The sequence below is a fragment of the Artibeus jamaicensis genome, unplaced genomic scaffold, assembly GCF_021234435.1.
Source record: "Artibeus jamaicensis isolate MK-2021 breed Jamaican fruit bat unplaced genomic scaffold, CSHL_Jam_final contig_2170, whole genome shotgun sequence".
NCBI classification, from domain to species: Eukaryota; Metazoa; Chordata; class Mammalia; order Chiroptera; family Phyllostomidae; genus Artibeus; species Artibeus jamaicensis.
The window spans coordinates 5,371,825-5,660,182 of record NW_026521445.1 but is presented as its reverse complement, the minus strand read 5'-3'; the positions used below and the strand labels follow the sequence as shown (position 1 = coordinate 5,660,182).

Here is a 288,358-nt window from a genome sequence, read left to right as displayed (position 1 = left end):
TCACAATTATCAATGACTATTTTATTTGGTTGTAGTATAGATGAAGATTTCAACATTTAAGAACTATTAATATAAAGGATCCATGAAACTAAGCCCATTATGATTTATTTATTCATTTAACAGAATCTTGATTGGGAACCTTCCCAAGTCTAGCTGACACTGAGGCCCAGCTTTATTTTTATACTTTTTTTAAAAGCAACATTCCACTTTTCCTTAAGCTACTTTAAATTGAGTTGCTCTTACTGGCAAAGCTACCAGAATAAATAACTAGTATTATAACCATTTCCACGACAAGGTTCATGAAAGCAAAGTAATGTTAATGGTTTTATCGAGATTTTTTACTAATCCAATGACACCTTCTCAGATCACTGCAACTGCTAACAAAGGTAAAAGTTTAAAATGCCTTTCTTAATCAAAGACTCAAAATCCTTGGGTAATATAATTTAACACCTACTAGAATTTCCAAAATGTAGTTTTGTTTTTTGCATAGGCACTTTTGGTATAGGTTTTTTTTTAAGAGAGTTTATTTATTTATTTTTAGAGAGAGGGGTAAAGGGAGGGAGAAAGAGACGGAGAGAAACACCGGTGTGTGGTTCCCCCTCACACACTCCCTACTGGGGACCTGACTGGGAATCGAACCTCAGCCCTTTGGTTTGCAGGCTTGTGCTCAATCCACTGAGCTATACCAGCCAGGGCCTGGTGTAGATTTTTACATATGCAACTACATATTGCTAGATAGTATTTTCTTCATTCTTGCAACTATATGCATAAATTGCTAGATATTATTTCCTTGTAGTGATTTTGGTCTTTACTGATTGGACAGCTTAAATAAAGGAAAGTTTCAACTTTAAAAATCATTTGTTTCTTGGAAGTGTATTTGGAACTTCAGTAACTTGGAACATACTTTTCCATCAAGATAGTATCGCTATTAATGGTGGTAGGTTATTTTGGTTGGCACATGAAAACTACTTAACCAATGTAGGTGAAATTATTTACCACTTTCCTTTTGAGTTGGTCTTTCCACATGACTTGCCATATTTATTTTCTTTTGTCCACTGATATTTCAGCCACACTACTCAATAAATTAAGCTTTCTGGTTCTCCTGAAGTCAAACTATCATTTTAAATAATATTTCTGTGAAATATTAGTTGAAGCTTGATACACCAAAAACACATCCGCATTTCCCAGTCTCAGGGAAGGGAATTATTTTGATTTTTATTTCTATTTTCCCATTTTAACCTCTGATTCCCTCCGAACACATGATGGACTAACTAGGTAATTGCTTGAGCTATATGGTTGGGAACTGTTGTGAAAAATAATTAACCAATAAAGAACTAAAAGTGCAGCAGGCCTTGAACATCTCCTAGCACATAAAGCAGTATGGACTAAAGATAGTTTAGAGGAATAAGGTCGAAATTAGGAAAAAAATGTGTCATTAGGTAGAATGTGTAGTTAACAAGATATAAAATATTTAAATTATAAGTGACTGATACTCTCCCAAATTAAAAGTACCAAACCATACTTTAGAAACAGGAATATACATGTATAAGAAGCAAAATCTTAATTCCATGTGGCTGCTAAGCAAACTCAGAGGCTACATGAAATTTTGGAAAGCTAAGGGAAGCTATATGATATTGTTCAAAACTAGTCTCATAGAAATGTTCCATTTAGTATTTGGAGAGCAAAGTTTTGTTTTGTTTTAAAGGCAATTTTGGCAGGAAGAATTCTGCATTATAATCTGGGAGGGAAATGTCATCAGTATAGAATAACTTTGGCCTAAATTCCCAGATTTGACAAGTTTAATGCTTAAGTTCACCATACACACAAACAAATTTTCTGAGCAAACTTCATAATATGAACTGAGTTATGGATTCTCACATAACCTGGTCACATATAAATATACTGTAATTTAGATAATTGGTGATGAAATAATAATTAAGTTTTTCTGGCTTCCAACATGAAATTTTTAAAAAGGTTGAACAATTGGATCACTCATAGCCAGCCATAAACCATAACCCAGATCTGTGCTTTCAAGTTCAAACCAAGGGTTTGGAGTTCTAGACTGCTTTAAGGGAAGTAGCCAAAAAAAATATCTTTGGTACTACACATATCTTACACGAATCTCACAGATACCATTGGCAAACAACACACACAGAGCTTTTCTAAAATACAGACATTCTAATATTTTCCGAGTAGAATGGTATTTCATTTGATCCTTCAAGAACAGCTCTTGCTTATAACCAGCTTTCAGCACAGTGCCTGACTCAATAAATATTCATTGAACTAATGCAAATGGTAAAGAAGGAAAATCAATTGAACATAACCGCGACAGAGGGAGAGATTATATAAGGACAATGAAAGTTCTGCTCTAGATTTACAGTCCAACCTCACTTACATAAGTGCAAAATATTTTCTCCTTTGTGTTACTCCCCGATATAGTAATTTTGCACCAAGAGTTATCATTTTCTTCACCAGGAAGAACTAGCTCCCAGTTCCTCAATGCTGTTCATGCCATTGATTGTCTAGGTCCTCAGCGAGTAGGGTACGTCGTTGAGCGGTTCGTGTCCCTCAGGTAAAAACTAAGGGGCCAATTGTTGCTGTGTTGAGGCTTGGCCTGTGACTGTTCATGATGCTCATAGGTTTGTGAAATTGAAAAACCGGCATGTGTCATGCTTTTCAGGCCCGTTGTCAAAACGTTTGTCTGATCCCTACTTTTGTATGGCCTTAGACGCGTGTTTCAAATACGTAGACAAATACCAACTCGTATTTTCAAGGGGGAAAACCAAGCCCAGGGGAGTGGCAAGCTTCATCCGGAGCGAGGCGAAGGGGTAAAGAGTGATAGAGAGGAGAAGAGAGGAGGCAAGGGGAGAGACAGGCTGCTGTCCTCAGGATCCCTCTCTCCGGTTTGCTCTTTGCCAACGGGCTGTCTCTGCCCCACAGCAGAGACTGGAGGCAAGGCAGGCAGAGCAAAACAAAAACAAAACAAAACAGACCTTCCAATTACAGAATCTCAGCGAATCCCCAGGTGGGAATTCCTGAGCCCAGCCTTCAACCGGGGAGCCCTGTCCATGGTCCTGACCACATCCTTCTCCAGTCCCCTGCGGACTTCGGAAGCCGCACGTATCGGAGAAGCGGGTCCCTCCTTGGTGGTCCAGGCCCAGGGAAGCCCCGGACCCAGCAGGTCACGGCGCCAGAACAGGCTCAGGGGGCCTCCGGCCGGTCTCAGGTGCGAAAGCCTGGGCTTCTCGGACCAGGCACCTGTTTTGAATCACGGCGCCAGGCAGGGTGGGGGCGGCGGGGTGGGGGCGGGGCGGCGTCACGTGCGGCGGCGGCCCAGGAAGGTTCCACCGCTTCCGCAGCTCAGGCCCCCGGCGCTCGGGCCCCTCCTTTGCCCCGCCCAGCCCGCCCCGCCCGCCCCGCCCGCGGCCCGGGTCCGAGCTCCGCAGCCCGCGATTGCGGGGCCGGCCCCGCCCCTCCCGCCAGCCGCCTCCGCGCGTCGTCCGCCCTCCCGCCAGCGCCCCCGCGATCCAGTTGGTGCGGTCCATGGCAAGCACATCATGGCGATTGAAGGTAAGTGGAGGCCGATGATGGGGAGGGAGGAGGGTGAACGCTCCGGGAGCGGGGCTCGGCGGCGCCCGGGAGGCCGTGGCACGGGTGGGGCAGTGTCCGGGGGGCAGGAAGCGGGCTGAAAAGGCGTAGGGGTCCGACTGCGTCCGGGCGGGCGGGTGGGCGGAGCGGCGCCGTGAGTCCGCCGGACTCTCGCTCGCAGGCTCGGTCCTCGCAGGTCCGTCGGCCTCGGCCAGTGGCCCGGAGCGGGGAGGAGCCGGTACGGCCCGCAGGTACTGGGCCGGGGCCGCCGCTTCCTCCTGGCGGCGCCTAGTGGGGTTCTGGTGCGGTGTTGCAGACCCGGCGGCACCTCTGGGGAGCCCCGGACCGCGGGGTGTACCCCTTTCCGTTGACCTCGCTCCAGCAAACCCTCCTCCCGCATTACCCGCCTTCCTACCAAACTAGGAGTCTAGTTTTGCTGCTGTCCCAGTCCCGGCCCTCCTCAGTCTTCGCTCTTGAGCGTTGAGCTGCGTGCACTCCTCGTCCCTTCGCCTTGTTTGCTGTTCGGGGGGGACCGGGAAATTTGCAGTGAGGTTAATTTCCTCTTCAAGCGGTTTCCCCCCTAACATTTCAAACTGCTTTTTTCTCTACGAGAGATAGAAGTAAAAACATTTTGCAACAGATATATTCTTAGAATCCTTTGTACATTTCAGTTGAAGTGTTACAGTGCCAACAGTACTAATTTTTTGAAAAATAAACTTAATTAAGTTCCTAGATGAAGTAGTTGACACCGAAGTGTATTTTTCTCTTGTTTCAAAAACATGTAACTGGAATGAAGCATCTACATTTTGTTTTGTTTTAAAGGAAGATACTGTGAAAATGAATACCACATGGTTAGGATACTTATGAGAAAGATTGCAGCATCTGCCAGCTCCTATTTCTTAGATTAACTCAAACAATATTTTGTGAAATTCACCGTGTATGTGTATTCATCTGTACAGATGTACAAGGTGCCTATACCTACGTGCCTTGTATGGCTATTAGCCGAAATTTATGTGACCCTTTAAGTAAAAATTTTAAAAGCACTTTCCATTTAGGTGACCAGTCACTAGAAATATGAATCTCACGGGCTCCTTTTTGTCAGATCCTGTGGCCTCCACAATTGCTTTAGCTATGTGTTTACATTTATCTTACTTGTGTAAGTGATTGATTGGACATTCAAACAGTTTTAAATATCTACTTTAGCTAAAATTATGCAGGCCACCAGGAATAAGATTTACCTGTAATCCTTTATAGTCTTGTTATTCAGTTCAAACTTTTTTCCTCTCTGAGTTTTTTAGTAGAGGTTAAAAATCAAGGAGCTAAATTCAACGACTTACATTTTGTATTTTGTTTCCCCAATCAATTTGTAGTAGGATTTCTTCTGAGGCGATAAGGGTGAAAAGGATTATGCAGAAGGTGAGGAAGAATTAGCCAGATAGTATCCATATATGATCCTATAATTGGGATTTCTTAAAATATCTTGCAGTATCTCATCTTTTCCTCAGTCCTTCCCTTCTTAACCCCTAGCAGTTAAATGTGATTGATTCCTTTTTCATGTCAACCGATAGCATTTTGCTCTGCCTGCAACTACCTGTGTGCTTAAAGAACAAGATTGCTTAATTCCCATATTCTGGAGATTCTTCTGTGAGATATACTCTTGTAAATAATTTCACATTTAAGCATAAGGTTTCAGAATATAAAGATCACACGTTGTCTTTTCTTGTTTGCCAAAGGAACTATAGTTACTATTAGCATTTCAAAGATGTCAAGTTAGGTTAATCTGAATGCTGTTTTTCAAGTACTAAAGCAGATTTTTTTAGTGCTGTGTTATAAAGTAAAATGAGCTCTGGACCAGGACTTGTACTGGGGACATCTAAGAATTTTAGGACCCCAAGAGGTCATCTCATTCAACATTATTCCTGATGAAGTGTTTTTTTTTTTTTGAAGATTTTATTTATTTTTAGACAGAGGGGGAGAAAGAGAGGAACAGAAACATCAGCATGTGGTTGCCTCTCATGTGCCCCTTACTGGGGACCTGACCTGTAACCCAGGCATGTGCCCTGACTGGGAATTGAACTAGGGACCCTTTGGTTTGCAGGCTGGCACTCAATCCACTGAGCCACGCTAGCCGGGCCCAATGAGGTCGGTTCTGCAAACGCTGATTTACCCCATTCACTAGACTTAGTGAACACTACTTGGACTAAGTGTTCTATGCTGGACACTATAAAAATAGACCATATTTTTGCCCTCAAGGAGCACACGTTTTGGTGAGGGAGACAGATGATTATAACCATACTATTGCAATATAGTGTGAACAGCAAGAGATGGATCATCCTTCTTTTGTATAAAAACATTCAGTGTGTTGAATTCATCAACTTCATATGCCGATGAACATTGAACAGTATGTGTGGTACTATAATTCTTATAGTTTATAAAGTCTTTGTATTTGACCAAAGATCTGCTATTCAGTAGTGTCTGTTTACATACTCATTCTAGTACTGCCTTCTGGAGCAATAAATTACAAGTCTGTTGTTCTCATGTGCGTGGCATCGCTTCTCTCATGCAAATCCACATTATTTCAAACCTGAGGATGAAGTTGCTCTGTAATGAACTGGCCTATGCCCTTCATTCATCTAGCCCACATTCTTCTGTCTTTTCCATAAGAATATCGGAAGACTCCTTGTGAAAAGGTTTTGCCGAAGTAAGAAACTAATCATCTTTCTGGTTGACTTGCTATATTTTAACTTTAACCATTTAACTGCTCTGGGTAGCATTTAAAAAATTGTAAAAGAAGAATTTAGAATCTTTGTGCATGTGTATGTATGTACTTTTTATTCATAATGCACCTTATAGTTAACCATACACTATCACATATATTTTTAAAAATCATCAGCACAGTTCTGAGATGCTCTTGAAGATGTGTTTTGACTCTAAGATTTCCAAGGCAGAATTTGGATTTCCAAAAGCCATTTGAAATAGTGAATTAAAAAAAGAAAAAATGCAGGGGGAGAGAAATGGGCTGGGGTGTGGCAGGAATGGGGGTAACTGTATTTGAACAACAATAAAAATAAATAAGTTACTTGAAATTGAAAAAATCCTACAAATGTTTTATATCATTAGTTTTGAGGGGAAACATTACTCTTCTTTTTTTGTTTTCCATGTTATTGTTAGAGAGCTACCATTAAATGGAATAGGGCTGATACAAGTAGAGAGTCATACCCGTTCACAGCCTGTGGCAGAGGGAGGCGATGTTTCGAATAGTTTGTTTTGGGAGGATTTACAATGCAGTTTAATCAATGATGTTCCTTTGACTTTTGGCAGGAATAAAATTTCTAATGCTTCACAGAGATTTAAGACATGTTTGGATATTGGGTAGATTTGTTCAGAGACCTACCCAAGTACTTTTTAGTAATTTTCAATTTATTTAAGGTTTCTTGTCCGATTCACTAAACAAACTTAGAAAAAAGTGGGGAACTCTAGAGAAATAGTTGTATTTCATTTTTTTTGTTTTGTTTTACGTAGTATTAGAATGCAACAGCATATACCAGTGTGGAAAGCAGAGAGAACCACATATTCTCTGACCTAGACAATCTGTTGAATAATGCTATTTGCATTATTGCTCCCTTTAAATTGAATACATTGTGTGTGCCTAGCGTATGTGTAGTAGCAGAGTATATTGTCTTCATGGATTTGATTTCCATTTCGGCTGACTTCATTCTTTCTGCCGCAGATCCTGGCTAGTTAATTCCTAATATGAAAATGCCTGTATAGGATCGGACAAAATACTATACATAAAATATTACAAGCTTTTGAGTAAAATGATTATATGCATATTTTACATATGTAGTAAAATATTTATGTGTGTGTTTTATGTGTACTAAAATCTTAATTGAAACTGGACAAATTGGAACCATTGATTTACCATTTCTTAGAAAGAGAAAATAGTGACAACACAGCAAGCTGTTATTAGGAATTAATTCAAAAGCAAACTTCTAGGGTCTATATGTCTATGCAGAACAGTGTCTTATTTTCACAGTTGGAGGGCTGTATTGGGATTGATATGTACAGTAATGTTGTGAATCATCAACAGGTGGAGGATTTTAATGAAATTAAACTATCTTCAGTATTCCGAACTTACTAAGGCAATAATGCATGTTAGGAGTTTTAAAAATGTTCTGGTGCAGTAGTTAAAAAAGTGTTCTCAGTTAACTAGAAAATTAATAGAACACCTTTTTGTGAGCATATACTTATTCAGGGCTTTATGGTGTTATCTTAATGAGCTACTAACGCTCAAAAACATAGTTAAAATAATGAATTAAAAAGTGGCTTAAAAGTGGGAAAAATTGATTAATTTACTTATATGTGGTTGCCTCTCACACAACCCCTGCTGGGGCCCAGGCCTGGGCCCTGACTGGGAATCGAACCAGTGACCTTTTGGTTTGCAAATCGGCACTCAACCCACTGAGCCACCCCAGCCGGGGCTTAATTTACTTCTATATGATAGAACTTATACTTCTCAGAAAAAATCATCAAATAAATTCATAGAAATATATATGGATCAAAAGAGATACTTGTGGATCAAAAAGGATATGTTGTGCAAATTATAAAGTGCTCTAAGATACTATTTTGAGAAGAGATGTATTTAGTTATTTTATGTGATGCTGAAGTGGTGGTGAGTACGTGTCTTCAAATTTAGGCTGTTATTGGACAAGAATATTACAAATAGTTTGTAAAAGTCAACAGAAATAATTCAGACTATTTTAACTCAACAGCAATTGCTTAGTAACAAAAAAGTAAAGGAATCCCAATTTGGTAGGATAATTCACAAGGAGTTGGAAACCTGAATTTTTTTTTTAGGAAAAACTCTAAAACACAAATTAAGAAGAATGAGAAGATTAACGTTTTGGAATATTTACACAGGAGGGTGTTTGAAATTAAATAATTGATACCGTGGAAGAGAAGAAAACATACAAAGTCTTCTCTGTTTCCAGGGTAGATCTGGGTTTTCTCTGAATGTTGTATTCTACTTGTGAGGAATGGACAGAGAATGAACATATTTTGGGTGCGCACCATGGGCCACCCCATTTGCCATCCACTCAGTTGTGGACAGCAGATGCATGGCCCTGCTCCCTCTCTTGACTGTGGCACACACCTGTTTCGTTCAAGTATCTTTCTTTCCCTACCAGTTGTGGACTTCCTTTCAGAGTCGTTCTCCACACTGTCCTCCACCCTACTCTGGCAGCTCCTGTTACAGAATCGGTATGCAGGATAAAACTTTTCTGTGTGGAGGTGGTTATTATTACTGCTGTACAAATGAGTTTAGTTATTTTTATTTTTTTCTTACTCCAAAGATTAAGTAACAAGCACAAGGTTTTCAGGACAATATTAGGTGATGCTGACACTTTAAAATTGAAGAAACTGTGATATTTCTACAACAGTGTTTTTAATTAGGGACTAAAATTGGTGTTACTCCTTGAAGGACTTAATTGGGGACAAAACTAAAAAGCATCTAGTGATTATTAATGGGTCTAAATGGGTGAAGTTGAGTGGTGGGAGTTGGCACTATTAATAGGAAATATTTAAAATTTCATGCTTGTTATGTGCAGTATATAGGAGTCTGCTTAAGAATGAGCTATGACAACTTTTGAGTGTACGCTGGATAGTAATTTAAAGACTGTGACTACATTAATGCATGTGTTTTGGAGACAAGTCTTTAGACAAGATGGAATTTAAGATAGTTCTAAAGTAGCCTTGCAGTGTTTGAGAAGAAATGAATAGAACCTGTAAATTGTAGTGATTTAGGCTAATGTTCAAAATAAACATGGTAGAAAAAATAAGGTCAGTTTTAATAAGGACTCCTAGATCCAGTTCGAAGATAATAAATCTTTGGGTTTAATTCCATTTTTGTACCTCTGGGTGTATTTTGAATGGAATCCAACATCATACATATTTTCTTTCTGTAGACATGTGGAAAAGTACATACTTTATAATAAGCCGCCCCGCCTTAAAAAATTCCCAGTTCCCAGGCACATTCTCAAGTGTATGCGAGTTCAGATACAAGCACGCACACATGCGCACATTCACAGCACATGTATGTGCACCTACATACATTTCCTCTTACACCACACACTTAGGCCAATTGTAGAGGATTAGACCAGTTTACATTATGTTCCTGCAGGGGTTTGCCTGAGGGAAAGGGTGGTAACTTTGGGTAAACTTGGCATTGTCTACCCATTTCTCATTTCCATGTTGCCGAGATGATTGTTTCAAGAACATTGCTACTGTTATCACCAAGAGTAGTTTTGAGAAATTTACTTTTATTTAAATTACCTTAAAGGGTTGGAAAATAATCGTATAATTTATATTTTTTATAAAAATGAAAGATGAGTTTTTACTTTCTCACTCTATTAAACCTAGTATTTTAATTAATTTTTTCTGACAATTAACTAGTGACTTTGGGCAACTGTACTTGTAGTGCCTTGGTTTGCTTATCCATGGTAAGCTAGACAACTTTACTTCTGAGTTCAAGAGTTTTGTATTCTGTCATTCTAATATGGTATGAATTCTTCATTACCATTATGTCTTTGAAGTATATTTGATGTGTGAAAAATTACTTTGATATGAGTTCATTTTGTCAGTGGTTATTTTAGTGGAAGATTTATCTCTTAAAAGATCAACTGATTATTTTAAGTAACCATTTTCTCAAATTGGTTTAGTCACTTCTTGATTTTTGGAGGTTTCTCAAAAAATTAAAAATAGAGCTACCATATGATCCAGCAACCTCACTCCTGGGTATAATGTATCCAAAGGTAATGAAAACAGTATATTGCACATTTATTGCAATCTTATTCACAGTAGCTGAGATATGGAGACAACCTAAGCATCAGTCAGGAGATGAGTGGATAAAGGTGTGTCATACATATGTGTGCAATGGAATATTATTCAGACATGGGAAAGGGGGAAGTTCTGCCATTTGCAGTAACATGGATGGACCTGGAGAGCATTATTCTAAGTGAGTTAAGTCAGACGGAGAAAGACAGACACTGTAGGATATCACTTATGCACGGAATCTAAAAAAGCGAACTCATAAAAACAGAGTAGAATGGTGGTTAGCAAGGGCTCGGGGGCACAGGAATTGGGGTGCTGCTGTTTAAGGATATAAACTTGCACCCAGTAGGTAAATAAGTTCTGGAGATTAATATACGATATAGTGATTGTAGACAGTAATATTATATTGTAAACTTCAGGAATGCTGAGAGACTAGATCTGAATTGACTAGATCCCATGACAAAAAATGGTAATTATGTGACATGACAGAAATATTACCTACTGCTAAGGTGGTAATCATATTGCAGTTATAAATGTATCAAATCACAGGTTGTACATCTTAATTATATACAATACTGTATGTCAAATATAACTTGATAAAAATAATCATTCCCCTCCATGTTGGATATACATATTTGATTATAAGTGTATCAAATCACCACAATGTACACTTTAAATATCTTAAAATATTATCTGATGAGATTTATTTCTCAATAAAGCTGAGATTTAACAAAAAAATCAATAATTATATATTTTTGTGCATTGTACTTTTAAAATCAGACAGCCACTTTTTAGATTAACATCATATCTAAGTCAGAGTATGACTTGACTTTTTCTTTGAAATTGGACATTTTCCTTGGAAACTTTTCAAATTACTTTTAGAGATTTTTTTAAAAAGGCATAAAATTTGTAGCCTTGTGACTCTTGAACATATACGTTAAAACATACATTTAATGTACAGAATGCATAATTTTCCCTTACACTCTTCCTTAGGAAGTATTGAAAGTAAAAAGAGTGTTGATTTGAGTGTCTTATACCGTAATGAAGTTTGTTTAACTTCTGGAGAGTTATTTTCGTACTTTTAAAAAAAAGGCCCCCCCCCCAAATTTTGCTGTATTGTCCAACATTTATTTATCTTTAATATTCCTTTTTATTTCATTAGTAACAGTGATTGCTCATGAGTCCCTCGTGTACATCTGTTTATTTCATAACCTCCCTTATTGGTTAGAATTTTCAGAACAAATCTCAAGCATAGTAGAGCACACTCTTACTTGCTTTTTCTAGTTCTGTGATTTTTGTGCATACTTTGGAAAACTTGACAGTTATGAGTTGACTAAATTTAAAATGTACTAATTATTTGAGCTTTTCATTTATGCAGTCCTTTCATTTGATACAGGGAAGTTGAATACTTTTAAAAGTGGGACTTAGTTTTTATTGGCATTCTGCAGTATGGAGAAAGGTCGTGGTATATAATAGTATTTTGGAAAATATAATAGTATTTCTTGTTCCTGCTAATACTTGTGTAAAAACTATGTAGTTACATTTAAGATGTGATAGTAATGTTAAATATATATTAAATATGGGGGAAAGTTTAGTTTTAATTATGGGCTTTAAAAAGTGCAGCCTTAGCCCTGGCTGGTGTAGCTCAGTGAATTGAGCACGGGCCTTCGAACCAGACAATCTCGGTTCGATTCCCAGTCAGGGCACATTCCTGGGTTGCAGGCCAGTTCCCTGCAGGCCAATTCCCAGCAGGGGACGCACGAAAGGCAACCATACATTGATGTTTCTCTCCCTCTATCCTTCCCTTTCCCTCTAAAGATAAATAAATAAAATCTTAGAAAAAAAAAGTGCAGCCTTGTTATGTAAACTAAGTACATAACTCAAACTAAGCTCTAAGTGTTACCGTCTAGAGAGCAGGCCTTGATGACTGTATGAGAAATAGTTTTAGCCCCTACACATATCAGTGATGGTGTCAGTATACATTACAGTTATTGTTATACATGATCTTCTAAATTTCTTGAAGTTTCTTTCGTAGAATTTGGTAAATATTCTCCTTCCAGTCATTTGACTAGTGTCTTCTTCATTTCAAAGATATGTGGTGTATAGGTATTGTTCATTCTGGCCCCTCAGCAGCTGATCACTGGTTGCTCGTTGGTAATAATTCAGTTGATAAGGTCTCACTGTATTTACACTGAGGTTTGCTGAATAATAATTCCTTTATAATCGTAGCTAAGTTAGGTGCTTTTTCTTACTGAGTCTGCATTCCTTATAACCAGTGACTGTTCTGTAGTGTTATAATAAAGAAGCAATAGCATTGTTACAACCAAGTGAGGATGTAGATCCAGTCTAATTTAGTGATAGAAATACTGTTTCCTAATTTTTTACCTTGCTTCCTAGATGACCTACTTTTTTTTAGTGGATATCATGATTTTTCTCATTGCTGTAAGGTATTTCTTATAACCTAACTGTTTCTAGTGAGCTTTATAATGACCTAAGATGGTTAAATTGTTTAATATTTTTATTATGCAAAGTTTAAACATAACTTACAGCATAATTATATGGTCATGAATATATAGGGCACTACAAGATTTTATTCAGCTTACATTCATTAAAGAAGTGACACCGTTTCAGAGTGAAGGAAATACTATTTCTACAGTAACTAATAATATTACTCTTGAAGTAATTTTAGATAATAATTATGATAAAATAAATTTAGGTTGAATTCGTTTTTGTCATGCTACTGTTTTCTTTATGAACTTTGTGTTGTCACTATAGATTCGTAAGAGTGAGTAGCTGAAGAATGGGGAAAGGATCGACATTTTGTTTTATGCAATAGGAGAATAGTGATAAAGTGTAAAAAGTATTTTACAGGGTCGACCTTTCCATAATTACTTATCTGTGTATATTGATGCTCAGACACAAAAGCGGGTCCTTCCGTGCAGTGCTTCCTTCTGGAGGATTTGAAGAGGTGCTTAGGTAGGGGCGGTGTGTTTCTGCTCATGGGAAGCTTGCCATTTAAGATAAATGCTTGAATGAGATGTCTTCTTTTCAAGACTTTGTAAGATCTTGGCTTCAAAAAAATTTTCTATATCAGGTCATCATACTCATGTAGTGAAATTTAAAGAGAAGAATTAGCAAACTCTTTTCCTGAGTGAATTTCTAGAAAGTAATTTAAAACAGTTCTTTGTAACAAAGTCAGGTTATTTTCTGGTTTTAACGTCTAATAAAATTTTTTTTCTAACAGGTGGAGAAAGAACTTGTGGAGTGCATGAACTTATCTGTATTAGAAAAGGTAAGCCAGTGCTCTGCATGGATGTTTAAATAGATTTGAGCATTTTACAGTGTATGATAAATTTTAGTAATATATTGAGAGTTGTGACTTATGTTTAGTTTTGTTGGGCTGTTAAAGCCTGGTTCTCAGCATATTGGTTGTTGGACATGATGAAGAGGCAAAGAATGGAGGGTTTGATTTTTGTTCCCTTTCCAAATGTGGAATCTGAGTGCATTCTGAACTCTCACTGACTTCCGTTATATTACTGTGCCCCGTCAGAGAGATGTGAAGAGTTGTTGAAATTCAGATCGGGAGCATGTCCAAAGACCACAGCATCTTCGGACACCAACAGCTGTTTATGCTTCCTTACACGGAGCCATCTGACAACTGGGTGGTTCAATAAGGTGGCCCCAGGAAATGTAATTCAGTTATTGGGTGGGTGGGAGGCAAGCAACCAGGTATTCTTTGTATTTGGATGATTCAGGAGAGACTTGGAAGTTTCGACACTCATAAATAATCACAAATCCGTTATATTTGTGAAGAAAGGAAAAGATAGACCTGACGCGTCAGGTCTATCTTTTTAAACTTGGGGGACCCTTTTTTTCTTTCCTCTTGAAAACTGACCTGGCCCTCCTGAGTCTAGCTGATTAGCTGCACTGCCCTCCCTGATGTTTCACCCTAAGGAGGTTTGGTGTCACGGTCCGTGATATGTGAGGATGATGGCGTGGCCGGGGACTGTCGGCTTACTTGGCCGGGGACTGTCGGCTTACTTCCAGTCAGTCTTACACAGGCGTGAAAAGCCTCCCCTGCTTCATGTTGGAGCAAAATCCTTTCTGGGTGAATTTGACAGGGTCTCATTAGTTTACCTATTCGTCACTCCTTGCAGTTGCGGTCATTTAAAAACATTTTCTTTTTATAAAAGTGTAGTTTACCTATCTGTCTCTTCTCTGCCACTACAAAGGAGAAAATTGAAATCAGTTCCCTGAAATCAAATTTGGAGTTGTGATTTGCACACTATAACCATTGTTGATTTGTGCTTCTTACCTAAAGTGGAGGAGAGAGGGGACCACTTTATGCATTGTTCTCCTCTTCTTTGTAAACTTTTTAGTCTCCTATATCAATCCAGAATTAATAAAAATGTTCTAAATAATTTTATAGCTATTACCTGCCTCACTAAAACTTTTAAAACACAGAATTTATTTGACTGGACATCAAAAGGCACTATACAAAACAGTTGGAATCAAAAGCTGTCAAAACTGTGGTGAGGTGAAGAGAGAATCAAGACAAAAATAGAGACGGCTCGGAAAGAGGAAAATAAAATGGGCAATGGCCTTTTGTAGGTACAGTGGGAACACGGAGTTACAATGGGGAAAACAGCATAGACAAATAGATGAACGCACCTTTTCATTAGGACTCTTCTTGCCGTTCCTCATTGTTACCCTCATTCCTGTCCAGGTAGTTCGCAGATCATGCCTTGCCCAGATATTAGTCCAGCCTTTTCATTTGCTTCCATTTTTCTGTAGAATTTTAAATCTGTGGTTAAAATGTAAAAAAATTTTATCTTACTGCAGTCATGTCATGGAAAAGTATCCTTATGCTAGAGTGTGTTTTGTGATATTTGAATCTTTTCAAAATTAATGCTACCGCTTTTGCATTTTAAGGGGGACTTGCAGAGAGTAAAGTACAATGATTGTAACTAGTCCCCAAGATTCTGGTAAAATGGCATCTCTGACATTATAGCCAATTTCTTTTGATCAGTTTGGCTGTTCCTTGTCTTCTTTGTTGGCTTCTCTCTGTGAGATCTCTACATGTTGGAACACGCCAGAGTTCGGTCCTGGGGTTGCTTCATTTTTCTCTCTTTGCCCTCTGTTTGATTTTTATCTGGTTCTGTTGTTTTAAATGCCACACACATTTATAAATCCAGCTCTGAGCTGTCCTTGAGCTCCCTGGCCTTAATTCAGTCTGCTTACTTGATATTACTGTCTGGAGGTCTGTTAGAATAACAACTTGACATTTCTGAAATGCGCATGTCGAGCCCTGGCTGGGCGGCTTGCTTGGTCGGAGCCTGTTTCCGGCCTGTAAAATTTTGTCAGTCCGTCAGTCTTCTTTCATTTTGTCTTCTCTCATCCCATTCAGTTCAAGCTGGCCATGTTTGTGCTGGTAGAATGTTCTCGAAAAGGGTTCTTGTGAGTCCTCTCACTCTGTCGTGGAGCGTCAGTCCGTTAGACAAGACGCTCCTTCACAGGTCTTTTCTCGATAACTTTGTCTCTGTTTTTGGCTTCCGCTGTGACGGCTGAGGGGGATCCATGAGTCACATCTCTAATCTCTTTGGAGAGCCTTCTGTGTCACCGGATATTGTGCACTTTTATTCATTTTGAGGCACTTGCAAAAGATTGTCCACCAACTTAGTAGATTTTGGAATGTCCCATGTTCTAGATTTCTTTAATTGTTTACATGCAATATAGAAAAAGTATAAGTAAGATGTATAAGAAATATATAAATAAACTAGATATATTATTTCTCCTTTCTATAAAATGTGAAATACTGTATATTATTTTGTATTTTGTTTTTTAAAATATTTTATTTATTTTTAGAGAGAGGGGATGGGAAGGAGAAAGAGTGGGAGAGAAACACCAATGTGTGGTTGCCTCTCATGTGTCCCCTACTGGGGACCCGGCCTGCAACCCAGGCATGTGCCCTGACTGGGAACCAAACCGGCGACCTTCTGCTTCATAGGCCCGTGCTCTATCCACTGAGCTACACCAGCCAGGGCTGTATTTTGCTTTTAAAAAAAAATAAAACCTAACCATGTATTCTAGAGTTAAATTTAGATTGGTAGGTAAAGATATCTTAGTCTTTTTACTGTCTACGTTGTATTCCCCTCTGTGAAAATACCATAATTTATTCAACTAATTTCTTTCTTTAATTTTTCTTTTTAAAAACCAGAACATTTATTGTATGATTAATCATTGAAATTCTCCAGATGAACTGGACAACAGCTGCCTTCTTGGGTTTAGGTGTTGTTTCTCATGGAATCCGTGCCTGCATCTGTGGCACAGTTTTTCGGTGCCTTATTCGAACAGTCCCAGCGGTATTTCACCTTTCAGCCTGGGCACTCCAGTCGTACCTTCTCCTCTGCCTGGCAGCGTGGCCACGTTGGCCGCTGGCAGACTGATGAAGATGGTGGGTTCTGGAGCCACGGCGGTGGCTCACCGTGTGCATCCTACTGTGCATCCAAACGACCACATTCTCATTGTCATCTTGCTCCTGCTATTCAGCTAATTTCTTACCGATGGGAATTGCTTTGTTTTAAAATGTCTGCCACTAAAATAATGCCAGTGCCACAATGAATACCTTTGTGAGTGTGTTATTGTGGCCTGTTTTTAGGTAGATGCTAAAAAGTTGGGTTGCTGAGTTAAAGAGTGATACATGATTTTACTAGATTTTGCAGAATTCTTGTTCTTATGTGTTGTAACATTTTGCATTTCCTCCAGAAATACATGAATTCACAGCTCTGCCAGCTGAGTGTGTCTTAAACTTTTAGGGTTTTTTTTTTGTTGTTAATCTGGTAAGTAAAAAATTTCAGTTTGGCATCATTCAGATTTTCATTTCCTTGTAAGTGGAGATGAGTGTCAGGTGTTTGCATGGTTTGATTTGAAGGACATTAGAAGAACCTGCTTCTTCTGAAATGTCTTTCCTATCAGTGTTCTATGGTTTCTCATCCCCTGACATTTGCTATAATTAGGATCTATCTAGTCTTTAGAAATTCATTTCAAAATGTATTACATAGGATGAGAAGGTGGGGAGTTAGTCTTTGGTCCTCTGGCATTTTCATCTAAACACACTAGCATAGAGTATTGGATTATTTTACTCTCATTGTGGAAACGGGAAACTCTAGTCCTGAAGGCATGATACCCAGGACAGTGCGGGGAAGAGGCTGGGTTGGTGGGTGGGAAGCGGAAGTGAAACACTCTAGGACAGTGCCCAGAAAGGGCAGGTTTTGGATGCCAAGGGAAGCCTAAATAGTGGACACCGAAGACAAAATTGCATCTCTACTACAGTTTTACCATGAGTTGCTTGGCATCGTCTCTTCTTTTCCGAATATCAAGGAGACCAGAGCCCCTGGGTATTCTTACCCCACTTTTGACTTGGGGCGAGTGAGGGAGTCTGAAGTCTGAAGGGAAAGGGCACGTTAGTAACGTGATCCGACTAATCGTACGATACTGTAACTTTTCGCAACCCCTTCTCAGCGTCTAAATCTAGGGTCCTAGAGTTGCAGGTACAAGCTGGTCTCACTCGCTTTTTTTGCTTTCTTTCTTGCTTTCCTTTGTAAGGTTGGCTTCTATGGCATTTTATTGTGTCTTCTATTCTCCAGTAACATTTTACTCTTTAGTGGAAGGGATGGTGGGGTTCATGGGTTGCGTGCTATGAAAGAGGGAGCAGTGGCAGGAAGGCATGCGGTTTTAGAGTTATTCAGCTATCTCTGTGTAGTTGGTGGAAACCAAAAGTCTATAGAATGAATGAAGCTCTTGTTTTACCTTCTTTTGTGTTTATTGTGTGTGTAATCTATTTAGCAAACGATTAAGCGCTAGGCACTGTTCTAGGAACTGGAGATATTGCAGTGACTAGGACAGTTTATCTGCTTTTCATTCCTGGGGCTTATTGTAAATAGACAATAAACAAGTAGAATCATTTTCAATAGCCATAAGTGCTGTGAATAAAATAGAACACAGTGGTGTGAGGTGGGGGGGGTGGGAGGGAGGGAGAGACACTTAGGATAGTTATTTAGATAAAGCCTCTCTGAGGCTAACATTTAAGCTGACATCTGCATGATGTGAGTTCAGGGAAGGTCACAGAGAAGAGGGCAGTGCAAACACTCAGCGGTGGGAGCAGGGCTTGGCATGTCCAAAGATGCTGAAGGAAGCATAGTTGAGGAAGTCTGGAAGTGATGAGTCTGGAAGGTCTCACAAAACGAGGTGGGAAAGGAAGTCTCCAGATCACGTATAGACTTACAGGTCATGTGAGGGGTTTGTGCTTAATTATAAACAGTGAGATCTAAAGATGTTTTTAAGCAGCGGAGTGATGTGATTTGCTGGTAACATATGATGTGTAAGGGGCTTAAAGTGGAAGTAAGGAGACCAGTTAGGGAGCTGTTGAAGTAATCTAGGTAAGATATGATGGGGCTCAGGTCACGGCGTTGTGAAGTTGAGAAGTCTGTAGATTTAGGATATATTTTATAGGTAGAATTGATAGAACTTGAAGATGGATTAATGCTGAGGAGGGGCAGAAGGGAAAGAGGATGTCCCTCAGGTTTTGGTATCACTTCTTTTTTTAAAATATATATTTTATTGATTATGCCATTACAGTTGTCCTATTCCCTCCCCCTTCATTCCCCTCCATACCCCCTCCCCCACCATCCCCCCTTTAGTTTATGTCCATGTGTCACAAATTCTTTAGATTCTATATTTCCCATACTATTCTTGCCCTCCCCCCTGTGTATTTTCTACCTACCGTCTATGCTACTTATTCTCTGTACCTTCTCCCGCCTTCTCTTCCACTCCCCTGTTGCTAACCCTCCATGTGATCTCCATTTTTATGGTTCCGCTCCTGATCTAGCTGTCCTCTTAGAATGCTTTTGTTATAGGTGTGATTGTTAATAACTGTGCGTTTGCTGTCCTTTCACTGTTCATCTTTTTCTTCTTTTTCTTAGATAAGTCCCTTTAACATTTCACATAATACGGGCTTGGTGATGATGAACTCCTTAAATTTGACCTTATCTGAAAAGCACCTTATCTGCCCTTCCATTCTCAATGAAAGCTTTTCTGGATAGAGCAGTCTTGGATGTAGGTCTTTGGATTTCATGACTTGGAATACTTTCCAGCCCCTTCTTGTCTGTAAGGTCTCTTTTGAGAAATCAGCTGACAGCCTGATGGGAACTCCTTTGTAGGTGACAGTCCCCTTATCTCTTGCTGCTTCTAGGATTCTCTCCTTCATTTTAATTTTGGCTAATGTAATGATGATATGCGTTGGTGTGTTTCTTCTTGGGTCCAACTTCTTTGGGACTCTCTGAGCTTCCTGGATTTCCTGGAAGTTTATTTCCTTTGCTAGATCGGGCAAGTTCTCCTTTATTATTTGTTCAAATAAGTTTTCCACTTGTTGCTGTTCCTTTCCCCCTTCTGGTACCCCTATAATTCAGATGTTGGAGTGTTTAAAGATGTCCTGGAGGTTCCTAAGCCTCTCCTCATTTTTTTGAATTATTGTTTCTTCATTGTTTTCTGTTTAGTCGTTTATTTTCTTCCTTCTGGTCCACTCCCTTGATTTGAGTCCCAGTTTCCTTTCCATCATTATTGGTTTCCTGTGTATTTCCCTTCATTTCATTTAGTTTAGCCTTCATTTGTTTCTGTAATTTGTGACTAAAATCAACCAGTTCTTTGAGCATCCTGATCACCATTGTTTTGAACTGTGCATCTGATAGGTTGGCTATCTCTTGGTTGCTTAGAACTATTGGTTCTGGGGCTTTGAGCTCTTCTTGAGCCATAATATTTTGGTCTGTTTGCATCTGTTACGTATGAGGAGTGGAGCCTTAGGTGTTCACCAGGGTCGGGCAACCAAGTTGTTGGGTTGTGACGCTGTATGTAGGGGCAAGGTCAGAGAGGGGCAATGGCATTTGTCCCCCTCTCTCTTGGATTTTGGTCCTTTCTGCTGCTTCCTGAAAGCAAACCGCCCCCCCCCGCCCTGGTGCCAGCTCCCAGGTATGTGGGCTTGTGCACCCTCCAGGACCCCGTGGGTCTCTCCAAAAAACTCTGTGAGCCTGGGAGCTTCTACTGGCACCTCGACCCTGAAAGTTTCTCCAATCGGTGCCTTTAGGCTTTAAGCCTGGACCCTGGTTTGCACGGTCTGGGCCCTGGTTTGCACGGTCTGTCTCACTGCTCGCTCCTTCGCTTGGTTTGTCTGTGCGCGAATGTGTGACCATGGTCAGCCAGCTACCTCGTGCTCTCACTGGGTCTGCCTGTTGCCACCCCACACCTGGAATCTGCCAACTGCCACCTGCGCTCCTGGGCTGGTGCTGCTGATTTTTCCTGCGCGATCCTGCTCCACCAGCCGCTGACTCCTCCCCTCTTACCAGTCTGGATGAATGGTTCGTTGTTGTCGGACTTCTGTACAGTTCAATTTTCTGTGTTTTGGCTGCGTTTTTGTTACTAAAACTTTGTTGTCTTTAAACTTGGTTGTGTGAGTAGGCACAGTATTTCCACCTACGCCTCTATCTTGGCTGGAAGTTGGTATCACTTCTGAATGGTAGTGAAAATGGGAAAATTAGATGAAAATGGGAAGACTGAGGGAGGAGCTTTTGCAGTAGAGCTGATGATGCATAGAAATCAGGTACTTGGTGTTGGCTCTGAGATAGGATGTCAGGAAGGCAGTTGGTTGGATATCTAAATATGGGATTCAGTGGGAAAGGTCAGGGTAAGAGATGTAAATTTGGGGGGGGTATACAATTTTTAAAGCCTTGAGATTAGTTGAGGGACACCCAAGTAGTGAGTTTAGGTAGAAAGAGATGACCGAGTACAGCATTAACGTGAATAGGGATTTCATGTAAAAATTTAAGGTATCTATTTCTGTTGGAGTTGCTAAAGATGAATAGTTTATTATCTTAAATAATTATCTTTGGAATTAGTTTAAAGACAATTAATGAATGGTCGCCTTGCATTCTACTAGGGATAATTGTTTATTTGTCATTGACTCTTAAGTAAACGCACCTTGCAGGAGTAAGTGTTCTTGGTCGATTTTACTACAGTGGCTCTTTTAGAGGTCGTGGTTTTGGCAATTAGAGGGTAGGCAAGATAAGCTACAGTCCATGTAGAGAGAGAATAGCAATGGCATAGGAAGGAACCTGTGGGTTTGTTTGTTCCATCTGTTTTAAAGATAAAGCTGCAGCAGCAGGTTTAGACTTAAACAAAATTATGATGTTTATAGTATTTGTCTTATTTCTTTTCTTTGAAAGTGAAAGCTTTGATTTTTAAATGAAAGTAATACTGCTTACATAGTTAATAAGTGCATTTCCTCGCCCTTCCATTCTTCATACCAGTCCTATTCCCCAGAGGCAGTGGCTTTCAACCCTTTTAGCTGTCTCTTTCCCCCTTCTTACCTTTATATTCTAAATGAAGTTTCTCTGCTATTTTTTGGTTTTAAATTATTTTGACATCTGCTGCTTTCCTGCTGTGGTAGGTAAAGAGTTAGCTCTAGGATATTAGCATGGTGGTTAGGTATGTGACTCCGGAGTCGAAACCTCAAGGGTTTAGTAGTCTTTCTATGAGTTACCAATTCTGTGACCTTGGGCAGTGTCCTGCTGTCCTCATTGTATTGTTGTCTGCCAGTTTGTCTTCCTCGTGTGTTGTCATGAAGGTTAAGCTAGTTAATGCATATGAAATACGTATCAGTAATTTGTTGTGTAAAGCCACGAATAAAAGCTAGTGATCAAACTTAATAATTTTAATCTTTGTGAAAGTAAAACATACATGTGATCCTCCCCACGCGTTGTGCACACCCCGTCTCCCCAGTGTGGTGGCGTTTCAGTTGTGGTTAAGTCAGTTTTCAGAATTTACATTCCATGGCCAGCACTGTTCACAGTAAAGACATTATTATACAGTAAATATATTTCCCTTTTTGGTACAATCTCACGTGTCTTAAAATGTCCTCTGCCTTTACCGTCTACTTTCAGACACCTACCTTAATCCCTCATTAACCAGAGTTCACATCCACGCGGATTTCTCTGTCATTCAGATTCTTCTTCTGCTACCACCCTTCTTCTCATATTGGAACATGAATTCTGTATCATATGTCATTGCTGAAGGTTTTTCTGTCTCCCTGCAGAATAATTTGCCAGCATATTATATTACTTAAGGTACGGTTAGTTGCTATACCAAGCAAGCCCCAAAGAAATAATGACTTAAACTGGACAAAGGTTTCTTTCTCACTGGGTGAAGCCCAAGTCAGGTGTGTCAGATTGCCACAGGACCCTCTTTGGGCAGGGATTTCGGGACCCAGTCTCCTGCCTTGTGGCTCTGGCATCTTCAGTGGATGGCTTCAGAGGCTGCTTGGGTTCATCTGCATCCCACAGGGGTGCAGCAGAGGGCAGGGAGAAGGAGAGAGTGCCCAGGAGATTACTATGCCCCAGGCCTGGAAACAGTGCAGATTTCCTAACAGTCATGTTTCATTTAATCATTCAGTCACATGGCTACATCTGATCTCAAAACAAGATGGAAAGTGTTAGTAAGCCAGTGAGTGAGCCCAAGAGGTACAGTGACCTTCATTTTCCCACTTATCAGTTATTTTACCCTATATGCCCACCTTCCCCTAGTCTTACATGTTCTGTTTATGTTAATGGTGATCGTCTGGATGAATTCCCTCCAGAGGTAGTTGTGTAACCTAAAGTTGTGACCTAGTGAAAGAATTTTAGGCTAGGTAGAAGACAATGGATGGTATGGGCAGATATAATAGCATTTTTTTTGTATTTTGTTTTAGTGGGGAAGGAATTATGAATCCTCTGATTGGGTGATTCTCTTTTGACTTGTGGGACTCTGTCATTTTGCTTCTTTTCCCTTCCTCTACCCAACTGCCAAAAGGCCTTCTCCCTTGCCTTTTTTCCCCCCCAGAACTATGAGTTACAAAGGCTGTTCAACTACCCCTTGAAATCATGCTTTGCCTCTTTAACTCATGGACTTTGAAGTTCTCTCCCTGTGTTCTAATCTACTCAATTATTTATTTATTTAAAAAATGTTTTCAGATTTAAAATGGACATATAAGTAGTTTTAGATCAACCTTTGGGCCCCTTGTGTCTTCTTTCTTCTGTATTCTCAGCAGTTTGTCCTCACTTGTAACGAGCCCTGCAGTGGGGTTGGGGAGGGTGGGAGCAGGCGAGATCGGGCCCTACACTGTGTTTGTCGGGCCATAAGACACACCCAGGTTTTAGAGGAGGAAAATAGGGGGGAAATTTTGAAGCAAAACGTGGTAAAATATTTAATAACTTAAATAACATAATATTCCACCAATGTAAATGTAAACAAAACTTAACAGCAGCATTAACAACCATTATTCCTCCCAAATTTGGGGGCGGTGCATCTTATAGTCTAAAAATACCTTAATTTAATGTTTTGCTGTTTTACTAACAGTTATTTTGAAATTTCAGCATTCTCTGTAGGCTGAGGGTTATTTTGAAGACCTGGTTTTTACACAGAGTTACCTTTCCCTTCTTTTGTACAGTTTGGGGAGGAGAAGTTGGGGAGGATGTGGCTTCTATTTTCTTCAGATACAAGTGTCAAAGGTGTTGTGTTGGACAAAAATGTTAATATTAATCAGTATAAGTTCTTAAGGATCTCTTTTATTTCTTTCACTCTCACTGTCACTCAGTCACACTCTTACTCTGAGACTTTGGGGGGAAATAATAATATATTATTTTAAAAAGTTTACAGTGTTGCCTTTAAACCTTAAGGTCATATTAGGTAATTAAATAATTAAGGCCATATTAAGTAAGTAACACCACCTAAAATTGGGTTGTGTGTATGTGTGTGAGCGGTTAATGCGTCCAAATCGTACTAACTTGGTAGGTGATGACTAGCTGTATGGTGTGGGACACACTATGACTCTCTGTAGTATGTTTTATGTACTCGATATTTCATTATTGAATTGAGTTTACTTCACACAGTTGACCCTTGAACAACTTGGGGCCTAGAGGTTCTGACCACCCACGCAGTTGAAAATCTGTAACTTCAGTCCGCCCTCCACATACACGAACTTCCAACCACAGATCAGAAATACAGTTGAGCCTTGAAAACGTGGGTTTGAACTGGATCCACTTAAACGCAGGTTTCTGAAATCCACATAGAAGTGAACCTGTGCAGTTTAGACCTGGGTTGTTCAAGGGTCAGCAGTACACAAGTCAGTATGTAATATGGCTGACAGTCTGTTTAGGAAAGTCTAGGGAAAACTCTTGTATTGGCTAGAGTGTAAGAGATATTGATATCTCACTTTTTAACTTTAAAAATGGAAATGGCCATATTGAGTCTGTGGGGAGAATGTTGAGACATTCAAATTTATGACCTGCTATGGTTTTTGTTGACTAGGAGAAAATCACTCATTTAAGCCATTAAATTATAAACAGCTAGTCACACTTGAGAAATAGTAACAGACCCACTTTCTTATCTTTTATCCTGTTTGAACCAAAGACCGTCTTTTTTTCCCTACTGCAGTTGTCCAGTCTTTCCCCCTTCGCCTTCCTGCGCCCAGCCTGCCCCCACTCCCACAGCCAGTCCCCACTCCTTCGTCCGTGTCCGTGGGTCATTCATACCTGTTCTTTGACTAGTCCCTTCCCCTTCCTGCCACCATTGTCCCCCACCCCTTTCCTCCGACAGCTGTCAGTCTGTTCCATGTTTCCCTGTCTCTGGTTCTGTTTTGCTTGTTAGTTAATTTGGTTCATTAGATTCCTCTTAGAAATGAGATCACTTATGTATCATTGGTAAATATGTTCTCCCATTCAGTTGGTTCCCTTTTCATTTTGATGATGGTTTCTTTAGCCATGCAGAAGCTTTTTAATTTGCTGTAGTCCTATTTGTTAGTTTTTAAAAAATGACTTTATTTATTTTTAGAGAGGAGGGGAGGGAGAAAGAGGGGGAGAGAAACATCAGTGTGTGAAAGGTGCATTGATCTGTTGCCTCTTGCACGCCCCCAACTGGGGACCTGGACCACAACCCAGGCATGTGACCTGACTGGGAATTGAACCAGCGACCTTTTGGTTTGCAGGCTGGCACTCAGTCCACTGAGCCACACCAGCCAGGGCTCACTTGTTGTTAATTTTTTCCTTTGTCTCCTTTGCCCTAGGAGATAACATTGGCAAACATATTGCTATGTAGGATAGCTGAAATTTTGGTATCTGTTTTCCGGTAGGACTTTCGTGGTATCACGACTTACATTTAAGTCTTTTGTCTATTTTGAGTTTATTCCCGTGTATGGTATAAGTTGGTGGTCTAGTTTGACTTTTTTGCATGTACCAATTCAGTTCTCCCAACACCATTTGTTGAAGAGGCTATTTTTATTCCATTGTATGCTCCTGCCCCCTTTGTCAAATATTGACTGTAGAGACATGGGTTTAGTTCTGGGCTCTCTATTCTGTTCCATTGGTCTGTGTGTCTGTTCTTGTGCCAGTACCAGACTGCTTTGATTACAGTGGCCTTGTAGTATAGTTTGATATCAGAAATTGTGATTCCTCCAGCTTTGTTCTTCTTTTTCAAGATTGCTGTGGCTATTTGAGGTCTTTTTTGTGATGCAAAGATTGTCTTGAAGCCAACTGGCCACCTGTGTTTTTTTTATGTGCTGCTCATCCCTAGTATAGGTGACCTTTATGATGTCTTCCAAACATGATCCTAAATAATAACTTCAACCTCATTAATTAACATCTTAGGGGGAATTATTACCCATCTAAGAGCAGAACCTTACGTGGTTGTTGACATGGGGTTTTGCTTGGTGGTGGTGGGTTGCAGATTATGGGACTGGATTAGGTAGTGTCTTATATCTGTTCAATTCTGGTAGTTTCTTATCCTAATAAAGTCGTGAAGAGAGTACAAGATATAAGAAATGAGAATACTGTGTTTTTTGGACTATAACACGCACCCTTCCCCATTTTGGGAGGAAAATGCTGTGGCGACCCTGCTCCTGCCTCCTGTGACCCTGCCCCCAACAACGAGCCAGGTAGACTACATTGGAACTGTAAGATGCACCTGCCTTTCCTCCTAAATTTTGGGTGGGGGGAGTGCGTCTTATCGTCTTAAAGGTATAATAATTATAGTATAGTTTAACTGAGCTATGGGTGGGGAGAGCTGAATTTGGTGCTGTTTTTCCCAGCTATGACAATTAAAGGAATATTTCCGTATGTGTTATCATTTCTCCTTTGAGTTGGCTGATACTGCTTTGTGGATTTATGATAACACAATTAGGTTTTCATCCTTTCTTGCCTATGCCTGTAAATTCTACCTTGTAGCTGGGTAAACAGATTTATTTCTTTCTCTTTCCCCTTCAGTGCATCCTGGACTTGTCTTTGTCTTGGGTGGTATTTTTAGATGTCTCTTTTTGGGGGAACATTAGGTATCTGAAAATGTAGATGATAATTTTGAATATAGACTTGTATTGAACTCCCTAAAACTGTACATATATATAGGGGAGTGAACTATATTTGACTTGTTAGGTAGGAATTTTTTGGTTAGTGACCAAATTTGACTTTTAAGCCTTTTGTAGCTCTAATGATCTAGAGTAGAAGAACAATAAATATATTTTTCTTCTTCCTAGTATTTAGTGGAGCTAGAGAATACAGGATTTAGAATCAGGAGTCATGGTTTAAATTTTCTAATTTGTTTCATCCAGGCTAGGCAACTGAATAATAAGTCACTAAATTATTTATGTCTCAACTTCCTTATACATAAAATGGTGATGCAATTAGTGCTATCTACTAATCTCAAAAGCCTTTATGAGGACCAAGTGAAATAAAGTATATGAAACCCTTCATAGTCAGTACACACATATATATGATATTCTATAGATATCAAGAATGATCCTAACTCCAATAAGCTAACAGATATCTACATCTATATATATAAGCTACTATATATGTCTATTAGCTTATTGGAGTTAGGGTCATTCTTGATATTAGTAGGATTTTAGGGATGGGCCAGATACATTCTATATGTATGAATCTACAGGATACATTCTGATTGTTTCTATTGCTCATTCTTTCAGTGGTTTGGCATTCGGGATTTTGAATGTATGAAAATTGTCAGTGAGTTGGTAATATGAGCCTTCCAACAATGTTTCAGTAATTTATATAGATGATGGGATATGTATATGAGAAGCAACGTGCTGATTCTAAGCAAGGAAGTGGCTCCTGGTATGAAGAATTCTGGCCACTCAGCTTTGGATCTTGGCCTATAAGCAGACCTTCCTGTTGGATTTCTGTGCCAATCCAGTAAAATCATTTTTCTATTGTTAGATCAGCACTCAAATGTGAAGCACTAAACATTATGTAAAAATGGTAATTTTGTCCTATTTCTTTTGCTTTATTTCTTTGTTCTGACTAAATAGTATATTATAAATAATGTGCTCTTTATCTCGGCATATAATTTAGTTTGATTTTATTTTTAAAAATATCTTAAGTGGTAGTTCTCCCCATTTGTACTATTTTAGTGTTTTTGGTTCTTAGGACAGATACCTTTCCCTGTGGTATATAGTTCAGTGAGTTCTACACAGTGCTAGCGAGAGATTTCCTTGAGTTAAGGGGACCAATATATTTTGCAGCCGCTTTGTTGGAGTACATTGTAAGCTTTCTTTTTTCTGGCTCAAGAATTTTCAGTTAGGTTGTGAATTTATAGAGCCTTGATGGGTGACAAAGAATAGGTCTTTTGCTACTATAATTAAAATGACACTTAGGCTTACAATTTAATAGAAGGTAGAAATCATGGAGCTATATTTTCTTATTGTCTCAGCTTCCTTGAACTTCTTAATGAGAGGTTTATGTGCACCCACAGGGAAAAAAGCCTACTGCTTGTTATTTTTAGTTTTATATTCCAAATTGAGGCTGCTGTAAGTTCATATCAGCATTAAGTAAGGCAGACCCTCAGCATTTGAAGGGCGTGGGTAGGTGAAGTTCAGGAGATAAGGGGAAAGAATATATTGTGGAGGTCACAGAAGTACAGAATCTGGAAAAGTCATAAAAAGGGAGAGCAAAGTAACGATGAAGACGCTGTGAGAGCCAGTCCTGTATCACATCAAGTCTTGCCTTTCTCTGAACTACTTTTGTCTAAAAGTACCACTTTCTCTCTTCTCTATTTTTTTCTTCTTCTAAAGCCTGTATTGGTTGAAATTCAGTGAGTGTAAAACCATGGTGTTTCACAGAGTGGTGTCTGAGGTACAACTTCAGAAAGTTAAAGCCCGTTTCAGTATTTTCTAGCCCATGTGCATCATTCAGCTGCATTGTGCACTCTAGTAACTGACACTGAAAAAGGAAGTCCATTTATTGGTACTCGGACAGAAGGACCAGAGGGTTGTCACCTGCCCAGCCCTTGGTCCCAGGGGAGTGCTCCATGCATAGGTTTGCTCAGGATAGATGTGTCACTGATCTGAAGCTCAGATGTCCAAGATGTCTGTACCTGTTCTTCTTCTTTTTAATCCTTGAGTGAAGAGTATTATGGATAGAGTCCTGATACTATCTCGAGAGAATTCATGACTTACACACCAGTTCCTGCAATCCCTTTTATAAGAGTTCAAGCATTTTGCAGAATACTCCCATTACCAATTTATTTGGTTTCTCTCTTCTAACACTTTTCAGTCACCTTCAAAGTACTTTACATTTGATGTGATACACCTATCAAAATGTTTTTTTTTTCCCACTGCTAAAGATAATTTTTGAGCTTCTAATGCCTTTGACTGCTTCTGCTGTTTTTTGTTTTACCTCCACATAGGCAGTGTTTTCCTTGGAGGACTTTTTTTTTTATCCAGAGAAACAAAAAAAAATGTTGCTTGGGGTGAGATTGGCGGTCATACCACTTTTGGTCAAAAACTGCTGACCACTCAGCAGTGCAGACAGCTGTGTCTGTAAATCACCCATCATGAAATGTGCAAATGGTAGAAAGGTGAAGGGATTAAGAAGTACAAATTGGTAGTTACAGAATCGGTAAGGGAAGGTTAAGAGCAAGTTTAGGAAATGGAGTTGCCAAAGAACTTACATGCATGATCCATGGACATGAACAAAGGATGGGGGATCACTGAGGGAGAGGAGGGGTGCTAGCTGAAATGGGGCAAAGATGAAAAAATTGAGACAACTGTAATAGCATAATCAGTAAAAACGGTCTTCAAAAAATTCACTGATGCCGAACACAGCCTCTCACAGCAATGCCAGCTGGTAAACTGGTAACAGATTGGTTCCTAGAACACTCACCTAGCAGGGGAAACCTGATCTACCTTCCAGAGATAATTTTATTCTTGGGGGGGCGGTCCCACCTTGCATTTCTTTTTGAATTAGTGTTTTCATTTACTTTAGGTAAACAGAGGTGGAATTGCTGGATCACGTGGTAGTTTTATTTTCTTTGAGGAACTGCCATACTGTTTTTTTTATAGTGGCTGTATTAGGTTACAGAAACCTGGAGTTTTCTTTGTGAGAAGGTTTTGAACTACACAGTGACATTTTTAATAGGACTCTTCAGGCTATCTATTTCTTCTTGAGTGAACTCTGATTGTCCTTAAAGGAATTTCTTCACTTCATCTGAGTTGCTAGATTTATTGACATGAAGTTGTCTATAATATTTCTCTTATCCTATTAATATTGATAGTAATATAATCTTTGGTGTTGGTAATTTCTATCTTTATTTTTTCCCTGGTAATTCCAGCTGTAGATTTATCAGTTTTCTTGGTGTTCTCAATGAGCTAGATAGGGTTTATTGATTTTTCTGTAATGTATATCTGTTTTCTTAGTTTATTGATTTCTTCTGTAATGTTTTTTATTTCCTCTCCTGTTTATATTAGGTTTTATTTGCTCTTACTTTTTCTTTTTTGGTTTCTTAAGGTCAATCTATAGGACATGGATTTGAGACCTTGTTTTCTTTTTTTAAAATTTTTATTTTATTGATTATGCCATTACAGTTGTTCTATTCCCCCCTTCATTCCCCTCCACCCTGCACCCCCCCATCCCTACCATTCCCCCCCTTTAGTTTATGTCCATGTGTCTCAAGTTCTTTGGATTCTATATTTCCCATACTATTCTTGCCCTCCCCCTATCTATTATCTACCTACCATCTATGCTACTTATTTTCTGTACCTTCTCCCCCCTTTTCCTCCCACTTCCCTGTTGCTAACCCTCCATGAGATCTTCATTTCTATGGTTCTGTTCCTGATCTAGCTGTCCTTTTAGCTTGCTTTTGTTTTAGATGTGGTTGTTAATAACTGTGCGTTTGCTGTCCTTTCGCTGTTCATCTTTTTCATCTTCTTTTTCTTAGATAAGTTCCTTTAACATTTCATATAATAAGGGCTTGGTGATGATGAACTCCTTGAATTTGATCTTATCTGAGAAGCACTTTATCTGCCCTTCCATTCTAAATGAAAGTTTTGCTGGATAGAGCAATCTTGGTTGTAGGTCTTTGAATTTCATGACTTGGAATACCTCTTTCCAGCCCCTTCTTGCCTGTAGGGTCTCTTTTGAGAAATCAGCTGACAGTCTGATGGGAACTCCTTTGTAGGTGACTGTCCCCTTATCTCTTGCTGCTTCTAGGATTCTCTCTTTCATTTTAATCTTGGCTAATGTAATGATGATGTGTGTTGGTGTGTTTCTTCTTGGGTCCAACTTCTTTGGGACTCTCTGAGCTTCCTGGATTTCCCGGAAGTCTATTGCCTTTGCCAGATTGGGAAAATTCTCCTTTATTATTTATTCAAATAAGTTTTCCACTGGTGGCTGTTCCTTTCCCTGTTCTGGTACCCCTATACTTCGGACATTGGCGCGTTTAAAGATGTCCTGGAGGTTCCTAAGCCTCTCCTCATTTTTTTGAATTGTTGTTTCTTCATTCTTTTCTGTTTGGTCATTTTTATCCTCCTTCTGGTCCACTCCATTGATTTGAGTCCCAGTTTCCTCTTCATCACTATTGGTTTCCTGTGCATTTCCATTAATTCAATTAGTTTAGCCTTTGTATGTTCCTCTAATTTGTGACTAAAATCAACCAGTTCTTTGAGCATCCTGATCACCAGTGGTTTGAACTGTGCATCTGAAAGTTTTGCTATTTCTATGTCACTTAGATTTATGGGCTCTGGGGCTTTGAGATCTTCTTGAGCCATTTTTGTTCTGTTCGTGCTCATTAAGTATGAGGAGCGGAGCCTTAGGGGAGGGGCGGGGCCTCCAGGGCAGGGTCACTGGGTTATGATGCTGTATGTGGTGGCGGGGTCAGAGTGGGGAAATGGCGTCCCCCTCTCCTGCTTCCTGTTGCTGGGTGAGGAGCGAAGCCTTAGGTGTTCACCAGGTTAGGGTCGCTCAGGTCACTGGGTTGTGACGCTCTATGTGGGGGTGGGGTCAGAGCCGGGGAATGGTGGCAGCCTCTGCTGCCTCCTGTCTGGGTCCTGGGTCCTGGGTCCTGGGTCCTGTCTCACTGCCCATGCCCTTGCCGGTCTATCTGCGCAGGAATGTGCCAGCACAGTCAACCCGCCGCCCTTCACCCTCGCTGGATCCGCTGGTCGCTCACTGGGTTGCGCTCAGTAGGTCACTCACTAAGTCGGCCCTTTGCAACCCCACGCCTGGGATCCGTGCGCCTGAGTCCGTCTGACCGAGTTTTCCTGTGCAACCCCGCTCGGCCAGCTCCTGGTTTCGCCCCTCTTACCGGTCGGGCTGAAGAATTCATTGTTATTGGACTTCCGAAAAGTTCAATTTTCTGTGTTCTGGCTGTGTTTTCTGTTGCTAATATTTTGTTGTCTCTAAACTTGGTTGTGTGAGGAAGCACGGCGTCTCCACCTATGCCTCCATCTTGGCGGAAGTCAAGACCTTGTTTTGTAAAATAGGCATTCAGTGCTATAAAATTTCTTTGAAGCACTGTTTTAGCTGCATCACACAAAATGTTTATGATTCCTGTGTTAATGGGCACTCTGTGTGTTTCCACCTTTTGGCTACTGTGGATAATGTTGCTATGAATATTGGCATAGATACTTGGTTGAGTCCCTGTATTCAGTTCTTTTAGCTACCACTTACGGAGTGGAATTTCTGAGTCAAATGATAACTCTGTGTTTACCATTTGAGGTACTATCAATCTGTTTTCCACCCTTTCATAGTCTTAGCAAGGCAGATAAGTTTAAATTTCTTCATAACCTTACATACACTTGTTAGTTTCTGTTATTTTTTTTAACAGCTATCTTAGTAAGTTGTGAAGTAGTATCGTGGCTTTGATTTGCATTTCCCTAATCATTAACGATACTGAACATCGTTTCATATGCTCATTAGCCATGTGTATTTCTTCTTCTGAAAAATGTTGTAAGTCCATCGCTCATTTTGAAATTTGTGTTGTCTTTTTGTTATTGAGTCGTAGGGGTTCTTTGTGTATCTTGGATATTAAATCCCTTTTATATATTCTTTGAAAATATTTTCCCCCATTCTTTGGGCTGTTTTTTCAATCTCTTACTAGTGTTCTTTTTAAACATTTTTTCAATTTTAATTGTTGTCCAAGTACAGTTTTCTCTTACTAGTGGTCTTTGTTGCACAAAAGTTTTTAAATTTTAATGGAGTCCAATATATTTATTTTTATTTTGGCATTTCTGCTCTTGGTGTCTTCTTAGAAACTTGTTACCAAATCCTGGCCATGTAGATTTGCCTCTATATTTTCTTCCATAAGTTTTACAGTTTTAGCTCTTAAGTTTATATTTTAATCTATTGTGCGTTAATTTTTATATATGGGGTGAGGTGTACATCCAGAGCTGTTCTTTTGCAGGTGGATATGCAGTTTTCTTAGCACCAGTTGTTGATAAAACTTTGCTTTCACCATTGAGTGGTCCTAGTGCTTTTGGCAAAATGAATTGACTATAATATGGTCTTTGGTTCTGTTCACTGATCTATATGTCTCTCCTTATGCCAGTATCACACTGTTTCGATTATTGTAGCTTTGTAGTAGGTTTTAAAATTGGAAAATGCGGGTGTTCCAACTTTGTTTTTCTTCAAGATTGTTTTGGCTCTTTGGAGCCCCTTGAAATTCCACAAAAATTTTAGGCTGTGTTTTTCTATATTTGTAAAAACAAACAAATCGGTTGGGTTTTTGATACAGGCAGAGGTCACCGATTTTGCAGAGTGCTTTGGGTAATATTGTAATCTTAGTATCAAGTACTTCAGTCCATGAACTGGGGATATCTTTCCATTTATTTCAATCTTTATTTCTTTTACTAGTGTTTTGTAGTTTTCAGTGTACCTTGCAAGTTTTTTGGTTGTTTTTTCCTGACTATTACAATCTTTGATGATGCTATTATAAATGGAATTATTTTCTTATTTTTCTGATTGTTGAATGCTAGTATATAGAAATACAACAGATTTTTCAGCATTAATTTTGTATTCTGCAACTTGACTGAATTTATTTATTAGCTCTAGCAGTTTTGGGTTTTTTGGTGTTTTTGCAAGGGTTTTTTTTTTTCATATAAGATCATATAGTCTGCAAACAGATAATTTTAGTTCTTTTCCAATTTGGATGCTTCTTGTCTGTTTCTGTTACCTCGTTGCTCTGGCTGGATCTTCCAGTACGATGATGAATCGAGTGGCAGAAGCAGGCATCTTTTTCTTGTTCCTGATCTTAGAAGGAAAGCTTTCAGTCTTTTATTATTGAGTATGATGCCAGCTGGGGGATAGTCATATATAGCTTTTGTCATTTGGAGAAAGTTTTTTTGTATTCCTAGTTTGAGATGCATTTTTTTTTTCATTGTGAGAATTTGTTGAATTATTTCAAATGCTTTTTTTGGATGAGTAAAGATAGGATCATATCTTCTTTCTCCTTTGGTCTATTAATGTGATGGATTGACTGATTTTCCTATGTTGAAAATTCTTGGAATAAATGCTACTTGGTCATAGTGTATACAGTTTTTAATAAGCTGATGAATTTTGTTTGCTAATATTTTGTTGAGGATTTTTGCATCTGTATTTGCAGGGACTATTGGCCTGTAGTTTTCTTGTGTCTTTGTCTGGCTTTGGTACTGTAATGCTGGCTTCAGAGAATGAGTTAGAAGTGTTTCCTCCTCTTCGGTCCTTTGGAATAGAGAAAGTTGGTTTAATTATTCTTCAGAGGTGTGCGCTGCAGTTCACCAGGGAAGCCATGTGGTCCTGGTTTTCTTTGTTGAACGGTTTTTGAAAACTGATCCACCCTGCTTACTTGTTAACAGAGCTGTTCACATTTAGTGTTTCTTCTCAAGTCAGTTTGGTAGTTTGTTTCTAGGAATTTGTGTAGATGAAATCTAGATTATTAAACTTGTTGGCGTACAGTTGGTCATAATATTCTCATATAATTTTGTTTCTGTTTTTTTGTTTCTGTTTTTGTTGGTGATGTTTCCATTTTCACTTCAGATTTTAAGTTAATTTGAGTTTTCTATTTTTTGTTAGTCAATGTATTTAAAGGTTTATTTGTTTTATTGATCTTTTCAAACAACCAAGTTTCAATTTTATTAATTTTTCTCTATTTTTAGTCTCTATTTTGCTTATCTCTACTCTGATCTTTGTTATTTAATACCTTCTCTGGCTTTGGGTTTAGTTTGCTCTTATTTTACCAGTATCTTTAAGATATAAGGATAGGTTATAGCTTTAAGATTTTTAAAAAATTCTCACCCAAGGATATGTTTGATTTTAGAGAGAGGGGGTGGGAGAGAGAGAAACATCAATGTGAGAGAGAAGAACATCGATCGATTGCCTTGTGTATGTGCCCAACTGGCGATGGAACTGGCAACCTAGGTATGTGCCCTGACCAGGAATTGAACCCGTGCCTTTTTTGGTGTCTGGAATGACACTCTGAGCAACTGATCCACCTGGGCAGGGTAAGGTCCTCTTTTTTCATGTATGTGTTTACAGATATAACTTTCCCTCTTGGCATTGTTTTTGCTATATTCCGTAAGTTTTGACGTATGTTTTTGTTTTTATTCGTAAAACCAAAAGGTATTTTAAGGTATTTTCTAACTTTCCATGTGAATCATTAATTGTTTAAAAGTTTGCTAATTCCCACTTATTTGTGTATTTTCCAGCTTTCATCCTGTTACTGGTTTCTAGTTTCATTCCATTGTAGTTAGAGGAGATCCATTGTGTGATTCATTCTTTTTAGATTTATTGAGACTTGGTGTATGGCCTAATATATGGTATATCTTGAGAAGATTGCATATGCACTTGAGAAGAATGTGTATTCTCCTGTCATTGGGTGGAGTGTTTTTTATAGGTCTCTAGGTCTCGTTCGTTTAGGGTTGAAGTCTCCTATGTCCTTACTGATCTTTCATCTAGGTGCTCTATCCATTACTGAAAGTGGATATTGATGTCTCTGATTTTGTAGAAGTATTTCTCTCTTGATTTCTTTACATTTTTACTTTATAGAATTTGTGACGCTGTTGTTAGATATACATGTTTGTAAGTGATATCTTTTTGCTCTGTTGAACCTTTTACTTAAATATTATATCCTTCATTTGGAAGCCTGTTTCATCTAATAATAATGTGGCCACCTCAGCTCCCTCTTGGTTATCACAGCATGGTGGTGTATCTTTTATAGCCTCTTTCTTTCAACCTTTGTCCGTTTGTATTTAATGTGAGTCTCTTATAGACAGGATCATTTAAAAAAACCCATTGTATCAGGAGTAAAAGACAGAAAACTGTACTTGAACAACAATTCAAAACAAAACAAACTCCCCCACACACACAATTTTGTCAGTCTCTCCCTTTTAATTGGAGAGTTCAGTCCATTTATATTTAATGTAATTGATTATACAGAAGCATTTACTTCTGCCATTTAGGTATATATGTTTTCCATATTTTTTAAATTTTTTCTTCAATTTCTACATTTCTACTTCTAAAAAAAATTAATTTTTTTAGTGTACTGTCTTTATTCCCTTTTTAAAAAATTTTCATGTTTTTAAAGTTATTTTGTTTTTACGTTGGATATTACAATTAGCATCTTAAACTTATAGTTGACTAATACCAGTTTACTCTTAGTGGTGTATAAACACCCTGCTTCTGTACGTGTCTGTCCTTCCCCTTTTAATTGTTATTGTTGCAGAATGCATCTTGATACATTGTATGCCCTTTGTTTAACATAGATTATAATTTTTGTTTTATGCATTTCTTTTTTTAAAATTGTGTATTTGTTTTCTTGTTCGGTTATGGTTGTCCCCATTCCCCCCCATGACTCTCCTTCACCCCACCCACCCCACCTCCCACATTCAGGCCTCCCCCACTTCTGTTATCTTTTTCCATGGGTCCTTTGTAATGTTCCTTGACCACCCTTCCCCTATGCATTTCTTCTTAAAATTACATGGGGGTGGAGTTGTAAACCAAAAATACAGTAATACTGGCTTTATATTATATTTACTAGTGCTTTAAAAATATTTTTTGTTTATTTATTTTTAGAGAGGGGGTAAGGGAGGGAGAAAGAGAGGGAAAGAAACACTGATCTGTTGTCTCTCTCATGCCCCCAAGTGAGGAACTGGGCCCACAGTCTAAGAATGTACCCTGATGGGGAATCAAACCAGTGACCTTTTTGGTTTACCAGCCAGCACTCAGTCCATGGAGCCACACCAGCCAGGGCATCCCTTCTAACTCTTCCCAGCCCCTTACAGTTTTCTCACATGAATATCCCAAGCAGTCCTCAGCGCATGCATTACCCAGCGCGGATACCCCGAGTTCCCACTCTGTACAGCTCTTTTTCCTCTGGTACTCAGTGATGTGGACTTGAGCCCCCGTGACCTTTTTGTACTCCCAGTTTCCCCCTCCTCAACTCAGGGAGATCACTGAGCTCTGCTCTGGTTTCTTCTCTCTTTGCCGTTACTTGGAAGCTTTCTCCAGGCAGTGCCCTTTCCTGCCCATGTCTAACGTCTTGGGACCATTGTTTTATATGTTGTCTGATGTTTTAGTGTTTTTGGGCGGTAGGGTAAATCTTATCCCTGTTACTCTATTTTTACCGGATTTAACCAGACAGATCTCTCCACCAGCTAAGAATGGCCGTGCACCACCACCCACAGAATCCAGAAGAGCTGTCACTCTTGTGAGTTCTGTCTGTGTCCAGGCCTGTTAACTCCATCTGAACTGGGTAAAGTGATGATCAGCACGGTGGGGTCATTTTTTGGTATGTAAATAGACCATACAGAAATCTGAAAGCAGAGGATTGCAGGGTAGAGGCTGGCACACTACACTTGAATTGATAGGACTTTATGAATGAAGTTAAAAAATTTCTGAAGGTAGACAGTTTTAGCCTAGGTTTAGCTGCCTTAAGGGAAGACAATCTGTAGCTAGCTGACATTAAATTTTGAATAGTTGTTTTGGAACAGTCCAGTTTGACTTTTGAGTGGGATAATTTATTTTAAATTGTACCATTCCAGAAATGTGGTACAAATATAGTTGCTTATATAATTTTTCTTCATTCTAAAACTTAAATTTTAGCAATGGTAAAAGATAATGTTTATTATATTTACTTAAAAGTTAAACATATTTTATAATACTTTTTAAATAAGCACTTTGGGAAAATTGGCACATAGTTACCTTCACTGATAGGTGTATGGTGCCACCTAATGGCTAATGTGAAAATCTGTTTAGTAAAGGCATAATGCTTAGCAGTTTGTTAATATGCTGATTAAGTGTAACAGAAATCTTTGTTTTAAATGCCCAAGGTATAGTTTTCTTTAAACACTAAGGCATATGTATGTGTGTGTGTGTGTGTGTGTGTGTGTGTGTGTGTGTATATATACCTTTTAATTTCAATTTATAATATTTTAAAATTCAGCTACATTAGTGTCTGATTTTTCATCACATAGAAAGCATATGTGTGCAATTATCATATTTTAAGTTATATTCAAAATAAATTTTGCATGGAAAATAAATTATAATAAGCAAGTAGTTTACAAACCTTACAAACTACTATTGTTTTTAGTTCCTGTTTCCACTTCCTGTTCCAACATATACCTACAAATTAATGCAATGCCAAACCTCACTTCTGTTGTAAACGGAGAATTCATTCTCCCTCTCTCTCTCTCTTTGTATTTTTTACTAAATATACACAGACCATGGTCATGATTAATTAGATAGGCAATTTTTAAGTGGTTCCCCAGATTCTGGGATTTCGGTGCAACAGCTCCCAGAGGCTGTTGTGGAGGTGGCTCAGGTTAGGGACACCAGCAGCTTACAGGCTCCAGAAGCCCTGCATGAAGAAGACCATTCATCCTTGCTCAGCATGCTTTTTCCTAAACACATTGCATTGTGGAGCCCTTGTTTTCCTTTGTTTAAAAAGGTAATGTGTTAAAACCCTGATGACCTGGGTGGGTGTTCACTCTTTAGACCTTCTTTTGGAAGTGGATCTGCATTCCCTTTTTAGGAATAAGGAATAAATATATATTGTTTGTTTTAATGGAACAAAGTATTTTGGTTTTCATCTGGTCATATAGTAATGCTTCTTCATTATCAGAAATTTAGAAAATTTAGAGAAATACTTAGAAAATGTATAAATAACAATCCTAATTCCACCCGCCATAGATGATAACTACTACTATTTAAAATGTTATCATGCAGCCTTTTGATATATATACATAATTTAAACAAAAATTTTACCATATTCTATAAATTGTTTTGTATCAAGATTTTTAACTTACCTGATACGCGTATTCATCCATGTCGTTGACCATTTTATATTTTATTTTCTTAATTGTTTATATGATTTTAATGATCATATGTTATTCTATTGTATGAGCATACAACTATTTTATAACTGATCTACAGTTTGTGGATTTTCAATGTATAAATTCTTATACTGTTACTAGTACTGTTTTAATGAGTACTAGATTTTAGTGAGTACTAGATTTTAGTGCGTACTAGTACTAGTACTACAAAAATTTTATAGCTTTGTAATAGCTCTGATTAGTTTCTTAGGAAGAAAATCTTTTACATTGACAAAACATTTCTGGAAGCAGACTATGTAGGTCAAAGGTTATCCTCATTTTTAGAGTGTTTTATGAAAATTTTAGCAATTTACATGGATAGTAATCTCATAAAAGACATTGTCATTTTTTCAGTTAAAAATTTTGTCAAGTTGGTATGTTATTGTTTCACATTACATTTCTCTAAGTAATTTGGGGTAATTTTTCATGTTTAATGAAATTATAATTCTTTGTCGAATGTCCTTTGAAAATTACTGTGGTAGGTTTATTTTAATTTTTTATTTAAAAATATCAAGGATGTGTTTATAGCAATAACATTTTTTTCTTTTTTTACCATATGTTAATTTTTGCCCTCCTCTATATTTTTTAACTTTGAATTTTGATTTTGGCATATTTTGATACATAAAATTTTAATGTTTGTATGTAGGGAAAATATTAATCACTTCATTTAAGGATTCTTTATTGTATGTTTATACATTTTACCTAAAATCAAAATTTATTGGACTTAATTTTTTTCAAATAGTACATATTTTTCTGGTTATTAAGGAACTATAAATTTAATATCAAACATTTGGGAATCAGATTAAGAAAAAAAATTTAAATCACATGTGTTATCCCTATACCCAGGGCTGATTTCTTGAATAATCAGCCAATTTATTTTTTTCTACAGATACGAATCATCTTACGGTCTACTAGATTATATTGAATTTTCATACTTCATTGTTCTATTCAATATTGTACTACTTAATTACAGTTCGTTAATATATTTTTTCATAGTCTTTATTATATTTTTCATTATCATTTAGTCCCCTTATACCTCCTCCTGCCAGCAATCACTGTCCTGTCACTTATGTCCACGAGTCCTTTTTGGGGGGTGGATCAGTCCATCCACCCTGTGAACTTCGCACCCCCAGTAGCTGCTCTTCATCTCTGAGTCTGATTCTATTTTGCTTAATTTGTTCAGTTTGTTTCTTAAATTCCACATATGAATGAAATCTTACGGTATTTGTCTTTCTCTAACTGGCTTATTTCACTTATGTGTAATGTTCTCTAGGTCCATCCATACTGTTGCAAAGGGTAAAATTTTCTTCTTTTTTACTGCTGGGTAGTATTCCATTGTGTAAATGTCCCATAGTTGTTTTATCCACTCATCTATTGATGGATACTTGTATTGCTTCCTTATCTTGGCGATTGTAAATAATGTTGCAATAAACATAGGAAGACTTATGTTCTTTCAAATTAGTGTTTTGGGTTTCTTAGGATATATTCCTAGAAGTGGGATCACTGGGTCAAAAAGCAGACCTATTTTAAATTTTTTGCATTATCTTCATACTGCTTTCCATGGTGGCTACACCAGTCTGCAATCCTCCCAGTGGTGCAAGATGGTTCCCCTTACTCCACATTCTCACCAGCACTTGTTTATTGATTTATTGATGATAGTCATTCTGACAGGTGTGAGATGGTGCTCATCGTGGTTTTATTTGCATTTCTCTAATGATTAGTGACATTGAGCATCTTTTCATATGTCTATTGGCCATTTGTATGCCCTCTTCGAAGAAGTGTCTATTCAGGTCCTTTGCCCATTTTTTAATCGGGTTATTTTTTTTCTGGTGTTTTGTAAGTACTTCATGTTCCTTGTGTTGTCTTCTTGTTTTGTTGATGATTTTCTTTGCTGTGAAAAAAACTTTTTAGTTTGATCAAGTCCCATTTGTTTATTTTTTCTGTCGTTTCCCTTGCCTGGAGATATAGCTGGTAAAACATTTCTATAAACAGTGTCTAAGATTTTGCTGCCTATGTTTTCTTCCAGGATTCTTATGGTTTTGGGTGTACTATTTAAGTCTCTGATCCATTTTGAATTTATTCTTGTGTTTGGTGTAAGAAGGTAGTCTGGTTTCAGTTTTCTGCACTATTTATTGTATAAAGTGTCTGTAGGCCATTTGTGTGCTTCCTCCTCTGGTGAATATTAACTGACTGTAAAGGTGTGGGTTTATTTCTGGGCTCTCTATTCTGTTCCATTGATCTATGTGTTTGTTTTATGCCAGTACCATGCTGTTTTGATTAGTGTGGCCATTGGAAATATTTTAATATTTTTTCATTCATAGGGAGTACTCAGCAATTTATGAGTATATTGGACAGTTGGTAAGAGCTATTTCTAGTTTTTAACAATGATTTTTAGGGGCTCTGATTCTCTTCTTTTAACTGTAAAAGACTAAAACATACAAAGAGGTTACTATAACATGATACAGGTATGTGCTACACAATGACATTTCTTTCTACAATGCATCACATGTATGTGGTTTTATAAGATTATAGTGGAGCTGAAAAATTCCTGTTGCCTAGTGGTGTAGCCATCACAGTATCGTAGTGCAAGGCACTGCTCATGTGTTTGTGGTGATACTGTTATAAACAAACCTACTGTTCTGCTAGTCATGTAAAAGTGTAGCACATATGAGGTCTGTCCAGAGGTTTCCAGCCATGTACTGTGAAGAATAGAGACATTTACTGAAGAAGATACAAGATACAAGAAACATTGCATATAGGTCAATGATGCCTCAGTCCCCTTCAAATTGGGCACCTTGGGACCTCACACAGTTCTCCCAGTCTCCATCAGCTTCCCTGTCATATTTTCCTGAATTTCATTGACGGTCTGAAATCTCTTCTCTTTCAAAGGTGATTTTAGTTTTGGGAGAAGCCAGAAGTCACGGGGCACCAAATCTGGGCTCTGGAGGGGCTGAGTCACTTGGGTGATTTGAAGTTTTGCCAAAAACTCTACATGAGACGTGATGCATGAGTGGGTACGTTGTCATAATGAAGCTGCCAATCAGCAGTTGCCCGTTGCTGCGGCCTTCTGAATCATCTGAATCATTTGCACGGAGGAATGTTCAAGCTTAACACAAAATTTGGCGCAGATTCATTGCTCTACTTTCTCTTTTTGAATGTGGCAGCCACACAGTACATGTGCTCACTCAATGGTGTCTACTGCCCCCACTGACTAGTACAGCGAAGTCCTCATTGTTCACACGTGCACATTCCAGTCCACTCTCCTTGCTGCTAGGTTACATCGATGATGTCATGCAAGTTGTTCTTGTTATATTAACAGTGGCTGGACAGACCTCGTATAATAACACATAGTGCATAATACTTGATAATGATAATAGATGATTGTTCTGGTTTATGTTGTTATTATATTACACTTTTTATTGTTATACAAGAGTGTACAATTTCTACCTAAAAATATTTTGCTGTAAAACAGTAATCCATGTTACACTGGTAGTAGTCTTAGCCACCTTATATTTACCATGTCTCTCTTTCTTCAATTTAATCTTTATTGTATTTTTCCTGTTAACTGTTTATTCCCCTTGTACTGCCCTTACCCCAGCAAAAACCACACTGTTGGCCATGGCCATGGCCATGTCTCGTGATTGTACCACTTTCTCGTGCTTGATTTGATCTCTTGTTTTGTATATAACATGCTGTGCGTGCTTGTAGCCTCGGTTTGTGCAGGTGCACTCTTAAGATGTTTGTACAATGACAGCGTCACCTAGCGACATTTCATAGAACATATCCTTGTCATTAAGTGGCACCTAACTGTATACTCTTATCCCCTTTATCTGTTGTTTGTTTCACTCTAAAAAATCTAGGGGGATGATATTCCAAAGTTCATCACTAATTCACCTCAGTCATTACTTTATCAAAACACAGTGACTTATGCAAAGTTATTTCCTAATAAGCGTCAAGTTAGTTGAAATCTAATTCTCAGAAATATTCTTCTTTGTTTTAGGAATGTTTCAGTGCTTTGAAGTTAAGGCTAAGTGGAGGATTACTTCTGCCTTCAGGGTCCGGCAGAAGTAAGTAAGGCCTGGTTGTGTAGGGTAATAATATGGGTGTAATAATTTATACTTTTAATTTGAACAGTTCACCTAAAATGTCACGTGGTATGCTTGAGTGTGATATTGTTACATTACAGAATTACAGGCTTATGATTTTGTAATAAAAATATTTTGTAATAAAAAGGGTATTATTTCTGCCAGACCCTGTATGTGACTGTAGCTGTCAAGAAAAACAAAAACATGGGAAATAATTTTCAAATGGTTTAAAGAGGTTTGGCTGCCATTCACCTGGGTTTAGAGAAGAATGAAAGGGGAGAATATGAGACAGGAGGAGTTAACACCTCTCTTTAGTTTTTAATGGGCAAAGCTGTAATAGACCTAATCTGGCCTTAGGGTCTGTGTTTGCAAAACAAAAAATGCTATCTAATAGTCTTCTAAAGAATTTTTAAAGGGGATAATATTGTATCAATACCCTATTTCTGTTCTACCATGACATCCAAATCTATTTCCTTCTAAAAGTTGTTAAATATTTCCAAATTCTTACAAATATTAGTTTTTTGTTAATGCATTTTTCTTTTATCAACTTAGTTTAATTGACGAATGTGTCTTCCGTTTGCTGTGTATTTTTGGTTTTGATTTATCCCTTACTGTGAGATAATTTCCAAGTCCATCATTTAGTTTTTTAAAAAGCTTTTGAATTACTGGACCTACTCCAATGTTTTCATACAATTGTCATGATTTTCTATCTCCATTAATTTATCTGTTTTGAAAATTCTCCCAGTTCTTTTATGAATACGAGCTTTCTAAGTATCTTCAGTACAATAACTTCAGCCATTCGGGGATTGTTTAAAATAGGATCTTCTTAGGCTTTCTCTCAAGCAGGTTGTTAATCTCAGTCCTCAAAGTTTTATCCTTTCATTGCCTTTTCCAATAGCCTCTTTCTGTCTTAGTCCTCACAGTACTTCTGTAACCAGTGTCTCAGGCATCGTTACAGGTCATTTTCTACATTTTCTAATATGAGAATTCTGCATTCTGTGGTCTAACCGATCTGTGGATACCAAAGCCTTAAATAAAGGTCTTTTTGCCTTTTCTCCTATGGTGTAACTTCATCCTTTGCATATGGCTTTTAAGTATATGTCTAGTGAATTTGTTTCTTTCTGTACCGTTTTAGTGTTCTCAGTTTTATTTTGAAATTGAAGACCATACTGCTTTAATAACAATCTGATAGCACAATAATAGAAGGTTTAGTTTTCACCTGTTAGAAACTTTGCTGATTTCTGTTTAACTTGTATTATACCATTATTTACTTTTTAATTTGTTCCTGACATATTTTACTGACCCAACCTAAAGGTTTCATTAACCTTTATTAATATTTGGTCTTAGTGGGATAGTAACTTAATTTTGTCTTGATGTATTATTTCTTCAATACATTGAGGTCCCTTGTGGGTCTTTCTTTTAATGAACGAGCAACCAAACCCAACCTAGTGTTCCTAGGGCCTTTTACAAAATTAAGAACATATTCTCAATTTCTTCAGCCAAGTTATTGGTAAAGGTATTACGTAACAGTTGATAGAATGATTTTCTCTAATCTGATTATGAGACATTGAATTTTAGATGTGATGTTACATTCTTTTGTACACCTTCATTCTATGTATCTGTTGATGTACCTTTGTATCTACTTACCTACCTACCTGTTACCCGAATTTGGTTATTTTGGGTTTCCCAAGATACAAATCAAGAGGCAGAGCAGAGGAGAGGTAGGACCACTGAATTGGATTGGGGGCTGGCTCCGCTGGGTTGCTTTCATAAGCTGGGCACAAAGTGCACTTGCTCGTGGAGTTTTCCACGTGGCTTTGGAGAAGCAAGTGGTTAGAAGGAAGGTACAATTCTGCATTTTGTGTGTGTGTGTGAGCAGGAAGTAGAGAGGTGGTGACGTCCTTGTGGTTGGCTCATTAGGGTTTCTTCTTGCCACCTGGTGTCCTTGTGATCACACTAGAGGCTGTGGGGTGGTACCAGCTCTTTGTTGTTGTTTTGTTTTTTAAAGCTAGTGTCCTTGGGATGTCCGGCCCAGCTTCCTGTGCTTTCTCATACCTACCTGTATATTTCAGCATTTAGTCACATACACAGCCATTTGCTGTTTCCTGACTTCAAGTTGCTGGGCTAGAAAAAGAGTGTTCAGTTAGGGAAGGAGTGAGTTGAATGGCTTCTTTGGCATTAGGCCTGGTTGCCAATAAGTGCAGATATGATAAAACAGCAAGGTTGGTACAAGGCAAAACCCCCCGAACCGGTTGTGTACCAGTGTGTGCCTGAGAGAGTGCCTAGGGGGTACGGAGAGCCGCAAACCTCCTGACTCACCTGGGCTTCCAAACCTTAACCTAGAATCGGCACCCTGTGTCCCAAGTTTGATGATTAAACAGAAATGTCATTGTAGAGAAGACTGTGAGATTTATTTAGGAAAGCTAGACGTAATATGTTTCCCTTGTCTGCATAAGCAGTCATTCTTTTCACACACAGAAATTAGTGAGTTATCTTGACATATTTTTCTGAGACAATAAGGGTTGCTCCTTGATGTCAGGTGTTTTTCTAGGTAATTGAGAATTGGTATTGTGATAACTTGGACTAATATTTTTCTCATTGGTTGCCATGATTGTTTTTAAAAAAAATAACTGCCACTTTATTTATTTACCTATTTACTTATTTAAGAAGAGAAGGGAGAAAGAGAGGAAGAGAAACATTGATGTGAGAAACATTGTTTGGTTGTCTCTGTATGCAGCCCAACCAAGGACCACACCCACAATCCAGGCACCTGCCCTAACTGGAAATCGAGCTCTGGTGACTCTTCGCTGTGCGGGACAGTGCCCAACCAACTGAGCCACACCAGTCAGGGCACTACTTTTTAACATATGTTCACAAAATCACAAGTGATGTATGTTTTGTTAGATGATTGTGATATAATGCCATGGATTGGAAGGTCTCTTTCATTGGAAATAGAGGCATTAATGAAGCAAGTTCAGAAAAAGCATTTTTAAATTAATATAGGACAATATGTGTGTGTTTATCCTTTAACTAGTTTGTATATGTGAGACAGCCTAAAAGGTCTGGTTCTCCATTCTTATTTCTACCAGAGTGATCTTACCACTTTCATAGTTAAAATACTTTATCGAATCCTTGTTGAATCCTTAACAGTTTTTCTAAGGACTTCATGGTTTTGCCCTTGCTTGATACCCAGCTTTCTCTCTTAACACTTTCCACCTTCTATTCCTTCCCTGTGTCATTCTCTCTTGCCTGTGGGCCTTTTAATATAAATAGTCTTCTTTCTTTTTGTTTTGTCCCTTGCTCTTTCTTATTTTAGAATCTTCCTATTTCAGTTTAGGTCTTACTTTTTCCTGGAAGTCTTCTCTTATCTCCCACGTCAAGGTTAAGTTCTCCTGTAGTAGTTTATTGAGTCTTAGTTCAGGGACCAATTTGTTTTATGCAGATTTCACTCTTATTGCTTGGTATTTATTCAATAAATTACTGTACAGTTAGTACCTTTCATACTTTTCTACTGAAAGAAACGAGATGTAGGTATATCTTTATGTAGGTACATCTTTATGTACCCACGGGTACATAAAGATAACTACTAAAAGCATCAAAATTTCTTAAAGTTTTGTATTACATTTTTTAAATTTCAGCAAAATCTTTAAATTTTGTTTTTTATCAATTTTAAAATATAAAGACTTTTCTTACTAAATTATATAATAGCCTCATAAATCTCCAACTAAAATGGACTGTATTGAAAGGTATGTCATGGTATACCATCAGATTTATTTTCTCTGAATTTTATCAGTCTATTGCTTTGCTTTGCTTTTTTGATTAGTAGATTCTTTCTTCAGCTATGTGATTAATGCTGGTTTTGTTAGTTGTTTTAGTTAACCTGTAACACTATTTCTTATTTTATAAAGCAATTTAAATTGAAATTAGTTCCTACTTCATTGGTTTAAAATGTGTATTTGCAGCCTCTAAAGACCAAAACTCTGCTTCCTACTTGATTCTGCTCCGGCACTGCCATGCATGTTCACTGATTGTTCAGTGAATCTGCCTGCAGCTGAAGTCAGGGGGATGTCTTAGAGCTCTTTTAGAGTAATTTTAAAAAATTCAATTGTTTCTGGCTTCATTATGTCCATTGGTGTACATGTCAATAAAAATGGTAGAAAGACATTACTTTGCAAAATGGAGCTCCACATTCTTTATTCATCATGCATTGGGAATTCAAGTAAATAGTTTTTAATGTTCGAATTCCTATATGGAAATAGGTACATAATATGACGTGGAGCTCTTATCACCACTGTCATGTGTTGGACCTGTTTAGTGGTAATAAGACTACATGGTATGCTTTTAAGGTAGATGGACTTTTGATTGCATACGCATGTATTCAGATACAGTAAACGCATATGCCTTGAACTATGCACTGTTTTCATCAAAGACTCTGTCTTCTCAAAATGGACCAAATTTAGAGGGGGAAATTCTGAGGTTTTTTTGTTTTGTTTTTTTTTAAGGTGAGCAAAAGGGTATTTTAATCATTTGGAAGAGAAGTAGTTAGAGATGACAACAGCAAGTGATGGGTTAGAAGAAGGTTACTTATCCTCTGCCTCCAACACACACAAATGATTAAACAGCTACAGAGAAAATAATTTGAGGAAAGCTGTGGAATACAGTGAAGAAGGTACAGCAATCCAGTGGGGCATAAAAACTGAAAAAAGACATGGGAGAGCAGGGAAGCATTTTGCTTGCATTACCTCATCCTTTAGTCCTGCAGAGCTTGTCACCAAAGGGGATTCCCTTGGTCATGACCTCCCTTTAGGGGGGAAAAGGATAGCAAAAAGACTCCAACAACTTTCTCCACTAGTATCAAGGAACCCATTAGCCCTTGCCACTGCCACGGGCACTTGCAGCTTTTGCAACAGTGGACCTGACCTCCACAGTCTTTGCAACACAGACCAGATGAAGGAGCTGCCTAGAGTCAACCCCATTGTATCCCCCTGGAGCACACACCACTATGTCTCCCACTGCCTCCCAGGAACAGAGCCACTGCAGCAGCCTCACATGGGGTCTGGAGCTGTCTCTGCTTCTCCCTACTCCCAGGCTGGAGCCAACATTATCCTTCTAACCTCCAACCCCCATCTTGGTGCCACTATATTAATGCCCCAGGTCCTAGCTTCACAACCATTCTACATGCACCCAGACACTGGGGCTGCATCTGATCTGCCTGTGCCTGCACCCCAGGCCTTGGTGCTTCTGTGGATGTACCAATACATCCATGCCTTGGACTCCAGTTCCACTACCGAACTCATGTGAACACCTTCATATCAAGAGAGGTACTGTTGGCCACAACATGGGGTTCTCCAACTGGGGTTAAGGAAAGCATAAGGACCTAGCAGTATTTAAAATTATCCAGTCAAAAGAGAAAAGAGAACAAAAAATAGTAAAGAATGTCTATGGGATTTATGGGACACCATCAAGAGAGCCAGGATATGTATTATTGGAGTTCCATATGGAGAAGGTGGTTGAGAGAGGGGATAGAGAGGTTTTTAAAATAATGATTAAAAACTTAACTAGTTTGAGGAGGGAGGTAGACATCCAGTTTCAGGAAGCTGAAATGTTCCCAAACAGGATAATGCAAAGAAGACTATATTGAAACACATTACGATCAAATTGTCAAAAGTCAAGGACATAGAATTTTGAAAGCAGCAGGAGAACAGCAACTTGTCACATACAAAGGAACCCCAATTGGACTATCAGCAGATTTCGTTTCGTAGCAGAGAAACCTTGCAGGCCAGGAGAGAATAAGATGATACATTCAAGGAACTGAAAGAATAATCCTGCCAACTAAGAATACTATACCTGAAAAAATATATATTGTTTAACCATGATAGTGAGATAAAGTCTTTTCCAGATAAGTAAAAACCAGAGGTAATTTATCACCATTAGACCTGCTATACGAGAAGTACTTAAGGAGTTCTTGAAATTAAAACAAAAATTCACTGAACATCAACACAAAAGTATATGAAAGCATAAATTAAATTTTGTTAATGGATACACAATATAAAAAGCAAACTCTGACTATGAAAATACATTTGGGGTAGTAAAAGTATAGAGTTTCTGTATGCAATTAAGATTAAATTATCATCAACTGAAATGATTATAACTGCAAGATATTTTTATGCAAACCTCAAGCTAACTGCAAAGATAAAACCTGAGATAGATGCATAAGGATAAAGAGAAAAACAATAAAAGCTAATTATTGCAAAAATGATCAGATAACCAAGAAAGCCACCAAGAGAAGAAGAGAGGGTAAAAGCATCTGCATTAACAGGTAGAAAATAACTAACAAAGTGGTCATAGTAAGCCCTCACCTATCAAAAATTACCTTTATTTAAATGGATTGTACTCACCAATCAAAAGACATAGAATGGTCGAGTGGATTAAAAAACAAGATCAAGCAATATGCTACCAGTAAGAGACTCACTTTAGATTTAAAGACACACATAATCTGAAGGTGAAAAAATATATTTTATGCAAATAGTAACCAAAAGAATACAGGAATGGCTATACTTACAGACAAAATAGAATTTAAGACAAAAACTGACATGATCATGATCATACATGTAGAAAACCCTTAGGACTCAAAAAAACAACAAAAAACTTCTAGAACTAATAAGTAAATTCAATAAAAGTTGTGGAACACAATATTAATGTAGAAAAATCAGTCATGTTTTTATACATATACAAAAAATGAACTGTTGAAAAGCAAATTAGGAAAACAGTTTTATTCACAATAGCAGCTAGAAGAATAAAATAATTAGGAATAAACTTAACCAAAGAGATAAAAAACTTGTACTCTAAAAAGTAGGCTATTAATGAAGGAAATTAAAGAAGACACAGATAAATAGAAAGACATCCCCTGTTGATGGATTAGAGGAATTAATATTGATAAAATGTCCACACCATCTAAAGTGACCTACAAATTCAGTGCAGTCCCTATCCAAATCCTAAAATTTGCTTGGAACCACAAGAGATCCCAAACAAAGAAATTTTAAGTTAGAAGAACAAAGCTGGAAGCTCAGAACAACTGATTTTAAACTATATTACAAAGCTATATTAATAAAATAGCATGATAAAGCATTTAAAAAGGCATATAGACCATTGGAAAAATTAGAGAGCACGGAACTAAATTTATGCATCTACTGTCAACTGTAAGTGCATCCTTTTTCAACAAGGATGCCAAGAACAAATGAGGGTGAAAGAGATAGTCTTCAGTGATAGTGTTGGGAAAATTGCATATCTACATACAGAGAAATGAGCTAGGGCCCTTATAAGTATATATAAAAATTACTCAAAATGGATAAAAAACTTAACTGTGAGACATGAAACTGTTAAACTACTGGGGGAAAACAGGGAAGAAGATTAGCCTTGGTCTTGGGGATGATTTTTTTTGATACCATAAGCAAGATAGTGAAAGCAAGAATAAAGAAGTGGAATTGCATTAAGTTTAAAAAAAAACTGCTGCACAGCCAAGGAAACAATCAACAGAATGAAAATGCAGTCTATGGAATGGGAGAAAATATTGGAAAACCATAAATCTGATAAGGGGTTAATATCAAAAATATTATAAGTGAAATCAACAAACAACAAGTGCTGGCAAGGATGTGGAGAAAAGGAAAAACCCTAGTGCACTGGTGGTGGGAATGCAGAGTGGTGCAGCCACTGTGAAAACAGTATGGAATTTCCTCAAAAAACTAAAAGTAAAACTGCCTTTTGACCCAGCAGTTCCACTGTTGGGACTATACTCTTAAGAATCCCCAAAACACTAATTCAAAAGAATTTATGCACCCCAATGTTCATAGCAGCAATAGCCAAGTGGTGGAAACAGCCTAAGTGCCCATCAGTAAATGAGTGGATCAAAACACTTGTACATTTACACAGTGAAATACTATGCAGCAGAAAGAAATAAGGAGCTCCTATCTTTTGCAATAGCATGAATAGAACTGGGGAATATTATGCTACGTGAAATAAACCTGAAGGTGAAAGATAAATACCATATGATCTCACTTATAAGAGGGATCTAATGAACAAAATTAATGAGCAAAATAGAACCAGAGACATGGAAACATGACTGACAGTGGCTATAGGGGAGGGACGAGGGGAATAATAGTGGAAAGAAGGGAAAGGGACTAGGTCGAGGACATGTGTGAATGACCCATGAGCATGGACAAAAAATATACAACTGAGTAGCAAAAAAAATTGATTTAGGATTTTTTGTTGCTATTATATTGAATGAAGTTTCAATTTATTACATGGTATTTAAAAGAAATATTGTTTCAGTCTAGTTTGACCTTTGAAACAAGTAGGGTAGAATTTGATTTTATCAACTTTGTCAGGTAACTTTTCCAGGAGGCCAGTTTTATTTCTGAAGTTCTAGGCATCGCTGCCATCTGTGCCTTCCCTGTGTTGCCCCTTTAAGTTACTCAGCAGTGGATTGTATCACTTCTGAGTAAATGCTTGATTTTTCTTTAACTGATCTTTAATATTAAAACTGAGTTAATAGTTATGTATTATTATATTCCTTCCTTTGATTTGTATGCTGTCTTTCCAGCTTTGCATTATTTATATCACATTGTAGAAATTTCAAGGAAGATTTTATTTACGGAAGTAGTTGAGATGTTCCAAAAGGAAATTTAAACATATCAAATTGGTCTTTTATCTGTCTTCATTGTTTCTTGGAAATACTGATAAATTCTCTATTTTATGTTCAAACTAGAGCAAAACAAAGTGTGGAATTTTTCTAATTAGAGTATCAGAAAAATACTTAATACTTTACTAAATAAAAAGTTTTTTATTTTTACTGTTATCAGTATTTGTTTCATAATGGGCAGAAGTGAAAGTGTTTTATTAAAAATAAAAGTTGACTTCTTACGTAGTTTACATTTTATTTAAGAGATAGAATTGCAGCTGTTGAATGAATTATTAAAGTCTCCATGACATGTAGTTGGAAGACTAGTGTTTCATGCCCAGCAGGACAGATCAGCAGTACAGACCCTACAATGCAAATTGTGAGTTGTTTCTTCTTATCCTTCTTTTTAAAAGTATTATAAGAAGAACAGGTACTTTTTATTTAAATTTGCATATGAAATATAATGGATAGAATAGTTTTGTAAAATTTATCCTATAGTTTATCATTTGTTTTGATAAAAATAAGTTTGATTTAGAGAAGAATATTGTACAAATAGATATTGAAAATATGTTGGCTTAATAAGTATTTCTTTTATACTTAATTTTATGAATATCTTAGTATATTTTAATAAACTTTACATAGTTCTTTTGTGATAAAATGGCAAGTCAGATTTAGATGAATTCTGCAGCACTTTCAAGTCAAAATGGACTTGCTTTTACTTTGTAAGACTGTTCTGTCATTTTCTTTCTATGGTCAGTTTATCTTTAAACGTTAAAATGGATTTTTCTGCTAATCATTTAAGCTTGAATTTTGACAAAAATGGTTGTTTTAAAATAAAATTATTTTTTAAATGTATGTGTAGCTATTTCTAAATACACAGTAGAGATAACAGAGAAAGCCAGGTAAGTTTAGACATAACATAAATAATCATTAATCTTCGATAAGCTAAACTTTGTTATTTTCTGGTGACATTATTGTACCTTGTACCCTGTTTTACTTTTCAGAATTGTCTTTAGATGCTTCATATAGAGGATCATAGCGCTCACAGAAATATTACCTGTATTTTTATTGAGCATTACTAATGAACGTCAGCTTACTCTGTAGAATTCTTCCAGTTTTTATACTTTTACTTATGTTATTAACTTTTTAAACATGGCATATTAATAAGGATGTACCACTGATTTTGGCTCCTAAGCATAGGGCTAAAATTTACCTCTGAATATTTTGAAAAGCATCTTGAATATAAAAATTATGATTCCAGTTTTGTAAGTTATGTATTTTGAGAAAGCTGAAATCTTTTGCTCTCTTTTAACATATATAAAAGATAACTACAAAACCTTTTTTCACAATATATGTGTAAGCTGTGTACTTTGATCACAGAGCTTTCCCTTCCTTCTTATATTGCAGGTTGGCAGATAAGGAAGCAAACACACTTGGTTAGACCATGGGCTCTGGAGTCAGAATGTCTGGGTTTAAATCCGGACTCTATCATTTCCTAGATTTGTGACCTTAGACAAGCTAATCACTCTCTGGGCCTCAGTTTACTAATCTAAAGACGAGGATAATGTACAGTGCTTAACTATCATGAAATCGTTTTGAGCATTAAAGTTTAAAATGGAAGAAAGTATAGCTACCAGGCAAATAAGGAGCAATGGGAATTAATATTTAACATTTTGGCAACAGGAGTCAGTGTGCCTGCATTCAAATCAAGATCCTATCACTGAATAACACTTTTAAGATCTCACAAATTCTACTTTTCCTGAGCTTCAGTACCCATACCTACAAAATTGGGCTGTATTGAGGTTGTAGCTGTGGGCAGTTAAAAGACTTTTGAAGGTCCTCCTTAAGTGTCCTTTGCTTGTCTGCAGTGTATAATCTAGAATATTTGAAAAAATATGTTTATGTGTGGGTAGATTAGCCAGAATCTTGAAATATTTATGCTTTATAAGCAGATTCATAAAATTAATAGAATTTTGGAGGTAAATCTTCCTCTTATCCTGGATGAGAGCACATTTTATATCACTGAGGTCTAAGTTAGTGTAATTTTAACTTTTTGAAGCTGTTATAGCATTCATGTGTGTCTTTAATTTTTTTGTATTTTTGTTGCAGTTTTATGCAAAAGTGGGATTTATCAAATGTTTTATACTTAGAATTGTTACTGGCCAACTTCTGGTTTCATGTCATTTGAAGTAAATATTATTCTAATCCTGAAATAAGGATGAAAATAGAAGTCTGAAGCCATTTAATACTTTTCTGTTAGAAAATATGTTATTTATTTTTGTCTACAACCATGTTATCATTTAAAATTTTTAAGTATATAAACTCTTCTCAGTGAATGCAGAGATGGACATTTAGTGAGGCAGTGGATGGAATGGGAATTGTGTGAGTAGCGTGTATACATTAGACATCTTTCATCTTTTCTAGTGGGGGAGATTTTAAAAAATTTGTCCAGTGTCACAGTGTCTAAAATATTTATCTAAAATTTTATAAAATAAGAGATTTACCATTAATAAAGCCAAGCATCTATCATTCGCCACTTTGGCTTGTATTTAGTCAGTGAAGTCTTTCACGTGGAATAGGATAGGCAGAGGGGAAACTCCAGATCTTTCATGCCTAAGCCGACCTTCACCGGAGCACTGTACTCACGTCCCCCTCTCTTCACTGTCCACGACTGAAACATCCTGCTGATGTTTCTGATGTAACATGTGAAACACTAAGTCTGCCTCTCTCCTACTTCCCTCTGAGCCCCATTCCCTAAACCACATCTTACAGTTTCTTTTTCATTTGGTTGATGGTGTTACTATTTACTTAAGCTAGAAACTTCAGAATTACCCTAAACTTCTTTCTTCACCTTCTCTACATTGGGTTATTATCAGTTTTCCTTGAACAGAGACTAGAATTCCCTTTTCTGCCACGGTTGCTACCACTTGATTTAGGAACTCACATGTTTGTCACCATTCACTTCCTGCCATATTTCGGATTCTTAATTGTTTTAAGCAAAATGGTTCATTAAATATAAAAGATTTAGGATGATATTGAAGGTTCTTTGACATTTTGGACCTTGCTTTCACCTCCAGTCACAGCCCTCCTGGTATATATTCGTCTTTCCTGAACGCACGTTCATTCATTCATAGATGTTTCTGTGATGTCAGCTACATGGCGCAGCACTGGGTGCTTTGAGAATACAGAGGTGAGTGAGACAGCACGACTGTGCCCCATCAGTGCCTGTGAATGCGTGCACATTGTTTCCGCGTCCTCGACCTTGCTGTTTCACCTGCCCTTTTACTGTTTCATGGAGCTCTGTTAATTTTTAATGCTCTGTGCCAGTGTCGCATCCTTTGTGAAGCATTTCTAACTTCCCTCGGTCGTCTTTCCTCTTTGTGTTCCAGTAATACTTTATACTTGTACCTCTATTACAGCACTTACCCTATTGTACATGTTCTTTTCCCCTAGACTAAATTTAAAAGGGATGGAAGGGGAGGAAAGAGGAAGATAGAAGTAAGGATTGAGGCAGGAAGGCAAGGAGAGAAGGAAAATAGAAGTGGTATGAACAGTAGTTAAAAACCCAGACTCTGGAGCCAGACAGGGTTTGAGTCCTGACTCTTCTACTTACTGGCTGGGCACATTATATAATATACTTGTACCACAATTTACAATGGGGATTATACGAGTGTAATGGTGAAGATTAAAAGAGTTAACATTTGTGAAGTGTTCAAAACAGTGAGTAGCACATAATATATGCTGTATGTCTGTCGCTGTCTTTATGAGCGATAACTAGTCTTCTTAAGTGAGATGAGCCGTATTTTTCCTCTTACTTTTCTAAGAAGTGGGAGGAGTTTCAGGCTGCACCTTATCTAATCCTGTGTGTTCACTTAAAGCATCACATTTCTGAGTGAGAAAGGGGCACTCCTGTACGTATCCGCTACTTACGGCATAATATTGAATATCGATACCTTGAGCATTTTGCTTTTTTGTAAAGTATATTGAGCATTTTGCCTCTTCATACCAGGTTCTGTCTGCTTCTAACCTTCCTATCTTTTAGAAGTCCTGGTAATTCTTTGTTTTCATTATTATCTCATCCTTTTGTGTTGATGCGTACGTACCACTGCTTTTGTCATGTATTTTATATCCTGTTATTAAAATACTGTTCTCTTTCCTTATTTTCCTTCAGCCTGGAAGTGAGAGTGGCAGGGTCATTGTCTTCTTGGTTTGGGTAGCAAGAGCTGTTCCTCCGCATCAGCCTGGTATTCGTGTGGCACTTCTTCCATTCTTGTCACCTCCCCCCCTCTCCTCCTTGTCCCTCTCACACTGTCAGTGTTTGCTCCACCCTCTGTGACGATACTATTGGCCCAACTTTGACTAGATACAGTGTCACATCATGTCTACACCTGGGATGCCTGGCTTTTACAAATAAAGAAAATCTAGGAGATGAAAGCATTCATCACTGGCTGGTTGGTGACTTTATTTTAAAAAGTGAGTTAGATGCTAATTGTCATGGCTCTTCCGATAAAGAAAAGAATCTTGAGGGAGATGATGTTTTAGTTGCTGTTTGAGCAGCGGAGGACGAAAGAGTAGGTTGTGGAAGGTATTTGAAGCTTAGGCTTTATTCTCAACTAATACTTGCGCGTTATACCGAAGGCACTGGGGGTATGAAACTTCAGTTCCTGTTAACTCCAAATGATTGGTGCAGACGTCGAAAGGAAAGAGGAGGGGTTGCCGAGGACTGAAGAACTTGGAAAAGATTTTGTGTTTTCATGCTAATAAATCTCTGTGGATGATTTCATGTATTCTTCTTTTAACTAAAAATTTTAAAAAGTTTTTTGGATTAATTTGAGAGAGAGAGAGAGACATTGACTTGTCATTCCACTTGTTTATGCATTCACTGATTCACTGCTTGCTTCCTGCATCCGTCCTGACTTGAGATCGAACCCACAGCCTTGGCACATCAGGATGATGCTCTTACCAGCTGAGCTGCATGGTCAGGGCTGATTTCATGTGTTCTTCTGAGATCAGATTCTTCGAATCCTATAGTTCGTTACCACCAAGTTTCGTGGAGTTTGTAGAATATACAACGATCTCTTATCCCTGCACCTTTGCACATGCTGTTTCTTCGGCCTGCAGTCGTGTTAACTCAGGTAACTCTTACTAATCCTTAAAATAGAATCACAGCCGTCACTGCTTTCAGAAGAGCTCACTTGAACTTTCAGCACTGGGTGACGTGTTTCTGTAGGTCTCGTAGCCCCTGTTCCCCACTCACAGCCTCTGCTACGCCAGGTTGTAACTGCTTTCACTGGACTGTTCACGGAAGACAGAAACTGTGTATATGGCGATGTTCGGTGTATGGCTGCTGCTCCAGAAATGTTGGTTGGTTGGGTGGATGAGTGGGATGTGGTAGAGAGGAGACTTGCTCTTTCCAGGCGAGGGGAAGAGGATGAAAAAAAAAGGACTTGTGGTAATAACTTGTAGCTGATTTTGAGGCAAGGAGTAGAACCATTTGATTGGAGTGTAGTATTAAAGAGAGGCTGGAGCTTCGAATGTCAGGTTAAGTCCAAAGATCGTTTAATAAAAAAGGGCCACTGAAGCTTTTAGAGATAAGAATGATGACATATATTCCTTGTATATAGAATATATATATTCTTTATACACTGCCCTGGCTGGTATGGCTCAGTTGGTTGGAGTGCCATCCCATACACCCAGAGATTTCGGGTTGGATTCCTGGTCAGGGCAGGTACCCAGGTTGTGGGTTTGATCCCCTGCCAGGGCACGTGAGAGAAAACAGCCAGTCTTTGTTTCTCTCCCACATTGATGTTTCTCTCTCAGCAATTAAAAAATGTCCTCGAATGTGGATCAAAAGGATAATTATATACATTCTCACAAATTTGATTGTCAAATTTGTGCATGGGAAATACTTGTGCATGGGAAATATTTTTTGTAATTTTTGTAATACTCTTCAATGAACTTAACATTAAACTGCCTAATTTATAGAAGTTGTGTCCCTGTTCTGGGCGCCAGATATGGCAGACCCTGTCCAGCAGACCCTGTTGTGGTTGACGACGAGAATCAGTGCACAGGTGACAACAACCCTGTGTGGAAAAAGGGAACAGGCATGACTACTCTCTCAAGGGGAGAGTGCATATGGTGCCTCGGCCACTCCCTCAAGAGGGGAGCGCCTCGACCCTTGCCTAGACAGGCTTTTATTGTTTTCCCTGGGGTCTTACATCATAGGAAGATTTATTATTTATCACATAGAATATTATTATCTACATTCTAGGTACAATCAAGGAAATAAAAATAACATGCAAAGGGGATTGACGATGAGCTCATTAGCTCTGTCCTTGGGAGAACTCATACAGGCTTTGGAAGTTACCTTGAAGATAGACAATACGCATTTGTTGTTTTAGACCAGGGTGATGGAGTTTTAGCAAGAGCAAGCCATAACAATCTGTATGTATTTTCTAGGCCTGATTCTCATGGGAAAACTCGGTTTGCAGGTCTGGCTCCTACCCACCACTTCCCATCTGTAGGTTTTCCATACAGAGCTGAGTCACATTTGCCAGGCCAAGACAAACCGGTCCCCCTACAATGCCCCCCTTTTTTGTTTTTTGTTAAGGCTGTTGTGGTGATACATCCCACAAGACTTGCTACTTGCTGGTCTCTTTTGCGACCCTGGGTAAATAATTTGTAAATGTATCGTAATATGCAAAACATTATTAAAATCAGTCTCCTGCTTATTTAAGCATTGAATGTCCTGCAACTGTTGGTGTAACTTCCATTGCAATTTATTGATTTGTCTCTCTGAATTAGTAGAAAATACTCCTCTTAGGTGATGTTGAATATCACTCCAGGAGTATTGGCTGGAGTTCCATTGTAGTGGGTGACACACAGTTTGGAGAAACCAGGATCACAGGTCAGCTGCTGACGGGTCACTAGTGCATCCTGGCGTTCACCGGTCTAGTTGAGCACTGATTCAGCTGCAGAAAGTCGAGTTAGGATTTCTTGATCAATTTGAGCCTGTTGAAGTGTTTCTAAAGTGGAGTTGGTTAAGAGAATATCAACAGTATGAGCAGTTTGAACTGACTCAATGAGGGCAGCGGTTGCCGTGGCTGCACTAGTTGCAACAACTATACCAGAGACAATAAATGCAATCAAAGTGCCAACAAACCGTCATACATTTAATGAGGCCATTGCATTGTCAAGCACTATTATGGCATAGGGATCTTCCCATTCTCTGGCTACATCAACTGGCATCCATATCTGAGTTTGTCTTCTAACTATATAAACTGTAGTGAGGCTTAACTGAGTAATATTGAGATGAGTAAGACAGCTGGCGTATATGGAGCCTGCTGGAACAGGCAAAGAATCAATTTTTGTTGATTTGTTATAAAAGACTTGAGCTGTCCCTGGAGTTGCCAAAAACAAGTAAGGGTGAGAGGTACAAACTGTGACCCAGTCTTGTTCTAGAGGGTCAATTTGATAAAAACATCCTTGGTTACCGTCAGGGTCACATACAATTCTTATATACAGATGCATTCTAGTAATAAAAGGCAAGCCCATTTTCCATGAGTTGTAATGCCAAGGGCTAGTGTGGTTGGGAGAAACAATTCTGATAATAGGTACCCCAGTACTGCGCCCCTCCCACCATATATTAGTATATGGGACTTCAGGTAGAGCTGAAACTACTGTTTTGTCAGACTTATCCAGTACTTTCCAATTAGCTCTCCTGTTCTCCACTACAAAAGGACTTTTGGGGAGAAAAGCAATAGTAGCATTCAGTCTTCTGCACAAAGACCAAGAGACTGAGTCTTTGTGGCTCTTGTCTAAAGTACAAGGTAGAATCGGAGAGGGATTGAGTATGATAAATCCTCTCCTGGGCATACAGGCCAATTACAGTTACTATGGAAAACTGATAGTAATCACTGTATTGTTCTTTGCTTGCAGCATAAATTTGCTCCTTTAAAGGAAAACACAAGTGTCAATGAGAACAGAAAAATAAATTAGTAAATACTTAGCAACATAAACTGCCTTTTTTGGCACCAGAATCTAGTGCTTGTTTTCTTCTAGTTGGTCAGTGTCAGCTGGGCCACCTGGTCTGCTAGCTGATCGGTTTTCATCGATGTCTGTTTCATTGATGTCTGTTTGTCATAAAGCTTCACCCTTTTAGCTGGAAGCCAAACAGGACCTGTAGGGATGGAAACACATGCACACCCACTTCCCCGTGTTAAGAGATTCACAGGACTCTGCCAAGTACCATCTCTCAGCGGATGGTACATCCTTTATACAGGATGATCTCTGTATAAAACTTGAGGATAAGATGACTTTGGCTCTTGTTTTTGAAAATGTTTCTCAGTTGGAGTACAGAGTGATTCATCACAATTTAGAAAATTATAGGTAAACATAGTTAACATAATCAAATTTTGGGGGGTAGACCCCTGGCTCCCCCTTTTTTGTTTTTTAAGATTTTTAAAGGTACGATGTGCATGTTCAACAATTTCCTGACCAGTTGAATTATAAGGTATTCTTGTTTTATGTTGGATATTCTAATGCTGAAGGAAGGTTTAAGTAGAATGGGCAATATATCTTGGGCCATTATCAGTTTTAATTTGCTGAGGCCGACTCAAATGACTGAAAGCTTCAAGCCAATGGGCTTGTATATTTCTAGTAGATTCTCCTGTTAAAGCAGATGCATGTAGGGCATCAGAGTAAGTATCAATAGAAATGTGAATGTATTTGAATTTTCTAAAGGGAGAGTAATGAGTGCCATCTGTTTGCCACATTATTTGAGAACTTAGTCTTCAAGGGTTAACTCCTAGGGATGGAGATGTCTTCGTAAGAGCTTGGCAGTCAGGACATTTTAATATTTTGCTTAACTTGGGAATGATAAAGAAACAGTCTTTTAACTTTTTCTATTTAGTTTTGGAGGTTCTCTTGTCTTTTAAGATTGTCCCAACGTAAATTTCTAGGGAAACTTTTAGAAGAGTTGAATAAATGCTGTTGAGTGAATTGAACAATTCATTAAACCGTGCAGTTGTTTTTCTTATAAACACTTGTGAACTATGATAGTTTAAAAAATGTAATTCAAATAAGACAATAATCTAACATTTCTCTGGGGGTTCCCTCCTTATTTGTAGCTTAAAGAGGAATAAATGCTCACAGCTGTGACTTTTTTCTCCAGTCTCTCCAGAGGCAGTTGGATTTTTGTCAGCTGTTGGGGTGTTTATCATCTTGATGCTGCTCCTCTTTCTCTATATTAATAAGAAGGTCTGTTTTGACAATGTTGGCGGGTTTCCAGATCTCGGTTCAGGATACAGTACAAGGAGGAATTCACAGGATAAAATTTGTAAGTACCATGACCGCTTCTCTTGTTTGTTCTTTGTATCTGTACTATCCTATTGTTTTATTAACATACAATAAGTAGTTTGGTTTTAACATATACTGTAATGTATACAGTTATATACTGTAACATATACAGTTATATACTTTAAACTAGCATTTGAACTAGTCTGTGAGAGTAAAAGACTGTTAAGTATATCGGGTTCAGTTGTCTTTCTGTTGCCCACAAATTGCTAATATATTGCATAAAGGTAGATGGATACTATTACAAAGTAACTTTTATTTTTCATATATAAGATTTACTCTTTAGACTAGAATACAAATAGATATGCTTTAAGAAGAAGGGAGTATCCTGTTACTTTATACAGCTTAACTCTCTTATCCAAAGAACTCTCTAGTTCGCTTTTTTCCCTATGTGCCTAGAAGGCTTTTGAAAGTGGTCACCCTTTCCTTTACCTGCTGTTGAAATCTCAGCTGGTAGATAACTTTGTTTGGAGAAGGTTATTTTTTTTAGGTAACTTACTGTATATTTAAAGTCTGGGTATAAAAATTAGTGCTCTTTTTCCCTTCCTTGCATCATAGGCCTTATATAACTTACTGTTACTCTGTACCAGGAAAGATGAGGCTCTGTGTTCTTTCTCTTAGGAAAAGCTTTCCTCGGAGTTATTTTTTTTAAATTACTGAGTTCTTTGCTATTTCTGGATTATGTAAATGACAACAGAATAAACCTGACCATTATAAAGGCGTGTGTTCAGAAGAGTTTTGAGGAGCTATAGCAGAGAAACTTAGCTTTTCTTGTCCATCTACATAGGTTTTTTTCTGGTAATTTATAAAGCGATAGCCTCATTGTTTATAAAAATCTGTTACTGAATTACACCTGTGACTCGCATTAGTAAACTACAGAACTTTATGTGGTTGGATTTATTTCTCATATTTCAGTCCTGCTTTTTGATCATTTGTTTCAAATGAACTGGCTACAGATAGCCTTTGGGCAGCCTCCAGCGCCTCCTCTGGCTCAGCGTCTCTGATGTGTCTTTGGTCTAATGGCCTGTTACACTGTTAAACATGATGGAGGAGCCCAGAGAGCTTCTGCCTGTGAGTTGTGTCTGTTGACTTGTAGCGTATTAGAAGTTAAAGCTGAGAAGATGTAAAAAGATTTTTAACAATTTATTTATTAAAAAAGCAGTAAGCCTGTTACATGTTAATATAAATAATATTTTTAATTAAAAAGTGTATTTGTCAAAAAATTGGTGAGGAAAGTGACATTGTTTAAATTTTTGGAAAAATGACTGGCATAGAAGAAAGAAACAGCTGGGTTCTCATATCTCCTTCATTTCGTCTCTCGTGAAGTCTCCGGAAGACTCCTGTGTTCATTTGTGAGCAAATGAAAGTGGAAAAGCTAAATACTCTGTCTTCTTATTTGTGTTATAAAAATAGTTTTGACCTTGAGGATCCATTGGAAAGATCTCAGGGACCTTCTTAATTTTTCTGAGCCTTGTTTTTCTTTGACTTACTAAATAGGAATAATAAATGTTTACCTCCTAGAATTATGGTAAGATTAAGTAAGGTAAAGAAGAGATGTGTATATTTCTCCATAATATTTTTCTTTATTTGAAATGATACTGGTAGTTTGTTAATAAGATAGGGCAGTTCCCTTATTAATAAATGAACTAAAAGTATATAATAAAAATGCTTTTTATACTTCTTCTTGCAGGTATAGAATTAAAAACCAATAGTATTTGAGGGGAAAATATTGTCTTGCTGCTGTTATGATAGCTATGGAATGGGAAAAAATGTCATTACATTTAAAGCAAGTGGTTTGATTTTTATTTTATTTTTTCGGAAGAGTGTTTGCTTCGACATGTTTCTTCCAATGCGTAATGCATTTACAAAAAGATTTAAAAAGCCGCAATATGAAATACTAATATCAAGCTCATGAGTAACAACATTTGAGTAAATGTTAAATTGAGATTCCAAAGTGTTTGATATTTTGAGAAGAGAAAACTTCGTTATTGCGCCTTGTAGGGACAAGGAGGTAGAAAATGGCATTCTTCAGAAGTTTGCAGCAGAATCTGCCTTCGGTGTCCTCTCTGGTGGACACAATCAGTAATGCTGTGGAAGATCTGACCAGTGCTGTTGGGGAGGTCGGCTGCACTTTATCTGATGTGGTCACTGAACAGGTAACAAGCATGATGAATGGCTTTCGCCCAGAAGAGGAAAGCTCTTCAGCAGCAGAAGTTGTAGATACTTTTAAACGAGAAAACACCACATTACCAGAAGTCTCCAAAGACACGAATTGTCAGAAAACACCATCCAATTCAGAGCACAGAGCAAATCAAAGAGATTATTACAATGCTTCAGTTTCACAGAGGCACGGTCGAGGAGTGAGTGAAGAAAGAGTACTTAAACATGATGATAGGCAACAGACAGTATCAGAGTATCAAGAGACCAGTAGTGCTGGTAATTCTTTGGAAGGCTGCGTGAGTGATGCTAGAATATCACTTCGGAAGCAGAATGCAAAGGTGGGATCTACTGGTCATGAACTTGGATGTACTGACAGATACAAAAAAATTGGATTGGGAATTTCTAGTAATGGTGAGAATGATTTAAAGGAAGTAAGGTATCAAGAAATGAAAGAAAATCATTTAAAGAAAGCTGAAAAACATATTAAAAGTAAAGGGTTCAAAGGGAATGACTGTTTAGGAAATGAATGCTTTCCAAAAGATACTTTGGCAAGCAATAGACCTGTGATACAGAAATCCAGTAGGAAAGAAGATGTACATCCAGCACCGTCAACTAATTCTAAAGATAAGTTACTTGAAAGTGTCAAAGAACAAGTAAATCCATCAAAATGCTACAAAGTGAGAAGAGACATAAAAACAAAGAAAAATGAAGCCATTTCTGCCCAAAAAGGAGCAGCAAAGAATAAAGATGAAAAATATTCTAAGATAAAACCAGAAAAAGGTGAGGTCTCCTAATGTGGGCTTGAGTGATAAAATTTCTCTTGATTTTTGAAATTAGGAAAATATAGTCCAAATTTCTGAACTTCCTATACATGCCTGTATATCTGTTTTGAACTTTCTTGATTCTTCTTACTGGGAGACATTTTTAAAGTCATTCATTTTGTTTCTTACATTTCAAGAGTATTGATGCTATTTGTATACCTCTACGTTAACTATTGCCTTGGTTCTTCCATTATTTGGCCTATTTTTCAGCAGCCTTAATTTTTCTTAATGTCTATTTATTTTAAACCAGAAACTCCATGGTTTTCTTAAGTGGCGTGCATCCTTTACTTGGAGTTTATTTGGTGTGCTATGGTTGCATTTTTAAATTTTATATTTTAGCAACTAACCCCTAAGTCCTTTGTACAGCGTTGCGCTTCAGATCTATCCCAGTAAGGATGTAAATCAAGTGTTTAGTATTTTTCCTTGAGAGCAATAGATTTTATTTTATTGAGTAACATGCTTCAGGCTGTGTGTCTGTTCATTTAGCCATACGTTAAGAGTTATATGACAGTTGTGTCTAAAGTGGGTACACAGGAGCAGTGTATTTACTATTCCTGAGTTCTCTGTATAGCATTAAGATTCCAACTAAGCATTTATAATTTTCAACTACAACATTTGTAACAATTTTCACTACAATTAGTTAACAGTTACTTGGTTTTGGTTTCAGAATTACTTCATATTAGTGATAATTTCTGGTAGTACCTTAATCATTTCCATTTACTGTTGATCTGATCATAAGGCCTGATCATACACTGGCTTTACATAATATATGCATAAAAATACATGAAATATGCATCTGGAACTTTTCTATAAATTTAGATTCTTATGAAAAAGAAAGTGTGAGTAATATTAGGAATGAGGAAGACTTTTCAGTTCTGCTCCATGACTTGATACAGAATAGGGATCTGGTATTTATCAATTATGTGAATGTTATTTAAATGAGGTAATAGAGGCTGATCCAGGATGAATAAGCTAACTCAAAAGGAACACCAGTTTTTGGAAATACTGTCAGCCTTCCATATCTATGAATTCTGTAACCACGGATTCAGCCAGCTTCAAATCAGAAGATAGCATCATTCCAGAAATTTTATAATTCAGATGAAATAAATAATTTTTTAAACTTGCAATACTTAGTCCAGATAATAAAAAACTTGAATAAATATATATATATGTATGTATATATATTAAAGTGTTATATTGTCGCTGACATGTACTGTACAGTTAGGCTTATGATTGTTGCATCTGTGTTGAACACGTACAAGCCTTTTTTTCTTCTCATCGCTCCCTACCAGGGGTGTCCAACCTGTGACCCATGGGCCACATAAAGCCCAGGATGGCTACGAATGTGGCCCAACATAAAATCATAAGTTTACTTAAAACCTTTTTTTGCTCACCAGTTTTCATTAATGTTTGTGTATTTAATGTGTGGCCAAAGACAACTCTTCTTCTTCCAGTGTGGCCAGAGATGCCAAAGGTTGGATACCCACCGCTCTTACATCGCATTTTCAATGTATTAGGTATTAGAAGTAATCAAGAGATGATTTAAAGAACACAGGAGGGTGTACATAAGGGACTTGAGCATCCTTTGAGTTTGGTATCTGCAGAAGGTTCTAGAATCAATCTGTGGATACCAAAGATCAGCTCTTTGTCCCTTTTGGAATCTACTCTGCTAGCAGCCTACTTGTCAGATTCATATGTTTTGGTAGCCTTGCTATTACTTGAAGTAGCAGAAATACAGGAAAGAAATAAGAATTAAGTAAAGTAGTTTACAAATTAGTTTATTCAGAAAATAACAGTAGAGTTCATACTAGTAATAAATTCTTCACAAGTAGCAGAACAGAATTTTTAATTTTCTTTGATTGTTTTCATTAAGAAGCATGCTGGTACCTAAAGAAACCAAATACCTCTCAAGTATTCAAGATTATAGACAATACTAAAAGTAAACATGTTATGTTCTAAAAATCATTTAAAAAATTATTTGACCCATGCATTAATCCTTTCACATACTCAACTGTGATATTACTAGTTCTTGTGTTCTTGGTTCTGACATAGAGCTTATCAGACACAGAAAGAGGAGGAAGAGTTTCCTGTTCTGTTTGAGTGCAGGGCTACGTCAGGTAATGTTTTGTAATAGGTGAAGTGTGACTGGAATTTCTAGTTATTGCCCACAGTGCTCTCCTGCTGCCTGAAGACCACAGCCATGGTGTTCCCCAAAGTGCTGAAATTTCTGAACTGAGAGTCAAATGCCTTGGTTCCAGACCAGATCTGACATCATCTTTTTACCGTCCAGTAGAACTTCCTGCAGTGGTGGAAAAGTCTGGCATATCCATATTACTTGGTATAAGAACGACCAACCACACATGGTGATTGAGCACTTGAAATGTGGCTAGTAGCACTGGGGAACTACATTTTAAATTTTAGTATATTTAATTGTTTAAGTAGCTACGTGTTGCTAGTAATTATAGGTTGGGCAATGCAGAATGTGACATTGGTGATAGTTTTACCATTTTATGACTTTATTTTCCTGAATTAAAATGTGGGACTTTGACTACTGACACCCAAATTCCCTTACCTCTACCTCTAGACATTCAGTTTTTATCCCATATTGTAAAATGACTCGTTCTGCATCTCCCCACTTGAATTTCAAACCTCAATTTCTTTAGTACAGATGATCTCAACTGAGTATAAAAAGTATCTAGACTGAAGTCATAAATTCTACCTGTTGTCTTTTCATCCTTCTAGAGTTGATTTGTATTCTACGAGGCTGCATCTTGGTTTAAATATATCTCAGTATGTTGAAGTTTCAAAAATTTTACCTTTTTAATAGTTGATAACTTGTACTTTTTAAAATAATAAATTTATACCACCTAAACGTTTTATGTGAAATACGGGGAAATTTTGCTGGTAATTTTACCACTTGCAGATCTGTTAAGTTTGTTTTGTATCTTTCTACACAGTTGTGTGTGCATGTAAGTCCATACTGCATGTACGGTGTGTATATTGCATGTGTGTGTGTGTATGTATTTTCAAAATGAGACCATAAATATGCCTTTTATTTTATAACTTTCTCTTTTCTCTCAACATAATGTTACAGTTGTCCTTTCCCTCACAGGGAAGTACTAGTGATAGTGAGTGCACCTCAGTTTTGAAGACTGCATTGTGTATTACTGCATCGATACATTACAGTTTCCTTAACCAAGGCTCAGAGGTGGATGTTTAGGTTTTATTTTATTTTTGTTTCCTTTTACTATTAAACACAATGCAGTGAATTGTCTCAAATGTATATCTTTGCTCACCTGTTAATTATTTTCTTAGGCTGAATTCTTAGAAATGGAATTGGTAAATTCTTAGAAATGGATCAAACACTGTGCAGATTGGAAAGCTTAATATATATTACCAAACTGCTCTCTAGAAAAGTTTTACCAATTATTATTTCACCATTAATACAGAGATGGGCAAAAGTTTATAGTTGTAGCACAAGTAAATAATACAATAATTATTAATTAATACTTATGAATAAACTCTCTTTTGTTCATGCACAACTACAAACCTAGTTTTGCTCACCCTTGTATATGTCTACCCATTTCTCTTTCATCGCTAGTGCTAGGAATTGTCACTTTAAAAATTTTTGGCTAAGGTGGTAATGAGTGTCTTTCGTAACATGAATTATTTGAATCAGGTCCACACGTTTTGGCAATAATAACATCTGTGTACTATTGATGGTGTAAAAATTATGTAAGATGGCAAGCTCTGTTATCTTCTTTCTGTATAACATTGTAGGAAAATCCCTGTGACTAACATTATTTATATAATTAGAGTACATAGATCAGCCTTTTTCTGTTAAAACATAAAATCTAAATCTTGGGTTTAAAAAAAAATCTTGGGCTTTTTAAGTGGAAAAATTATACTTTTATGAAACTGAAAATTCAGATTGTGTATTTGTATATGTATGTTTATATGTGTGTATATGGATATATATGATGTGTGTGTATGTTACATATATGTATAAAACTGTAACAAATTCATCATCCTTTGTTGCATTATAATTTTTATTTACTCTCCTTGTCACCGAAAACAGATAATTCCTACATGGACAAAGATGAGCATGGTTCGTCCTCTGAAAGTGAAGATGAAGCACTGGGTAAATACCATGAGGCCTTGTCCCGAACACACAATTCCAGGCTCCCACTGGCCGATTGTAGACAACAGAATTATACTTGGGAAACGAGACAAAAATACAGTCCTCTCTCTGCAGAGTATGATGGATACAGTAGTGAAGCATCCATGGATGAAGGTAAGATAGGTTGTTTATTTTTTAGATGACACTGCCGTATTAGGTTATTTGTGTACAATGTGGGCATCTGTGATTGCACAATAAATAGCACATACAGTAGAGTCATACTTCTGGGAATATAATTTATTCACATTCATATCTCTGGGCTGAAGACAAAAACCACAACACCCAAGAGCAAAACACTAAATAATTTAAAGTCCCTAGTAATTCTAGCTCCTTTTGTACAATGAACATATGCTAGCGAGCATGCCATGGAAGATGTGACCCTGCTGTTCTCCCAGATGAAGTCAGTTCCTCATACCTGTTACCGGAACTGATACAGTGTAAGTATCTCCCAGTGTTGATATGGTTCCGGTGTGTAAATGTGTGCTCTTTCCTTCAGTATGGCCTCTGGACACGAGCCAGGTACTTTAGGTGGCACATGGCAGCAGAAGTGGCGATCTGTGTGTTCTGCGTAGGAGGAGAGAAACTGTTGAGATGGCGTTATTGAGAGCTGATAACTGTATTGCGCTGTTCTTCAAGGATGGTTTAAGGAATTCTCAAGGATTATCTTGTTTCTGATTGATTTTTGCCTTGTGTACTGACATTGACTTTGGACCTCAACCCGTGTGGAAGACATAAATAAGTCTATTCTCACATGTTTTTACACCTTTTGATGAGAGAAATAAAAGAGATTTTATTATTAATTACGGCATATTTATTTTCACATTTAAGTAAGTTATTCGTGTGTTTAATATATGCCAACTCATATAGTAATTATTATCTTTATACCCTTGTCTGAAAAAAGCTGTATATATCTTAAGACAGCATTTTTATTTTTATACCAAATCATCCTGAATTTTATAGCTGTGGTTTGTGTTTTAGGGCTAATTGCAGTTAATGCTTCAAAGGCTCACCCCAGCACATGTAGTCCGAGGAGCTACATCACCTTTTTTTGTATTTGGCTTATTAACGCCAACGAAAGACTGGTAAACCTCATTTTATTTCTACCAGTAATTAGATATAATAAGAAATTAATGAAAAACTGAGTGATTTCTATACAGAAAAATCATCACAAGATGGTAGGGAAGAAATAGAACATATTAGACATGGACTGTATTCTCAAAAATACCCTTCTGGTATTGAAGAACATAAGACGTGTGCTCACAAAGATAACTGAATAATGCAGGGCAGTAAAGACAGCCCCCGACTTCTTCACACCCCTGGTGCGTGGACAGTAGAGCAGAAAGAGAACGTGTTTTGAAGCCTGACCATTTTTCACATTCTGGCTCTGTGACTTAACATATTAGCTATGAAACTGTGGACAATATGGTTAATTGTTGATAGATTTGTTTTATTCTCTCTAAAATGTAGATAATATACTCATGATAGGGTTGTCATGAACATCAAATGATATATATGGTGGTTTTCAGCATAGTGTCCAGCCGCTAATAGGTAAATGACCAGTAACCGATTGCTGTAGGTGAGGGTAGTGAAAACAGGGACGGTGATGAGCAAGGCTGAGCTTGTAATTTGTGACCTTAGACACTTCCTTTCTGTAGCTTGTTTAGGAGTCTTATTGTTTCTAATTGATTTCTTCTGCTTCACACCCTGCACTTCTCTGCTGTCTTGATTGCCTCTTCCCTGCTGTCCTATTATTCTGGTGTGGCTCCCATGTCTGTGGCCAAAGCAGTGAGGAGGGAAGCATACCCTCTAGCCCTCCTGCTCTTGCCCTGACCTTTGAAAGTGTCCTGGAGTCAGTCACCTCTTCATTTCACTTTACCTGTATGGGACCCATCTGTACTCTTCTACCTTTTCTACCCTCAATTATTTGATAAATCACCCAGGGTAGATTGAGTTTGGGCATTCTGAAATTAGATTTATTTTGTAAACATTTATTAAAATCTCTTTGTGTGCCATACTAGATACTGTGGGTAAAATATGGATAAAATGAGCTTGTTTCAAAGAGCCTAAAACTGGAGGAGGAAGACCATGAGTATATGTGTAATTTAATGTGATAAATGGTCTACTAGTTTCATGAACAAAGTACTGTGGGAATATAGATGAGGAGGTGACTCAGACTTTGGGAGACAGGGTTGTGAGGTATCGAACGAAGTCTTCACAAAATAGCTAAATGGACCCTACTGAAAACTGTTTTAGCAGCCATGGAATAAGTGATTGCATGAAAGCAGAAGAGAGTGTATTTCATTGTCTAATTAGGACCTGTTTCTGGAGAATGGGCAGATAATAAGATTGAATGCCATGCTCAGGATATTGGACGTTGTCTTACAGGAAATCAAGAGTCCTGGAAGGTTTTTAAGCTGGACATTGTAGCACATTTAGATCAGTGTATCTAAAAAAATTATGTAGCTATTGTATTAGAAAATGAATTGAAAGTAGTAGCAGCTGGAACCACGAAAGACCAGTTATGTAAACAGTGATGAGATCCTCATTGGCAATGATTTAGGGGTACAGAGTTCGTAGATTTAAGGATGCTCTCAGTATATCTTCGTGAATGACAATATGTGTAATGAATGAGGAATCAAGATTTTTAGTTGAGTTTAGAGAGCATCGGAGATGTGAGTTTGGGGAGGAGATAACTTAGTTTGGGTCATGCTGAATTTAAAGCATCTGTGGAATCTCCTGGTGGAGGTGATATCCTTAACGTTAACATTTCTTCATTGGAATTTGGGGTGGGGAGAGGATTGGGTCATAATGTAAGATACAGTAAACTAGAAGATATTTTTTATCATAGATTACTGCTGTTGAAAAATCAAAGATCATTATGAGCCCAAAATAGATTCAATAAGGGGAGGAAGAACAGGAAAATTTGATTGGAGAGGGAGGTTTCAGAGCTCAAGATCTTAGGGAGAAGCAGTTTCACATGATAGTAAATTTTGAACATGCTCAAAGATGCAGAAGCACTTATTAAATGCTAAAAGATTTCAAGGAAGGGAGTGAGATAGCATCCATCAGGGAAGGTATGAGAGAGCTTCAGAGAAAATGGCACTTGTGTTCAGCTTTGAAGAATGGGTACAGAGTTGGTGAACGGAGAGAAATCTACTTGATATATCTACACCTATAGTATGTCCAGAATGTATCCAGCCATGTAATATGAAAAATAGACATTTATTGAAGAAGATACAAGGAGCATTATACGTAGGACAGTGTTTCAGTCCCCTTCAAAGTAGGCACCTTAGGAGCTCATGCAGTTCTAGTCACCATCAGCTGCCCTGTCTTATCTTCCTGAATCTCATCAACCGTCTGAGATCTCTTCCCTTTCAAAGCTGATTTTAGTTTTAGGAAAAGCCAGAAGTCACAGCATACCAAATCTGGGCTACAGAGGGCCGAGTTACCTGGATGATACAGAGTTTTATGGAAAAAACTGCACGAGATGTGTGGTGCGTGAGCAGGCACATTGTCATGATGAAGCTGTCGGTTGCTCATCATCTGAATAGTTTTCACAGAGGAATGTTCAAGGTTAACACAAAATTTGATGCAGATCCGTTGCTCTACCGGCTCAGTCCTTTTGCATGCAGTGGCCACACAGTACACAGTCATGCTCAATGAATGGTGTCTACTGCCCACCACTGACTAATGCAGTGAAGCTGTCACTGTTCACTCGTACTCGTGTGCATTCCAGTCCACTCTTCTTGGTGCCAGGTTATGTGGATGGCAGGCAGACTGTTCTCATTATATTAACAGTATGGGACTTTTTTCAGACAACCATATATGTGTGGATATGTGTGTGTGTGTGTATGTTGGAGGTGAAATGGGAAGAGAGATGAGGTCTGAAGCCTGGAGGGCCTCTCTGACTAAAGCTTGTATTTAATTTGTGAGCCAGTGAGAAGTCACTGACGGTTTTTCACCAAGGGACCATGATTAGGGATGTGCTTCTGAAAGGTTAATTTAGCAACAGGGGGGCTATAAGAAGGCACAGTTAAGGAGTAGTCTGTGTACAAAATGGTAGAGCTCTGAATTACAATAGTGGCAGTAGGAATGTAGGAGGTAGAATTTGCTGGATTTGGGACCTGAATGTATTTGGGCCATTAGAAAAAAGGAAGTGTCATGTGCGATACTGGTTTCCAACATGTATGGCTGGGACAGTGGTTTTCAACCTTTTTTGTCTGATGGCACACAAAGACTAACTACTAAAATTCTGTGGCACACCCAAAAATACGGTTTTTGTTGATCTGACAAAGAATAGGTATACTTTTGATTTATTCACACCAGACAGTTATTGTTGTGTTGGCTGTTGCCATTGTTTAACTTGACATTCTAAAGGAAAAGAGGTCAGTGCCCTTGATTAAATAGTCAGGTATTGACTGTTTTAAAAATTCTTGAGGCACACCATTGTGCCTCTTGTAGCACAGTGGTTCAGAATCGCTGAAGGGGGAAGTGATGAGGTTATTCATGTACATAGGAAACCCAGGGCTCTGTTTTCTGTTGAAAGTGGAAGGACGTGGGGAGACATAACGTGGTTTTATACAAATGTACACAAATGAATGGGGTTAGGGAGAGAGGTTTTCAGATTGTATATGCGTAGAGAATAGAAACCGTGGGAATAGGTTAGATTGATGTGGGAGAATATGGAGCGAAAAGATCAGAGAATCATTTCCTTTAATTAACAGTAGAATTCAGGATGTCACTTAAACAGAGAAGAGAAAGTAAAAGCGATAAAGTAGAAAATCGGGACAGGGTTGTGTTTTTTTATGGAAGGAGGCTTGACTGCTTCAGAGATGGGGGAGGATGAGGATTCATATAAGCCCCTATCCATTAGAAATTGGTCAGTAACTTTCCATTTAAGTTTAAATTGGGTAGATTAATAAGTTAGATTGAATGTTGTTAAGGAGAGAGGAAGTGGTAAGAAAGTATACATTTGCTGCCTAGATTTTCTTACCACCTGCCCTTTCCTTATTAACTTCCGGAGTCAAAAAAGAGAGGTAGTTGTAATCCAGGAGTTCCTGATCTCGCTCCAACCAAGAATAGTAGTACCCTGGCATGACACACTCTGCCTCACTAGCGCTGGTAAGGAGCCGTTAGTCCATTTCTCAGCGCGCCGAGTAATCCCTGCAGAGAAGCTTTGGAAAGCCAGTGTTGGAAACGTCTGCCAGAGCAGAGGAGGAGGAGGGAGGGCCTGGGTGGAGATTCAGAGAGAACAGTGCAGCAGAACTTTCTTCTTTTTCTCTTCTTATTTTTGTTTTAAATTTTATAATTTCTCTTGCTAAGACTTGTTTCTATTCCATGCTCTTACAGTTTCTCCCCCTCCAGCATCTCAGAACCATTTTTCTTGTCATTAATCACCACATTATTTTTACCGTTATTACAATGCCCTTATTCTCGCTCCACCTTTATCAGTCTTTATGTGTTAGTTGTTGGTGTGGTAGTTGTTTCGCATTTCTTCAGTTTTATTTCTAGATCTTCACCATTTTTGTATTTCTAATCTCAGCAGAACTTTCTGTCCAGGTAGGAAGAACTGTCGTTTATCAAGCTCCTGTCTGCCTGACTCTGCTGGTTTCTCTACACATCATCATGCACAGTCTTCACTGAAACTCACTGTGGCAGATGAGATTATCCCTATTTTACACTAGCAAGGAGAGATTTTTAGGTTATTGGAAAAGTGATTTTTAACTTAGGGCTCCACACTAAGTTATGAGAACCATGCTTGTCGAGTCCACTGCAGAATGAATGCTGTTTCCGCTTCTGTTAGGTCACCACTGCTCCTCTCATGTCCTCCCTAAGTCCCTTTCACACATGATTAGCCCCTTTTGTTGAGTCCTTTAGAACAGTGTATTTATTTTAAGTCTGAGATACAGGTATTCTAGAAAGAGTAAGAAAATGTGACCGCTTATTTGTGGATCAACTTTTCTCCTCTAGGTGGCCATGTTAATCTTCCATTTGTTTGGAACTACAGGAGGGAATGATATCTACAAGAAAATTTTCTAGGAAAAGTAAAATAATTCATCGAATTTCCTTTGTTAATAATTTAAATTCATTTTTACTATGTTTTTGAGATGAAGGGCATTTTCTGATAATCGTGTCTTTAAGAGTAAAATAGTAGGTTGTCAATATCTTATTTAACTTGGTAAGTAGACTGGCCTCTGAACTCCATTCATACAGATGAATACTTTTCATTTTTATATTGGAGATGATTTTATATAAAGAGCAAATTTAATATAAAATAATTAGAATTTCTTTCTATTACCTTATAGCTTTTCTTAGTTCAGTATAGAGATTACCAAGTTGTATTTATATATTGTGGCATAGCTGTATTATTAAAATCATATGATACTATTTTTTTGAGTGAGTTAATTTAAAATTCTATTAAAAATTTCAGCATTACTTATGCATGAGCATATGTATGTACCTCATATGCATATATATACACACCTGCCGTTTTCTTTCTTATGTCTAATTCACAAGCTCTATAATTTTGATGTTACCTTAAATTAGAAGCATGAAAGCATATTTTTTATTTCTTTTATTTAAATGTTACTTTGAAAATAATTTAATACTTGAATAATAAGTTATTTATGTTTATATTTTCTTTAAGTGCATTTTAACTGCTTTATAAAGATTGTTGTATTAATTTCCACAATTTCTTTGTGAAGAAGGTAAGTACAAAAAAACTTCTGTAATTTTTAAAAATTCCTTTGATACAAAAATGTTCATTACCTTAAAATAGTGAAAGTTTTATATATATATATGTGTGTGTGTGTGTGTGTATATATATAAAACATGGTTTCTTTATATTTTCTTAAACTTTTTCTTTAGTTTTTGTCCATGAACATTTCTCCTCTGAAGAATTCTTTAGTGTGTATGTGTATGTGCTTTAAATGTGGTTAATTTGACGAGAAGTAGATCCTGGAGATTTTTCCTGCATCTTTGTGTTTTGGAGATCTTTTTATGTGATAAGATCAGTTGCTCCCAGTAGTACAGAAGTCTTTCAGTGCTATTTCTGCAAGCCCCCTCTGTCCTATAAGGTGAGATGTGTTTGTGCAGTTTAGGTTAAGGTACAGCTTGCTGGGTGAATGAATTAGAAAAATGTATCACCTGTGAGCAGGTGCCGTGCCATGAGAGTATATTTCAATGAGCACAAAGCACCTACGTAAGAGGCAAGAGGGATCCTCCTCCAGGTGTAAGATTCGGCAAACCCCCAACAACCCAGCCTGTATTTCAGCACCCAGCTCAGCCAGGTAACTTTTGCAGACACTTCATCTCCAGGTTTCTGTTTTCAAAGCCTGTGGAAGGTCAGTCTCAGAGATGTTTAGGGAACATTACAAAGAATCACAAAGGGACCGGCAGTAATATTACTGCCTGAGGGCAGCAGCGCTGGTGTGAACTGATTTGTATATTTGTGTCCACTGTAAATTCAAGCTTATCAACAAGGAAGATCTCACAGGCAACTAACTATACCTAATAAGGGAGATTTGTACTCCAGGTTGTGTGATAATCTCTTTAAGGAGACAAAGTGGAAAACTTGAAGCTATTTCTAAAGACTGTGCTCATCATGGCGGCCAACTCTGGAGTTCCAGAAAAACCCAAGATATGAGGGATGTTTATTAATGTGGCTAGAGTAACACTTATTTTTACTGTTTTTCAGGCACCACTGAAGTCTTTCTGTAGAATATTTAACTTCCTTTTTGTGGAAATCTTGTGATTTTATTTCTTATTTATCTAATTAATTAATTAATTATTTTCCTGATTTTGAAAAAAACTCCAGCAGTTTAGGAGCATTAGCATGCTCAAGTTTATACAGCTGTAAGAGCTGGGATGCAAATCCACGTTCAGTTGATTCCACAGCTTAGGTACCTCTGTCAGATGCTCTCCTACCTAGTGCAAGAGTAAAGAAACTCTATTTTTTGTTTGAAGAATGCTCTCTCATTGTTCTAAGAGAACTACATGAAGTCTTTGGCCATCTAGGAAAAGGAACAACCATACAACTGGGAAATTCCTGGACTTTTGATCTCAAACTCAGATGTGAAGCACTTATTATGCCTTCTGTATTCAGCAGAAAACTTGGGCAGTGTTTCTGCAAGCTGTTCAGACCAATAAGACCATAGAGTCTGTATGCAGACTAATTATCTTTGGAACCCAATACAGAAAGTTTTCTATTGGGTTCCAAGGATAAGAACCTAAGACAGTATAAGTGATGTATCACTTATCCTTGGATAAGGATAGTATTCCCGGGAAATACTAGTGATGTCTCACTTGACCTGCTAGGCATATTCCAAAAAACCATAAAGGGGTTTATTGAGAAAGTACAGAATTCACCATGACAGACTCTTGTTATCAGTCACATACATAAGGGAAGAGACTTTTAAGAGTGGGTTCCCAAGGGAAGTATTCTGGTTACCTAGGATCTAGAATGAGCCTCATGTCACCTCATGACAATAATAAGGATACGACGGCAAGAACAAAAGCGTCTCTCCATGTGCCTGCAAGTGTTACATAGTAGTTTCATTGGGACTTCTCAATATCTTTGCAGAAATCTTGACTGTAGACCTCTGCTTTAGATTATGTGATCGGATACTTAGGACACCCCAGCTGATATTTTGTCTTTGTAACAGTCTCAGTATAATTAGAGGTATCACTGTCAGTATGGTACTCAAGAGTAGTTTCAGGAAAAGTAAGGCGGCAGCAGTTGTGACTGTGGGCACCTCTGGTAAGCATAAACCAGTCAAGCGATAAAGAGCTATGTCTTACTTTGCGATGGACTGGTAGGAATTTAAACAGTGAATACAAAGAAGTTAATGGTTTTCACTCATGTTCATACGACCCAGAATCACCCATCATTGATATTTTAGCGTGTTTTTTTCCAGAAATTTTGATGGCTGTAATTTCAAATAGTTTATGTAGTAACTTATGAGGACGTTTTTCTTTAAAAATGTAACCTGAGAGAAAGCTAAATGTTTCCTTATCTTGAGCCTTTCCCAACCATTTTTATATATTTGGAAAAGGAAAATCGACAAGCCTTTAACTAGACTCATCAAGAAAAAAAAGAGATAGGATGCAAATAAATAAAATCAGAAACAAGAGGAGAAGTTACAACTGATACCACAGAAATACAAAGGATTGTAAAAAATTACTGTGGACAACCGTATGCCAAAAAATTGGACGACCTGGGCAAAATGGACAAATTTCTAGAAACATACAAGCTTCTGAAACAATCAGAAGCAGAAAGCCTGACTAGACCCATAACAACTAGTGAAATTGAAGTAGTAATCAAAAAACTCCCAGCACACAAAAGCTGTGGACTGGATGGCTTCACAGGCAAATTTTACAAGACATTTAAAGAACTAACTCCTACCCGTCTCAAATTATTTTTAAAAAATCAAGAAGAGGGAAGGTTTCCAAACTCTTTATAAGGCCAGTATTATCTTAATTCTAAAAGCAGGTAAAGACACAACAAAGAAAGAAAATTACAGGCTAGTATCTCTGATGAACATGGATGCTAAAGTCCTCAGCAAAATATCGGGAATCCAGACCCAGCAATACAGTAAAATGATTGTACACCATGATCAAGTGGGATTCGTCCCAGGGATGCATGGTTGGTACAATACTTGCAAATCAATAAATGTAACATGCCACATAAACATATTAATAGATGCTAAAAAAGCATTTGATAAGGTGCAGCCCCATTTATGATAAAAGCACTCAGCAAAGTGGGAATAGAGGGAGCATTCCTCAACATAATAAAGACCATATATGAGAGACCTATAGCCAACATCATACTCAGTGGGCAAAAACTAAAAGCTTTCCCACTAAAATCAGGAACAAGACAAGGGTATCCACTTTCACCACTTCTGTTCAACATAGTATTGGGAGTTATAACCACAACAGTCAGACCAGAAAAATAACTAAAAGGCATCCAAATTGGAAAGGAGGAAGTAAAACTCATCATTTGCATTTGACATGATAGTGTACATAGAAAAGCTTACAGCCTCCACTAAAAAACTACTAGACCTAATAAGTAAATTTGGCAAAATAGAGGGATATAAAAGTCAATATTCATAAATTGAAGGTACTTTTATACACCAACAATGAAATATCGGAAACAGAAACTAAGGAAAATATCCCATTTACTGTCACAGCAAGAAAAATAAATAAAATACTGAGGAATGAACTTAACCAAGGAGGTAAAAGACCTGTACTCGGAGAATTACAGAACACTGAAGAAATAAATTAGGAAAGATACAAATAAATGGAAGCATATACCATATTGATGGACTAGAAGGGTTAACATCATTAAAAAGTCCACAAAGCAATCCATAGATTCAATGCAGTCCCTATTAAAATACCAAGGCACATTTCACTGATCTAGAACAAATATTTCCAAAATTTATTTGGGACTGAAAATGACCCCGAATAGCCTCAGCAATCTTGAGAAAGAACAAAGTAGGAGGGATCAGAAAGTAGGAGGGATGCCAAACTATGCTGCAAGACCACTCTAATGAAAGCAGTCTGGTACTGGCACAGGAACAGACACACAGATCAATGGAACAGAATAGAGAGCCCAGAAATAAACCCATGTCTTAATGGTCAATTAATGCTTGATAAAAGGGGCAAGAGCCTAAAATGGAGTAAAAATGACCTCTTCAATAATGTTGGGAGATCTGGACAGACACATGCAAAAAAAATGAAAGTAGACCACCAATGTACACCAGGCACCAGAATACTCAAGATGGGTAAAAGACTTAAATATAAGCCATGGCACAGGCAGTGAAATTTCAGATATCCCACACAGCAGTATTTTTGCCGATGTATCTCCTAGGACAAGGGAAAGAGAGGAAAGACTAAACAAATGGGACTACATCAAATTAAAAAGCTTCACAGCTAAAGAAAACATTATCAAAATGGAAAGGGATCCAACATATGGGAAAATGCTTTTGCCAATGATACATTGGATGAGGGTTTGATCTCCAAAATGTATAAAGAATTCATATGACTCCACACCAGGAAGACAATCCAATTAAAAAATGGGCAAAGGACCTGAACAGACACTTTTCCAAGGAGAGCATACAGAGGACCCAGAGACATGAAAAGGTGCTGAACATCACTAGCCTTCAGAGAGATGCAAATTAAAACCACATGACATACTACCTCACACCAGTCAGAATGGTCATCATTAACAAATTAGCCAACAAAAAGTGCTGGCAAGGATGAGGAGAAAAGGGAATGCTAGTGCAGTCTTGGTGCGATGCAGACTAGTATAGCTACTGTGAGAAATAGTATGGAATTTCCTCAGAAAACTAAAAATGGAACTACCTTTTCACCCAGCAATTCCACTAATGGGATTATACCCTAAGAACCCTGAATCATCAATCCAAAAGAACCTATGTACTCCAATGTTCATAGCAGCACAATTTACAATAGCCAAGTGTTGGAAGCAACCTAAGTCCCCATCAGTAAATGAATGGGTCAAAAAACGATGGTACACTTACACAATGGAATACTACATAGCAGAAAGAAAGAAGGAGCTCTTACCTTCTGTGACAGCATGAATGGAACTGGAGAGCATTGTGCTAAGTGAAATACACCAGGCAGTGAAAGACAAATACCATATGATCTCACTTATAAGTGGAACCTAATCAACAAGACAGATAAGCAAGCAAAATATAACCAGACATGGAAATTAAGAACAAACTGACAGTAACCAGAGGGGAGGTAGGAGGTGATAATTGGGAAAAGCAGGAAGGATTTTCAGGAACATCTATAAAGGACATGTGGACAAATCCAAAGTGGGGTAGGATCGAGTGTGAGAGGTGGGGGTGGCTGGGATGGGGAGAGTGGTGGTGGGGAAGTAGAGACAACTGTACGTGAACAACAATTTAAAAAAAAAAGAAAAAAATTAAAAATGAAACTGCCTTTTGATCCAGTGATTCCACTGCCAGGTTTATACTCTTAAGAAACCTGAAACACCAACTCAAAAGAACCTTTGCACCCCCATGTTCATTGCAGTACAATTTACAATAGCCAAGTATTGGAAACAGCCTAAGTGCCCATCAGTAAATAAGTGGGTCAAAAAACTGTGGTACATTTACACAATGGAATACCATGCAGCAGAAAGAAAGAAGGAGCTCCTACATTTTGTGACAGCATGGATGGAACTGGAGAGTATTATTCTAAGTGAAATAAGCCAGGCTGTGAAAGACAAATATGAAATTATTTTACCTACAAGGCAAAAATAATTGACAAAACAAACAAATGAGCAAAATAGAACCAGAGGCATTCAAATAAGGAACAGACTGACAGCACCAGAGGGGAGGGAGAATGGGGATGGTGGGGAAAAGTGAAGGGTCTAGTCAAGGAACATGTATGAATGACCCATGGACATGGATAACAGGGTGGAGATTGACTGTGGAAGTAGGGGGTGGGCTGAGCCAGGGAGTCCCTGTGGTGTCCTTATAGTGGGTACCAACCAGCCTTAAAGATATTTGCAAATGAGGAGGCCAAGGCAACTCTGGCACTGTATGGCTAAATGTTAACCTTGATCTGATTACTGATGATGGTTTGGTTATTAGTGAAATAGGCGAAACTTTTTAAATTACAAAAGGATTACTTTGTAGAGGAAGAATGTGTGAATATATTTGTATGTGTCTGTAACATATAAATGCTTAATATTTACACTGTCCTTGAGAGATGACCAGCATATGGGGTGGGACAAAACTAGGTTTACAGTTTTTCATATGGAGAATAAGGTAATAATAATTAATAATACAAGAATAAACTGTTTTGTGTACTCATAACTAACTGTAAACCTACTATTGCCCAGCCCTGCATATTAGGTTAAAAAAAGTAAGGTGTAAAAAAACTTGTGTACTTACTACTTTTTTTTTATCTAAGAAAGGGGAAATATGTTTTTATTTGCTTCTAGTTAAAAACAATGGGCCCTGGCTGGTGTGGCTCAGTGGATTGAGCTCCAGACTACAAACCAGGGGATCTCTGGTTTGATTCCCACTCAGGGCACATGCCTGGGTTGCAGGCCAGGTCCCCAGTTGGGAGCGCATGAGAGGCAACTACACATTGATGTTTCTCTCCCTCTCTTTCTCCCTCCATTTCCCTCTGTCTAAAAATACATAAAATAAAACCTTAAAAAAATGAAGAAACAAGAACTTTAAAAAATAGTTGTCTTGAGGGAAGCAACAGGAGAGAGGGGACAGGGATGGAAACTACACCTCTGACACACCTTGAATTACGTAATCATAAAACAAAATTAAATTTTAAAACATATTCCTATGGTGGGGAGGGGCTGGGGCTCCCCTGGCATGAGTCCCTGTGGATGAGAGTAGTTCTACCAAGACATGATCTGCTTGGGGAGGAAAGGCTGACCAGTCTCTCAGAGGAGAAAGGCGTCAAGCCCCTCTCTCAGTGGACTTCTGTTGAGTTCAGCTTGCATAGGGATGCATATCAAAGAACGGAGGTATGGTTTACAGATAACATTTCTGGGATCACGGGGATCCTTTTCTGTCAGGGTCTGTTAGACAGGGTGATCCCAATGAACTGTAAAACCTTGAGAAACAAACATATTTTGTGCTTGGACCCTTAATATTTAAATTGACATTCTTAGCAAAGCAGGTTTCATGGCACTTTATGCATTCTTTCATAGGCCTGATCACCCCCACTGGGAACTTCCAGTTCTGGCACAGGGCTGCCCTCCCCTTCGGCAGTGTTCCAGGTCTGAATCAGGTGGGGGAAGCAAGGCAGCCAAGAGATGAGGAGACTTTTTATAGATAGAATGAGGACTCAGGCTATGATAAAGCCGAGGGGTGAGGGTCTATTGTCCCTTCTCCACAATCCCTTAAGCCCTTCCCTGATGGCCCCTTTGAGACTGTGCTTGTCTTAGGTTGTTCCTTTCTTGAGAAATGTTACTGTCATTGACTATCCGGCCGTCCTCCAGGGGCCAAGCAGGGTGAAGTAAAAAGGGCAGAGGCTGCACCCCTGATGGGAGGATAATTTTTGTCTCCTTATGATCCCAAGGTCCCCTGGCCATGGGGCCTTTTCCCCTTTTGCTGAGGTTACACCTCCTGAAACCAGGCAGGACAGTTCCCAATGTGTTCTCTGAACAATGAAAGCACAGTGAAACAAAGGAACCTGACTATGTAGTCAGTTAACCATACAGAGAAGGGTGTTAATTTTTTTTTAAGTAGAAGTTGGGTTGATAGGAGGATGTTGTTACTATAATCAAGTGACGTATCATAGTTGACTCAACTAATTGGTAACCGTGGGACTAGAGGTGGAGCTATTTGAGACATTTTGAAAGGGTTACATTTTGGATTTGATATTTGGGGTAACAGAAAATGAGGAATCTAGGATAGATCCCTGGGTTTTTGGTTGATTGGGGAGGATGTTATGAGAAATACTAGGATAGGAATAATGATTTTGTGGACACATTAAGACAACTTTGAGATGTCCATTTAGAATGTCAAGTTGATAATTCACTATACGAGTCTGATTATTTAGATTAAGGGTCTGAGCTAGAAATAAAATTTGGGAAACACATTATACTGCTTTTGAATTGGTTTCTTAATTCTTGTTTGGGAATTGCCTATAATTTCTAGGGGTGGACCCCAGCAATTATATTTGTATTTCATGACTTTACCCCTGTGGCTGTGGTTGGTTGATTCCATGTTCTTAAGAGAAAGTGCATAAAGCTACTTTTGGGTCCCTGTTTCATGTACTTTTTTAAGGCTTAGTTCTTCAGTTATTTCTTTGATCAGGTGATGTATCATTGGATTTTTCTTACACATTTATTTTCTTTTGCTAACTGTATCTCTACTTGGTTCCTGTTGCTAATGGATACAAAAATGTATCTAGAGACTATTGTGCTTTACAATCGGAAGCTCTGTAATAAATTTAGATAATTTTTGAGTTTCTTTAGAAATATCACCTCAATTTTCCCCGTTTAACCCATTGCTGGCATCTATCCTTTTGTGAAAAGCTATTGCTTGAGACAATCTTCTAGTGAGTCAAAGCCATAGACATCTTTTGTTTCAGTTTCAGAACTTACAGTGCGTCTTTTAGCAAATGTGATAGGTTTATTCTCTTTGGATCTGATAGCATTGATACTAAAGATCTCTTGCTGCTTAGACATTTTTATGCTAAGGATAAAAGTATACCTTAAAACTTTTTCCCTTCCTTGGAATTTCCAGAAAGTGATTCTCTTTAATAACATTTCATCATCTTACTGAATATTTATACATTTTTCATGTAGTTAGATTTTAAAATAACAAAAGCATTCAGTGCTACATACATGTGGTTGAAGTCTGTAATACAGTGAAAATCGTGGAAGTTAATTTCATCAGCGTAAAGTATGAGGTCTGTCTGGAAAAAGTCCAGCCATTGTGAATACAGCAACAATGGTTTGTGCAATGTCAGTGTAATTTGGCAGCCAAGGAGAGCGGACTGGAATGCGCATGCACGAATGATGACAACTTCCCTGTACTAGTCAGAGGGGATGGTAGATGCTGTTGAGTGAGCATGTGTACTGTGTGGCCGTCACATTAAAAATGACTGAGTGAGTAGAGCAATGACTCTGCGTCACATTTTCCATGAAGCTTGCACATTCTTTCACAAACTATTCAGATACTCAGAAGGCCACAGCTGTAAGCTGTGGAGGTGACTTTGTCCTCAAGTCCCCCTGTCTGCCATGGATGAAAGTAAACACTGCCAAGACATGATCTTCTTGGGGAGAAGAGGTGGCCAGTTCCTCCGAGGAAAAAGAGGCCTGGAGGTAGCCAGTTTCTCAGAGGAAAAGGGCCTTGAGCCCCTTCCTCCAGGGGCCTTTATTGGGTTGTAATACACAGGAATACAGGGTGACAAGGATTAAACAGTAGATAACATTTCAAAGAAATCTGAGGGCTTAGTGTGAGTCAGAGTCTGTCAGGAAGGGGGTTTGCAGAAACTTGGGAGACATACTCATTTCCTGCTTGGACCTTTATCATATGAATGAAAGCACTCTTAGCAAAGCAGGTTTCACAGGATTTTTTAGGAATTCTTTTTACGCCAGATTTCCCCGAATCTGTTCTAGTAAAGCAAGGAGCTGCACTCCTCACCATCAGGTTTTCAGGCTTAAGTGGATTAGAGTCAGGAAGCACTTCTCCCAGAGAACATGGGGACTTGGGCTATGTCACATAGCTGGGGGGTAAGGTCCCATTGTTCCATCTTTGTTGCAGCCCCCCAAGTCCTTCCATGATGGCCTCCCAAGTGGTCGAGTCTGGCTTAGGTTGCCCCCCTCCCCGCTGTGAGGAGACTTACCCGTCATTGACTTCCGACCGTGCTTTGGGGGCAAGGGGAGGAAACTGAGGCAGCATTCGCTACCAGAGACAAGCCTTGTCTCCTGTGGCTCGCATTCCAGAGGTCGCTCACTCATCCTTAGCCAAGGGGGGTAGTTACAGTTCCTGAAACCAGGCAGAGCGGTCCCCAACAATGAGCAACTGGTGATTGGCAGCTTTGTCATGACAACACTCCCCCACATGTATCATGTCTCATGCAGTTTTTTGGTGAAACATCAAATCACCCAGGTGAGTCAGCTCCTCTATAGCCCAGATTTGGTGCCCTGTGACTTCCGACTTTTCCCAAGACTCCTTTGAAAGGGAAGAGATTTCAGGTCATTGATGAGATTCAGGAAAATATGGTGTGGCAGCTGATGGTGATTGGGAGAACTGTGTGAGGTTCCAAGGTGCCTACTTTGAAGGGGACTGAGGCATCATTGTCCTATGTACAATATTTTTTAAATTGTTGTTCAATTAGAGTTGTCTGCATTTCCCCCCCACTGCTCTCCCCACCCCAGCCAAAACCCCTGTACAATATTTCTTATATCTTGTGTTATTTTTAATTGTTATTCAAGTAAAATTGTCTCCATTTTCACCCCACCACACTCCCCTGCCCCACCCATCTCCTCTTCCCACCCTCGAACCCACCCCATTTGGCTTTGTCCATGTGTCATTCATACAAGTTCCTTGATGGCCCCCGCCCCATTATGCCCTACTATCTCTCTCCCTCCTCCTCTCTGGTTACTGTCAGATTGTTTTTTATTTCAGTGTCTCTGTATTTTGCTTGCTTGTTTTGTTGATTAGTGTCCACTTATAGGTGAGATTATATAGTATTTCTCTTTCACCGCTTGGCTTGTTTCTCTTAGCATAACGCTCTCCAGTTCCATCCATGCTGTTGTTAAGGGTAAGAGTTCCTTAGTTCTTGTATCTTGTATCTTTTTCAATAAACGTCTCTGTTTTTCACAGTATATGACTGGATATCTTCTGCACAGACCTTGTAGGCCAGAAAATATTTTCCTACTCTATTGCAAAACCTTGTCAAAATGAAGACCTGTTTATTCAAAATAGTGCTAAATTCAAAGTAAATGGTTTCCCCCAAGTGAATTAGATTTTTTGAAGTCCATTTATTTCAGAACCTTACATTTCAGATTAACACATTTTATAATTTGTAAGTTTTAGTATAGTTCGAGGGAGGACATATTCTCTGTGTGTGTGTCGTTTCTGCATTCAGGTAAATTGGACTTTAAAAACAGAATAACGCTACTAGCATTTTTGAAGGAATATTCTTTCTTTCTGAGGTGAAGGCTTTGAAAAAATCTTCCTCTAGCAATTTCATGTCTGAAATAAAAGTAAAGTTATATTAATAAACAAGACAGGTTTTTACCAATTGAAACACCCTTTTCATCTTTATGAACTTGGGTTTAGAACAGAACCTGGATGAGGTCTACCGTCTTAATGAATGTGTTACAGATTCCTGGTGTGTTCTGACCACAAAACGAAACAACAGTGCACAGTGAAACATTTGGAGGTGATGGTTATGTTTATTACCTTGATTGTGGTGCTAGTTTCACAGCTGTATGCATGTGTCCAAGTTCATCAGATTGCACACACTGAACATGTGTAGTTTTTGGTATATCAATTATACCTTAATAGAGTTATTAAAAAATAGTAGAATAGCATCTGTAGGAACCATTTTGGTGGTATATTGATCAGTAATAACTAGTAGATTCTGTGTATGTGAAATCAAAGGTAGTAATAAGTGAGTGAAATTATATGTTAAAACAGAAACTAGATTTTGTAAGTTTATAACAGAATATTTTATATTCTTTGTTTCTGTTCTAAATAAAACATTTTCTATATGACTCAACAGGGGTGTCTAACCTGTGGCCTGTGGGCCACATGCATCCCAGGACGGATATAAATGAGGTCCAACACAAAATTGTAAATTTACTTAAAACACTATGAGATTTTCTATGATTACATGTTGCAATGCATTTAATGTGTGGCCTATGACAACTTCTCTTCTTCCAGTGGGGCCAAGGGACGCCAAAAGGTTGGACACCCCTGCTTGAGTTTAGAACTTTTAAATCCTAAGAAAATTATCTTTATATTTCAGCTAATCCTCCAATATTTAGCATATTTTATTATAATTTGTATTTATCCTTGGGAAAAAATAATCTTTTCTACTTCTGATATAAATTATATAATACAAAGAATATTACTTGGTTTATTTTAATAACACTAAATTTATTAAATACATTTGCAGTAAATATTTTGTAAAAACAACTTTATGGAGATTATTTTACATGTAAAATTTACTATTTCACGTGTATAATTCGGTGATTTTTAGTAGCTTTACTGAGTGGTACAGCTATCACCATAAGTCATTTCTAGAACATTTTCATTTCTTAGTAAGGTCTGTCATGTTCATTCTCACCCTCGGCCCCAGGCAGTCGCCATCCACTGTCTATAAATCTGCCTGTTATCTGGTTGCTCGTACAAAGGGAGTCAGACCATCTGCAGTCTCAGGTCTGGCATCTTTTTCTTAGCAGGCTCATTTCTTCATGTGGGTGTGTCAGTAGTTGGTTCCTTTAATACTTGTTATCAGCCCCATTTTACAGGTGAAGAAACTAGAAAATTATAGTGGGCCCAGGATTCAAACAGCCACTCTGATTCTGTACCCCTTTTTAAAAAGTTTTTTATTTGTTGACTTTAGAAAGAGAGGAAGGGAGAGCGAGAGAGACAGTGACCTGTTGTTCCACTTATTTATGTGTTCATTGGCTGATTTTTGTATGTGCCCTGACTGGGGATCAGACCTGCAACCTTGGAGTATCGGGATGACAGTGGAGCCAACGGGGCTACCCAGCCAAGGCTGTATCCCCTGTTTTTAATCTCTACATTTTCTACTTCTGCGATGAATCAATTCATGTAATATTTATTTTTATTACTGTGGTGTTATCATATTGATTAACATAGTTAAATGAGGATTCTCACTAGTTTAGATCCACCATTATATATAGTCCTTTAAAACCAGAGTTTGGGTTAATGTTGTTTTTTTCAATGGGTTTATTATGATTAGAAAGTTTAAAATATTTATTGAATTAATATACCTCTAAAATAAAATCTTCTCTAGTATTCGGTATAGTGTTTTAAGATTTTATTTATTTATTTATTTTAGAGAGAGGGGGAAAAGAGAGGGGGGAGAGGAACATCAGTTTGTGGTTGCCTCTTGCATGCCTTCAGCTGGAGACATGGCCTGCAACCCAGGCATGTGCCCTCCCTGACTGGGAATTGAACTGGCGACTCTTTGGTTCGGAGGCCAGTGCTCAATCCACTGAGCCACACCAGCCAGGGCTAATTTGAAGAATTTAATGTAGACGGTTTTTTCAAAGATTTTGTCTATTTATTTTTAGAGAGATGGAAACGGTAGGGAGAAAGAGGGAGAGAGGATCGTCAATGTGGAAGAGAAATATCGATTGGTTGTGTTCATGTGTGCACCCCGACTGGGAACCGAACCTGCCATCCAGGCATGTGCCCGGATCAGGAACTGCACTGGCAGCCTTTCCCTTTGCAGGATGCTGCACGACCAACTGAGTGAGACTGGTCAGGGCTGTAGATCATGTTTTCAAGAGATGTCTCATTAAATATCCTGAGAATATTACGGGGGTTTTAAAATGCAGACAGGTTGACTGGCTCAAGAATGGGGATTGCAAGTTACAGATTATGCAAAATGTGAATAACAGAAATGCCTGCATTTTTTTCAGGTTGATATTTTTTGCACGAGTGAAGTGTCCTCAGTGTCATGTTAGTGGCCACATGATCTTAGTTTGTCTCATTGTTGGTACTGTTAACTTTGATTTAAATGGTGTGCTCTCTGTTCGATTGCTCCATTTTAGAGGTTTTTTCCCCACTTCTTGATGAGTTGGTATGTTGAGACTGTATGAATATCATGTTCCCCAGTGCTCAGTGGTTTTAGCAATTTTTTGATGAGTCTTGCCTAAATCAGTTATTACTATTTTTTCCTCCTTAGTACTCGTAGGCTGTTTGTATTCAGTGCTATAATCCATTGCTGTTCTTTTGTATTTGGATGTTCAGATTGCTCTCACGTTGGCTCTTGGTGGTTCGTTCAAGCCAGTTCCTATACTGTTCTGACATGCCCTGTTGTATCTTGAGCACTTTCATGCTTGAAATACTTTTTGACAGAAAAGGCCTATTTTCCTCTTATGTTTTCCCTGGCCAGCCCAATAATCAGTCATTTAAAAATAATTTAATAACAAAGTTTATTATCAACATGTGGAGAAGAGTCTTATTTAATAAATGGTGGTGGTATAACCTTTCATTTACCTGGAGAAAAAATACAACTGGGCCTTCATCCTCTAAAAACAAAAACAAAAACAAACATGAATTTTAGATGTGCTAAACAAATGCCAAGTCCAAAAGTTTCAAAACACAAAAATCATGCAAAAAAATCTAATAATTGGAAGACCTTTCTGATCCTCAAACCTTTCCAAATCCAGATATACCACTGGCTGGTGTGGCTCAGTAAGATGAGTGTCAGCCTGCAAACCAAAGGGTCATTGGTTTGATTCCCAGTCAGGGCACATGCCTGGATTGTGGACCAGGTCCCCGGTGTGGGGCGTGTGAGAGGGAACCACACATTGATGTTTCTCTCCCTGTCTTTCTCCCTCTCTTCTCCTCATTCTAAAACTATATAACTAAAATCTTTAAAAAGAAAAACTATAGAGAGAGTTATGGAAATATTTAACCAAGTACAATAAAAGATTTTTGTATGCTAAAATACATAGTAAACCAGATCCATAGATAAAAAATAGACTTAAACCAGATCCGTAGATAAAAAATAGACTTAGGGGAAGTATTTGGGACTACTTGTTAATGTGTACAGCATACCAGGAGGGCTTACTGATTAGCAGATAAAACATGGATCAGATTGTGAATGGACACTTCATATAAAAACATATTCGTATGGCCCAAAAACATCTGAAAAGGAGTTAAGACACAGTAGAGTTCAGGGAAATGCAGATTAGAGTGGTAATGAGAGTTCTACTTTTCTGTTGGAAATGTGAATATACCTTAAATAGAGAGCGAAGTCTATTAAGGTTTTTCCACCATCGACTCATTTGCATGTCTTCTGAGAATCCATCCTGTAGAAATCAAAGCCTAGTATGTAGAATATGTGTATGACAGTATTTCTTGTGGCTTTATTTGTAGTGGAAAAGCACTGAAAATAAAGTGAATATTCATTAAGGGGAATGGTTGAATAAATTTTGTTTTCTCATTAAGAAATAATTGATTGCAATGAAAAAGAATGAATAAAGCACTATTGTGGGGTGTTTTTTTGAGAGAGAGTTCTATGAGGTATAGTGTTCAGAGAGAAAAGCAAGATGCAAAAAATATTTTTTGCATGTGAAACATTCATAGTAAAAAATTACGTATTGCTAAGGGTGTAGTTCTTTGAAGAACAGAATCTATTTAGCTCTCATGTAACAGTCCAGGGAGTATAAGGGGTGATCCGCACGGTGATGTCACTGCGGACCTCAGCTGTTGGGGAAGTTCTGCTGTCCTCAGCATATGACCCCAGTCCCTGGGTCTAGGGTGTGGGTGGTTCTCCAGTACCTTATCTATAATTAAATGCCATCCTTCAGAAAGAAAAAGAACACGGAGAGGAAGCCACTGTATGTTTTCACATGTCTGGAGTTGCCTGAATTGTTTCCATTCTGTCACCCCCTTCATTGTACCCAGTCAGGTGGTCATGCAGCCTCACATGGCACAGCCATGAGCTTTGTCCGTATTTGCTGGGGTCATTGTGCCTCAAAGAAAGAAAAGGGAAGCAGATATCGGGACACTAGCCTTGTGTCACAAACCCCCCTGGTGGCATAAGCGTTCTTGCTCACATCGATGAATGGTTCTGGGAGCACAGCAGAGGACGTAAAAATGTGCTAGGTTGTTACTGTGGAATGTGCCATGCAGGTTTGATGTGGGGAGAAATGGAGACGAGAGGGAGAGATTTTAAATAAAAAAGTGAATGAATACTGAGTACAGAGAAGCTAAACAGAATAGTCAACAGAATCCAATTATGTTTATGTTTAATATAAATTATATTTGTATATGTTGTATGACAATTTAAAAATTGGGAAAAAATACCAGCATGCACCATGTATGTTAAATATCACTTCTTCCCTTAATGTGACTAGTTCTAGAAGATTCAAAATTATTGTTTAGCAAAATTCTGTATATCTCTTAAGCCCCAGGGATAAGAAAACAAGAGAGATAGATGCCTTGTTTATTTTACACCGTTTTTAAATAAGCACAATGAATAACAATGGACACTATGAAATATTACAAAGTAACATTTTGAGAATAGGATTCACTGGAGGTACTAATCAGGAAGAATAGAATTTTAATTACTAACGTGATCATTTCCTCTGACTAGTACCTAACAGTATTCTCTAAAAAAGATGATTGTAACAGTTAGGTATCTGAGTAAGTAAAGTTATGATTTTATGAATCATTTCTTGGCAGTTTGCTGTGAAGATTGTTGAGATGTAGAAAGAAAGTGACTAATAGACATATCAGTTGTGTTGCTGATAATGCTTTCGAAATTGCTGGTCAGTACAGGCGGTTGACATCAGTAATGTTTTTGACCTTATAGTTTAATTGCTATGTGGTTATAGTACATAAAGGCAAACATTTTTTTCAGTAAAATTACAATGGCTACATTTATTATACTTTATCGAAAACTTACAGTGTGGCCCTGGCCAGTGCAGCTCAGTTGGTTGGAGCTTTGTCCCGTAACCAAAAGGTTGCAGGTTTGATTCCTGGTTGGGGCACATACCTTGGTTTCAGGTTTGATCCGCGGTTGGGGCACACATGGGAGGCAACTGATAGATGTTTGTCTTTCACCTCGATATTTCTCTCTGTCCCCTCCTCTCTCTCTCTCTGTGTCTCTCTGGAAGCAATGAAATACTGTCCTCAGTGAGGATTAAAAAAAAAATTTATAGTGTATAGTTACTCATTACATCAAAATAAATCTTGCCTTTTTTGATACATTTTGTTCTTTTTGGCATGATTGATGTAGTTGACCAATATTAAAGCTTTGTAATAATGCTAAAAGGGGTTCCTTGGTAGTTTAAAATATGTAGAATGATGCCCACCTAAATAACTTTAATACACTTTCTCCCTTACAGACTTATAAATGGTTATTATGCCCTTGTATTTTGTTTTCTGCTAAATTCATGATCAAATATTAAACATAATTTATACACTCAAAACTGCTAATTGGCATTTTGAATAAGAAATCTGCTTTACTGTAGGAGTGAATATTGAATACTCAAGTGAATAGATTGTGTTCCTTAAAAACAAAACTTTAAAGCAGTATGAAGTTACCTCAAAAAATTAAAAATGGAACTGTCTTCTGATCCAGTGATTCCACTTCTGAGAATTTTTCTTCAGGTTTCTGAAGAAACCTGAAACACTAATTCAAGAGAATATGAGCACCTTTGTGTTCATTACAGAAGTTTTTACAATAGCCAGGATTTGGAAGCAGTCCGAGTACCCGTCAGTAGATGAGTGGGTAGAAGAAGCTGAGGTGCCTTCATACAATGGAATCCTACTCAGCCTAAAACAGAAGGAAATTTCACCCTTTGCACCAGCATGGGTGGACCTGGAGAGCATTGTTCTAGGTGAAGTAAGCCAGTCAGAGAAAGACAAGTACCATATGATTTCACTCGTGTGGAGTCCAATGAACAAACTGGACTAACGAGCAAAATAGAGACACACAGAGAAAGAGAGCAGCAGACTGGGAGCTGTCAGGGGTGGGGACCTAGTGGGGAGCGTAGGGATTGAACAAGAGAGAAAGAGAGAGAGAGAACTCATGGGCAGGGACGACAGTGTGGTGATGGCTGGGAGGAGGGGCGTTGGGCAAAGGTGAACAAGGTCATAGAGGCATAAACGGTGATGGACAGAGACTTGGGGTGGTGAACACAGTACAGTTTACAGATGATGTGTTGAATTGTGCACCTGAAACCTGTATAATTTTGTTAAGCAGTGTCACTCAATATATTCAATAAAAAGGAAAAGAAAAGTTTGTGTATATTTCGTTCAGTAAAATGACATTGATAATTGTCCTGAAATTTAACTAGTTATCCTATTAATTGGATATTTTTGGTTTTATTTTTAATTGAATTTATTGGTGTGACATTGATTGATACAATTATGCAGGTTTTAGGTGTATAATTCTGTAATACATCATCTGTATATTCTATTGTGTGTTCACCTCCCCGGGTCAAGTCTCCTTCCATCACCATTTGTCACCCCCGCCCCCACCTTACTCTGTTCTACCTTCCCCCAACCCCCTTCTCTCTGGTAATCACGTATCTGTTGTCTGTGTCTACCAGGTTGTTTATTGGTTTGTTTGTTTGTTTGTTTGTTTGTTTTTGCTTAATCCCTCTACTTCTTCACCCAGCAACCCTCCTCTCTTCTGACAGCTGTCAGTCTGTTCTCAGTACCTATGAGTCTGTTTCTATTTTGTTAGTTTGTTTTGTCCATTAGATTCCACATGTAAGTGAAACCCTGTGGTATTTGTTTTTCTCTGACTGGCTTATTTCAGAATCAACCGTTTTTTAAAGCAGCCTGGTCCCTTTTTGTGAGACACAGTATTTAGAAACCAAGATCTAGAAGTGCTTGTCACTACTGGGTGTCACTACTCCTAGGCTCTGCTGGCGGGCACAGCCCTTCCGATGACACCGATTCGAACCCAGCACCACAGGGTTCCTCCTCTCCGTTCCCGGTTCGGAGTTTCTACGTCCTTTCACCCACAGGAAGAGCTGTGGCTCCCAACGGCATTCGTGCACCTATTTGCTTAGTCCTACAATGCGCACAGAATAGTTCGGGAATTGCTATACAAGCGTTATACTACTATGAACTGTAAACCTATTAAATAAAATTCAAGAATTGTTTGCATTCCGTTTATCCTTAGACTACATCCTACTAAGGGTGTTTTTTTTCTTCATTGTGGTTACTTATTTGGTATAAATATATTTCAGTTTATATTTTCATTTCATTTAGTGTTGGGTTTTCCTTTTTTAACTTAATTATATTTTTGATTATGTGAACCAGTAACATAGTGTAAAAGTAAAAGTTAAATTAAAAGGTATACTCAGATAAATCCCTTTTCGTTTGTATTTCCTCCAGTTCATTCCCCCTTAACCACTTTCATTAGTTTCTGGGTTATCTTTCCTGTGTTTTGTTTTGCAAAAATAAGTATATATTTTGTTATTTCCCCATTGATGTTATATAAAAGGCAGTATACTACATATAAATATGTATACATTTGTGTATAAGTATGTATACATTTGTAGATGTGTTTTTTCTTTTTCATCTTTTTTTAAAAGAATTTTTAATGCCATTATGTTTAGGTATTTTTTTAAAGATTTTATTTGTTTATCTTTAGAGGGGAAGGGAAGGACAGAGGGAGAGAAACATCAGTGTATGGTTGCCTCTCTTGTGTTCCCTGCTGGGAACTGGCCTGCAACCCAGGCACGTGCCCTGAGCGGGAATCGAACTGCAATCCTTTGGTTTGCAGGTCTGTGCTCAATCCACTGAGCTACACCAGCCAGGGCTCTTTTTCATCTTTCTTATGCACTTAATATATCTTAGTAATCACTCCATGTGAGATTTTTTCTTTATATCTGCAGGTTACACTCTGGAATATACCTAGCTTATTCAACCAATCTCCTACATATAGGGGAGATACCTTTCAGACTACTTTCTATAGAATATCAATATCAGTTTTTTTTGAAAAGCTAGCCTTATATCTGTTACTTTGTTTTCTTTATACTTAATAGGATTGAGACTCCTAACTCTATCTTAAATATTTTTAGCACATTATTGAACTTCTTTGTGGTCTGCTATGTATGCTAACTTTTGGACCCTTTTGTGTATGTATAGTCAAGTTTTTTGGATTGTGTTTGGAAGTGAAATCCATCAGGAACATCCTGTTTTCAAACAAAGACTTAACCTTTTCAAGCTCTTGCCTGTTAAAGTTACTCTTTAAGAGCAATTTATTTGAACTGTAATTACAGAATTTATGCATCTTTAGCTCTTGTTTCCTAACCCCCACTCCCCACCATTGTAAACTGGGACCAATTTTAGGAAGTATTGTAAAAAGCTCACTATACACAGAAACCATGGTATTCTTAGGAATTTAATAAATAATGAAAGTTTACAGGCAGGAAGCATTATAAATAAATGGTTATGGATCGATACAACAGATTGTTAACAGAAAATGAACAAGGTGAATTAATTAAAAAATAACTCCACGTATTTATTAACAGTTTATGTTTTCCTATTAAAATTTAATCTATACTGTGTATTATCTTAACTTTTAGAAATTTTATTAAATGTCAGGGTCATTCTGCTGTATTCACTACATTTTCTTATGACTCCCAGTATTATAGTTTTATACAATATCTGCTACATCACTGTAAATTTCTACTTTCATTTATTTACAAATAAATACATAGCTCAGATTTTAAAAGGCCAAATTGTACCACAACATGGAAATTTAATGTCTGTTCTTAAAATATGATAAAAACATTTTTACTTTAACTTATGTTCACACAGAGAAGATATGATTACATTGTAAGAATCTTCGCTCTTTACTACAGTAAATCACTAATTTATGCCACAGCATTTTTTTGGGAATGTCTGCTGTGCTAAGCACAGAGATACAAAAATAGCTTAAGAAAAAATGAACTTCTTTCTGCTGAGTCTGAGAAGCAGCAGGTGGTTGTGTGCGGCTGGGGCAGGAAAATACGAGACTGAGAAGTTAGCTTAATGTAGCTCTTTTGGGCCTTAGCTGCTGGGGCAAGCAACTTGGACTTGCTTTTTGGCCATGAAGAACTATTAGAGGATTTTTTAAATTCAGTAAAATATATTTTATTGATTATGTTATTACAGTTGTCCCAACTTTTCCTCCTCTGCCTCCCTCCAGCTGGTCACCCCCCTTCCCTCCAGCATTCCCCTGCCCTTAGTTCATGTCCATGGGTTGTGCACGTAAGTTCTTTGGCTTCTCCATTTCCTACGCTGTTCTTAACATCCTCTAGTCTATTTTGTACCTACCAATTATGCTGCTTATTCCCTGCATCTTTCCCCCCCTTACCTCCCTTCCCCCACCTCCCCTGCCAACTGATAATCTTCAAAATGATCTCCATACCTATGATCCTGTTCCTATTCTGGTTATTTGCTTAGGGTTTTTTTCCTTTTTAGATTAAGTTGTTGCTAATTGTGAATTTGTTGCAACTTTAATATTCATAGTTTTTATCTTTTCTTACATAAATCCCTTTAACATTTCATGTAATAATAATGGCTTGGTGATGATAAACTCCCTTAACTTGATCTTATCTGGGAAGCAGTTTATCTGCCCTTACATTCTAAATGATAGCTCTGCTGGACAGAGTAATATATAATATAGGTTGCAGGTCCTTGCTTTCATTACTTTGAGTACGTCTTGCCAGTCCCTTCTAGCCTGCAAACTTTCTTTTGAGAAATCAGCTGACAGTCTTACAGGAACTTCTTTGTAGGTAACTCTCTTCCTTTCTATTGCTGCTTTTAAGAGTCTCTAGCCTTTGGCATTTTAATTATGATGTGTCTTGGTGTGGTCCTCTTTGGGGCCAACTTGTGTGGGACTCTGTGCTTCCTGGACTTGTATGTCTATTTCCTTCACCAAATTAGGGAAGTTTTCTTTCATTATTTTTTCAAATAAGTTTTCAGTTTCTTCTGTTCTCCTTCTGGCACCCCTATGATTTAGATGTTGGTATGTTTGGAGATGTCCCAGAAATTCCTTATACTAGCCATGTTTTTTTTTTAAATTTTTTTCTTCTTGCTGTTCTGTTTGAATGCTTATTTCTTCCTTATGTTCCAGACTGTTGATTTGAATGCCAGCTTCATCCCCTCTACTGTTGGTTCCCTGTAGATTTTTATTTTACTTAATGAGTTCCTTGAACATCCTAATAACCAGTGTTTTGAACTTTGCATCTAATAGAGTTCCTAGCACTGGTTATCTCCATTTCATTTAATTCTTTTCCTGGGGTTCTCATCTGTTCTTTCATTTGGGCCGTATTTCTTTGTCTCCTCAATTTAACAGCCTCCCTGTGTTTGTTTCTATGTATTAAGTAGAGCTGCTTTTACTCCCTGTCCTAGAAATGTGGTCCATTGTAGAAAAGGCACCTGTAAATTGTGTGGAACAGAGCCTTAGGTAATTGTCAGGGCAGACCAACCCGCTTCATTGCTTTGTAGCTCTGTGTGAGGCGGGGCTCAGAGGGGACAGTACCACTGCCTGGCTTCTGGAGTTTTGCCTGGCACTTGCCCTGTTTCCAGTCACCTCACTTACTCCCCGTATGCAACTGGTGTCCTTCCAAGTCTTGCCCTGGTTCTGAATCCCAGAGGGGGTGGAGGTAAGTTCTAAATCTGTACAGGCCCTTTAAGAGGAGTCTCCTGAAAATCTGGCAGTTTCTTCTGCTGCTCCAACCCCCACTGGTTTTTATGGCTAGAATTTATGAGGATTTATCTTCCTGGTGCTGGAACCCTGGGCTATGTGGTCTGGACTGGGATGGGGATCCCTTGCTCCTGAGGTACCCTCCTGATTTTTATCTACGTGAATGCGGGGTTGCTCATTCCGCCACCTCCCCACGCTGTACCATGTCTCCACACCTCTTACCCATCTGAGTGAATATGGCTTCTTTAAATCCTTGGTTGTTAGCCCTGGCTGCTATTGCTCAGTGGATTGAGTGTGGGATGCGAACCAAAGGGTCGCTGGTTCGATTCCCAGTCAGGGCACATGCCTGGGTTGTGGGCCAGGTCCCCAGTGGGGTCCATGTGAGAGGCAACCACACATTGATGTGTCTTTCCCTCCCTTCCCCTTTCTCTAGAAATATAAATAAATAAAATCTTAAAAAAAAAATCCTTGGTTGTTGGATTTCCATACCGCTCTATTTTCTGATGGTTCTGGGTGTTACTTATTTTGAGATCTGGTGGTAATTTTTCTGTAGTTGTGTGAGGAGGTGAAGCATGTTTCCCTATGCCTCCATCTTGATTGGAAGTCAGAAAAATTTTAAATAGAATTACATGACTTGACATTTGTGCTAGGAAGATAACACTACAAAATCTGTTAATGGATTAGAGATGTGAGAAATGAGAAGATAAATTAACTGTTGAGGCAGGAAATTTTTGAAGTTTCATTTAGCAATAGTAGGAATCTTGTCAAGTAGCTAAATGTAACAGTTCCTAGCATTCATTGGGCACTTCTGTGGATTGTGTGTTTTAAATGAGTGCTTAGATGTTCAACTTCCGGTACCAGTCTCATTAAAACCTAAAGCCGTTAACCATTTTTCTAACCTTGGTCTTATCATCAGAATATCTTTTAGTACTTACGAATGTAATTTATGTAGATAAAAGCACATTAAAAATCAACATGTTCTCATTTGGTTTGCCTCCTCATTTCGGTGTGGAATATATTTTCTGTAATTTCCAGAGAAATACCCATGTGGAGTGCTGCATTTATGAAATGTCTTTATTCTAAATTGTCAATGGTCTGACCAAATACGGAACCTGACTTGGAGATCGTTCCCTCAGATGTGTGAGGACACTGCCCTGCTGTCTTCTCACTTCAGCGTTGCTATAAGGAGCCTATTTCATTTTAGTTCCCTGTCGTCTTTTAGATGTTTTACTTTTTTCTGGAAATTTTGGAATATATATTTCTCCTCTGTATTATAAAATTTTGTAATGAAGTACCTTGGGCACAACTATATTGTAAGTATAGCCTGTTAGACCATTCTTGTTTTTAGAAGAATCCCGCGTTCTTCATTTGGTTGGTGTGTGGTATATGTTTGACTGCCAGCACTCTTGACACTGAGCGATCAAAGGCACTAAACATCTCAGCTCTCGTCATATAGATTTAGACGCAGTCCTCTGTTTTCCGTGTAACGCCTCTCCCTGTCTTCCTGTGCCTGCTGTCCCTTAACGAGATGCGTGGATGCCTGATATGGGAATGGTTTGTTGTTGGGGTGTTGTTAAGTGCTTATCATGCAGGCTTTTATTTGCCTTTTCTTGGTTTTAGCACACACCTCTTGCACACCTTCCAGAAGACTCCAGCCTTTCTGGAGTTCTGTGGAGAGCCTTGGTTGGTTTCTCATTATATTCTTAGTCATTTGAGTCAGGAAATGAGTACACTGTGGACAACCTAATTCGAATTTATTTATAATTGTTACTATCTGTGTGACACGGTTAACTTTTCTGAGTCTAATTTGTTGAAAAAAATAAGTTCATAAACTTGGAACTACCTAAAAAAATTGAAACAAGTGTCTTTTTTATTGATATTTTATTAGTCAGGAAGGCAAAGGAGCTCATTTTTTTTCCTATCATAATGTTACTCTTAAAAATTTAAATCGAGTTCCCAGTTACCACTGTCACTTCACCTTTGACAAACCTTTGAGAAACCATTTCTAAACAAGGGTCTCTGTCTCGTTACAGAACGTGTAGGAGCACCGTGTAAGTTTTTTGATGCTATATTTTAAAAGTATTTTGCCTACGACTAACTGCATTTTGGTAGAAGTTCTGTAATTATACAGGTAGAGGCAACATTTACTTATTTAAAATTACTTAAAATGTTGATATAAATTAGACCCAAAGCCTTATTTTTATAACTTTATGCTCTTTAATATACACTAGATGACACTGTATTACGAAACTTGTGCTGACTTAAATATTTCCCTCATCAGGACTCGTGGGGCATGCGGCTCTCAGGAGCCTGCAGGGAAACCGTGAGTTAAGGGGTCTGTGTGACATGAAGTTAGATGACAATTGGAGTAACTAAAAACTAGTTGAGACCCCAAAATATTGCACCACATTTTTAACCTTGTGTTTCATGACTGAGTCCAGTGGATTGTGGGTAGCAGTTTGCTCTGGGAGTAAGATAAAATGAGGAGTGGGAGTAAAAATGAGGGGAATAGAGATGTAGCAGAACAGATGAGAATAAGATAAGGATTATCTATTCTTTTATTGGTTTAAATAAGTTAGATTTTATTTGAACAAAGGGATTTGCAGCTAGAAAGTTTTTTATCGAAAGCCATTAGTTAATAGTATTGATAGTTGAAATCAGAAGATTGAAGACAAACTGGAGCAGAAGTAGTGTAAATATATAAGTTAACCTTTCCTTGCTCCCCTGCTGTGTACACCTTCTGCAGTTAGCTGGTCCTTGATTGCCCCCGTGGTTCTCATGACAATTCCTGACTTTGTGCCTTTGTGGAACATCAGAGTCGCTTCCTGCCTGTTTATCTCTATTTGTCAAGGCCAGGGTTAAGGCCTGCTCCTGCCAGCAAGTTCTCACCAACACTCCCACACATTGGTTTTTCTATTCTCAGGATTTCTGTAGCTCTTAATTAAATTGCTTGGGTTGTTATTTTGTTACATACAGTAATTTATTTCACTTTACTTAAGTGTGAATGTCCAGTTTCTCACATAGTACTCACTGAGCACATGTTTACTAACTCAGGTCGTGCACCTGATTTCCTGGTTAAAAGCTCTGTTTACCTTGTTACCATCGCACAGTAAGTTTGTTAATGATTTGTATATTCGGACTTCTTGACTGTGATTCTTTAACATGCTTTATGCTCTTTCTCATTTTGCATTCGTCTTGATTTGCCCACAGAATGTAATAAATCATGTTTGACAGCTATACAGGGTCCAGTGCAAATTACACCACTCTTTACTACAAAATCTTTCATTACAAAATCATAAACATGTCATTCTATAACATAACAATATCACACTGAAGTGCACTGTATGACGTTTTAGGTGAAATATTCAAATTAATACTATAAATTATTACACCCATATTATTATCCTACCAACCACACTCATGTAGATGTTACTTCTGCTGGACCCTGTCTTTCTGTGTCCCTATAAGTTGAAAACAGAATCCTTTTTCGCTATGTGGATTTCTTATGGCTATTTAGGGGTAAAGAGGATGATCCTTCAAAATATATAGAACACACACACTGCCCGACCCTGTCTGCTTTCACATAGGCGTTTGATCGTTTTAGGTTGTGCATCAGGACCTGTACCTGCAACACGTTACAGGGATGTTTGGGGAAGATAGTTTATCTCTGTAGCTGGACGATTTAATGGGACTTTTCTTGGAACATTTATTATTCATGAGTAGAGGCCCAGAGATGGAATGAGGAAGCGACACTACTGAATTCTCCACACTATCCTGAATCTAGAGCTACTACCCACTGACAGCAGTCCGAGTCAGACTCTTCCCTAAGTACTTATTACGAGGTAGCCCAGAATGGTTCTGTTATCCCCAAATATTGGTCCATTTCCCACATCTCCACACTCAGCCATCATCAAATAGTAAGAGATTGAGGGAGGAAAAGAGAGTTGAAGTTTAAAAGTAGGCAACGGTATATTGGCAGCTCTTTTCCCCGTCCTGCTTCACAATAGGCACTTGAAATTCTTGGAGGTCATGAAGGTGTTTTTGAGGCTTCATGAGAAGTCACATGGAAAATAGAGGAGGAGATAGGAGATATGGAGGCAGGCATATTGGGCAGCGAGCAAACCAGTCGATGCCCTAGCTGTTAAGGTGATTCGGAGCTTGGACTGCTGACTACAGGGGATGGAAGACTCTTGACTACCCTGTTCTGGGGAGGCCAAGATGAAGCCGCACAAATAAAGTATGTGCATCACCTGTAAAGTAACCACCACATCAGCAAAAGCTGCCATGGCTGACTAAAACTAGAATGAGGTGGCGTACCTTCCTATCACCTGCAGGTAGCCGGTAAGGCAATCCTAGCACTTTCTGCAGTTTCTTTCCCCTATGTGTCATTAGTAATTACAGTTGGAAGAGAGAAGGGGAAAAAATGCTCCAAACCTAAGTTACCAAGGTGCTGGAGTAGAAGGAGGACTAAAGTGCAGACCACACTTGGTCTCCCACTCAGAGTTCCGTGAGCAAAAGCTTAGTCGGCATCAGTGGGAGGGACTAATAAAAGGTAATACTTAAAGTGCTTACCACGTCACCGGCACCGGCACTGTTCGAAGCTTATGTATTCATTCAGTCAGTCTTCTAACAGCTCTGCAAGCTGTGGGTTGTTATGAACTGTTTTACATTAGAAATTTAGGTATAAAAATGAGATTTGAGTTAACACCTGGGAATGGAGTCTTTATATTTTACTAGCTCAAGATTCAGAAAGGAACTGGGAATGTATGAACTCTGCTCTGAGATCAAATTAAGAGCAAAATAGGGAAATTCAATGCCATACAATTAAAACATAGAAATTAGAGAGAAAACTACGTTGTGCCACGTTCTCTTCCACTGAATTGAGGCAGTTTAACAAACTGCTTACATATTTGAAATCAATTAGACTCAGCTTTAGTACATATAAAATACATGTGATAAATACAAATACCTATATCATAAAAACTAGCTGTATTAATCTGTAATGAATGAAAAACAGCATTAGCGTTACATACAGCATATAATATTTAATAGTTTGGGAATGAATTTGGTGGTTAAGATTTGATCAATTTCCCACTAATTTGAGTGAGAGAAATTGTGTTTGTGTGTATACATAGACCAAACCCAAATATTGCCGGGTTTCTCTGTTACATGGACATGAATAGGATCACATTAACATTAATGCTCAAATCTTAATGGGGCTGGCTTTACACCCTCATTTATATGGAGACTCCAATGGTGTGCATTTCCCATTCCTTCAACTATTTTAGGGCACACTTAAGGGGCACCATTGGGTCACACAGATTAAGCCAGATTGCTACTCCCTTTTTGACCTGTTTTGCTCTAACCTGTTCTTCGCTGGCCAAGTGTGCCACCCAAGACACGAAACTTCTAAAAGTACTACTTTCTTATAGAATAGTTATGGGACAGATGTGACTAACAGTGTTTTCCATAAGCTCCTACATCTTTGATTTGTCCACCAGGTCATTTGAAATTTTGTTTAAATTTTCCATCTCCACAAGAAAACTGAAAAGATAATGTTCCGTATACCTGAGCTAGATCTGTCTTCATTGAAAGGACTGTATTTCCCAAAGGCCTGCCATTTCATCTTTTTTTTTTTTCATTATCACAGATGCCATTGAATCCTTTCTCATGATCCCATTAATTTCATTCTTCGTATTACTGCACCTTGACATTAATGGACAGTCATTGCAGAGGATATTGTCTGTAATATTGAGTAGGACTAATATGAAATTTTTATAATTGAGCCAAGTAGCCTGAGCAGTGATGTTGTTCATATCTAGAGGGTTTCTTTAAATGATGAGTCAAACTTGAAGCTTCTGGGATGAAAAATTATCAAAATAATGTACATTTATTCTTGCTCATGAGAATGTTAATTCAAAGGCAAATCAATTATGCATCACATTTCAAGTTGTTGGTAAATATTTATGTTTCTAGTAGTCTCAAAAATAGACATTTATAGAGTAAGACTCAGTTATCTTACTTTTCTTACTTTTTAAAAAGTAGTACCACCTTGAAGGTAATAAAGACTAGAATCTGATATGGTACATATTCAGGGGTATATTGTGACATACTTAGCTGATAAACCTCCATTTAAATTTGACAGACTCAAGTTTTTCTAGACCTAGGCCATTTCTAGACATAATACCAGTTATAGAAATTCATTAAAGGAGTTTCTATTTAAGGAATTTAAATGGAATGAGCTTTACTGATATTACGACCATAATTTGAATTTCTGTGTAAAAACAGCTCCCTGTTCATAGAATAACTTAGATTCTTGATTTTATAATTTTACATACATTCTGGTTGCTGGAAAAACTTCATATAATCTATTGTTATATTGTGAGCTTTGCCATTTGAATCTTGTTCAGTTTTATCTGTTTCACAATTTAGAATTAATTTTCTAAGACTACTGTAGTTGCCTTATTTATTTTTCAGTTATCTCTTTTTTTAATAGTATGAAGATCTATTATACAGAGGCTTTGCATTTTTGGCAATTCACTGCAGAAAGTATCAATTTGTCAAATAAAAAGAAAAATTAAATATACTTTATTCATGTTAAAGTCACACCCTAGCTTTTTTAAAGGCAGCTTTGACTTGGAGTTGCAAGCCCGAGGATATTGATTTGAATTATGCATGACTGTCTGGTGTGCAGTTGCATTAGCCTGCTAAATGGATAGTGTAAACATGTTCTGAATTTTAAGTACATGACACTATATGAGTGGCAGGCTAAAAATAGAACTAATAACCAAGTGCATGTTTGGAAATTTGATTTTTACAGTATAAAATTGTACAGGGATGATCTGTGCAACTGGTTGACTGCCAACATAATAACTTCTTTTGCATTTTACAAATGTAAAAGATGCTCTCTGATAAGTGGACTAGGTCAGTGTTTTTTTTTGTCTGATTTGTTGAACTTGTAACAGAAAACAAAAACAGTAATGCGCAAGTCAATAACGATCATTGTTCACAGATTATGAGGCAATTGTTCAGACACACCATTTCTAATACATATTTTTTAAAATGAATAGAAAGCTTTTATTCTTAATTAAAGCACCCTACCATCAGCATGTCCATTTTGAATTCTAGAATTGAGAATGGCTACCATTAAACATTGTAGTTTAAAACGGAATTTGACATTCTAGTCTCATAAAAACCTGTACCCTTCACTCTCATGAAAACTAGGAAATATGTCAATTAGAAACACAGTGCATATTTTTGACTCCCCTATTTTATTGTACATTTCCAAATAAAAATTTCCTCTAAATCTATAATAGCTCTTTAATGGTGAAAAGAATTGGTAGTTCTAGAGTTTGATATTAAATATTTTGAATGCTAAAGTTTATGTGCATGTATTATATATGATACATGCATGTATGAGGTCTGTCCAGAAAGTATCTGGCCATGTACATGTGGAAAAACATTTATTGAAGAAGATATAATATACAAAAAACATTGTACGCAGGCGCCTCAGCCCCCTTCAAAGTAGGCACCTTGGGATCTCACGCACTTCCAGTCCCCATCAGCTGCCCCATCATATTTTCCTGAACCTCATCAATGGTCCTAAACCCCTTCCCTTTTAAAGGGGATTTTAGTTTTGGGAAAAGCTAGAAGTCACAGGTGTCAGATCTGGACCTTAAGGGCTCTGAGTCCCCTGGGTGATTTGATGTTTCACCAAAAAACTCCACACGACACCTGATGTATGAGCAGACATGTCCTCCTGACGAAGCCACCAATCACCAGTTGCCCATAGCTGTGGCCTTATGAATAGTCCAGGTAGTTTCCATGGAGGAATGTTTAGCTTAATGCAAAATTTGATGCAAATTCGTTGTTCTGCTCATTCAGTCATTTTGAATGTGACAGCCACACAGTACAGACCACTGACTGAACAGTGTCTGCCGTCCCCCCTGAGCAGTGTAGTGAAGTCACCACTGTTCATGCATGCGCCATCCAGTCCACTCTCTCCTTGGCTGCCAGGTTACATGGATGTTGTGCAAACCGTTTTCATTATATTAACAGTGGTTGGACTTCCTGGACAGATCTTGTATATTTGTGATTTTTGGTAAATTCAACCCATTTTTTTGTGTTGACATTATTTTTCTTATTGATTCATAAGAGCTCACGAAGTTCTTTGTTGTATGTTAATATTTTTGTAGCTTTTAAAAATATAATTAATAGTGATTTTCCAACTCAAATATAATACTATGTTTATAAAGATTTTTCAGTGCTTTCATTTATGGCTTTTGGATTTTACGTTATGTTTAGAAAGACCTTTCTTATTTTGAGGTTTGGAGATTTTTAAAATGTTTTCTTCAAATAGTTTTATGGCTTCATTTTTTACATGTTAATCTTTGATCCAGCTGGGGTTTATTTGGAGGCAAGGACTGAAGTGGAGATTTAGCTTTCTTCTTCTCCAAATTACTGACCATTTATCACTATGTTGTTTATTAAAAAGTGCAGTATTTTAACCACTGATTTGAAATAGTACTTTTATCATATACCAAATTTCTTTTTGGACTTTTGTCTACTTCCGAAATTGTTTTGTTCTGATTACTTCCTCTCCTACAGTGTCTAATGTTATATTATAACATCGTATTATTTTTGTTCATTTTTCTGGTTATTCTTGTACATTAATTCTTCCAGATGAACTTCAGAACAGTTGTGCTGTTTTGATTGAGATCACATTGACCTTATAACAAGGGTGTTTTGTTTTGTTTTTTAATTAACTTATTTTTCCAAAAAAAAAGTTTTATTTATTTATTTTTAGAGAGGAGGGAAGGAAAAAGAGTGGGAGAGAAACATCAATGTGTGGTTGCCTCTCATGTGTCCCCCACTGGGGACCTGGCCTGCAACCCAGGCATGTGCCCTGAGCGGGAATCGAACCAGCGACCCTTTGCTTCACAGGCCTGTGCTCAATCCACTGAGCTACACCAGTCAGGGCAACAAGGGTGTTTCTTGATTTCTTTTTATTTCTGATACTAATTTCCAGTGTAAAGTTTTTTAGTATTCCTTCTTTCCACTTGAAAATATCTTTTTATTTCTATATGTAATCTCTACTTTGTATTTTAGAAGTCAAACAATTCTCCTATGCTTTTACTACATTTCTCCATTTGGCCTCAGCCAGGATCATTTGTCAGTAATCATTTATCCTTTTTTATTGCATACCTTATTTTTTTTCCATGATCCACCTCTTTGTATTTTTAAATACTCTGGTTTTTCTATATGAAGTGTCCATCTTTCTAATCTTCTTCTGTGTTTTTGTTAGTATTTTTTAAAAATCAACTTCATTGAGGTAATATTCTACTCTCTTGAGTACTAGAGAGAATGTCTGTACTAAACCCTCTTTTCTTTACTCATAAATTCTCTTTAAAAGGTTAGTTACCAACACCTCTGTATCTTCACTAGGCATTATTTTCAGTCACTTGAAAGCTGGGTTTTAACTCCCTAACTCAAATGAAATTTTGAAAATTTAATGTTATTATTTTGCTAAAATGTACGTAGCAAAAAAATTACACCATAGAACTTTATATAAATGGAATCATATGATCTTTATATGTCTGATTTATTTCTCCTAATGTAATGTCTTTGAGGTTCTTCCACATTGTACCACATATCCGAATTCTATTCCTTTTTGTAGCTGAATAACAGTCCACTATATGAACTGTATTTTTTGGACTATAAGATGCATTTTTTGACCACATTTTTTGCTTCAAAAATTTTTTTCCTATTTTCCTCCTCTAAAACCTAGGTGTGTCTATTTTTCTGATCATAAGACACAGCTAGGTTTTAGAGGAGGAAAATAGGGGAAAAATTAGAAGCAAAAAATGTGGTAAAAAGTACATCTTGTAGTCCAAAAAATAAGGTATGTAGCACATTTCGTTCATCCATTCATCCATCAGTGGACACTTGGGTTGCTCCTGCCTTTAGACTCCTGTGAATAATGCTGCTGTGGACCATTAATATGGTCCATTAATAATGGCTGTGCGGGTACCTGTGTGATCTTTGCTTTCAGGCTTTCGGGCATATACCAAGAAGTGAGATTGCTTGATCCTGTCCTTTGTTTCGTGTATTCTGGTGTTTTTCATTAGATGCTTTATGTGTTTACAGTTCTATCTTTCTGCTGGACTGAGCCTTTTTAGTATAAAATGTCCCTCTTTATTTCTAGTAACATTTTTTTTTGTTTCTTTTAAACCACTTTTCTGATGTCATGGCCACTTCTGTTTTCTTGTGGTGGTTTTTTCAAAATACATCTTTTTCTAACTTTTAATTTTGTTATTGTATCTTTTAATCTAAAATGTGTTTTTTTAAACATCATATAGTTGGATCATATTTCTTAAATCTAGTCTGAAAATTTTACATTTTGATGAGATTATTTAATCCAATTGTATTAATTATGATTGCTATTACTGGGATTATTTCTACCATGTTACTGTTCTGTGTACTGCAGGACTTTTGTTCTGCTGCTCCTCCTTCACTGCTTTCTTTTGCATTATGAGGTAGTTAAAATGTAGCATTTTATTGTCTGTAACCCCTTTTTTAGTATGGTATTTGAGTATTGTTTCTAATTGGTTGCCTAGGGGTTTACCATATACCTCTTAATTTATCCCAGTCAGCTTTAGGTTTATGGTAGCCTCATTCCATTGGTATATAAAATGTTATTCCCTTTCTAACATTTTTGTATTATTTTAAGTTATGTCACATCTGTTAATGTTACAAATCACATTGTTATAAATTACTATTTTACTATTTTAGTCATTTCCTTGGCCCAGTATAGTTTTTCTCCTACCTACTCCCATTTGTTGTTACTAGTTGGTATATTGTACATATATTACATTTCTGTATGTTTGTTATTAGCTCAGCATTATATAATATGTTTAATACTTTTTTTTTGTACAGTTACTTTGTAAATAGAATGAGGAGAAAATACGCATTTGTATTATTTCTGGTAATTAATTACATATACTGTTACTGTATATTTTTCCTTGTGGATATAAATTACCATCTGGGGTCACTTGCTTTTCACTTGAAGAACTTCATTTAATTTTGTTTTGTAAGGTGAATGTGCCAGCAATACATCCTCTCAATTTTTGTTTATCTGGAAAAGTCTTTATCTCACCTTAATTTTTCAAAGGTAGCTTTGCTAGATACAGGATTACTGGTTGACAGGGTTTTTTTTCCCTTTGATCACGTTGAATATATAATCCCATTGCCTCTGGCTTTTAAAGTTTTTTTCTGAAAAAGTCAGCCATTAATTTTATTGTGTTCCATTACATGTGACAAGTCGTTTTTCTCTTGCGGCTTTCAAGATCATCGCCTTGTCTTTGACCTACAGCCTTTTTACTGTGACATGTGTTTGTGTATCTCTATGTCTATGTCCTGCTTGAAGTTTGTTGAGCTTCCTGGGTGAGTAGATTATTGTTTTTTTAATACCTTTTCTCTGCTTCTTTCTTTCCCATTTCTCTCTGGTATTCCTGTTACTTGTGTACGGCTGCATTTAATGGTTCCATGTTTCACTAAGGCTGTCTTCATTTTTCTACATTCCTTTTTCTTCTGGTTCTTTGGTTTCCATAATGTCTGTAACTCTGTCTGATGTTCACTCATTCTTTCTTCTGTCAGCTCGTATCTGGCGTTAAGCCCATCTAGTGAAATTTTTATTTCAGTTAATTGTAATTTGCAAGTCCGTAATTTCTGTTGCATTTTCTGTAATTTCTACTCTTAGGTGATACTAGATGTTACAGTCTAATCATACATTTGTTTATTTAATAAGGGTTTTCCTTTTTATAGTTGTTATTTTCATGTTGTTGGGATAATCCAACATCTGGTCTCTCTCACAGTTTCTGTTGCCTCCTTTTTTACTGGTGTGTGATTTATACTTTCCTATTTCTCTGCCTTATAACTTCAAGTTGAAAATTAGGCATTTTATATAAAATAGCAACTTTAGGTACTAGTGCCCTCCCCCAGTCCCGTCCACTGGCTTGTTTGTACTGTTTGCTCATTTGTCTCTGTAGTGACTTGACTGTCATCCTTTCATCGAAGTCTGTTTCTCTGCCACGGTGGTCGGTCTCTGATGTTGCTCCTTAGGGGTCATAGCTTTGCTGGATACAGGATTACTGGATGACTGCTGATAACCGAGTGTGTCCAGTCACTGGTAGGGCTTTCCCCATCTCTTTCCCTGGCCACACCCAGCTATTCAACTCCACTAATTCCCAGCCGATTGCCCAGCTGCTTGAAACAATAAGCATAAAGTGCTGAAGCATAAATTCCTCTATAAAGTAACCCAGTCAAATTTTGCCTCCTTTCAAGGAACAGTTTCTGAAATCAGTGTTTGTTATGTATTTTTCTGGTTTTCTACTTTAAGGTATCTTCTTTTAGTTGTCTCATACCCCTGTTCTCTCCTGAAAAGTAGCGTGCCCACAGTTTAGCCTGCATCTTTATTGAATCTGTAAATCTCCCATTGCTTTTCAACACAACCTCCTCTAGTCTTGAGAGCACCTTTAGGCTTGAACTTCTTCATTGTCTGCTGCAAAGAAATAAGTTCTTTAGGGAAGAGATTGGGAGTTGTTTTATGGCCTGTTTCTCCCCCCAGGCAACATCTCTGAGCAAGGCTTCTGAGATGGCAGATTTGTCTCTGACGGTTCTGCTCTAGCAGTTGTGTTCATCGTCTGGGAGGTGGCACCCTGGCGTGGTTTTGGCTTGTCTCTGCGGTGTGGAACTGTACCTGACAGGCCCAGGCAAAGGTGACCAAAGTTGAATTATTCTCATCCCAAAGTTATAGTCCTCTATTTCATTTTTGGGGGCTGAGCAGAAGAAGGGAGCTCCATCTCTTAATTGCACTTGCCCAGGACTTAGCTCACCAAGGAGCTTACTGTAAATTTTTCCTTTCTCATATTGTCCTTGTTTGAATTTAAGAATGAAGTCAAGTTTCACAAAGTCATAAAAATGAGATAGATAACTTTTGAATTATTTTCTCTTTCTCATTTTTGTAGAACATTATATTAAATCATGTATTTGTTCTTTAAATGTGTGGTAGAATCAATCTATAAAGTCACCTCACATTATGATTTTTTTTTGCAGGTAAATTTTCATTGATTCAACACCTAAATGTGTGTGAATAATTGATTTCTCTATACTTCTTGAGTTAGTGTTATAAATTTTATTTTCCTAGGAATTTTCTATAAGTTTTCAGAATTACGGTTAAAAGTTACTAATAGTATTCTTTGCTTGATCTTGTTAGGGCTTTTTTTTTAGTTGTTTCAAGAATCTTGGTTTAGGTTTATATCAATCCTCTCTATTGAATATAAAATTTCATTAGTGTTGAATTCTTTATTATTTTCTTTTTTTCTATTTTCTTTGGACTTAACCTTTCTTTAATAAATATCCAAATGTATAGAAAATTTTCAAATGTATTGTTTTAAGAAAAATCTTTTTTGGTTTATGAGTTCTAAGTAATTGTGTTGTGATCAGATAACAGAATTTATGTGATATTAGCTCTTCCCATTGGTTTTAAAAAACTTGGTTTTTATGACTGATATATTGGGGGGAGGGGCAGGTTATCAGTGTTCAGTGTAGCCATTAAAAGAACATGTATTCTTAAATTCTTGGTTGCAATGTTCTGTGAATGTTCTTCAGTCAAACTTACTATATTCAGGCCTGCTATATCCTTCTTAAATATTTTTTTGCTTTACCTTTTAGTTATTAGGTGAGATGTCTTAAGTCTCTCATTGATTGTGGATTTGTGAGACTTTGGGAATTCTGTTCCCTTTTCTTTAAATATTTTAAAGTTATATTTTGAGGGACTTTCAAGTTTATGTATTTCTGGTAAATCATCTCATTTATCATTATATTGTAATAAATCTCTTTATCTTTTTATTTTTATGCCTTTTGTAGGAGGAGCTCAAAAACTATTTCATTTGATATAATATACCAATACAGCTCTTTTCTTTTTATAGTTGTCAAGTATATATATTTCTATGCTGCAAGTATATATATATATACACATACATTTCTGTGCTGCAATATTTAGTCTTTCTGTATTCTTAGTTCTAAGTATAGCTCATAAAACTGTAGTTCCTAAATAGTTATTGCAAGTTATTATAATTATGTGTTTGAATTTATTTCTGCCATATTATTTTGTTTTATTCATCCCACTTTTTCTGTGCTGCTTTTTCTTCCCTACTTTGCCTTTGACCTGATACAGTTTTTAGGGGCATAATTTAGTGTGCAAAAATTTTTGATGGTCTTCACATTTGATGGTATTTGTATCTCTAGAAATATCCTCAGGGATGGGGACATTTCTAAACATTCTACACAGCTGTGTAAATTTGGAAACATTGAAAGAAAACAGTGTTTGCATTTAAGTTGAAATTACTTCTAAGATTTAGCATAATTTATATTAATATTTACTTACCATAATTGTTAATAACTATAAAATGTCTGCAAATGTAATTTGCAGTGGTCACTTACATTACTCGATATAAACACCTTGGTGATTTTCTTTTCCCTCCTCTAAGCCTTACATGCAGTCTCTCTGCCCAGCTTTGCATCCCTTGCGTTGCGCAGTCACCATGCGTTTAGTTGTAGAGTCACAACCTGGATGGGCTCTCGAGAGTTGTATGTTCCTATGCAGGGAAGTCTACATCTCAAATATCAAAAGGTAGAACTTGGTTTGACTAAATAAAGGGTTTTTTAATTGTTGTTTAAGAAGGAGATTTTGTAGTTTTCTTTATAAACCAACGCGTCGTAAGCAATTTTCATTTTAAGAAAATTAATCTTTTATTTTATACCAGTCCTAAAATGGAACTGTTAAATGTTATGGATACAAAGTAGTTAGAATTGCAAAGATTTTTTTAAATTGTAAGGGCCTTAGTGATCTAGCTCATGTTCTTCACTTTGTGTGCACAGGACCAGAGTTAAATGCTTAGTTTCTCAGTGGCAGACAGTGGATTCAGACCTAAGGCTCCACTGAACCTTCCTGATTCTCCTTATCCCTGACACATAACCTTCACAAATTAGGTATTTTTCTAAAGAGTGCCTGGCATAAAAGAGATACTAACCTAATTGCACGTTGTTTAAAATTTCCCAGAGGAATAGGCAGGTAAACTTAGAATTGTTCTAAGTGGTTTGAGTTTGTTAGATGTGAGCACAGAAGTAGCATATTAAAATCAGCTGGGTGCTTTTCAGTATAGGTCTTCATGATATTTTTCCCAAACCACTCTTACCAGAACATGGCGTTGGGTCTCCTGTGGCAGGCACGAGAGAAACTGATTTAGGTGGGTGTATGTTCTCAGCCATTCACCTTAATTCAGCAAGAATAGTCGGAACATAATTTTTTCCACGGACTTGGGCTACAGTCCTTAGGGATAAAGAAAACAGGTATTAAATGTGTCCTCTGAGTCCCAGTAAGACTTTCAGAGATGTATTATTTTTAACTAAGCTAATTCTGATTTTAAGTGAGTGATCCCATTTTCTTTAACTGATTTTGTTTTCTATTTAGTAATTTTTCATAGTCTTTCAGTAACTACAAAAGTTGCTTTCTCCTTTTACAGATGGAGAAATTGAGGCATTATGAAGTTTAACTTGGAACTCTTTGTGGAATTTACTGTATCAAACTAAATTTTTGTATGTGCTGCTTATAAATTCAAGACCTTTTCCTTAGTAAATCAGTATTTGCATATTACATAGTAAAAGTAGTTGTGTTTACCCAGCCAATATGATCTTTAGGTCACAAATTCTTGTAAAAGGAATAATATGTATTACTAGGTTGGTATTTCTTAATTATAAAACTTAGAATACTTAAACATTCATTAAAAAGACATGCCTATCCATATTTGATACAATTCTTGTGACTTGTTATATCCTGTGAAGAGAATGAAACCTATGATTTGGGTGTTTGTCTTAAACAGTAAAATCAGGTCCCTCCCGGAGGAGGTCCCCTCGGCACCCCTTGCACATTTGTACTGTTTCGAAATGTAGGTCACAGAGGAGATGCTGAAAATATGTCCTGTTAGGAGTCAAGTTTGATGTTCAATTTCTGATTTTTTTAAAGTATTATGTTTAGTAAAAGGTCTTACTTAGTTTATTAAGAAAAATTAGATTGTTATAGTAAGAAAGAAAAAAGTATAGATAGAATGAGAATTTCTGATGTACTCCAGATAATTTTTACTGGTAATTTTGCCTGGTAATAAAAAAAATTTTATTCCATTTTGCAATTTTTTTTTTTTTTTAAGAGTTTACTTATTGCCCTGGCTGGTGTAGCTCAGTGAATTGAGCAACGGCCTTTGAACCAAAGTGTTGCTGGTTCAATTCCCAGTCAGGGCACATGCCTCCTGGGTTGCTGGCCAGGTCCCCAGTAGGAGGTGCGTGAAAGGCTACCACACATTGATGTTTCTCTCCCTCTTTTCTCCCTCCCTTCCCCCTTCTCTAAAAATAAGGGAGGGAGAAAAAAAGGGAGAGAAACAGTGTTACGCAAGAGAAATATCCATTGATTGTTTCTCGCATCCCCGCCACTGAGGACCTGGCCCACACCCCAGGCATGTGCCCTGACTGGAAATTGAACTGGCAACTTTTTGGTCTGCAGGATTATGCCCAACCAATTTAGCTACACCAGTGAGGGCTACAGTGTTGTTTTTGTTACAAGCCAACAGTTAACCTTGGACATTCTGTATGTTCTCATAAATGTTATTTTTCTGAAAATTTTTATTATGGGCTATATGTATATGAATGTCACTGTGAGATGTTGTCTTTAATATCATTGGAGGTTTTCATTACTGAAGGTCTGAAAACCCAAGTTTACTTTGGGATTCAGGTTTCACTTTGGACCCTGCAAATTGCTGATGAACTTTTATATTGGTTTATTTTTTAATTTTTTAAACTGACTTTGGAGAGGAAGGAAGAGAGAAACATCAATTTGTTTTTCCTCTTATTTACGCATTCATTGGTTGCTTCTTGTATGTGCCCTGACCGGGGATCGAACCCACAACCTTGGTGTGAGATGACATTCAACCAACTTAGCTGCCCAGCCAGGGCAGGCTTGTACCTTTCCTTTTTTAAAGCCTCTTTATTTTTTACCTGGTGATTTGATGTGTACTCAGATTTTTAGAATAACTCTCCAGTCCCCTGGTTTGTTTAATAAAAAAAAAAAACCACATACATACACACAGTTTTTTAAAAGCATGAATAGTGGTACAAACAGTTAGAAATTCCCGGTGTCTAGGTGGCTTGATTCCTGCCATGTCAGTGTTCTGGTGTTTGATGAGACAGACAGAGCAGTTGGAGGAGAATGCCTGTCACTGGTATCCATGGTGACTCCAAAGATACTTTGGAACTCAGACGGATGGAGTAAGCCACAGTAATAGGTCTTATTATAAGGGCAAAATACATAGAAGGTTCAGGCATATGCTTTTAATTAGTTCCCAGAAATAGCTAGAATAGGAGAGGATGCAGTGAAATAATATTTTTCATTGTTAGAAATAGTATGGGCAGCATTTGAAATTTAATGATTATCCTTTAATAAAGGAAGAGAGGTGTACACCCCGAATCCTCCTAGGACTATAGTTTCTCAGTCATAATTTAGACGTGGGACACACACTGATGAAAGGAAGGCTTAGTTTCCTGTGGAGAGAAATGTAGAATTTGCTTATCCTTTTTAATTCCTGTCCCTCTACATAGTTTATTCAAAGCAGCACCCTTTGGGCTCTTCCTCGTAGGTTCTGATGTACTTTGGAAAAGTTCTTTCTGTCTCTGCAGTGTGCGAGAATGAGCCCATGTGTTTTTATTTCAAAATGCAAATAAGACAGTAGCCAAAATTCCTATTGTTCAGTTATATTAAATTCTCAATCTTTTTTGAAACGTACTAAATTTGAATGAGTTAAAATAGGATTCAGGGAAAGTAGACTATAATAATTAAGTATTTTCTGTTAGAGAATTATTATGGAAAAAAGATTAATAACTCTTAAGACAAAATTCTTTAAAGATTTTCTTTTGAATTGCAATCTGTAAAGCATAATCTTGTATTGCATTGCAGTTCAACACATTATTTCTTCCTGTTGCTATAGAAACTAATTCTGGTGCAGCTGTGATTGCTAATCAAAATTCTAACATTACACAACCTTTCCCCCCTTAGTTCTTTATTTTATTTTTAGCTACAAAATTATAAATTTCGATGGTGAGTCGATGGCAGTGGTCAAAACATTAATGCAAAGATTTTTAAAAATTTGAGCCCTTTCCTGTGAAAGAGGTATTTTTACTGTGTAGTTTCAGTATAAATAAAAAGAAAACAAAGCCTTTCTGCTGAATTACAAAGGCCTATAATTGCTATATTACCTCAACATTGTGAAGCACTTAACTGCTTTATAATCCTAAATTGCTACAATTTCAACCATCTATTTTTGAAGTGTCTGGTTACTGGTATTACAAAAATGAAAAACTAAAAAGTCCTCAGAATGCCTGAAGTCTTTTAACACAAAATGGGAATGAAAACTACCTTATTGTTTTATCCTCCAAAAACTGAGATCCTATTTCCAGCTTATGTCGTAAGTAAAAGCTAATTGGTTGTACTCATTTTGTCTTTATTGGTATATAACCACCACCACCACCTTACCGAACTACACCGTTGATGACACCTAATGTAAATCTGTGTATGTTTTACAGGCCAGAACTGGATTACATTTTTTGTCTTTTGAAGAACATTTGTTCTTTTACATTTCATAAAACAAATATAAAAACTTCTTACCAAATTACTCATAGCAAAAAAAAATGTAGTATGTAAACTCAGCAGGGCCTAAGTTGATTGTAAAATTAAACCTTTAGTGTATGTGTTATAGTATCATATATTAAGCATATGTAGCACTTACAAAATTTCATTTTCTGATTTGGTTCATCAAATAAGGCAATAAAAGCTGAAATTTATAATTTCACATTATTGATTGATTTAAGTTATAACTCAGACATGTGGAAGAAGCTATTTGTTGTTTATTATATGAATGAAATAATACTCAATGGGAAATGTAGCAGATATTATTTAATATTATTGTGTTAATTTTTTACTTTCATTTACTGATAAGCATATGCTGATTGACAGGAACATGAAATTCTAGGACTATATAAAATCTTTTAGACTTAAGTAGGTACCATATATTTAAAATTTGCATTTGGAAATAAAAGCAGTTCTATTTTATTAGATTTGTTGCATCTCTGATATAATTTGAATGTTGTAAATCTCTGATATCACCCAAAGATAGCTGGGATTTTAATTTAATTTTTTAAATTATACTTTCTTTATTATGCTATTACAGTTGTCCTGATTTTTCCCTTTTGCCCCCCTTCATTCAGCAGCCCCCACTCCCAATCCTCCCACCATGGTTCATGTCCATGGGTCATGTGTGTAAGTTCTTTGGCCACTCCGTTTCCTATACCATCCCATGGCTACTCTGCAACTACCTGTTTGTACTTCTTAATCCCCTACCTTTTCACTCGTTCCTCCGTACCCCATTCCAGTCTGGCACCCATCAAAATACTGTCCATATCCATAATTCTGTCTCTGTTCCTTTTGTTTGCTTAGTTTGTTTTTTAGATTCAGTTGTTGATATCTATTTTTGCCATTTTATCATTCATAATTTTGATCTTTTTCTTGAATAAGTCCTTTTAACATTTCATATAATAGTTTGATGATGATGATGAACTCCTTTGGTTTTTTTCTTGTCTGGGGAACTTTTTATATGCCCTTCTAGTCTAAAAGATAGCGTTGTTAGAGCAATTTGGCTATAGGTCCTTGCTTTTCATTACTTTGATTATTTCTTGCCAGTCCCTTCTAGCCTATAAAGTTTCTTTTGAGAAATCACCTGACAGTCTTATGGGAATGCCTCTGCAGATAACTAAATGCTTTTCTCTTTTTAAGATTCTCTCTTTATCTTTAACCTTTGGCACTTTAATTGTGATGCATCTTGTAGTAGGCCTTTTGCATCCATCTGGTTTGGGACTCTTTGCATGTCTATTTCCTTCACCAAAGGAAGGACATTTTCTTTCATTATTTTTTTCAAGTAGATTTCCAATCCCTTGCTCTTGCTCTTCTCCTTCTGGCACCCCTATGATGCAAATATTGGACCTCTTGAAGTTGTTCCAGAGGCTGCTTATACTACCCTAATTTCTTTTGGATACTCTTTTCTTCTTCTTGTTCTGATTGGTTGTTTTTTGCTTCCTTATGTTCCAAATCATTGATGTGATTCTCAGCTTCATCCACTCTATGTTGTTTCCCTGTAAATTGTTCTTTATTTCTGTTAGTAAATCCTTCATTTCTGACTGGATTCTTTTTATGCTGTTGAGATCCTCACTAAGTTCCCTGAGCATCCTTATAACCAGTATTTTGATCTCTGCATCTGATAAATTGCTTATCTCCATTTCATTTAGCTCTTTTTGTGGGATTTTGATCTGCTCTTTCATTTGGGTCATGTTCCCTTGTCTCCTCATTTTGGCAGCCTCCCTGTGTTTGTTTCTGTGTATCAGGTAGAACTGCTTTGACTCTGTGTCTTTGACTCTGATATAGTAGGTGTCCTGTAGGGTTCAGTGGCACAACCTTTCCTATCATCCAAGTACATCAGGGGTACTTGAAGTGCACCTTTTGTGTGGGCTGACTACACCTTCCTCTAGTAGTTAAGCCTTGCTTGCTGTTGGTAGATGGATGGGAGGAATTTACCCCAGCCAGTCAGCTCAGAGGACTGGCTGTGACCACTGACCACCACCTTCTGCCCTCTGTGGAGGATCATCTGTGCAGGGGTAGGTTGGTGGTTCTCCAGTGTGATCTGCAGCTGTCCACAGGGTGCACTGGCCCTGGGGATTCTAAGGTGGTATGGCCACAGGTCAGCCTCCACCTGTGTTTTGCCTGGGGCACTCTGCCTCAGTTTTAAAGCAGTCTGGGGTGGCTGGTACTTGTGCTGGGTTTGGAGATCCCCAGATGAAGCCAAACTGTGAATGTAGGCTGACTGATGCTGGTGCCGGCCTTGAGGCTTATTGAAGCCAGCTGATGCTTGTTTGATAGGATTTAGGAAGTTGTATGGCATGAATCAAGACCAGGCATTCATATGGAAAAGCAGCTTGAGTAGGCCCATAAGGTGGGTAGGGTGGAGTCTCTGGGGATCTCTAAGGCCGTCAAACAGAGTTAGCCAAGTTCTCAGATATGGCACCAGCTTGCTGGCCTCTTGGCTCTGTAGGGGGAGGGTTTAGAAAAGGGACAATGGCCGCTGCTCACCTTGATGCCAGACACTTCAGTTTCTTGCAGTGTGCCACTGGTACCCTTTAAGCAGCTACCCTGGGCTGGAGCTCAGGGGCAGGAAGTCTGAGTAGGTGAGTCCATATGTGTGTTCTTTAAGAGGAACTAATTGGGGCTTCTGCATTTTCTTCCACTAGCTCAATCTCCACTGATTTTTGTAGCCAGAAGTTGTGGGGACTTATCTTCCTGTCATTGGAACACTGGGCTGGGGTGCCTGGTGTGGAGTTGGGATTCCTCATTCTTGAGATATCCCTCCCAAATTTTTATCCACCACAGGTGGGTATGGGACCAGCCCAGTCTGTGTCTGCACCCCTCCCACCAGTCGGGATGGATGTGGTTTCTTTAATTCCATAGTTGTCAGACTTCCATTCAACTTGATTTCTGATGGTTCTATATTTTATTAGTACTTTTGATGATGTTGCGCAAAGAGGTAAGTAAGCTATGTCTGCCTATGCTGCCATGTTGACCAGAGGTCCTCTTTAATTTTTTAATGGAAATCTTTCTGATTTTTGTTTTAGCTTAGTTAAAGCTTTAATAATGATTTAGGCTCATGATTAATACTGACTACTAGGTAGAACCAAAGTAAAAATTGTAAGTTAAGATGCTCAAGCTAATAATGATGACATGGAGTATATTGCTTAATAACTCTGATATGGGCAGTAATTTCATATCTTGCTTTTTGGAAAATCCTTCTTTGATTAATTCTATTATGAGCAGTGATCCTATATCTTGTTTTTAAAAAATTCTTGTTTGATTAATTTTTGTTATGGCCTCTTTCTTAAAAAGTTGGAGCAAGGTGAGACAACATTTTGTGCAATTTAACAGGGGAGAATTCCTGCAAAATTAAACTACAAACAAATTTAAAAGTTCTGTTGCTTTTTTTTTAAGAACATTAAATACAGGATGAAATGTATCTGGATTGAATTTATCCTTTCTCTAAGTCTTGCCTACCTAAAAGGGTTATCATATTAGTCTATGCTAATATAACTATAATAATGTTTACTATTACTGTAAAGCACTATACTAAACACTTAAAACAACTCAAGTAATCCTGAAAAATCCCAGTGAAATTGGTACTATTACAACTCCTCATTTACAGATGAGGAAATACAGGTATCAAAGTCCCACATTTAGTAAGTGGCAGGAGCAGAGTTAGAACCAGGCGATCTGATACCAGAACCTATATTCTCATACAGTGAAGTGTTCTTAAGCATTGTCTAGGTCATAAATTAGTATGTGAGCATAAGGTGTTGGCACAAACACAGGCATTTCTTTGTCTCCCTGCAACTCTTCCCCTATCATTCCCATTGTTTATTAATAATGTTGGAGGAAGTATGCTACAGTCTTTCAGAAATTTCTATTAGGATGTTAACAGGCGACTTGGGTCTGAATTTTATAAAATCTTTTCTATCAAAAGAAAATGCCCTCCAGAAGGCAGTATGTTTCTTCTAATTTGCTGTAAGGTTTCCTTTGCGTAGGTTTTATGACACCAACAGTATGTCTTTGATGTTGACATGGGACTTACTTTGTGTATAGCAGTACTTATATGACACTTTTATCTTTAAATATTGTAAACTGTTATTTTATGTAATTTTCTTTCCCTTAGGTTCATCCCTTTAGCAAACAACTTTAAGCATTTTGATAGCAGGCTCACCTTATGTATTCCATGTTGTCTACAACTAACACATCTTTGGTAATCATAAAATATTTATTTATCTGTTGAGACCTTACATTGTAGAATTTAGGAATATTAAGAGTCAGTCTCTTCACTAGAATCTCAAAATAAGTAGGAGAAATACATATTTTTAAATACATATTTTTAAGAGCTAATTGAGATGTAAGTCATATGCCATAAAAATCACTCCTACAACCCAGCGGTTTTTGGCATATTTACGGAGTTGTGCAGCCATCTCCATGGTCTAATTTTAGAACATTTCTCAGCACCTTAAAAAGAACTATTGCACCCATTAGCAGTCACTCTTCGGTAGCACTCCCCAGCCAAGGCAACTACTAATCTAGTTTCTGTCTGTCTACACACGGTGGGGCAAATGTAGGTTTACAGTTACGAGTACATGGAACCTGTAAACCTACATTTATCCTCCACCCCCAGTTTGCCCGCTCCATGCTTTTCATATAAATGGAATGCAGCAGTGGCTTTTTGTGACCAGTTTCTGCCACTTAGCATAATGTTTTCATAGTTCTTATATGTCATAGCATGTATCAATACTACACTTTTTATCGCCAAATTGTATAGATACATATTTTTTATTTTTCATTATCACTTGATAGGCACATGGGTTCTTTCTACTTTTTAGGCTATTACAAATAATGCTGCTGTTATGTAGAAGTCATTGTGTGGATGTATGTTTTCATTTTACTTAGGTACACACAAATGTAGGAGTAGAATTTGCTGGGTCATGTCATGATTCTATGTTTAACTTTTTGGGAAACTGCCAAATTATTTTTCAAAGTGTGTATATGATAATAAATGCCCATCAGCAATGTATGAAGGTTCCAGGTATTTTATATATTATGAAAAATTATTGTTACTAGAAGTGGTATGTTTCTTTGATTTGGGGAAATATTTTTTTCAACAAAGAATTATATATAGTACTAAATATTGTGGGAACTAGGTACAGAATGTTGGCACAAAGGATGGAATAGCTAAATAGAAAAGGTTTTATGCTAGAAATGCAGTCTTGGGTCTTGGAAACAAGGACATCCCTAGGTTGACATTGGAAACAAAGAGCATTGTATTGAGCACCATGTGCACTGTCATTGGGGCATGAAAACACACGTCAGTCTGGCAGAGCTGGTCCAGTGATTTTCAAATTCCTTATAGATCTGAAGTCATGGATGCTGACAAACATTGTTTTTATCCTCCTCACCCAAGGACATGCTTTTATTTGTTTATTTATTGTTTTATTGTTGTTCAAGTACAGTTGTCTGCATTTACCCCCCACCACACTCCCCCAGTCATCCCAACCTCCCTCCCCTGATTCCACTCCCCTGTGGTTTTGTCCATGAATCCTTTATAGTTAGTTGTTCCTGAAAACTCTTCCCCCTTTTGCTCCCATTATTTCTTCCTAACTCCCTTCTGGTTACTGTCAGTTTGTTATTAAATCAATTTGTTAATCAATTAAATCAATTTGTTATTATTTCAGTGTCTCTGGTTATATTTTGCTTGCTTGTTAATTTTGTTGATTAGGTTCCTGTTAAAGGTGAGATCATATGGTATTTGTCTTTCACCACCTGGCTTATTTCACTCAGCATAATGCTTTCCAGTTCCATCCATGCTGTCGCAAAGGGTAGGAGCTCCTTCTTTCTTTCTGTTGCATGGTATTCCATTGTGTGAATGTACCATAGTTTTTTGATCCGTTCATTTACTGATGGGCACTTAGGTTGCTTCTAGCACTTGGCTATTATAAATTGTGTGCTGTGAGGGGAAGGGAAAAGAAAGGGAAAGACTGGGAGAGAAACATGATCAGTCACCTCTTATACATGTCTGAACCAGAGGACTGAACATGCAAGCTGGGTGTGTGCCCTGTCTGGGAATTGAACCCATGACTTTTTGGTTTACAGAATGATGCCCAACCAACTGAACCACGCCAGCCAGGGCAGTCTTGATAAACATTTTTTAAAACATGAAATTATATTGACCACAAAAGATCATTTTTGCACATAGCAAGGATAAGCACTGCTTATTTGTAAAATATGTTTATTGTTGTGTGAATCTTGGTTCAAGAGTTTGAAATCTCCTGGTCTGGACTGTGAACTGAAGAACAAAAAGATAAAAGAATATGTTTCCCTGGTGTATACACTAGAATTATCAAGTGGTTGAATAGAATATCAGGAAAAAGTTTTATTAACTGTCTTTGTGACACATGTATAAATGCTTAAAGTCTAGGAGTATAGCAATTTTTTAATCACTAATTTTTTTTTAGGCTCAGTTGAATGACTTGTCAAACTATCTAGATCAGTATTTCTCAACTTTTTCCCATTCTTGGCTCCTTACTGAGACGGTTTTAGTTTAATTTATATAACTCAATTTAATTTGAATTTAATTTGTGCATAACAAAATAACTACTAATTAAGATTTTGTCAGGTAGAGTTAAATTGTGATTAATCACAAAATTTGTAATGTGTACGATTTTTGTCCCTGACTTCTGAGCTTATTTTAAACCCCTTGGAGTAACATAGCCCCACTAGGAACATGTGATCTGGCTTATATCTGATGTGTTTAAAATTATAAGAATTGGAATTTCCATGTCAACTCAGGAAGAAGTACCCGCTATAGGATTTGTTTTTCTGATAATTAGAACACTAGGAAAATTGTAAGAAACATCTGTGTTTAGACATTGGGCAATGGTGAGGGCAAGATTGAGATCCACATGGAAAGGCAAGTCAGGGACGTAATAACATCTGTGGAGACCTTAGTTTATTGCCTGAAGACAGTTTCCTGACTTCAGTCCAAGGAGGAGAAATCTAAGTGGACTTGGAAATTAGCTTGAGTTGAGAAGCCAGAGATTGAAGAAAGAAGTTAGACTTTGTGGTGCAGTGTTGGAGAGGAGGAGCTGCACAAGATGAAGTTGCAGGTATCTTCAGCATGGTTCCTACAAATTGTTGGCTGAGTACTGATCTGTGAGTGCATGTGAAGTAATTGCCCAAGACTTGGAAGGAACTACCAGAAAGCAGTAGGCAGAACAATTCCTAGAACTTACATGGGGTTGAAAATAATTTGCATTCCTATTAACCAGAATAGTGAGACTTTATAATACATGAGGCATTGGTTCAAGTTCTCAGAAGATGCAGCTAATTCATCATTAAAGCAAATGATGCTCTGCACCCACTCTAACGAAGTTTTAGAAGAAGTCTCAAGAGGATAAAACTTATCCTCAAAATCTTAACTGCTTGCCAAAACAAAGAGCAGTCCTCCGTGGAATACAACAAAATCTGGCACTCACCAGTAAAACTTTCACAGAGCACAGCATCTAATTAATCATTGTTAGGTATGCAAGGAAGCTGGAAACTGGGACCACATGGCAGAGGGTGGGAACAGTCAATAGAAACAGAAGCAGGACTAAAAAACATGGTCGGCTCTTGCTGGTGTGGCTCAGTTGGTTGGAGCATCAATCCATAAACCAGAAGGCTGGATTCCCAGTCAGGGCACATACCTAGGTCATGGGTCCGATCCCTGGTTGGAGAGTATATGGGAGGCAACCAATGAATGTTTCTCTCCCTTCTCTCTCTAAAATCAATAAATATATTTTTAAATATTTTTGGAAAGATGGTGAAATTAGCTAACAAGTAGCTTAAAACAGCTAATATAAATATTATAAATATGCTCAAGAAGGTAAGAGAAATTATAATAAAAATGGAAGATATAAAAGAGACCAAAATTGAACTTGTAGACAAAAAACACAATATCTGAAATGAAAACATATTGGATGGAATTAATAGCAGATAGACTTTGAAGAATTGAAGATCAGTGAACTTGAAGTAATACATAAAATCCAAAGTTAGAACACAGAAAGAAAAAAAAGAATGAAAAGGAAACAAAGGTTTGGTAATCTGTGGCACAAAATTAGGTGCAATAACATGGGGGAGGAGGGAGAAGGAGAACAAAAAAGTATTTGAGCCTCGGCTGGTGTGGCTCAGTCGATTGAGTGCCAGCCCGCAAACCAAAGGGTCATTGGTTGGATTCCCAGTCTAAGGCAGGTGTCTGAGTTTTGGGCCAGGTCCCCCATCGGAGATGTATGAGAGGCAACCACGCATCAGTGTTTCTCCCTCCCCCCTCCCTTCCCCTCTCTAAAAAGAAATAAATAAAAAATTTTAAGAAGTGTTTGAAAATGTAGTGGCTAGAAATTTTTCAAATTTGAAGAAAGCAGCTATTCTACAGACCCTAGCAGGTCAATAAGGCTTAAACAATGAAAAAGAAAAATTATCTATAGGTAGACAAAGGTAAGAGATAGTAGCAGACTTCGTAGAATCTGTAAAAGCTAGAAAATAATGCAGTGACATCATTAAAGTACTGAAAGGAATTTCCAGAAAGATGTCATCTAGAATTCTATACCCAACAAAAAAAAGTTTTCATAATAAAAAGGCAGAGTAAGGACTTTTTTTTAGGAAAAAAAGATGAGGAATTTGTCTCCAGCAGACCTGGATTACATTAAATGTTAAAGGAATTTCTTCAGGGAGAAATAAAATTATGATAGATGGACATTAGGATCTACAAAAAAGACTGAGCAGATATAAAAGTTTTTCTCAATGATAACAGCGTATCATGGGATTTATAAAATATGTAGGAGCAAAAGACAGCACCAAGGATGGGAAGAGAATTATTCTGTTGTAAGATCTTTATATGACATGTGAAATTATTTTCAGATAAACTTACAAGTTAAAGATATATTGTAAATCCTAGAAGAATCACTGGAAAATAAAACCTAACTTAGGGCTAACAAGCTAATATTGGAAGGAAAATGGAGTTGTAAAAGTATGTAATCCAAAATAAGTCACAAATGCATATGGAACAGTTAGGACAGATAAAAAGCAAATTCCAGGAGGGTAGGTTGACACTCTACCACACGGAGAGCAGGTGTGGGCAAAATACGTTCCGTGGGCCAAATTTGGCTCACAACCTGTTTTTATATGGCCTGTTAGTTAGAAAGGATTTTTACATTTCTTCACATTGTGGAAATGTATACATAACATAAAATTTACCATTTTCAGTTTCAGTGACATTAAGTAAATTCACATTGTTGGACACCCATCATCACTACCAATACTTTTTCATCATCCCAAATTGAAATACTACTGTACCCATTAAACTCTAACTCCTTATTTCCCACTCTACCAAGACCCTGCCAGTCACCGTTATCCTTTCTCAGCCTGTATAAATTTGACTAGGGAACTCAGTAAGTGGAATCATACAGTGTTCGTGCCTTTCGTTTGGCTCCCTTCACTTAGCGTAATGTCTTCAAGGTTCATTCATGTTGTAGTGTTTGTCAGAATTTCATTCTATCATGATTGCACGATATTCTATTTTTGTATGTACTAGGTTTTTTGCAGTTATAAATCATTAGAAAATATACCTACAGAATATGCTGTAGATACTATACATGGCTTACAAAATCAAACACATGCACTATATGGTCTGTTGCAGAATATGTCACTCCTGATGTGGGTAATTACACTAAATGTAAATGGTTGAAACGTCAGTTACAAGGTATAGATTGTCAGATGAGATTTATAAAACAAAAGCAAGACTACATATAAAAACAAAAATCCACATATATATTGTGTATGGGAAACCTAACTTAAATATAAAGGCATAGGTAATTTTTTTTTTTTTTTTTAGATTCTTTTTATTTTTTTTTATTTTTTTATTGATTATGCCATTACATTTGCTCTATTCCCCCCTCCCCTCCCCTCCACCCTGCATACCCCTCCCCCACCATTTCCCCCTTTAGTTCATGAACATGTGTCTCAAATTCTTTAGATTCTGTATTTCCCCTACTATTCTTACCCTCCCCCCTATCTATTTTCTATCTACTGTCTGTACTACTTATTTTCTGTACCTTCTCCCCCTTCCCCTCCTCCCACTCCCCTATTGCTAACCCTCCATGTGATCTTCATTTCTATGGTTCTGCTCCTGATCTAGCTATCCTCTTAGTTTGCTTTTGTTTTAGGTGTGGTTCTTAATAACTGTGAGTTTGCTGTCCTTTCACTGTTCATCTTTTTTATCTTCTTTTTTCTTAGGTAAGTCCCTTTAACATTTCATATAGTAAGGGCTTGGTGATGATGAACTCCTTGAATTTGGTCTTATCTGAGAAGCACTTTATCTGTCCTTCCATTCTAAATGAAAGTTTTGCTGGGTAGAGCAATCTTGGTTGTAGGTCTTTGGATTTCATGACTTGGAATACCTCTGTCCAGCCCCTTCTTGCCTGTAAGGTCTCTTTTGAGAAATCAGCTGACAGTCTGATGGGAACTCCTTTGTAGGTGACTGTCCCCTTAGCTCTTGCTGCTTCTAGGATTCTCTCCTTCATTTTAATCTTGGCTAATGTAATTATGATGTGCCTTGGTGTGTTCCTTCTTGGGTCCAACTTCTTTGGGACTCTCTGAGCTTCCTGGATTTCTCGGAAGTCTATTTCCTTTGCCATCTTGGGGAAATTCTCCTTTATTATTTGTTCAAATAATTTTTCAACTGGTGGTTGTGCCTTTCCCCCTTCTGGTACCCCTATAATTCGGATGTTGGAACGTTTAAAGATGTCCTGGAGGTTCCTAATCTTCTCCTCATTTTTCTGAATTCTTATTTCTTCATTCCTTTCTGTTTTATCATTTTTTTCTTCCGTCTGGTTCTCTCCCTTGATTTGAGTCCCAATTTTCTTTCCATTATTATTGGAATCTTTTGTATCCCCATTCATTTCAATTAATTTAGCTTCCATATGTTTCTCTAATTTGTGGCTAAAGTCAACCAGTTCTGTAAGGATCTTTATAACCAGTGTTTTGAACTGTGCATCTGAAAGACTGGCTATTTCTTCATCACTTAGGTCTATCGGTTCTGGGGCTCTGAGTTGTTCTAGAGCCATTTTTGGTCTGTTCGCGCTGTTAAGTGAGCGGAGCGAAGCCTTAGTTGTTTACCAGGACGGGGCGACCCAGGTCGCTGGTTTGTGACGTTGTATGTGGGGGCGGGGTCAGAGAAGGAGCAATGGCGTTCCTCTCCGCTAGCCCAGAGCATCCAGTCACACACACCATCCAGTCACACACGCTTATCCGATCCTAATTTTGCGAGCCTGCTGCACCGCGCTCGGGTTTCCCTTCTCACTGGTTTCTCCGCACGTAACTGCGCGCGACCGACCGACCCACCGCGCCTCTTCCCTATGCGCTCCGCAGCCAGCTCACTGGCGATCAGCCCTCGGTTGCCGCCTGCGCGCGCCGCGCACCGCCGCCCCGGGAATTTTTTCTTGCTAACCTGCTCCGCTTCTGGTCTCGCTCCTTGTACCGTTCCAGCCGAGTATCTAGTTGTCCTTTGGACTCCGTATTGTTGATTTTCCGTATAGCTTGGTTGTGACTGCTGTTAAAAATAGTTGTTCTTAGATTTGGTTGTGCACAGAGGCGAGGTGGACCCTCCACCTACTTCTCCATCTTGGCCAGGCATAGGTAATTTAAAGGATTGAAACGATATACCATGCAAACATGAATTCAAGGAAAGCTGAGATGGCTTTATTAATATTCGACAAAGAAGACTTTAGAACATGGATTATTTGCCAGGCATATAGAGGGACATTTTCACAGTAAGAGTCAGTTGATCAATGAGATGTAATCCTAAACAACAGCTTCGGAAATCTTAAAGCAGAGGAACAGTAGGCATTCACAGTTATGTTTAGGTATTTCAGTACTTCTCTCTCAGTAATGAATAGGAGAATAGACAGAAAATCAGTGAGGATGAGGAAGATTTGGGCAACAGAATCAACTAACTCTCCTAATTGGTATTGACAATACTCCACACTAATAGAATATACATATTTTTCAAGTGCTCATAGGCATTCTCCAAAAAACACCATATTCTGGGCCATTAAAAAAATTATTAAATGTAAAAATATGGAAATCTCAGAAACTGTGTTCTCTGTTCACAGTGGAATGAAGTTAGAAGTCAGCCATAGTAGGCTACCTGGAAAATCTGTAAATATTTGGCCACTAAAAATAACTTCCTAAACATGGGTCAGAGAATCAGTCGGGACGGAAATCAGACTGTTTGCACCCAATGAAAATGAAAGGGCAACGTGTCAGTGTCTGTGGGACGCAGCCGCAGGCAGTGCTTAGGTGGGAATTTGTAACATTAATTGCTTATAGTGGAAAGCAAGAAAGGTGAAATACTAATTGTGTAAAGGCCTCCTTTGAGAAATTAGGAGATTAAAGAATAATGTAAGCATATGAAAGGAAATATTACTATAGATTGGAAATCAATGAGATAAGTGAACAAACAAAATTAAAAAATCAGTGAAGGCAAACACTCCTTCTTGGAAAATAGTAAAATTTTGCAGCCTTTTTTTAACCAGGAGAAAAGAAGACAGTTAATCAGCATCAAGAATGAAATAAGTACATCATTGTGGATCCTGTGGACATTATGAGAGAATATTATGAGTAACATTTTTTATGCCAGTAAATTTTACCTAATGAAATAGATAATTTCCTTGATAGACACAAATGACCAGACCTCACTCAAGAAGAGCGGTAACTTCAATTGCTGTATATTTATAGTTTGAAACACTTCCACGAAGAAAAGCTCTAGACTTAGATAGCTTCACTGATGAATTCTACTAAACATATTTAAGGAAGAAATATATTTCTAATTCAGTACAAACTAAAAAAGAAAAAGGAGGGGACATTTTCCAAGTCATTTTGAGTCTAGTGCTAGAATTACCCTAACAGCTAAAACAGACAAGGGAATTATAAGACGGAAAAGAAACAAGAAAAAGACCAGTGTTGCTCACGTATCTAAATACGAAATCCTTTAAAAATATTAGCAAATTAAACCCAACAATTAAAAAGGGTAACTTATCACCATCAGGTGAAGGGTTCATCTTAGGAATGCAAATTTAGTTAAACACTGAGAGATCCATCACAGCGTAGTTACCCACATAACAAAATAAAGTAGAAAATAATCATCCACTTCACTTGATGGAGAAATTACACCTGACAAAATTCTATTTCCATTAACGATAAAAACCTTCCTGCAATTCTCAATCTGTAATTAAGGTGCTAACAAAATGTAACAAGGTGAAACAAAAATAAAATCACATAAGGCTAACACTCAATGATGAAATATTGAATATTTCTTTTTATTATAAAATCCATGTATGGCAAGAGTTTTCACTTTTACTGCTCCTGTTCAGTGTTAATCAAGGGTCCCGCTAGTGCAGTAAGACAATAATGAGAAAAGTCATGGAGGTGGGAAAGGAAAAAGTCAAACTATGTTTGCAGGTGACAGGATTATCTAGGCAGAAATTTCTAAGATATCGTCAAGGAATTTTCAGGATAACAGGTCAATGTAGAGATATCAAAATATTTCTAAATACTAGCAAAGCTGTTGGCAAGTATAATTTTAAAACCTTATAAATAGTAGCATCATGAAACAATTCTTAGAAATAAGGATAATTATTTTTAGGAATAATAATAAACTTACACTGAAAACTATAAAACATTATTGAAAGAACATAAAGAAGACTTTAGTGGTACACCATATTCATTGATTAGAAGACTCAATATTGTTAAGATGTCTATCTCCCCAAATAGAATAGTCAAAACAGCTGTGGAAAAAACAGAGTTCAAATACTTATATTACCTGATTTCAAGTTTTAGTATGAAGCTGTAGTAATCAAGAAAGTGTGCCTTTGGCACGAGGCTGGGTGTACAGATCAGTGACACAGAGGAGTAGGTTCCAGAAAACAGGCCCACACACATGTGGCAGTCACCTTCCATAAGGTGTCCAGGTAATTCAGTCAAGAAAAGAAGTTTTTCATATTGAAAAATAATAAGCATCAAGCCTTACCTCAAACCATACACAAAAAATAATTCCAGATGAATCATGGACCTAAATGTAAAAGCTAAAACATATATTTACTAGGAGAAAACACAAGAAGTCTTTGTGGCTGAGTTAGCAAAGATTTTATTAATGGGAATCAAAAGCATGAATCATACAGAAAACCGTAATGAGTACTATTACAGTTAAAAACTTGAACTCTTCAGGAGGCACTAAGAAAATGAAAAGGTGAGCCACAGACTAGAACAAAATACACATTTTATAAAAGACTGTAACCAGATTACACAAACTCTTACAAGTCGATAAGAAGCAAACAACCTAATTAAAAATGTTCAAGAGTTGGGGTTCAAAGACAAATAACCATATGATCTCATCTTTAACAGGAAGCTAAACAACAAAACAAACAAGCAAGCAGAATAAAAACAAAGACACTGAAATAGAGAACAAGGGGACAGTGACCAGAGGGGAGAGGGAAGGGAATTTAAGGGGGAAATGGGGGAGGGATTTGGAGGAACAAATATGAAGAACACAGGGATGAGAACTAAGGGGGATGGAAATGGGAGGTAGGTGGGGAGCATGGAGTGGTGGGGGCTGGGATGGGAGAAACAGACAAAAAACTGTACTTGAAAAATAAATAAAATTATTGAAAAGAAAAAATAAAATAAATAAAATTTAGAATGCAAAAAATAAAATTAAATAAATAAATAAAATAAATGTTCAAGAGTTGGGTGATGTGTCACTAGAGAAGACTTAAGAATGGCCAATGAATGCATGAAAAGATGCTCAAATCATTAGGGATTTGGGGAAATGCAAACTAAAACCACAACGAGATATCAGTACATAGCCAGTGAAATGGTTAACATTAAAAATACTGGCAGTACCAGATGTTGGTGAGCAAAGAGGTACAGCCACTTCAAAAACAATATGAAAGGATAAATTGTAACTAGAGTAGGATACGAAAGACCATGTGCTATACCATTCCATTTATATGAAATTCTATAAATGACCTAACTATTGTGAAAGAAAGCAGATCGGTGGTGGGCTTGTGGCTGGGCCTTTAGGAGAAGTGCATGAGTGAATTTTTGGGGGATGGGGATGTTCTGTATCTCCTTTGTGATGGTGATCGGCTATACGCTTGTCAAAACCCATTGGAATGTACATTGAAATGGTGGATTTTATTCTCTGTAAATAAAGTAGGTTTAAAAAGTTGAAGACTTTTCTAATTGGAATGCTCTAACCAACCATCACAGGAAGACACTCAATTCTACCAGCATAGTTCTTTCCCCAGCCATGATTGGCCTTTCATATCTCGGTGTTCTCACTACCTGGGAAGCCTTGGGTGGTCTGTCTCTGTGCATGTACAGCCAGCACTCAGCTGCAGACTCATGGAAGCCCTGCACACAGACTTTCGAGACCGCTCTCTCTGCACAGTTGCTTCATAAATTTATGCAGTTTTATGGTTGCTTAGAGCATGAGGGCTAACCCCAATACTAGTTAACTCCCTCACGCATGAAAACAAATTTCTAGATATTATTTTTAATCATTTATTAACGTGAAATATTTTGTGCAAGTAAAATTGGGTAGTGTTGACCACAAAAATAAAATGAGAAGCAAAAATATTTATTGAAAGTAACATGGTAATTTTAGGCAGGTTTGCTTTCTTTCAAAATTCAACTAGCAGTTTAATTCATCAGAAGACTTGCAGTTTTCGTACAGTCGGGCAAAGAAAGGAGAAATCCCAGTTACCACTGTTGATAATAAGTTCTTATATTTTAAAGGTAATAAAATATAGTTAAATTTAACCCTAGAATTTTCGATTTTGTAAGGTTTTATGAAGAATACCAGTCATCTATTTTGCTTTTTTCTTCCAAAACTGTGTTCTTTAGGATGATTCCGTGAATTTGTAGCAATGAATTTAAAATATCTGCTCTATATATTTAAAATAAATTAGCCTTTCAAAGGAATGATAGTAGGAATTTCCTATATGTCATCTCGTTTAATTATTTAGCCAGTTTGTGAATAAAACCCTCCAGTATCCCCTGGAAGAAATTCTAAGTTATTTTCAGGTTCTCATTTATAATATCTAGTCAGATTATTTTAACTATTCTTGTCAGACTTTTTCACATATATTTTTGGAAGGAATTTTATTAAATAATGTTTTTTATTTCCTTTTCTGTGCTGCCTTGTTTCTGTGACATGCTTTAATTAGAAAAGTTCCAAAATGTTGGGCAGCTTGAACATCTGTGAACATTGGCCGCTTTTTTTATTTCCTTAAAGTTTAAACAAAAAAAAAGTACAGTTTGAGTTCATGGTCTGTGAACTCAGAAGTTTCAATGCCTTGCCGGTCATGTTTGGATTACATTGAAGAAATACCTATGCAACAATTATTTTGCCCATTCAGCAAAGTTTTTAAAACCTAATACTGTGTTTTAAGCTTTGTGTTGCTAGTCACCGCAGGTACAAAAATGAAAGAGATAGTAACTGCTCTTCTTAGGGATCTCACAGTTCATAGTATCTGGACAAATAACTTTGATACAGGGCCACACTGAAAGAATTGTCTCGGGCCACACATTACATACACTGTGACGTGTAATCACAAAAGGAATCTCATGATGCTTTAAGTAAATTTACGATTGTGTTGGGCCACATTCATAGCCATCCTGGACTCCATATGGTCCGCGGGCCGCAGGTTGGACACCCCTGGAAGTGATAGCAGCAACAAGTGCTGTAGAAATAGTTAGTAGGAACACTTAACCCAGTAGTTACACATGCTTCATTGTGTGTGTTTAGGTGGAGTGTGGCTATGTCTGGAGAAGGACAGTGAATACAACTGGGAATGATAGGAGAGAATGCATCTTGGAAATTTTTCAAAGAGGTAACAGCTGATGTTTGAAGGACAGTGAGTGAAATTAGCTGAGTAAAATGGAGGGGCAGGTGAAGACTATCCCAAGCAAGGGAGAAGCATGTGCCCAAGGTAGCGCAAAGGAGCTTGGCACATTGAGGACATTGCTAATCTATCACCACGACTAGTCTGAGAGGGGTAAGCGTTCTGGGAAGGGGAAGGGTTGAGCAGTGAAGCTGGAGCAAAGGAGGTAGACGAGGGGTAGTACATTCTCTTTGACTTTGGGAGGAGTATTTCACCACACCCCTGAATCTTCAGGAAATTTATTGAGGAGGCAAGCCCTTGCATTTTCATAAGATTTAGTTCTCAATTCTGTCACACACGTATATTTTACCAAGGCACTTCATCTCTCAACTCTTCAGGGACGGGCAGCTGGCTGATGTACACAGCAGGATTAAGGAGATGTAGTAGGGAATGTGGAGGTGGCCAGGGTCTCTGCAGAGCAGACTGTGGCACAGAGCAAGACTGTCTTACTATTTCCCTGTAGCAGGACAGTAGGAGCATTGCTGTCCTTGTCTGGTAAAGCCAACCTGTCATTTTTGTTCTCTCTGGATTGTTCTGAAGAAAAAAGCATTTGCTAAATTAAAGCTATCAAATACCAGGGCTGTCTGAATAAGAAGATTCCATCTGGAATGACAACTTCTGTTGCAGTCATCTTCTAATTAAGTTAATGATAATCTGACATCATTTGACAAGCCTGTTAATTTTGCAGTGGCCAAGCTGGTGAAGACATTCACCAGACCTACAGTTCTGAGGTCGCTGATGGTAGACTCGCCTCTTCTTTTCCCTCGCGGAGTTTTGTTGCTAGAGGAAGGAAGCCCCACTGGTGTCCAGCTGTCCCTTCTTATACCAAATAGCCACTGCTTAGAAAGCCAAAGTGTGGCTTCTGCCAGTTGCTAAGAGTATACATTTTAATTGTAAACGCAAGAACTGGAAAAATAATAGCAAGGTGATTTTTTACGTCTATTCTTAGGTATTTGATGTTATTGATGCAATGATACATGGGTTTGTCTTTAAGTTTCACTTTCTTATTGCTCATTGCATGTGTGTAGGAACTGATTTTTTATATTGATGTCATATCCAGTGACCTTGCTCAATGTGCTTTTAATTCTAATATATCCTTAAGTTATTTTTGTATTTCTATATAACAATCGTCATCTGAGAGTAATGGGTTTTATTTCTTTCCTTCTGATCCTTTTACATCATCTTTTTCTCAGCTTACTGCACAGGCTAGCACCTCCAGTACATTGTTAAATAGAAGCGGTGATAACAGGCATTCTTGTCTTATTACCTATCTCAGAGGTAAAGCTTTCAACATTTATTTCACTGTTACATGTGATGTTTGCTGTGGGACTTTTAAAGACACCTTTTATGAAATAAAGGATATTGCCTTCTAATCTCAGTTTGTGTAGAGATTTTTATCATGAGTGGATAATAACATTTATCAAATGCCTATGTGATTATCATATTTAATTTATTTAATTCTTTCAGTGCAATTAATTAGGTAAATTTTCTAATGGTAAATCCACCTTGCATTCATAGAATAACTTTGTTCCTATATAAACCCAAGTCGGTTGTGATGCAGTACCCTATTTATGTGATTCTGGGTTTAGTTTGCTAATACTTTGTATAGAATTTTTAAATATTTTATTTTTCAATTACAATTGACATGCATAATTATATTAGTTTCAAGTGTATACCCTACTTGAATCCCCACAAAACAAAAGTGATTTGACATTACATAATTTACTAAGTGATCATCCCAATAAATCTTGGACCTGTCTGACACCATACTCAGTATTAGACTATTATTGACTATAGTCCCTATGCTGTACTTTATATCCCCGTGACTATTCTGTAAAAACCAATGTGTACTTTTTAATCTCTTCACCTTTTTCACCCAATCCCCCAAACCTCTTCCCATCTGTCAACTGTCAAAATGTTTTCTGTATCTGTGAGTTTATTTCTTTTCATTTTGTTTATTTATTTTGAGTTTTAGATTCAGTCATTGATAGATGTGTATTTATTGTAGTGTTTGGTGGTGTTGAGCTCCTTTAGCTTTTTCTTGTCTGGGAAGCTCTTTATCTGTCCTTTGATTCAAAATGATGGCTTTGCTGGGTAAAGTAATCTGAGTTGTAGGTCCTTGTTTTCCATCACTTTGAATATGTTTTTGCTAATCCCTTCTGGCCTGCAAAGTTTCTTTTGAGAATTCAGCTGACAGTCTTATGGGAGTTCCCTTGTATGTAACTAACAGCTTTTCTCTTACTGCTTTTAAGATGCTCTTTTTGCTTTTCACCTTTTGCATTTCAATTATGATGTGTCTTGGTGTGGGCTCCTTTCAGTTCATCATCTTTGGGCCTCTCTGTGCTTCCTGGACTTATATGTCTGTTTTCTTCACCAAGTTAGGAAAGTTTTCTGTCATTGTTTTTCCAAATAGGTTTTCAGTTTCTTACTCTTGTCTTCTTGCACTCCATGATGCAAATGTTGGTATGCTTGAAGTTGGCTCCTTATACTATCCTTATTTTTTGGATTCTTTTTCCTGTTCTGATTGGCTGTTCTCAGCTTCCTTATCTTCCAGATCTCTGATTTCATCCTCTGCTTCATCTACTTCAGTGTTTATTCCTATAATGTATTCTTCATATCAGTTAGTGTATTCTTCTTTTCTGAATGGTTCTTTTTTATATTTTCTATCTCTGTTTTTATGTTTCCTGACTATTCTCACTAAGTTCATTTTCCCAATAGTTCCTTGGTCATTTCTACAACTAGTGTTTTGAACTCTGTATCTAGTAGATTGCTCGTCTCCATTTTGTTTAGTTGTTTTTGTTTTTGGTTTTTTTGAGTTTTGTTCTATTTTCTCAGTTGGGACATGTTTCTCTGTCTACTCATTTTGGCAGCCTCACTGTGTTTGTTTCTGTGTACTAGATAGAGCTACTACATCTTCCAGGCTTGGTAGAGTAGCCTTAAGTAGTCAGCATTCTATAGGTAGGGCCTAGTGGTACAGCCTCCCCATTCATCTGAGTGGGGCACTCCAGGTACACCCCCCTGTGTGGACTGTGTACACCATTCTGTTGTAGTTGAGCCTTGATTGCTGTTGACATGTCAGTGGGATGGTTTTTCCCCCAGGCTAGTCAGCTGTGCAACGACTCATCCCACTGAGCAGGACTTAGTTCACTGGGGCTCTGGTGCCCACCTACTTTGCCCCTTTAGTATGTCACTGTGGAGGTGTTTCAGTGGTGGTGCTTCGATGTGGTCCACTGGGTGCACTGGCTCTGGGGCCCCCTGGGAGGTGTTGGCCAAGGTCAGCCTCCGTGTTCTGCCCAGGGCCACCTGACAGAAGCCACAAAGTGATCTGCAGATGGCTGCCACTTGTGTTGGGCTTGGAGGTGCCCAGGAGCGGCCAAGCTGTGAACCATGGCTGGCTGCCACTAGTTCTAGGCCTCAGGGCACTTAGTGAGAAATACTGAGCACACTGAAGCCAGATACTGCTTTTTTGAGAGATTTTAGAAAAATCTGGGGCATGAGCCAAGACATGCCATTCTGACTGGCTGGCCATATGGAAAAGTCACTGGAACCAGCTTGGGTGGTGCTTCAGAATTACCAGGCAGAGCAAACAGTATGAACAGTATGATGTATTCTCATATATGGCACCTGCCTGCCAGCTCTGTGGGGAGAGGGCCCATCAAAGGAACAATGGCCTTTGCTAATACTTCTGTGTTTGAGAAAGCTGTCCCCCACAACTCTTGCCCCAGTGCAGGACAGTTCAGTCCCTCCCCATTTATCTCTGGTTTTTCAAGCTGTTGTCCAGTCACTGGGGCTCAGAGGTAGTTAGTCTGAGTAAGTCTGTGCATGGGCCCTTTAAGAGGAACTGCCTGGGACTCTGGAAGCCCTTTGTCTCCCTCAGCCTCAGTCCCCACTGGCTCAAAGTTATGGGGCTTTCTCTCTTGGCACTGGGACCCTGGGCTAGGAAGCCAGGTGTGGGGCTGGGACTCTTGCCCCTCAGGGTGGACCTCTGCATCCAAGATATCTCTTCCAATTTTTATTAGCCATATGTGGGTGTGGGACCAGCCTGTTCCACATCTTTGCCCCCCTACCAATCTCATTGTGACTTCTTTAATTCCCTAGTTGTAGGATTTGTATTCTGCCAGATTCCTGGTGCTTCAGAATGATGGTTCTGTAGTTCAGTTGTAATTTTCGGTGTGGTTGTGGGAGGAAGTGAGCACACATTTACCTAGGCTGCCATCTTGACTGGAAGCAATCTCTCTATAGAATTTTTATATCAATTGCTTTGCTAATGCTTTGTATAGAATTTTTATGTCTGTATTCACAAGAGTGATTGGCTTATTCTTATAAAATATTTTACAGGCTCTGGTATCAAGGTTATGTAAATATAACTTCAGAAATACTTTTTTTGTATTATCTGAAATATTTTGTGTAAGGTTTGTGACTGTTTCTTCCTTAAATGGTAAATTCACCAGTGAAGCCATCTGGGCCTGGAATTTTCTTTGTTAGGAAGGTTTTAAAATATGCATTCAATTTCTGTAACAGATGTAATAATATATCATTTATCTGTTTCTTCTTGAGTTTGTTTTGATAGGCTGTGTTTCTCCAGGAATTTGTATTATCTGATTTTCAAATTTATTTTCAGAAAGTATGAAGGTGTCTTTTTATGGAGATTTTTTTAAAAGCATTCTCTAAATTAACAAAAGTTAGAGACAGTACTTTTTACCTGACTTGAGCCATTTGGTGGTAGGTGGCCCACTGACCTGCTGCTTTATCACCCCCAAAATGCTTCAGTGTGTATTTTCTACAAACAAGAATATTCTCCCAAATAACCACAATACAATCATCAAAATTAAGTTATTGACATTGATACATCATTACTATCTAATCTCAAGAACCCATTCATGGTTGACAGGTGTCCGGATAATGTCCATTATAGCAAAAGGATCTTGCTCACAGTCAGGCTTTGCATCTAGTTGTCATGTCTCCTCCTGTCTTGAATGGTTTCTCAGTCTTTCTTTTTTCAAAGGTTACAGGTGATTTCTTTTTAGAACATCTGAGTTTTTCTGGTGTTTTTTCACGATGATATTCAGGTTATGCGTCCTTAGCTGGAATGCCACAGAAGTGGTGCTATATTCCTCTCATTGCATCTTAGGAGGTGAGGCTCAGCTTTGGTTTGTCCTGTTAGTCAGAATGTTCACTGTAATCTCATCCAGGAGGTGTAGCTGCTGGGCTTCTCAGTTGTAAAGGTACTCTTGGTAATTAATAAATACTTTGTCAGAGGTATAACCTTATCCTTAAAATTCTTTCTTTTTTTTTAAGTATTTTTATTTATTTTTTCATTACCATTTAGTCTGCTTATAACCCCTCCCCCCAGCAACTGCCACACTGTTGTCCATGTTCAAGTCCTTTTTCCTTTTTGCTCATTCCCTCCACTCCCCAACCTTCCCCTACCCCACTAGCTGTCTCCTGCTCTCCATGTATGAGCCTGTGTCCATCTCTATTTCCCTTGTTAGTCCAGTGTGTCCATTAGTTCCACATATGAGTGAATACCACATATGGTATTTGTCTTTCTCTGACTGGCTTATTTCACTTGGCGTGTTCTCCAGGGCCATCGATACTATTGCAAAGTGTAAAAGTTTCTTCATTTTTACAGCTGAATAGTATTCCATTGTGTAAAAGTTCCATAGTTGTTTCTTCTTCTTTTACTCTTTTTCTACTTTATTTTCTATTGTTTATGCATTTACAGTTGTCCCAGTATTTTTCCCTTTTGCCCCCTCCACCCATCCCACCATAGTCTCCCAGTCAGTCCCCTTCTCCGTTATCCATGTCCAGGAGTCATTCTTACATACATGATCTTCCCCTTCCTTCTACCATTCCCAGCCTTCCTCCTCCCCTCCTACAGCTATCATTCTGTTCCATGTTTCATGTCTCTTGTTCTGTTTTTCTCGTTAATTTATTTTATTCATTAGATTCCAGGTATAAGTGAAGTCATTTGGTATTTGTCATTTGCTGACCAGCTTATTGCATTTAGCATAATAGTCTCCAGTCCCATCCGTGATGTTGCAAAGAGTAGGAAATTCTTTTTCTTTCTGTTGCGTGTATGCCATTGTGTAAACATACCACAGTGTTTTAATCCGTTCGTCTACTGATGGGCACGTAGGCTGTTTCCAACACTTGGCTGTTATATATAGTGCTGCTGTGAACACAAGGGTGCATACATTCTTTTGAATTGGTGTTTCAGGATTCTTGGGGTATATTCCTAGCAGTGGAATTGCTGAGTCAAAAGGCAGTTTCTTTCTTTTTTTTTTTAGGAGATTCCATACTGTTTTCTAAAGTCTGCATTTTTACCAACAGTGCACCAGGGTTGCCTTACTTCCACATCCTCTCTGGCACATGTTGTTTGTTGATTTATTAATTTCGGCTATCTGACAGGTATAAGGTGATATCTCGAAGAATGCCAGCATTGTGGTTTTAATTTGCATCTCTCTGATGGTTAGTGACCTTGAGCATCCTTTCCTAGGTCTGTGGGCCATCTGTATGTCCTCCTCAGAGAAGTGTCCATTCAGGTCCATTGCCCATTTTTTAATTAGATTTTTTGTCTTCCTGGCATTGAGTCCTATGAGTTCTTTATATAATTTGGAGATTAAACCCATGTCTGATGTATCATTGGCACAAAAAAAAGGTAACCATAGAGTTGATTGCCTTTTCAATTTGATGATGTTTTCTTCAGTTGTGCAGAAACTTTTTTATTTGATACAGACTCGTTTGTTTATTTTTTCCCTTTATTACCCTTGCCCTAGGAGATATATCAGCAAGAATATTGCTGTGTGGGATATCTGGAATATTACTTACTACCTGTGTTTTTCTGTTGGACTTTTATGGTATCATACTTCTGTTTGAGTCCTTTATCCATTTTGAGTTTATTTTTGTGTATGGTGTAAGTTGGTGGTCTTGTTTCATTTTTTGCATGTACCAGTTCCCTTCTCCCAACACTATTTATTGAAGAGACTGTTTTTACTCCATTGTATGCCACTGCCCCTTTTGTTGAATACTGATTGACCATAGAGACGTGGGTTTATTTCTGGGTTCTCTGTTCTGTTCCACTGATTTATGTGTCTGTTCTTATTCCAGTACCAGCCTGTCTTGATTGCAGTGGCCTTGTAGTATAGTTTAATATCAGATATTGTGATCCCTCTAACTTTGTTCTTCTTTTTCAGGATTGCTCAGGCCATTTGAGGTCTTTTTTGGTTTCATATAAATTTTGGGAATATTTATTCTAGACCTGGAAATAGGTCATTGGTATTTTAATAGGAATTGTGTTGAATCTCTAGATTGCTTTGGGTAGTGTGGACATTTTAATGATGTTAATTCTTCCTATCCATGAACATGGTATATGCTTCCATTTATTTGTATCTTCCTCATTTTTTTCAGTGTCCTGTAGTTTTCCAAGTGCAGTTCTTTTACATCCTTGATTAAATTTATTCCTAGGTACTTTATTTTTCTTGTTGCTATGTAAAGTGATTTTTTCTTAGTTTCTCTTTCTGATAATTTTTGTTGTTGTACAAGAATGCCATCGATTTTGGAATAGTGATTCTGTATCCCACTACTTTGCCAAAGTCACTTATTATGTTGAGTACTTTTTTGATGGAGACTATGGGGTTTTCTGTGTACACTATCATTTTGTCTGCAAATGACAGTTTTTTACTCCCCTCTTTTCAGTTTGCATTCCTTTTATTTATTTTTCTTTTCTAATCTCTGTGGCTAGACCTCCTGTACTATGTTAAATAAGAGTGGCGAAAGTGGGCACCCTTGTCTTGTTCCTGATATTTAGGGAAATGCTTTTAGTTTTGCCCATTGAGTCTGATGTTGACATATGTGGCCTTTGTCATGTTGGGGTATGCTCCCTCTATTCCCACTTTGCTGAGTGTTTTTTTTTTATCATAAGCGGTTGCTGGTTTTTATCAAATGCTTTCTTAGCATCTGTTGATACGATCCTATGATTTTTGCCTTTATTTTGTTTATGTGATATATTACATTTATTGATTTACAAATGTTATACCATCCTTGCATCCCTGGGATGAATCCCACTTGATTGTTGTATATAATGTTTTTAATGTATTGCTGGATCCGGATCACCAATATTTTGTCGAGGAATTGGTGTATGTGTTCATCAGTGATATTGGCCTGTAATTTTCTTTCTTTGTTGTGTCTTTATCTGGTTTTGGAATTAGGATAATACTGGCCTCCTAAAAAAAGTCTTTTTAATGAAATTCCTAGTCCATGTACATTTGGGTGTTTTTCACTTTGAAAAGTAAAATGTAAAGAGTAAAGGGAGATATTATTACTTTCAAACCTTTAAGTATTCTTATAATTACAATTATATACATTTTTATATTCCTATATATAATGTATAATTTGTATATTCTAATGTGATTTGCGTATCCTAATTCACAACTTTAAAATTGTTTCTCTCAAATCCAGAAATACTAGTGAAATGTACCCATAGAATCTACTTAGCATCTTTGAATATCGGTGACCCTCTCTGAGTAACTCGTACCTTAGTCTTTGGAGCACAGTTACACTAATATAAACAAGAGCTGGGTGACTGGTGGTCAGCTGTGTAAATACCTGAGTTTACAGGCAACTAGAGAGGGATATGATTTAAAAATAATAATAAACCAAAGGAAGTAAGACGTAAAATTATTACCAGACAAAAATTATATTATGCTGTTTGCATCAAAACGAAGTTCAGAGAAGGGTTATTACAGTATAACAGCTATTGAGGAAAAAGAGTCACTTAGAGAGATTTTAGTAAAAGTGAAAACTTTATTATCGGATTGAAGGATAAGAAAGGCAAGAACTCGATCATGTTGTTTTTTCCAGCCAGCATCCTTCAGGTCCCTCCTTCCTACACCCTATATTCTTTAGGCATCTACTGTTTTTTTGCCTGTGTTTTATGTGTATATATCTTTATGCGCATAATTACATTTAAGCTTTTGTAAAGGAAGTGGTAAGCCTTTTTTTTTTTTACTTTTTCCAGTTTTGAGATGTAATTGACACCTATCACTGTATTAGTCTAAAGTGTACAACATAATGATTTCATATATACACACACATATTGCAAAGCGATTAGTACAATGTTTAGTTCACATCAAGCATCTCACAATTATACTTTTTTCTTCTGATAAGAACTTTTAGGATCTACTCTCTTAGCAACTTTCAAGTTTTGTTAACTGTAGTCACTGTATTATACTTCATATGCCCAGGACTTACTTATCTTGTGACTGGAAGTCTGTACCTTTTGACCAGCTTCACCCATTTCTCTTATCTCCCCCACCCCCTACCAGTCTGTTCTCAGGATCTATGAGCTCAGTTGTCTTTTTTTTTAATTTTAGATTTCACAAAGAAGTGACCTCATGCAGTATTTATTTTTCTCTTTTCTGATTTATGTGTGCGTATGCTGCATTTTCTTTATTTATTCATCTGTCACTGGACACTTAGGTTGTTTCCGTGTCTTGGCTATTAAAAATAATACTGGGATGAACTTGGGGGTACAGATATCTTTTCAAGATAGTGATTTCGTTCCCTTCGGATAAATCCCCAAAAGTGAAATTGCTGGGTCACATGGTGGCTCTGTTTTTAGAAAAGTCTTCATACTGTTTTCTCCAGGAGTTTTGTCAGTTTACATTCCCTCCACAAGGAGTTCCCTTTTCTCCACATTTTAACTAGCGTTTGTGACCTCTCATCGTTTTTAAATAATAGTCATTCTAAGTGAGATGGTAGTCATTGTGGTTCCGATTTGCATTCTCTTGGTGATTCATGATGGAGAACACCGTTTTTCATGTAGCTATTGGCCAGTTGGGTGTGTTCTTTGGAAAAAGGTCTTTTCAGATTCTCGGCCTATTTTTTAATCAGATTGCTTGTGTTCTTTGCTATTGAGTTGTATGAATTCTTTATATATTTTGGATATAACGTGTTACCCAGTATATGGTTTGCAAGTATGTTCTCCCATTCAATAGGACACCTTTTCATTTTGTTGATGGTTTCCATTGCTATACAAAAGCCTTTTAGTTTGTTGTAATTTCTTTTGTTTGTTTTTGCTTTCATTGCCTTTGCAGCAAAATATTGTCATGACAGTATTTTCTCCCAGGAGTTTTATTGCTACAAGTATTATGTCCTTTAATCAATTCGTATTAATTTTTGTATATTGTATAAGGTAGTAGTTGAGTGCCATTCTTTTGCATGTGGCTGTTTCTCTTTCTCAACACCATTTATTAAAGAGACTATAGTTCTGCATTGTGTGTTCTTGGCTCCTTTGTCATGCAGCCCATATATGTGTGGATTTACTTCTGGGCTCTCCATTCTGTTCTGTTGATTTATGTGTCTGTTTTTATAACAGTACCATACTGTTCTGATTACCATAGCTTTTAAATATAGTTTGAAATTAAGAAATGTGATACTTCTGGCTTTGTTCTTTTTCAAAATTTTCTTTGGCTATTTGGAGTCTTCTGTGCCTTCATACAAATTTTAGAATGTTTTTTCTATTTCTGTGAAAAATGCCTTTGGAATTTTGATAGTGATTGCATTGAATCTGTAGATTGGTTTGGATAGTGTGAACATTTTAACAATATTAATTTTTTCTAACCCATGAGCATGGAATATCTTTCCATTTATTAGTGTTATTTTCTATTTCTTTTTTTCTACTGTCTTTTAGTTTTTAATATATAGGTCTTTGATGCCCCTCCCTTACTTAAACCTATTTCTAGGTATTTTTGTTGTTGCAATTGTAAATGAGATTTCAAAAAGCTTTTTTTAAATAATGGATAAAAACATAATCAATTTTTATATTGATTTTTGTATTCTGTAACTTTACTGAATTCATTGATTGGTTTTGATAATTTTGTGTGTGTGTGGTGGAGTCTTTAGGGTTTTCCATATGTAATATCTTATTATCTGCAAATAGAGATAGTTTTATTTCTTCCATTCCAGTTTAGTGCCTTTTTTTTTCTTGCCTCGTTGTTCTGGTTAGGACTCCAGTATTGTGATGAATAAAAGTGGTGAGAGTCAATTTCCTTGTGCTGTTCCCCATCTTTGAGGAAAAGCTTTCAGATTTTTAGCACTGAGTGTGGTATCAGCTATGGGTTTTCATGTATGGCCTTTATAATGTTGATGTGTGTTTCCTCTGTACCCAGTGTCTTTTATTTAGAGTTGTTACCATGACTGGATGATGAATTTTGCCAAATGCTTTTTTGCATCTGTTGAGATGATTGTGTGATTTTTATCCTTCATCTTGATAATGTGATATATCATGCTGATTGATTGTGGATGTTAAACCATCTTTGCATCCCTGGAATAAATCCCAGTTGATTATGGTGTCTAATTTTTTAATGTATTATTGAAATTTGGCTTGCTTATATTTTATTGAAGATTTTGCACAGATATTGGCCTGTAATTTTCTTTTCTTGTAATGTCTTATCTGGCTTTGGTATCATGGTAATGCTGGCCTAGTAAAAAGAGTCTGTAAGTATTCCCTTCTTCTTCTTTTCTTTTGGTAATAGTTCAAGAACGATTGTTACTAAATATTTTTGAAGTGTTTGGTAGAATTTACCCATGAAGCCATCTGGTCCTGGACTTTTGTTTGTTGGCATGTTTTTTATTCCTGATTCAGTCTTCTTACTAGTAACTGTTTGTTGTTTAGATTTTTTATTTCTTCCTGATTCAGTCTTGGTAGATTGTATTTTCTAGAAATTTACCCATTTCTTTTAACTCCAATTTGTTGACATTTAATTGTTCATAGCAGTCTTTTATGATTCTTGGTATTTATGGTACCAGTAGTAATATCCTTTCTTTATTTCTGATTTTATATACGAGTCTTTTCTCTTTGTTTCTGGGTCAGTGGCATCTACTTTTTTCCAAATAGATATGAACAGTGAAACTGACCCCATCACAGCTTTAATTTAATGGCTTCTGATTAATCTAAGCCAATTACAGCAATTCCATTCTCCCTATTAAAGGTGGGTTTAGAAATAGACATGTGACCCAGTTCCGTCTAGTGGGATCTGTGGGTAATACACTGAGAGACTTTTGGGAAAGATCACCTCTCTTAAAAAAAAAAAAAAATCAGTGATCTGTGAAAAGATCTACTGACTCCTAGAACCACTGTATTAGGAACTTTTTAGTTGACTTTATGTTGTAGTAAATACTAATGATTTCAAAATGATTAGTAGAGAATATATCTGGAAACAACATTAAATCTAACTCTGATTTTTTTGTTACTTTGTTATTTAAAAAAACAAATAAGAATTTATTTGTCTTAAGCATCAAGAAATTTGGAGCTAGGAATTTAGGGTTGTCTCAGGTACTCAGACTCTATTTTTCTGCTTCTCCATCCTTAGCTTTCATTCTCCTGCGTGTTCCTTTACAGTTATGGGGTGGCTGCTGCACCTCCAGGCAGGAGGAAGGGGAAAGGCCATTAGGCAAAAGGGTGTGCCAGTTGAGTCTGCCTGCTTTTGTCAGGAAGACAAAAGCTTTTCGGGAAGCCCCACCATGAAATCTGGGATATTGTGTGTTCTTTTGTTTGTTTGTTTTTGTTTTTTATTTTTATTTTTAATGTATTTTATTGATTATGCCATTACAGTTGCCCTATTTCCCCCCCTCCATTCCCCTCCACCCTGCACACCCCCCCACCATTCCCCCCCTTTAGTTTATATCCATGTGTCACAAATTCTTTAGATTCTGTATTTGCCATACTATTCTTGCCCTTCCCCCTATTTTCTACCTACCATCTGTGCTACTTATTCTCTGTACCTTCTCCCCCCTTCTTTTCCTCCCACTCCCTTGTTGCTAACCCTCCATGTGATCTCCATTTCTGTGGTTCTGTTCCCGTTCTAGGTGTTTGCTTTTAAGTGTGGTTGCTAATAACTGTGAGTTTGCTGTCTTTTTACTGTTCATATTTTTTATCTTCTTTTTCTTAGATAAATCCCTTTAACATTTCATATAATAACGGCTTGGTGATGATGAACTCCTTGAATTTGACCTTATCTGAGAAGCACTTTATCTGCCCTTCCATTCTCAATGAAAGCTTTGCTGGATAGAGCAATCTTGGTTGTAGCTCTTTGGATTTCATGACTTGGAATACTTCTTTCCAGCCCCTTCTTGCCTGTAAGGTCCCTTGAGAAATCCGCTGACAGTCTGATGGGAACTCCTTTGTAGGTGACTGTCCCCTTATCTCTTGCTGCTTCTAGAATTCTCTCCTTCATTTTAATCTTGGCTGATGTAATTATGATGTGCTTTGGTGTGTTCCTTCTTGGGTCCAACTTCTTTGGGACTCTCTGAGCTTCCTGGATTTCCTGGAAGTCTATTTCCTTTGCCAGATTGGGGAAGTTCTCCTTTATTATTTGTTCAAATAAGTGTTCCACTTGTGGCTGTTCCTCTTCCCCTTCTGGCACCCCTATAATTCTGATGTTGGAATGTTTAAAGATGTCCTGCAGGTTCCTAAGCCTCCTCATTTTTTTGAATTCTTGTTTCTTCATACTTTTCTGTTTGGTCATTTTTTTCTTCCTTCTGGTCCACTCCATTGATTTGAGTCCCAGTTTCCTTTCCATCACTATTGGTTTCCTGTACATTTCCCTTCATTTCACTTAGTTTAGCCTTCATTTGTTTCTCTAATTTGTGACTAAAGTCAACCAGTTCTGTGAGCATCCTGATCACCAGTGTTTTGAACTGTGCATCTGATAGGTTGGCTAGCTCTTGGTCACTTAGATGTATTGGCTCTGGGGCTTTAAGCTGTTCTTGAGCCATAATCTTTTGGTCTGGTTGTGCCTGTTCTGTATGAGGGGCGGAGTCTTAGGTGTTCACCAGGGCAGGATGACCCAGTCGCTGGTTTGTGATGCTGTATGTGGGGGTGGGGTCAGAGAGGTGCAATGGTGCTTGTTTCATGCTCTATCGGATTTTGGTCCCCTCTGCTGCTTCCCGCAAGCAAACCTGGCCCACCTCGTGCCGGCTCCCAGGTGTGTGGGCCTGTGCATCCTCCAGGACCCTGTGGTCTCTCCAACAAGCTCTCTGTGAGCCTGGGAGCTTCTCCTGGCAACTCAACCCAAAAAGTTTTTCCAATTGGTGCTTTTTGGCTTTAATTCCCATCACTGGGGCCCTAGCCTGCGCAGTCTGGGATATTGTGTTTTATTGGCAACTGCTTGCAGTGTATCTGTTTAACCTATCCTGTCTTCTCAAATTTAGCTTCAACTGTATTAATTTGATAACTTTCTACTTTTTGCTCATGTTTAATAAACTAAAGTTGGTATGTTATACTCACTTGGTATGGCATTTAGGGCTTCTGAGCAAATGTGTAAATTTGTGCTGAGTCCATACAAATTAATATTTTTCATTTGCACCAGGCATTGTAATAATTTTAAAATGAGTTTTATAGTTTTAATGTAAAGTTTTTCAATCTGAGAAGAGCAGAAGACCTTTTTGAATATCTGAACTCCTTTATAAGAATTATAATACAATCTTTTTCCAGGGTCCCTTTTGAGAAAGGAGATTCATAGTCCATTAAAAGAACTGAGTAGTGTTTAAATGTTGTATGATACTGCATTCAGGGTTTATCTACACAGACTTAGCTGTTCTTCAGTTGTAAACCAAACTCTGTTTCCTTACATCTCCCTCCTGCCCCCACCCCTGTCCTGTTTGTAGACATGTTTATTCTCAGTCATTAAGAAATAGTTAATATAAAAATTGACTGGATAACCTGACAGGATAAGAGTGAAAGAAAATGTGGTTTCAAATGAGCTGCCGGGGGTAGAGAGGCCTGCTGTAGACAAGGAGGCGCCACACTTTCGGTGGAGTGTAGATGGACATGGACCGACTGGAGTGGGCGCCCCCACGCGGTGGCCTCCTGCTGTGGCAACAGCGAGGTGGGAATGGGATGGAGCGCAGCCTTCGGTTTTTGCTGCTCCATGGGGATTAGGCACTGACCCACAACGCACCTCATTTTAGGGTTCTGGATCTAGGATAGGAGAGATGTAGAAAATAGTCTCTGACCTGTTAAGCTGAATGGTAGTTTAAGTTCATCTCGGCAATTGAAGAAAATAAGTGAAGTTTTTATATGTGTTTTACCTACTATATTTTTCCCTGCTGTGGCTGGAGAGGCCACAGATCATAAGGGAGTAGATGGAGTGTGTATGCTTCATGGTTGTTTTGAAAGAAAGAACTAAGCGAGTAAACCAATCATCACTCTCCCACTTTTTAATACCATGTAACAGGATTGCTCTTAGTAGTGACATATGAGAATATATTGTATTTTTTCCTGATACTACTGTGCAGGAAGAGAGGAGTGGGAAAGCAGATTCGTTTATTTCTGCATCTGAACTAGAGAACAACAAAATCTAATAGTTACCTTGCCACAAATTTTGAATCCGTTTTTTAAAAGTTATTGACAGTTGTTGTGCACTGTACTGCATGTTGAGGCCATTTGGAAACGGTGACCAGATTCTTGATCGTTGTCAGGAAACTGCATTCAGAGAATGAGAAGAACACCCCCACTGGATGAATTGCAGCCACCGCCATATCAGGATGACAGTGGTTCTCCCCACCTCTCATGCACACCCTCAGAAATTGGGGACAGTAAATGTGAATTTTCCCACTGCAGCAACAGTCCAAGGTGCTCCTATAGCAAGTGCCCGAGTGAAGGAAGCACAGGCCGTGGAATAGAAAGCTTTCATAACAAAGGATGCGAAGAAGATGTTCCGAGTGACAGCACCGCAGTCCTGAGCCCCGAAGTAAGTAACAGCGCACAGAACTTTTAAATGAATCTTATTCGGACAATAGTAATCCTGTGCTTCTCCTCGTGGTAAGAAGGTGTTACCACTATCTTGTCCTTTGTGGCTTAATTATACCAGTTTCTATCCTAGATTTGATCTTTATCCAGCTGGCTTACCAGGGGTGTCCTGACCAAACTGCAGCTCCCCCTACCCCCGAAAAGAAAATGGGTAGCTAAAAATGAGAGCAATACACAAAATATTGAAAAATTATCTTCCCCCAAGTTTCAACCTCAACGTAGATTTTAAAAAATTTTTAACATTTAAAATAAAACTATTCTAGAATTATTTACCTGTTTTTTTCATGCTGAGGTTTTTATTTATATTGGTGTCTTTTTAAAAATTACTTTATTTGGGATATTTTTTGTTAGTGGTAAGTTGTCCATTAATATTTTACAAGACAACATTTTTGCATTTTCTTATCATAGAATAGGGAAGAGAGAAACTTTACTGATAACATTTAGATTCATGGCATAATGCATTCAGAATGGTGGAGTGGTTGTGTATTAAGTTATTTATTCTTATTTTGTTGTTGGCACTATTACAAATGTCCCCATTCCCCCCTCCCCTGCCTGCCTCCACCCATCCCTTATTTTCTCTTTTGGAGAAAAAATATGAAAATGACACTAACAATAGGGCTGTCACACACTTGAGGCCTTTCCATGTTGGAAAAAGTTTTTTATTTAATATTTCTACAAGGACGAAAATTATCAAGGCAATCTGGAGGTTTCATAGGGTGGTATTTACTTTTACTCCACTTACATTGCAAGTTTTTACAACTTCTGTCCTAGACAACATTTTGTGAAACTGAAATGTGTCATTGTTCTTACTGGGTGAATTTTCATCTACTGCCAACATTTCAAACACAAACAAGATGCAAGAGAAGGAAGGCGAGGTCAGCGGCACACACTTAGGACAGGATGCCAGCGGTGCAGGCGGCAAGACCGCACCGCGCAAATCCTGCTTCGTGTGACGCCCACATGTCCCGTCTCACTCTTTCTGCTCCATCAGCCTCCCCCAATTACGTGTGGAAACAAGGACAAGAGTTGATATAGCAGCAGAGGTGCCACGGGCTAGAAACACATGACTTATTTTGTGGGAGCAATACAGGGGCAAGTACTCCTGGTCACCAGTGGAACTTGGGCAGTTAGCCTGCTAAATAGGCATAGGTTTTATCTGCATTTCTTTAGTGGAACACGTGGGTGACAGAGCTGTCCGCCCAGAGGAGACATGGTCATGGCTTGGGCTTTCCATCCCCCTTCATAGGTAACACTCATTTGCTATATCATATTTTCTATTCATTCTTGTGTGTGTCTTTAACATATCTTACAAGTTATTAATTTTGTTACTGTCTATACTTAACACATCGTCAGAATTCCACCTGTCTCTGTAAAGTTACCTTGTTATTCATTATGGATAGTTAACACAGCCTGTGAGTTCTGCCCATATTGCAGAAGCTGTTAACTTACTTGCTGTCTGTGTTTACACTTCTTACGAGTCTCCTCCATCCTGCTTGGTTTTGTGTCTTCTACAGCAGAACCAACTGTACATAAACAGTAGAGCCAATGCACATTACGTAACATTTAGGTGATGATAGCGTACGTTAGTGCAAAATTCACTCTTGCGTTTTTAAGTTTATTTTACTCCCCACTATTTCTCTAGTGGATATTAATCCAATGCAAAATTTTTACTTTCCTCTTGTTCCTAGAACCTCCCCATATACACTGCCGAGCTGGGCAGGCAGTGAGCGTTTGGAAGAGCTCCTTGGCGAGGAGTTCATGAACTCTGTTGATGGCCTCTTGCTAGCTGAAGACCATTCAGAACTTGAAGAGACCTTGAAAGGAAGAATTATTTTCTAATTGCCTATTGCAGATACAAATATTAGCTTAATCTGCTAAGGTCCCCTTTCTTTTTACCCTTGGTTCTGTGAGAATTGTCAGAATGCCAGGAAAAAAGTTAGGAAGGGACCAAGAGAAACAAAACTACAACCTTATAAAAACTTTTATTGCCTTGAAAATCTTAGCTGTCATGACACTAATTTAGAAAATATTTAACTGAAGTATCAAAGCCATGTAATTAATCTCACCCTCAGTTGTCATTATGAAGTGGCATTCATTAAAACATTTTGCTCTAAACTACGTTTTCTTTACAAAGTAAGAATGTATTTACTCTGATTGGATTCTTTAGTATTAAAAAAAACGGTTCTTCTCTGAGACTTTGTTCCCTCTGCCGAGCGCTCTTCGTTTGTCCTCTTCTCCGTGTATGTAGCCAGGTGAGCCGTGGTAAACGGATGGGTAATATTTATAAGGTCAAAACTTGTGTTTTTTGGTTCTCTTCCGCATCCCTCCCAGCTAAGCAGGGGCTCGGCACATAGTAGATACAATAGTTAGGGTAAGTATTAAGCTGTCTAATGAGGAGCCAAATACATTGGGTAAAACTCACAGAGGCTTTCTTGTCTTTCACTAATGAATGTCCAGGGTGAGTAGGTGACTTTCCTCTGCATCAGTCGGGGGCTCAGTTCCTTCTTTGTGTCACTCTGTCGTCCCCAGGGTGTTCTAGTCCACATGTTACGTAGTCCACACTGACCCGCACATCCCGTCTCAGTATCTGCTCTTCTGTGCGAAGTGTGGGAGAGAAAGAAAGTGAAGGGCAAGTAATTTCTTCTATAAACCTGATCTGTATGTCCCATGCATAGCCTCTGTGGGCCTCCCGTTGACCAAGGCTGAGTCTCATGGTCATCCAGCTAGTAGGAAAGTTTAGAATTATAGTCTCTTCTGCACACTCTGTCTCTGGCTAAAACTCAGGTTGTGTTTTTGAGAAGTACACAAAGAGAAGATTGGTAGCCAACAGTAGTGACTACTCACTAGCAAGTAGACACTAAAGAAAAGTTCAGAAAAGTTTAGAAAATTATAACATTGGTCCACATTTTAAAATGAAAAACATTCAAGATTTACTAAAATACTTGAAGGGGTAACTGGTATAGTTGAAAGGGCAGAGACCTGGGTTTGGCACTGTCCACAACCAGCTGAAATTCTATTTACATTCCAAACATTGGCAGGAATTTGAGACAATTCCAGGTAAAACAGGTACAGTTTCTTTTCCTTGCATAATTAAAATGAACAGATTTTGTCTTTCTTGAACTTTTAAAATACGTATTTTTCTGCCATTTTCAGTAGTAATTAGTATCAAATAATATGTAGTTTTAAATTCAAATGAAAAATAGTGTATGGTATAGAAAATAAGTATTTGGCTGCCCATATTTTGAGGCCTTTGTATTTATTTACACTTTCGTGTTTCACACATCCATTGATTTTCATGCCTAAATGTGTTTATATTCTATTACAGATGGGGGGTGTTTTAGAACAAACTGAAAATGGGACCAGTTTTTCAATAGCATTATACTTAAATTATTTATAGTTTTTTGTTCTCCAGCCTAATGTTGAGCTGTCAGTTACATTGTTTTCAGTTCTCATTATAAAAACATATCCCAACTTCCTCAAAATTGTGATGGTGAATATTAGATTCTGTCTCTTTGTAAGTTTTTGAGTTTAACTTACCACTTATGACTACAGTGGCCCTGTAGAGTAGCTTCCGCTTGTAGTAGACTGTTAATTATTATTACTTTCTTTGTGGTATCAAATCAAAACAGTTCTCACATCATCATCCTCCTATCAGATATTTATTTACATGCTAGATTAAATAATAGAGTTAAAACTGAAAACGTTTAAATTTGCTTTTCTTAGGATATGTCAGCTCAAGGATCATCTTCACAGCTTCCTAAACCTTTTGATCCTGAGCCAGAAGCTAAATATGGCACACTGGATGTGACTTTTGACTATGACTCACAAGAACAGAAGCTTCTGGTAACAGTGACAGCTGTCACAGATATCCCAACATATAACAGGACAGGTGGCAACTCATGGCAAGTACACCTTGTTCTTCTACCTATAAAGAAACAGAGAGCAAAAACCAGCATCCAGAGAGGACCATGCCCCGTCTTCACAGAAACGTTCAAATTTAACCATGTCGAATCTGAGATGATTGGAAATTATGCAGTTCGATTTAGACTGTATGGTGTACATCGCATGAAAAAAGAAAAGATTGTGGGGGAAAAGATTTTTTATTTAACAAAATTGAATCTTCAAGGGAAAATGTCATTACCTGTGATATTGGAACCTTCTTACAATCATTCTGTGAGTATCTGATCAACTAGCCCACATACAGTTAAGTTCGTGGTACGCACAGTTTTAATATGATATACCCAACATCCTTTTCATTCTACTTTTTGCATAGTAATACTACCTTCACAAAATTTCTAAGCCCTGAATAGGTAGGTATAAATTTTTCTCATCTGTAAAAGTTGCCCTTGAAGATTATATATGATTTATTTTATGTGTTTTATCCTTCACAGAGTCTATCCCAGTATCTTAAACACGTGTTCCTTTGTTAAACATCTGTTAGGTGGTTGATTATGACGTCATCTGAATGCCGTATAGAATATGTTGTTTCCTTTCCAGGGTAGAAGTAGGTGATGCGTTAAGAACGGTCCAGCTCTGTACCCTCATTGATACTCTTTGCTTCTTAGAGAAGATGTGCTGCTGTCTCGGTCATGACTGTCTTTCCAGAACTGCTGTGAAGTGATTTTTAAAGGTTCAGAAACAATGGCCTTGTTACATTTTTTACCCTTGTAAACAAAGGTTTTGTAGTATTTCTGGAAGAATACTTAAATTTAGTGCTATGAGCTGTTCTTCCTTTCCTCTTTTTCCTCTAGATTCTGATCATATATGTGTGTGTGTGTGTGTGTGTGTGTCTTTCTCCATATTTCTAACTAAATTCCCACAAGGCATTGCAGATCACCAGAAAGCCACACTGTTTATTTCAACCAGAGAGATGCATTATGCCACGTAGTTACGTAGAGTATGAAAAAATCTGTGATATGCTTAAATGTAAATTATGAATTATATTTACTCATCTCTGTTATACTAACTAAAAAACATATTTATATTATAAGTATACAGATTTCAGAATAGATTTATATTTTAAAACAATGGTATTTAAGCTTTTAGATGTGTAAGCATAAGTCCAAGACTTTATACTGAATTTATACTGTGCAGCATTTGATCTTAGAGGACCATCATTCACAGTAGAACCCCACACCATGTTAGCTACTAATCACTCTGATTAAATAATGAGAAAATTTTTAAATCATACTAAGAATGGCACAATATTTAATTGACCTTCACTTTTTTCTCTACTCTGACAAATTCCTGATTTCATTTTTTTAAAAGGCATTTCCTAAAATTGTCCATTCTGAAATTTTAAACTGTAACAAGTTATTAGTTTTCCTACTAAAGGCTAAATATTACCCTGTAAACCCATGGGGATATACTATACTTACTGTCACCTCTTTTTTGGTTTGTAAATGTTTAAATGTGGAAGTATTTGTGGTCGATAACTTGTCTCTTTAGTTGCAGAGGTTCGTAAGTAGGAAGAATTTTGCCCAAGAACCATGATTTAGATAAGAGCAGATGATTTGGATGAGATTTGGGACTTTGAGATGATGAGATTCAGACTCATGCGTTGGGTCTTTTTACTTTGAACTGATAATGTAGTAGGATAAGACTTTTAAGAACCTTAGACTAGGGTGAATACATTTTACATGTCAGATATATGTGAACCATGGGGGCCAGAGGGCAGACTGTGGCAGGCAGAATTCTAAAATGGTCCTAAGAGTGGCCTTGAGGAGCTGAGAGGGAGGCCTCTGAGAGCTCTGGCCAACTGACAGCAAGAATGTAGGGACCTCAGTCCTACACCTGCGAGGAACTGAATCTGGCCAGCACCTGAGTGCACTTGGAAGAAGATTCTTCGCCCACAGCTGGGTAAGAGCCCAGCTGAGCCAACACCTTGGTCACAGCCTTGTAAGATCCGTAACAGAGAACCCAGTTGAACCCACCCAGACTTTTGACTTGCAGAAACAGTGAAATAATAACTGGGTGTTTTTAAACCTGTGAAGATTGAAATAACTTACTGCACATCAGTAGAAAACTCATACAGACTTCCAGTCAAGATGGAAACGTGGGTAGGCACACTTCACCTCCTTGCACAACCATAGAAAGAGTTACAGCCAGATTTCAAAACTAATTAATACCCAGAACTGTCAGAAAATTGAGCTGTATGAAAGCCTGACAACCAACGATTTAAAGAAGACACATCCAGATGGGTAGGAGTCGCAGAGATGGGCAGAGAAGGGGAGTGGAAGTGGAATGGGGCAGCAGTGGTAGTGGAAGGGATGGGAGGGGTGCCTTGGGAATGAGCTATCCCAGCCCCAGGCCAGGCCACACAGGTCAGGGTTCCAGCACCAGGAAGATAGATCCCCTCTACCTCTGGCTGTAAAAACCAGTGGGGATTGGGGCAGCTGAAGAACTGTCAGATTTTCACCACTTAAAGGGCTAGCATAGACTTAGAACATATGCACACCCACCCACTCCAGGATTCATCACCATGGCAGCAGCTGGAAGGACGCCAGTCACACATGGGAAAGGGGTGAAGTGACTAAAAACAGGGCAGCAGGTGCCAGGTGAACTGCAAGGAGCCAGGCAGCAGCATTGTCCCCTCTCCAAGCCTTCTCCACACAGCCACAAAGTGATGAAATGGGTTATCCCACCCTGGCAATTACCTAAGGCTCTGCCCCACACAATTTAAAGATACCTTTTCTACAACAGGCCACAGTACTAAGACAGGCAGTAAAAGCAGCTCTACCTAATAAACAGAAACAAACACAGGGAGACTGCTAAACTGAGGAGACAAAAAAAAAAAAAAGAAAGAACAGAACAAAACCCCAGAAAAAAAGGGAAACAGAAATAGCCAGCCTATCAGGTGCAGAGTTCAACACATTAGTTATCAGGATACTCAGAGAAACTCCTTGAATATAACAAAAAAGTAAAGGAAGAAATGAAGAGTACACTAAGGGAAAGAAAGAATAATCCACAGGAAACCAACAGAGAAGGGAAGGAAACCAGGATTCAGATCACCGATTTGAAACATAAGGAAGAGAGAAATATTCAACCAGAACAAAAAGAAGAAACAAGAATTTTAAAAAATGAGGACAGGCTTAAGAACCTCTGGGACATCTCCAAAAGTACCAACATCCAAATCATAAGGATGCCAGAAGAGGAGGAGCAAAATATTGAAAACTTATTTGGAAAAATAATGAAAGGAAACTTCCCTAATTTGAAGGAAATAGACATACAAATCCAGGAAGCATAGAGTCCCAAACAAGTTGAACCCAAAGAAGAGCCCATCAAGACACATCATAATTAAAATGCCAAAGATTAAAAATAAAGAGAGAATCTTAAAAGCAGCAAGAGAAAAGCAGAGTGTTAACTACAAAGGAGTTTCCATAAAACTATCAGCTGATTTCTCAAAAGGAACTTTGCAGGCAAGAAAGGACTAGCAAGAAGTATTCAAAGTGATGGAAATGAAGAATAAACTGACAGTGACCAGAGGGGAGATAGGAGGGGGGAAGGGACAAGTCAAGGAACATGTATAAAGGACCCATGGACAAAGACTGGGGGGAGGACTGAAAGTGGGAGGTAGGGGTTGGGTAGGGCAGGAGAGAGTAATGGGGGGATGAGGACAACTATAATTAAACAACAATAAAAAAAGGAAAAGAAAAGACCTACAACCTAGATTACTTTATTCAGCAAAGCTATCATTTAGAATCAAAGGACAGATAAAGTGCTTCCCAAAGTAAAGGTAAAGGAATTCATCGTTATTAAGCCATTACTGTTAAAGGGAATAATTTAAGGAAAAGAAGATCAAAACCATGAATATTGAAAAGGCAACAAATTCACAACTATCAACAACTGAATTAAAGAGAAAGAAAGAAAGAAAAACAGAAAAGAAAAAAGAAAAGAAAAGAAACTACTCAAACAACCAGAACATGAACAGCATCCCAGATATGGAGATCATTTGGAGGTTTTATCAGCTGGGAGGGGGAAGGAGGAGAATAGGGAAATGGTACAGGGATTAAGAAGCCTAAGTGTTACGAACAAAATAGGTGGGGAAGTTAGAATAGCGTAGGAAATGGAAGAGCCAAACAATTTAAATGCACAACCCATGGACATGAACTAAGGGGAGGATGGTTGGAGGGAACAGGAATACCTGGCGGAGGGGGGGCAAAAGGGGAGAAATTGGGACAATTGTAATAGCACAATCAATAAAGTATACTTAAAAAATTAAAATAAAAAAAAGGTTTTGAATTACAAAAAGCAAAGATAAAAACAAAAGAAAATGAACACAGTCCACAGAGTATAAAATATATCACTATCTAGCTCTACAGAAAAAGTTTGCTGACCTCTGCTCTAAATAACTAGGAAATTAAATTGAATATTAGATGGGCAAATCACTTCTTTGTGGGTGAGTACCCACAAAACATTCTGTAAGTCTCCTTTTCATCTTGGTGGGATATTCTTTACCAATTTATGAAGTCTCCAGCAAATACCTTTATATATAGCTATAAACATGTAAATCAAATCTGTAGGTATTCCCCATTTATTCTTTTTCTTCATGGCTGCTCCCTTAGCATTAACTTAGTGAAGTATCACTTATTTAAAAAAATAATCTCTGTCAAGAAGAAATATTTATGTAAAATTCAATTTTATTTCATTGCCTTTTATTAAGTTTACATAAAGTAAAATGCACTTTAAAATAAAAAGCTAGCCCTGGCTAGTGTAGCTCAGTGGACTGATCTTGGGCCTACGAACCAAACGACCACGGTTCCATTCCCAGTCAGGGCACATGCCTGGCCTGCAGCCCAGTTCCCTGCAAGGGATGCACGAGAGGCGACCATACATTGATATTTCTCTCCCTCTCTCCTTCCCTTCCCCTCTAAAGGTAAATAAATAAAATCTTTAAACAAACAAAAAAAGCTACAGTTTGATCCCACTTTTTATAAAATTATTTCTGTTCTACTACTATTTGTACATATTTATAGAATGATATCTGCAAGATGTTTACTTAGTAACAATTTATGGGTAGTAAAGTTTAAGGTGATTTTTATATTTCTATCTTCATTTATTTCTGTATTATTTGGGTAATTTATGAAAATCATTTATCAATTTTTTAAAAAGTAGAGTCAGAAATGAATGGTCAGGGAATTTGGACCCTGGTCAGTTTAGTGAAGGTAAAAAAACAGATCAGTTCCTAGCGAGATTTTTTTTAGGGTAAGCAAAGGAATAAGGAAAGATACAGCCTTGTGAAAAACTTTTCTTAAGTTCTAATGAGGAGGGTTCTTAATATGTGTATAGATTTATAAAATCTGTTTCCATATTTTATGTCTGTAAATGTGGAGAAGTTACAGGAAGTAGACAAGGGAGTGGGTGGGACTGTCTCAGGAGGGAGAAGAGTGGACTCTCAGAATGCCTAGATTTAAAGATTGAAGAAGGGCGGGGGTCGTGTACGAGAAAAGAGGTAGTAAAATCTCACAAAAACCAAGAATAGAGTTACGAAGGAAGATATAATCACCTTTGTCACATGCTGCCTATGGAACCCGTATTGCAAACTGTCCACTGCATTCAGGGAATGGCGGTAATGGCTAGCCTTAGAAGGACCAGTGTTGATGAGGCTGCACAGGCTAGATTCCAGACCAAGCTGACAATCATGTAGACAAGTTTTCTACCAAGTTTGTCTGTGGAAACATGAAGAGAGGACAGTATTTGGAAAGTGGGGGTTCTGGAAAGATGTTTTTCAGGTTAGGAGAGTCTGGTCATGTTTAAATACTAAGCAAATGCTAAAATAAAAAGATGCAGTGTAAGCTATAGGAGAGTTAATTAAAGAACGATATTAATTGATGTGTCTGGGATGAACAGAGAGAAGCGTATTTTCAAGAGATTTATTGAAATTAGGGGCCATGAAATCTAAGTGGAGTAGAGAAAGAGGTGAAGCTAGAAAGGGATTGCTAGGCAAGGGGGAAGCAAGGTTAGTGGACTGAACATCCCAAAGATACCAAGGAACACATATGAGAAGAGTGGTCGGAGAAGAAGTAGGGAAGGTTCAGGGACTGTGGTTGGAGAGGAGAATGTTTTAACTTAATGTGATGACATGACAAGGGTCCAGAGTGTCCAGTGGTGGAAAGGCTCATCAGAGATGAAATGAAAGGTGAAATCACTGGAGATGGATAACTTGGTCAAGAAAGGCCAGGATTTGGGGTGGATTATCCACATGGATTTTGAAGTCACAAAAGATGGTGGTAGAAACAGAAATGTAAAAGAAGATTGAATCAAGGGTCATTGTTCTCGAGGAAAGAAAAAGAAATGTTTAGGGAATGAAGATGAAATTTTCAGGATAAAATGTTTATATGGACAGGATAACATGAGCCTGAAAGGAAAATAGTTGTTCTTTTCCACAATTTCAGAGGAGCGGTGTTTGAAAAAGCAGCAGAGGACTTTGCTTCCTGATCCTGAAGCCTTTTGGGAATGAGGGAATAATAGGAAGAAAAGTCTGCAGAGGATGATACATCCTCAGAGAAGAATCGGGTTTCAATTAAAACAAAGTGCTGGGGGCTTAGAGAAGAAACTAAAGTTCTGGCAGAGTTTATCACAGGTCAGAAGTACCAAAGGCATCATGAAAAGATTCTGAAAAGGAGGAACATAATGGAAGTTTGTGTTAGTGAAGAGGTTCAGAGACTAACAGAATGAATGTTAAAAGTAGAAGATACAGCCAGTATCAGGGATTTGTCTTCATTTACGTTATGCTAAATTATCATTGGTATTTTGAATAGTGGTTGCATTGAGTCTGTTGATTGCTTTTGGTAGGCTGGTCATTTTAATGATATTAATCCTTAACAGTACATAAGTATGGTATATCCTTCCATTTATTTGTGTTCTCTTATCTTCAGCATTTTACATTTTTCAGATTGTGGTTATTTCACTTCCTTAGTTACATTTATTAGTAGTTTTTTTTTTTGATGCAGCTTAAATAGAGTTGTTTTCTTAATTTCTTCTGATTGTTTATTGTTAGTGTATGGATATATGATGGATTTCTTTACATTAATTTTTTTCCTGTTACTTTACTGAATTCTTTTGTTAATTCTATTAACTTTTGGTGGATTCTTTAGGGTCTTCTATATATAGTATCATGTCATCTGCAAATAGTGACAGTTTACTTCTTCCTTTCCAATTTGGATGCCTTTTATTTTTTTCTTGTCTGTTTGCCATGGCTAGGACTTCCAGTACTATACTGGATAATAGTGGTAAGAGTGAGTATCCAAATGTCAATTCCAATAATAATTTAACTATTTGACTATTAAATCTCAGGTTTTATTTAAAGCCTAATTTAAATCCCACCTCTTAGAAATGTATTTGGTTTTTTTCTAATATAATTTAATTAGTTGATCTTAATCTGTCTTTGTATACGAAATACTTGGTGGTGATTATTGCTTTATAAATGTTGACTGAATCAATGGGTGAATGAGTGCATATGGTGTACAGTGTTTCTAAGTTACTGCTTCTGGTGGGTTTGGTGTTTTTTGTGTGTGTGTGCAGCTAATTATGCTTTCTTTTTTATCAGACTTGTTCTCTGTCTTTTAGATTTTAAACTTTTTGAGAAGAGAGTGTATGTGTTTTACTTAGATGGTATTTTTCATAGAACCTAGAACATAGACATTTAGTGAACATTTTTAAATTGATCAATATGTTCAGATTAACTTGATCATTTTCAAATTCTTTGTAAGTTTCATATATATACTTAGGTAGGTCCCAGTGTCTTTCAAAACAGTCCTATTAGGAATCTTTTTGGAACTGGATCAAATAAGTATGCATCACAGGGTAAATAAGGACACATCAGGAATAATTTTATTTTATTTATTTTATTTTTTTATTGATTATGCTGTTACAGTTGTTCTATTCCCCCGTTCATTCCCCTCCACCCTACCCCCCGTCCCCACCATTACCCCCCTTTAGTTTATGACCATGTGTCTCAAGTCCTTTAGATTCTATATTTCCCATGCTATTCTTGCCCCCCCCATCTATTTTCTATCTACTGTCTATGCTACTTATTTTCTGTACCTTCTCCCCCCTTCTCCTCCTCCCACTCCCCTGTTACTAACCCTCATTGAGATCTTCATTTCTGTGTTTCCACTCCTGATCTAGCTGTCCTTTTAGTTTGCTTTTGTTTTAGGTGTGGTTGTTAATAACTGTGAGTTTGTTGTCCTTTCACTGTTCATGTTTCTTTAACTTCTTTTTCTTAGATAAGTCCCTTTAAAATTTCATATAATAAGGGCTTGGTGATGATGAACTCCTTGAATTTGATCTTATCTGAGAAGCACTTTATCTGTCCTTCCATTCTGAATGAAAGTTTTGCTGGATAGAGCAATCTTGGTTGTAGGTCTTTGGATTTCATGACTTGGAATACCTCTTTCCAGCCCCTTCTTGCCTGTAAGGTCTCTTTTGAGAAATCTGCTGACAGTCTGATGGGGACTCCTTTGTAGGTGACTGTCCCCTTATCTCTTGCTGCTTCTAGGATTCTCTCCTTCATTTTAATCTTGGCTAATGTAATTATGATGTGCCTTGGTGTGTTCCTTCTTGGGTCCAACTTCTTTGGGACTCTCTGAGCTTCCTGGATTTCCTGGAAGTCTATTTCCTTTGCCAGATTGGGAAAATTCTCCTTTATTATTTGTTCAAATAAGTTTTCCACTGGTGGCTGTGCCTTTCCCCCTTCTGGTACCCCTATAATTCGGATGTTGGAGCGTTTAAAGATGTCCTGGAGGTTCCTAAGTCTCTCCTCATTTCTTTGAATTCTTGCTTCTTGACTCTTTTCTGTTTGGCCATTATTTGCTTTCTTCTGATCCACCTCATTGATTTGAGTCCCAGTTTCCTTTTCATTGCTATTGGTTTCCTGCGCAGTTCCATTCATTTCAATTAGTTTCGCCTTCATATATTTGTCTAATTTGTGGCTATAATCAGCCAGTTCTGTGAGGATCCTGATCACAAAAATATGGAACGCTTCATGAATTTGCGTGTCATCCTTGTGCAGGGGCCATGCTAATCTTCTCTGTATCGTTCCAATTTTAGTATATGTGCTGCCGAAGCGAGCACAGGAATCATTTTATTTTTAAATAATTGATGAATTAGGGACATGATTTCACCCTAAGAGTGTATAACACCACAGTTTCCTGAGAGTGACCAGACTTCCTTAAGACCTCACAGCAATGTTCATCTTCTTTTTAATAACTTGTAATTTCAACTTTTAATTTCTAAAATCCATGTATCTCAAAAAGAGCCTATTTTTTCTGTTAATGGATTGAATTAACTTAGTTTGACTTTAGTACTATTACTTTTATTTCTAAGAGAGGTAAATTATTGCTTCTGTCTGTAATTGAACCATGTATCCTCTGGGGATCATACTTTAGGCTACATTATTAGCAAATACCACTTGATACTTAGCTTTACCTGTTTTAATGTTCACTATAATTCATGTACTACCATTATCAATAAAGATCTACATTTTTCTAAATGTAGATTACACTTCATCATAAAGCAATTTAAAATAAATACTTCATGACAAACTAATGATCACAGATAAAAATTACTGCTGATGGAGAGGCTGCAGGGATGTGATTCAGTTCCCTAGACAACAGCGGTAGTGAGTCAGGGCTCACTTACTCAGAACCAGTTACAGTCTCACGGAGAGACAGTTACTCAAGGGGAAATGGAGGGAGCCTGTGTTGTTGGTAGAGAGGAATAATAACCAGTCTCACAAGAAGCATTGCTATCAGATAAATCTTTCAATGAAAGGGAGAGGCTAAATTAGAACAAAAAAGGAAGCTTTTTGTGTATAAATTAGATTCTTAGTTTGCAGGATAAAAAGAAGTCAACTTTAAATGTTAAACCTGAATAAATTTTGAAAAATGCAAGAAATTGAGTGAGGAAACTGAAAAGTTTGTGACTAAAACTTTTAATATTTAGTGCAGAGAAGGAAAAAAAAAAAAACTTCAAGCAGCTCACTGGCATTCTTTAAGCTGAACTATCCAAGCAAGTGCTAATCTATAAACTGCCAAGTACTGCCCTGTATATTTTGTTTAGTGTATATTATTAAAAATAAACCAGCAAATTAAAAGATAAGCTTAAAGCACTGGTATTGTCCTTTCCTGCTGTATTTTGTTTTATGCAATTAACTTTTCCAAGATACAGATTTCAGTTGGTTGAAACAAAAACTGCATGGAAAAAGAAGTACTATCTGGTCATTTTAGACTGGAGTAAGATAGGCAAATTTGGGTGCAAGTGAGCAACATATTCTATAATTAAGGACATTAAAATTCATTAAAATAGAGCAAGGGGTGATAAAATAATATTCCTTACAGAAACATGGGGAGATACATAACATTCGAATTTTAGTATTGTCCACTATTTAAGAAATTATTCCTTTGGAGGGTCAAGTTGGTGGACATCCTGAGTATATGCCATCCTCGTTATTATTACCAACAGCTGTGAAATTACATGTATTTTTTTTCAAAGAAGCACTTCCAGTACCGTCATCAGTTCTCTTTCTTCTGGTTGTTTCACAATAATAAAGTAGTCGGATCCACCGTGCTTCTTGTTTATTGTCTTACCATTTGGTGGACAGATGATAATAAGCAATAACACTGAACAAGGTTGTTCTTGAGGTCTACCATTTTGAAGTAAAAAAAATAACAAAGAAAAGCAACATTTTATTTTTTCTTGTCACTTCCCCAATCATGTTAATACTAAATAGCAGGGCAGTATTCAGTGGGCAAATGCGTTTAAAAAACCCAAATCTTAATTTTGGAATTTTCACACTTAAAGTCTTGAAAGAATTTTAAGAAGTAGGTTCTTCATTGGAAAACTATTAAAATGGTACTATTTTTGAAAAATGCTAGATATGTAAAGGTATTTTATCAGAATATATTTTACAAACCAACCAATAGTAGTAATTTTGCTTATAGTGTTTGTTTTCATCTGAACTAATAATATGGAGGACATGTCTTCCAAAAGAATTGGGGTTCTATCTTCTGCAACATTTGTTTTGAGGTTGGCAGGGTTTAGTGATGCTTTTCCAGAGTATTGCCTATTTAGACATGCAATGAGAATTTAAAGAGAACTAATAAATACTAACTACAAAAAAAAGGTTTTTACTCTAGATAACTTGAAATTTAATTTAGAAAAGAAGAAGTTTTACACTTGATGCATTTGTGTTCTTATGGTGATATATGAGCTTAAGGAATACTGAAAACAGAAAATCATAAATAGGTAAGATATAGCCTTTATAAACAAGGACAAGTGTAGAACAAAAATTTATTTTTATATTATTATTATTATTGATTGATTGATTTTAGAGAGAGAGGGGAAGGAAGGGAGAGAGACAGGCAGAGAAAAATATCTGTTTGTTGTTCTACTCCTCTCTGCATTCATTGGTTGATTCTTTAGGTGCCCTGACTAGGAATCGAACTGGCAACCTTGGCGTATGGGGACACTATTCTAACCATCTGAGCTATTTGACCAGGGCCAAAAGAACTTAAGTTTTAAAAATTAAAGTTGAAGAGAATCTTTTATTAGTGGGTTTTCAGTCTCATCATCACATTTGTTCTGTAGATTCTGTAGGGATGTGTAATGAGACAAATATCTATTTGAAATTCACATTTAATTTTACTCTGTTCAGGGCAAAGAATACTTATGGTCATAAAATAATTGTACATGATAACCCTGTATATAAATTTCTGATGCTGTTTATATTAAGCGGACAGATGGAAACGATTTCTGTCACTGAGAATGACATAGACCTGCAAGGCCTGTGTGTGCTCATTCACTACCAAGAGCTCCTGTTCTAGCAAAATACATTTTAGGTATTAATCAGACAAAGGTCTGTTCTGCTGAAGAGGCTAATTCTCCATAGCAGACACATTAGCAATTGGGACAGTAATACCATTCAACTTGAATACGTCAGGTCCTCGAATAGTTCAATGTCATTTTGTTATATCGCTGGTGAGATACTGTAGGAACTTAACTCTTGTTTATTTACCAACTATGGTAAAGTTGGTTTCATTATACATTGTTTTGCTTCAAGTCACAGAACCTACCAACGTTAAGTGAGGATTTACTGTACTTCACAAGGTTGTAATCATTAAAAGTGATGAGGAATTTGAAAATCTTTGTAGAATAAAAATATTAGTTGTATGTAAGGTCAAGATGGTGGCATAGGTAAACACGGCTCATATCCCTGCACAACCACATCAAAATCACAACTATAGAACAGCTGTCACTCATAACTGTCAGAAATCTGGCTGAATGGGAGTCTGACAACTAAAGAATTAAAGAAACCACATGTATCCAGCCTGGTAGGAGGGCTGGAGACGTAAAATGGGCTGGTCCTATATCCTTGTGGGGAGGATAAAAATATGGATGGAATGCCTTGGGAACGAGGAATCCCAGCCCAGGGGTCCAGTGCCAGGAAGATAAGTCCCCACAACTTCTGGCTATAGAAACCAGCCGGGATTGATGGAAGAACTGCTGGAGTCCCAAGCAGTTCCCTTACAGAACCCCTACACAGACTTACTCAGATTCTACCTCTGAGCTCCAGAACTAGGGTAGCACCTTGAAAGGCACCAGTGGCATAAGGGGAGGAACCGAAGTGTCTGGCATAAAGGTGGGAGCTGGGGAGAACTTTCTCCCAGTCAGAAAGGCAGGCAGAGGCTACTGTTTCTTTTCTGGCCCTCCCCTCACAGAATACAGCTGGCAGGTTGTGCCATATCTGATCCTCCATCAACCTGGCTAACACTGTTTGCCCCACTCTGGAGATCCCCTGAGGCTCCGTCCCACCCAACTTAAAGGCCCACCCAAACTGTTAACAGTGACTTCTCCATATTAATAGCTAGTCTCGGCTCATGCTTCACAACTTCCTAAATCCTCTCAAACAAGCAACAGCTGGCTTCAGTGAGTCTTCAGCCCCTGTTCCTCTTGCTAAGTGGCCCCAGGCCTGGTACTAGCAGCACCCAGCCTATATTCACAACTTGGCTTTGCCTGGGAATCTCCAAGCTCAGTGCAAATAGCCACCATTTCAGATCACTTTATAGCTCATAGAAGGTGGCCCAGACAGAACATAAGTAGGGGCTGACCTTGGCCTGCATACCCAGGAAACCCCAGAGCCTGTGCACCCAGAGGACAGTCACAGACCATGTCGGAGCATCACCACCCTGCCCCTGCACAGCTGGTCCTCCTGGGAGGGCAGAGGTTGGTGACCAGTGGTCACAGCCAGTCCTTGGAGCTGAGTGGCCTGGGTAAATCCCTCCCATTGACGTGCCAAAGCAATCAAGGCTCTATTACAAGAGGAGGGTGTACTCAGTCCACAAAAATGGCGCACCTCAAGTATCCAGCCTGAGCGATGACGGGGCTGTGCCACTGGACCCTGCAGGACACCTATGTTTGGCACACTACCAGGACGGAGTCATGGTAGCTCCACCTAAGATCAAACACACACAAGGAGGCTGTGAAATGAGACAAAGAAGCATAACCCAAAGAAAGAAAAGATCAAAACTTGAGAGAAAGAACTAAGAATAGAGGTGAGCAATCTATCAGATAGATGCAGATCACTGGTTAAATCATATGAGTTCTTTATGTATTTTGAAGATCAAACCCTTGTGCAATGTATTATTGGCAAAAATGTTCTCCTATATGGTTGGTCCCTTTTCATTTTGATGATGTTTTCTTTAGCTGTGCAGAAGCTTTTTAATTTGATGTAGTCCCCATTGTTTATTTTTCCTGTATTTCCCTTTTCCTAGGAGATATATTTGGCAAAAATACTGCTACATGGGATATCTGAAATTTTACTGCCTATGTTTTGCTCTAGGACTTCTATGGTGCCATGACTAGTATTTATATCTTTTATCCATTTTGAGTTTATTCTGCTGTATGGTGTAACTTGGTGGTCTACTTTAATTTTTTTGCATGTACCAGTCCAGTTCTCTCAACACCATTTACTGAATAGGGTATTTTTACCCCACTGTATGCTATGACCCCTTTGTCAAATATTAATTGACCATAGAGCCTTGGGTTTATTTCTGGGTTCTCTATTTTGTTTCATTGACCCATGTGTTTGTTCTTATACCTGTACCAGACTATTTTGATTACGGTGGCCTTGTAGTATAGTTTGATACCAGGTATTGTGATCCCTCCTATTTTGTTGTTCTTCCTCAATATTGCTGAAGCTATTTGGGGTCTTTTTGTTTCCATACAGAATTTTGAAATATTTGTTTTGGATCTGTGAAATATGCCATTGGTATTTTAATAGGAACTGCATTGAATCTATAGATTGCTTTGGGCAGTATGGACATTTTAATGATGTTAATTCTTCCAATCCATGAACATGATATACGCTTTCATTTATTTGTATCTTCCTTAATTTCTTTCTTCAGTGTTCTCAGTTTTCCGAGTATGGGTCTTTTACCTTCTTGGTTAAATTTATTCCTAGGTACTTATTTTTCTCGTTGCTGTAATAAATAGGATTTTTTCCTACTTCCTGTTTCTGATATTTAATTGTTCTCTGAAATATATAAAGAACTCAGACAACCTAACACCAGGAAGAAAAACAATCCAATTAAATAGGCAAAGGACCTGAATAGACACTTCTATTCTATGTCCAAGGAGAACATACAGATGAGCTGGGGGGTGGGGTGCTCCGCCCACAGAGCCCCTCCATCCACCATGGATGAGAATAAATCTACCAAGACATAGTCTGCTTGGGGAGGAATGGTGTTGGATCTCTCAAAGGAGAAGGGCCAGGAGCCTGTTCCTCAATGGACTTTTATTGGGTTTAATTTACCTAGGAATATAGATAAAGCTCATCAGTCATTGTCAGGCAGTAAGGATGAAACAATAGATAAGCACCACCCTCCGTCATTGTTTCAGGCTTAAGTCAGGCTTGGGAACTAAGGCAGCCAAGAGATTAGGAGACTTCTTGCAGACAGAATTAGGACTCAGACTATGTCAAAGCCTAGGGGTGAGGGTCCATCACCCCCTTTTCTAGTAGCCCCCAAGTCCTTCTCTGAGGGCTCCTTCATGACTGTGCCTGTCTTAGGTCATCCCTCCCTTGAGGAATTTTACCCATCATTGGCTAACCAGTCATCGGCCCAGGGCCAAGCAGGGTGAAGTGAAAAGGGGGTAGAGGCAGTGTCCCTGCTAGGGAGATAAGCTTTGTCTTCTTAGTGTCTTAGTGTCCCAAGGTCTCTCACTCAGCCTTAGCCATGGGGGATTACAGCTTCTGAAATCAGATAGGGTGGTTCCCAACAGTGGGTCATAGACATAAGAAAAAATGCTCAACATCACTAGCCATTAAGAGAGATGCAAATTAAACCACAATGAGGTATCACCTCACACCTATCATAATGGCTATCATCAGTAAATCAAACAACAAATGCTGGTAGGGATGTGGAGAAAAGGGAAAGCTAGTACACTGTTGGTGAGAATGCAGACTGGTGAAGCCACTGTGGAAGCAGTATGGAATTTCCTCAAAAAACTAAAAATGGAACTGCCGTTTGACCCAGCAATTTTGCTGCTGGGGATACAGCCTAAGAATGCCAAATGACCAATTCAAAAGAACTTATGTAACCCTATGTTCATAGCAGTTGTGTTTACAATAGCCAAGTGCTAGAAACATCCTAAGTGCCCCTGAGTAAATGAGTGGATAAAAAAACTGGTACATTTACACAATGGAATACTACACAGCAGAAAGAAAGAACTCCTATCTTTTTGACAGCATGGGTGGAAATGGAGAACGTCATTCTAAGTGAAATAAGCCAGTTGCTGAAAGACAGATACTATATGATCTCATCTATAAGAGGAATCTAATGAACAAAATAAAGTAACGAACCAAACAGAACCACAGGCAGGCATGGAAAGATGAAATAGACTGACATGACTAGAGGGGACAGTGGGGATGATGGTGGAAAGAAGGGGAAGGGACTAGTTGAAAAACTTGATGAATGATTCATGGATATGGATAACTGGGAATTGACTGTGGGAGCAGGGGGTGGGATGGGCAGAGTTGAGCAAAGGGTGAAAATTTGGGACAATTATAATAGAATAACAATAAAAATTACTTAACACTGGTTTTAAGGATGCTCAAGGAATGTAGTGGGGACCTCAACAGCATAAAAAAGATCCAGTCAGAAACAAAAGATACATTAATCGAAATAAAGAACATTTTACAGGGAAACAACACTAGAATGGATGAAGTTCTACAACAGTAGAATGGAGAATCAGATTTGGAACATAAGGAAGCAAAAAGCAACCAATCATAACAAGAAATAAGAATCCAAAAAAAAGGATAGTATAAGCTCCTTGTGAGATAACTTCAAGAGATCCAACATACGCATCATAGGGGTCCAGAAAGAGAAGAAAAAGAGCAGAAATTGGAAATCTATATGAAAACATAATGAAAGAAAATGCCCCTAATTTGGTAAAGGAAATAGGCATGCAATTCCAGGAAGCACAGAGTGTCCCAAACTCCCATTGGGAGTGTCCCATTGGGACACTGGGAAGGAACTTGGAAGTCCCGTTCCAAGACACTTCATAACTAAAATGCCGAGGGTTAAAGATAAAGGGAATCTTAAAATTAGGTAGAGGGAAGAAGTTAATTACCTACAAAGGAGTTCCCATAATACTGTCAGCTGATTTCTCAAACTTTGTAGGCTAGAAGGGACTGGCAAGAAATAGTCAAAATCCTGAAAACCAGGGACCTATAGCCAGGATTGCTCTACCTAGCAAAGTTATCATTTAGAATCCGAGGGCAGATAAAGAGCTTCTCAGACAGGAAAAAATTAAAGTTCATCATCACCAAACCATTACTACATGAAATGTTAAAGGGACTTATTTAAGAAAAAGATGTTACGAACAATAATATGAACAATATGAACAAAATATGAACAATAAAATAGCAGTAAATATGTATCTATCAACAACTGAATCAAGAAACAAACTAAGCAAACTAGAAGAACCGACACACAATCATGGATACAGAAGGCATTTTGGTAGTTGCCAGATGGGAGGGGGGTGTGAGAGAATGGGTGAAGAGGTGAGGAGAGTAAGGAGTACGAATGGGTAGTTAACAGAATAGCCATGGGGATGTAAAGTACAGTATAGGAAATGGAGTAGCCAAAAAACTTACATGCATGAGCCAGGAACATGAATTATGGTGTGGGGATTGCCTGAGGGATAGGGTCTTGCTGGGTAGGTGGGGCCAAGGGGGAAAAATGGGACAACTGTAATAGCATAATCAATAAAATATAGTTAAAAAATTCATCTGAAATAAAATAGGTTTTCTTAATTTAACTTGAATCATCCTATCCTAATTTGTGGTTTCATAGTACAGATATTCTCTGGTGTTACCAAAAAAAAATGATTTTTGTCTTCCCTTTACCCCTTACAGTTGTTTGTAAATGCTGTGTAAAGAACCTGTTTACCGTGTTCTTTTTATTGTATGTCACTTTGGGGAACTGATGCTTAGAACGGACTCATTACATTTGTACTAGTAGAGAAAGCTAGAAGAGCTAATAGAAACTAAAAACTGGTGAGTTTGGTGCACAGAGTTTTTAGTACCTAATGTATAATAAAACTGTATAACATATAATTAGTTATTTATCTCAGTATTCTACGATAGAAAAGTAAAGTTGTAATACTTGAGTTTTAACTTAGTGCATGTTTAAAGGAATAAGATACTATTTAGTTCATGGAAAACAGCATGTATTATAAATGCTTTTTTCATATTAAACCATTTATTCTGGAGGGCATGTTTCACTTGAAATGAAAGCCGGCATTGTCCCCTAAGTTGTGTTCAAGTTTTAAAAATGGTTTATTTATACCAACCCATTTATGATTTGTCATATAAAATTAAGTGACTAGTAGATTTTCAGGACCGAGTTTATATTTGCGCTGAGGGAGGTCGGTGTAGCATAGAGGTCGGGAACCCAGAGGCGCTGCTGTGTCTGCTTTCACATCTGTTTTGGTTCCCTGCTTCTTACTCACTGTGTGTGGTTGGGTGCATACAACCTCTCTGTTCCTCGTTTTCTCCATTTGTAAAAGGGGCTGATAACAATAACAGCCATTTCATAAAATTCTTGTGAAAAGAGAGAAACCATGTAAAGAATTTAGAACCTCTCTAGCACAAGGTAGGAACTTGATAAATATTAACTAATGTTGTTTATTGGGTCTTATTCACGTGTGAATAAATTTATTGTTCTAAAGTAATGTCAGCTAGGTGTTAGTAGAAAATACTGTGATGGGCTTTTCATGTGTCAAAATCAGAAAACATAGCAATCTGGAAGAGAAGGGAGCAACAATACAGGCAACTAGTAATTCAAGCCTTGAAGGTTTTTAAAATACAGCTTTTTCAAAATATATTTTGAGTAATTATTAAGTCTGAATTATAAATTATTTAATTTTTTGAAATCTATTTATTTTTGTTATTTTCCATCACCCTATATCCCCCTTTTACCTTTTCCCCCCACCCCTGTCATCACCGCGCTGGTGTCCATGTTCATGAGTCTTTTTCCTTTTTCTTTGATCCCTCCACCCCCTAACCTACCTGCCCCCAAGCTGTCTGCCAGCTCCCTGGCCATGAGTTTGTCTCTGTTTTGCGTGTTAGTTCAGTCTGTTCATTAGACTTCACATAGGAGTGAAATCGTATGGCATTTGTTTTTCTCTACCTGGCTTGTTTCACTCAGCATAATGTTCTCCAGGTCCATCTATACTGTCTCGAAGGGTAAAATTTTCCTCTTTTTTTATGGCTGAGTAGTATTCCATTGTGTAAATGTCCCATAGTTGTTTTATCCACTCATCTACTGATGGACACCTGGCCCCTTCCAAATCCTGACGATTATAAATAACATCTCAATGGATGTAGGGTGCTTATGTTCTTTCCAGTTAGTGTTTTGGGTTTCTGCAGTTTTAATATTTTCAGGCATAAGGAGTAACTCATACATTAGCAAAATATATCAGGCAGCTTAGGCTAAGTTGTTCTGAGATAACGAACCCTGAGACTTTTAGTGGCTTATAACCAGCAAAGGTTTGTTTTTATACTTGTGCTTCGTGTCCACTGTGGGTCACTGTGGGAACAAAGTGTGTACAGCTCTGTTCCTGTGGTCGTCACTGTGGGATCCACCTGGTGGGAGAGGTTCTTTCTAAAACTTTGCTGGTTGTCAGAGGATGTAGCAAACTGATCCTTGTCTCTTAGAGCTTCTGCCCAAAAGTTGACATTATCCCTTTTGCTGACATTTCAGCATCTAAAGCAGGGGTTGGCGAACTTTCTCTGTATGGTGTCAGAGTTCATTATTTTAGGCTTTGTAGGCCACCTGTGGTCTCCATTGCATATTCTTCTTTTTTTCTTGTTAGTCCTGTTTTGAAGAATATAAAACCATTCTTAGCTGTTTAAAAAAAACCAACAAAGCAGGCCACAAGCAGTATCCAGTTTGAGCATGTCACCGCTGACTTCCGGTCTAAAGTCATGTGATGTCCAGAGTGGGAGGCCGTGAATAATTGTAATCCATATTCCATACAAAAAGTCACTCGACTGATATTACTGTAGATTAACATTATTTATAATTTACTTATCAGTAGTTTGTAAGTAAAGTTTTGCTTTTATGGTATAAAAATTTGCTCTCTTAGAGCAAAACATTTTCCTGTAAATCTTAAGTAGTACATTTGCATAGCAAAGCCATTTCTAAATACTTAGCCTTGTCCAGTTATTACAATTTCTGAATCCAGATTCTTAACTTAGAAAAACATTATTGGACTTGACAAACTTAAATATGTGGCAGATTTCAGGGTACATCAAACAAGTTTGCCTAAACTGGCACCAGAGGAAAACGCAAAGAACAGTTTGTTTATCCTTACGGTTAAAGATAATGGATTGACCACGTACATTTATTTCCTCTCCTTCCTGTAACCTCCACTAAAATGGTAGCATCATAGTTTACAAAAATACGTACACACATATACATGTTAATATGTTTATTCACAAGGTCAAGGCAAACTGGAATGAAGGCATTAGCAGAAGTGAGACATCAGTTTCTGGATGAGGTTGTGGACAGAGGGTGGTGGCTGCCTGAGCACAATGGGGAAAACCCAGTAAAAGGTGCGCGTGAAAAGGGGGAAAGAGCTAATCTGACCCTCAGGACCGTACCTGTTTCTGAGTGGCGGATACCACGAGTCAGGGTTAAAAGCGAGAGTCACTAACAGTCCGTAAAATGTGTCGTCCTGTTTCCATCTGGCACGCGTAGTGGCAGGTTTGTGACTAGACCTTGGCCAGTAACTATCAGAGGTTTCTTCTCTGGGAAAATTCGGTGCTTCTAGGCAAAGACCACCTCACACTTACATTAAGGATTCCTCACGGAAACTGCCTGGAGCCCATCTAATCACATGTATGCTCACCAGTGAACACACTGCCCGAAAGTGTAGGGTTGGGGGTCAGCTTTTTAGGGACCATCCTTCATGGTGACTCAGGAGACACTAAGGGGAAACCTCCAACAGGAAAGAGAAAACCCGGAATAAACAAACTTTTTATTTTAATTAACCCTCCAGGGTGAGTATAATAGGGGGAGATGAAAAAATTTTAAACTAATTCTAATTAGTCTTTTTGAGAAAAAATTGGTAAGATATTGCAAAATGTAATGCCTTACATTGTAGGAAGATCTTTTTTTTTTTTTTAAGAGTACTCTGAAAAAGGAACAGTTGAAAGACAGGCTTCTGTAAATTACAAATGTGATTGCCGAAATTAAACATGTAGTCGGAGAGTCAGTGCAGGGATTGGCAAACTAGGCCATGGCTGAATCCAGTTCACCACCTGTCTTTGGAGATAAAGTTTTATTGCAACATAGCTTTGTCCACTCGTTTGCATATTGTCTGTGACTGCTTTTGTACTGCAACAGAGTGTGGTGTAATGCGATCATATGGCTCCTCAAGCCAAAAGTATTTACAGAAACAGTTTTCTGACCCTTAGTTGTAAGATAGAAATGAGAAAAACCTCCAGACACAGAAAATAAAAATAGAGTCAAAAAAAAATAGATGATAAGACTAAAAAAATTTGAGACTTAGACAACTTAGGAAGATTTATAACATGTCTCCGAGGTGATTTCATAAAACTGAGGGAAGGAAGTTGTATTGTAATATGAGAATCAGATAAAATAAACAATGAAAGTTGGAACAGACCCAGATATAGAGGACATACTGACAGTTGTCAGGGGGTGGGGGTCGGAGGGCTGGGAGAAAAAGGTGAGGGTGTAAAGCAGTACTAATTGGTGGTTACAGAATAGCCACAGAGGAGCAGATTACACGCAGGAGACAGAATCAGTGATTGCGTGACAACTGTGTGTGGGGGCAGGTGGGTACTTGAAGCAGCAGGGGTCCACGCTGTAAGGACATGATTTTCCAACCACGTCTCTGTACATCTGCAACTAATAGAGAATAATAGTGAATATGAACTGCAGTTGAAAAAAAACCCAGAAAACTTACCAAAGCTAAAGGGCTTGAGTCTCCAAATGTAGAGACTTGGACTTAGACACACCTGTTCCAAAATTGTGAAATTTCAGACCACCAAGGGTAAAGAGAAACGCCCAAGAGGTCCCAGGTAATATAAAAACGAATGAAGATTAGAATGGCATCAGAATCTCAGCCACAAAGTTGGATGCTAGAAGACAGTGAAGCGAAGGCTTCAGAATTGCAAGGGTGAAGTTATCCTCACTACGTTAAGTGTTTTGTATTTATTACCTCCTTATACCCCATCACAACACTGTTGTGGGTAAATTACTTTTCCCTGTTTTACAGAGAACAGTATCTTTCAGTAAGTATCCTGAAGTCACTGCGTTACATTTGATGGCTTGGCAATCCAGAAGTATTCCCAAACCTTTCCAGTTTCTTTCCTGTACTTCAGAGAAGTACATTTCCCAGACTCCCAAAGTTCCACATGCTAATCAAGTTCCGCCAAGTGCAGGCATTCCTGCCTGATTCGCAGGCGGAAGTGCAGCAGAAGCCCTCTTCCTTCTGCTCCAGGCAGGGATGGTCAAGCAAAGACGTTCTTCCCCTCTCGCAACATTGTTAGCTACTTGCCAGCTTCCCTGATGCTAAGAGGTGATTGTAGTGGCAGCAGTGACTTCCTGATCCCTTGATCAAACTAAACTAATTCTGCCTTTTAACTCGTATCTCCCCACCTTCTTGGTAGCTCCTTTTGTGGGTCAGTTTTTCAGTGCTGTGGGCGTCATTCCTGAAGGCCCAGCCTCTACCCTGTTCCTCCAGCTCTTCTCACCATTTTGTGAGCACCCGATTTCTGAATGAAACCTCTCCCTTCTGCCTGCAGAGATTTCTGGTTCCTTCACGGAGCCCCGACCGACCCAGTTCACAGTTAAGGCTTGGTGTTAATGCTGGAATAAGGGATCTGAGATTTTTTCAGATTTTAAAACTTATATCAAGGTAGTTCACTGTCAGTTATAATTAAGGTTTGATTCTAGTTAAAATAGTTTAACATAATTTCTGAGAATAATTTCATTTCATTAGTAGAAGAGGAAAAAGAAAAGTAACATTCATTTACTTTGTGCTGGGTACAAATTTAAGCACTTGATGTACATTAATTTATTTAATCCTCACAATTACCTCTAACAATAGTTAACTTTTAGCCTTAATTTGTAGCTGAGAAAGCAGGCGCAGAAAGGTTGACTGAATTGCCAGGGTCATATGCTTAGGAAGTTGCCGAACAGGGGTTTAAATTCATCTGCCTCCACAGTTTGTGCTGTTAGCAGTTCTGGGCTCTATTTATCCTTAATCTTAGATGACTAATTTTGACCCAAAAGAGGGTTGGATTAGTCTAGGGATGTTGTTGATAGGACCAACTTCAAAGTACGAACGTGTCTTTACTCCCATATACTTTAATTTTATTCGACGTAAAAATCTGAGAAGCTCTAAAACGTCAAGATTGCGATTTTGAGGAAAAAGAATCCAATGTAAAATAGATCCAGAAGTGAAATCTCAAAGTACTTTTTCATAATCAGCCCTGGTATCCTACTAAGCGTAACCACAACCAAACTTATTTCATGAAACAATGCCGAATTCTTCTCGATTACTCTGTGCCATTTCTCTTTAAATGTTTATGTTTTTGGAACTGTTACATTTCTTGGTCATTTCTTTCATTTCCTTCCGTACCTATGAGTCTGAACCCTAGAATGTATTGTGAAATATGTTAACTCATTAACAATCCTAAAATCTCACGGCTCAGATTAGTGTAACAGTTTACTAAATTGTGTTGGTTACACATGTAAAACTAGAGGCCTGTGCTGATGTGTTCCTTAGTGAGTGCGGTTCTCGGAACAGAGGTCTGAGTGTTTAAAACGGGTGAGACAGCGAAGCATGTTTCCGCCCGCACACGCCTGTTGAACGTGTTGTATGCCTGTTTTTACATAGAGGTCCAAAGTTCATTTACAAGTCAGTGTCAGAAGTTTGGGTGAAGGCTAAATATTTTGAAAGCACTAAAGATTCTAGGGGAATTTAAGCACTATTTAGGCTTTCTTTTTATTGGAAAATAAGGCCTACTTCCCATCCCCGCCCTCACTGCCCTGGCAGGGGCTCTGGCAGTCTGGAAATGGGCGCCCCCCCCCTCGCCCCGGGAGTCCATGAGGAGACCATCCACTGAGGAATACACGGTGGAGGCAGCGGTGTGTGTGTAGCTGTGTTACTGCTCACGGCTACTGTGGAGGCCCTTGGAAAAGTTCCTCGTAGGTGCTGTTGGCCCCAATTGGGTCCCGTGCTCATGGCCTCTGCCTGAGTGCCTGGTATGTTACTATCCACAGTGAGCGGAGCGCTCCTCCAGCAGGAAGTAAAGAGGTTGGGACTGGCTGCCGAGTGGGCAGCCAGCAGTGTTCACGGTGGTTTACAACCAGGGAATTTGGTGGCAAGCTTCAAGTTTGCATTTTCATGAGTTTGCAATTATGCTTTTAAAATCTTTTGGAAGAATATATATAAAACACATGATTTCTCCTTTAAATTTCTCTCCTCTTTCCAAGTATACATTTTATATTTAAAAGCTATTATGATAATTTCAAAGTCGATTTATAAATGTAGTCTCTTCACTAGTGAACAGCTGTCTGATACTGTTAGAGCAAGCAGAAATTTACAACTCTTATATAGCATTTCTTTCTCTCTTCACTCTAATCTATTTTTATCTTTTTTCTAATAAGAACTTGACATTTTTTTTTACCTTTGGGTTCACATTCCTACATACATACTAGAAATTCCACTCCACAAAATGAATATTTGAAATACAAAGTTAAAAGCTAAAATGTTCTGGAACATCTACCACTTAGCCCTCTTTCTTACAGTTTAAAAGCAGAATTGCTACATGATTTGTATCAGAATCTCCCAGAGTACTTTTAACCATATCTAGTGAATCATAACCACTGAGAAACAACCTAGAAATCTTCCTTTTAAACAAATTTCCCAAGTGATCATTGAATAAACTAAAATTTTAAGACCGTTGGTATATAGTGTTTTCTCCGAAAACATTGTGGATGTGAATGAGCTGAGGGGTGTATGAACTTTGGGGTAAGTTCAGAGAATATATTTTTGTCTCTTTTCTGTATTTCATCAGACGTTGGATTCAGTTTATTTAAACAAAGTTTATGGTAGCACTGAGACATTAGAACTCCATTTTCATAAATCAACAAATTCAGTATTTCCTGGGCCTCCTTAGCAACACAAGTTTGGGAATGTATGCCAGGTGGCGCATTAACAGTCCTCAAGGCCATCTTTAGAGGATAGTCCCACCCGGACTTTCCTGAAGTTCACTCTGCAACATCACATAGGTAGGCAGTGAAGATAGCACTTACAAACTTGTTCCAAAGCAGTATACATCACGATAAAGTGATAAAGACGTTGCTGTTTCTGTAGCTGTTAACATTTCATTTCCTGGGAGCTGCTTTGAATGCTCTTGTGAGGATGCGTGCAAAACAACAGTAATAACACCACGTGCAATAACCCAGGTAGCTGGAGAATTCACTGTGCGTTGCATTAAGACTCAGAAATATCCTTCCGTATTCATATTTTAATGAACACATAAATCTTTTTTGCTACTTCATTTGTCATTAAATTGTTCATAACATTCAAAATTCGACTCAGAACTAGTCTTCAAATAGTCTGTCTGAGGACATAAGAGAATTGTCATTGTCATTTTAAAGTTTAAGAAATGAAATTTGAAACTCAAGGCATTCATAAATTTAAACTAAAAGCATCATTGTCCTAATGCCTTAGTGAGAGGGTTTTTAAGATTAAAATTAGTATAAAGAAGTTACACAGTACCTGGGACTTAGTAAGCACTCAATAAATATTAGTTGTACTTAATTTCTTCATCATCCTCATCACTACATTACTACTACCATCCACCACTACTTTCATCTTCTACCTGTTTAAAAAAAAACAGTTTAATTTTTGGTGGGAATACACAGTTCATTGTCTTCACAATCCATTTGTCCCCATTAACATTATAGATGGATGAAATATTTCTCATTTTTGACACGGATAGTCGTATTAATATAGTAGAACTTGTATAAAACAAATGTAAATTTTTGAAGTTTTAATTTTACACTAGTACAGTATAGACCGCAGGTGGCAATCACAAGGCACACCGGCCAAATCAGCCCTCCACCTTGTTTTTACCCTGTGGCGGTGCTGAGCTCCTTGCCCCAGTTAAGGAGTAGTTACATTTATGCAGTCCTAAAGTTACATTCAGCCCTTTGAAGGCAACCAGGAGGCTGATGTGGCCCCCGGTGAGAATGAGTTTGACCCCCCTGGTATAGACCATACTAAATATCTTTTAAGGTTTATGCCACTTTTTCATTGAGGTCAAACATATGAAATATTCTCCTTTTGACTATTAATGTCTTAATATATGTGTGTACATTACATTGCATACATATTTACAGTTTGCTTTAATTTTCAAATATTTAGTATTGTATGTTCTTTGGGCTCTCAGAAAAGTAGTCAGGGGAGTAAAATTGTAAAGAGGTGTCAGGAAAATGATAGTAAAAATATGAAGAGAAGTTGTCTTTTTAGAAAATTTCACACCCTCATTTAATTAATTGAAATTACTCATGAAGAGTCAGAGATTACATTGAGTAAATATTTGCATTGGTTAAGATTTTATCAATTTCAAGTGAATGCAAACCAGAATGCAATATGCAAGTTCCAGAGGGTAGGGCTGTCTTCAGGCATGGCTTGATCCAGTGACTCAGTGATATCTCTAAGGTGTTGGTTTCTCTCTCTGTCAGCTCCCCTCCTCCACCCTGTCTTCTGTGTATCAACTTCATAATCAGGTATCACACAGTGCACCTCTGTGAACTTTTTCTCACTAAGTTACATGCCCATCCCAGAACCGATCACTGGGCTACATGGGGATGGGCTGCACTGGTGAACTTGTTAAGCCCTGCAGTGGCAATGGATCCCCTCCCAAAGGACATTAGATAAGAGATAGAAAGAAATACCTTCACTAATGGAAGGAAGTGATGATTGGCTTCTAAGGAGATAACCAACTAATATCAATATAATGTTTATTTAAATGTCTTAAAATATAATCCCATTACTTTTTAAAAGATTGTATTTATTTCCCAGGCTGGTGTAGCTCAGTGGATTGAGTGCGGGCCTGCGAACCAAAGGATCATGGTTCAGTTCCCAGTCAGGGCACATGCCTGGGTTGCAGGCCAGTTCCCAGCAGGGGGTGCACGAGAGGCAACCATACATTGATGTTTCTCTCCCTCTCTCCTTCCCTTCCCCTCCAAAGATAAATAAGTAAAATCTTAAAAAAAATATTTTATTTGCCACCTGTGGTCTATACTGTACTAGTGTAAAATTAAAACTTCAAAAATTTACATTTATTTTATATAAGTTCTACTATATTAATTTTATTTATTTACTTCCAGACAGAGGAGAAGGGAACGAGAAAGACAGAGAAACATCAGTGTGTGGTTGCCTCTCCCACAACCCCTGCTGGGGACCTGGCCTGCAACCCAGGCTTGTGCCCTGACTGGGAACCGAACTGGTAACTAGTTGGTTTGCAGGCCCACACTCAATCCACTGAGCCACACCACCCAGGGCAAAATTCATTAAAACTCTAGTGATTGGCCACACCATGGGTGAAATTCTATTTTAATCAATTTGAAAATACCTCAAAATCAAACATACTGTATTTTGCTATATATAATATGTTACCATGTATAATGCACACCCACATTTTTGGCCTAAACTTTCAGGCAAAAAACTTCATTTTAATCTTTTAATTCAATTATTTACTTATTTATATTTAGAAACAAAACTGATTATCATACTCCAGAATATTATTTTGCATATAGATACTGCTTTCCAGAGATACACTTTTAATGCATGCGCTTAAATAAAAGAACGAGAAACATTTATATACATAATTAGTATTACCCATGTATAATGTACATCATTATTTTTCCCTCAGAAACTTGGGCAAAAAAGTGCACATTATACTGCAAAATATGGTTCTTTTCAGTACATCCCTTTAGGAATATTGAATTCTGTGTTTCACACAATTAGTGTCTTTCCGGTATGCTTAATTGGCTCTGAGCTAAATCCTAAAAAGTGTGATTCCTGGTCCTGATTACACTAGTCTGCTTGTCTTTTTTTTTTAAATAAAAATGAACAGTCTCCCACTTAGACCTGTCGAATCCAAAACTGGCAGGAATTGGGCCAGAGTTTATCTTCAGAAAGTTCTGCAGGAGCCTGTAGCACCTGAACAGCCTTGATTGTTTGCCCTGTGGATTCTGTCTCATTTCCACCTTTGTTGAGGTATGATTGACATACAACATTGTGGAGGTTTAAGATGTATTTACATTGTGATGATTTGATTCTCATATACAGAGTGAAAGGCTTCCCACCATAAGGTTAGTTAGCACATCCTTTACCTCACATACTCACCATTTTGTCGTCACGATGAGAACATTTGAGGTCTATTCGCAGCAGTTTTTTGTCATCCAACCTAGTACCTAACGACGGTCGCCATGCTGCACATTCGGTCCCTGGGACCTACTCACTTTACAGCTAGAAGTTTGCACCCTTTGACCAGCATCTCCCTTCTCCCCCAACCCTCAACCCTCAACCCTCCTGCTCTTGCTTCTGATTTCAGTGGTTTGGGTTCCTCTTGGGAGAGAGAGGACACGGCGCTTGAATGACTGACTGCACCTAACGTAACGTCCTCAAGGCCTGTGCATGGTGTCCTGGCAGGATTTCCTTCATTTTTAAGGCTGTACAATATTCCCGCGTGTGTGTATGTGTGTGTGAGACATTTTCTTTATCTGCCCACTTGTCTTTGGACATTTGTTTCCATGTCATGACTATTGTGAAGAATGCTGCATTGAGCAAGAGTGTGCAAATATCTCTTCCAGATAGAGATGTTATCTTTTCAGATACAAACCCAGAAGTGGAATCGTGTAATAGTTTTTTTAAAGAACTTCTATGCTGTTTTCTATAATGGCTATACCACTTCACATTCCCACCATCAGTGCACCAGGGTTCCCTTTATTTCACATCCTTGCCAGCATCTGTTGTCTTTTATAATATCTGTTCTATCAAGTGTGAGGTGATATTTCACTGTGCTTTTGATTGGCATTTTCTGGCAATTAGTGATGTTAAGCATTGTTTCATAACTCCAGAAACTTTATTTCTAATTCTTTGATCCATTGGTTGTTCAGGAGAGAGTTGTTTAATATCCATGTGTCTGTGAACCCTCCAGTTTTCTCTTGTTATTAATTTCTGGTCTTGCCCTCGTAGTCAGAGCCAGTATTTGGTGTGATTTCAGTCTTCTTTAATTTGCTAAGACTTGTTTTGTGGCCGGACGTACGGTCTATTCTAGAAAATGTTCTACATGCCTTTAGAAGAATGTGTGTCCTCCTGTTGCTGGACAGAATATTCTGTGTGTGTGTGTTCTGTTTGGTTCACATCTGCTCTTACTGATTCTCTGTCTGCACGATCTGTACATTTTTGAGAGGGGTGTTGAAGCCCCCAATTATTATTGTATTGTCGTTAATTTCTCCTTTGCTATTAGTTTTTGCTTTATATACTTAGGTGCTCTGATGTTGGGCGCATAGATATTTATAATGGTTACAGCTTATTGATGGAGTGACCTTTTTGTCATATATAATGACCTATTTGTCTCTTCTAATCATTTAAGTTCTAGAATCATGTCATTGTTAATATCGTTATTAACTTTATAAATAGTATCGTCAAGTTGTATCCAGTCAGTACATCTTCTTTTGAAAACTTTGCAGGCACTTTTTAAAGGTACCTTTAGGAGACTTGAAAATTCTGAACTTCTGTTACAAGATGTTACTAGTCAGATTAGTTTCTCTTCTAGGTTTTGATTTCTTTTTAATTTTCTAATCCTGAAAATTTAAACATCATGCTGTTTTGCACATTTATTTCATGAGGTATTTAAGGGCATTGTTAGATTGTAAATTGCAAGGATAATTGTGACAAGTAGTTATGGGGGAGGGTAACAGATTAATTGTGCTGCAGGGTAACCAGGATTAATCCTTCTGCTGAAGCAAACTGCAGAGGAAGCTTCAGGAGACTTTGGCAAATATCCTAAGCATTTAAGAAGTAATAAAATGTTGAGGAGTTACCAGGTTTAAATCTAGAGAAAACACTGGAACCCAAACAGATAAACTCAGCTGTAAAGCCACTTTTGTCTTAAAGGCATTTGTCAAACCAGATGAAAACTTCTGTTATTTATGTGATTACTTACTCTGTCCTGTTTAAGTCCCCCATCTTGCCATTTGTTTTCCATATGCCCATCTATGTCCCCTTTCCTCTTTTTCTCTGTCTTCTTTTGGAATAATTGAATATTTTGTTATTCCATCTCTTTTATTGGCTTATAATTTATACCTCTGTATTTTGTGGTTGTTGTTGATGTTTTATTAGTGGCTGCTTTATAGCTTATTACATCTTTAGCTTACAAGGCACCATCTACTTTATCTATAGGCTAAGAACCATAAAACAGTTTTATTTTTCTCCTCTCAGTCTGTGTGCTGCCGTTGTCATACACTTCAAATCTGTATGCATCCCACAGCACATTGTTGCTACGTTTTGCTATAAATAGTCAGGTATGTTTTGAAGAGATTTCAAGCATAAAAAAAGCTTTTTATGTTTACCTACATATTTACCATTTCTCCAACTCTTGCTTCCTTTATGTAGAGTCAGATTTCCATATGGTACTTTTCTTTTTCTTCCTGAAGATGTCTTTTAAACTCCTTTTAGTGCTGATATGCTGAAAACAGATTCTTTCACCTTTTGTGTCTTTCAAAAGTCATTTTTGCACCCTGGGTTGGGTGGTTCAGTGGATTGAGTGCCAGCCTGTTACCCGAAAGGTCACCGGTTCCATTCACTGTCAGAGTGCATGCCCAGGTAGTGGGCCTGGTCCCTGCTTGTGTGTGTGCAAGACACAAGTGATCGATGTAACTCTTGCACATCGATTGGTTGTGCAGGACCAATCTTACATCGATTGGTTGTCTCTTGCACATCAATGCTTCTCTTTCTCTCTCTTCCTCCTTCCTCTCTCTCTCTGAAAATAAATAAATAAAAAATTTTTTTAAAGTCTAGATTGCCTTTGTTTTGGAAAGATATTTTGCTAAATATAGTAGTTTAGGTTGATAGTCATTTTCTTTAAGATTTAAAAAGTGTTACTGCATTGTTTCTGGCTTACCCTGTTTTCAACAGAGTCTTCTGTAATTCTTTGTTCCTCTGTATGTAATGTCTTATTTTACTTTGGCTACTTTAAAGACTGTTTCTTCTTGTTTAAGCAGTTTGATTGTTGAATCAAAGGTGATGTGCCTTGGTGTAATTTTATTTATGATTTTTTTTTTGCTTGGGTTTTATGAAGCTTCTTGGACCCATAGATTTACAGTTGTAATTGAATTTGAATGCTTTTTGTCATTATTTTTAAAATACTAATTTTGGTCCATCTGTTACATTTCTGAGACTCCAGTTACACCTGGATGAGACCATTTGAAGTCATTCCACAGCTTGCTTGTTCTCTTTTTTCCCCTGTCTTTTCTCCTCTGGTTTGATTTTGGATGTCTCCTGTTGCTGTGTCTTCAGGTTTATTCATCTTTTCTTCTGCAGTGTTGTTTATGTTGGTAATCAAATCTGGAGTATTTTTCATCCAAGATGCATTTTTTCCATCTCCAGAAATTAAATTTGGGTCTCTTTCATATCTTACTTATCTCTCCATCACATGTTCATGCTTTTTTCTACTGTCATAAACCATGGAGTATAAAGTAGTTCGTCCTTCTCCATGGGGACATATTCCAGGACCCCCAGTGGGTACCTGAAACCATAGGTAGTACCAGCCCTAAGCAACTTCTTCAGCTCTGCTGGAAATACTGCAGCCGCTTCCCCCTCGGCAGACTAAGCCTCTCTAGCAATTATGTTTTTTAGTTCAAACCTGTTACTGAGTCTGCGTAACCATCCATTGCCTGCAGTAAATGGCCTGGTGTCACTTGTTTCAGAGGATCTCTTCTTGAAGTCTTTGTGTAGGCTCAGTACTTTCAGGCACAACGTGTTGCTGTTAATTAGAACTCATTTTCTGTTCATGTCTTCCACCCACAAACTTAATGCCGGTTCCACCCTAACTTAGCACCAGCACCCACTGTGGCTGCAGTGCTTGCAGTCTGAGGTACAGCAGCAGAACTGGCACAGGTCTCCTTTTGTTCTCTACAGTTTCCCAGATCTGTTCTTACCATAGACCTCAGCAACCTCAGCATACGATTTTTTTCTTTCCTTATTAAGTCAAGAAATCTCACCTTATTACCTAAAGAATGAACTTAATGACTTGTCTTTGGCTTCTCTGAATTGCTAGCATCACTGTTCTTGCCTTGGAGGCCAGAGCCTCAAAGTTAAGTAAAATAAGGGTCACTTGAACACCAGCACTGTGATACCTTGACAATTGATCTGCTAACTGAGACAGCTACTCGGTGACTAGGAGTGGGTAGTGTGGACAGACAAATACGCTGGACCGGACAAGGGAATGGGTCACGCCCCAGGTGGGACTGAGTGGGACAGTATGGGATTTCATCATGCTACACAAAACAGCACATGATTTAAAACTTAAAAATTGTTTCTTTCTGGAACTTCTTATTTAATATCTTCAGGTGGCAGTCCACTGCAGGTAACTGAAACCGTGGAAGGTTAAACTGGCTAATGGGGGACTGCTGTATTTATAAAAGCTGTTTTAGTATTTTTTTCTGTAAGTTCTATCTGTAATTTCTGGGTCTGTCAATTGACTTTTTTTTCTTAGGTATTGTATTGTGTTGTACTTTCCTCCTCCTTTCTTGGTATGCTTGATGACTTTCTATTAAGTGCCAGACATTGTGGATTTTATATTGCTAGATGATGAATTCCTTTGTCCTTAAATATTTTTGAGCTTTGATGTTGGATGCAGTTGGGTTACTTAAAAACAATTTAATTCTTCTGAGATTAGCTTTTAAAAGTTTTGCTGTACAAAACCAGAGATTCTTTATAGTCTAGGGCTAATCAAGCCCCACATCTCAGGAAGTATCCTTCTAATTACCCAACCCAATGCCTCATGTTATGAGTTTCCTCCACTTGGCTTCTCAGAGTGTGAATTATTCCCAGGCTTGTGTGAGTTCTCCTGGTTGGTCTGCCTGACTCCTTCCAGCACTTCTCTCATTGGTTACCTGTGGTTTCCTCATTTGCATTCACTAACCAAAATTCAGCTGAAGATTCAAGGTGTATCTTTTGAAGATCATTGGATCTTTCAAGAGCTCTTTGTGCTGTTCTCTACTTTCTGATACTTTGCCTTGCTAAATCTTAGTTACCTGGCCACCCCAAATTTTCGGTACTGCTCCCCCAGACTCTTCAGTTCCCCCTATCTACATTACAGCCTAGAAACTCTCTTAAAGCAGAGATTTGCACGGTCTGCACGGCCTGTTGTCATGTATATGAAAACCATTGTCTCATTCATTTTGTTTGACCTATTTAAACCAATAGTTAATCCAGTTTCTGTTGCTCTATTCTGACTGAAAGTAGAAGTTACAAGTTGAATTTTAAATTCATAAGAAATGTGATGGACATAAATGAACAAAACAATTTTGGGAGGAAGGAACAGAGAATACTTATACTCTAGATCTTAATTCCTCCCGAAGCACATTGATGAGGTCGATATGGTATTGATATAAGGCCGGGCTAGCAGATCATTGTAACAAAATAGGAAATCCATAAATAGACTTACATAATTGGTTTTCAACTAAGTTGCCAAGGTAATTCAATAGATAATGATTGTCTTTCAACCAGTGCTCTAAAACGCCTGCATATTTGTAAGAAACAATGTGAACTTCCACCTTTACATACAAATGAACTCAAAATGGTTCATGCACCTAAATGTAAAATCTAAAACCTAGAAAACAGAAAATGTCACCGCCTTGGATTAGACAAAGATTTCGTGTGTATGTATATCTTTTTTTCACTGTATTTTATTGATTATGCTATTACAGTTGTCCCAGTGTTTCCTCCTTTGCCCCCCTGCTCCCAGCACCCTGCTGCTCCCCCAGGTAGTCCCTGAACCATTGTCCATGTCCTGCTCCATTCCCTGTGGCTGTTCTGTAACTATCTACTTGTACTCCTTAATCCCCTCACCTCTTTACTTATTCCTCCACATCCCCCTCCAATCTGGCAACCATCAAAAATGCTCTCCTTACTCATTTTACAGAGTAGAAAAGACTACCCACATATGTCTGACAAATGACTTGTACGAAGAATATAAGGAACTCTTAAAACACAGTGTTAAAAAGATGAACAGCATGATCTTGGGCATAAGATTTGAAAAGACAATTTCCTAAAGAAAATTGTTGTTCAGAGGAACAATAAGCATTTGAAAAAAATTCTCAGTATCATTAACTATCTTGGAAAAAGGAAATTAAAACCACATCGAGATATGATTACACAATCACTGGGACGTCTACATTTTAAAAGACGAACAACACCGTTGCTGAGGCTGTGGAGGGCCCGGAACTCTCCTACACCGTGGTGCGAATGTAAAATACTGCAGTCACTTTGTTTCTTATTGAACTTCTACATCCCAGCAACCCTATGTATTTATTGAAGAACCTGAATCTTTCATAGAAGCTTTATTAATATTAGCCAAGAATTAGAAACACACCAGATGCTCATCAACAGATGAGTAAGCAGATGCCAAATTCGTCTTACCATGACATACATGTGAATAATAAAAGTGAATGAACACTGATAGAACAATGCGGCTGGATCTCAAAAACATGCTGAGCAAAAGAAGGCACATGTACACAAGCATATGTACCATATTTATATGAAGTTCAAGGAAAAAAACTAGTCTATAGTGATAGAAATCAGATCAGTGGTTGTGTGGGATGGGAGAATTGACTGGTAAGAAGCACAGTGGAACACTTCCTGGTGATTGGAACGTTCTGCCTGTTGGTTGGGAGGTTCTTACCCAGAAAAGTATACATTTATCAAAATTGACTGAACTGTACACTTGAAGTTGCTGCATTTAATATCATTGTGAATACATTATCCGTTAATAGAGTTTATTTTCAAAAATCAAAAAATAGGAAGGAGTATAGAACAGATAGTAAAAATAGAAAGCACAAAATAACATGGTAGACGTGTCAGTAATGACATTACACGTAAATGGACTAAATACTCTAAAGATACTGATGTGGATTTTTTCAAACTATGTTGTTTAAAAAAACTATTTAAAACATTAGGTTCCCGTGACCTGTGAAGAGGCTGATAACCTACTTCTCGCTGACAAGTTAGCTGTCATCGTTTAATGGATGATACTGGCAGTAAAGAACTTTATTACTCTTGACGTAGTAGGCGGCATTAGCATCAACGTGTTTGCATCCGTTTCCCTGTCCCGGAGACCCATGGAGGCAGTACAGGTGGACCTGCCAATCAGATCGGATGGAGGGACCTCTGCTCCACATGGTCGCTCACGGGTCTGTTTTTATTTTATCGAGTTGCTCTATGACATATAACCCTAGGCAGGGATCACCAAATTGACTCTGTAAAGGTCCCGGCAGTAAATATTTTAGGCTTTGCCAGCCACATATGGTCTCCGTCATATATTCTCTTTTTTTTATAACCCTTAAAAAATGTGAAGTCCATTCTTAGTCACAGGCTATAGAAAAGCAGGCCACGGACCAGATTTGGTCCACAAGATGTACTTCACCACCTCCTGCTCTAGCGCATTTTCATCATGGGGTGGTTCAAAGCATGGTCTCCAGCGCAGCCAGGTTCCGAGTGATGAGAAGGGGAGAAGGGGGCGGGGGGAGGCACGCATAATGTCTTAGGCTTGGGCCCAAGGGTAGCATGCACCTCTTCTGCTTCCATTTCATCTTCAGGAGGTCAGTCACATGTCTATACCTAATTCCAAAAGAGCTGGAAAATGTGGCAGCCATGTGCCTAGAAGGAAGTGAACAACATTTTAATGGACAATCAGCAGTTTTCTGTCATGACCAGAAAGGGGCAGTAGGGGAGAGAGAGTGAAGGTGGTGTCGCAGAAGCCAAGGATGAGTTTCAAACAGAAAAGAGTAATCGGCTGTATTAAACGACACTACGCGGTTAACCAATAACCTGTTAGAGTTAACACGAAGTTGTGGTGGAGTGGTGGGAGCATGAGTTCAGGGATGAGTGAGAGCTGAGAGCATGGAGCTAATGCAGACAAACTCTTTTTTAAAAAAGATTTTATTTTATGAGAGAGGGGGAGGCAGGGAGAAAGAGAGGAGAGAAACATTGATCAGTTGCCTCTTGCACTCCCACAACCCAGGCCTGTGTCCTGACTGGGAGGTGAAACGAACCTTTTGGTTTTCCAGGAGGACGCCCAAGCCACTGAGCCACACCAGGCAGGGTTGGCTAGACAAACTTTTTAATCAAATTTGACAGTGATTGAAGAAAAGATAAAAGTAAAAAGTGGGATGGGGAGAGTAGTGTATCTGAAGGAGAGTTTGGGAGGCAGATCAAAAGGAGGGGTTTTTTAAAAGACAAATAATAAATTTATTATTATAAATTTAGATGACAATTTGATAAAAGTGTAGTCAACTTTCTGAATACAGTGATTCTGTAAGACAGCTGGGTTTTTTAAATCAATGATGAATTGGTGGCTTTATCTTTGCATGGTTATATTTCATGGCTATAATCTAACCCAACCTTGAATTGCTAATGAGCAAAAAGAGGTTTTTAAAATTTTGAATGAGACAAGCATGTTTAAAGATGGAGAGAAGAATCCAGTGAAAAGATACATGAAAGAAGTAAACACATGCAGGATTTTTAAGAAGGTTTGAATAAATAGGATCTGGACAACATGTGGAGCAATTAATTTGAAATAGAGGGATATTTCCTCTTAAGAGTAAGAAAAGAGGATCCAAATGTAACAAAGTTTATAGATATTTGGGCAGGAGATTAAGGGAGATTCTACGTGGGGTACATGTTGTAGCAGAAGGTAAGAATGAGTAAGGAGAAAAGAATGGGATCAGGTGATTTTATGAGAATGAAAGATGTATAATCATTGTGAAAATGGAAAAACAAACTTATTAGAGAAGTACAACAAGATTATAAGTATAACCAGACAATGGCCCAGGCTCCATCAAATCCACTCCATTGTGTGGTTAATTCCTCCAGTATAAAGGAGTTACTAAATTCATGCAGAGTTAGCATTTTGGCAGCTAGTCAAGTATGTTAAATAGATAGAGAAGCAAAGAAGTTTAAGACTCGAGAAAATGATTGTAATGATGCATCTTGGAGTATAGACCTGATGGAGGAGGAAGTGAGGACAGGAAGGGACCGATGAACAGAAAGTGTATAATGTTGAGAGACCGGAGGTCCAGTCAGTGTAATGGTGGTGTCAGATACTTGGCAGCAGTTAAATTACAACGGATAAGATGTTGTGCTTAGTACCTGGGAGTTTTACTTAGTAATTTTGGTTAAGATGTGACCAGAACCCCTGGTGATGTTGAGATCCAAGAAATAATGGGACTAGGAGGACGAAATCACTGGAGATGAAAACATCAAGTAACTTAAGGCCCGGGAGTGCGGGAAGGGCTGTTTATACGGAAATCTAATTCACATTACATCAGAGAAAGGTTATGGGAAAGGGAAGGCTTTGAGCCAGGTGGGAAGCTTCAGCAAATGAGCAGGTCTGATTAGATGGTGAGTGGCTGAAAAAGGGCTGGAGAAAGAGAGGGCGGTGCATACAGTCAGATGGCAGGGGCTTCCAACTGCACTGTGTTCTTCTAAATGTTTCAGGGATCATGGAAAGTGCTTTGAAAGTATCAGAGTAAATTCGTGTCAGTATCATAGACAGGTTTGAGGGGACTTTATCCCTATCCATAATTTTCTTTTTTTATTATTTTTTAAAATATATTTTATTGATTATGCCATTACTGTTGTCCCGTTCCCCCCTTCATTCTCCTCCACCCTGCACACCCCCTCCCACCCATCTTCCCCGCCTTCAGTTCATGTCCATGTGTCATAAGTTCTTTAGCTTCTACATTTCCCACACTACTCTTGCCCTCCCCTGTTTTTCTCCCCACCGTCTATGCTACTTATTCTCTGTACCTTCTCCCCCCTTCTCCTCCTCCCACTCCCCTGTTGCTAACCCTCCATGTGATCTTCATTTCTGTGTTTCCAGTCCTGATCTAGCTGTCCTTTTAGTTTGCTTTTGTTTTAGGTGTGGTTGTTAATAACTGTGAGTTTGCTGTCCTTTCACTGTTCATCTTTTTTTAACTTCTTTTTCTTAGATAAGTCCTTTTAACATTTTATATAATAAGGGCTTGGTGATGATGAACTCCTTGAATTTGATCTTATCTGAGAAGCACTTTATCTGTCCTTCCATTCTAAATGAAAGTTTTGCTGGATAGAGCAATCTTGGTTGTAGGTCTTTGGATTTCATGACTTGGAATACCTCTTTCCAGCCCCTTCTTGCCTGTAAGGTCTCTTTTGAGAAATCCGCTAACAGTCTGATGGGAACTCCTTTGTAGGTGACTGTCCCCTTAGCTCTTGCTGCTTCTAGGATTCTCTCCTTCATTTTAATCTTGACTAATGTAATGATGATGTGCGTTGGTGTGTTTCTTCTTGGGTCCAACTTCTTTGGGACTCTCTGAGCTTCCTGGATTTCCTGGAAGTCTATTTCCTTTGCCAGATTGGGGAAATTCTCCTTTATTATTTGTTCAAATAAGTTTTCCACTGGTGGCTGTGCCTTTTCCCCTTCTGGTACCTCTATAATTCGGATGTTGGAGCGTTTAAAGATGTCCTGGAGGTTCCTAAGACTCTCCTCATTTCTTTGAATTCTTGCTTCTTCACTCTTTTCTGTTTGGCCATTATTTGCTTTCTTCTGGTCCACTCCATTGATTTGAGTCCCAGTTTCCTTTTCATCGCTATTGGTTTCCTGTGCAATTCCATTCATTTCAATTAGTTTCACCTTCATATGTTTGTCTAATTTGTGGCTATAATCAACCAGTTCTCTGAGGATCCTGATCACCAGTGTTTTAAACTGTGCGTCTGAGAGTTTTGCTGTTTTTTCATCGCTTAGATTTATAGGCTCTGGGGCTTTGAGTTCTTCTTGAGCCATTTTTGGTCTGTTCGCACCCATTAAGTAGGAGGAGGGGAGCCTTGGACTCTCAGGTCGCTGGGTCGTGACGCTGTATGTGAGGGCGTGGTCAGAGTGGGAAAATGGCGACCCCCTCTGCTGTTTCACGCCGCTGGGTGAGGAGCAGAGCCTTAGGTTGTTCACTGGGGCAGGGCCACTCAGGTCGCTGGGTTATGACACTGTATGTGGAGGCGGGGGTCAGAGGGGAGAAACGGCGGGACCCTCTGCTGCTGCTCGCCACTGGGGCCTGCTGGGTCCCGTCTAACCGCCCACTCCCTGGCTTGTCTATCTGCGCCCAAATGTGCAACCACAGTTAAATCTTGGCCCTGCTCCCTCGCTGTTTTCCCTTGGTCGCTCGCTGGGTCGTTCACTAGGTCCAACCCTGCACCTGGGTTCCGCGCCGATACCGTCTGACCGAGTTTTACTGTGCAACCCCGCTCTACCAGCTGCTGGTTTCACCCCTCTTACAGGTCAGGCTGAAGAATTTGTTATCAGACTTCCGAAAAGTTCAATTTTCTGTGTTCTGGCTGTGTTTTCTGTTGCTAATATTTAGTTGTCTCTAAACTTGGTTGTGTGAGAAAGCATGATGTCTCCACCTATGCCTCCATCTTGGCGGAACGATAATATTTCATTATATGGATCTACAGCATTGTGTTTATCCATTCATCATTTGAGAGTCATTTGGATTGTTTGATTCTTGACTATTATGAATAATGGTGCTATGAACATTTGTGTACAGTTGTGTGGGCATACGAGGTCTGTCCAGAAAAAGACTAGCCTTTGTTAATATAACAAAAACGGTTAATATAACAAAAACATCAATACAACCTGACAGCCAAGGAGAGTGGACTAGAATGTGCATGTGTGAACAGTGATGACTTCACTGTACTAGTCAGTGGGGAGGGGTAGATGCTGTTGAGTGAGCATGTGTACTGTGGGCTGCCACATTCAAAATGACTGAGTGAGTAGAGCAATGAATCTGCATCAGATTTTGTGTTAAGCTTGAACATGGAAACTATTCAGATGATTCAGAAGGACACAGCTATGAGCAACTGGTGATTGGCAGCTTCATCATGACAATGCACCCACTCATGCATCGTGTCTTTTGCTGAGTTTTTTGGTGAAACATCAAATTACCCTGGTGACTCAGCCCAGATTTGGCACCCTGAGACTTCTGGCTTTTCCCTAAACTAAACTAAAATTACCTTTGAAAGAGAAGAGGGTTCAGACTGTCAATGAGATTCAGAAAAATACGATGGGGTGGCTGATGGGGATTGGAACTGTGTGAAGTCCCAAGGTACCTACTTTGAAGGGGACTGAGGTGGCAGCATCCTGTGCACAGTGTTCCTTGTATCTTCTATCTTCTTCAATATCTGTTTTTCTTATTGCATGGCTGGATACTTTCTGGAAAGACCTTGTGTGCTGTCCGTTCTCACAAGGGTGTCCAGCCTGCAAGCTGCATGAAGCCCAGGATGGCTATGAATGTGGCCCAACACAAAATTGTATATTTACTTAAAACCTTTTATTTTTGTTCATCAGCTTTCATTAGTGTTTGTGTATTTACTGTGTGCTTCCAAAAAACTCATCTTCCAGTGTGGCATAGAGATGCCGAAAGGTTGGACACCCCTGCCAGACTACTGCCAAAAGTATAATCCTACTTCTGAAACTGACGGTAACTCTATACTTAACATTTTTAGAAACTGCCAAAGAGTTTTTAAAGTGGCTGCATTGTTTTACTGTCCCACCAGCAATGCATTAGAGTTACAATTTCTGTACATAGTGTTCAGTCTGCTATTGTCTGGTTTTTTGTTTTGTTTTTAGCCATCCGTGGGTGTGAAGTGGTTTTAATTTGCATCTCCCTGCTGACTAATGATGCTGAGCGTTTTCATGTGCGTGATGGTAATTGATGGTGTCTCACAGGTCTTTGAGACTCTTTCTTTTTTCATTTTGACTTCAAATAATTTTTTTAATTATACTTGAGATACAGTATTATGTTAGTTTCAAGTGTACAAGCCAGTGATTAGACATCATATAATTTACTGAGTTATCACCTGATAAATCCTGGATTTATCACCTGATAAATCCAATGGGTAATGATATGGTGTCATTACCCATTGACACCATATGTAGTTATTATAATATTATGGACTGTGTTTTCTATGTTGTATTTTACATTCCTGTGACTACTGTGTAACTACAACTTTGTACTTCTTAACCCTTTGCTTTTTCACCCATTCCCCAACCTCCCTCCCTTTAACATTTCCTGTAATACTGGTTTAGTGGTAATGGACTCCTTTAAGTTTTTCTTGTCTGGGAAGCTCTTTATCTGTTCTTCAATTCTAAATGATAGCTTTGCTGAATTGTGTCTGTTTCCTTCAAGTTAGAAAAGTTATCTGTCGTTAACTCTTTCAAGTAGGTTTTCAGTTTCTTGCTCTCTCTATTCTCCTTGTGGCACCCCCATGACACAAATGTTGGTGTTCTTGAAGTTGTTCCAGAGGATCCTTATACTGTCCTCATTTTTTAAAATTCTTTTTTCTATTCTCATTGGGTGTTTTCCACTTCCTTACCTTCCAAATCTTTTATTTGATCTTCCACTTCATCAACTCCATTGTTGATTCCCTGTAGTGTATCTTTCATTTCAGTTAATATATTCTGCCTTTCTGACGGTTCTTTTTTTTATGTTTTCTAGTTCTAATTTTATGTTTATCTCTTTATTAATGTCCTCCCTAAGATTATCTATTCTTCTCCTAAGTTCATTGAGCATCTTTATAGTCAGTGTTTTGAACTTTGCATCTGGTAGATTGCTTGTCCCCAGTTTAGGTTTTTTTTCTGGAATTTTATTCTGTTCTCCCATTTGGGATGTGTTTCTTTCTCTCCTCAGTTTGGCAGCCTCCCTATGTTTGTTTCTGTGTATTAGGTAGAGCTGCTGCTGTATCTCCTAGGCTTGATAGAGTGGCCTCATATAGTAGGCGTTCTGTAGGTAGGGTCCAGCGGCACAGCCTCCCTGAACACCCAGGCTGGGAGCTCCAGGTGTGTGCCACGTGTGGACTGTTTATACCCGTCTGTTGTAGTTGAGCCTTCATTGCTGTTGGCACATTAATGGGAGGGATTTGGCTGACTGGCTGCAAGGACTGACTGTCCACCATGGAGGATCAACTGTACAGGATCAACTTCAGTGGGGTCCTGCCTGTGAGTTCATCTCATGAGTAAGTTGCTTGTGGAGGTGGCTCTGGAGTCTCTGGGAAGTACAGGCCAAGGTCACCCACTGTCTGTGTCCTGCTTAGAACCACCTGGCATGAGCTACAAAGCAGTGTGCAGGTGACTGCTGCTTGTGCTAGGCTTGGAGGTGCCCAGGAGCAGCCAAACTGCAAACCAAGGCCAGCTGCTGTGAGTGCAGGGCCTGGAGCCACGTGGTGAGAGGTGTGGGGTATGCCAAGCCCAGATGCTGCTTGTTTGAGAGATTTTAGAAAGCCTGAAGCATGAGCCAGGACTGACTGTTCATATGGGAAGGCCACTGGAAACAGCTTGGGTGCCAGGATCCTTTGCTTCTCAGGGGTCCCTCCACAGCCAAGATATCCCTCCCAATTGTGAGTCTCCAAATGGTTTTTTTTTGAACTATCATGTGAGTGTGGTTTTTTTTTTTTGGGTCTTTTTTTGTTTTTTTTTTTTTTCTTTTTTTTTTTTTTCCCTTTTTTTTTTTTTTTTTTTTTTTTTTTTTCTTTTTGCTTTTTCTTTCTTTTTTTTTTTTTTTTTTTTGGCCTTTTTGTTTGTTTTTTTATTTTTGTCTTTTTTTGTTTTCTTTGTTTTTTTCGCTTGTTTGTATGTGAGACTTTTTTTTTTTTTTTTGAGTGTATTAAGTTTCTCAGCCTTTGCCAAGGGGCTCTCTGTGTTTGGGGCATGCCTTTGATACCCTAGCAGCAGGTTTACCACCGTGCCTCAACTTATCCTTCATGTGTACACAGAACTGCAAGATCAGCTAGAGGTGAGTTCAGGACCTTTTCAGGTATTTCTTAGGCACGCGCAGAGCCTTGAACATGTGCGTGGACTTTTTATTCCTGGAAATGTGTTAGAGTTTATCAGAGCCCGCAGTGAACCTCTCATTCCCAAGAGTTTCCTCTTAAGCTTTCTGGTCAACCTCTTGCTTGCCCAACCTCTTGCTTGCTTACTCTTTCCCCAGGTAGCTGTGATGTGAAGCAGTTGCCACTGATTCTTTGCAACAAATGTCCTAAAGATGTAGCTGTAGTATACACATATATCAAGAACTCTGAATAAGGTCAAATCAAAACAAAGCCTGAGAAGCAAGCTTTTCAAAGGGCCGTCGTACGAGTCAAGTAATGACATTTCTCTGGGAGTCAGGCTTTGGGGAAGCTCCACACCTTTCCTCCCCCTCCAGTGTCTGCTGGGCAGCTGGTTTTCCCAGCTGCTGTGGCTGTGAGCCTGTGGTTTTCAACGCTGCCATGAAATTGAGGAGGGGGGTGGTTGAAACAAGGTAAAATAAGAATGCCACAAAGCCTATTTTTCTTACTGGTATTGTCATTTTTCTTGAATAAACCCCCCTCAGATTATTGTAAGTTTTTGATTACTTAAGAGATATGAAAAAGTTGATTTTGACAATGTTTTGCCAATGTTCTAGTTGCTTTCATGGAGGAGCAGATTTTCAGAGGTACTTCGCCATTCTGTTCTTAGGTACGTTTGAGTAGAGGTGAGTCACCTCTCCTCAAAGCCAGTTTTATCCAAGTCTAGTCTAGCTCACCAGTGACTCGTGGCTTTTCCTGGGCACGGAGATGGCCACACACAGTGTAATGAACCAATGCAAATGGCCACGCAGTGAAGTGAGGTCCAAGGACGTTAGCAGAAAAAAGGTACAAGCACAAAGGTTCACAGAACCAAAAGTAAGTAACAAATGAAGTGGACGAGGCGGGTGACCTAACTCAACACAGCAGACCTCTCCCGAGCCAGCCCTCCCCGGCCATCCCTTTCCCCATCCCCCACTTTACACCTCCACCAGAATGCAGAGATAGCGGAGTATAGGAAGCATTGGGTGGAGAAAAGCTACCTAGCACACTATTGCATTATAAAAAGAAAGTTATCTTGTAATGATCTATTTTCAAAGCACTTCTCATATGTTAGTTCATGTAATCTTATAACTAGGCACGACATGAAAAATGAGCCTCTCAATAGTTAAGTTACCCAGAGAGGGCTCACAATCGGTAATGTTTCTCCCAGCTCTTCTGATTTCTTGTCAGTTACACTTTGCACCAGTAGGTGAGGAGACTATTAGAGGAGCTTTCATAGTAAGGGTGGGACCGTCAATTTTGGGATGATTTCTGGAGGAAAACGTCCACGTGTTGTCTGGCTGGATATGTGAGATTACAAGAGAGACATCCAAGATTTCTAGCGTTGAAAGCACAATTTTAGTACATCACAACTAGCCAAAATGCAAAGGCCATTTTAATGTGGGAAAAGAGAGATCAAGTTTCTGTTAATTCATTGAAAGAATCAGGGAAATAATTACTGAAGATTTAATTTAAGCCAAAAATGTATATATCTTGCTAATTTCCACAAGGTGTCAGTAGCACTTTAAACAATAGCAATTCTAGCAGTTATTTGGAATGGGGTGTCGAAATTGTTAAATATAAACACAGTTGTTCGTGTATTTTTTTCTACCATCAAGTTTTTTGTACTTCAGTGTCTTAACAAATTTCATATATTATCTAGAGCTATATTCAGTGTTTTTCCATCTATATTATTATTGTCTTCCAGCCTACTGTAGGGTTACTTAACCCTATTAATAAAGTTTTGACTTTTCAGAAGACTCAAAAATATGTTGGAGAAACTAGGTCAGCAGGGGGCAGCACAGGCTTAGAGTGTTTAAATTTTGGCTCTGAATGGACCATTCACAAATAGGCTGTGAAGACTGGTACATGGGCTTTTTTTTTTTTCAGGTTTTTCAAGCATTCATACCCTTTATTTCAAATGAAATACTATTTGTAACCCAATATGTAAAACAGGTAAGAGTGATATTTTACTAACAGAAATCTGATTTTACCATATCTACTTATAATGTCAAACACTGAAATTTATGGAGCTTTTTGATGAACAAAAATTTAAAACAAATCTTCCCATTTACAAATAAAGAAATTGAGTCTCAAGGAAATTTAAAAATATGTCCAATTTTACACAGATGGCAAACTGCCAGAGCTTACATACAAAGCCAGCTGTCTCCCCGGACCGGTGGGGCTCAGCTGGTTGGGCATCATCCCACAAAGTGAAAAGTCACTGGTTCAGTTCCTGATCGGGGCACGTGCCTGGGTTGTGGGCTTGGTTCCCTGGATGGGTCATGTAAGGCAACCGATGGATAGTTCTCGCTCATATCAGTGTTTCCCTCCCTCTCTTCTTCCTTCTCCCTCTCTCTAAACATAAATAAATAAAACATTTTTAAAATATAAAATAAATAAAATTTCTTCATGGAAGAAATTTCCCCAATAAGAAACTTAAAAAGCCTCACTCCAAAGCATAGGAACCTAGAATTATACTGATATAATTACCAGCAGTGTACAATTGCTGATACGAGGTGTTAGTCTTACTTCAGCCCTGAAATGCAATTCAATTTTTTTTGTTTTAATTTTACAGTATATCAAAAAGTCCAATTTGTACAGATAAGGAGTTAGCAAATAGTAACTATTTTTTAAACAGCTTGCCCAGCAATCTCCGAAGAGTTCTCAATTAAATGAAATGGCAGATGAATCCTTAGTTCAAAATAGAAATGGTAATGTATTGAACCTACAATACAAATAATAAATGCACTAGTGTTCTCAAATATGTTAGCAAGGGGTATAACTACTAAAGAACTAGACAGTTATCCATGTATTTAGATAAAGAAACTAAAGCATAGAGGCACTGTATGTCTTGCCCAAAGTCACATCCCTATGATTGACAGACCCTGGTAGTCCGATGCCAGATTTTGCTTTCCTTACCAGTATATTATACTAACCTCTATGTTAATACTCATTTGTGTGCATGTTATTATTTTAGTTGTTTAAAGATTTTTTAGAAAGGGAAAAGGAGGGAGAAAGGGAGAGAAACATCACTGTGTGGTTGCCTCTCGCATGCCTCCCACAGGGGACCTGGTCCATAACCCAGGCATGTGCCCTGACTGGGAATCAAATCAGCAATGCTTTGGTTCACAGGCTGGCACTCAGTCCACTGAGCCACACTAGCTAGGGCTTATTCTAGTTTTTAAATAGTTAAAACTATGTTTTAAAAATGAAATTTGCACATTCTACTAACTATAGTTTGAAAACCAGTAACCTGTCTATAATAGAATATAATCCAAAATTTAGAAGGCATTTAAAAATAACTTTGATATATTATTTTCTAATTATCAATCTATTATTTTTCCAATAGTATACATATATCTATATATATTTAATATGTATCTAAATGTATATATTAAATATATTTAATATATATATATTAAAGACAGTAGCAAATCATCTCAGTTAAAACAAACTAAAGGGAATTTTTAAGACATTTGGGATACACTAACTTACTCAGATACCGTAAACATAGGAATAACTATGATTCTAGAACTCTGTAAGCTTAGCGATCGATTTTTAAAAGCTCTCAGCTTCCCCAGGTTACCTCGTATATGTAGTGGCATTTCTGGGGTGCAGTCTTTACTACCTTAGCAACCCAATATGTTGCTAAGTGACTCAAATATCTCAGAGAAAGAAAGCTATAGCAATTTTCAAAAATGCGATAGACCAGTGAGAAGGCAGGGAAGTGAGCAACATTAACTTTGAAAGAGAAGTCATAGTTCTTGCTGTGTGCTAAAGTAGTCGGCTTATAAAAATCTTACACAGTTGCTGTAACGTGTTTCTAGATCTCCAGGATTGATTACAGTAAGTCAGATATTTTTAAAGTCTATGTTTTGCTACAGGGTAAACATTGCCGTTTTCGGCATAAGATGTAAAATGTACACAAGCTACAAGTAATGTCACTAACAACAGAGTAAGTTGTGACCTCTGCCCGAGCACTTGGTCGCGTCACATGTTTGGCCTTGTGTTATTTTTCTCAGAGGGACGTCTGAGCATGCGACTCCCCGGTTCACAGTGCTGCTCTTGCTTTCCACTGCTTACAGAGTAGGTCCAGCTTTTCTTACTGCCACGTTTTGCATCTTTCACGGTTTATGGTTTTCCTTCTATAACATTTAAGTACCTGCTGAGTGATAGGCACTGCACTAATTTGGGGGTATACAATGATATATAAAACAAAGATTCTGCCCTCAAGTGATTGACAGTTCAGTAGAAAACACAGAGTAAAGGTCACAGTGAGTGTGGTAAGCCTCCGACAGAAATGTTCCCTAGTGCTAGGTGAGTGAATTGGACTTCATCCTGCCTCTGTAGCGACATTTTCCACCTCCCTCCCACCTCCACCAGCCACATCGGATCAATTTACATTTAAAATGTGCTCTCAGCTTTTGGGCCTTAGCTTATCCTCTCTGTCTGAAAGGTCTGTCCCTGTGCCTATCGAAATCCTTTTAGGCCACTTTAAATATCTCTCTTCTCAGGAATATAGTTCCTGATATCCCAGAGTTAATCACATCCACTTATATTCTCCCATAAAACCTCTTAAGGCATTTTTATCACTGTCTGCCTTGAAATCAATTCGTAGCTTCCTTAGTACAGTGCCTTGTACAGAACAGACATTCCGTAAACTTTTATACTGCCATTTCCAAATAGCTGTTTTGTTTCTTTTCATACTGTCTCTTTCAGTGTGATAAACAGTATATTTTCTATTAATTTCTTTTTGCAACTGTCCTGAATGCTGGTCACAAATTAAATTACAACCCAATTGTGAGATTGGTATGAATGTTCCTAAAATTTATTAAACTGAGAATATTAATATTAGATACAAGGGAGTAATGGACACTGTTCATTTCCTACCAGTTTACTATTCTCATTACTTTTGCCTTAAATGACATCCTATTTTGTTCAAGTAGCCAAACCTAGACCATAAGGATTTCCAAAGAAAAAATTATCCCCCCTTGAAGATGAACTCACATTTAAAAAATAAAATATAGGCATAAAGAAATGATCCACCATGAATGACAGCAGACCCAAAAAATAAGTATATTGGCATCTGTGGGACATGAATTAATAGCACACTGTGGAAGAGATTATGAAACAAGTGTGCTTTAAATGAATAAAGAGCTAAAAGAAGTAATAAAAACCAGAAGAAAACAACATGACAATATGGGAAAAGAGACAGATTTAAATAATTACCATATGGAACTTCAGGAATGAAAAATGGAATTCTTAAAAATAGAATCAATGAAAAATGAATAAGGGTAAGGGGAATGGAGGGTGATATGAGAATGTTAACTGGGTTTTTTTGCATTTAAAAAATATGTTATTAAGTATGCTGTTAACAGTTATCCTGATTTTTCCCCCTTTGCCCTCCTCAAACCAGCACCCCACACACACACTTCCTCAGGTGATCCTTCCACCATTGTTCATGTCCTTGAGTCATGTGTGTAAATTCTTTGGCTACTCCATTCCTATGTACTTTACATGCCCATGGCTACTCTGTACCTACCTGTTCGTACTTCTTCATCCCCTCACCTTTTCAGTCATTCACCTACAGTCTCCTCGGATCCCATCTGCAAACCATCAAACTGTTCTCCGTATCCATAATTCTCTCTTGGTCCTTCTTGTTTGCTTAGTTTGTTTTTTAGATTCAGTTGATAGATTTGTAATTTTGCCATTTTATTGTTCATAGTTTTGGCCTTCTTTTTCTTAAATAAGTGCCTTTAAGATTTCATTATAAAAATAGTTTGGTGATGATAAACTCCTATAGTTTTTTTCCTGTCTCAGAAGCTCTTTATCTGCCCTTGGATTCTAAATGGTATCTTTGCTGGGTAGAGTAGTCTTGGCTCTAGGCCCCTGCTTCATGACTTTGAATATTTCTTGCCAATCCCTTCTGGTTTCTCTTGAGAAATCAGCTGACAGTCTTATGGGAACTTGCCTATAGATAACTAACTTTCTTTCTCTTGCTGCTTTAAAGATTTGCTTTTATCTTTAATATTTAGCATTTTAATTATGATGTGTCTTGGAGTGGGCCTGTTCGCATCCCTCTTGTTTGGGACTCTCTGTGCTTCCTGAACATGTGTGTCTATTTCCTTCACCAAATTAGGGACTTTTTTCTTTTTCATTATTTTTAAAAAATTGACTTTCAATTTCTTGCCTCTTCTCTTCTCCTTCTGACACCCCTATGATGTGAACGTTGGACCTTTTGAAGTTGTCCCAGAAGCTGCTTATACTACCCTCAGGGATCGGGGGGGGGTTCTGGATTCTTTTTTCTTTTTATTCTGATTGGTTGTTTTTTGCTTCCTTAAGTTCTATATCATTGATTTGGTTCTCAGCTTCATCCACTCTACTGCAGTTTCCCTGTAAGTTGTTCTTTATTTCAGTTAGTGTATCCTTTGTTTTTGACTGAATCCTTTTTATGCTCTTGAGGGTGCTCACCAAGTTTCTTGAACATCCTTATAACCAGTGTTTTGAACTCTGCATCTGATTATGTCCATTTCATTTAGCTCTTTTTCTGTAGTTTTGTTCTGTTCTTTCATTTGGGCCGTGGTTCTTTGTCTCCTCATTTTGGCAGCCTCCCTGTGTTTGTTTCTATGTATTAGGTAGAGCTGCTTTGACTCCATGTCTTAGTAGTGTGGTCTAATGTAGTAGGTGTTCTGTAGGGTCTAGCAGCACAGACTCCACTATCACCTAAGCTGGATACCTGAGTTATACCCTTCATCTTGGCTGAGTACACCTTCCTCTAGTAGTTGAGCCTTGGTGGCTACTGGCTGATCAATGGGAGGGATTTACCCAGGCCAGTCAGATGCAAGGATTGGCTGTGACCCCTTACCACCAACCTCTGCCCTCCATGGAGAATCAGCTGTGCACAGGCAGGTGGTGATTCTCTGACGTGGTCTGTAGCTGTCCCTCAGTGTGCTGACCTGGGGTGTCCTGTGTGGTGCAGGCCAGGGTCAGCCCCAACCTGCGTTTTGCCTAGGGCCTCCCTGCCTGAGCTATCGAGCAATCTGAAATGGCTGGTACTTGTCCTGGGCTTGGAGATTCCAGGCGAAACCAAGCTGTACATCGAGGCTGGCTGCTGCTAGTGTGGGGCCTGAGGCTCAAAGAGGCTGTCTGGTGCTCATTTGGTAGGATTAAGGAAGTTGTACAGCATGAGCCAAGACCAGCCATCCACATGAAAAAGCAGCTAGGGTGGGCCCATAATCTCCGAGGTGGGTTAAACATTGTTAGCCAGGTTGATGGGGATCAGATATAACACCAGCTTTTCAGGTCTGTGTGTGTGTATGGGGGGGTTGGGTTACAAAATGGACAATGGCCTTTGCTCACCTTGGTACCAGACACTTCAGTCTCTCCCTGTGTACCACTGATGGCTTTCAAGTTAATACCCTGGTGTTGGAGCTCAGTGGGAGTGAGCCTGAGTAGGTGATTCCATGTGTGGGTTTTTTAAGAGGAACTGCTTGGGGCTCCGGAATTTTTTTCCACCAGTTCAATGCCCCCTGGTTTTTGCAGCCAGAAGTTGTGGGGATTTATCTTCCTGGCACAGAACCCTGGGCTGGGGGTCCTGTTGGGGGGCTGGGACTCCTTGCTCCTGAGATATCCTTCCCGAATTTTTATCCACCACACTTAAGTGAGGGGCCCGCCTGTTCTGTGTCTGTGCCCCTCGTACCAGTCTGGACGGATGTGGTTTCTTTAATTCTGTAGTTGTCAGACTTCCATTCAACTTGATTTCTGATGGTTCTGAGTGATGGTTGTTATATATTTTAGTTGTAATTTTGATGTGATTGTGTGAAGAGGTGAGACATGTCTGCCTACCAAATATATTTTCTTCTAAGTACTTCAGAATGAGGGAATAGAGAAAATGAGAGGCAGTATTTGAAATACATAGTAGGTTATCAGATTGAGAAAGCACAAGCTCTAATCAGGATTATAAAAAATGATTCCATATCTATAAAAATTACAATAAAAAGGTGAAGCACTAAAAAAATGATAACCATAACCACAGAGAAAATATAAGGGAACAACAATTAGCCCAGCACAAGGCTTCTCAATAGCCTCCAAGACCAAAGGTAGTGGTATAATATCTTTGAGGTGCCAAGGCAAATGAACCACCAACACCTAAATTATCTTTTAAGGGAGAGGGCAAATTCCAGATATATTCAGGCAGAGATCAAGAGAGTTTACCACTCACAGATCATTGCTGGAATAATTACAGAGCATATGAGGTCTGTCCAGAAGGTATGCAGCCAGGTAATATGAAAAATAGAGACATTTATTGAAGAAGAACAAGGTACAAGGAACATTGTACACTGGACAGTGATGCTTCAGTCCCCTTCAAAGTAGACACCTTGGGACTTTATACAGTACCCCAGGGCCCATCAGCTACCTCCTCATATTTTTCTTGAATCTCATCTCATCGACGATCTAAAATCTCTTCCCATTCAAAGGTGATTTTTGTTTTAGGAAAAGCCAGAATTGACAAGGTGCCAATTCTGAGCTGTGGAGGGGCTAAGTCACCAGGGTAATTTTCATGTTTCACTAAAAAAGTCTGCGAGATGTCATCATGAGCAGGTACATTGTTGTGACAAAGCTGCCAATAACCAGTTGCCCATGGCTGTGGCCTTCGGAATCGTCTGAATAGTTCCCGTGGAGGAGTGTTCAAGCTTAACAAAAAATTTGATGCAGATTCGTTGCTCTACTTGCTCAGTCATTTTGAATGTGATGGCCACACAGTCCATGTCCTTGCCTCCCCACTGACCAGTACAGTGAAGTCTCATTGTTCACGCACACGCATTGCGGTCCACTCTCCTTGGCTGCCAGGCTGCAGCAATGTCACACAAACTGTTCTCATTATATTAAGAATGGTTGGACTTTTTCTGGACAGACCTTGTATACTTTTATAAGAAAAATACTGCATTTTAGGGGAATGAAGGGGGGGAATAGAACAACTGTAACAGCATAATCAATAAAAAAATAAATTTAAAAAAAGACAAATACTGCATTCAAAAGAAGGAAATGAGATGGAAGAAGTGATAAACCAAAAGTTTGTTAAACATGTAGACAATCTAAATAAGCAGAAATATGTCGAGCAGAAAAATACTAGTAAGAATGTGGAAGATTTGAGTAACACTTAACAAATTGGATTTATGGGTATATGTGGGACCTCTAAAGAGAACTGTTACAAATGTCAACTATATGCTGGGCTACAAAAGAAGTCTGTAGAAATATAAAAAAATTCAAACTTCTGGTCAAGATGGAGGTGTAGGTAAACATGCTTTACCTCCTTGTGCAATCACAGAAGGAATTACAACTAGACCTCAAAACAAATAACATCCAGAACAGAAAATCAGGCTGTATGGAAGTCCAGCAACCAAGGACTTAAAGAAGCCACATTCATCCAGACAGGTAAGACGGGTAGAGGTGTGGAGATGGGCAGATAGGTGCAGGGGTGCAACGTGGCATGGAGAGGTGGCAGCAGCAGAATGGTCTCACATTCATGTGTGGTGGATAAAAATTAGGAGGGATACCTTGGGAGCAAGGGATCCCAGCCTCAGGCCAGACCACAAGCCCAGTGTTCCAGTGCCAGGAAGATAAATCCCTTTAACTTCTGGCTGTAAAACCCAGTGAGGGTTGGGGCAGTGGAAGAAATTGCCAGGTTTTCAGGAGACTCCACTTAAAGGGCCTGCGTGGACTACAAACATACACAAACCTACCCTCTCTGGGATTCAGCACCAGGGCAACTTGGGCTGGCAGCTCCAGAAGCTAGGCAGTCCCACTGTACCCTCTCCAAGCCCTCTCTCTGCACACAGAGCCACCGTGAAGAGGGGGTGAAGTGGGCTACCCAACCCTGGAAATTACCTGAGGCTCTGCGTCACACAAACTACCGGCGCCTTTCCTACAGTAGGCCACGCCACTAAGAAAGAATCAGAGCATCTCTATCTAAACACAGAAACAAACACAGGGAGGCTGCCAATTTAAGGTCTCAAAGAAATATGACCGAAATGAAAGAATAGAACAGAATTCCAGAAAAAAGAACTTAAACAAAATGGAGTTAACCAACGTACCAGATGCGGACTTCAAAACACTGGCTATCTGGATGCTCAAGGAACTCACTGAGTACAGCAACGAAATAAAAAAGACCCAGGAAGAAACAAAGGTAGCACTAAGTGAAATAAAGGAAAATCTATAGTGAACCAACACTGAAAGGGATGAAGCCATGATTCAAATCAACAATTTGGAACATAAGGAAGAAAATAAGCATTCATTCAGAACAGCAAGAGTAAAACAATTTAAAAATGAAGATAATATAAGGTGGCTCTGAGACATCTTCAGATTACCAACATTTGAATCATAGGGATGCCACAAGGAGAAGAGGAAGAGCAAGAAGTTGAAAACTTATTTGAAAAAATAATGAAAGGAAACTTCCCAAATTTGGTGGAGGAAATAGACACACAAGTCCAGGAAGCACAGAGAATCCCACATAAGTTGGACCCAAAGAAGAACACACCAAGACACATCATAATTAAAATGCCAAAGGTTAAAACTAAGAGTGAATCTTAAAGCAGCAAGAGAAAAGCAGAGAGTTACTTAGGAGTTCCAATAAGACTGTCAGCTAATTTCTCAAAAGAAAATTTGTAGGCAAGAACTATTCAAAGTCATGAAAAGCAAGGACCTGCAATCTAGATTACTTTTTCCAGGAAAGCTATCATTTAGAATGGAAGGGCAGATAAAGTGCTTCCCAGACAAAGTAAATCTAAAGGAGTTTATCACTACCAAGCCATTATTAAATGAGCTGTTATATAAGAAATTATATGAAGAGATAAGGAGTTATTCATGTGCATATCTGGATAAAGAACATTGCAAGCAGATGGAACAAAAAAGCCTGAGAGACTAGAGTGTGTGTTGTCCTCGACGAACGCCAAGGAGGTCTTTTTAGCTGGAACTCCCATGAATGAGGAGAAGAGTAGGAGGCGAGGTAAAAGAGGCCGTACACCGACCACTCCCATCACTTGAATCTATATATTTGGTTATTCAAACAAACAAAGAAAGACTCTAACAAAACTTCCTCAATTAACTCACAATCAGAAAAGAAGATATAATGGAAATTAGAAATATTTAGAACCAACAAAATGAAAACACTGTGTGGGGGTACAGCTATCATAGTATTATAAGGAAATGTATAGCCTTAAATATATTTGTAAACAAAATGCAAATTGGTGACCTAAACATTCTTTAATTCAAGAATTTGGAAAAGGAAAACAAAGAGAAATTAATGAAAGTAAAATAGTAAAGTGTTTAACAAAAACAAGAGCTGGTTTTTTGAAAGAACTAATAAAATATATAAACTCCTGTTTTATTGGTCAGGAAAGAAAAAGGAAACATGTTAAATGAAAAAGAAGACATAATCACCACTTAAGTAGAAATTTCAAAATCATAAACGGAGTAACTCTAGAAAAACAAATTTGAGAACTTACGTGAAGTGAGCATCTTTGTGAAAATGTAAATTTCTAGAAAGTGATGTATGAAGGTATAATGAAAACATAAAAAGGCATTACTGGTCTCAGGTCAGGATGGTGACATAGACAGACATGGCTTACCTGTGCACACAACCAGATCAAAATTACAACTAAAATACAGAACAGCCGTCACTCAGAAATGTCAGAAATTGAGGTAATTCCGTAGGTGTCAGACTTCCAAAGAAACCACATTTATCCAGACTAGTAGAAGGGGTGGAAACATGGAACAGGCTGGTCGCACATTTGTGTGTGGTAGATAAAAATTCAGGAGGAATAGTTCATGAGCAAGGAGTCCCAGGCCCACACCAGGGCCCCCAGCCCCGGGTTCCAGTGCCAGGAGGATACGCTCCCACAACTTCTGGCTTCAGAAATCAGTGGGGATTGAATCAGTGAAAAAAGCTTCTGGAGCCCCAAGCAGTTCCTGTTAAGGAACCCACACACAGACTCACCTGCTCACTCACTCCCTGTGAGTTCCAGCACCAGGGTGGCAACTTGAAGGGCACAAGTGGCATACTGGGAGAGGCTGAAGTGCCTGGGCGGGAGAGCAGAGGCCATTGTCCCTTTTCTGAGCCTCTCCCCTCACAGAGACACAGAGCCAGCAGGCCAGTACCATATCTGAGACTCCATCAACCTGGCTAATACTAACCCTGGAGATCCCCAGAGACTCCACCCCACCCAACCAAAGCTGCTTTTCCATATGAATAGCTGGTTTTGGCTCATGCTGCACGACTTTCAAAATCCTATCAAACAAGCAACAGCTAACGTCAGTGAGCTCCAGGCTGGGAACTAGCAGCAACCAGATTAGTTTCACAGCTTGGCTTCCCCTGGGAATCTTCAAGCCTAGCACAACCCAAGCAAAACACAGATAGGGCTGACTTTGGCCTTGCCACCCAGGAAACCCCAGGGTCACGACACATAGTGGACAGCTACAGACCACATAGGAGCACAGCTACTCTGCCCCTGCACAGATGATGCTCCACAGAGGGCATCGTTTGGCGGTAAGGGGTCACTGCCAATCCTCACAGCTGAGTGGTTTGGGTAAATCCCTTCCAGTGATCTGCCAACAGAAACTAAGGCCCAACTACAAAAGGAGGGTGCACTCAGCTCACACAAAAGGCACAGCTCAAGTACCCAGCTTGGGTGATAGGGGAGGCTGCTCCACTGGACCCTACAGGACACCTGCTACATTAGAGGACACTACCAAGACACAAAGTCAAAGCAACTCTACCTGATACATAGAAACAAACACAGGGAGGCTGCCAAAACAAGGAGACAAAGAAACATGGCCCAAATGAAAGAACAGATCAGAACTCCAGAAAAAAAGAGCTAAATAAATAGGAGATGCGCAATCTATCAGATGCAGAGTTTGAAATACTGGTTATAAGCAGGCTCGAGGAACATAATGTGGACCTCAGCAGCATAAAAAAGATAGAAATGAAGGATACATGAATTGAAATAAAGAACAATTTATAGGGAAACAACAGTAGAGTGGCTGAAGCCGAGAATCAAATCAGTGATTTGGAACATAAGGAAGCAAAAACAACCAGTCAGAACAGGAAGAAGAAAAAAGAATTTAAAAAAAAAAAAAAAACAAGGATAGGCTAAGGAGCTTCTGGGATATCTCCAAACGTACCAACACCCAAATCATAGGGATGCCACAAGAAGAGAAAGGCCAAGAAATTGAAAACTTACTTGAAAAAATAATGAAAGAAAACTTCCGATTTGGTGAAGGAAATAGACATACAAATCCATGAAGCACAGAGAGTCCCACATAAGTTGGACCCAAAGAGGACCACACCAAGACACATCATAATTAAAATGCCAAAGGTTAAAGATAAGAGAGACTCTGAAAAGCAACAAGAGAAAAGCAGAGCGCTCTCTACAGGGGAGTTCCCATAAGTCTATCAGCTGATTTCTCAGAAGAAACTTTGCAGGCAAGAAGTATTCGAAGTGATGAAAAGCAAGGACATACAGCCAAGATTGCTCTACCCAGCAAAGCTATCACTTAGAATGGAAAGATAAAGTTCTTCCCAGACAAGGTAAAGCTAAAGGAATTCATCATCACCAAGCCATTATTACAAGAAATGTTAAAGGGACTTATTAAGAAAAAGAAGATCAGAACTATGAACATTAATAAGGTAACAAACTCATAAGTACCAACAACTGAATCTAAAAAATAAAAATAATAAACAAAAACTAAGAAAAGAACATAGGGCTGCCATCATAGTTATAGGGATAATTTGGAGGGTTAACAGTTGAGAAGGGAGAGGGAGAAGGGAGATTGGGGAAAATGGTGCAGGGAATAAGAAGCATAATTGGTAGGAACAAAATAGGGGAATGTTAAGAATAGTATAGGAAAGGAAGAAGTGAAGGAACTTACACATACAATCCATGGACATGAACTAAGGGGAAGAATAGCTGGAGGGAAGAGGGTTACCGGGCAGAGCGTGGCAAAGGGGAAGAAACTGGGACAACCGTAACAGCATAATCAATAAAATACACTTTTTTCAAAAAGGCATTACCATCAAAGAAATTCAACCAGTAGTCCAAAGAATCTCATGAAACAGAAAATGTGAATTTCCTACCTTTTTTTAAACTCTGTTACCTGAATGTCAGAGCTCTGTCGACTGAACCATCTTTCCTCTTCCTTGCCTCTCGCAAGGCTAATGAATGCAGACCAAACCCAGCAAAGAGTTTGAAGAAGGCATTCGCAATTGGAGCAATGGCAGTGACATTGTCAGCTCCCCAGTAACATGGCTAATGGTCCTTACAGAAGACCAGGGAGAAAAATGCAGCAAGAAACAACTCCACTGAAGGGCTCTGTAATAAACATCCGTATTTTTTTCTGCCTAGTATCCATATCTTCTTGTGGCCACAGTATTCAGATTTTGCCTGGGAGCCAACCTGCCCCTGTCCTTCTGATGAAGTGACTTTATTGCAAAGCCCTGGAATTAAATCTCATGAACTCTAACTAGCCAGTTCTGGGGTTCTGGTGAGAGGAATCAGGATGCTGCCTTCCTTTTTCTCACAACACTCAGAGCTGCTAAAAACTGTGTGGCAACCAGGAGGGAAGAGTGTACCTGAGAATAAAGACAAGTTTGGGAAGCCAACTCGAGAAATGGAGGGGAGCTGGTTCCTAAGGACACAGGGTGAGGCCTGGGTCAGTGAGTACCTGAAGCTACCTCGTCCACCTGTTGTGTTCTGTAAGCCTGTGAATTTCCTGTGTCACTTAAGCTAAAATCGGCTACTCTGTTGTTTGCAACCACAAGTATCCTGACCCAACAGTAGTCTGAAATGGAAACCATGCAGCCATCCCCTGCCCACTCCAGTAAGTCATCCTTTAGAGTCAGCTGGGGGTTTTACCCTCCCAAAATACAGACAAACTCTCCTTTACACTGAATTGGGCAGCGAGTAGGCTGGATGGGGGGAAAGATTTGAAGTAAGTACGCTATTCTTGCTTCCTCTTCCCTGAAGTTGCCTCTGGTTATGGCCTCCTTGCCTAGGCTGATAAATCTGTGGTGCCTTGGGTCTAAGAGAGGACCCTGTGGAGCAAGGAGAGGGCCCCGTGGAGCCGCGCTGCTGTTGGAGCTGAGACTCCCCACTCATACAGCACCTGCACTGCAGCAGGTGGCACCTGAGCGCCCTCCATGTCCTCATCGCGGTTCCCAGACGTCTGGTGGACGCATTGCATCTGTAACCAGAGAATGTCTTCCAGCCACAGTAAAAATAAGTTCAACAGAAACTCTTCAAGTATAGTTGTCATTGTACTGTTCACTTTTACCTTAAAAATATTGAGTACAATTGTAGTAAGATTGGAATCAGGTTAGTATTAATAAAAGTCCCGGCATTTATTTAATAGGAATTCTGTTTTATTTTTAATCTTATGTTTTCCTCTCTATATTTACAAGTTCCCACCTAATTTTAACCTGTTAACACCATACTAATTATTTTATGGTAAACATTATAGAGAGTTTATTCATTTGTCTGAATAATTAGTTTTTTCTACTTTCATATTGTACGCCTTCCCCCTGGGGTAGAGGACTCGGGGGAAGGAGAGGAAGTATTAACAAAAATTGCGTTAGATGGGGAAGATTTACTTTGGGGAGCCTGTAGGACTGTTCCTTGAAGTAGACCTAATTATGATTGGGATTTGTTTGACTTTGGGTTAATCACCTGCAGTTACTGCCACCTCGGCAAGCCCCAGTTATAAATTAATGATGGGTCTGCAGAGAGATGAGATAGCTTCCTGAAAACACACCGAGTGGAGCAGCCTGCCCTGAGGAATAGTCAGAGGAAGGATGCCCCTGGAGTATATCGTATCTGTATTTAATCCGTCTTCACTGCAGTTGCGCTGTGAGTGTCATTGTTCTGCACTGCCTCGGTTGTGCTCAGTGATCTCCTTAGGTGGCCACAGCTGTACGAATCTTAGGTAGGCTGTTACACGGGCAACAGGGAAAGGCCACGAGATTGGCGCATTTTCTACGGTGTGAATTCAGAATGAACTCTTGTAGACTGTAGTTTGTTTTTTCTGTTAAACACTATTATATGCCAGCAAGGCTTACTAAAATAGAATGTGATCATCAAGGACTTGATCACTCTTGCTCTTTTGTTGGGCTTGAACTCAATAAAGGCCTGTCCCAGGACTTGCTTGGGACCTCACTTTGTTGCTCAGTATTGGCAACTCAAAACTGGACAAGTCGGCATTCGTGCTGCCTGTCACTACCAGAACCAGTAAGTAGAGTCAAGGATTGAATCTTTGTGGGTGCTTTATTCAGATGCCAGCGATCTGAGAAGAAGGCTGGTTATGTTCCCTAAAACCTGTCTGAATATTTCGTCTCAAACCGACCTTTTTACCAGGAGAAGAGAGTAGGTAAGGGGTTTGGAATTCAGGGAAAAGGTTAATCTGATAAAAGCGCAGTCCAGTGACTTGCCTCGCATCCTTTCATCTGCTGGCCCGTGATTCTTTATCTGCGTCCTGGGCGGCAGACATCTCTCCCTGGAGCACAACGGCTCAGATACCATCTTGATGGCTTGCAGTCCTCCTGAGGCACAAGGGTTGCATTGCTTATGGGCCTCCTGGAGTCAGGGTGGGTCCAGTCATGCATTCCAGTTCCTGGAACAACAGCTTTCTGTATGCATTAGTCACTAAGCCTAAAACTTAAAGCTAAAAAAAATGTTAACTCTTGAATTCCCCCCATCAATATAACGTCTGTGTTGATAAGAAAATATTAGATTCACGTCTTATTATCTGATAATAGGTTCATGTGAAAAATACTCTTATGAAAAATGTGTTTCACAGTATTCTAACAGATGCTGCTAGTATAATAGCCTAACGTAGCAAATGCACCAAATGTGCACGAGCATGTTTTTGACACTATTTTCAAAAGTGATGATATATTCTAATTGAAACTTACTAAAATTGTTTCCTCCAACTGTCATGAAAACATACCAATCTATAAGTTTTGTGGACCCATGATTTATGAATATAAGTCATATATTCCCTTTGGCTTTCTCCTCTGTGGTTTAGAGTTAAATTTGAAAATAGGAGATTTTATGTGTCTGTTAGTCCAGTGAGTTCATTCAGTTCTCCAGTATGTATCAAGTCTTCACTTAGATAGCCAACAGTAGATTCAAACTCGAAGATTTGTATAAAACATGTTCTGAAATCTAAAATTTGATAAATCTGAAAATATGTTACAAGAAAACATGTTACAGTCTTTTTATTTAACTCATGCAGTGAATCCCTTTAGGAACCTTCCAGGGAAGCCCTACTTAGCGTTTTTATCATTGTTGATTTGTATACTTTGTATCCTTGTATCATACAATTCTTTCATTAAACCTTTTCTCTTATGAGGCCCAACACATATTAGAAAAGTGTAAAAAACAAAAATTTACTACCCATAAAACTGACTACCGTCCAGGTCAAGAAATAAAACATCAGTAACTCCAGAAGTCGTCAGCATGCCCTTCCAAATCTCTCTCCCTTCTCTTCCCACCTCTAGAATTAACCAGTTTTGACTTCTGTACTGACCACCTTCTTTCTGCCTTTATAGCTTCCCCACATGTTCATGCTTCTAAAATACTGCAGTTTAGGTTTGGTTTTGGTTCTTTGGTTTTTGGTTTTGTTGTTGTTGTTGTTGTTGAAATTTACATAAATTGGATTATATAGCTAAGTATTGTTTGGGGTTCAGTATTTTTCACTCAAGGTCGTGTTTGTAAATGTAGTTATAAATAGTTGTGCTATATAGTGTGCATATACAGTATGTACAGTATAGTTGCTGCATTGTAGGAACTCACCACAAACTATCCATTCTACTGTCTGAGCCCATTATAAATAGTAGTGGTACAGATTTTCCTTCATATGTCACTTGATAAACATTGCACATATTTCCGATAAATTATACACACACACACTTGCCAGGTCATAGGTGTGTGTATTTCTAACATTTTATTTTATTTTTTAAGATTTTATTCATTTATTTTTAGAGGGGAAGGGAAGGAGAGAGGGAGACAGATATCAATGTATGGTTGCCTCTCGTGCATCACCTGCTGGGAACTGGCCTGCAACCCAGGCATGTGCCCTGACTGGGAATCAAACCGCGATCCTCTGGTTCGCAGGCCCACACTCAATCCACTGAGCTACGCCAGCCAGGGCTATTTTTAACATTTTAAAAGCCATGTCATGCCCTGGCTGGCATAGCTCAGTGGATTGAGTGCAGGCCTGTGAACCAAAAGGGTGCCAGTTCAATTCCCAGTCACGGCACATGCCTGGGTTGCAGGCCAGGTCCCCAGTAGGGGGCATGTGAGAGGCAACCACACACTGATGTTTCTCTCCGTCTCTTTCTCCCTTCCCCTCTCTAAAATGAGATAAATAAAACCTTTTTAAAATAATAAATAATAATTTTTTTCAAAAGCCACATCCCTTTAGGATGATGAGGATGGACATTCCCATCGCTTCATGTTCTCATCACACACTTAGTTTAGCCCATCCGTTTGTCATGTAGTGTTTTACCCAATGGTGTCGATTTCCATTGCCTTGAATACTAATGAAGTTAGCATCCATGTGTGGTGGCTGAAAACTCGGGAAGGATATATCAGGAGTGAGGAGTCTGAGACCCACATTAGGACCCCAGCCCAGGGTTCCAGTGCCCTGAAGGTAAGTCACTATAACTTCCAGCCAGCAGGGATTTAGTTGGTGGAAGAAACTTCTGGAGTCCCAAGTAGTTCCTTTTAAGGAACCCACACATGGACTTAATCAGATACTCCCTCCGAGCTCCAGCACTGGGTTAGCAGCTTGAAAGGCACCAGTGGCATACAGGGAGAAACCGAAGCGTCTGGCATCAAGGGGAGAGCTGGGGGGCTGCTCTCTCCCAGACAGAAAGATGGGCAGAGACCTTTGTCTTTTTTCTGAACCCTCCCCTCCCAGAGCCACAGAGCCAGTAGTCTGGTGTCATGTCTGAAACTCCATCAACCTGGCTAACACTGTTTGCCCCACCCTGGAGATCCCCAGAGTCTCCATCCCACTCAACTTGCAGGCCCACTCAAGCTGCTTTTCCTTACACATAGCTGGTCTTGATTCATGCATCACAACTTCTTAAGTCCTCTCAAAAAAGCAACAGCTCGCCTCAGTGAACCCCAGGTCTCATACTACTTGCTAAATGGCCTCAGACCCTACACCAACAGCAACTAGCCTAGATTCACAGCTTGGCTTCACCTGGGAATCTATAAGCCCAGCACAAGTACCAGCCATCTGAGATTCCTTTATAGCTCAGGCAGGTTGGCCCCAGGCAAAACACAGGTGGGGGCTGACCTGGCCCTGCTCCACACAGGAAATCCCAGAGCCTGCACATCCAGTGGACAGCTACAGACCCCATCAGAGCCCCTCCACCCACCCCTGCACAGCTGATCCTCCATGGAGGGCAGAGGTTGGTAGTAAGTGGTCACAGCCAATACTTGCGGCTCTCTGGCTGGGGTAAATCTCCCCCATTGATCCACCAACAGTAATCAAGGCTCAACTACGAGAGGAAGGAGTACTCAGCCCACGTGAAGGGCACACCTCAAGTAACCAGCTTGTGTAATAGGGGAGTTGGTGCCACTGGACCCTACAGGACACCTACTACATGAGGCCACACTACCAAGACACAGAGTCAAAGCAGCTCTACCTACTACATAGAAACAAACACAGGGAGGGTGCCAACATGAGGAGACAAAAGAACATTGCCCAAATGAAAGAGCAGATCAAAACTCCAGAAAAAGATAAATGGAGATAAGCAATCTGTCAGATATAGAGTTCAAAACACTAGTTATAACAATGCTCAAGGAACTTAGTGAGGACCTCAGAAACCTAAAAAAGGTTCAGCCAGAAGTGAAGGGTACACTAATTGAAATAAAGAACAATTTACAGGGAAACAACTGTAGAGTGGATGAAGCTGAGAATCAAACTAATGATATGGAACATAGTGAAGCACAAACAGCCAATCAGAAAAAGAAGGAAAAAATCCAAAAAAAATGAGGATAGTGTGAGCAGCCTTTGGGACAACTTCAAGCATTCCAGCATTCACATCAGAAAGGTACAAGAAGGAGAAGAGAAAGAGCAATAAATTGAAAAAAATCTGTTTAAAAAAATAATGAAAGAAAACTTCCCTCATTTGGTGAAGGAAATAGACATGCAAGTCCAAGAAGCAGAGTCCCAAACAGGATGGTTGCAAAGAGGCCCACTCAAAGATACTTCATAATTAAAATGCCAAAGGTTAAAGATAGAGAATCTTAAAAGCAGCAAGAGAAAAGCATTCACTTACCTGCAGTGACATACCCATAAGACTGTCAGCTGATTTCTCAAAAGAAACTTTGCAGGCTAGAAGGGATTGGCAAGAAGCATTTAAAATCATGAAAAACAGGTACCTACAGCCAAGATTGCTCTTCCCAGCGAAGATACCATTTAGAATCAAAGGGCAGATAGAGAGCTTCCCTGGTAAAAAAAAAAAAAAACTAAAGGAGTTCATCATCATCAAACCATTATCATACGAAATGTTGAAGGATCTTATTTAAGAAAAAGATTAAAACTATGAACAATACAGTGGCAATAAATACATATCTATCAACAATTGAATCAAAAATCAAATTAAGCCAACAAGAACAGAGACAGAATCATGGAGACAAGAGATCATTTTGATGGTTGCTGGATGGGAGGGAGTGGGGAATGGGTGAAGAGATGAAGGGATTAAGAAGTTCAAATTGGTAGTTACAGAAGAGCCATTTGGCTGTAGATTTCAGTATAGGAAATGGAGAAGCCAAAGAACCTATGCTCATGACCCATGGTCATGAACAAAGGTATGGGAATTGCCTGAGGGAGTGGGGTATGCTGGGTGGAGGAGGAAAAGGGGGGGAAATTGGAGCAATTGTAATAGCATAATCAGTAAAGTATAATTAAAAAATAAGTTTTGATACTAGAGCAGGGCCTTTTATCTTGTATATTATTTTACCATTTTTATTGGTGGTAAGAACACTTAACATCTCTCTTTAACAAATTTTAGGTGTTCAATACAGCATTGTTAACCATGGCTATTATGTTGTTCAGCAGATCTTCTCTAAAACTTACTCATCTTGCATAACTGAAACTCCATACCCTCTGAACACAACTCTTAATTTTCCCTTCAGCCAACCCCTGGCAACAACCATCCTTCTCTGCTTCTATGAGGGTGACTTTTTTAGATACCTCATGTAGGTGGAATCATGCAGTAAATGTGTGTGACTAGTTTATTTCACTTAATAATGTCCTCCAGGTTCATCCACGTTGTCATTATGGTGGTATTTCCTTCTTTTTTAAGACTGACTAATATTCCATTTTGTATATATTCTACATATATTTTAGAATTAGCTTGTTGAGTGCCACAAAGAAATCTGTTGTGATTTTTGTTGTGATTACTTTTAATCTATAGAGCAGTTTAGAAAGATTATTATAAAATTGAACCTTTTCATATATTAACATAGTATATCTATGTAGCACTTTCATATTTCTTTCACTAATATTTATAGTTTTCTGTATAGGGACCTTTGTATATCATTTGTTATAATTATTCATGGATATTTTATATTTCAGGCTGTAATAAATCCTGTTTGTAAATAAATTTTATTTTCAGATTTGTTCCTGGCATTGAGCAATGTGTAGATTTAAAACTTTTACTTTCTTATGCAACTGTAGCTATCTGTGGACCAGTTTAGATTTCATGTGTACACAATTACATAACCTGGCATAGGACTGTTTAATCTCCTCTTCTCCCCAATCCCTTATTGTTTTTAGTAAAGCCAGGCCTCCCCTGGCTGGGGTCCACTGCGGTGATAATAGAAGTGGGAACAGTTGACATCATTGTTACATCCCCAGTTTCAAAGGAGAAACATTAAATTTTTTTTCTGTTGAGTGTGATGTTATAGGTTGTTAGATTTGATTTGCTACTCGTTTAGTAGGGTTTTGAATCAGAGTTCATGAATGAAAAATCCTGTAATTGTTAATAATGTCTTTGTCTGATTTTAGTGGAAGGTTTTGCTAGATCCTCAAAGGAACCAGGAGTGTTTGTTCTTTCCCTGTTCTCTGGAAGAGTGTAGGGAGGACCAGCATTATTGATTAGAATTCACCAGGGAAGCCACCTAGCTAAAGTTTTTAGTTCTGTTTTTCTTGTTTATCTTGGAAAGGTTTGTAATTGCAAATTCAACTTTTTCAATAAGACTATTTAGATACTCCATTTCTTCTTGTGTCCATTTTGGTTATAGTTTTCTGTGAATATGTCTATTTCATCAAAATTTCCAGTTTATTGGGAGAGACCTACTTGTACTATTGTTTTACCTTTTTATGGTCTATAGGATATGTAGTACTGTCTCCCTTTTCATTACTGATAGGTGGTTTGTGCCTTTTCTCTCTCTCTTTTTTTTTTTTTTTTTTTTGCTTAATTGGACTCTCCAAATTTTATCTATCTCAGTAGTATTTCCAAGTAACTTATTTTTATTATGATTTAGTCACCCATAGGTTGTTTAGAACTATATCCTTAATTTCCAAATATATAGGAATTGTTTCTTCACTAGAAGATGGCTTAGATTTCTAGTTGATTAAAAAACATTCTGAATGGTTTCCATTACTTGAAATTCATTGTTGTTTGCTTTATTTTTGTGTATTTTTGTAAAAATTCCACTGTGAGCTTGAGAAAATGCATATTCAGTAAGGTGTGGTGTTCTGTATATAACCATTAGGTCAGTTTCCTTATGGTGATATTTACATCTTCTATATCCACTTACCGTATTTGTCTGCATGTTTGGTCAGCTACCAAAACAAGTGTGCTGAAATCTCTACTGGTTGTGAATTTATCTGTTTCTCTTTCTGGTTACAGCAATTTTTGCTTTCTGTATTTTGAACCCATGTTACTAATGCATGCAAATATGGAATTAATTTATCCTCCTGGTAAATTGAAAGTTTTATCACTATTGATTGTATCTCTTCATCTCTCAGAAATGCTTATTGTCTTTTTTTTAATATATTTTATTGATTATGCCATTACAGTTCTATTTCCCCTCTTCATTCCCCTCCACCCTGCACACCCCCTCCACCCTGCGCACCCCCTCCCCCACCATTCCCCCCTTTAGTTTATGACCACATGTCTCAAGTTCTTTAGATTCTGTATTTCCCATACTATTCTTGCCCTCCCCCCTATCTATTTTCTACCTACCGTCTATGCTACTTATTTTCTGTACCTACTCCCCCCTTCTCCTCCTCCCACTCCCTTGTTGCTAACTCTCCATGTGATCTTCATTTCTATGGTTCTGCTCCTGATTTAGCTGTCCTCTTAGTTTGCTTTTGTTTTAGGTGTGGTTGTTAATAACTGTGAGTTTGCTGTCCTTTCACTGTTCATCTTTTTTATCTTCTTTTTCTTAGATAAGTCCTTTTAACATTTCATATAATAAGGGCTTGGTGATGATGAGCTCCTTGAATTTGATCTTATCTGAGAAGCACTTTATGTGTCCTTCCATTCTAAATGAAAGCTTTGCTGGATAGATCAATCTTGGATGTAGGTCTTTAGATTTCATGACTTGGAATACCTCTTTCCAGCCCCTTCTTGCCTGTAAGGTCTCTTTTGAGAAATCCGCTGACAGTCTGATGGGAACTCCTTTGTAGGTGACTGTCCCCTTATCTCTTGCTGCTTCTAGGATTCTCTTTTTCATTTTAATCTTGGCTGATGTAATTATGATGTGCCTTGGTGTGTTCCTTCTTGTGTCCAACTTCTTTGGAACTCTCTGAACTTCCTGGATTTACTGGGAGTCTATTTCCTTTGCCATATTGGGGAAATTTCTCCTTTATTATTTGTTCAAATAAGTTTTCCACTCATGGCTGTTTCTCTTCCCCTTCTGGTACCCCTATAATTCAGATGTTGGAGCATTTAAAGATGTCCTGGAGGTTCCTAAGCCTCTCCTCATTCTTTCGAATTCTTGTTTCTTCATCCTTTTCTGTTTGGTCAGTTTTTTCCTCTTTCTGGACCACTCCTTTGATTTGAGTCCCAGTTTCCTTTCCATTGCTATTGGTTTCCTGTGTATTTCCATTCATTTCAATTAGTTTAGCCTTCATGTGTTCCTCTAATTTGTGACTATAATCAACCAGTTCTGTGAGCATCCTGATCACCAGTGTTTTGAACTGTGCATCTGAAAGTTTGGCTATTTCTTCATCACTTAGATTTATCGGCTCTGGGGCTCTGAGTTGTTCCTGAGCCATGTTTTGATCTGTTTGTGCCTGTTACATAGGAGGAGGTGTTCACTAGGGTAGGGCTACCCAGGTCGCTGTTTTGTGACGCTGTATGTGGGGGCGGGTCAGAGAGAGGCCACCCAGGTCGCTGGTTTGTGAGGCTGTATGTGGGGGCGGGGTCAGAGAGGGACAATGGCGGTCCCCTCTGCCACTTTCTGCCACTGGGGCCTGCACGGTCTGTCTCACCGCTTCGCTCCTTCACTGGTTTATCTGCACTCGACTGTGTGACTTTGGTCAGCCCTCAGTGAGTCCACTGCCTCGTGCCCTCAGTGGGTCTGCCCGCTACTCCACACCTGGGATCCGCCCACGGCTGCCGGCGCGCCTGGGTTGCACGCCTGGGTCCGTCCGGTGGATCTTTCCTGCCTGACCCCACTCTGCTGCTGGCTCTGCCCCTCCTACCGGTTTGGCTGAAGGGTTCGTTGTTGTCAGACTTCCATGTAGTTCAATTTTCTGTGGTTTGGCTACATTTTTGTTGCTAAAACTTTGTTGTTTTTAAAGTTGGTTGTGTGAGAAGGCACAGTGCTTCAACCTATGCCTCAGTCTTGGCAGAAGTCTAATGGTTATTGTCTTAAAGCTAACCTTGACTAATACTAATAGAGCTATACCAATTTTCCTTTGTTTATTTTTTTTTCGTAGTTTCCATCCTTTTCAACTATCTGTATCTGTGTGTTTTACATAATGGTTTATAAATAGAAGGTGGCTTTGTCTTATTTATTTAATGAACATGTGCTGATCTTCATCTTTAAAGACATTGTTAAGACATTTACATTTAATGTAATTGAGTCTAATAAATCTGTCAGTCTTTTAAGGTTAATAAGGCTTTAAACAACAATTTTTACATTAAGTAAAAGTTCATTAACATCCATGAGTTTAAGAAATCTCCGACTTGTACATAACGATGCAGAGATTTATAAAACCTTATCCTCTGTTACTCCTTTGACTGCGGTGTAATGAAAAGGCATCCAGTGACTACAATATACTAAGAACAACATTTCTAATCTATTGTTTGGGTCTTCGCTTGCAACTTCTACCTGTATATTGTGGTTTACTTGCCTAATTCCAGTAAACACGGCATTAACAATTTATCTTTCATACAAAGTACTATAAGGATTTCACTTTTGACCCCAGGGCTGTGACTCCCAGGTGAGCATGTCAGAAGTGTCCTGCAGTGGAAGCACGTCCTCGTGTCAGTCTCTGGAGCACGGCTCAGTTCCGGAAATCCTCATTGGCCTACTTTACAACGCCACCACCGGGAGACTCTCCGCAGAAGTTATAAAAGGCAGCCACTTCAAAAACTTGGCAGCAAACAGACCACCCAGTGAGTGAAAAATACTTTTTTAAATTCTAATGTTTTCTGCATGTACGGGGATCTCAGTGTTAGGGGCTTCAATCCCATCATTTAGTCTTAACCGATCAAAATGAAGTGGTGTAATAATCATCAGCTAATCTGTTTCATTTTTTTCTATTTCCAGTCATTTGGGAAGTAGAAAAATTTGAAATTCAAAACATTAATTGTAAAGTATCAAGACTTTTAATTTTTCTAATGTCAACGGAAGAAATGCTTCCTGTCACAGCCATTACCTTCTAATGCCAGAAAAGAGTTACAGGGTCTTTTAAAGTTAACAGTATTCCACAGATATGATCAGGAATATGTACGGTTATCGTTGTCAACTGAGGATTGATGTTGTGTTTCCTGTCTGCATGCAGAGCTATAAACTAATGTATAAATTTCTACGTTTTTCTTTCTTTTCTCCCTTAACAATTTAAGAAGAAACTTTTCATATTTTTCTTATTTTTAAATTATCAGTCAGTACTGCCACCAGAGTCTTCTTAAATGGAATATACTTTGGCTTTACCAGGACAAACAAATAAGGAATATTTTTACACTCACCCTAAATACTAGGAACAGAGAGCTAGATGGTGTGGCTCTGCCCCGTCTCTGTGCCTCTCACTCTTGTCTCCTTACCTCTCTCCCAGCTCAAGGGCTGTGGGTAAGTTAATGGGAGTGCGGAGAAATTGTCGCCCAATATATACATACCCAGAACTGTTTGTTAATATCTGTAGGAATGAGCTCAGGAAGTAGCAGCTTCTTTGTACTTGTCTAAATTAAAGCTGTTAATGTCCTAAACTAAAAATTCGAAAGGAAATTTTCAGTAGTAATGGCCACCTTAAATTTGTTTAAAGATTTCTTTCAGACTTGCTTAAAGCAGTTTTTTACTCCACATATGAAATAATTCTTGAAGGAGGGGAAACTTTTTTCACCCTTGAAATAAATTAACTTCTAAATATCCTAAATTTTTTTTTCAATCAAAATGAAAAGTCATGTGTACATATTTGGTTTGCCTTAAGTGGTATTGAAAACCTTGCTTCTTATGTACATTGTGAAATGTCCCTATTCCTAAATTCAAAGTCAGAAAGCCAGATTATGCTTTTATTTCTACCCTTGGACAAGTAACCTAACTCCCCTAAGTCTGTTCACTTACACATAAAATTAAGGTGTGTCTCTCACAAGGTAATTGTGAGACTCATATCAGATAAAGGTGCATAAAAGGAGGGAATTGTTTTCCTTCCTTTTCAGAAGGAAAAAGTCAGAGGGAGGAAAGAAACAGTTACTAGAATAAACAGCTACTTGGTTACCTTCATTAATGCATACTTAGAATACAAATTCTAGTGGCCTGGGAAGTCACTTAAATGAGCAAAACGTGGAGATGAAAGATAAGGAGCATGGTGAGGCCTGTGACAAATAGGACAGGGCACACCCTGCATTTAGACATTCAGACTGAAAAAGAAGTAAACACTGGAACAAGTAAGATACTCTTGATGCTACAGCCACAAGCTATCAGTTTGCCATTCATTCTTGCTTTAGCTAACAGTTTAATTTTTGACAAACATTTAACTTGAGAAGCTAAGAAGTAGTGAAATGAAATGATATGTTTGCCTTTCTGTCCTGTTCTACCCACTTTGATAGAAACAGAAATCACTAATCAGAACTAAACTGAAGGGAGCCGAGTAGAGGCAGGGGCTGATAATATAAACAGGGTAAGAGATTAGCATGCACAGCATAAAGTAGATCTTTCTGGATTTAAAGAGTAGATTAAAGCAATAGCCATTATTTTAGAATTAGGTCTTCAGTATCAATATGTTTATCTGAAATAAGTCAACATTAAAATTAGTTATATGGAGCATGTATAAAGTAAAATATAAGACAATTTTATCAGTTGGTCTTATACTGTATATATGATATAAGATTGTGACCCTTTGCATACACCTAGGCACTAAGTTTGGAACTATGTTATAGATGAAATAATTCCATTTTTATTCAAAGAAACAAGAGCAATATTCAAGGGCAAAATTTGTGGTAGTTCTATTTTATTTTTCGAAACTTAATTTTATATTATGTTGAGAGTAATAAAAGAATTTGAAATATTAAATATTGCATGGATAAACTTAAAAATTTAGAAGAAGAATAATGATCCTATAATGACTTTTATTCAGTCTTTTATGGTCTGATAATTTGCATGATTCTATGTTCAATGTGCTTTAGACCAAGAGGATATCATTATAAAGATGCCCCTTTAAATCAGGGTAATTTTTCTTTAAGATTACACAATGACCTTAAAAAGTCTCATTTCATGAACTTTACCCAACAATCCTTTTGTTCACCCCTCTACTTGAATTAAAATGCTAAAGTTTTGTGTTCTTCCACTCCAGTGAACAGTGTTTCCTCTTTAATTCTAACCTTTGACCCTCTTTCACCCAACAATTGACATCTGGTCATTATTTCTTTTACTGCTTTCCACCCCCTGTTGTCAGATGGACTGTTCTGTTGTCTAAAACACTTGATAGGTGGACAGGTTTATATAATCCGAGGTGAGTTCCTGTAGAGGCTAATTGGATGTTGTCTTTTCATGCAAAAACAAAATACCCTAAAACTTGCCAGCAGTGAAGCTGTCCACCATGTTGGTTTCCAAAAAATGCACATTTATTATCTGTGGTACTTTAAATAAAACTAACTTAGAATTTATCTCTGATTATGGATGATGGTATTCAGAGTATAAAATAAGCAAAACTTTTTTAAATTAAAGGTTTTATTTTTTCATTCATTATATTTTGATTCATACAACAGAAATAGTTACTTCATGAGAAATATTGCAATCTTCATGAAAATTAATAAAAATTCTGATATGAAGTACACATGATGGATCAACATGCTGAAGATCATTTGCATGAGTTGAAAGAACTTAAAAGCACAGTTGTACGAAGAGAGGGTTCACCTTGCAAATACCCAGGCAGTGGCCTGTCATGTTTCACTTTGAACACTAAACATCACATCAGTTTTTTTATACCTCATGAAAATAGTTAAGATACCATACTTACATTTGACATTGAATTGTGTCAAAAGGAATCCTATAGTATTTATTTTGACTATCCAAAAAGCACATTAAATGTACTGCTGCGTGAAACCAGGAGAAAGTTGTACTTGATTTGCTGAACTTTGAGCCCTTAATGCATTTGGCATCATTTCGGTCCTCAGCTGGTTTGAAAATATTATTAAAAACCACATCCATGCAGAGATTTCTTTAACATTTCATCCTGAGCTGTTTTGACGTCATCTTTGCATTCTTGTCTTCCTCTTACCCTCTTTACCATTTGCCTTCATTTCTGTTTGTTTGTTTATTCTTATTCTCTGAAAACACAGTGGAATGCTTTACAGTGTTGTGGCTAATTGAGCTTGCTAAGTGTTTATTAATGCTATGATGTCCTGCTTAGTGAAGCTACACGGGGATGGGATGGGGTGGGTGGGGTGGTCGTGGGAGGTCAGGGCACGGGTGGGAGGGTGGAGGAAGGATTATGAGGTATACCTTTAAATTCTAACCATAATGGAGAAACAGTGAGGTTGAGATATTAGCGCCCCCCAAAGATTTGCTGCCCACTTAGCATTCTCTGTACCTGTCATGTTTTACAAGCATCTGCATCAAAATGGAATTAGTTGAATTTCCATTAACCACGGTATACACCATATCCTTATGAAGTACAGATACTTAATCTTCTCAGCAGATGTTACAAGAAAGATGTTTTGAGTTGGTTTCAAATGATATTTGTGGTATGTTGTTTTTTTTTTCTATAGATACATATGTTAAATTAACTCTCCTGAATTCCATGGGTCAAGAAATGTCTAAATGCAAGACATCCATCCGCAGAGGGCAGCCCAATCCAGTGTACAAGGAAACTTTTGTTTTTCAAGTGGCCCTGTTTCAGCTTTCTGATGTGACACTTATACTGTCCGTGTATAACAAGCGCAGTATGAAAAGAAAGGAGATGATAGGCTGGATTGCTCTAGGTCTGAACAGCTCTGGAGAAGAGGAGCTCAATCACTGGACTGAGATGAAGGAGTCGAAAGGACAGCAGGTGTGCAGATGGCACGCGCTGCTCGAGTCGTGACGGCTGGAGCGAGCGTGCGCGGCCCGGGCCTCCTGTTCCCCATGGCAACACTGCTGTTTCTGCCGAGCCACCATCAGAAGAGTTCTTCTTTGAAGAATCGTCCTCCACATTCCACCAAAATGTTTTAAATTCTGTGGTAGAGTATCTAGTACTGACATACGTGAAGAAAAACTCCGTCTCTGGTGGAGCTTGTTTGGGAAGATGAAAGACTAATAACATCGTTGTTAAATTAACAGCCTCCAGAGCTTCCAGAGCATGCTTTTGGGTTGAAGTTGACTTTACTTTTTAGCAAAAGAGCCATTCAGTTATTCTATGAAAATTCAAAATTATAAATGATTTTAATTAGAATTTTAGTTGCAACACTATTTTAGATCGTGCTACATATAATCCATGAAACGTATTTGGACTGACCCATCCCTGATGTTTGAAATGTACTTTAATATGAGAAAGTAGTTCTCCACCTCTGCTGTAAGTCATAGCTGATGTTGAAGGGTTCCAATCACGTTGAAAATTGTTTTATTCCTGATGGTTTCCCTTTGTGCACTTAGGTTCGTCATGCCTCAGTTCTTCTCAGCACCAAGTCTAAGGGCAAGCGAGATTTCATTGTTGTAAAAGTAGTTTAATGTTATTTTTTAAACTCATGACTTCATTTGCCTCTGCTTTTGCCTGATCCAAAGAGACCACGTCACTGTACTGGTCCCTTGCGAGTCTTCTAGACAGGTTGTACTGTAGAACTACGTAACTTTCTGTTGAAAGCACTTCCTGTATTCTTGTATTCCAATGTAGGAAGCTAATAGAACAGGACCTTACATTACAAGTTCTTTTCGATGATTGACTCTTTAAAATTGTAGCAATGTGCAAGTATGTTTTTTACAAACTAAAAAATATAGTAGATAACCTGTAGAAAATTGAAAACAATTTAAGTTAAAGAAAATTTTAATGATCTGCTCTTAGCGTTTAGTAACCAACGCTGCATAAAGCAGGCAGCATCCAGATAAGAAACTGCTCTCTCTCTAAATCTACACTCTTAACTTCAGTTTGTATTTGTGATATAAGGACTCTCCAGTTCTCAGTGTGAACCGGAACATCATGTTCAAAATAGTCCTTAGATTCTTTATGGAGTTTCTAGTGACTTGTGGCTAGATTTTATGAAATTCACAGATGCGTTCAGCGTGATGTCATCCTGTGCCTTTCATGTAAGTTAAATTTGCTCATACAGCTTGAAGGTTGTATTTGCAAAATTAGGCCTTCGATTTTTATAAATGAAAGATTCCTCAGAACAGTATCACAAGCTCTTTATTTCCTCTGAAGTGTATAAAATGTGCTGTTTTTTTTATATCACAGGCATTTTCATTTGTTGCTTTTGTATTTAGCAACTCCGATTAATCAGGAATACTATAAGCTGTTTTCTTTTTAATTTTGCTTCTTACTCAATATATAATTTTATGCATATACTTTATTAAATAGAGTGTGTTTTGTACATATGAAAATATTTTTCTCTTTCTAATTTCTAGTTAAACTAGACAAAACAATTTGCCAGTTACTAAAAAACAGTATATCATTATTCCTAGTCCCAACTAATTACTATATATTATTGTAAGGTACAACTTGTTATTTCCATAATAACAAAACCATGCATAGATATTACTATTTTAACCTGGCGGTACTGAAAGGCCTTAAAAGAAATCCAAAAAGACAGTGAACTCCTAATATTTTTTAGTTTAAAAAACGGCAGCTCTATGCATTTATACATATGAATTATAAGGTAAAATACAAATGTTCTATTGGATGACATGAGGTTTAAGAACAAATGTTATAGAGTCCATTAAAGGGAAAAGTTCATTCTTGTATTATGACGTTCATCAGCTTTTTCCAGGGTGTTTTATAAGTGAGTTAGGATATAAAGTTAGAACATAAATCAAATGGCATAGCTCATGGAAGTATTTTCAGCAGCAGTATGGAATGAGATTTAAGGGGGTGGTGTAGATTTTACTGGGAAATTAGATTTGGGCATTTGATGCTACAGGTATGCGATCTGGCTTTGAAACAACTGACCGCATTGCTAACAACTGGGATCTTCCTAATAAAGAGAGTTGTCACCAGTATTTGTAGCTGTAACAAAGCCTAATCGCACCACTGTAAACCAGCTTGGTGCTTTTTTCCTGCAGTGAGGATAAGACCCAGGTAGCTGTTACTATTAAATCTGTCTTTCTCCAGACCATGCCCAGAATTGTGTGCGTGTGCTGATATGTCTTTGGGGATTTGCCTGGTATAAGTATCAAATCCAATACTGCCTAAAAATGAATTAACAATTTTAAAAACTTTCAAGAAGGACCCTATTTCCACCCCAGCTACCAAGTCCTCAAAGATACTGAAGTGTGTGTGTGTGCATACACACAGGTACACACGCCCAAGCATGTATGAAAAGATGAAGTTGCCCTGATTTTATCAATAACTAAGTAGGAGAACGTTTATCAAGTTTATGGATTATTTTTCCTCTCTATGTATAGTTTACTAGAAATTGTATTTGGTTTGAGGTGCTATTCGCTGCCATTTTCTTCCTCACACAGCAAAATATATATCTTTTTGTCCTGGATTGACACAACTTACAGTCATTACTCCCAAAAGTTTGTCTATTCTTTTAGAAACAGATTAAATAAGGCTCAAGAGACCCACTTCACTCTACCGAAGCTAATGTACTACTGCTCTTTGTGCACCGGAATTTGCATGAAGGCTTAAAGGCACAATCTTATATCTCGGTAATTATAGAAAATAGGGGCCCACTGGTGGGTAGCAGGTGTTGTTTCAGAAACCTGAGAAAGATAACCCACCTTCTTATTGTTTTCTTAAAATCCCCTAAGTTTTATCATAAAAGGAGAAGTCCAAATACAGCAATTGACTGGCATTCATGTAATTCCTGAGCCTGGAATTACAGACTTTATTTGTCTCCCAAATGAGCTGCCAAATGTAGTAATTTGTTACTGCCCAGGAAACAAAATATATTGCAAATCAGCCAAGAATTTTAGAATAATATCCTTGTTCCTTTCAGAAGTTTTCTTCTATAGTCTTGTGTCTTCTGTACTATCCACATTTTGTGTGAAATCCATTTGCATATTTTCTTACTATGCATCCAGAGAATTCTCAATAATGTTGTATTTAGTGACAAAAATAACAAATGGGACCACAACTTAAAAAAAGAAAAACCAGTGAGAAAATATCGAAACTACCCTGATGAATATACATGTGTCAAAGTGTACGGCCTTGTAAGGCAGCTTCCTCCAGCTTTAGTGCAGATACCTCGGCTACATGTTAAATTATTCTCTTGATACCATCATCATTTTTTACTTTTCAGTCAAATCAGAAGTGTAATCAAGGATTGCAAAGTAAGGTAGCACCAGTAGGGGAAGAGGCCATAGAATTGTGGGTATTCTTCAAGATGAGTTGGAGACCAAATGATATCACAATTTTCCAAGTGAACTGAGAGACAGGCTATTTGAAGGTATGAATTTTAGGTGAATTAAGAGCACTATTCACTCACAAATTTTGTTGAAGGTCTTTATCCAGATATGAAGAAATAACACAAATCTACTTGTATAAAATTGCCACTTTCATACGTAGACTAGACAATTCATAGAGATTGTTCTCAAATAGTTGTTATATTTTTCACATTAATAATTATTATTCAAAACTACTTTTTCCCTGTTCGCTGTCCCCATTTCATCCATGGGCAGCGCTGGAGGCAGCCATCAGTGTCACCATCACCAAACACACTCAGTATCGAGCACAAAGTTGAACACACTATGAAGCAGTTTTTAAAATCTTGAAAACGTCATGTTTCCACCAAAATGCATAATAATGATGATGGTAACTGCTATAACTTACTAAGATCTAGCACAGTAATTTATTACTTTGATTCTTACAACAATACTACAAGGTAAGTAATATTATCAACATTTCGGAGATAAAGCAATGGCAGCATAGAGGTTATGCAGACTTGTCCAAGGTCATCCAGTGAGTAAGCAGTAGAACATCCAGTAAGCGGAATTAGAACACAGGTATAAACGACCCTAAGGCTCGTACTATGAATCTGACAGCTGCATCCCTTTTTACTGGCTGCAAAAAACAACAAAAAAAAACGGGACAACAACAGTATATTCATCAATAACCCCACCCACCTCAGTTGAATGGCAGAACTAGAAAAAAAAGGGAAAAGGAAACAGCTTGGGAAAGAGATGTACAAGGCAAAGAAGAAAAGATGATTAGAGATTGTTTTTCTTCTCAGGACATGTGGTACTTTTGTGTCTTTTTTGTAGAGGATTTTGATTTTTAAAGACTTGGTGATATCACTTAACTCTGCCAGTTTAGCCTATACTTCTATTCTGAAAGCGTATTAATCAATTTATTCTACTTCCTGTATACTATTGGAAATCCAAGGTGTTTTCATTGGAGATGACCGCCTTTCTGCTCTGTGAAGGGGACAGCCTGTATCGTTAGCCTGTATCTTGCCCATGTCAATGGTGAGAGGAAAGACTTACGCTATCAATGCAATTTCCTTACCTCTGTGCCTGTTCTTAAGCATGGGTTTATTTATTCCTTCATTTCAAGAATATTTATAAGAGTACCCACTGTGTGTCATGTTGTCATTCTAAGTGCTGCAGATACTGAGATCATAAATTGCACAGTCTTTCCTCATGGCGCTTGCATTCTACAGTCAGAAGACAGCCACGAAAACGATACAAGTTTAGTTAGTAGAGGACTGAGCACAACGTGGAGTTCAGAAAAGTCTTTCTGGAGAAGGTAACCCCTGATCTGGGTCTCCACAAACAGGTACAGATAAGACTCCCATGTGGGAACACACTCTCTCCAAGGGCAAAATTTAAAACAGTGGTTCCCAAACTATAGTTTATTTAAGAATTACTTAGAGAGCTTGATTTGTATTCCAAAGCCCCATCGCCACAAATTTTACTTCCTTTGCTCTGGGGTGGAGCACGAGAATCTACATTTTATTAAGCTTCCCAGGAAAGTCTCTGAGATTTATTGGTATAGAATACTGAGCTCATTATATAGTAATCATCTAGAGCAGTGCTGCCCAGCACACAGATTAGACCTTTAAATGTGATCGTGATAAATAAGAGTGAGATTAAGATTAGGATTGTGCTGTTGATCTTACTTGTGCTTCCTTAAACAGAAAGATATCTAATGAAAAATTAAAAGGGACGGTTAGTTATGAGTTCTGTATGTTTGCATTCAACATGACTTTTTCAAAGTGTTCCTTGGTATAATAAATAGATTATTGTATGTTGATTTTATGATTCCTGAAGATTCTTTTGGATTATTATTCAAATATCTCCTTCCACGCTGTCTTTACAACAATAGCTATTAGGTAAAGGGAGAGTCTGGGGAGACATTTATCTGGCATATCACTGTGAACATTCTAAACGAAATAGAACTGACCTTTAAGTGATATGTGGTGGCATTTCTCATTCTTGTGCACAGTAAGCTTCCTCGCCTTTTGTCCTTGTCCTAAATAGCTTCATTGTCATTACACTTGTCGGGTGAACCTCATCCCTGGATCCTTCACTAGGAACACCAGTGTTTCTATCACCTCTACTCTGATCTCCAGTTCCTTGATTGCTTTGCTCTTTCTCAGGGCCTTTTATTTCAAATAGCAAGTCATCCAGCAGCCCCAGGTCCTCTTCTTTCTCTAAAAGTCAGTGCTATGGACAAGGTTCATCTGTGTTTCCGTTTTCCCTCATCTCAGAGGTCGCCATACCTCCTCTCAGGTGTAATATTTTACATCTTGAAAAGTCCTTTTCCAACAAAGATCTGTGATTAACCCACTGAAAAATGAGGTGATTTGACTATTTGAAATAACATGGTTACAGAACGAGGCTCTTTTTGTGATTGCTGCTGTGTCATTGGTCTGATTATAGCTTGAGATCTGGATAATGAATCGTAATTTGAAGAAGTTCGATAGACTGGAATTATGGTGCACCATCAGAAATGAATGTAAGAATCTTGTTCTTTTCTCTGCCACTGTGGACAAGCATGTGTCTCTTTTAAAATGTTCCTTCTTTCTTCCTCCCTGCCTTTTTTACCCACTTGTATTCATATACATTCATAGTAGATACTAGACTTCATCACGGTTGAGTAACACCTGTCAAAAAGTAAACCCCTGGCTTTCTTCTCTGAATCACACGAACTGGACAGCAGGGAGGACCAGAGGGGTTTTCTCAGAGATGAGAGAGAGAGCAAACCATGACACTCTTTAGTCCGTGAAGGTTTGCTGCTACTTTTGTGATATTTGTTGTTGTGCACTTACCCTGAGTGGTGGGAAGGACCCTAAGGTCATGTTGTATGGGTGGGAAGCAGAGGAGACTTACTGATCTACCAGAAGTTTGACATGACTTTATTCTAGAATTTCAACCTCTCACTACATAAAAATTTCTAATTGAGTAATTATGAGAACAAAGGCACTGCTGTGGCAATAGTTTTGCAAGATTTTTTACATGATTTTAATGTCTATTTGATGGTCTATACCTAAAACAGTCCTGTTATTTTAGGGCTCTTTCCACCCTTTTCTTTATTATTCTGATTACTATTTGATATTTGAGTTTGTCCTTCAGATACTTAATCTTACTTTAAAAAGAAAAGCCTTAACACCTTTCTGTTTATTTCTTCAACATGTGATCAATTGCTCACCTGTGTTGAAAATGAATACTCAGCCCTGGCTGGTGTAGCTCAGTGGATTGGGTGCAGGCCTGTGAACCAAAGGATCTCGGTTTGATTCCCAGTCAGGGCACATGCCTGGGTTGCAGGCCAGTTCCCAGCAGGGGACCCATGAGAGGCAACCATACATTGATATTTCTCTCCCTCTCTCCTTCCCTTCCCCTCTAAAGATAAATAAATGAAATCTTTAAAAAATTATTTAAAAAAAGAAAATGAATATTCAATAGATGAAATATTGATACAGTACTCTACCATACACTACAAAAATAATTTTTTTAATTTGTTTATGTTTTAAGGTATTGCTAGAGTACTTATTTCCATAAATCTAAGCAGTTAATATGATTATTTTGTTTAATGAGAAAATAGGCATTTTCCCTTAGCTCTGAGATTTGTTTCTCTTGCCTCTCACATCTGGTTGAAGGAGTTAGCTGTGAACCTCTTTCAACACTTCATTTGTCAGTTTTGAGGGTGCTCCCCTCCTCTTCGTGGTATTTTAGTGACAGTCACAGTCTTTCTACCCTCAGGGTAGGTTCTCACCAGTGACTCCTGTTCATAACCCTCATTAATGCTGCTGAAAGAAATACGTGCGCACCCACAGGGAAAAAGATCCCCAAAGTGTGAAGAATCAGTGTCTCATGGCCCTGGTATAGGGTGGCAGCTTTAATACCTAAATGTGACTTCAATCATACTGGGGTAGAAGCCAGTTCCTTAGAAATGAGAATTTAGGTCCTTATGTCCAAAGTTTTCTCTTTTTGCCTTCTCTTTTCCCCTTGTAACTTGCACATTTTTTTTTTAATTTTGTGAGAAAGCCTTTTAAAAACCAGTTTTCAAAATTCTCCAATATTCTTCACCAGGCAATTTCATTAACAGAAATCGAAGTCTATGCCACAGAAGAACCATAGAAAGCCTTTGGGGGGAGGGAAGGCTTGTTTTTGCTTGGGACAGCCTTTTGGATCAATATTGGGAATATTTACAACATTCTATAATTATGTCACATTTATTTTGTGAGGGGAGACCAGGGTAGCTTTTGCGTACAAATTGACTCTCTTAGTATTTAAGTATTTTTAAACAATTGTTTGAAGTACAGCTAGAAAATAATAGTGATACTTTAAACACTATTTCAAAATTACAAGTACTACTTTACATTTACTAAGAACATTTTTGGTCAGCTTGCATTACAAAATTCATTTAGAGTTTTTCTGCATAACTTTATTGAGATGATGTGTTTTTATAGTGAAAATAATAAAGTGGCAATAATTTTGAGGAATCTTTAAAGCTGTCAGAGAGACAGACAAACTTTGGATTTTTACTAGAATTTTGAAATATGAAAGTAAATCAATATTCTCAGTTCAGCTAGTCTTGATGAAAAACGGTTATTATATGACTTTTAAGGGTCTTGATAAATGTTAGGTTCTATTCTTTTTCTAAAACTCGTGATATCTATTATTGCTCAGCACTCTTGCATTATGTTTTATTTCTCAAAATAACGTACTATGGAAAACTCAATTAGTGGAATCTCTTACTTAATATCCCTTTACTTTTCTCCTTCCTTTTTCTTTCTCCCTCCCTCCATTCCTTCTCTTCCTCCCTTTCTTCCTATTTAATTTTTTGAGGCAAGAAGCTCCCTTAATAATATAGTTTCTACAGAGCTTTCTTACTTATTTTTGTAATAATGGATTTACCAGTGTGATGAAGTTTAAATGCTCTGTGAGCAAAACTCCGTTAAACGGTCTAAAGAAATGCACCCGTTTACCATTCCCCTTGGTCTTCAACTGTCTCCAGCATATTTTCCAGTGACTAGACAACATGAATGGGTCTTACTAATATACGCGAGTGTCTGTATGGTTATCACTAGTGTTGTATTATTGTCACATATTAACATGCATTTTTGGTCAAAATTATAAACAGATGCGTGTGAAACAACTCATTTTGTAGAATGACCATGTATCTGATCACTTTCATGTAATTGGAAATGTGCTGTATGTTGCGTTTTATTCTCACATCTACTTTTCTACTATCTATATATACACCGATTGTCTCGGTGCCCTTTTCCTTTTGTATAATTGTATTACAAGAAGAAATTACCTCTGTGTACACAATGTAAAAACCGTTAAAATTATTAATCCAAGGAGATTTTAATGGCAGTTTAATTTTCCAGAAAATAAATTTTCGCGTGAGTTAAAAGTTACTTTTCTTCACCTTTCTGTAACAGATCTCTCCACATTTTAGTACTCATAGGAGCGGGGAAGCATCTGACTTCTAATAGTGATAAACAAAAAACAGCCCTAGTTCTTATCATGATAAATAAATGTTAATATGATTGCACATAAAATAAAATACCTTTGGGCTGCAGAGCAAACATCAAATGGGTATATGTAAATGGTATTAGGATCTCAAGTTTTAAAAGAATAATTTAAATGTGCTAATAGATATTCTTATCAAAATGTTTGGATCACATTATTTATTTTCCTTAATTCTAAGTCAAACTCACTACATAAGAAACTACAAATTTAAACATTTTAAAATAACCACCTTTAAAGTTCATAAATAAACCAAGACTGAAATTAAATAGATTTAAAATGATCTCAATATCTTTAGCTGGAGTATGAATACATATACAGTATTATCTAGCTTGCTCTTTCATTTAGTGTGAATTTGTTCTAATTCATATTGGTATGGTGATTCTGTTTAAAACAAAATCATTTTCTATTTGGCAGTAGTAGCTTGTTGCTTTTTAATTTTTTTGTAGCTTTTATCATTGTTTCCCAAAGACCTTGAGTTTAGATATTTTTTCATATTTCATTACCTTTGTTACTATTTTATTTCCAGCAACACACACTTATAACAACAGACTTAAGTACTATTTTCCATACTATAAAGAATTAAACTTTTAGTACTCCAAAATTGACAGAAATTAAAGTTGCTACATTATCTAATCTCTGATTGTCTTTGAATCCCTAGTTCCATAAATTAGCTAGAAGCCATTTTTAATTTTATTTTTAATTATATTTTATCAATTATGCTATTACAGTTGCCCCAATTTTTCCCCTTTTGCCCCATTCTACCTAATAGCCCCCACCCACTTCTTTAGGCAATCCTTCCACCATTGTTCATATCTATGGGTCATGCGTGTAAGTTTTTTGGCTACTTCATTTCCTATGCCATACTTTACATCTCTATGGCTATTCTGTAACTATCAATTTCACTTCATAACCCCCTCACCTCTTCAATCATTCCCCCACTCCCTCCCATCTGGCAACCATCAGAAAGCTCTCCATATCCATTAGTCTGTCTCTTCTTGTTTACTTAGTTTGTTTTTTAGATTCAGTTGTTGATAGATATGTATTTGTTGCTATTTTATTGTTCATAGTTGTGATCTTTCTTTTAAAATAAGTCCATTTAACATTTCATATAATAATAGTTTGATGATGATGAACTCCTTCAGTTTTTTCTTGTCTGAGAAGCTCTTTATCTCCCCTTTGATTCTAAATGATAGCTTTGCTGGGGAGAGCAACCTTTGCTGTAGGTCCCTGTTTTTCATGATATTTCTTGCCAATCTCTTCCAGCCTGCCAAGTTTCTTTTGAGAAATCAGCTGACAGTCTTATGGGAATGCCCTGCAGGTAGGTAACTAACTGCTTTCCTCTTGCTGCTTTTAAGATTCTCTATCTTTAACCTTTGGCATTTTAATTAAGAAGTTGGAAATCTATTTTGGAAAATAATGAAAGAAAACTACTCTAATTTGGTGAAGAAAATAGACATGCAAGTCCAGGAAGCACAGAGAGTCCCAAAAAAGATAGATACAAAGAAGCCCACTCCAGAAGCCATTTTTAGTTAAATTTTTTTAAGACTAGAATGCCAGTACCCAATTGGTCTGGTTCAATTCTTTTCTCTTTGTAAGAATTGTCTGTACTGAAACAGTGAAAACATAAAATGCTTCTTAAAATAAATGAGCTCGTAATTTAATCTCCAACTAAGTTTAAGGAATTTGTATTTCTTCCCAGTGCTTGCCACTGAATTCCTCCTTTCAAACCTTTTAGGCTTTCATTATTAAGGTACTTAAGTTTGGAAAAGCAAAACTAATAGACTTGTTTATGAGCTTCCTCCAGGAAAAATCGCATTCATTTGGGTCATGGCTTATTGTTTTTGACAGAATTACAATAGATATAAAGTGAAATTTCTGCAAAAAAGGAAATAGGCACATCTGTATTCTAACTAGTAAATCATTAAATTATTTTTATTTTTATAAAGGACTTAGCTATTTATCACACCATGCTATATGTATGCTTACAGTTGTTTTCATTGCAAATTAAGTGTAAATCCTTTGAGCTCCAATATGAAAAATAATATTTAAGTCAACTTTTTCTTTCCATAGACAAAATTTCTATGATGTTTTCCATTTGAAAATAAAGCCATTCCCAGTTTTAAAATGTATCAGTAAAGTATTGAACTATTCTGTTTGATTAGTACTTTATAATGAATTATAATAGTATAATAATACAGTAAATACCTCTACATGATTAAATGCCAAACAAGTGGAGACATTTATATAATGATCTCATAAATGTATATTAATAAATAAGAAGAAAAAATGAAGGCTTATTTTCAGTTGGCATAAGAAAAATATATCAAAAGGAAAACCTTCCAAACAATACTTTTAATATGTGATAGAAACAGCGCACTCTTTACCAAAATCTGTTTTTCTCTTTTTGGTCATATGTCTAGCTTATATGTCTCAGCTTTTTCTTGAAATTAGGTATGGCCATATGACTGAGTTCTAGCCAATGGAATATGAAAAGAGGTGGTATGCACCAATTTCAAGGAGGCTTCTTAAGAACTTCCCAGCAGCTGGATGTGGAGGAAAGCAGAAGCTGAGGGAAAGACAGAGCCACAGGTTGGAAAGATCCTGAGTAACTGAGTCACTTCTCAAAAAAAAGAGACAGCCAGGTATTATCTGCCTTGGAATGTTACCATAAAGGAGAAAACCTTGTGTTTTAGCCATTACACATGTGAGACTCCATTTGTTACTGCAACCATGGAAACACCAATATCGGGACCTTCCCCTGGGATTCTGTGAGAATGAAAACCTACAGTCTGCCACACTGGCCTGGCAGCTGCGGGGAGGGATTGGATACAGCAGGCCGAGAGCCTGGGCGTGTGATGCAAAGCATTCGGCAAAGGAGTTGCCTGTTCTGCTTAGTCGCTGTGGCTCCTGAACCTGTAGTTGAGGGGAAGTGGGTGAGAAGCCAGGCAACAGGACAAGTGATGTGTTTTTGCTACAAGATATTACAAGAAAGCAGTAAACTCAGTCAAAAAGTAAATGGTTTTCAAGCAGATATTGAAGGGAAATGGAGAGAGCCCAGGCATTTAAATGCCTTAAGGGTATGAAAAGTCTGCTTCTGAAATTGTATACCTGAAACCTGTATCATTTTGTTGACCAATTTCACCCCAATAAATTCAGTAAAAAGCTTTAAAAATGTAAAAAGAAAGAAAGACAATCTGCTTCTGCATCCCAAATAGTAAGATTTAAGAACAAAGAAAATTTTGCATCAGAAAGGCTCAACTAAACAAAGAGACACAACCATGTGGCAAAGATCAGAATTTTTACAGTCGCCTCTTATTTCCGAGGAATTCAAGGTAAACTTGATTCTTATGAAGCAATCAGTGAATGTTGTATAGCCCCCAAGAAGGAAATGATTCTCAACACAGACTTCAAATGAAAATGTAGCCTGTAACGGGCAAAGCATGCCTTCCAGAGTTAGAGCAGGGTACCACTGAGAACAATGGACGAGGAAGTCCCCCTTAGAGAGCAGATCCAGAGTCAGTCAACTCCACCCAGAGAGAAGCTGGGTTCTCACCGCTGTGAAGCAATGACTGCTGTATGTTTCTCATTTTCCTCTTTTCAAATGAGTGCAGTTATCCACTTCCTGCTCTACATTGTATATTTTGTGGAAGTTGGGGGGCAGGTGACTTGTCTTAAAGTCCCACTTGATGGAAAGAAGAGTGCATCACCAGAAATATAGGACTTTGAAAAGATTACAATAATTGGATGGGACTTGAGGTTGTCTTTCTTAGGGAGAATGTAAGTCATTTTTTTAAAAAATTGTTCTCTTTCTGGACTCGTGTTAGACTACATTTCCCAGCCTCTCTCGCAAAACTTTGTGGCAACATAACCAACTTCTAGCCAACTGGAGTGTAAGTGGAAGTGTGATATAAGGTATGTCATTTCTAGGTCAAATGCCTCCTTCAGTCTCTTTCCCCAATCATTAGCTGGTTACAGATGACAAGTGCCCAAGGGGATGGCGGAGCCACAAGATGGAAGGAGCCTAGGGTCCTAAATCACTGCTTGGAAATCATCTTACCAGCCAGTAATGTCTCCTTCAGCATGTTACCCGAGCAAAAATTAAGCTGCTGTGTATCTGAGCTGTGTCCACCTGGAGCCTCCTTTGTTCCTGCAGCACCTGCCTTATACTTAGGTAAACTCTTGGGCTCCAAGCTAGTAGCTGAGAGAAAGGTCTAGGAGGCACTAGAGCTGAAAGGACCAAATTTCTCTGCAGTGTGAGGAAGGCCAAGGTCTGACACCTGACTGGTGGCCAAAACCAGAGGACGAGGCAGGGCTCGTGAACACCACCCGGCAGCACTACTTGAAGAAATTCTTTTTAGGCATGGGGTTTGAGGCTATTAGATTCAAAATACTTGACTCTCCAACTTGACCAAACTAAGAGAAGGGAGTTTAACTATGAACCAAGAGATGAGATGAAAGGTGGTAAGTTGAAAGCCAGAGAAGCAACTAAAACTTAAGCATCAAACCGAGAGAGAGAATTGAAGCAGTAAGAATATTGCAGGGTTGTAGGGCAAGGAGAGGAACAAATCAAGCAGGGAACACTAACGCAGCAGAGTTACAACAAGGACACCAGAAATGTTCTAAGGGACAAGATGACAGCTAGACTGAGTTTAATAAGACTAGTCTATTAGGAGCTAAGAATCAGGGAAGGAGATTGATTAGGAAGCGACTTGAAATCCAGATAGATGTTTAGAATCATGAAGTGACTAGATACTAGGTGGGTGAATAATGTTTTTTAAAAATGAGCTGGGTGGAAGATTATAAAGGCAGAGTTTCTGGGCCATAATGGCTAAGGCGGGGAGAAGTTCAGGAGGGAGGATGGAGTTACAGTGGATCGAAGTAGCAGGCGAGCGGTCAGTGATGCCACCGAATGAAGAAGTCCAGAGAAGAAGCTGGGTTTTTGAGAGTTGGCTGTGTTGACTTTGAAATGACACTGTGGAAAACATCCCTGAATTGGGAATGAAGGACTGACATTTAGGGACGAGGTACAGACTCTGGGAACCATGGAAAGTCCTAGAATGAGTCAGTCACAGGAGCCAAGAGCCCACACATCTCACTGGAATGTGAGTTCCCTAATGTCAGAAACTGCTTCGTTCACATCTGCATTCCCGGTGCCTAGAACAGTACCCAGGGCATAACGGATATTCGCTGTGCCCTGTGACCCTGCTAGATACTTGCTTAGTAGTTTGGGGAGGTTTTTTTTGTTAATTCTTTGGGATTTTCTACAGAGACAATTATGTCATCTGCAAACAGAGACAGTTTTATTTTTTCCTTCCCAATTTGTATATTTTATTTCCTTTTCCTTACTTATTGGACTAGCGAGGACTTGCAGTACAACAGCGAATGGAAGTGTTTACAGAGGACATCATTGTCCTATTCCCGATCTGAAAGGGACAGCATCCGGTGTCTTACTATTAAGTACCAGGTTGGTTGGCAAAGAAGTTCATTTGGTTTTTTTGTGTAAGATGGTTCTAGTAGCGCTTAATTGTTTTAACATCATTTGAAACAGTTTTGTTAGGTTGTATTGTGACATCTCCCTTGTGATGTAGACAGTTTTCCTTTACCAAGAATATTTCCTTGTGTCCCTTCTTAGTCAGTTGCACCCAAAAGCCACCACTATTCAGTGTATTCATCTTATATTATTTTTGCCTGTTCTAGAATTTCAAATAAACATACTCGTAGAGTATGTGCCCTTTATGTCCAGCTTCTTTTGCTCAGCATCAGGTCTTTTGCGATTCACTCATGTTGTTGCATGTGTCAGCACTTCCTTGTTTTTTATGCCTGGATAATATTCCATTGTATGGATATACTGCATTTGGTCACCCATTACCTTGCTCCAGTTTTCTATCGGTCCGTAACAAATCACTCCAAACCACTTAAAAAGTTGACAAGCGTTCATTTCACCCGTGAACCTGCACTTTGTGCATGGCAGGGTGGGGGACAGCCTCTCACTGTTGAACATGGCACCAACGGGGTGACTCAGAGGTCGGCTAGGGGCTGGCATCACCTGAAGACACTCCTGTGTGTGGGGGTTGATGCTGGCTGTCAGCTGGGACCTCGCTGGGGCCTTGGCTTCCTCACAGCTTGGCAGCTGGGCTCCAAGAGCAAGATGGGAGTGTGGGCATTTTTATGACCAAGCCTCAGAACTCACAGAGCATCACTTTTCTTCGTACTGTATTGGCCATAACAGCCATAAAGTTCTATCTGGGTGGGGAGCATAGACTCCGTGACTCAGAGGGAGTTCCACTGAAAGAACTTGTGGGACAGGACACCCTCCCGTAGCCATGTTCGGACAATACTTTATGCCACAGTCTCGTTTTTGGCCATAAGAGCTAATATCCCTCCCACGTACAAAACCCCTCCACCAAGAGCCCTAAGTCTCTCGGTGTTACGACGTTAACTCGCAGTTCGGGATCTCATCATGTCAATCAGGCCTGCGTGTGGATGCAGCTCCCTGGGACTTGCATTCAGCCGCTCGAGTAGAATGCTGAAGAACCGTGCATAACAGACAATTACGTACTCAACATGCATCCGTCACACAGCGATGGGGCAGGAGGGGGACAGCCACGTAAACCCTCCTCTTCCAAACAAGTTCCGCCCTCTGAGAGTTCCTTCTCTTGTATGAAACACAGCCTGTGTTTGCAGCTCAGTGCTTTTATCAGACTACTTTCTGCCCAGAGAGGGTTAGGGATCCAGTGGCTTCTTTTCATTTTGTACGGCCTTTGTCGAAGTAGTTCAAGTATGATTTAAAGAAAACATGACAGAGAAAACCCCCTGTTTACATTAGGTGGGCCATCCTCAAGAGTGCAGCTGTAAGCCCCTCAGCTTTCTCTCCCAGCTTTTGGCAGAAACCAGTTTTTAAAGCCACATGGCCTTCTCATTGATTCTTCAGTGGACTCAATTGGGTTATTGAATTTTCTAGATAATAAACCCTTAACACTGCCCAGATTATCAGTAAACTATAGGAAATCTTAAAAGGTGAAAATTAATTGATTATTCTTATTATTCAAGGTTTTTTTTAATTATAATTTATTGAAAACCATCAGTGGCTGGTCGTCATGATCTGCTCAGTACAAATACAATCACTTTGCTCCCACCGAAGTTATTTCCTAGTCTGCCTTGATTTTGACTTTGTTCTAAACAGTTCTCTCTTTGACAGCCATAGAGTGAAATGTCTTGAAGGGGAAATTGCTTCGTAGATAGTTTTAAAGTAAAACGCCTGCCAGAATGGATTGATTGGGGCTCCGAATGCAGCAATATTAATATTAAGTGAAGAAGGTATCTTCCGTGAAAACCTTTGGGTGAAATAATATACTGTAGATGTTATTCTACATCTATACTACACAGGACTATATTCAAGGTGGCAATCGGGGGTTCATGGTTTGAAAATGAAATGCTAGCTAAAATCATGCCAAAGGCACTAGAAACTGTGGAGATGGGCTGGAGGCACACCTGGAACAGAAAAAAAATCACCTGGATTCCCCAAGGCCTTTTAGTCCTCAGTCTGTGAAATCCACCAGTGGCTGGCCAGCATTACCTCCTTATCAACACTGCAAACACAATCGCTTTGTTCCCACTGAAGTTAATTTCGATTGTCCTCTTGATTTTGATTTGTTCCAAATGGGTTTCTCTTTGACAGCAACAGCGGGAACTATCTTGAAGGACACTTGGAAGGTGAGGCAGTAGAGGGGGCATAGGAAAGAAGATCTCAAGTTTTCAGTTCTCAAACTCTCGTGAGCTTAAGATTCCCCTAGGGAGGGAAGCGTGTGAAAATACAGAAATGTATTTCCCGTACATTGAATATTGTTTTCAAACTGCTTCAGTAATTTATGTGTTCATTGAATATGTTTGTTTGTCGCAGAACATTTGATTTGGGCAGGAACTTCTCTTCAGCCCTCACTGCTAGAACCTCTTTCGGACCGAGCCTAGTTCACTGGTGTGCAGGTGTGGATTCCGTCAGCTTAAATTCCACTGAATGGCCACGCATGCTCTGATTTACATGGGAAGTGAGGAGTGAGAATGTACCTGTCACCCACTGGGGTGTAAGAATAAAATAACATTTCTGATGAGCTGGGATAGACCCAGATCAAGTCTGGATCACGGGAAATGGTAATGAGATCCCTAAGAGTGAAGGGAGATCTTTTCATTCTCTGTCACTAAATAATAACCTCAAAACTTAATGCCTGATAACAAAAAAAATCATTTCTTTTGCTCACAAATCTATGGGTCAGGAATTGGGACAAGGTACAGAGAGACTGGCTTGTCTGTGCTCCATGATGTCAGAGGTCTCAGCTGGGATTATCCCAAAGCTTTAAAGCTGGAACACCTGGCCACCCAGGTCCCTAACTGCCCCTTGTCTGTCTGTCTGTCTGTCTGTGTCTCTCTCTCTCTCTGCACACAGCCTCTGAGCACCCTCCAAATTTGGCAGCCTCAGTGATGTCAGACTTCTTACACAGCAGCCAGGGCTCTAACACGAGTGCTCTGAGAGGCACGGGTGGAAGCTACAAGATTGCTTATGACCCAGCCTCGGGAGTCCCAGATTGTCACTTCTGGCACATTCTATTAGTCAAGTAGGTCACCAAGACCAACCCAGATTCCAGGAGAAGGAAACAGACTTTGCCTATCAATAGAAGGAGCATCAAGGAATTTACAGCCATCTCTGCAGTTTGTCTTCTGGCCACAACTACCACATTCACCTCCCGTGCAAAATGCGCTTACTGGCTCTCCAGTCTCCCAAAAGGCTTAGCCCATTTCAGCCTTGACCTGAAGTCCAGCATCTCTGCATGTAAATCCGGGGAAAGCTCGTCAATGCAGTTCCTTAAATACAGTTCCTCTGGATCTGAAGACCTGAAAAAAAAAAAAAAGATACAAGTTCTCTGCCTTTCCCACAAACTCAATATCCGGTGGTGTCCAGAGTATGGAAGAGCAGTAAACACTGCCATTCAGAAAGAGGGAGGATGGGTCCTGGCCAGTGTGGCTCAGTTGGTTGGGCATTGCCCTGCAAACCAAGAGCTCAATGGTTCGATTCCCCAAAAAGTCCTTACTCCTTACAGGGGTGTCAAACTCATTGTCACCGGGGGCTACATCAGCCTCGAGGTTGCCTTCAAAGGGCCAAATAATTTTAGGACTTCATAAATGTAACTACTCTTTTAACTGTTAAAGAGTTGAAATTACATTCAGCCCTTTGAACCAGAAGGCCCTTCGGCCCTTTTGAAAACTTGAACAACTTCATTTTTTGCATACTTCTCATATTTTATAATGGGCAACTAGAACAAGCCAAGTAGCACTTCCAGCATTCTGCCTGCAAGCCCATTTAGCCAGATCCTCGAGGCCTTCCTCTGCCCCTCATTACCTCATCACCACAGTCAGCAGTCTGGCCAGGGGTTCTACCGGGGCAGCCCTTGCATGCTCCTTCCTCCCACCCGCAGTACCTACCATTCTCCGCACCATCCTTCAAGGCTGTACTGAGAGTTTCAGGGGACCCTTCTAGTTCCAGTTTCTCCCTTCCACCCAGTCCCAGACCAGTGTCACATGAGTTTTGTTAAGGCAGCACCCTATCCATGGCATCAAAATATGCTCCAGCCCTGACTGGTGGGACTTAGTTGGTTGGGTGTCACCCCACAAAGCAGAAGTCACCGGTTTGATTCCCAGTCAGGGCATGTGCCTGGGTTGCTGGTTGGGTCCCTGGTTGGGCGCACATACAGGAAGCAGCCAATGGATGCTTCTCTCTTTCTCCCTCACTTCCCCTCTCTCTAAAAATAAATAAATAAAATCTTTAAAAAAACAGATGTAAGATTTAAATATATAAATATATGTTCCAGTTACCTGTGCTGTGTAACTATTCAAAGCAACAATCGTTTCTTTTGCTCATAAATCTGTGGGTCTGGATCTCCGACCTTGCACAGCGAGGTCGGCTCTTTTCCACTCCATGAAGTTGGGAGTCTTGGTCGGCAGGTGTTCAGTGGCTGGAGCCTAGAACATGGTAGGACCTAGCTTGGATATCTCTACAGCATGGTGGCTTCAAGGTAGTCAGACTTTTTGAATTGGTAACTCGCAGCTCCAAATAAGTACACCAGGACCCAGGCAGAAGCTGCAAGGCTCCTTATGATCTGGCCTCAGAAGTCCCAGAATGTCACGCTGCTGTATTTCCATTTGTCAAGCAAGTCACTATAGCCAGTCCAGATTCAAGGAGAGTGAAGTCAGACTCCATTCCTTGATAGGAGGAGTAACAGAGACTTTGCAGCCATTCAAGGAATCGACTTTATAATATGATTTCATTACTTGGAACATGAACAACTTCTTATATTGCAACAGCAAACAGTAGTACATAGTTGGGGAGCAAATGGAAAATAAAATGGGTGACTGAATATAATCAACAAAAAAATGAAATCTTTAGAATGGTGAAAATATAGCCACACATTAGGTTTCATATTTGGATTCTTTTGGATTTGCAAAACTTTTCTCAAATATATTTAGACACAAGGTGCCAGCATAACCGTGAGCTTAATTAAATTCTCATGAAATAGCCAGATAATTGGATGAGGAAGATTTGGTCTATAGGTGCAACGTAGCTTAGTTTTTCTATTTTGTGTTAGGCATTCTGCTTAGTTATTTAATACTGATGATTTTAAATGCCATAATATAAACTCAAAGGGGTGCTCAACAGTAATATTAAGATAAAGCACAAAGCCATAGGAAAGCAATAAAATTTATCTAATGGGATCACGTAATAAGTCATACAGATTTTACAGAAACAATTTATACGGTAGTAAACCCCTAATATGATGTGAACAATGTGTGAAGTTTGCCATTGTTTGTTTTCTGCCTAATTAGAAGCCATGCATCTCAGACTATTAATAATAAAAAGCTATTTCTACAAATATATGTTAATTTGTTATCACTAGCATGTACCTGCTCAGGCTCAAACAGAATCCAAGCAACTATTTTTAATAGTAAGTTAAAGATCACGGTTTTCAAGATTCCCACTCCTTATAATAGAAATGTATGTATTTGTTTTTTCCACTGACTGACAGAATGACTGAATTCCTCTGTCCACAGTGCTTAGGAGTGCGGGGGACATTACATATGGATAAAAGGGTCAGTTCACCACAAAGAGGTAATAATCCTAAATGTGAGGCACTGACAGCTGAATCTTCTCATTCATCCTCGGGTATTTTCTTAGAATAAATTTGCTAGATCCAAGTATGCACATTTTAAACCTTCTGATAAATCGTGCCATGTTGCCTTCCAGAAAGGTCTTACCAATTTCCCCCCTAACCAGAAACATATGAAACCTGCCTGCAGATGACCATTCCATCTATAACAGTTGCATCCTAGCTAGTGTGGCTCAGTGGATTGAGCATTGGCCTACGGACCGTGGGATCACTGGTTCAATTCCTGGTCAAGGCACAGGACTGGCCTGTGGGGCAGGTCCCCCGTTGGGGGTGTGCAAGAGGCAACTGATTGACATGTCTCACGCCGATGTTTCTCTCCTACTCTTTCTCCCTCCCTTCCCCTCTCTCTAAAAATAAATACTTTTTTTAAATAGTTGCAAAAGTGTAGGGCTTTTTTAAGTATAGATGCTTGTATCTACAATAAAAACCAATGAGACTGATGCTGTTTGTAGGTAAACCTAGTGCTTCAAAAATGCTTAAGAGTGGCTCAAAGTTTTTCTTTAAAATTCGATATGGAATGGTCATTTCAAACAAACATGTATGTGCGTTCTGGTAGTCAGTTCTCTTCTCATAGCCTCTGTACATTTCTGTCACTAGATTTCCACATTACTTTATAACTATTAAATTATATGTTTTGCCTGATTGTGACCCTCTTGAAGGGCAGTGATTTTTGTTTTATATGTGTTTGAGGGTTTTTTTGCAATTACAGACTGATAGAGTAACCACTCAATAAATGTTGGTGAGGGAAGGCTGAAATGTAGGAGGAAATGAGAGAGGGAAGGAGATGTAAACTTCAACTTGGCCTTATTTTCTGTATCACAATTTCAGTTAGCATAATCCTATTAAAATGGGGTTAATTGTATTCCTTATTTTAAAAATTTATTTATTGGCTTGTAAATCAGTCAGCTATCGTAAAATCCACACAGACAGCATCACAGATGTCTACCTAGAGCCCACTGGAAAGTTCTGTCTTGTCTAAATTGGCTTTTATAAACAATAGCTGATAACATCCATCTCATAGTCATGAGAGTCTGGACTGCTTAACAAGTGTCAGGATGCCGTATGACTTGTCACTGTATGTAAGGGATTTTTTTTGTTAGTTGAGTTTTGTTTTATTAAAATGAGGGTAAATTTTGTATTACAATTAAAATTTTATATTTGTGTAAAACACTTTAAGGGCTAATGGAATGAGGATTCCAGTCCTCTGAAACTTCTGTTTAACCAAAATATTGCTGGGCATTCACAGTGATGACTCTAGTGCACACGGTGTTTCGAAATGGGTTCTGAATTATTGAGGATTTAGTTATATTGAATAGAGTTTTATGCATCATATTTAAATGATTTGAAAATTGATGTTGCATACAGAATCAGCAATGACATTAGACCTATAGTCGATGTTAGGGATTATCACATTCAACTGCATCACTGAACATATGAGAAAAGCAACGTCCCAGAGAGGTTGTGTCAGTTGTCTGAAGTCACACAGCTAGTTAATGTCACAGTATTGAACCCAGCTCATTACCATATCTACTGATTGGCCACATTGACTAACTGACCATTTGTTTCTTACTTAGAAGATAGATTTTTCTGTAATAACACGTAAAAGAACGAGGCCAAAAGGCCAATCATGTAAAAGATATCAGATCTCCATGATGAAGACAAAGTAAGTTAATGTCCTAAGTTCTGAATAGTTTAAAACAGAATCTGTCAGAATTAACTCTTCAGCCTAAGATTCTCCTTTTCTTTTTGTAACTAGTTTTCGAACAACCCTGAGTACCTGGTACCTACTTGCCAGCTAACAATGAAGAATGATAAGAATGAACAAAAAGTAACTCAATCCTCATTCTTTTCCACGTTAATGATCAAGTTGAGCATTTGACCTCGTTAATGTCTGACTGTGAAACCCCCTGACACCTGAAAACACTAACAATTTATTTATAAGGCTGCGGTACCTGATCGGGAAGCTTTCTGCCGGCAGAGGTTTTTCAAAGACTTTTCTCTCTGCTGGAGTAAATATCGTATTTTTAATTATTCATAATGTTTCTCCTGTTTTACCACGAGCTTCCTCAGAGGACAGAAGTGCATTAAGGCGCTTCTGTTGCTATAAGAATGTGAAGTGTGAAGAGAATATATGCATGCATATATATTTTAGCATTCCATTGTTATTCTAGGCAAACAAAATTAAACATGACTTGCAAATGCTGCCGTCAGAAACAACGAGAGGTATAAAGTGATGCCGCAGCATTTATATTACATACACATCAGAAAACCTAAGTGAAAAATGCTCAGAGTTGAGGAGGAAACTGGAAATTTTTCATATTCTTAACAGCTATATTAGGGAGTTTAAAAAAATGTGCTCATGCCTCTAAATATGACCAGAAGAGCTTTATTTAGATTTATGCTAAAGAGATACTCTACAAGTGTGAGTGTCTTCTATCCAAGCTAAGTTTGCTGACCTTCCTTTTCTACATGCAATACTAACTTGTTAAAAAAAGAGAAGGGCGTTCTCCATGTTACAAGGTTACCTGGAACTGTTAGGTTACTATCCTACAAATGCTGAAGTTGAAAGCAGTCCCATGGGCTATTCTTTCAGGCTCATTAGGGAATCATTCACCTAGAGTATAGAAGTCATCCTTTTTAGTGACTAAAGAACAGTCCTGTGAGTTCAAGCAAATGCTCACAGTCACAGAACCACCACTACTCTCAGGAAGCACAGCATCTCCCCTCCCCAGACCTTTCCTCACGCTTCAATGTGTTTTTCTGTCCCCATTTTCAACCCCCCAGTGCCGTCAGCTTTGCTCTGTGGTTTTGCCTTTTGAGAATGTCCCACTGGCAGAACCACCCAGTATTTAACCCGGTGGGGCTGGTTTCTTTCATAGCAGATGCGTGGGGATTCCCCCTGTGTGTTTTTCCGCCACGTGGGCCTTTTGATTGCTGAGCCGTGTGGACGTTTCCCTCCCCACCTAATGGCCATTTCTTTTGTTCCCAGTTTTGGGTGACTGTAAATATAACAGCTATAAGCATTCATGTACAATTTGGATGTGTGTGAACGTTTTTATTTCACTCAGGTAAATATCTCAGCATGGGATTTCTGGATCATATGGTAAGTAGATATTTAACTTTATTAAAAACTCCTGAACTGTTTCCCAAAGGGTAACATTTTGCATTTCCACCATCAATGTAGGAAAGGTCAAGTTGCTTTGCATCATTGCCAGCACTTGACACTGAAAGGTGTTTTTGTTTTATTTTTTTTGACGTTAGCCACTCTAATAGGTGTGTAATGATAACACATTGTGACTTTAATTTGCATTTCCCCTAATGACTAACAATGTTGAACATCTTTTAATGTACTTATTTGCCATTTGTATATGTTCCCGGGTGCGGTGTATGTTCAATATTTTGTCTGTTTTCTTAATGTGTCGTTTCTCTATTTTTGAGGGTTTTTAAACAGTTCTTTGTATGCATAATACAGGTACCAGTCCTGCAGGAGATTCGTGTTTTGTACATTTTTTCTCCCAGTCTGTGACTTTCTTTTCATATTCTTCACAGTGTTGTTAAAGAGCAGAGGTATTTCATTTTGTTTTTGTGGAGTAGTTTTTTATTTGTTGGTTGTTCGTTTGTTTACTTTTGGCCTATGGGTGTCCAGTTTCTAACACCATTTCTTGAGAAGACTGTATTTCCTCCACTGAACTGCCTTGCACCTCTGTCAAAAATCCAGGGACCATGTAAGCGAAGGTCCATTTCTACACTCTCTATTCAGTTGCACTGATTCTTACGCCTACTCTCTCACCAAATGCTATGCTGCTTTGATGACTATAACTTGATAATAAGCCTTGAAATCAGGTAGTGTGAGCCCTCCAGCATTTCATATGGAAGGCAACAGGGAGTAATGAGAAATGTGAGCAAAACGGAGAATGCAGAGCCATCTACAAATATTCCAATTTAGTTGTTGAACTTTGTGTAAGCCAACAGTCCGTTTCTGCAGGCTGCGTTCAATCTGTAGCTGCCAGTTTGTCTAGAGGGCAGGTTTCCCGCTGGACCCCCTGTGGAGCGCCAGCCCTGCAGACTCCTTCGGCCCTCACAGCAGCCAGGCTTGACCTCAGCTGTGTTTGCCAATTTACCCAAAATAGAAAGGAGCCGTGTGGTGCACAGCCCATCTCCAGCGAGGGCCTCCCTCGGGACTCCACAAAGCATCCTCAAAGCATGAATTCAGAGTTCCCCTTGCTTACTGATGCTTGAATTTCTTTAATTGAGGAAAAAGACATTAAATTCACATTCAGAGATGAGGTTTACTATGCAAGTACAGTTGACTCTTGAACAACATGGGTCCCTTTATATGCGGATTTTTTTTCAATAAAAATACAGTCAGCCCTCTGTGTCTCCATGTTTTGCATCTGTGGGTTTCACCACCTGTGGGTGTTTGACTTGTGGGTGGGACTCCCTGGATGTGGGGGGGCTGAATGTGCGCATTATTCTCTGTCGTTTACTACAAGGGGCTTGAATATCTCTGGATTTGGGGATCTCAGGAACTCTGGGGCAGGTCCCCCATGGGTGCCAAGAGATGATTGCAGTTAAGTTTGGGGGTGGGAGTCAAAAGTTATAGATGAGGTTTCAGCTGTGTGGAGTTTAGTACCCCAACGCCTGAAGTATTCAAGGTGAACTGTAGCTATTTCTTTCAAAGCCGAACATGCACTTACCATGTGATCCAGCAATTCTACTCCTGCGTATCTGCTCAAGAAAAATGAAAACGCATGTCCACACTAAGACTAACATGTGAATGTTCATGGCAACATTGTTCATAATAGCCCAAAAGTGTAAGCAACCCAGATGTCCACCAACTAGTGAATGGATAAACCAAATGTAGTGTGGCCACGCAGTAGAGTACTATTCGGCAGTAAAAAAAAATGAGTTGGTGCTAAGTGAAAGAAACCAGACACAAAACACCACACACTGTATGGTTTCATTCATATGAAATATCTTGAAGAAGCAGATCTGTAGAGACAGCAAGTAGACTAGTGGTTGTCTAGTGGGGCCAGGGGTGGCTACAGGGATGAGTTAACAAGTACAATGCAATTAGTCAGCTCTGTCACACTCGGAACGAGTAAAGGTGGCTAGTTACAGAACTGACACTTTTGTTCAGGGAGAGCGTGAGGTCAGCAGGAAGGCTGCGGGGGCAGCCGGAAGGGACGGGGAGGGGCCCAGGAGAAGGGGGGCACTGTAGAGGGATTGGGAACCAAGACTGCTGGAGCTTGATCCCCATTCTGGCCCCAACACTTCCTAACCTTCCTCGAGATATTTATCTTCTTTAAATCTCTATTGTCCCTCTGTGCAATAGTGTTCATTGTAGGGCTGCACACTGTGAGTAAACAGTGAGATAATCCACGCGAAGTACTTAGCATAGATCCTAGCCCATGGAAAGCGCTTTTAAAATTACCTGTTATTATTTAAAATAGCTTACCCAGGGTAATTCACGTAGAGCTTCTTTTTATGTCTTAGAAAACATGCCTATGTTAGGGAAGATGGTGGAACGTTCCAATACATTTTTAGATAAAACCCCAGGAGATGGGTCATTCTTTGCTGCTAGAAGATACTTTAGAATAAAAGTTAAGAATTGATGCTAGAAACTACTTTAAGGATGGATAGAGATTTGGATTAGTTTAGATGGTGAATTATACACATGGTGACAATGTTACCAAGTTTGTGTGGCCTGTCATCTCCTAAGAAGTGCTTGTCCTGATAACTCTTCACTATAGGTCGAATACTTATTGAATGGTTCATACGTGTGTTAGGGGGTTGACTTGTGTACCAAAAAACCCCTATGTGAAGCCTCAACCTCGAGTATCCCAGAATATGACTGTCTGGAAATAGGGTTGTCACAGATACAATTAGACAAGGTGAGGTCGTTACGGTGGACCCTAATCCAATATGGCAGATGTCCTTATAAAATAGGGAAATTCGGACATAGACACATACAGGGAGAGCGCCTTGTGAAGATGAAGGCGGAGACTGGGTGACCTTCTGCCAGCCAGAGAACACCGAAGATTGCCAGTCAACCAGGCTAAGTGATTGGTAGGGAACGGATTCCCTCACAGACCTCGGAAGGCACGAACCCTGTCAACACTCAGACTTCTGGGCTCCGCAACTGTGAGAAAATAGTTTTCGGTTGTGTAAGCCACCCCGTTGGTGGTCCTTCCTACGGCAGCCCTGGCAAACTTGTACAGTGTGCCATGTGCTTTTTCTATTAAGTGAGCGGCTATTCCCCAGATGACTTTCTTTTTGTTACAAATCTTTCCCAGGGCGTCAGTTTATAGTGTATCTTCTAACATAATTGCATCATCAATTGAATTAAATTCCTCTTGAGTTACATCTGTAGAGTTGTATACAAAAAGTTGGTGAGGGAAGATAACAGAGAAAGAAAATGTAATTACTGCATTTTTTAGACTGAACGAATAAATTTACTTTTACGTTGGAGAGGGGAAGGGCTCAGAGTCACTAAGCCTTTCCAGTTTCATGCCTTATTTGATTTTCTCACTAATTCAGGTCCTTTCAGTTTACATTCAGTTTGTAAGTTTTCTCCAAGAATAGATTGCACGTGGTTGTGTATTGACTGCATAAGATCTATACACTGTCGGGTACGAATAAGCCTGCCTTTCTGTTTAAAATGTTTCTTGCCAGCAAACTGCTAAGGGTCTCACTAGACAACATGATCCTAAGACATGTGTAACAGAGAAGTTCAAGTGCTTTTAGGTATCTGTGAATACAATAAAAAATGTTCTCCTAGCACAGAAGAAATTTCTTTTTTGTTGTTGTTTTGGGGGTTTTATTTATTTATTTATTTATTTATTTTTAGAGGGAGAAAGAGAGGGAGAGAAACATCAGTATGTGGTTGCCTCCCATGTGCTCTCGACTGGGGACCCATCCTGCAACTCAGGCATGTGCCCTGACTGGGAATCAAACTGGTGACCCTTTGGTTCACAAGCCAGCACTCAATCCACTGAGCCACAGCAGCTGAGGCTTAGCACAGAAGAAATTTCTAATCAACGTTACATCTGTGTCTTGATGCACAGTGAACCACGGCCGTCTCTAGAACACGAGCTGTTCCGGATGTGCGCATCTGGAATGTCCGTAAAATAGGGGCCAGAAGAAAATGTATTTTTCCTAGTATTAAGAACTTCAATCCTGACACTTGAACCTATACATTTAAAGTAGAGTTGAGAACTCTGATGTAGCCGTGCGGATAATTCAAGTGAAGAACAAACTTTCTTTTATGATATGGATGTTGCAGGCAAATGTAGGAAATTATTAGCATGAGTTATTATCCACACAATTGACTCAGTTTTCCATTTCATTTTGCCCATGGAAGCATGATACAAATCACTGGGAGAGAGATATTTCTAGCAATGAATTGCATTGAAAACTGTGGTTAAAAGTCATTTTTGTCTAATGGCCAAACATAATGAATAAAAACAGTGATTCTTTACTCTTATGGTGGCTTTGAATTTCTAGGCATTTCCCTCCGCATTATCTGATTTGATCTGCTCAGATTTTTTTGGTATTTTGAGATGGTTACTGGTGAGAAAAATGAGGAACCCAGACGTCAAGGAGCTTACACAATTTAGTACTCGTGACTCCTGGTTCAGTGTTCTTTCCACTGCATCCAGGGCTCTTAAGCTTTTTGTGCCATGAGCTCACTCTTTGGGAATCTATCTACAGAAGCCTTTGGATTCCTTCTCAGAAAAATGCTTATAATTATACTTTTAAAGGCACCATAGAGGAAAACAATTATATTAAAATACAAATATCAAAATATTTAATACGCTTGATTCAATATACATATGATTCTTTATTAATGCACTAAATATCAAGATACAGTAGCAAATCTAATAACTGCCACAGTTCCAAGGTAGTGATGAGTATAAAGGGTATTTTGAGATATCTACAACAACTGGAATGAGGTATGCCAATATCTGGGATTTCTCTTGTTTAGAAAGTCACTGGTATTTGCAACATATAAGACTTTGGGAATTCTCAATAAATAGAAAGCCAAACTGAGGGTGGTATTAGAGCTTTGAATTGAAATCATTGTTTGATCAGCTTCTGGACTGATTCAGGAACGCCTGCTGGGTTCTGAAGGATGACACTGACCTTGAGTAGCTTGACGTCAGGCTGGGGTATGGGGCGCCATCACCGAATGGTCTGCGACCCAAGCTGAGTGACATGCATCTTAGAACCAGAGGCCCCATAAGTCAGTGTTGAATAAATAGCAGTTGTTCATTCAATAAAGATCATCTGCTGAGAGCAAGGAACTGAGTGACCCTTCCTCAGCAGCTGGATCCTGTCTTCAGACATTTGAAAGGCAGTCATAAAAACCCACACAGAGATCAACAGGAAACAAAATTGCATTATTCAAGAAAAAAAGCTATTCCTCTTGATTAACTGGATCAGGCCTTCAAGACCAAGATGTATATTCTACCTCCAGTCATGCCATTGGTTCTCTCAATAATCTTGGTCAACCGTGAGTGTATGTGTGTGCATGTGTAGATATTTTTATAGACTCTACATTTTAGAACAGTTTTAGAAATACAGAAAAACTGAGACAGTAGTACAGAGAGTTCCCACACACGTTGCTCTCAGTTTCCTCTATTATTAGTACCGGACATTAGTATGGTGTGTCTGTTACAATGAGTGAACCAATATTGATATGAACTAAAGTCCATAGTTGACTCAGTTGCCCTTAGTTTCCACTTGATGTCCTCTTCCTGTCCCAGGACCCCACTTTTCCTGTTAGTTGCCCATTGAAGTCCTCTTGATGGTGATGGTTTCTCAGACTTTCCTTGATTTTGATGATCTTGACGGTTTTAACGAGTCCTGGTGATGTGTTTTGTAAAACGTTCCTCAGCTGGGATTTGCCTGATGTTTTTCTCATGATCAGACTGAAGTTAGGGGTTCCGGGGGGACGGAAGCTCAGAGGTGAAGTGCCATTTCCAATACACCATGTCAAGAGTACGAGCTACCAATGTGACTAATTACTGTTGATGCTGACCCGGTTCACCAGCCGAAGTGCTGTTTGTTAGGCTACTTCATCGCGGAGTTACTCCTTTTTCCTCCTGCCAATTCACTTCTCACATTTCTGTAATTAATTAGTAAAGAGAAAAATCATTCCCAGAAAACATGGTAACCTAGTCTTTCATAGGAATGTGCATCTAGAAGAGACTTGGGGAGATTTTTTAGTCCCATCTCTGGGCCCAAGCCATCCTGCACAGATGGGATTCTGGCTGGCCGACTTTTAAAGATTAAAAAAGGAAGGGGGTTCCACAGTAGAGTTCTGAACTCTTCAAAACAGATGTTCTATGGCTCAAGCAACCGATTAGTAGAATGTCCTATTTGCTTAGCTATGTGCATAGCCCCAAGGCATTGACACCATCCTAGATAATTTCTGGAAGGAGATGTATACATAAGTAAATACATGAGTGGAGAGACAATGGACTGGACAAACCATTAGGTGCTATAACATAGTGGGCGCCAATATGAAAAAAATGTAGTGACTACGAACACAGATTTTGGACTGATCTGATTCAAGTTTATGGGTCACCCAGCTGAAGCACATGTCTTTAGAGGGGTCACTTGGGCTTTCTAAACTTCAGTTCCCCTAACTGTATAATGGGCATAATCATACCCCCTATTAAAAGTTGCACAAACCGCCCTGGCTGGTGTGGCTCAGTCAGCTGGAGCATCCTCCCCTAACTGAAAGGTTGTGGGTTTAATCCCGGCCTGGCCATGGGGCGTGTGTTTGATCCCTGGTCGGAGCGTGGATGCCATCCCTGGCTGGGGTGCGCACAGAAGGCAATCAATTGATGCTTCTCTCTTGCATCGATATTTCTCTTTCTCTCTAAAAGCAATGAAAAAAAAAGTTCTCAGAGAAGGATTAAAAGAAAAGGTTGTACAAATCAACATATTGAAAGCCCGTGGCACTCAGTACACCGGGTACTATTACTACCCAGGGAGCCACGGTGGGATCCCGCTGCAGAATCGCTCTAGCAGGAGCTGCTTTAGGTGGATTGTTCTCGGTCGAAACCGCGTGTAGAGAAAATGCAAACTTCCAGCTCCCCGCCTTCCTCCACTCCTTTAAAAAAAAATCAATAATAAACGTCTGTACCACCTTCCCCTTCCCTTAGACTGCCCGTGCCTTCACGTCGTTCCCCCAGCTGCCACGGTCCCGTTACACTGGTATTTCTGAAGCAGCGGCACTTCGTAGTGATTGCAAGAACTCCTTCTCCCCCAGGTAAGTCAGAGAGCAGCGGAGAGCTGGAGAGACGGGAATGGGTCTGCATTTGTTTGGTGGGCTGTAAGCAGCTGCCTTGCTGATCCTATTACCACAAAGAGTAATGATATTTGGGGATAAAAGTCTATGAATAAGTAATGATAATAGAAGCAAGAACCAGAACTGTGGGATACAGAGCTTGTGTTAAAAATAGTCTGTCGTTTTCAACTCTGCCTACTAAGCCTTTTCCTAGACTGAGAGACGCGGACGGCGCTCCAGCAGAGGAGCGGACCGCGTGGGAGCCGGTCCACCACCGAAGGGAGACCGTGCGCCAGGGCGAAGCCGCTTCTCTGTTGTGGTCAAGTTCGATCTCCAACACCACCGCTGGGTTTCTCTGATGCAGGCGAAGACGCCTTTTTTTCCAAGCCAAGTAACCAGAGTAATAAATGTTCCATTCTCAAATCAATAATTATTGAATTTGAAACTCCAAAATGAGAACATTTGGGTCTGGTTTGAGAACTTTTATGTTTCCTGAGACACACATACTCTCCCTCGATCCCGCATTGTCCTGTACGCGGCTGGAACAGGCAGGCGGCCGAGGGATGCAGTTAAGTCCAGAAGTGAGCATGGCTGAACCATAAGGAAATACGAGAAGAGACTGCAGCTCAGGAGGAGAAGTCAGACCCGGGTATTTCAGATGTTGTGCATTTCATTACCTAGGAGACTGGTCAAACTGAAGTCCTGAAACCTCAGCACAAATGGCTGCCAAACCCCGGTTCCAGGGAACTAAGAAAAAACAGACCACTATGCAAGCAAGGATTCTGCTCAAAACACCCAGCCTCTGATCCAGGAAGAGCAGATCCTCGACCGCAAGCCAAGACATTACAACCGATGTGAGCAGCTGTTCTGGTGCCAATCGTGGCCTCAGATTTATTGCTTTCATGGTTAAGGTCACAGGCTAAGGCATTCTCCAGATTTTGCTATTGAACCCAGACACCACCGCCCCTCCCGCCTCCCCCATCAAGCACCAGGAGTCTGTTATGGCAGAACGGCACAAATGGGAAATACCCATCAACTGCAGCAGGAATATTAACTTCACTCGGAAGCCTTTATATGCCATTACTTTAGAAAGAATTCCTTGTTAGTCCTACCATTAAACAATTAAATTGTCAGAGATGAATTCTGTGCGTGTGTGTAATTTCCCTGCTCAGGTGATGTCTGCTGCAGGTCTCTCTCTCTCTCTCTTTCTCTCTCCCGACCCCAATTGTATGTGTTTCCCTTTACGTTGTTGAAAATAAATACATCTTCCTGATAGCATAAGCAGTTTTTGTTATGAACTTTGATATGCCTGCACATTTTATACCACTCAGAAGGCAGGAATACAGAACGAAGCACTCAGAGATGAATGTGCCTTCAAGTATCGCCCTGTTGGAACAGGATCCCCACCCCCTTTTCCCGACACGAGTTGTTAATGCGGCCGGTTTGCCGTGGTGGCCTTCTGTCCGTGGACGCTACATGAAATAGTTCTAACTCAAGGCAAGGCCAGTGCCTCAGATGGAAGAATGATTACCACATGCTATAGTCCCCTCCCATCTTCATCCTAATTGGAGCTTCATGCCTTCATAGTATTTATTCTAGGTCTCAGTGACAACATGTCTGACCTGTGGAAATCGCACAGGTGTGTGAGAGGTGCAGGCAGTCTGCCTGAACTCGGTACTGATCCTTGTAGTGCAGAGCATACTGCTTAGCACAGATTGAATAGTATTGAATAAACACAATTAAAATCACATTTAAATCCCTATAATTTTATATATCTTAAATTTTTACGTAATCCAATTAATCTCTCGCCTTTGTCAGCTACCAAAACTCTCCTTTGAGACTTTAATCTTTAAGCTTTTAAAAAATTCAAGAAACAAAAAGAGAATAGCTATCCACTAAGGTGAAAAGACTTCTAGAAATTATGGATATATAGGGCAAAGGCTGAGGACAAGAAAATACTGCTGCAACCTACAAATCATCCAGCTCATCCAAGAACCAGTAATTCTCTGTGTGCCGCTGCACTTACCGGTCACTCGAGTGCTTCTTGATATGAGGACATAGTCAGTGTCATGCACGTGACCTGCTGTTCTAATATTAAGCTTCATAAAACGTTTAGCTTTCTTATTTTATGACAATGCACAGATAGGCAAGTAGGGGAGGGAAGGGGTTTTGAAATCAAATTTCAAATAGCTGCATTTTCTCTACAGACTACTGTTTGGTTCATCTCTCTGTCACCATTGGCTTATGTCTTTTTTTTTTAACAAGATGGCAACAGTAGGAATTTTGGAGCCTACCTTGTTACACGGTGAGATTTGTAGTTAGGCTTAAAATTAGTTAGGTTGCACTCAGTTCTCGAGCTCAGCCCCTCACACAGCCTTGCATGGCCTTCTCCTGGCCTCAGAAAAATCTGTCTTCAGGTTTTAGATGAAGCACTGCACCTTTTTATTCAGTAATTCATTCTTTTGAATTAGCGTTCTGGTGCAGTGTGGACCTACGTGTTTCTGTTTGGGGTCAAGAAAAAAACCCTGCAGGCCCCTCTTCCCAAAGGAAAGAATATGCACAGGAAAATCTCCCTGGAAGAGGAAAAGGAAATTAGAACAAAAAGAAAGTAATCTTGTCAGAAAATATTCCTATCATCTTATTACCATTGTTCTTATTCGTGCGTGTCTCAGTTCATTTTGTAAAAAATTTAAACCTGCCTCCTCACCAATATGACAGACACACCACACACTCCGACCCTCTCTTGCTCAAATAGCTCTTCTACTTTCTGTGCTTCTGACAAAAGCGCTGTCATCCTTCCAAATATGAAGATGTAAGCCTTCATCCAGTCCCTCATCTTCTGTGCACTCTGTGCTGTGTCCCGTTGTGCAGTCAAGGACTGTTATCCCTTAGCCCTCGCGGATGGTCCCTCCCTCCTCCCCTCTGGCTACCCAGGCCCCACCCAACTTTCCTACAGAACACAGGGTCCCTCTTTTCTTTGAAGTCTTGGGATGAGTGTCGGGGTCTATGTACACCTGATTACCACACTTGCTTAGCTAGTACAATATTAGCAGCATTAAAATTATTTCAGTAGAAATTTTTTAATTTCAAAAATTAACAACTATGTTAGAAGAACATCTCTTTACAAATAATTGGTATGTTTACTGTAACCATTCCTACCTATTCGCTAATATAGGCCCCTCAATATAGTGGCCTGAGCAAGGGACCATATATAGTGTGTGATTTCCATTCAGAAATAATTCGTAACAATTTCATTAAGTATTAATGATTTTGATTGAAGTTTTTTGGCATTTAGGAGATTCCTGCTAAAATACAAATATCCCAGAGAGTACACTCCAAATTCATTATCGATGATTCCCATCTTTTCGGGGATTATTTCAGGATTCTCCAGTGAAACAGCAGGTCCCTTTCCACCTGTAATGATGAGTCAGTAATAAAGCTACACAAGCAAGCAGAGAACATAGCCACGTCCGTCTTGTGTATGAAGCAGGGTAGTTAACAGAGACTGCCAGCTGCCCCAATCCAACATCCCACTCCCAATTTCCTCTTTTAAATTTAAGCCAAAAGGGTCTTTGTACACCATTAAACAGAAATATCCCTGAAAAGTCCACATATTAAGCCAGAAGTTATTTTCACCTCTGAATAAATGCATTTATCAGATTCTTCAAGGTGCTGACCTCGGTTGTTTACTCTTCAATTCTCTGTAATGTCTCAAATATTTCCTCAAGTCCTCAGACTTCAACCTCAAGAGTTATTGAAATAATCCTACATTTTTATAATTTGCTCTTGAAGTCTATCTCCAGCTGGACCAGAGTATTCAGCTGCACACCGGGCATCTCCGTCTGTCAGTTTCCACGAACAGCTCACACTCAACATACCCAGAACCAACACAGTGTGTCCCCTTCACAGTTGGCTCTTCTCATGTGTTACGGTTCCCCTCGGTCACACGGGAACTCAAGAAGGAGCCTCAGAGTAATCTTCCACACTTCTCTTCCCCACAACCAATCAATGATTTCAACCTAAAAACCCTATATCTGGCTCTGACTGATGTGGCTCAGGGGGTTGGGTGTTGTCCTGCAAACTCAAAGGTCACAGGTTCAATTCCTGGTCAGGGCATGTGCCTAGCTTGCAGGCCAGGTCTCCGGTTGGGAGTGTGCGAGAGGCACCCGATCGATGTTTCTCTCCCTCGCTTTCTCCTTCCCTCCCCCTCTCTCTAAAACTAATATATAAAACCTTAAAAAAGAAGATTCTAAAATCTCCCGTGTCTCCTTCTTCCCCTCCAGGGGCCACCATCCCCTGGTGGTAACACAGAGCGGCATTCTCCCTCACCCAGGCTGCTGGGAGATCTTCCCGGCCCCGCATCACCCTTCCTAAAGCTTTGATTGTGTCCTTCCCCCGTTCAAAAACCTCTGATGCTCCCCATTTCTTACATGAAAATCAACCTCATCTCATTTGTAAACGTTCACTCTCCTATGGCCCCGCCTCCCTTCTATGAGCACGTACCTCACTCCCCCAGCAAAACTGGAATACTCACTGCTGTCTGACCATGCCCTTTGCTTTCTCACCTCTGTGTCTCAGATGGTTCGCTCCACTTGACATACCTTTCAGCTTCACCCATTGAAAGCCTACTTATCTTTCAAGGTCAACTTCAGATTTTATTTCGTTAAATAAGTCTTTCTGGTTCCCCCCAGCTGGATCTGAATCTGTCCCATCACTGAGCTCCCAGAATATCCACTATGCCCTGAATCACTAAGTTGTACCATTATTTCCATGCTTGTCTTTTGCTGTTCATTCTATTTACAGCTCCACAGGTTTAGGGACACTGTGTTTTTCATCTCTACTTCACCTGCATTGCCTAGCTCAATGCTTGCATAGAACATGCACACAATTATTAAAAGTGTTATTGAGCGAGTTTTAAAGGATGATGAGAAAGACAGAGGGGGACTTCCTGGCTCCTGAAAGGGTGGCCTTGCCAAGAAGTGACATTACAGGCTTCTGGAGAGTGACTTTACACACTTTGTAATTTTAAGACTATAGCTGAGGACAAGCATCTTCGCAATAAATGGAAATCTGCCTTGGGGAAAAGGAGAGCTGGTCCAGAGCACCAGCATCCATTTGGATGAAATTGGAGACTCTAAGGCAGAGAGGCAGCACGAAACCTTTGGGTACTTGAGGGTCATGGGAACGCCTTCAAGTCCTGGAATATCTCAGGTCAGACCAGAGCACGGGGCCAGAGAATATTGCAAGAGGCAAATGAGTTGGTGATAAAATGAGCTGCCTCTTTCACTACTCTCCATACAGTGGACTAGAGTATCTATTCTAGAGCACGCAGGTAGGCTATCTCTAATAGCCTTGTTCATGTTCAGGTACATATGTGAAACTAACTGTTGGCCAATGGCTCAATCAACCAACACATGTTTGTTGAGTGCTTTCAGTGTGCCAGGCCCTGTGCTAGGTGCTGGAGACAACAGGAGTGAATAAAAAAGACAAAAATTCCTGCCTTCATGGACCTACTTCTTGTGGGAAAAGATGAGTGATAAAGAGAATAAATGTGTAAAATATCGAGTTTATGAAGTGACCGATCCTTTGGATAAAAATAAAATAAGATATGGAGATGAAGTGTTGGAATGTTAAGCACAATGGTCGGGCCTCATTAAGAAGACAATATCTGAGCAAAGACCTGGAAGAGGTGAAGCCATGATATGTGCAGCTATCTGAGAAAAGAGCTTCCAGGAAACAGTAATAGCCAGTGCAAATGTCCTGAGGTAAGCACATGCCCGACACCCTGAAGCCAGAGTAGCTGGAGGCAGTGATAGGTCAGAGAAGTAAAGGGAAACTTCTAGCCTGGACAGGCCATTTTAAGGACTTGGCTTTTACATTGGATGAAATGGGAACCTTGGGAAGAGTCTTAGTGAAAATTGATGTCATTGACTGTTGAGACTCAACTGTAAAAAGGGCCAAAGACTGAAGAAGGGAGACCAGTTAGGAGGCTATTGCAAATAGTCCAGGCAAGAGATGATGGTCGTGGCTTGACCAAGGCGGTGGCAGCAGAGATGATGAAGGATCGGAGTCTGGAAAAAATGTTAAAGGTAAAAAGTGAAGAATTTCTGATGTATTCAGTATAGAGGATAGAGAAGAAAAGAGTCAAGGATGACTCCAAAGGGTTTTTTGTTTGTTTTTGTTTTTTGCATGAATAACTGAAAAAAAATAGTACAGTTCATTAACTGGAATGGAGAATATTAAGAGTGGCATAGTTGGGGAGCAGAGAAAATCAGGGGTTAGGTTTTGTACCTGCAAAGCTTGTGATATCTAGGAAACATCTAAGTGGAGAGAGGTCTGGACTGGAGACCTAAATTTGGGAGTCAGAATGAAGGTGGTATTTGAAGCCATGAAACTGGATGAGAAACACAGGAGAGTGGCTACAAGAAAGACATCGCGTTCAAGGACTGAGTTGGAGGCACTCAAACATTCAGAGGTCATAGTAAAGGCAAGAAACCACTAACAGAGACCGAGAAGGAAGAACCAGGGAGGTAGGGGCAGACCAGGGGAGTATGTTTTCCTGGAAGTAGAATAAAAGATGTTTCAAAGAAAAGGGAGTAGTCAAACGCTGCCTAAAGGTCAAGGAAAACGTCAACCAGGAAAAGATTTCTGATTTAGCGATGTGGAGGTCATCGGTGACATTGACAGTCCCAGTTGCGATGGACAATGGGATGAGAAAGCCTACCTGGAGAAGGGTTGTCAGAGCAACTGAACACAAATGCCCCTTTTTGTTGTTAGAAGGTTGAGCTTCATTTTAAAAGCCAGAAATTCAGACTTTTTACTCATCCAAATGAGCATTGTGTCCACAGCGATCGGAATCAGTCAGATATTACTTGAGGAATCCCCCTTTCAAAGGACAGAAACTTTTTGTGAAATACGTTTCAGCAGTTTTGAGCCTGGCAGTCTGTGGTAACTGAAGAAACACAACCACTTCGGTGAGTTTGCAGCTCAAGGTATTTTGAGTTTTCTAATCTAACTTCTATCTTTGGATGCACACACACACACACACATCCAAAATATGACATCATGTTCTGTAGATGAATATTTCAACTCATTTTAAATTGTTATTTCATTCAAATATCTCATTATTTATTTTTGTTTTTATTTAATCTTTATTGTATTTTTCCCATCACCATTTAGTCCCCTTATACCCTCCTCCCCCCATCAATCACCACACTGTTGTCCATGCCTGAGTCCTTTTTCCTTTTTACTTGGTCCCTCCACCCTCTAACCCTGCCTCCCACAGCTGTCGGCCTGCTCTCTATGAGTCTGTCTGTTTTGCTTATGAGTTCAGTGTGTTCATTAGATTCCACATGGCAGTGAAATCATATGGTGTTTGTCTTTCTCTGACTGGCTTGTTTCACTCAGCATAATGTTCTCTAGGTCCATCCATACTGTCTCGAAGGGTAAAATTTTCCTCTGTTTTATGGCTGAGTAGTATTCCATTGTGTAAATGTCCCATAGTTGTTTTATCCACTCATCTGCTGATGGACAGTTGGGCTGCTTCCATATCTTGGTGATTGGGAATAATGTTGCAATGAACACAGGGGTGCTTATGTTCTTTGAATTAGTGTTTTGGGTTCCTTTGGATATATTCCCAGAAGTGGGATCACTGGTCAAAAGGCAGATCCATTTATTTTTTGAGGTGTCTCCATACTGCTTTCCACAGTGGCTGCACCAGTCTGCACTCCCACCAACAGTGCACAAAGGTTCCCCTTTCTCCACATCCGCACCAGCACTTGTTGTTTGCTGATTGATTGATAGCCATTCTGACAGGTGTGAGATGGTATCTTATGTAGTTTTAATTTGCATTTCTCTGATGATTAGTGACACTGAGCATCTTTTCACATGTCTATGGGCCATCTGTATGTCCTCTTCGGAGAAGTGTCTATTCAAGTCCTTTTGCCCACATTTTATTGGGTTGTTTGTTGTTTTGTGTTGAGTTTTGTAAGTATTTTATAAATTTTGGATATCAAGCCCTTATCATATGTATTGGTGTTTGTTTTAAAATAATTTTTTAAAGATTTTATTTATTTATCTTTAGAGGGGAAGGGAAGGAGATAGGGAGAGAAATACCAATGTATGGTTGCCTCTCTTGTGTCCCCTGCTGGGAACTGGCCTGCAAATCAGGCATGTGCCCTGACTGGGAATCGAACCGCGATACTCTGGTTCCTCAGGCCCACACTCAATCCACTGAGCTACCCCAGCCAGGGAGTTTTAAAATAATTTTTAAATAATGGTTCTCATTCTATGGACATTCATTTCTTACTTGTAGACATTGGTTCCCATTGTCAACAGTGGGCACCAAATCTCAGAAATCATGAACTTGAGATTAAAGGCAGGGCAGGAAAAGCTGTCAGTGAAACATGCTAACATCAAGCATCTGCGCAGGACAGGGTCGGGTTCAGACTCGGAACCACAAGGGTGCTATGCAGTACAAAGATTTCATTCTCGTGATGTCACTTTGCTGTAACATGAAAGACAAGAGTCCTCCCCACCCAAGGGCAGTGGCCGATTTCCCAGACGGCTCGTTTCCCAAAACGAGCTTCGAAAGCCAAAGCTCAGAAGATGCCAATGCAACCCACACTGATGCTTCGTCTCATGTTATTTCTCAATTTTATGCTTAATTTACTCCTCTTGGTTTTATGTATTTTGACACAGCCAAGTGTAGGTGGGGATTTCCCCACAGCCCTTTAAATGCTATAAAACTTTAATATGGGGAGATAAAACCAATAATAAGCCATGCCTCCCAGCCCTCACATCTAGTTCATTGGAGCTGAGCACGAACCCTTTTTGATAGATTTAGATTTTCAAGTTCTTGCACTGCTTTTAACCGCCCCTGGGCCTGTCCTTGCCCTCCTCCCCCACGCAAATGAAAATTATATTCAACCCATAACCCGGGCAAGCAACACCTTACTGATGGCACAAAGTGGCATCTTTACAATCCTTACATTATCAGGATAATGGCCTACACCATGCCTGAGCCAGTGAGATTCAACGTGGTTCAGAGGAAAGCCAGGAAGAACGCCCAGCCCCAAGTTCAGGTGTGCAACCCTGAAACCTCTTTTGGAAAAAATGAAGCACTGCTCCGGGAAGTCTGGGGAGTTCGTCTGTTTCAGTTTAATTGCCTCCTCCCTGCTTCCTAATACCCTTAAAACCTCTGAGAGCCTTTAATGTACAAAGTTCAACAAAAATACCTTCAAAGCAGATTAGTGCTAATTATAGTTAATATTTGTTTGCTGTTTTATTGAATAAACTACATTTGCTTTTTTATTTAAAAAAAAAAGAAATTCACTTAACTGCATGTCAGTCGCCCAAATTTTAAGTGTACAAATGAAATGGAAAACATTTATTACACAAATTTAATTACCATTCTAAGAAATAAACATGCAAATTAGATAGAGTTCAATTTGCAGATGCTAATCCTCGTCCTTGATCTTGCTCCTTTCCTCTCTGGTTTTCAGTCTGTGCCTCTCCTTAATTCCTAGGGAGCCTGGCAGCCAGAGGTTTGGTTTTTCACAGTCGGAGGATCACTGTTTTAAAGAAGTGTTATATTTAGCACATCTGGCATAGTAGCAGTAAACAAACATTATAGTCTTTGTAACACTTTCGTGCAGGTGCCTTCCCCCTGATTTTATTAGGTCTATGCCTTCCAAGCCTCTGCGTTCATTACACCTGAAATGACCCATCTCGACTTCGGAGGGGTCCCTAGACAGAAGTTATGAATTAATGTTTCAAAAAACAAACTCCAATGGAGCCCAATATAGGGGAAAATTACTATTTGCAAAATAATGTGATTCCGGGGTGGTTTAAATTACATTCTCTTGACCAAGGACAACCTCCTTTATTACATTTTTATTTCCTGGAGGTTTTCCCTGGAGGCTCCCCAGCCAGAAAGTGTTGCCAATTGAAGTTGCAGCAAGACCAAGGTTCTTTTTTATGCTCCTGCAGCTCCGGAGGGGACCGGCGGGGGCGGGCGGCGAGGGGGGAATAACTGCTCGGTCCTGCAAAGACATCTGTTTCTCATCTCCGTTTGCTGTGGCAAAGGAGAAGAAAGTCTTTTGCAGAGGGTGGGAACGCACAGATTTTTTTTTTTTTCAGTCACACGCACACACAACAACAACAAAACTAAACCAAATTTAAAAAGAGAGAAGACATCTCAGAAGGTTGCCGAGTGAATACATTATTCGGCTGGAGCCGAGCCCCCGGGGCTAGGGCGGGAGCCGGGAGCGCGTGGGGTCTGGGCTGCGGGCTGGAGCCCGGCCCGCGTGTCCCCGGGCACCGCGAGGGGAGGAGGCGGGGAGGGAGGGCGGGAAGCAGGCAGGGGGCGGGCTGGGCTGGGGGTGAGGGAAGGCGCCCCGCGCGCTGCCGGAGGAGCGGCGGCGGCGGCGGGAGGGAGGGAGGGAGGGAGGGAGAGCGGGCGCGCTTGTCATGTTCCCTCTCTCACCCTGGGGGCATCCTGCACAACCTCTCCTCGGAAATCCACGGGGAAATGGCAAACAGGATTGACGGGTTTCACACGCTCCTCGCTAGACAGAGCCGCTCATTACCATAACCGTCTGCAGCGACGGCGGCGCGGCGCCCCAGTCGCGGCGGCGGGACCTGCCCGGACCCTCGCCCGCGGCGCACCAGCGGCCACCGCCGACGCCACCGGGGCGGCCGGGCGGGACCCGCGCGACTGTGCACCGGCGGCCGGGCTGGCGCGGAGCCCGAGCGGACAGGGAGCAGCTGGAGCGCTGCGGCCGCCGCCTCCCGCTGACCCCGCGGTAAGAGCCGGGCTGGCCGTGGGCGGCGGGGGCGGAAGGGCCAAGGCCGATCCCCCGGCCTCCGCCCGCCGGGACCGGCGCCCACGCGGCCTCCCGCGCGCCTCCGGGCACCGGGGCGGCGTTGGGGTCACCGAGGGGTCTCGCGCAGGCCGGAGCGGGGAAGGCGCGCGGCCAGGGCGCCGCTGGGCGCGGAGGTGGCGCGGGCCTGTCTGGGACCCGCCGAGGCGCCTTTCCCCGGGCGGGAACCGCCGCCTCCCGGGCCGCTCCTGCGGCCGCCCGCGCGCGCCCAGCCGAGTCCAGGGGCAGGTGGAGGCGGCCGCTCGGGCGAGACCTCAGGGTCCTGGGTGGCTGCCTGTTCCCGTGTCCTAGGGGACAAGGGCCAGTAGGGGGGATGCCTCCGGGTCTGGGCGCCGCGGCGCCTGGCAGGTGGGGAGGGAGGGGATGGCGGATGTCAAGAGCGCGCGTTTACTAGAAAAGGAATAGCTGCAGGAGCTGACACCTTCTGTCCCCGCCACCTCCGCCCGCGCACTCGCCTCCCCGGCAGCCGAGCCGCGCTGCGGGCGGCGGCGGCTCGCCTGTCCTCAGCTCACCTCCCGGGAGGGCTCCGCGGCTGCCCGCCGGGTCCACGCCTTCGCCCCTCTCCTCCTGTCCTCCCCTCCCGCCTCCTGAGCCCTCGCAACTTTCCCGAGTGTCCGGCTGGGGCGGCGGAGATGGGGTGTGGCGCGGGCTGGGCGCTTGCTGGCGGGAGCTGCGGCTGTGTCCCCGCAGTCCCCGCGCAGGGCGCTCCCGCAGCCTCCCGCGCGGAGTCGGCTGGGCAGGGAGGGAGGAAGGGAGGGCCGGGCGGGATCGGCTGCGGGCTGGAGCGCAGACTGGGGCCAGCCTCGCCAGAGCCCAGCCAACCGCCCTGAGTCATTTCCTTGGAATCCTACCTTTGGTGTTTATTTCCCTTAGAAGGAAACTTGGTTTAAAAAAAAAGAAGAAGAAGAAAAGAAAGAATAATAATAGCTCTTATTCTTCAGGAGAGGCGCAGGACTCGAGCACCGTGGAAAGACAACTTGCCTTTGTTCCCAGACACTTGGGGTGTTGTTTACTTTCTCCTGCTGCCGGTGGCAGGCAGGGCTCTGCTCAGCACCCCAGAGAGGGGCTCAGAGGCTTAGGCCCCGACCCCTCGGGGGTGTGGCTGTTTCCGAGCCAGCTTCCGAGGGCTGCTGCCAGCCTGCATGGAGTCGGTTCTCCAAACTCGGACCCCAGGCTTGGGCCTGAGATGGGGAGACCTGGCGCTGGCGCTTGGACACCCAGGCACCCTCGCCACGCCCCCACCACCCCAAGCACCCCAAGGCCCAGGACCCGCATTCCCAGCCCCAGGGCCAGACTTAAATAAAGCTCTTGGTTCTCCGCTGGGCTCCCGGAGGAGCTACTGTTGAGAAATATACCTCCCAGGACAGACAGGTGTACTGCCAGGGCTGGCAGGAAAGTGATGTCTGCCTATTCAGAAGGTGTTGAAGGATTTTATTCCGCCCCTGCAGCCTCTTCTCGACAGTTGGACCACCTCTACCCAGAGCTGGTCGAGCTGTTGAGATCTTATCGGGGACAATGTTGAGGTCTGGGCTTGGTTCCACCGGGGCACGACATTTAAGCCTGCCAGTGTCAAAGGTGCTTTGCAAATAGCAGCCCTTTACCTCCTCGCTTTTCAGTATTGGAATCAGGCTGCCACAATGCTCTGAATAAAACGTCCTCCAATTTCCATGACAAACGTGGGAGGGGTGTGCAAAGAATGACCAGAGGCCCCTGCTAGATTCAAGGTGCCACTGAATCTGCAGCCACCCCGTTCCCTGTGCCAGCCACTCCTATTAGCATCATAATGGCTCCGAGAAAAAAGAAGCCCCACTCATCTGAAAAAAGCAAACTGTATAGAAACGCCGGGTAACTTTACTGTGAGCATTTGCCGGGAAAGCGTGACATTTCCGCCCTCAGCCTCCTGGGAATGCTTGAGGTGACATTCCACTACATCCACCTGGCTCACAAACAGGCACGCAGGAGCCTGAGCGGGAAAGGTCAGAGCCTTCTTATTTTTTAAACACACTGGAACTCCCTCCTCACCCACCCCTCCTCCTCCTTCTTCCTCTTTTTTTTTGGGGGGGGGGTTTGGAACACCCTTTTTTTGAATCCTCTCACCAGTCATGTTAAGCAAATGTTTCCATTAATATGCATCTTAGTGGTTATATCTAATACTAACAGCATCTAAATCTGTGGATTTAAACTTATGAATTCAGTAGCAGAATTATGTAACTCTCCACACAGAGTACAATGACGGTGTAGATCTGCACATACAAGACAAATAAAGAATCGTGTGAGATATCGGTGCTTCGCGCTGCACACTCCAGTGCTTTCATGAACCCTAAACTTGCCTTCTTAATTTGTTAACATCCCCGACTGTAAATTCTAAGTAGACTAGGAAGACTCAATTGCAAAATCTCCTCCCCACTCGCGAGCAATCTCAACTCATGTATATTTTATTCACACTTACATAAATCACTGTGAAACTCGGCCTCTCCAGGTTAGGATTTTGTGTGTAAAAGTTTCCAATTCAGAAAAAAAAACCTTACTGAAATTGGGTATCATGAAGGAAAAAAAACAGCCAAGATAAAAACAATTCTGCCATGTTTCAAGTTTGTGTATCAAGTTCAAATGCTTAATGACAAAATTTTATGTACTGGAAACAATACTAACGAATAGAAACACTGAAATCCTTAACAACCAAAAAAGCTACAACAATGAGTCCTTAAAATACAAACAAACTCTTACTAACATAAAACAGTACAGGGTCCACATAATGTCCTCTTAAACAAAGGTAATTGCTGCATGGGGCTTGCAGAGGCCTTCTTGTTTTATGAAGGGGCATGGATTTGTCAACCTGCTTTGGTTTGGATGCAATAAAAAGTTCTTAGGCAAAACCCTTGGATCTTATTCCCAGAATCCAGCACAAAAGGGAGGGTAAATTTCAAGCTGGAAAATAGTGTTGCCGTCTCCAAGAGAGGGCTGCTGCCTCCGAAAAAGCTATAATTCCTGTGTTCCTGGCAACAGCACTTCCTGATCCAATTGTCTTAAAATAGGTTAAGAATTTCAGTTTGGACCATTTCATGAGAGTCTTCCAGGGAATAAATTATCATGAGGTTGGAGGCCTTGTCTGGATGCGGAGTTGAGGGGGTGACAGACAGAATGGTGTAGTTTGTGCAATCGATGTAGTCTTAGCCTCTTGGCTGATGTCTCCAAGAGCAAAATTAATAACACGTGGCACCATCGCTTTTCAGAGAATTAATCGAACCTCCTTTCCCCCTCCCCTCTTGTAATAAGATTTTCTAATAAGTCCTGGCTGCTGCCTCTTTGGAGAGCATTTGAAAAGAGAAGGGGTAGGTGGTGTAGAAGCCCATATTCCAGCCGCCGACCCAGACGCCTCCCCTGTCCGTCAGAAGCCCTTGCTTCATTCTTCAGGGAGGCTGGGATGGCCTTCAGGATTCCAAAGAGAAGCCTGGGTGAAGGATGGAGTCATTGCTGCCAAGGGCTGGTCTGTGGGCCAGTAGGACATTGACACTTTAGTGAAGCTTATTCCCTGCCCCTGGTGTCTTTTTACCTGGAAGTGGACTCTTGTTATAACATGTAGGTAATACCAGTCTCCCAGGAGACAATAGGAGATTCACCCTTTCCCCAAAACATTATGAGCTGTATAATTTGGAGAAGAAAGCAAGAACTAGACCCTTACTGCACATAGGAAAGACAATCGAGCTGCAGAAAGCAGGTCTGACATCACTCTTTGTGACAGTTCTTCAAACTGCAAAGTGACGTAAGGGAGGTTGGGCTCTCCTGAAGGAACCAGCACCTAGTAAGGCCCCGAGGTTGCTCTCCTGTCCCCACCTATCTATCTGTGGTCTCTGGGTCTTTCTGCTTTAGCCTCAGACCCTTTTATCCCTTGAACTCAATCTTGACCCTACCTTGAGCCCTACTTAGGAAGAAGTGAGGACACTGTGCCCCACCTGAGTTGTGGAGGAGCTCGGGGTACATCCCAGGGCGGAGAGGCCCCCTGACTCCCTGGAGGCCCTGGGGAAGGATGTGAACTGGAGAGAAGGGCAGCGGTGTGTTGCCTCTTGGAAAGTTCCTGCCTTGTGTCTGGGCTTTGTAGTGTAGAGTTGCCGGCTGCCTCTGGCCCCCGAAACCCTGGCTCCTGTTTAATATTCTGCTTGCTCCGTTGATGTTGTGCTTGGCTCCTGTGGGACTGCAACTCACGGCTTGAAACTGGAGCCAATTTTCTGTCTTCATCTCTCAGTGTTTTGACTGGAGGCAGATCCAGTTCAGGCCGATCGGGGCTGGTGGAAACAACTACCAAGTGTGTCTCTGTCTGCTTCGCTTTGGGAGAAGAAAGTGGAGGGAGCCCCAGAATGTTGTAGAGGAACTGGCCCTGCGGAAACGAGAGGAGGGAGGGGGCAGCGGAACAGACGGACCGAGAGCATCAAGAAGGATTCCGGTGGAGATATCTGCCTCCCCTACCCCTTGCCTTTGATTGATTAGCGGATTTCATCAAAGGAGAATCTCAGGGGATTGGCTGGAAAATTGATTGTGCCTTATTAATAGAAAGGAAGCGCAAGGGTTTTGGCCTTGCCTCCTAGCGGTACATTTTCTGCAGCAAGGTCAGGAGGAAACTGTTTAGGAGGCAAAGCAGCTGTCTCAAGCAGGGCTGAGGGGAATCCGAGAACAATAAGAAATGGGGTTTTAAAGATCCGCCCATGAAATGCAGATTGCCGAACGCTGGGCCTGAGCTACTAGCAGCAAGAGAGTTCGCTGAGGTTTTCTTTGAAAAAACAATGAAATGTTTCAGGACGAAGGGGAGGACCAAGAAGTAAAAGTTTCCCAAAGCAAAGGGAGGAAGGTGCCCAGGCCATCACCTGGCTGCCTCCTGATTAGGGCTGTTTTCTGTTTTTTTCAGATCTGAGGCTGTCAGAGATGACTCTGGTTCTGTCCATGAATAGATTCTGCGAGCCCATTGTCTCGGAAGGAGCTGCTGAAATTCCAGGGTACCAGACACTATGGGAGGCTGACAGCTATGGAGGTCCGAGCCCCCCAGGGCCACCCCAGGCTCCTCTGCAGGGAGACCGGGGAGCCGGCCCCCCGCTGGCAGGTACTGCTCTTGACCTTGCCCTGCTGCCCTCTGAGGCCAGACTGGTGGGAGGAGGTGGTGTCTGCAGGGCCTCTGGGAGCTGAGCCGGCTCCAGGGACTTTCCAGGCTGCCTGTGTGCCTCTCTTAAGTGAGCCCAGGGCCCCAGGGAGAGCACCAGAGGGGTATTTAAATTGCATTCAAATCTGAGTCTGGACATGTGCTTCTGCTTTGTGTGGAAGTCCTGAGTCTGTATTTTTAAGAGAGCCAAACCAGATCGTGAAACTCTCAGTCTGGGTTTTGGTTTTCCACTCTGTGGAACTGCACAGTTCTCAGAGCTAGACAAGTCCCAGTGGGCTCTCGACCATGAAACCTTCATCCCAGGAGACAGTAAGGAATCTGCATTTGGGGCCGGCAGCTATGTGTCTCTTCCTTTTATTAAGCACACAGTTGGCTTTGGGGTTGTAGGGAAAAGTGGCAAAGCTCAGAAAACAGAAATATGTTCTTTCTGATTCTGTAATCTAATATTTCAGGTAAGTTCCTTTGGATGTCTAGGTAGTATGAGCAATTTAAAAAACCCCACAGTGCAAAACAAGTACTTGTGAAGTCTGTTTTGCTAAAAAGGGTTAAAAGCTGTGGTCTTTAAAAATTAGACCCTACTCGAATTCATGGTTAACATGTTCCATTTTTTGGGAGCAAAAAGGACTTCGGTTACCCAACATTTCAATTTAAAATGTAAAATTTTATATTTTGAAAGAAGAAATATTATAACTTAAATGTACAGGTAATTATCTCTTTCTTAACTAAAGAAAATAATATTTTAAAGTTGTATAATTATTAGTGCCTCCAATTTAAAATGTATGTATTTGAACAGTGGTGTTGGTACCCTGGATTTAACTAAACAACTTGAATAAACGCTAATATTATTTCGGAGTTGTTACACTCCTCTTCTTTATGAGTTTGCCTGTACAAAATATCTGAGTATTTAGTAACTGCTGAAATATGTCATCTTTCCTCTGTGATTGTCTAGAGAGGCTGGCCTGGGTCGCAGGAGTCTGTATGATAGCAACTATTAAGACAAGTGTTTATTTTTAATCACCACATGTACAGACAGATACAAAGCCAAGTTATCTTCTAGAAGGAAAGGGAAGAAAAGTATTTTGTTTGGAGAACCTCTGGCAAACCGCATGTCATTTGTCATATCTGATTTATTACTACAGGATCACATTACAGGGGAATTTCAAACCCTTTAACAACATCCAAGATTGCATACTTTAAGAGGAAGTATGTGGAAGAAGAGGACTTTCACCCACCACTCAGCAGCTGTAGCCATAAAGTATGTTTTTTTAAATAGTCATTATTTTTATTAAGAGTTTAAGATACTGAGTAACAGTTGCTTGATCCATTTCCAAAAATTAAACGGTTCCACCCAAGCAAGGAAAATGAGCTACTTCTCGTCAGAGCCATATTAAGCGTTGTCACTTTTTTGGGTCCTGTGTTATTTTTCACAAGAAGTTGAAGAAAGAGCCAGTAAAAGCTCCTCTCCCCAGAAATAGCAAAATTAGATCATCCAACAAACGTCTTTAATACAAATGATTTAGTTTTTCTCAAGTTGTGTGAAGGGTGTGGTTCGTCCTGGTTCGCACACGTGCCGAGATGCCCTTGCTCCTCCTCGAGGGGCGGCTGCCCTGAGCTCCCGCCAGCGCCTGCGGCCACTGCTGCCCTCACCTACCTGGGGGTGGAGCCTCCGGGCTGGTCTCGCCCCCGTAGGGGTGGACTCACCGTCCCTTAAATTTGTGCACGAAAGTAGAAACGTGCACTTCATTGCACACTTATTACATGTGTTTAGTTTATTAAAATACATCACCCATTCTCCAAAGAACACCAAAACTAACTTTTTTTCATGTTATAAGAGCATAACAGAATTCGGAAAGTATGTGCAAGAGTGAAACTGGCCATCTAAGCTTTTCAAATACCAACTCTTATTCCCTATGGTTATCTTCCTTCCAAAAAAACAACAACAAACAAACAAAACTGCTGATTTAATCAACCCAGACCATAGTCATCGGAAATTCGGACATGATTTCTCGTTGTTTGACTCATCTTCCTCTCCGTCTGTTCTTACCCACTCCCCCTTCATAGCCCCAGTCCTTTAGATGTCACTTTGACCTTGCAGATGCTGGTCTTTCCCCAGCAGGTATAGTCCCTGCCTTTGGTCAGCCCCAGCTGGTTGAGTTCACAGCCCCTCTGGTTGTGGTACCACTGGGCTTTTTTTATGAGCAGGAATAGCTGGCCCCCAGGACACGGGCTGTTTCTTTCCTCTGTCGTCTGTGGTGTGGTCCAGCGGTTCTCCAGTTGCCATGGGATGTGTGCCAACATCCCACGGAGATAGTACCACCCTGCTCAGGAGCAAGTCCTCTGCTTCCCTGTCGGCATCTCTTCTCCTGCCTGGCCCCAGAAGGATGCTACTTTTGGCCCTTCCGATCCTTTCGGGTCATGAACTTTGCTTCTTATTGCTGCCCCCCTGTTGACTGGAGATAATTACAAGTGTGAAACCCAGAGGACTGAGAAGAGGGGCCACACTGAAAGCCCGGCTCTTGCTTCTCCGTGGCCAGGCCAGGCTTCGAAGGGTACTCACTCTGATTTAATGACATGCAGTATATGAGTGTGTGTGTGTGCACATATATTTGTATCACACACATCAAAGCTCAAGTATCGTGAGAGTACGGCTTGATCAGTTTCAAGGAGTGAGCATAGCTATGTCACTAGCACCCAGACCCAGAAGCAGTGTCACCAGAACCCCCGCCATGTGCCCGCTTCTAGTCACTCCCTGTCTGCCCCCAAAGAAAAAGCTCTCTTGACCCCCCCTGCAGCATAGGTCAGAGTGATTTCCATGCCCCTCACTGTGCCAGAAAAGAGCCAACCACCTGCCCCCGTCCCTGCGGAGGTCTGCCTTGGGGACCATGCCCATGAGTCGGCTCTGGGGACTTCAGCAGGCCGAGGACAAGATCTCTAAGTGAACCTGGGGGATATGGGACCACAGCATTCCCAGACCCAGAAACTGCCAAGAAAGAAGTATGTGGCGGTGGTGTGTTTACAGAGTCCATTTCTTAAGCTTTCTCTTACTTCTCTGATTTTTAGACCATCTCAAGTTTTGAGGAACGAGCCCACATCCTTTATATGTCCTTAGAAAAGCTCAAGTTTATCGATGACCCGGAAGTGTACCTCCGAAGATCTGTCCTCATAAACAACTTGATGAAAAGGATCCATGGAGAAATTATCATGCAGAACAACTGGTGCTTTCCCGCCTGCTCGCTCGGCGGCAGCCCCGCCCAGGAGTGGTTTCTGGCTCAGGACTGTCCTTACCGCAAACGGCCGCGGATGGCCAAAGAGGAGTGCGAGAAGATCCACGCCTGCTGCTTTTACCAGGATTGTGGTGGTCACTACCTAAATCTACCCCTTTCTGTCAATGCTAATGTCGGAAGTGCCTCCGCCGCGGCCTCCTCCTCCTCCTCCTCCTCCTCCCCCCCTAGGGAGTTGCTGCCTCTGCCAAGTTGTTCCCACCAGGTGGATTTTAATGTAGGCAGTGCGCCAGTTTACAAGGGTGATGGCCAGATACCTGCCAACGAAATCTTTGTCACTAATGTCAGGTCACTTGGTGTTCAGGAAAAGGCCAAATTAAGTAATGAGAAAGCAAGTAGCGACACCAACAGGGATGGCACCCCCCTCAGCCATGAACCTGTGGGAAATGACCTTGCTTTTGAGTGCAAAGGCCAATTTCATGATTACTTTGAGACTGGCTATAATGAAAAAAACAGTGTCAGTGAGTCTTGGAAAAAGTCCTTAAGGAAAAAGGAGCCTTCACCGAGTGGCAAACTGTGCTGCAGCAAAAGGAAGTGAAACGCCAGCGTCTCCTCGCCACCGCCCTGACGCATGCACAGCATGATCAATTAGCGCTCATACATTTCCTTCTGAGTGGGTTTTCTAGTTTTGTACGACTGATACGATTATGCCATGAACATGCCGTGTCGCTTTAACGCCTGGGGAGCAGATTGCGTCAAACATCTGTAGAGGAGTCATCAGCAAGCTACTTAGAAATGTGGTGATTTTACCAAGAAAACAGTTGACTTAATGCTTAAAAGTCTGTCTTAGTTTTCTTACAAGAAAAGACCAGTAGATTAGACTGGGGGACAATGTGTCCTTGTGATATTTCCATTACCCCCAAGGAGCCTGTCACTAGCTAAGAAACTTCAGTGTTTGCAATTAATTAGGTAGTTATTTGGTAAACAAATCCATATAACCAGCAAAGGATGTCTGCTTCATCTATATGATACAGTATTTTTTTTTTCTGAATAAAAGACTGAAGACAGGGAACTAGGTGAAATGGCTTCGTGGTGCTGTTAAGTCTTTGTATTTAACAGTCTTGTGTGACAGATGAAACTAGGATGTAAGGTAAATGGAACACACCTGTCTAGGGGCGGCACCCAGCGCGCCTTGTGCGGAGGGGTTCTCCCTGCAAGTGTCCGCTTGCCTGCCGCGGGTGTCCGAGGCTTTTAGAGAAGTGTGATACAGGGCGATTTTTGGTGCCTTACTTTGTCTTAATTTTTGCCAATGTGAAAATTAAGGAAAAATCAGAGTCACAGCAGGGATTTAACAAACAGGAAACAAACAAACAAAAAACACACAGGGTGGATCAATATTGTTTGGAAACCGTTACTTCGAGCTGTTGCGTTCGACTTTTGATTCGACATCTCTATTCTTCCTTTATGTTTGATGCCCGATTGTTTTTGAATTTGGCATTTTTAGAAAGGGTTGGAGGAAACAATAGAGAGAGCTGTTGGAAACCAGCGCTAGCTGCTTGAGCTTTTCTATGGCAACGGTCTGTTGCTGGGGTTTGGGTTTTTTGGGTTTTGGGTCGTTTTGTTCGGTTTGGTTTTCTTGTCCAATGCAGTTCATGAACCAGTGGCATGCATTATATTTTAACCTGTTTTTGCATCATTTCACTCGTTTAGATTATAAAAGCATGTGGTTTTTTATATATAACTTTTGCTGTTGATTAAGAAGCACAATGTTAATAAATGATGTGGTGATCAATAAGGTTTTATCTTAAAGAATGTAAAGATTTTAGGTTTGGGAAAGTTATTTTGGAGAAATGGGACTCGGTCAGCAATGGCTACTATGTGTTTGGTCAACATTTTTCTCAATGATTTCTCTAATTTATACATTTGTGAGAGCACTCAGAGTGCCCCTCGGACCCTCCTTCCTCCCGCTTTGGTCAGCTCCTCCCGCTGAGCTGCGTTCTGATTTCCAAGGTTACTGGTGGACCTCGGCCTCCTTAAACCGTGCTGCACAAGAACCAAATGCCAAACGGAGGAAAGAAGTAAGTCCTCCCAGTTTCTCCAAGATAAAGCTTTTTTTATTATTGCTATTAATATTAAATATAGGTCTCATTCATACAGTGTATGAGTAGGATCATCATTTGGACAATGTCCACAAGGACCAATTTTTAAAACATGTTCTTGTGTAATGGCTGAATAGTCTAGTAAGGTTTGTCCTTTATTTTCAATATTTGATAAACATTTGATGTTGAAAACTTAGATGATAGATGCTTGTATATGAATGTGTTGTTGTAATAAAGTGAGGTTTTCTTGATATATATTTATTAAAACGATCAAAATTCATTACGATTGTCTTATTTTAATGATTATCGGCTACGTTTCTCTTTTCCATGGCTCTTTCTCCTTTAAAAAACTCAGGATGTCTGAAAACTATACTGCACAGTGGCCACACAGGAGTTTTTCCTTGAGGAGACCAATGTGACAGGTGTTTGACAATGGTCCTAGTCTGCAGGTTTAGATTTCTGTGGAGTAAGAGTCCAATGTTAGTAAATGATGCAATTGGGGGAATTGATAAGGTTTTATCTTAAAGAACCTAAAGATTTCAGTTTTTGTAAAGTGTCTGGGGGGAAAATAGCGTTAAGATGAATCTGTAAATACTGAATCCTAGTTCATTCCTTTAGGAAATGTCAGATTGTCAAGATGACCCACCCCTGAATGGTTAGAACAGCTAGGGATGAATGCTAGTAGTACTCCATGCAATTCTGTGTTAATGTTATTCTTAGAGGCTAACATTTTATTTGAAGAAAGGGGAAAGCTAGTTGGAAGCTAATTAATTTGTCAAATGCAGCATTCTTATTATGAGTGTAATACATAATAGAGATTTAAATATGAAAGAAAGGACTTATTCTTTTGCTTTGTAAAAGCCCAGCATTACCAGATGTTTTTCTTAATGGCAAATCTGTAAACGGTGGAGCCGGTGATTTTCCACAGCACTCACCTGAGCCGCGGGTTCATGCTTCTGCTCAGTGGAACCCACTCGAGCTTCTCTGCAGTAGAAACGGTGCTTTTGAATCCAGCAGCGTGAAAATTTGTAATTTTTAGTTGCCAAGGTGTGGTATCTAGGATATTTCCAGCCTACTAACGGGAATATTTTGTTGTCATCAAAAGAAAAAAAATATTTCATAAACTTCCATCTAAATGACAAAAACATTCCTGCTGTTGGTATCAGAGCCTCAGGGCCTCCTCTGTGCCTGTATTGTCGCCTCTGCCCCGGGGGAGATACCAAGTGCGGTTTTCCCAGAAGGGCCAAGGTGCCCCTTTAGTAGTAGGTGAAATGTCTGAATTGGGTTCTTCTGTGATTCAGCCTCCGAGAGTGGAAAAGCTAAGACACCCCTCACCTCACACTGCTGTCTCCCCACTTGGAAGTAGCACCTTTTCTCATTGCTGAGCTCAACTTTGAGGAAAGCCTGATGTAGCAGAATCCAGACTTTTAAAAGTTAAATGAGAAGAAATCTTCACTTAAGAAAATGGCCCCGCTCCCCAAGAGTGCCTTTAATTGCTACTCCCCTAGGCATTTAGGTGCATGCATGTCATTAGCCAAATCCTTAACTTTTGTCTCTGGTCCTTCCTCTCAAAAAGTGGGTGGTGTAGAAGGTGGTCTGTGAAAGCACTTTAAAAGGGCAAAGGTAATCCTCATCATATGCTTCCACTCTAAGAACCCTATTATTCTACACTTCACCTTGAAAGGGGTCCTGGAAACAAGATGGCAGGGGCAGGGACCTGGGAGAAAGGGAGGAAAGGTCGAGATAGTTGGCAGTGACTGTGTGAGAGTCAATCGTTAGAGTGAAGCATCTTTGGCATGATCTTTTAAGACAATGCAAATTGAGACCATTTTATGTGCTACTCTGTTAAATAAATGCTGGAGCAAGTGAATGAAGGCATGTACTTTCAGAGCTCATAGACAATTCCGTCAAAGCATTGCTACCCACCCCTCCAATCATGAACTTGCGTTACAGCTCCACTTGACAACTTCCTGTCCACGTATCAAGAGGAGAGCCCAGAACACCTTGCCAAAGACACAGGCATTGCCAAAGAGTTGTTACCCTCACAGTAAATATCAGATGAGGATATAAGCGTTCTTATGTGACACAGCTAGGCTTTTATATGGCTCAAATTGTGAGCAGGAAATGTTTTTGAAAATAATTACTTGTTCCAATCCATTTTTAGGACAGTTCCTTAAATTTGAAGTCACAGTTAAGGGGCCCACATCCCGGCCAATTTCGAAAACAAGGATTCTGCGTGGAATTAACAACGGTGGTTTAAATTACATGCAGGATTGTCTCAGGAGGAAAAGAATGAAATCACTATTTCGATGATGAAAGAAATAATGTATGGTTTCTAGTAGTGTATTTTCAGATAGCTGTGTTTTGATTCTGTGGTTTAAAATGAGCTCATCAGGGGTCTTTTAAGTTACTACATGATGCCCCCGTCACTTTCTCTGAGTTAATGGTGGATAAGGAAGGTATATTCTCTTCACGTGGCTAAAACTTCTCCATTTTCTGAGATATAGCTACAAGGCCCAGGGTCAAACAGTTACTAGTTTAAAGACTGTTACCAGCCCTGTGTACATGCTGTCTTTCAGCCAGGAGAACTCACTTAGGAAAAGCACTTGCAAAAATGTAAGTCGTGAACACTTGAATCTCGCATCCTGCCATAAAGTGCATCAGCAAGTGAGTTTAATAAAACATGCTGTTTAAAATAGTCTGTAATTTCCTGTTTCTACATTTCCCTTTAGTATCTGTGACAGGCTGAAGAGCGATGGCTAAATGGAGGGAATTTACACAAGCTAAGTCTGCTGCTGTTTGCAAACCACCGCCATGAGCTTCATATTCTTTGGTAAACAGTTCCCTGGTGGGCTCTCTATAGTTCACTGTTTTTCCCTCGGTGTAGGTCCAATTTGTTAATTTTGAACATGCAAACTACTTCTTTCTAGACTGGAAACACCTGCTTTTGACCACAGTGAAACTGATAGAATGTATGGAGATGATGAGTCATTTCTCATGAAATTTCCCATGTTTTTCAACCCGGTTTTTATAGCCGTTCCCTTGATTTCAAATTATAAAATCTTATAAAATGACCTATCTTGGGAGGGATGGGGGAGAACACACACAGAGAAGAATTTGTAGAGACGTGAGCTTCAGGCTTGCTTTCTGCCAAGATCCGAGACAGTGGGCACATAGCAGAACTCTGGGAGGGAGGGCCATGGCCTTCAGCAGGCATTGTCTCCATCCGGGTAGTTCCACGGCAGCAGCTGAGTCCAGGCTCGGGCCTGTGATCCTTCGCTGCCTTCTCTGATTGGTCAGCTCACACATGAACCCGACCTGGATACTTCTAGATACAGTGCTCTTCCTGTAGGTGCCTTCTTAGCAATTGCAATGAGCTAAGCTCAGGTACGATATAATGCTTGTGTCCTAGCAATCAAGAAGTGAACAGATATCTCTGAAATGCACCTGGCACAGCACTCAGGCATCTGTGCCACCCTCAAAGCTCACGAAACCCCAGAGTTCACAGTAAGGAAAAGACGGAGAATAACAGACTACAAGGCAAGGGATTTCAGCAAAAGATTGGGAGTTGCTCTCTGATGGAGTAGAGGTCTGAACAGAGTTCCACGTGCATTACAGAGTGAATTCACTTTAAAGTCTAAAGATTAGAAAGGAAAGAAGACTTTGTTTTTGGTAGGCCCTCTTTATGGACACCGTAAAAATCATTTCAGGGACTAAAGTTTTTCCTTTATGCTTTTACAGAAAGAGAAATAAATGGCTGCCTTTACTAGGAGCTGCGAGGGTTTCTCACTGTTGTTCTCCAAGTCCTTAGATGCTGTGCTTTTCAATGAACCCACCAAAATATCTTTGTGATTACCCACAGGCCTTAGCCCAAGGCACTTCTCTCTTGTTCAGCTCAGGCTCAGACAGCCAGGGTTTCTCTGAGCACAGTAGAAGCTTAAGAGTGTAGGGTTTGGAGTCATGTGGGCGAAACACAAATTTCCATTCTGCCACTGTAGCCGTACAACCTTGGTCTTGGCCAGTGAGCCCTTTACCTCTTACAACCCTGGTTTCCTTGGCTGTCAGATGGGGTCCCCACTTCATGAGTTGTCTGGAGTACTCACTGTACTTCACACCCGTTATGTGTGTGAAGTGCCGTAAGTCCCTGGACACCTTGAAGGACAGACGACGGTCCCAGGGCCTTCTCTTTGTGGAAAGTATTTAGCCTCCTGGGTTCTGTACAGAAAGCTTGAAATAGGAGGGTAGGGTCAAACCTGGGGACCCAGAACCCTAAGACAGCAGGGTTCTATGAAAGTAGTCATTGATATCCCTGGGGTATTTTTAATATTTCCAAAAGCTTACAGGAAATCATAAAATTTCCTGAAAGCAGTTGGTCAGGCAAGCCCATGTCAGATTTCTTTACCTTTGGCTGGAATTTAATCAGCCTGGGTTAGCACAAACCAAGAAGAAACTGTCACTGAGAGAATAAAGGTGCTACCCTCAATAAATACAATTTATTTTACAGCTAGAATCTTTCAGAACACTGGCTATGTGAAGGGAATAAGAGGTGTCCCTTGCGAGAGAAAAGTTTAAAACCACTTACTCCTGACTCATCTCAAGGATTGACCAAAGGTCAAGTTTATTTCAATTACTATATTAAATGATTCTCTTAGACCTTGTTTTTACTCAGAAAAAAAAGTACAGCATTAAGTAAGTAGATATAGAGCAAACATTACTCCTACTGTTCCTATAGTTGATAAATGTGGCCAAAGCAGAAATGTCTGTATAATGATAACTTTGAGGCCATGACCTCTCATAAAATAACTACCATACAGTTTCCACTTATAAGGTCCAAGTTTAAAAGCAGATCAACTAGGGTGTGGTTGAGCCTACTGCAAAATCTCATCCCTTTCTTTGCTGCGTTTAAACTCAGAGCCCAGTCCTGGCTGGTGTGGCTCAGTGGATTGAGTGCCTGCGTGCCAACCTATTGGGGGCATGTGGGAGGTGACTAATCAATGTACCTACCCCTCACACATTGACATTTTTCCCCTCCCTTCCCCTTTCTCTAAAAGAAAATAAATAAAATCTTTAAGAAAATAAATAAACTCAGAGCCCAACCAGTGGCTTCAAAATAGGATTTCATGAAAAAAATTACATTTCCCTCTCTTAATTTTTCAAGGCTACATATTTTTCCATAAGGTGAGGTATACCCGTAGTGATGCTTGCTGATCGGTAGGTCTGAAATGAGAACAAAACAGAGCCATATGGTTTGAGAAAGAGATATGGGCACCAGAGTACAATAAAAGGCAATGCAGCATCGCGCAGGGATGCTTCCAGGACCTCCCTGGAGCAGATTTTCCTCCCACTCTACTCAGCTCTAGGATCTCGTGATTGGCCAATAGTTGCATTTGGGGCAGCTGGGAGGCCAGGACACCTCAGCCTACCCAGGGAGATCCAGGCTAGCCATCTCCAGACCCGTGTTCTTTCTGTGTTGGAAACTCTGTGGCTGGAGTAGATTTTTTATTTTCTGGTGGGTAGGATTCCAACAAGCAAGGAGGGTCAGTTAGAATTCTCAACCAGTTCAGCCTTAACCTAGCTGGTTTTAGCCAAGATGATGTAAGGTACAAGGGATGGGAGGGATGGAGGACATCTCTCTGAAAACAGTGTTAGTCTCCACACAGAATAGAATCATAACGAAATCCTGGGGCCATCTGTCCACCTGGGTGTTGCAAGGGATGAATAAATAAATACAGGCTAGGAAGAACCCTGGGATGGCATTTGCAAGAACTGATTGATTTCCAATTCTTAGTCTCATTATAGATCAGACAAGGTTTAACTCAATTGTTCTAAAATTTTCAAACTTTTGAACTTCTTTCTTACAGTTTATTGTATTGGTTTTCCATCAAATGACTGCTGTTTCTTAACCACGAAAATGTAACCGAGTTAATATTGAGAGCACTAGGTTAGGAGTTAGGAGACAGGTTCTTGCTGAGCTCTACCACCCACTGGCTGTCTAACCCCTGACAAACCCCTTAACGTTTTTGAGTCATCATTTCTGATCTGTCAAATGACGAGGCTGCACCCCAAGGGCCCCTAAGATTGATCCCTTTTGGCCCTAACATTTGTGATTCTAACAACGATGATCTTTCTGAAGATTTTTCACTTGAATTGTCTACATGTAGTCTTGTCCTTTCTTTTCCCAATAAGCCTTTTCCCCCCACGCCCACAAACAAACAAACAAACAAACAAACAAACAAAAACAACCCTGAGAAATTGCTTCTGGAGATTTCTTAAAGAATGGATCTCTGAGCTTGAGATTTCCTTTCCCCAGAGATCATTTTCTGCATGCGGCTGCTAACCTATTGTCTGAAATGCATTCCTCCAGATAGGCCATACTCCCGGCGGTGTCTGGGTACAGTCACTGCCCCCCTCCGTCTCTCATTAGCCCATTAGCTCAGAACATCCAGAGCCAGCCAGGCACAGCGCTGCTCCCCCTGGCACAAGATTGCCCTCCCCTCCCAGCAGCCAGCCTTCCTGCCCCACACAGGCAGGAGATCCGAGAACCCTCTTCTCTCTCCTTCTGAGTAATAAAACAGCGGACTTTCCCCCCTCTTTTTATGAAGACAGTTCTTGCAGCTGTTACTATAACTGTTGGGTGTTTTTTCTTCTTCATACAAGCCAAGATTATGGTCCCGTAACCCAATTAGTGTCATTTGGTGGTGGTCCAAGTGCTTCCCCTGCACGAGTTTTAATTTGGGGATCCCCGGAGGCGGCACTCCACATCTGTAGCCGGCCTGTTCTTCCTCTTCCCTTATTTGCTCGAGGTTTATAGGAGGATTAGCTGTGTGGTCTGGGAGGCGGCTGCTTCTCTTTCATCCGCACTGCTCTCCAGCCGCCAAGGAGCCTTTTACTTTTCATCAAGCCCTGGCACCTGGAGGGCGGGCAGCCGGGGCGATGGAATGAATCAGTGGATGCCCTGCAGACCTCGGGGGGCGCGGCCCTGCAAGGATGGGGGAGGGGAGAGGAGAAGAAGGCTGCTTATTGGGCTGCTAGCCACCCCGCCAGGCTGAGCCAGGCTGGGCCAGGCTGGGATCAGGGGCGTGCAGGGCGCAGAGCCCCCGCCACCTCCGCCCCGCCCCCACTCCCTGGTTGACGAGGGCTGGCAAGGGCTCGCGGCGCTCATTGTGCAGGCAGCTGGCACCAGCTGGGAAGGGGAATTTGCATAACAAAGAGCCAGAGCGAGCGCGGCGCAGCCCGGCGGGGGCTCTGCGGAGCGCCCAGAGCTCAGAAGAGCCGCACAGTCAAGGGCTACAGCGCGCCCTGGGCCTCTCTGGCCCCAGACTCTTGGAGCCGTAGGCCCCTGGCATCTGGGACGATCCGGGGGTCTACCGAGGTCCAACCGCGGAGCTCGCCCAGAGAAAATAGTGGATGTGAGTGTGAGTGTTGGTGACAGCGTGAGTGGGCGTGGGCGGATGGGTTGAGTGTGGATCCCTCTGAATGTGTGTGCGTGTGTGCAGGGCGTGCACTGGGTCTGCGGACATGTGAATGTGGTGTGAAGGGGCCACCTGCAGACTGGAGGAGACACACCAGGTCCTTCCCCGCCCTCTTTGTTTATTCCTGCCCTGAAATTGGGAAAGGCATCACTAGTTCTCAACTCTGGCTGCACCTGGGGAGCCTTTACCTAGCCGCCTGACCGCAACCGCACCTAGAGCCTTGGGAATAAGGGGCCGCTGAGCCCGGGTTTAGGGCCTTGAAGACTGTCCTTCGCCGCCAGTGGCTGAGGTCCAGTGCACATTCCTCCGACACCAGCGCTGGTCTCCAGGGTCCGAATGGGCAACTTCACTTCCACGACTGCACGTCATCCTTACACAGCTGCCCCGTGGGGAGAAAACTGTCGGGAGACCAAGATTGTTAAGTGTCAGAAAAGGTCACAAAGCTAGTAATTTGGCCGAACGATTTGGAGCCCAGAGCTGGGACTCAAAGCCCACGTTCTTTCCACTTTAATAGTTTACAATTTAAAAACACAGTTTAATCCGTTGCCAAACCTCCAACTGACCAGGTCCCAGGAAGGACCCTGGGAGGACTGCAGGGGAGGTCAGGGCACAGAAAGACCCCCATCCCAGGTGGCAGGCAGGGACCAGACGACGTCCCTGGAAACGAATGCCGAGGCCTCTCAGCGATCCGACTCGCTTCTCCCCTCCCCCGCCGCGGGAATGGCAACAAGGTCAGGGTCCAGCCCCCTTCCTACAGGATGGGAAGATGCAGCACAAGCTGTTCGCAGTCACCCAGGAGCTGTCGGTAGTGAACAGCCAGGGGCGGAGTGGGCAGGAGGCAGGAGGAAGAGCCGCAGCCAGGGACCAGGGGACCCGGGGAGCAGGGGACCCGCAGACCACACCTCTGCGCCTCCTGCCTAGCGCCTGGGTCTCGCCTCCCTGCTCCCTGCGGGCTTCTTCTTGAGTGTCCCCTGCGTCTCTGAGGCTCCTCACCGGTTATATGACAGGAATCCCTTGCCCTGCCTGCCTGCGCAGCTCTCCCGGAGAGGGAGAAGAGAAATAAAATGAGCTGCGAGGCTCTGCCAGCCCCAAGCTCCCTCATTAACCAGAGGTGTGTGATTGCGTGAGCGCCGGCTGCTTCAGGCCTAGCAGCACTGAGCTCTAGGAGGCCGCGGCCTCTGAGGCCATGCAGACGCCCCGGGGAGATGAAGGGGGTGTCACACAGCCCTCTGCCCAGCCAGCTTTGCTCTGCCTGCACCAGGTGCTTTGATGGTCAAACCCCATCCTACAAGAACCCCAGTGCTGGGGAAGGGAACAGCCCTGGGCACTGGGGCAGCCTCTGGTCCTGGAGGCGTCCTGGAGACAGACAGGGCTGACACCCTGGGCCCCCAGCCTGAGTGCCACCCATCTGAGCTCAGGAATGGGTTAGGTGAGCCAAGGGCCCCACAGGGCTGGTGGTGGCTGCTGTTATTATTATTAATAGTTCAGAATTCTCCTAGGTTCTAGCAACTGTGTTCATTCTCAATAAATGGTTTCTTAATAATCATTTTAATTAGCAAAAAGGCTGTCTTATTAAAGCTAATTAAAGGCAATTTGGGAACCTTATTTTCATACAATCATAAAATTAGAGAAACAAGAGGCTGGAGAAATGGGGAGCTCTCAGACTTTCTGCAGAGGGGGCAGGGAAGAGCTGGGCAGGGAGGCCACAGCCCCAGGCCAGGCCTGCAGGCAGGAATGCCCAGACCCAGGAGCAGCCTCACACGGGGCTGGGGGGGCGGGGCAGCTGGAGGGAGGGATGTTCTTCACATCCTCCAACCAGAGTCTCGGAGTCACCCCAACTTCTGCTCCCACTGTTGGTCATTTCTCTTTCTCCAGTTTTCTGGAAATTGGAAGTGCATGTCCTTTAGAGACTTGCCTTGCCTGGGCCTCACTCCTTCCCAGAAGCTCCCCATGCGTCCCCTCCCATTCCCTCCCCCTCCACACTGCGGCTGGTCTCGTCCAGAAGCACTGGCCTAACAGGTTTGTTTTTTCTCTCCTTCCCATTTCCCAGCCTTCACCCCTGCTCTTCCCTCAGCCCGGAAAAACCTCTATCTCCACTCAGGCAGAGAGCAACTTCCTCTCAAGGTCACTTCAAGGTCTGTGTTTTTTAAGAAGCCTTCCTGGTTCCTCTATACCTGTTTTATGATATATAAAATATAATATCCCTCTCTCTATAATGACTTTTCAACATATATATACACACACATATATATATACCATTCTTTTTTAGAAAGGCCGTATAAAGTAGGAATTAAACATGGGTTTTCAAATCAGAGACCTTAGTTACAATGTGGGCTTCACATAATTTTGTGACTGTGGAACAGTGGTTAGTGGGCATATACCATCAATGTGTTTTCTAACAAATGACTTGATTTCCCTAAACTCTGGTTTCCTCCTTGAGAGTAAAGTGAGACTCATGGTAATACCTGCATGTAGGGAACTGTTCTGCGTGGCGTGGGCCCAGCTCCCACTCGGAGATGCACAGGACCCAGGCCCATGGATAGGTTCTCCCGTGGGGAATCAGGCCTGCAATGTGCCTAGGCCGATTTGAGTCTTTCTTTTTGCTAAAAACTCCCTCAACTGGATTTGTGGCAAACATTTACCGCAAAATAACTTCCTAAAATCCATGCTAAACCTTCCAAGGATGAGTGTAACCAGTTCAACCACTTTTCCCCAAATATCCCTCTTCTGTGATGTGATTAGCGGCATTGGCTCCTTTGTTTTCTGTAAAAGGTAACCACCTAAAGCAACCTGTGCATAGTAAATGGGCACATCAGGTAATGTGCCAAGAAACCCAACAAAGGCCGGGTCAGGGCAAGGGCCAAGGCTTTTGGCTCCCCTTGAGAGAAAGAGCCATGCTGTCCCTTTTCCTACACTGGACTGGACTCAGTAGTCCATGTGAATGTCTCATTTCACCCATAATGATGCGGACACTACGGGCCGGTGTCCCCGTCACCTGCCTCACCAGGTTGTTAAGGTGCAGAAGTAGACGGTGCATGTAAGACACTTTACACAGCACAGGCGTATAATGCCATTAGCTCTGCGATGGCTGTCCTGTTGACATCGGGGACAGTTCAGGAGGTGTGAGCAAGTGCACCAAGAAGAGACAACCCGCAGTCAAAGGGATTCCCTGGTGGCCTGAAGCCCCTCCAGCCTCATCTCTAGGGGTTTCAATGTCTCAGTGTTTGCCTTCTTCCCTCCCTCTTCTCCAGGGTCCTTTCAACACCAGGAACAGGACTCCTCTGGAGTCCGTGGGACAGCAGTTCACAGCCACATACTTCTCACAAGTATCTGGCCTCAGGACTCAGCACAAGAAAGACACTGGACAGGGGTTCAGCTCCTTGCTTTCTTGCTTTAAGCTTCTCAGCATCTCTCTGTCCTCAGCAACACTTCCTATAAGCGAACCCATTCTGGCAGGAATCTAACAGGTTAAAAGAACTCTGCAGTAACACCAAGGATTCTTGCCTATCCTTGCAAACACAGGTTGGGCTGCAGGTAGATTTAGCACAGCAGGCCTTGTGCCTTTCCTTCTCTGTTGCATAGTCCATGAAACAGTGAGTGGTAATGAATCAGCAGCCCCCT

The 288,358-nt window shown here is 39.4% G+C and overlaps 3 protein-coding genes and 1 non-coding gene across 5 annotated transcripts; 2 read left to right on the top strand and 2 right to left on the bottom strand.

Annotated features, from left to right (window-relative positions):
* The first annotated feature begins 63,255 nt into the window (after positions 1–63,255).
* SYT14 (synaptotagmin 14) lies at positions 63,256–225,705 on the top strand. The gene is made up of 6 exons (XM_053658194.1): positions 63,256–64,177; positions 68,297–68,512; positions 148,532–148,803; positions 152,586–153,035; positions 221,055–221,244; positions 225,055–225,705. Exons 1-6 carry the CDS (start codon positions 63,256–63,258, stop codon positions 225,366–225,368), a joined length of 2,364 nt encoding a protein of 787 aa, XP_053514169.1. The 3' UTR covers positions 225,369–225,705.
* On the bottom strand, positions 161,830–161,936 carry LOC119043108 (U6 spliceosomal RNA). Its single transcript, XR_005081364.2, has one exon. It is a non-coding gene; the product is annotated as a U6 spliceosomal RNA (small nuclear RNA).
* Positions 225,706–255,416: 29,711 nt separating the features above from the next.
* LOC128626339 (putative uncharacterized protein SERTAD4-AS1) lies at positions 255,417–268,900 on the bottom strand. Its single transcript, XM_053658323.1, has 3 exons — positions 268,894–268,900; positions 267,309–267,568; positions 255,417–255,502 (listed from the first exon to the last, which is right to left on the bottom strand). Exons 1-3 carry the CDS (start codon positions 268,898–268,900, stop codon positions 255,461–255,463), a joined length of 309 nt encoding a protein of 102 aa, XP_053514298.1. The 3' UTR covers positions 255,417–255,460.
* On the top strand, positions 266,382–277,522 carry SERTAD4 (SERTA domain containing 4). 2 transcript variants are annotated; one of them, XM_037136994.2, is made up of 4 exons: positions 266,382–266,718; positions 271,697–271,888; positions 273,085–273,200; positions 275,006–277,522. In XM_037136994.2, exons 2-4 carry the CDS (start codon positions 271,714–271,716, stop codon positions 275,762–275,764), a joined length of 1,050 nt encoding a protein of 349 aa, XP_036992889.2. In that variant the 5' UTR covers positions 266,382–266,718; positions 271,697–271,713; the 3' UTR covers positions 275,765–277,522. The 2 variants fall into 2 exon arrangements, with proteins under 2 accessions (XP_036992889.2, XP_053514085.1); XM_053658110.1 differs by lacking the exon at positions 266,382–266,718 and adding an exon at positions 271,047–271,237.
* Positions 277,523–288,358: the final 10,836 nt, after the last annotated feature.

Coding starts and splice junctions, on each gene's coding strand:
- SYT14 (XM_053658194.1), top strand. CDS start 63,256: ATGGCATTCTTCAGAAGTTTGCAGCAGAATCTGCCTTCGGTGTCCTCT. Junction 64,178..68,296: donor TAAGATAAAACCAGAAAAAG/GTGAGGTCTCCT, acceptor CACCGAAAACAG/ATAATTCCTACATGGACAAA. Junction 153,036..221,054: donor AACCTTCTTACAATCATTCT/GTGAGTATCTGA, acceptor TTTTGACCCCAG/GGCTGTGACTCCCAGGTGAG.
- LOC128626339 (XM_053658323.1), bottom strand. Junction 255,503..267,308: donor CCGCGGAGCCCTCCCGGGAG/GTGAGCTGAGGA, acceptor CATTGCTTTTAG/AGAGAAAGAGAAATATCGAT.
- SERTAD4 (XM_037136994.2), top strand. CDS start 271,714: ATGACTCTGGTTCTGTCCATGAATAGATTCTGCGAGCCCATTGTCTCG. Junction 271,889..273,084: donor AGCCGGCCCCCCGCTGGCAG/GTACTGCTCTTG, acceptor TTATTACTACAG/GATCACATTACAGGGGAATT. Junction 273,201..275,005: donor TCAGCAGCTGTAGCCATAAA/GTATGTTTTTTT, acceptor TCTGATTTTTAG/ACCATCTCAAGTTTTGAGGA.